This window comes from Mirounga angustirostris, unplaced genomic scaffold (assembly GCF_029215605.1).
Source record: "Mirounga angustirostris isolate CCGP_5_RB_7025 unplaced genomic scaffold, mMirAng1.0.hap1 SCAF_14, whole genome shotgun sequence".
NCBI classification, from domain to species: Eukaryota; Metazoa; Chordata; class Mammalia; order Carnivora; family Phocidae; genus Mirounga; species Mirounga angustirostris.
Window position 1 is genome coordinate 13895730 of NW_026991722.1, and position 288358 is coordinate 14184087.

At 37.0% G+C, this 288358-nt stretch overlaps 2 protein-coding genes and 2 pseudogenes across 15 annotated transcripts; 2 read left to right on the top strand and 2 right to left on the bottom strand.

Annotated features, from left to right (window-relative positions):
• Nucleotides 1-300: 300 nt before the first annotated feature.
• RELCH (RAB11 binding and LisH domain, coiled-coil and HEAT repeat containing) lies at nucleotides 301-108328 on the bottom strand. 5 transcript variants are annotated; one of them, XM_045886601.3, is made up of 30 exons: nucleotides 107557-108328; nucleotides 82973-83062; nucleotides 75164-75235; nucleotides 74997-75052; nucleotides 74782-74895; nucleotides 72354-72557; nucleotides 72157-72248; nucleotides 71286-71570; nucleotides 68371-68446; nucleotides 67023-67118; nucleotides 66852-66875; nucleotides 54770-54882; nucleotides 50300-50390; nucleotides 47299-47370; nucleotides 42988-43128; nucleotides 42367-42531; nucleotides 40417-40564; nucleotides 35826-35982; nucleotides 34916-35039; nucleotides 33013-33061; nucleotides 30881-30951; nucleotides 27525-27631; nucleotides 26460-26559; nucleotides 21471-21553; nucleotides 20630-20693; nucleotides 19067-19205; nucleotides 14783-14899; nucleotides 10212-10300; nucleotides 6983-7053; nucleotides 301-2011 (listed from the first exon to the last, which is right to left on the bottom strand). In XM_045886601.3, the coding sequence occupies exons 1-30, from the start codon at nucleotides 108083-108085 to the stop codon at nucleotides 1891-1893; spliced, it is 3660 nt and encodes a 1219-aa protein (XP_045742557.1). In that variant the 5' UTR covers nucleotides 108086-108328; the 3' UTR covers nucleotides 301-1890. The 5 variants fall into 5 exon arrangements, with proteins under 5 accessions (XP_045742557.1, XP_045742556.1, XP_045742559.1 ...); XM_045886600.3 differs by having other exon boundaries at nucleotides 30881-30960; XM_045886603.3 differs by lacking the exons at nucleotides 21471-21553; nucleotides 66852-66875 and adding an exon at nucleotides 20895-20977 and having other exon boundaries at nucleotides 30881-30960.
• Nucleotides 108329-108559: 231 nt separating this feature from the next.
• Nucleotides 108560-218634, top strand: PIGN (phosphatidylinositol glycan anchor biosynthesis class N). 10 transcript variants are annotated; one of them, XM_054510275.2, is made up of 32 exons: nucleotides 108561-108747; nucleotides 108940-109018; nucleotides 110967-111054; nucleotides 126158-126281; nucleotides 127268-127516; nucleotides 130261-130382; nucleotides 131040-131138; nucleotides 133328-133434; nucleotides 138177-138301; nucleotides 139558-139688; nucleotides 140179-140295; nucleotides 143109-143149; nucleotides 146091-146150; nucleotides 147720-147812; nucleotides 148710-148765; nucleotides 156819-156897; nucleotides 157829-158008; nucleotides 163591-163730; nucleotides 165901-166000; nucleotides 166105-166197; nucleotides 167164-167255; nucleotides 170442-170550; nucleotides 172639-172747; nucleotides 180551-180653; nucleotides 186528-186630; nucleotides 188443-188529; nucleotides 191217-191272; nucleotides 191566-191641; nucleotides 193873-193946; nucleotides 206357-206399; nucleotides 208612-208664; nucleotides 216632-218634. In XM_054510275.2, exons 5-32 carry the CDS (start codon nucleotides 127296-127298, stop codon nucleotides 216753-216755), a joined length of 2793 nt encoding a protein of 930 aa, XP_054366250.1. In that variant the 5' UTR covers nucleotides 108561-108747; nucleotides 108940-109018; nucleotides 110967-111054; nucleotides 126158-126281; nucleotides 127268-127295; the 3' UTR covers nucleotides 216756-218634. The 10 variants fall into 10 exon arrangements, with proteins under 10 accessions (XP_064434849.1, XP_054366250.1, XP_045742564.1 ...); XM_045886608.3 differs by lacking the exon at nucleotides 126158-126281; XM_045886607.3 differs by lacking the exon at nucleotides 110967-111054.
• An 18855-nt stretch (nucleotides 218635-237489) lies between these two features.
• LOC123852315 (ubiquitin-conjugating enzyme E2 C-like) lies at nucleotides 237490-237989 on the bottom strand (annotated as a pseudogene).
• A 12776-nt stretch (nucleotides 237990-250765) lies between these two features.
• LOC123853225 (eukaryotic translation elongation factor 1 epsilon-1-like) lies at nucleotides 250766-251286 on the top strand (annotated as a pseudogene).
• The last annotated feature ends 37072 nt before the right edge of the window (nucleotides 251287-288358 follow it).

The following is a 288358-nucleotide window of genomic DNA, read 5'->3' on the forward strand; positions in this document are numbered from 1 at the left end:
TTCTTTCTCATTTCCTTTTGCTTGGATAGAGAATATATAATGTTTTTGTTTTTTTTTTTGGAGATTTTATTTATTTATTTGACAGAGAGAGACACAGCGAGAGAGGGAACACAAGCAGGGGGAGTGAGAGAGGGAAAGCAGGCTTCCTGCAGTGCAGGGAGCCCGATGCGGGACTCGATCCCAGGACACTGGGATCATGACCTGAACCGAAGGCAGACGCTTAACAACTGAGCCACCCAGGCGCCCCTATAGTGTTTCAAAATGAAAATAAATACACATAGCCAGAAACAAAACAAAAACAAGTATGCAAAAACATTTTATTTATAATAGATCAACATTTTTGACATGAAAGGTAGCCACTTTCAATTTCTCAGGAATGCCTAGAATCCAACCGTTTCTGAAAGACTAGTTAATTTTAACAATTATGTCACTATAGGTAAAAGAAATAATTTCAGAATGAACTTTTTTAAATGGCTTTGTTTATGGCAACTTATTTTATAAGCTTGACTGTGTGGTAAGCTAGCTTTCCCAGGAAGTGAATGTAATCCAACTATGTTCCAAGTGTATTAAACCAGTTTATACAACAAACATGAGAATCACCTATGTATCAACTGTGCTCAAACAAGAATTCTCTTTATCAAAATATTCATTTTTCAAAAAGGCCTCACATTAACCCCTCAAACCAATCACCCACTTCTATGTCCAGTACCACTCTTTTCTACTTCAAGTTGCATTACTTTATAGACAACTGTCAAATTCCAGTGGAACTGTACACGGACTTAAGACTCTATGTAATATATATCAAACACAAGAATAGTCACTGACTTTAAGGGACAAGGTGTTAGCTAACCAATAATAATTTAGCTAATGTCATTTTTAGTTTAGAGGGAAAAAAGCAGCCCCCAAATGTCCTTAACTTTTCGGTACTTCTCTGTAACACACAGAATGAAAAGATAATCTCTGAAATTAAAATCATTAAAAAATATCTTAAATAAAATATTTTACATAAATAAGTGTTAAATTTCAAATTCAAACCATATTTTCCTGTGTATTTAAATTTGGGAAGGAATTTCACAATTATCAGCTCTTTTAATTTACATTTATTTTTGAGTATTTAAATCTACTACACATCAGTTTGCAAAATTCACCTTGGTTACCACTTCCTGTGTTTATGTGCTGTCTTTCTTCAGGTAAGTCCATTATATGCATGAAAGTGCTGGGGAGGTTTGAATAGCACTTAAAGAATATTCATGAGAGCTCTGAAATGTGGAAAGTTTCATTATAATCTACTTACTGTAGGATTTGTAACTCAAATTCATCACAGCATTATAAAATACTGTGTGAATGGAATGCACACAATTCCTACAGACACACAAACTGAAGTCCAAAAGGCACAGAGTAATGCTGGTGGCTCTTTCTAGTCAGTTAAGAAACAATAAAAAGTCTGCATTATTCTTTCATAATTTAAATACTTAAGTAATCTCCACTTTTATTACTTTATAACAATGACTTCAAATTTACATTATTTTAAGTACCATCGTAATAGCTTAGTGTATAGTACAGATACTTGCTAATATCCCATCCAAAAATTAAAAAAAAAAACACCTCTTCACTATATGTATATATATAAAAAAAATTATTCTGAAAGACAAGAACATAGAAGAGGGACTAGGTACAGACTATAAACTCAATTTTCTATCACCACAGTTATAACTCCAAAATTAACAGATATACAGCAATAATCAAAAGCAGTGCAAATATCTTTGGAGGTTAGGATAAAATTATAATGCAAGAACATAAAATAAGGATAAAAAAGGCAAGTACTTCAAGTACAAGGAACCAGTCTGCTTGAGTCCATCTTAGTGTTTACTGGGGGCTTCCTTCCTGCTTTTACTTCTTTCTCTGAAACACATTGGCCAACATGGCACCTGATGTTGTCAACTGGCCCATTTTGTTCAAAAACTTGGTCTTTGTATCTTCACTTACTAAGCTTGCAGCAATTGACATTGAGCTAGGAAAGAAATTTTAAAATTCAAGTAAAGCAATTAAAAAACTAAAATATCCATTTTTTCATTTCTTCAGTAGTAATAATGTTAATAAATACATTCTGAACTGGTATCACAAAAGGGAAACTAATATTTACGGACAGGAGTTTTTATGGACCATACTAGGTTAGGAGCTTCATGTTCATCGTTTCTATTAAAGGAAGCAGAATGGTGTAGAGGTTAGAGGCAAGTCTGCAGTGAGACTGAATCTTGGCTCTGTCATTTGGCAGCTGTGCGACCCTGGGCAAGTTATTTGATCTCATCTGTAATGTAATCCTCATCTGTAAAATGGAGATAAGTCTATTACCTACCTCATAGGTCTATTAAGAATTATACAAGTGCATATAGTGCTTACGAGCAGTGCCAGGCATGTAATAGCATGCTGTAAGTATTAAGTTAGCAGTTCTTCTTCTTATTACCAGCATCACTTTAATTCTTATAGCAACCCTGGAAGATAGATATTATCCCTATTTTCACAAATGAGTAAATTAAATCACAGTGAGGTTTTATATACTGTGCTGATAACAATCTTATGACATTACTTTTGGGAGGACAGGGCAGAATGTCTTCCATTGCCACTTGCATTAGTTTCAATCGACAATTTTAAATCCATTTCTTCTTCTTTTTGAACAACCTTTTGTATAGGGAGTAAACACAATCTAAATCACTACTGAAGATTGCTAATTTATCATAATACCAAACAGAACACTGATCAGGTACAATTTTTCAGTGATCCAACAATAAACCCAGTTTATTGGCCTGTGGCTTTAGCCAATATGCTTTAGATTACTCTGATTCAATTTCCTCAACTGAAAAATACAGATTGCAATTACTATTGCAAAATATCTGAGGACTAAAGGAGAGAGTATGTTTGAACATGTCAAGGGCAGTGAATGCTGAGGTGTAGGAGCTCAGCAGATGTCCACTGAAGCTACAGATGAAGTACGTGCTGCCACCAAGGACTTCTGGTTTTCTATATTTCTTAAAGGTGTGTGCTGTGAATTACAAGTTAAATGCCAGACCACGACTCCCATCTTGAAAATCTATTCTTCCCACAGCTCTTCAGCCAGTACACCAACCTGGCCTCTCCCTTGTCTCTGACTACTTATCCCCTGCTGCCTTTTCTCTTCCCACAAAGTAATCCTCCATAAGGTTCAGCATTTGGCTCCCAGTTCCTCAGTTACAAAACTTACTATTGAAACCTTCTCTTGAAGTTTCAAATATCATCTCCATAAGGAGTGTGGGAAAAGTGTCCTATTACTCTTGTTTGTTAGATAAGCTAACATCAAGCTTTTTTTCGCCCCCTAAATTTAGAAATGATCCACCGTTTTTAATCCCTTATCTGTTAGTGGTTTTACTATTTTCCTCTCCTCCCAACAGGGAATATAATGGCTCCCTCTCTTCTATTTAGACCAATCACCAGGAGTGCCTGGCTGGCTCAGTCAGATGAGCACATGACTCTTGCTTGGTCTTGGGGTCATGAGTTGGAGCCCCACGCTGGGCTTGGAGATTACTTAAATAAATAAGACTTAAGAAAAAAATAAAACCAATCATCAAATCCTGATTTTATCCTATGAAACATCTATCATTTATTTTTATTTCCAATGACAATATCTTCCAACTGAATTATTCCAACAGTCTTAGATCTGGTCTCCTTGCATGATCAGATTAACTTCTGAAATAATCACTTCTTCATATCCTATCCCTTCTCAAAAATCTTCAATGGCTACTTACTACCTACAAGATAAAAGTGTGCTTGGCATTCAAGAAACATAGCAATCTAATTCTTGTGTGTGTGTGTGTATGTGTGTTTTAACCAACCATTACTGCTCAATTTCTAGACCTCCCTGAGTCAAGCTTGCCGAGTTTTTGTTCAAAACATTTTTAACTTATCTCTTCCTTTCTATCTCGTGTCTAAACATCCTTCAAATCCTTTAAGTCCTAGATTTTCTCTAATGCCTTTCCTTAATGTTCCAAGTTTACAGTTTTGTTTTCTTTCTGTAGAACAATACTGTAAGCTGAAAGGAAAGCACGATTTTAGTTTGCATTGAGAAAAATAGGATACAGGGTCAGATAATACTTGAGTACTATCATGTTTTAATGATATTCTAACCAGAGGGCGACAAAGATGTTAAAGCATCTGGGACTTTCAGTCTGGGGAAGAGAAGATTCAGAAGACTTAACAAATACCAATGTTACATAAAAAATTAGATATAAATATATATCTGCACAGCTGTATATATTTATATAGCTCTACTGATATACATCACAATCACCTGGAGAACTTATTGAAAATACAGATGCCTTGGCCTAACCCCAGTTATTCTGATTCTTTCCATATGGTATAAAGGACCCAGGTATCTATTTTACACAAAGCTTTCCAACAAAGAACGATTACATTACAGCATTTTTTCTGAAGAGAAAGTTTACATTTTTATCAGTTTTACAAAGGGGTTTGTAACACTCACCCATCTCTCTGCCAGATGATGAAACGTATTTTAGAGAGGAAACATAATAGGAAGGGAGACTTTAACTCAGGATAAGAGTACTTTGTAAAAAATTGCTAAAATATGAAATGGGCTGCCTTCTAAGGTAATATTGTCTTCTTCCTGCAAGTTTTCAAAGAAATCACAGATCTTTCCTTTGCAACTCATATCAAACCATGAGTTGATTGTTGATTCGGAATCTGCAGAACTTCTTATACCTGACTGATCTTCTTTAAAACAATTTATATCCTAGAATATTTCTCTCTCCCTCCATACCATTCCATTTTGCAAATTAATTTCAAAAGGACTTGGGAAGTCAACTTGAAAAGCCTTGTAATGGCCAAAGATGGGATAATTTGGGCATCAAAAGATAGTAAGTGCAATGCACTGAATTATATCAAATATTTGAAAACACATGAGTTTATGATACTTGAACAAAACAAATCCCCTAACCAGTCACCATCGGAGGGTGAATCAATTCATTATTTTAGAAAACTGGTAAGTAAAGAGAAAGAACTGAACATTTACCTTGCCTTTACTATAAAGGTTTCTTCCCTTAAGTATTCTAGCTCACAAATGAAAAGGGAAAGATAGAATGTATTTAGTAATAGCTAATGAATTAGTGGAGCTAGGTATTGATCAAGAACAGATGTTAATACCACCAAAAAAAGAGAGAAGTAGACACTGTCTCCCTCATGATGAAAACACACCTCCTCCTATGAAGCAGTCTTGCAAAATAAAGAAACATGCCTTGAATGTGATGATCTCTAGGTCTAGACCCAAACACCACATTTATAGGAAATACAGAGGAACATGTTAAAACAACAAAAGGGAAATGCAAGCAACCAAATTCAGACTGTGGGAACCTCTATATTATGAACAAAGACTCAAGTTCTTCAATAAGTACGTGAAGAAAAAAACAAGATAGAAGGGGAACCTACTGATTAAAAGAGACTGAAGAGACATGTCAACTAATTGCAATGAATGACCTATGGATCCTGACTCAAAGAAACAGACTGTAAGGAAGAAAAACAAACAACAGATCACTAATGACTTTTATAAAACAATAAGAAAATTGAACACAGGCCAGATAACTGATAATATTAAGAAGTTGTTATTTTGGTGTTAATGACGTTACATTTATGTTTTAGAAAACAGCATTTGTCTTTTAGAGATACATAACAGAATATAGGAGGGGGCTGGATGAAATAAAATTGACTATGAGTTGATAATTATTGAAGCTGAGTGATGAGTACATGGGAATTCACTACATTATTTTGTGCTTATTTGAAATTATCTAAAAGTTAAAAAAATAATATCAAAGATCTGAATAACATGGGAAAATATGATTATGAAAATAAACTTTTTTTTTTTTAAGGAAGGTCATATAACTGAAGTAATCTTGGGAAGTTATTACGATATTTTTCTCTTTCTTAATTCCTACATGCTACTTAATGAAATTTCATTTAGAATGCATTTCACATATAATTCTTCTTAATTTTGCCCCCAAACTTTTTACATTTTCAACTGATAAGGCACCAAATAATCTTAACACTTAAATGTATGACAAATGAACAAAAGTGTTTGCTTTGGCATTAATTTTATGGCTTATGTGTTCAGAATCGAAGCCTATCAAAGTATTTTTACTGTTTAACTTTCCATGGCTACAATGGTAGGAGAGTTCCTACCATCCCAGGAGGCTCAAGAAAGGGCTCTGACCTACAGTACGAGGTAAAAAGCTGCATATGTGGGAGAGGCTGGGGGTGTGGGGAGGTAAGTGTGTGTTTCTGGGTACCTAGCCTGATGGGATGACACACTTATTCCTGGTTGTCAGCTTTATAAAGGAAAAACCTTTGAGCTTTTTATGCCTAACAGTTTATTTAAGATTAACTGCTCAAGGTTACATCAACAAGAGATAAGAGTACACACAGTCTATTTGTAAGTTACTTCCTCTCCTGAATGCTCACCTTTACTCTTTCACATCTGTGATTATATTTTAACTTCAATGAATCTTCGAATTCTAGTTACTTTGATTAGGAGCATGTGAATAGAACATTCACAAGTTTACAATCCTTTATGCAGTGAATCAAGTTACACCTTATAATTCCTGTCACAAATTTCTAAGAAAGTATTTTGACCAGTGATTCTCAAATCCAGCTATCTATCACATCGTCTTTAGCTTTTAAACATCTAGATCCCTAGGCTGAATCAGATTGTTGAGAGGATGGCACAGAGCATGGGGCAGAGATCTAAATTTTAAATTCGCCGTATAATTCTGATACAGATGGTTTATAAACTGGCATTTGATAACAACTGATTTGAATAATTTTCTTGCCTTCCAAATAAATGACTGAAAAGTAACACAAAATAAACACCATAACCATCTATAGAAAATTTAGATAGAGAAATTAAGGTTAATATGAAGCCTTAAAAAGAGAATTAATGTCTTACCCTTGAGGCTCTTGGACGGTCTTGTTCTCTACTTTTTGTTCACATTCTTTTATCATGGAACTTAAAATGACCTGATTTCAAAAAAAAAATGACTTTAGTGAAATACTTTTTAGTGAAATGACTTTAGTTTATAATAGTGAAATGCTATTACTTAATCTAAACCTTTTAATTTAATTTTTAATATTACCACAAACTAATGTTTATTAAAAATGTAACATTTTGGCAGTTACTTTGTTAAAGAAGTTCACATTAGATTGCTACACTACCTGCAGAAACAGTTTTAAAAGACCTCAATCATATAACTTAATAACTGATTTTGATTTTCACTAACCTTCCAACTCTGACTTCAATTCTCCCTTAGTTTTTCCTACCTCTAATGTTAAAACTTGTATACATCTATACATTTAACATATACACATACCATGATCACACATATTTTCCCAGGAAAAGCTGTTTGTCCCATACCCCTTTGCTTTCTCCAGGTTGCAAATAGCAAGATGCTCTATTTTAATGTCTAGAGCAGGGACCAGGTATAGGTCTGTGGCTACTAAAATGTAACTGGGAATACAATGGGCACCTAAGAATTAACATCATTTTTTCAGGGAGACTGAGTGAGTGATGGAAAGGGTGGAGGGATCTAAGCTGCTCCTCCAATTGCTGGCGACCACACCAGAAACTGGTCTTCTGAATATTCTTGACCCATATTTGGGCATGGAGGTCACTACACAACAAATATTTATTGTCACCTACTATGTGCCAGGTACTTTTTTAGATACAAAGAATGCACAAACAAAACAGACAACATTCCCTCCTTATGGAGAGCTTATGTTCTTGACAATAAACATAGAAAATAGTAAGTTATATAGTATATTAGAAGGTGATAGGGCTTTGGAAAGAATATCAAGTAAAATATAGGGTACTAGGAGGCCAAGGTGAAGAATGTTACAATTTACATGGAGGTGTCCCAAGCAGGCTTCATGGAGATGACATTTAGGGAAAAGCCTGAGGGAGATGAAGGAGCAAGGAAGAGACACCAGGAAGAGTCTGAGCAAAGGCTCCATCTAGGTGAAAGTTATGTCTATCACATTCTAAGCAAGGAGGCCAGAGTGGTGAGTGCAGAGTGAGCAAAGGAGAGGGTAGAAGATGAGGTCTGAGATGTGAAAGAGGAGAGAGCCAGATCTTAGACTGCCTTGCAGATTATAGTAAGGACGTTGGTTATTAAATGAGACTTTTGTCATATGCATGTTAGATCTAGATTAATCCTTTTTTGAATCTTTTCTGGTTTTCCACTCTTTCATCTCACAGATTATATATTTTGTCTGTTTAGCTAGTTTTTGCTTTATTATGTTTGGTGGGAGTTTTTTGTACTTTCTCTTCTGCTCCCTGCATTGTCTCTGTTTCCTCTAGTACCCTCTTTCTTGCATGTATGTTTTCATCTCCATCTTTGACGTTAAAGGTTTTTCTCAAATGGTTGGTGATCTTGGGATGCCCACTGAAGACTGGGGCACTAAACTGCTGATTAAAATCTCTTCATGCATGAATAACTTCACTTTAAGGTAAATCGGGCACAAATCAAACTTTCTGTCAATCTTTTTCCCCTGTAGGTATAATTCTGACTGCATTCTTGGATCCAAGAAGGGGAAAGGTAACAAGGTTTCCAATCACTTTGGCACATATGCCTTCACTTAATTTCCCTCTTCTTATAGCACTCATTCCTGTTCTCAGCTACATGTTTAAAAGTAAAGCTCCAGAGTTCTACCAAGGTTGGAAAGGGAATCTGGGAGTCTGATCCTTTGAAAAACTTTTAACCACTCCTATTTTCAGGCCAACCTACCCTAATGGAGGGTGGAGAAATACACCTTATAATATCTTGTTTCTTCTATTCTGCAGGCTTAGCCTTCATCCTGGATGCAAAAGTCCTCAAGAAAATGCTCGCAAACCAAATTCAGCTTCATATAAAAGGAATTATGCACCATAACTAAGTGGGATTTATTGTAAGAATGCAAAAACTGATTTAATGTCCAAAAATCCATTAGTATAAAACAATGAATCAAGAGATTAAAAGAAATAACCACACGATCCTCTCAACTAAGGCAGAAAAAACATTTGACAATATCCTACACTCTTTCATGATAAAAACAGTCAACCAGCTAACAATAAAAGGGAACCTCCTCAACCTGACAGAGGACATCTATAAAACATACCAAGCAAAGATTGAAAAAAACCACAAGGAGAAAGAGATAATTCCCACTCCTAACTTTAATACAAGTTTCAAGAGCTAATAGAAGCAGATCACAAAAAACTGATAAAAATGTAGGAGAATTAAATCTTAATTTACCTTATTAAACAAAACCCATGGATCCATTTTTTTTGAAGATTTTATTTTTTATTTGCCAGAGAGAGAGCGAGAGAGAGAGAAAGAGAGAGAGAGAAGCAGGCTCCCTGCCAAGCAAGGAGCCCAATGTGGAACTTGATCCCAGGATCCTGGGATCATGACCTGAGCTGAAGGCAGACGCTTAACCATCTGAGCCACCCACGCGCCTCTCATGGATCAACTAATAATAGAAATGAGAATCCAATTTGAACTGAATGATAGTGAAGATACAATGTAGCAAATACACAGGATGTGGCTAAAGGAATATGCAGTCTTAAATTCATGTATCCAAAAAGAGAAGTTTAAAAGTAAGTAATCTAAGCTTCCTCTGTAGAAAGCTGGAAAAATAGAAAAAAAAAAAAAAAATCAAACCCACCATGATAATGGGTAGATAAACAGCATGAAGATACAGAATACGAAATAAATGATAAATGGTTTTGGAGGAAACAAGGAAGACAAATAGAATAAAAGAGTTATAAGGAAATGGAAGACAGAAAATGGAAGCTTTGCTTCTAAGAAAGTTAATGGTCAGAGATCAAATCGCATAGCATTTTACAGATTAAAAAGCAATTCATGTACATTAGCTGATTAAATTCTAATTATATTCAGTGAAGGAAAGCATGTAACCCCTACTATACAGAGTTAAACAGAGGATCAAAGATGTTAAAGGAGTTTTTCAAGATCTCCTAACCAGTAAGTAAAGCCATAAAATGACCCTATACTAGATTCAAAAGAATTAAGCACAACATATCATAATTGTGCCTCATATAAAGAATGCAAGTCTGTAGAGGAGATAGTAAAACACAGGAATGTGGAACAGATAATCACAGTGGCTTAATCATCGTGGTGGCTCACCTCATGCTCTGGAGAAAGATGTTCCATGTCAGTCCGTAAACATCTGAGACCAGGTAAAAAGTGATTAACCATTAAATCCTCTGAAATGACTTGAGACAAGGCAGTTAAGGGAATTAAAAAAAAAAAAACAAAATGGTTATGTCCAATAGAACAACAGAGTAATAATAAAAATGATCCCTAAGGCACGCAGATCACTTAGAGCAAACAGGTTTCCCTCAAGCACGATTCTCATTTGTTGAGTTAGTCACCTACCAAGAGTCAATTGTGTTTATCCCCACGAATCCCTTAATGTCAGTGGTCTTCATTATTGTAAAACTACATAATTTAATTACATGTTATGTAAACACATGCAGTAAGTGTAAAAATTCAATCATGTAATTTAGTTGGATGCTTAAATGAGTATGAAAAGTAAGAAAATTAATGTTTCCATGACAACTAAGTTGAAAGGTTTAAAAGAATTGGTAAAGGCCAATTGCTTAAAATGGTGCTGTTTAATTATGTTTGTGTGAAGCAACTATAAAAGACTAGGAAAAAGATAAAAAACTAAAAAAGGTCTATACCCAGTATAAGAAATGTTTCTGGATCCTCTTTAAAGAAAACTTAAACTGAAAATCACAATTACATTATGGATGTGGTTTATCTAAGAAAGATGATATTTAAGTCTACTAAGCAGACTCACACAAAAGAAAGACCTCAGTCCTACATAAAAAGATTGGTAAAGAAAATATTACGTATTTTAAGTTAAAATAAGTTATATAAACCATTTTCTTGATTTCCTGCTTTAAGCATCCTATTAAACTGGCCTACTATTGGTCCTAATTGAATTGGGTAAGAGAACTTTTACTATAATAACATAAGTTTAGTACTAGTTATATTTCCTGGTCACTTTTGAGTTTTAGTTGATTATCCTGACATTCAAAAGGATCAAGAAAGCAGGTATATTTCTCAAGAAAACAATTCCCTTTGTTTATTCACAGCACATTCTTACCTTATCATAGTTGTTAGCCATTTAAAAATAGTTCTTATTTAATATTATATATACACTATATTAAAGTAAAAAATGCCAGTAAATGAGTTCCCTTATAAAGATGAGTTAATTAGTCTTTTTGGAAAAAAAATTATGAATTTCATTAATTAAAAAAAATTAGTATAATAACTTTTGCCTTAAAAATACAGTTATGACCAGGGTGCCTAGGTGGCTCAGTCAGTTAAGCATCTGCCTTCGACTCAGGTCATGATCCCAGGGTCCTAGGATCAAGCCCCGCATCGGGATCCCTGCTCAGTGGGGAGTTTGCTTCTCCTTCGACCTGTCTCCGAGGTGGTGCTCACTCACTCTCTCTCAATTAAATAAATAAAATCTTAAAAAAAAAATTTACGTCCTAAATAAACTTTAAAAAATACAGTTATGAGTAAACATTATTTGTAAATAAGACTCCTATAATGAGTGGCTTATATTTGTTAAGTACTAAAAATATAGACATCATTTGGTTGAACTAATCCCTACAGTCATAGAGATGGCTGCAACATAATGGCTATGTAGTCTTGTTTTCTAGATATGGGGAAAGTACCACCAAAATGTAACTGTGAGTGATCTTTCAATTAGTAGTTAAGAGTCTGATCGGGCACCTGGGTGACTCAGTTGGTTAGGCTGCTGACTCTTGACTTCGGCTCAGGTCATGATCTCAGGGTTATGAAACCAAGCCCCACATTGGGCTCCCCACTGGGTGTGGAACCTCCTTAAGATTCTCTCTCCTTCTCCCTCTGCACCGCTCCCCTACCTGGCTTGCACTTTCTTTCTCTCTCAAAAAAAAAAAAAAAGAGTCTGATCTAGAGAAGTATGGGCATGGAATAAGAAGCTGAAGATGGCCTTATTTGGAAGTAAAGAGTTACGTCTCCTCCTCTTTCTACTCACTGTTTGTTTATAACTTTTCCCTGTGGAATCACAGGATCTTTCTTAAGGGTTGGAAACTTAGAGGTCATTTTATCCTATTTGATATTAGGAATCACCTCTACCTCATCTGTGAATGGCCATAAAGCCTCTAACTGCTAATAATGACAGGGCATTCATAGTTTCGTAAGACAGATCACTCCATTTTTAAATAGCTAAATTAGAAAGTTTAAAAAAAAATTTTTTTTTAAAGATTTATCTATTAATTCTAGAGAGAGAAAGTGCAGAGGGACAGAGGGAGAGGGAAAAGGAGAGAAGCAGACTTCCTGCTGAGTGCAGAGCCCGACAGGAGGTTCAATCCCATGACCCTGAGATCATGACCTGAGCCAAAATCAAGAGGTGGACGCCTAACCAACTGAGCCACCCAGGCGCCCCCAGAAAGTTTTTCTTATAAAATCAGACTTTCTGTAACCTTCTTGTTAGTGTTAGCTCTACACCTGAGTTACACAGTGTGCCTAAACTTTCTTCTATGTAATAACCTTTAAAATAATTTTTGAATTACTTTTTCATCCCCAAGCTAGCTCTTTTCCAGGTTAAACATTTCTAAATTCCTTCAAATTTTTTTAAAACAGATTTTTTGACTTATCACTGTACTTAATGTTAAACACTACAGTTTTTCCATGTCCTTATTAAAATATGATATCAGTGCTGAAAGGAATACTCTTGTGTTCTATCAGCTCAGAATGCAATGGAACCTCAGAACAGATTCAGATCACAGAACAATGTGATTTTATTGTGGCCATACCACTCCGTTGACACAAGTACAAGTTATGACTCATGTAGAACTAATACTTTTAGTACTTGAAGTGGGTCTGTTGTTAAGATGTTCTTCCCCTTACCGTATTGGTGTAAAGACTTTATTATATTTACTCTATATTGTGTGCATACCTAAACACACAATAATACTCTTTCTATACAGATTCTATGCACTTAGAAATCACTGACTTGCCTACTTGGAATATTTGGTTTTATACAGCTACAATTTTTGATCTTTTGACTTTCCAGTTTCCCTTGAGGCATACTCTTTTAGAAACTCTCTGCTATATAAGGTTATACATAACTTTTGGCTTAAGTTTCTAAACATCTATTTTCACGAAGTCTAGGGAAGGTATAAACATAGCAATATTTTCTTGCTTTGGAATACAAACTTTGACATGCCATTATTATTTTCTTGAAAGGGTCTTGTTACTTCTCCATTACTAAAGAGTTCTTCCTTGCCAATTCAGAATATCACTTCCTCTTTTTGCTTCCTCTATCTTCCCTAAGTAGAAAATGCCAACAAGATAAATCAAGAATAGTAGTAAGTTCTCCTTTTAGTGGAAATAAACTTATAGAAGATATACGGATAGTTGAAATACAAAATTACCAAAATATGGTGTCTCTGCCACTTTATAATCTGTATTGTAAAAAACATGGCTTACATCATCCACATGAATAGGTGATCTATAGTAGATTCCTAAAAATGAAATGCTCTCAACTACTCATCCAACTTCAGGTTTTAACATTTCCAAAGGACAAATAGCTCCTTAACAGCTCTATGTTTCTACTTTCCCTATTTGATTTATTCAAAACAAAACCTCCCACTGGAATGTTCCAGTTAAGAATCCAGTGACAGTGAACTGGTATATACTAAAACACCAATCAGTGGTATTTTGGAACATATTTACCTTATTTAAAATTACTTGTTCACTTGACTTATTACTTCAAACTGGTATATAATAATATGGAACCATAAATATTAATCCTGAAACTTCTTTTGTCCTCTGTTTTCTCCTAGGAACCTCTCTCTACTGTCATTTTTTTCTGTTATAATCAGAATTCTCTGATTATGTTGTCTAGCATGTACTTTTATAGTTCTGTTTGCGTATTCAGCCTTTCACTCCTTTTTCAATCTCTTATTTCCTTTCTTGACCTCGCCTGCCTTTTAGTGGGAGAGCAAAGAAGCTACAGCTCACTCTGCCCATCTTTATCTTTGCTTCCTTCTTAGTTTTATTTTACTAGGCCTAGGATAGTAAAGAGAACATGTAACAGGACAGCTGAAGTTCTTTGTTCTAGTCACAGTTTTGTTTTTAACTATAAAAAAACAGAAGTCACTAATGTCTTTAAGCTTCAGTCTAATCATTTATAAAATGTACTGGTTGACATGGGTTAGATGAATTTTGAGTTTTCCTTCAGTTCTACCATCACTGGAGATAATCAGCCATGTTGGCACTACACTTCCTCAATGAGTGGTATCTCTCCATAGCTTTCCACGGGATACGGATGGTTAAACATTCACGGAAAAACCTAAATTCCAGAACACATACAAGGCTTCCTTTTGATTAACAGAAGCTTCTGCTATAACTCATTTCTTGCTCAGTTACATAGCCAATTAACATAGATAAAACTTTAGTCAGTGTTTCAAAATTATAGAACATATAAGCACAGAGGACTTAAAACCATCTTTTAAAATTACGAGATGACTAGAATAAGCAGTGGGGCAAGTCAAACCAAATTTTAATTTTCTATAACCTTTATGTAAGTAAGCTGAAGAAAAAAACACTACCTTCCAAACTTTAACAACTGAGGTTCACTGTATGATTAGTTATATAAATATAGATACACATTAATAAAGCAAGGATACAACAACAGGAAAGTGCACTGTAGGCTTCAAAAAGATGGGTAGCAATATCCAGTCTTTTAGAATCCACAATTTGTAAATTGTTCACCAAGGCTAACTTATGCAAGTGTGGTATAACAACTGAAAAAAGAAGAAGAAATTGTTAGATTTTTATCTAAAACATTGTATACACTCATACATTAAACAAATTTTTTATTTTAAAATTTCATTTTAATTCTAGATGATTTCAAATCCTTTACTTGCTTTTTCTTACTAGAGAGGAAAGCATGTTTTTCAGAATAAAAACATTTGGAAGGAACAGAACATAGCACTGTCACTATAACCTAATTACGAGGATGTCTACAGGTCATTTGGCCACACTGAAATTAAATTTCCCAATTTGAAAGATGAAAACCAAATAAACAAATGTAAACAATCTACCTCTTGTGTTATTATTATCTTTACAAATTAGTTTCTTTATAAAAATCAGGTATTACCACTGCTATTAAACAAAGGACAAATATAGTATACTTATTCTTTTTCAATATCAAATTATTTCACTCCATAAAACAATTCTTAGCTTTAGTTTCTCAAATTCTTAGCAAGACCAATGTCAAATAGCACTGATGGTTTAGTTCAAGTCACTCAAAGGGCTCAATAATCTTCTGTCTCAATAAATAATATAAAATTTCAAAAATATAGACAACCTACTGCTCAAATAAAAGTGATGGCCCAAGAAACAGTATCCAATTCAGTAGCAATGAGCATCTCTACGGCCTAAGACTGTGTTTCCTAAAATACCAGTTCCTAGTAAAACCAGGGTTCCTTGGAGAAATGGTTTCAGGATCAGTGACTATTAAAGTATTGCTCACAGGGTCCCTTTCTAATCTCTGCTTGGTTGGGGAACCCAAAACACCACTCATAAGCACATACTTCTGATCAACTGTAGTGACTTCTTTCATGTTTGCATTGAGTTTATGTATGTGAAAGCCACAATCTCCTCCTATAAAAACCTCCTGCTTCCTAATTAACACACTATAATTACAACTTTTACACTTACGTTAGTAAATGGCAAAAAAAAAAAAAAAAAGGAAAATTAGAATAACAATGGCCATTTTTAGGGTATTTTGACTTGTCAAAATTAATAACAACATACTTAAGAGAAGCTCTAGAAAAAAATGGGAGGGGCGCCTGGGTGGCTCAGTCGTTAAGCGTCTGCCTTCGGCTCAGATCATGATCCCAGGGTCCTGGGATCGAGCCCCACATCGGGCTTCCTGCTCTGTGGGAAGCCTGCTTCTCCCTCTCCCACTCCCCCTGCTTGTGTTCCCTCTCTCGCTGTGTCTCTCTCTGTCAAATAAATAAATAAAATATTTTTTTTAAAAAATGGGGAGACAAAAACTCCAAACATTCATTGATTTCCCACTGAATTCACTGAAACTCCAGTTCACTAACTGGCATGCTGAGGCCTCAACAAAATGGTCTCTCTAGAGAATCTTTGAGATTCACTTCTACCCAAACCTTTAGAAAGTTCCTCGAACTTCTTTTTCTATTGACACATGGCCTCTTTATTCCTTCTGCTCCTTTTCTGACCTCCTAAACAAGTAATCCTTTCCTTAATGTTTTTCTCAGAAACTCCGTAACCATACTGCACAATAGCCTCTTAACTAGAAAACAAATCTACGGAAGTTCAACTCTAGAGCCAATTAAAGGCTATAATTAAAGATCCTCCTAAATCTCAAAAGAGACAAAAATTTACTACAGAATTCAACATTTCATTCCATACATATTATCCTAGCTACCACATCTGTAGCAATTAATTTACTTAATTGATAACTCCTCAGATGGAAATGAATGGTTAAAAGATCTCCTAACGAAGATATGCGTAATTCTACAACTCACCTTCAGTGGGCAAGGAAAATAGGAAATGCACAACATAAGGCCATTGCAGAAGCCTTTCTCTTAAGGGCAGATTGGACAGAGTCTACACTACAAACAAAATAAATCAATAGGAGACTTTATAAAAATTGATTTCAATAAACTTTCAAAAAATATTTGGGTAGGGGCGCCTGGGTGGCTCAGTCATTAAGCGTCTGCCTTCGGCTCAGGTCGTGATCTCAGGGTCCTGGGATCGAGCCCCACATCGGGCTCCCTGTGCACTGGGAAGCCTGCTTCTCCCTCTACCACTCCCCCTGCTTGTGTTCCCTCTCTCCCTGTCTCGCTCTGTCAAATAAATAAATAAAGTATATTTTTTAAATACTTTGTATGCATTTATTTATTTATTTTTATTATTATGTTATAAAAAAAATATTTGGGGTAGATCCAACAGCCAAAGTAAAGGGAATCTTATCCTCTTTTTTTGTAAATGGGCTCAGAACTGAAATAAAGAACTTCTAAAAAAAAAACTAATCTGAAATGTAAAATTGCTATGTTAGAAAATCTCCAGCATATGACTGAGCATTTTCAGAGGGCTTTATAAAGTAAAAAAGCTGAAAACAAACAACAACAAAAGGCTGAATTGTGTTCCGGATAAAACCAATGGCCTCTGAAAAAAATCAAGACCAAAAGGTCCTGTGATAATGAAGAGCTGGGAAAGAAAAAAGTCCACTGGATGAATCAATGTCCTCTATTCTCTAAGAAATAGAATGACAAATATCCAAAATGCCACTCTAAGGAAGATATTACAACTCAACAATACTCTGTCCTTCTTCTAAACTCCTAAAAGCAATTGTCTATAAATAAAGATGGATAACAGTATGGAATCCTTGTCAATATGGGTTCTACTCTACCATTAGCCTTATTAACATAGTACCTTAAAGTCTTCAGGGTAAAGTCTTAAAGTAAAAAGAAAGCCAATTGACTGGACAGTAAGTACAAAAGAAAAAAAAAGTTGTTTTTTTTTTTTGTCTTGCGGGGGGCGGTGGGGGGAGTCTGGTCGTACCAGAACGTGAAAGAAGATTGTATAAAACTTAACTGTGGGTATACATGAAATTGTAGAAGGCCACAGGGATAACAAATGGTTTATTACACCTATTCAAGCAGTGGAAACGTCTATCGTCAATCTTTTCCCAAGCCAACCTTTATTATTTTGGGACCGTTATGAAAAGAAAATGTCTTCCTTCTCTGCGATGCATAAATCTTTCTTTTGAATGCACAAAAAAGGTTAGATCATGTTCTAGAGAGTTACTAACTCGACAGCATGGCACACACCAAAGACTCATTGCCTACTTAGCCAATTCCTTGATCCAAGAGCTAAGACTTAGTCTCTCCACTTCAGAACAATGACACCCTCAATAAAGCTAGTCAAAGTACCTTCAGAGTTTTTACTAGAATCACCTACAAATCTGATGTTACAGTATATGGAACTATCCCTATTGCTAGCTAAAATACCAAACCTTTTCCTGTTAACTAATCGTGAAATATTGCTATTTTCTCATGTTACCAACATTACCCATTAAAAAATAATTTCGTGATTGTCTTTCTGTAGCTCATTAAGTGTTATGCCCTCGAAAGACCTTTTGGACAATGCTGTCCAATTCCTAACAATATTTTTTGTTGATGACACTTACATTAAAAGTATCAGGCCAGATATGCAACAACTAGACCATGGGAGAATCAAATTTTGTTCTAGAAACCAAAATGACTTTTAAGAAGCCAAACTTGTGGTCCTCTCTAGGGCATGTCAAATTGCTAAAAATTAAAGGACTAAAGTATAGCAATGATAACTAACACATGCTTTTGGAGTAATAATTACTGGACACTTCGATGCCACTAAAAGAAATCGCCGTCATAAAGGCTGAGGCCCACAGTAAAAGAGGTATTATAGAAACTAGAGAAAATGCTTTAGCAGATAATTATGCAAATCATTTAGCAGATGAACAAACTGTGCATTAAAACAAAATCACTGATCATAGCTGAATGCCATGGTAACTGGAAGAAAAGCATATTTTTCATAAGAACACATCTAGAAACACATAAAAATTTCCTTAAAAATGAGAATTACATGGTAAGCTTTAAATAGAACATAGCATAGTATTTTGAAGTTTAGTTATTAAAAAATGTTTTATGAATAACTTGAAATTGTTTATGAGTTACTTTTCATATGTGTTACAGCAGTCAGTATATAGTATAGAAACTATCCAGTAACGGTATTACTGATCAATTCACAACAGTCCACTTGGTTCACTTTTAGCTTTCAGTAAATGAAAGATAAAGTGTAGAAGGGCTTTAACATAGGACAAATCCTGAGAGAAGCTTCTGGCTTTGATTTACATTACAATTCAGGAAAAAAAGGTAGAAAATGTAACTTACACTCATCTCGGAACCTTGGTTCTGCATTAGGCCCAACTCTACCAAATGTTTTTATGATCTCTGTATGCAAAGAATACTGGTCTTGGTACTGAGGGTCTTCCAGAAAAGAAGCCAACTGCATTTTCACCCTTTCCAGCAACTTAAAATTGGATATTGTACAGTTATTTCACAGAATATTAAAAATTGAGTAAAGTTGTTAAAGAGAATGTTACACATTAAACATGGCTTGCAGCATGGGTTCAAATGGTTTATATCAACATGACAGTAAAAATTTGCAATTAAACAAGTACTTATTTAGTCTTTTGGTTCAGAAAGGTTTTACATTTTTGTTTATGCTTATTAATTCTTCTTTTTTTATTTTTTGAAAATACAAATATTCCCTAACAAATTGTAAAAACAAAACCCCCCACAGTATTTAGAGAAAAACAGATAAATTCATAATGATTTTGTATCTACATTTTAATTTTTAAAACCAATCACAGTGTAAGTTACCCAATTATTCACCTTCTGAAAGCAATGAGTCATTAATGACTTACATCTTACTCACATTTCCCTAAAAGACATTTTTATTTTAGGATTTAAGAACATGTTGAAATTCTGCCAAGACTGCAAGCTTTGCAGAATGATACTTTTTAATGTTGCTTCACCAGTGAAATATATAAGGAAAAAACGTAAAACTTTCCCCCCTGCGATAACTAAGTTGTTTAATTTGTTATTAAAAAATCTTTATGACAAAGGAACTTCATAAAATACTGTTTCCTTTTTTGGGGGAGTAAAATGTCTGTTTCCATTTAAGTGGCTATGTAATACAGCCACAAATGATTTATTTTCTAATCTATAGGGTTTTTCATTTGTATAAAACATGTCCAATTTGATAATAAAGAATGAAATTTTGATACTAATTTTAAGAAGTGTCTTATAGTTAATGTTGCAGACAGAACCTAACAAACTTGAAATTAAATCACAAGTTTCTAAATCAAAATACACTGTTAGGAAGAAAGACCGTGATAATCTCCTCAAGCAGGCCTAACAGAGGGTTGTCACAGTCATATGCACTGCAGTGACATGGTACCAGCCCACTAGACTTGCACCTTGGTATCAATGACACAGTTATGAGAACAGAGGTGCCCTCTAGCCTCCATTTGCTAAACTGAAATAGGTTTGTGTTCCTAAAGTTATCTAGCAAAATCGTCTTCAAATCTGTGCAAAATGGCAATCAGGAATTTATGTAGACTATCTAGAAGTCTACTGGGTAACAGAAGGCTTTGGAACTAGATCTGGTTTGAAGGTTACTCCAAACTGCAGTACTCAGCTAGGCTTAAAATGGAACATCTAAGAGTTGGCTTATATTTAATTTTCTAATTGAGAAGGAAGATAGAGATTTCCTTAGGATATGAAAATATATTTTGGGTAAGGCTCTCATGTTTTCAAATAGTGAGATAGTCCTCTGGCCCATAACCAACTAAGAGATAAAATGCTCCCTGCCCCTTACCCCCGGGTGCATGTATGTAATGTATCATCACCTCAACAGTACATAGATATTAAATTTCAATAATTTCCTACCTCTCTCTGAATAACTGTTTCCATAATAGTGCCAAAGGCTGGAATTGTGGCAATTCTGACAGAGCTGTTAGAATTAAAAAAGAAAGAAACTGAAACTTTCTTTGAGATGAAAAACTGATTATTAAAATGTATATCAAAGTAAGTACAAGGTAAATATACTGTATTAGTCTCTAGCAATGACAAATTAAATTAAAAAAAAGCAGACCAAGAAGAATGCTCAAAAAGACAGACAGGATAACTTAAGGTCGCAGTCTGTGGAACTCACAATTCAGGATCACTGGACAAGGTAACAAGGGCCGGAGCAACCCGCTTGTCAACTAACGCTTCACTCATGCCTCGAAGAGTCAGCTGTAAACCAGTCAACATGCAATAAAAAATGGTTTGGTAAACTGGAATGAGAACTGGGTTAGCTGTGACTGAGGATGGGCAGGCAGACTCATTGGTCTTTCTTGGTTTAGTCACCCACACGAGACATTAAAATGTTAAGCCTTTGGTTCATGCCACTATACTTACTGGTAACAACATGTTAGTGAGATTAGCAGAGCATCCTTTCTTGGCTTGGAAGAAATAGTCCATCAGCATATTCTAAGTTTTGGAAATGTTTATTGAGAATGATATTAATGTATTCTTTTCATATATGGCCTCCAAATGTGACGGTTGACATTAAAAAAAAAAGATACATGAACAGTATAATAAAGTTTAAAATCAAGTGAACATAATCCAATATGATCATTTTAAAGAGATAAATATATTCTTTAATGGATTTAAAAGCTGATGGCTATTTCTTGACAGGCACATTTTGAAAGGGATGCTGAATGTAAAAGGCAGGGATGACACTTACATTTCAGGGTCACTGGAGAGAGTAATGAGAGCAGGAACAACCCTCTGAGCTACCAGAGTTTCATTCACCCCCTTCACCAACAGCTGATTGGTCAGCGCAGGGGGTATTCACAGGTGATGCATGGAAAGAGCAAACACAGTGCCACGGGAAGAAGAAAGGAACAACCAAGAGAAAGAGAGAAAACACAAATGCAAAACCAAAATTAGAAGCTAAGCAAATATTGCTACTAGAGTGCTTTATAAAGGCAGAGAATGCTTAGGAGGAAAATAAAGCTTAAATAGCCTAGCAGTCCGCGAAAACAGATTGTCACCAATTCAATGACAGTTTGTACTTTTGGTCAGTCTCTATGCAATTTTTGTGTTCAATTAAATGCAATTTAAAAGAAAGCTTTTCTTTCTCTCTTTTTTTAATACTAAAAAAAAGATATATACTGGGTTCTACGGTTAAAATTGTTGAAGTAAAGACCAACAAGTTACAAACTGGACTGTTTTTAAACCAAACTCAAATGGCTAGCAGACACCACTAAACTGCTTCTGATTGTTCTATGGCAAGTCAACTTAAAGATCCAGGACAATTCCAAACCTTTTATATCACATAGCTTTCTCTTTTGAGGTACAGAGACATAATGCAGCCTAAGTAGAAAGTATTACGTGTGGGAATTAGATCTGGGTTCAGACTCTACCTCTCCATTTATTAGCTATGTGGCCTTAGATATATTACATAATCTCTTGAAACTCAGTTTTCTCATCTGAATGTGGTGATATTGTTATCTATCTTAAAGGATCATTGTGCTACTAACTACACATAATATACCTAAATATTGTGTCTGACAAAGATTAGGCATTCAAGAAATGTGAGTTTAATTATTATGAGTACTCCATGATATAAGATTTATGATATATTTGAATAAAGAAATTATTAATTAAAAAATTGTTTTGGCTGGTCCAAGTAGTTAACATTTATAGTTTGTTACTTTACATTTCTCTAAAAGCTCAAATGAATAAGAAAATAAATACGATAAGCACAATCAGACCTATTTCTATAATCTAATGATAAAATAATCCATTTAGCCACCAACCCTAAATCTAGAAAAAGAGGACAATATTCAGCAGTATACATTTTGTTTTTAAAAGGGTGACATCCTAATCCTACATTCTCAATTTCAGAATTTAAAAACAAATGAATCCTAAATGCTAATCAATCTGTTCACCTTGTAATGGATCTAGGCCTCAAGGAAGATGGAAGATGCCATGGAATTTTTAGTAACAAAAACCTAATACTGTGTACATGTTAACACATTCCTCCTACACACCATATCAGAAACAGCAGAACTCACTTTATGTGGGATTCTTAATTTTACAATAATCTATTACTATTTAACAACTGATTGACTTTTAAAATCGACTTCGATATTCTGAAATAATTTTTATAAAAATACATGGATAATTAGGCTGGAATAAAATGACAAAAGCACTTTTGCTACTACCTTAAATATTATAGATGTCAAGTGGAAAGAAATAGGGGAAAGAAGTTCAAACACTATTAAATAAACCTTTCTTCTCTACACCACTTTATAAGTAAGATAGCTTAGATTTGAATCAGTAAAGTGTATCTTAAAGTGTCTGCTATCTTGTGCCAGGCAAAAAGCATTTAAAAAAGGGGGGGGAGTAACCTAGGGGACAAGTTAATTTTTCACTGCTCTGCAGTTTTATGTATAATTTCTTTATTAAGATAGAAAATAAAAAAGCAAAATTTAAGAGCTATCAATCAGTATACATTTTACATACAATGTATTGTTTGATCTTTTTTTTTTTTTTTTTTTTTAGATTTTGGGGGAGCGGCAGAGGAGAGGGAGAAGCAGGCTCCCCGCTGAGCAGGGAGCCTGACGTGGGGCTTGATCCCATGACCCCGGGATCATGACCTGAGCCGAAGGCAGATGCTTAACCCACTGAGCCACCCAGGTACCCCTCATTTGACCGTTAAACCTGGTGAGCTAAGTACAATTACTATCAATGTTTTAACAGATGAAGAAATGGAGGCTTAGGGAAGAAGTTAAGTAACTTGTCCAGGGTTTTAGAGGCAATAGGCAGTGTTAGAAAACGGACTCAGCCACATCTGTCTCACAAGCCCCAGTGGTCTTTGAGCTGGCTACTTTTACATGTTTAGCTTCCTTATTACTGATATGAGGAATCATGACATGAAGTTCTTTTCTGCATCTCTTGGGAAATCCATTATGTCACATGATAAAGTTTCCTTATAAATCAATTTCAATAACAATTTGTTACCTCAAAAAGTAACATATTGTCTCTTATTTAACAATGAAAATAATATGACTGATTGGGTTCCCCTTTTTGTCCTGCTATCTGAAAACTTAGAGCTACATTTAGCATCCAATTTCATTAAGTATTGCCTATTATGTTCCTGGTATATCTATTTCTTGCTTTCTTCTCAACAGTTTCTGGTCTCACATTAAAATTTTTCTTTTATTATAAATGTCCTGCTTTTTATGTTTTTATTTTGAATTAATTCGCTTGGCGGGAGGAAGCAGGCACAACTGTAAATTATAAGGTATTAGTATAAAAAAACCTAATGCAACATTCTTTCAGTACGGTTTTGTTCAAAATAAGGTTCACTGACAAAAAAAAGTAACCATTTTTTTTAAAGATTTGTTTATTTATTTTAGAAAGAGAGAGCAAACAGGGGGGAAGGGTAGAAGGAGAGCAAGAAAGAGAATCCTCAAGCAGACTCCCTGCTGAGGGTGGAGCCCAATGTGGGGCTCGATCCCAGGACTCTGAGATCATGACCTGAGCTGGAATCAACCAACTGAGCCACCCAGGCTTCCCCAAAAAAGTAACTTTAATTTCTTCTACTGATGACTTTTACTGGCATGATCACTGAAAATTTTTTATCATAAATGAGTTTGAAAAAATATTGAAATGAATCTCTCAAATTCGACTCAGAAGTTCATAAGCAACCTGAAAGAACACTGAAAACTGCTGGAGCATAGGTATAGTTTCCAACCCAGCACTGACTGTAAACATACAAACCAAAACCAGACAAAAGCCACCTATAAGAAATAAGACAGAAAGAACCCAAAAACAAGTAAAAAGAGAGGATGCTCCATTTTATTTACTTAAAACTATTTCCATTTATATGGCATGTTTTACCAGTGCATACATAATTTGAAAAACAAATGGTTTAAGAGAAAGAAGTAGCTTTTAGGGTCTTAGAATAAAATCCTATGAGAATAGTGTATTAAAGACAGTTCTTTATATAAAAGGATGCTTTTTTCTTTCATGGGTGACTTTTTTTTCAGCATATTGAATAATCAAACATTATTTATACTCACAAGGAACTTTTCAGAACAAACTGAATTTTTTAATTTGGCATTCAACTTGACAAAGAACACTTGATTACAGTTTTTTGGATCAAATATGTATAATAATGGAGGGAGTAACATGGACAGAGGATGTTCAACCTCCTGGTAAGACTGGAATTTTCTTTAGATTTCACAAATCCATTTTACATATTTAAAAGTTTTAGAAGATAACATATTTTAAACATACCAGTGCTCTATTCTTCAAATGACAATGTATCTTAAATTGTGGAAAAATTCTGAAACTCAGGAAAAATTATCTAAAGCACTGAATTAACCAATTCTCTTTACAGAAATAAATGCTTTAAGATTTTTTTTTTTAAAGATTTTATTTATTTATTTGAGAGAGAGAATGAGAGAGAGAGAACACATGAGAGGGGATAGGGTCAGAGGACGAAGCAGACTCCCCGCCGAGCAGGGAGCCCGATGCGGGACTCGATCCCGGGACTCCAGGATCATGACCTGAGCCGAAGGCAGTCGCTTAACCAACTGAGCCACCCAGGCGCCCAATGCTTTAAGATGTTTTAAGAATCACCTGCATATTAGGGATACTTTTAGCTTGGATAAATATATGTTCCTTAAACTGTATGTTACTTCATGCAATAGCATGATTAGGAAAAAAAAAAGAACAGTAATGGTAATGATAGTTAACATTTATTTAGTTCTTATTATGTGCCATACACTGTTTTAAGGGCTTTACAGTATTAATTCATTTCATATTAACAAAAATCCTTTGAGATGGATTCTTATTATTATCAACTTCTTTGTGTAGATGAGGAAACTAAGGCACAGAGAAGTTTGAACTTGCCACTAAGTGGCAGAGACAGACACTGAACCCAGGCAGTCAGGCTCTATGGCAAGACTCAACAGCGATAAGAAACACTCTAAATCAATTTTAGTCTCCAGATACAAGTTCTGGAGACATAAATCAATCAATAAACAAATGAATGGATGAATAAATAAATAAAGTAGGTTATGGCAGCATTTCCTTTATGATGGATATTTCAATTTTCAAAAGATAGGCATTTCAATTTTCATACTTAAGTTGGGTAGGTGGCAATTTAAGAACATCTAGTTAAATAGTCTCTTCTCTCTTAAAAAGTCTACGGGCAGTTAATGTATAGGGATATTATTCTAGATATGACATGTGAGAAAATAACCAAGTGGAAGTAATCAGTAAAGTAAATATTTTCATATTTGCAATAATTGATTTTTTAATGTTATTCATGAATTCCACTAGAATTTACAACTTTAAATATATCTTATATTGTTTTTGTTTATTTTAGTAGCCATTTTATCTCAATAAATAGAAAAGTATAATCAGAAAGATTTATATAGGATGGAAATTAAAATAAGATTTAAAAGAAAATTTGAGAAATAGAACTGATAATAGAATAACATCCAAGGAACCAATAAGGCTAGAAAACATTCTTAAATATATCAAAGCTAAATTTCTGCCCCATCACACAGTACACAACTAGATACTGTTTATTGCTATAAAATATACATCAACATAACACAGTATGCAAAGCCTTTTAAAAAAAACATTCCCTTCTCCTTCTTCCAAAGAAAATCATTATAATCTGAACCGAGAGAAGCATTTGTTTACATACCTCAAACATTCTAGCAGCAGTACATCTCACAAGTGCTGAAGTATGGACAACACCATACCATAAAACAGTTAACAGTAATTCATGGTAGGCTGGATTTGCACTGAAAGAAAAAACTCAGTGTTAAAAGTGAGGGCCACAGTGCCTTACTGGTGTACTGAAAAATACTATACTTATAAGTAATATTGATGACAAAAATATTGGCAAAACATGAAATTATTCTGTATAGGTTTAATAGGTTATATCTAAGATTCTTTAAAAAAAAAAGGAAGTCACCTTATAAAGCTACAAACATAGCATATTCAGGAATTATACTTTTAGGTTCTATAAACATTTGCAATTACGATAGAAATTTCAACTCTTTAATAGCATAAAAGTTAAAATTATAAAAAAAAAAAAAAAGAAAAAGAAAAAGAAAATTTACCTAGGAGGAAAAAAAGAAAGCATTGGACTAAGAGTCAGATGGGTAAGTCACACCTCTGTGGGGCTTAATTTCTACATCTACAAAAATTGGGGAAGCAATACATGTCCTTATTTTGTCATATGTTTATTGTAGGATCAAATCAGATCAACTCAAATCATCTGTAAGGAAGGAACGGTAAGTTGGCTGTGAAGCCTATCCAGATTTAAGGCTGTATTGCTATTAAGTGCAGAGATAAAACTACAATAGCAGCTAGATGATGTGATTATGAGCAGGATTAGGGAAATCAAATGGGACATAAAAAGGAGCTTAATGAACTGGCTTTTACTTGGGGCTACTTTTTCAGTTTTGGAAAACTAAATTTTCTTCAAATGTGAACTTTATTTCTCCAACTGCTTCAAAGAAAACATGTCTGTACTCTTTCCCCTATTCTTTTACTATAATATTTTACAAAATATTAAGAATGTATAAATAAGCAAAACCAAAACCAAAACCAAAACCAAAAACAACTTAGGCCTCAAAAACCAAAAGATTTGGTGTATATGCCAATATTTTTAGACTCAAATTATGTGTTCTATAAATCCAATTTTAAAAACTTTGTATTAGTTAAAAAAAAAACAAACACAACTATAAGCTATTATTTTTACCCCAGTTCCACAAAAGACGCCTTCAGGCTATCAAGAGGAGCATGAGATAATGAAAGCAGGGTCATTACATCTTCTAAGAATCCAACTAACAGTTTTCGGTCTTCTTCCTACAGAGGATAAAGACTGATAATGAATCTCTAAGCAATTAAGTAGAACTAAAATAATAATTTCCTATCTATAATTAGAAAATTTTACCAAATATGGGGAAATATCCAGTCTTAGAAGCATTTTAATTAAAGATATTTATCAAGCATATCTATGACCACAATGGTATGAGGACAAAGACTATCTTGATTCATAGATTTAGACCTGTGCTGTCCAAAATGGTAGCCACTCACCACATGTGATTATTTATAATATTTAAATTTAGATGAAAAATTAAGTACAATGAAAGATTCAGTTCCTTGGCACTAACTACCATTCAAGTGCTTAAAAGCCACGTGTGGCTAGAGCCTTCCTTATTGGACAGCTCGGATATAGATTACGTCTGCTGTTGCAGAAAGTTTTATTAGACAGTCCTGGTTTGGAACATCATCAGGTATATTTTTAAATTAAAATTTATTTTTACCAATTTAGTTCTCATTAATTTTGACACTAAATACTTAAATACAAACTAGTAAAAGTTATCCCCCTAACAGAAAATCCATTTCCAAAAAATTATCTTTGCAATGTCTTAGTGGTCAGAAGCTACATGCTTGTTGAAATATAGATTACTGTGTTCATAAGAGAAATAGTCACACCCTTGATTAAAAAGTAGTAATCTGTATTTGCAAACTTTCTTTAATAAACCATTATTTTCATAATCAGAAAATAGTGTTTTCTTTTTTCTTATATTGTGTTCTATTAAGAATATGTTAATAAAAGAAACTCTATTAAAGAAACTAATTAAGAAAATGTCTGCTAAATTAGGAACATTAGAAATATAACTGTGTATGTTGAATTAACCTGAATCTATAAAGGAAGAGAATCTGACATTCTATCATGAAATAAATATATAATAAATCAGGTCAAGTTTTTTGTTATTAGGGATATATTAGTCAACAATAAATAGTTTCTGAATATTAATAAATAGATCTATGAAGCATACTAGATTGCCACCTACCATTTTTTTCTACATAATAAGGTTCATTTAGAATGAATAAAGGATTGACAAAAGTAATGATCAGCATGAACAATGACAGAAAGAGCAGTTTTAGAACACAACAGTGTACTTAATATAAAGCTCAGGACACTGACACACCAGCATCAAAGCAACATTGGAATAGAGATTTCACCCAATTTTAGTTGCCTACTATATCAAACACAAAGTATACAAAAAATTGGAAAACAAACTGTAAACCTGAAAAACCTAAATTGTGAAGTAAGAGCTAAATATTATCATTACTTTGGAAAATCCATACTTCTAAATAAGCACAGATTCTTCTAACTTGAAATTTTACTATAATCCTATTTCTTATTTTTAGAATCTCAAGACAAAAAATGTATTTGATTCAAAATAGTTTTTGTTAACCAAAGCAAACAGGACAGTGACTTGCCCTAATAGAAAATTTTGTTTAGTAAGAAAAATATTAACTGCTGGTACATGCTTCCTAAAACAAGTAACACTGGCAATCTATGATAGCTACCTCAATTCACACTTTGTAACGAGTTGAGAAGTTCTTATCTCTTTTAGATGTCTGAACTTTACACAATGACTCACAGACTTTTTCATTTATTTGACAAATCTGAGGGCTTACTATAAGGCAAACCTTGCATTTGGTACTTTATGATGCTTTAAGATACTATTTATTGTCAAAATCAACATACTAACCAAACTTCCAGAGGTTAAAGAGAGAAAAAAAACTGACATCACACTTGCTATTATGCTGGTACAGCTTTCAAAACTAAAGAGCAGAAAACGGTATCCACACTATTGTGCCTGACAATATGCAGGGATTTAATCTCCATGAGTTTAAGAACAACAATACAGACAATCTATTAAGGTTATATGACTTAAAATATCCTACACACAGGGATATTCTGTGTATATTCATATTATGAGGCAGTCTTTGAAACTAGTGGTAGAAAATAAAAGTCTAAAGGAATACTGTGTTACTTCAACAGAATTGGAGCTTTACTGCAAGGTATGTGATACTGTAGGACTATATTTTAAAATTGTAAGATGGCTCAAATCTGTTTTGGAAGAAGAGTACAATAAATATGAATTGTTATACTTTGAATTCAAAGGGCAAAAGAAACCTTAGGTATTAATTAGGGGAAAACTCAGAAAAAAGGTCTTCCTTTTTGATTCTTACACTCTGATTTCTATTTATTTTTTTTAAAGTAATCTCTACATCCAATGTGGGACTCGAACTCATGACCCTTAGATCAAGAGTCACATGCTGCACTGACTGAGCCAGTCAGGTGCCCCTCACATTCTAATTTCTAAAAATGCTTTATCCTGAATCCATACTTTCACTTTACTGGTGAGACTGCTGCACATTTAAAAATGACTGATATACCTTAATATAACATCATATTATTTCCTTAAAATAAGGTTAAGTAGAGTGTGGTAGTCTGTTATATTGGTGACCCCCAATGAACCACACCTCCTAGTTCATGGCTGGGCCTGTAACTTGCTATAAACAAGAGAAGGCAATAGAATTGAAGTGCTGATTCCAGCCTAGCAAATGCTGTTTTTAAAAGTGCTCTTAGGAGCCCTGAGCCACCATGTATTAAGTCTGGCTCTGCTGCTCCAGAGGTCCTGTGGAGAGAGAGAAGCCCTAAGACTACATGGAGACTGAAGCTCGGTCACCCTAGCTGACCTCCCTTCCAACCAAAAAGTTGAATGCAACAACATGAATGACCATCAGCAAGGCCACAAAAGAGAGGCCAAGCTGAGTCAAGCCCAAGAGCAAATAAAAGGGTTATAAAAAGCCATTACATTTTTGGATAATTTATTATGTAAGAAAAATAAAGTATTATTAAAAGATACTTTGCTAAAAATGATAGAGTATAGAATTCTACAGCATTTCATAGTTTGCTCCACCTAATACATGTGCTTTGTTTGTTGTTTATGAAAAATTAATTATGAAACACAATGAAACTTTGCTAAGTAAGTGCAATCTAACATTCTAACAAAATATCAAGAAGTATACCATCTCTAAATGTATTTGTTCAGTGGAGATTTTACTCAGAGACTTATCCAAATATGCTCTCCACTATAAATTATTTATTGAATAAGACAAATATATAAATTTTGTTTTCCTTTATGGGTACCGTTTTCACTTGTACACATATTAAAAAGGCATAATGTTAAGTATCTTTCTAAATAGAAAGTGCTTTTACATTTTCTAGTAAAAGGATTTTTCCCTTACCTGAATATAACACGTAAGGACTCCTGTTGCGTAAATGGGGACGGTAGCTTTAGTGAGGACCCCATTTCCTGCTGAGGAATCTAAAATCATTAAAATAATTTTAAAAATCTGAGTATATTTTAAATGTAAAGCAAAAAGTCACAATTCAAATTATATTTCAAAGTCCAACTGGCTAGAAGGTTTATACTAAATATTATCATTACTTTGGAAAATAATTTTTTGATTAAAACAATATCCAATGGTTGTAAAAATACAACTTAATACTTTTTATAAAGCCATTAGCATGAACATTTTTGATAGATGGGAAAGAACTTTAATAACCAAAATGAGAAATGGAAATACTTCCATTTCCATACTCAGAAATCAGAACTTTCTTGAAATCTCCCAAGTGCCAGTCTGTATAAGCAGGTCTTCTTAAATTTTTATACTTTCAATTTATAGTATTCAGTAAAACGTAAAGGCACTTAGGTAAAGGAGGCACCTAGATATATATTATTTAATCTGCTTCTAGATATGAGATACTACCTAGTTTCCAGGACTAGTCTGGTTCCAGAGCTCCTCCTGCATTCTCTATAGCAATTTTCAGCCAGATAACCCTGATTATTTTCAAAGTGGCAGAAAAGAGGAAAGCATTTAACCCTAGGAGAGTACCCTGTGACTACTGTAAAATAAGATAAAATCACCTGTAGATGATTTCAAAAAAGCAATTCTAGAGATGATATGACATTATTTGTTCACCAACACCTCTTGCTTATTGTTCCTTAGGCACTATTTTAAGTGCTTTATATTTGCTTTTATATACCCCCAAATTATTTATTACTTTTTTCTGTTTTTATATGGTTCTAAATTCTTTTCAGAAAGTAGTATATAAAGAAATTTAACTAACTTCCCTGAAGGAATTATAACAAAAAAGAAAGTTCCATTTTCAGAACAATTAGTATTTGAGGTTTGTATATTCTATTGATAAGAGTAATGTTTTTTCTTTGGGGGGAATACTGATACTGGCTGAATGTGGCTATGGTATTTGAGAGTTAAATCTGAGGTTAGGAACATAATAAGCCTAAATTGGATTCATAGATATAGTCTGTATATACAGGGATTAATAATGTCTTCCTACAGAACAGCTAAACATTCAGAGCTAACTGAATAATTCTAAAAGCTGTCAAGTTTCTAAAATATGTAAATATTGGTTCACTAATTTATCATCAGAATTAATAATTAACAGATAATAACAACTATTAGGCATTCCAAACATTAACCCTTTAAAATATAAATTTTGGGAAGCATTTGTAAAAAAAAAAAATCTCATCATGTTTCAAACTTAAAAGAAAAAGATTTATGTATTCATTCTCTAACTATGAGGATAGCCCAAGATGGAGTTTTCTAGCTCACTCAAATCAAATCACGAAGGTAGGACTGGACTGAGATAAGAATTACTTATATATCCCAAATCAACCAAGTTAAAAAAAAAAAAAAAGAGGGAGGCTATACATTTTCCCCTCTAACACTTTCCACAATTTATTCCTAGAAACTAGAAAAATACACAGGACATAAGATCCACACAGAAATGAGTTCTTAGGCCAATGGTGCTATAATTAGACTTCTTAAGTCAGATGAGTGAAAACTATCAACAGAAGGGCTGGAACTGCCCATTCAAGCATGTAGTTTCATTTTAAAAATGTATATGCATATCTTACATTCTCTTCCACTATATTTGTTTAATTTTAAAAGTTTTAAATAACTAATTATGAATTAGAGGCCCTTTATAATTTTCAGTATCTTGAATATACCACTTCAAATCTATAAGGGTACAAGTACTCCGTTTGAGAAACTCAGTCTTGGGTCAATCTGATTACAAGGAAGGTAGATATTTATAATCAAATTAACAAAGATTAATCTCACTACAGTCTCATAGTAAAGAGATTAGATGTGACACAGTTATAAAACCAAGAAATAAAATTTTCCTTTTCACGTATACTTGCTAGTTCATTTATACAATTTGCATATAAGGAATATAGCATTTTTCCTGAGTGAAGAGATACAATTGTTTGTTTTTTTTTAATTTTATTTTATTATGTTATGTTAGTCACTATACAATCAATTGTTTTTAAAAGTAATAACAATGAACTTACCGATGTTTTCTTCAGACAGTCTTAAAATCTCTTGGAACTGAGGTTTTACCTATGCAACCCAAAGAAAAGATACAAAAAGTTTTAGGTCCAATGGATCAATTGATGATTAAATAAATAAAATGTTTACTACTACTGCTACTATTTATTTGTTTTGCTTTATAGACCAGTAGAGTGGTCAGAAATATAACAATTTTTAAGAGGCTTAGAATAAAATAAGAGTCAAGTTACTGATAACAATTTTTAAGAGGCTTAGAATAAAAGTTACTGAAAACAACATATAGAGAAAAAGTATTTTCAAAATCAATTCAAGTCAGTAAGTATTTTCTCAAGGGCCTCTGGTTTCCTTCACTAAATTAAAATAATTTCCAAGGTGACTTTCAGTGCTCGAAATTACTATCTCCTAAAACGGAACTTGATGACAGAAAGATTATTTAGGTAAATATTATTACATTAGAATTTTTTTTAAAAAATGTGCTTATTTAAAAGGAATGAAAAGGAAATTCCATTCATTTAATGTATTCAATAAATAACATATTCATCATGCAATATCCATCTGCTTAGATTTTAACTTCCTTAAAATATAAATTTAAACATCAAATACAGAATTTAATTATAATTTTTTATGCTTAATTCAATTTTTTATTATTAACATTATCACAAATTTCAGATTTCAGGCCACTGAAGCCAACCACTTACTGCTAAGTGCTAAAGCAGACTCCTACTTACTTCTTTGTCTCTCTTTTTTTTTAAATAATAGCTACTTCTTTCGGAGATGTCAATTTGCTTGCCAATGTTGATAACCATAAAATCAAATTATATTTAATAATTAGATGTTAGTGAAAAATGTAAAATGATCCTGTTCTTCTACAGTGGCATCAAGGTCTGGTTTTTGCCCTCCTATCGGCAGGTCAGGCCTAACAACTTACATATTCAGCTTAAACTGAGGTGAAGCCCCCTGTTAAAAGATTAATCTACAGGATCATAAAACAAAGACATTGAAGTGACTTCTTCATTTGACACATGCCCAAACAACTTAATTATTTATTATGGGTCACAAACATAATAACATTATAACCCATTTTCTGAATTTTGCTCAGTCTGCTATACCAAACTTTTACTTTAAATGTTTCAATAACTACAGAGTAAAGTAATAGTTAATAGTAAAGAGCTGCACAAAATTCTTACCTTTTAAATGTCTTGATTAGCATCTGATTATAGCAACTGTATCTTTTTATGTTTTTATTAGGTCTCTAAAGAACTGACTTAACAATATGCCAGCAAGACAAATGGATTAAAGAGGAAACCGGGATCTAAGGACATTCCAGTTTTAATTGTCTAAAATTATAAAATAACCTGGATGTGCAAATGTGACAAACTATAGTTTTGGTAGTGACTGAAAGATGCAGCACTAATCTCAAGTGTCCACGCTATTCTAACAACTGGTATCCTTGCAGCAAGTCCTCTGTATAAGCTACTTTGGTTCCTCCATCGCCTGAGGTTTTGACCAAAGTGTGCTGAGCAAACAGCCGCCCCCTGAATCTGGGGTAGATGGTAAAGCAGGAAAAGCACATTAAAGAATTGCAGTTGAGTTCCTTAAGTGATACTTATTAGGGAAGTATCACTTGCCTATGCTGGAAATCTTCAAGATATCCACAGTGAGTAGATATTATATCCAAATCTGGACACAAACTAAGTTTAGGCTAAATCATCTGAAAACCAATAAAGATAAGAATATTACTGACTAGAATTTTCTTTTAAAAACTATCATAGTTTTCTAAGATGTTAAAAGATAATTAGACTAAAGGAAGGGCTCATGCTTTTATTTACTCTGTTACAGCATTAATTAACACATTACATTTCTATATCTCTTGAACATAAGAAAACATGGAATACAAGTTTTTACCTTAGTGTTTGTAAAAATTTTGCCAAATGTCCGGCAAAGGCGCCAGAAAAATCTGGAGAATTCATGGACACAGGCAGTTGAAGTAACATTAATTTTGCCAACTATTTCTATAAGTTGTGGCAACCTAAATGTGAAAGGAAAGAAAAATAGGCAGGGGATACATATAAATTACTGTTTCCTTGCCAATTTCTGAAACAATGCAAATCTAACAACCTCTTCTTTTGCTTTTCTTTCTTTTTTTTTAAAAACAGGCTCCATGCCCAGCGTGGAGCCCAACACGGGGCTTGAACTCACAACCCTGAGATCAAGACCTGAGGCTGAGATCAAGAGTCAGATGCTTAACTGACCGAGCAACCCAGGCGCCCACTGTTTTGCTTTTCATAGCCAGCAAAATTGCAAATCAAAGGAGTGGTTTGAGATGCTTTGAAAAGGTTTTAAGTTTATATTCTATTCTATAAACTTCTTCTATATTTTAACTGCTTGCCATAAAATATATGGAACCTTAATGGTAGAGTTCTAACTATGGAGTTAATGAGACACAAATCACTGGACTCGATGCCTCACATAAGAGCTTGGCTAACATGGCATCCATTTTAGCTTCAAAAATGAGAATCTGGATATAGTTTAAAATCCATCACCATTATTAGACAACAACAAGGCAGCAAATAGGTCGTTGTGATATAATACAGCAGCACCATCTGCATAGATAAATAACTACATATCCACTGGTATAAATCTCCTCTCCTAAAGAAGTTTACCACTTCTTTAGATAGTGGTAGATAGATAATGGCAACTTATGTTTTGTGATATTTTTTGTATTTTGTCCCTCAGTGCCAAGGCTAAACATAGTGAGCTATCTTCCATTAAACTGACAGAGGTGTACCAAATGAATATGGAGGCAGTAACTTACAATTGATTGACAACCCATAGTAAAGTCTCCCAGCCTGTTGTACCCTCGTGTTCCAGCTGGTAATCATAAAGTTGTAGGAGCACTGCCAATTGCTCACGACTTCCAATTATAGTAGACACATCTTGAAGAGGCGACATAGGCCGAGGGAACCTAGTCACTATAAATAATAGAAGCAAAGTAAATCATGTGAAAAATGGCAATTTGTGAAATTAGCTGTACTGTCAAAAGGAAACTAAGATTCTGCTTCCTGATATTTAATTAGCTATTATAAACTTTATCTTTTTTTTTTTTTTTAAAGATTTTATTTATTTGACAGAGAGAGACAGTGAGAGAGGGAACACAAGCAGGGGGAGTGGGAGAGGGAGAAGCAGGCCTCCCGCCGAGCAGGGAGCCTGACGCGGGGCTCGATCCCAGGACCCTGAGATCATGACCCGAGCCGAAGGCAGTCGCTCAACCAACTGAGCCACCCAGGCGCCCCCCTGCTTTTTTTTTTTTTTTTTTAAAGTAGGATCCACGCCCAGTGTGAGAGCCCAGTGCGGGGCTTAAACTCATGACCCTGAGATCAAGACCTGAGCTGAGATCAAGAGTCGGATGCTCAACCACCTGAGCCATCCAGGCGCCTCCAGCTTATTATAAACTAAATATAGAACTGAAACATATTAATAAAATAATTTTAAGAAAAAAGTAAAACAAATTCTTGTCACATGTGAACAAATTTAACAATCTCAAAAATAAAGATTTTATAAGACTCAACAGTTAATAAACAAATACTGTAATGAAACAGTTTGCTAATGAAGAGTAAAATTTCATTTAGGTTAAATTAAAATTGGCCCAATGATGTTAGCTAAAATATGTATTTGAATTTAATTAAAAAAAAAAAAAAGAAATACTTGTAAGTCCACCAGACTGTTTATAATGATGAAATAGTAAATATGATAAATATGTTTCCTTCAGGGAGCAAGGAACTAACAGATTAATAGTGGGGAAATAATGAATACCAGAGAATAATGATATAAAATACATTAAAGCTTGAGCTGAACAGGTTTCTTAAGTAGTTAATCTCCAATATTAAATACTTAATTTAAAAAAATTTCCACAGTTTGATAAACATTAACTTAACATGAAGTGTTAAAGCTGGTGACCACAAAGATGAGGCAAAATGTACTATAAATATTATAACCAGGGTCCCAAGTATATAGTTCAAAAATTTGGGGGAAAACTGAAGAACTCTTAAAATTATGTAAATAAAACATGAAGATATAACCAGCATATTTTAAATTTGCAAACATATCAATAAAACTTATGATCCTATAGATCATAATAGATCCCAGGTTATTAAGAGAACACTTCTTGATGGCTATTAAATGAATAATGCATGCCGACAGCTCATTAACTGTTAGTAGGAAACTCCTAACTGCCTAACAACTCCTGTATAGAGGCTAACATCCTAAAAAGACACATAAATACACAGAATTGTCTCGAAACATATCAATGGCTTAATAATTATTATTAAGCTTAAGAAAACATGAAATACACAAAATTTAAAAAATGCTCAAAGACAAAATTAAGATGTCATTGTCTTTCTATGCTGCCCAAGGCTTTTAACAATATATTAAGGACAGATAAAGATCATCCCTTGCTAGCCAAACTCTCCTATTTGCTATCATAATATACCAACCAACAAATAAATGAGTTTGGGTAACATGGTATTTCTCACTATCTGGGGTTTCTGCTTGAATTCTCACTGTATCTCAACCCAAGAATCAAACAGATTTGGATTGTGAGGGATATCTGTACTTCATCTAGAAATAGATCATGTCAAACATATTAGATGTAATTTCAAACAGGGTTTATATCATACTCGTCACAATCTGCTATACTATGATAGAATGAATGTTATTTCTTCAAAAGTACTAACAAATCATTGAAAAAAAATGGAACAGTTTAAAGTAAAATAGATACATCAAAATTAACTACGGGGAAAGTAAGGTCTAAAAAGTTTAAAGATAGGTCCAATAGAAGCAAAATAATGTCAAGAAATAAACAATTACTTGGATAACTCAGTTATTATAGGTAAATAATCAGAATGGTTCAAGAGTCTCAAAACATTATTCTATTTAATAGAATTTTTAAAAATGTGAGGATCTAACATAACAATATAGAAAGGTCCTCAGAATGCCATTTTAATAGGCTGGCAAAATACCAGCATTTTATTGTCAACAAAATAACCACAATTACCCAGCAAAATAACAGTTGTTATGACTCTTTAATGTGTTTCCCTCTCAATAGAATGTAAGCTCTATGATGACAGAAAGTTGTGTCTATTTTATTCATGAATGATCCCAAGTATTTATTTATTTATTTTTAATTTTTTATTTATTTGCGAGAGAGAGAATGAGAGACAGAGAGCATGAGAGGGAGGAGGGTCAGAGGGAGAAGCAGACTCCCTGCCAAGCAGGGAGCCCGATGCGGGACTCGATCCCGGGACTCCAGGATCATGACCTGAGCCGAAGGCAGTCGCTTAACCAACTGAGCCACCCAGATGCCCCGATCCCAAGTATTTAAAAAACAGTTCCTGACATAAGTATTAGCTAATGGTGTAGAATAAATTGGTAATAAAAATATTTGTGTGGGTTAAAAAGATTATTATTATTATTATTTTTAAAGATTTTATTTATTTGACAGAGGAAGACACAGCGAGAGAGAGAACACAAGCAGGGGGAGGGGGAGAGGGAGAAGCAGGCTTCCTGCCGAGCAGGGAGCCTGATGTGGGGCTCGATCCCAGGACCCTGTGATCATAACCTGAGCTGAAGGCAGACGCTTAATGACTGAGCCACCCAGGTGCCCCAAGAAAAGATTGTTTTTGGTATGATGAAGATATAATCACAAGAAAAGGTCATATAAATACTAAAAGAAATATATTCAGGATGTTAAAGCAGTTGTTTTGACAATTTTCATCTACTCTCCAGCACATGGTTGGCAACAGGCAACATTCAAGAGTTATTTGTTAAATACATTAATGAAGGAATGATAGCAAATGTTATAGGTTGAACTATGTACCCCCCCATAAATTCCTACGTTGAAGTCCTAAACCCTAGAACCTCAGAATGTGACCTTATTTGGAAATAGTGTTGTTGCAGGTAGAATTAGATAAGATGAAATCATACTGGAATCGGGTGGGCCTTTAGTTCAATATGACTGATCTTATAAAAGGGGAAAATTTGGACATAGAGACAAACACACACAGAGGAAGCATGGAATGTGAATATGAAGGCAGAGATCGGGGTGATGCATTTATAAGCCAAGGAATGACAAAGATTGCCAGCAAACCAGCAGAAGCGAGGACGGAGGCATGGAACAGCTTTTTCCTCAGAGCCATTAGAAGGAACCAACCCTGCTGACACTTTGATCTGAAACTTCTAGCTTTCAGAACTGCAAGACAGTAAATTTTAGTTTGTGGTATTTTGTTATGGCAGCCCTAGCAAACCAATATGGCAAGAGAGAAAGAGAAAGAGAGGGAATTAGAAAGATAGGAAAGCCCCTAGGCAGATGAGGAACCTTAATATGTGAGAGGGTAGAACCTGAAGCAGATGGCTGTGAATGCTTTAGGAAGACTTTGCTTAAAAGTCTGAATTTTCCTTCTCCTCAATAATATTTTAAAATGTTAAATTAACTCTACTCCATCCATTCTCAATTTTTCCAGTAAAACAGACATTCAAACAGTATATACCATTTTTATGTTGTGCTTCGTGTATTCTTGGACACGACTTCATTCCCAAAGATTAAAGGCAGCCCACAGTTTACATGAAAACTGCAAAAACATTAAGTGTCTGTTGGTGTTCTCAATGTTATCATTCTTTTGTCTATCAGAAGCCAGTAAGAGACATGGACAATTTCACAAATCTGAAGAAGTTGCAAAGGGATCTCATACAGAGTAATAGCTGGTCTATAGCCATTTATCCTGGGGTTTGGGTGCAGTGGGGTTACTAAGTGCCATGGATCAAAGGTCTCTTACTAGTTAGGTGGACACTGAGAGAAGAGAATACTGGCTTTTGCTATCAATGTCACTATTTCTGAAACTAAGGCATAGTCCTTCTTTGGAGGAAAAAAAAAATCTGCTGCAAATGCTTATATTCCTGTCAAGGACAAGTAGAAAAGAGTAATTACATTTACCTTCCCCTATTGAAAGTAAGATGAAGCAGATAGGGGAGAAAAAAATATAAAGAAAGTGGAAATGACAAGCTTCATAAACTGGCACTAGTAACTATTCAGTGACCTTTTCATTGATTCAGCTCTATTAATGAAAGAAAACTTCCTTCAGCCGCTGGAAAAAAAGGTTATCAAGACTATAGATTAGGAATGGAAAGAAAGTACAAATATTATAAAATAATACCATGAGGCTTCTTCATAAAAGATGAAGGCACCATTTAACTTAGCTATCATATAATCTATGACCACAAGATTCCACACATATATTTTAGTAATTATGCTATCTTATAAAGTAATTTTTAGAAGTTTAAACAAAAACAATTCTTTGGGAAGCGAAGTTGCTGATATTCTACATCTTCCTTCCATAATTTAAGTTCAGTACCTTCTATCTGTGGCACTTCACCGTGAAGCTTGGCTTTGCTGGAGAAAGGTGCATTCTGCAGCACTAATGCAAAGAGAGATGGGATCAAGGACTGCAAAGCAGAAAGATACATGTGCAGCTTATGTTCATCCAGCCCGTGCTCTCCTTCCTGAAACATAAGGAGGTGGAAGCCAGTTTTAGTTTTCTGAAATTAGGTATTTATAATGCTCTTCCTTTCGTGGCAATGTATAAAGCATTTAAGGATCTGTATGGTAGACTCACAGCACAGCACTTAGTGGAGATGTCTATGAATCTTTTCTTAATTTCTCTAAGTACATGAAAATGTGAAGAAGCACTAAGGCACTATATAAGTAATATAATTTTTTATGTGGAAATCTTTAGGGTGAACATCAGTCATTTCAATTTGTATGAAACTGTTTCTACAGGCTTTTTTTCTTTTAAGAGGATCTTATCCTTTGAAATTTTATAAGTCAGGATAAAGAAACTAAAGTGAGCCACAGGAATAATTTTAAATGTTCAACTGTTAGATCAGCAGCAGCGCTTGCTACTTTCCTTCTCCTACTTCTGGTCTCCTTTTACAGATTTGGTGGCATCTGTATTTGCCAGCACTAAAAGCACTTTAAAATAATTCAACGCACAGATGAAATGTGGGAGAAAAAATTTCAAAAGGAAACAAAAGAAAGAGATAACAGAAAGAAAAAAAGAGTAAAAGGATCGGTATGGTACACAGAAACCAAATGTTAAAGTAGAAAATAGAATCATTAGAGACAAAAGTGGGTACTGCTATTCAAATCCACTTGAGATGTCATTACTATGTTATAAAATAACAACTGTGTCAGAGATACCAGATATATGAGTTACACACTATCAACTAAATTAGTTAATCTCTTCATGGAAGAATTACTACCTGTGCGGAATACTGCATCCTTAATAGCAAAATGGAATTAACCATGTTATGAAATGGAACAAGAAAAACAAAGGAATGGATAATTTTCAGGTAGAAGGAATGCAAACATTAAAAAAAATACTTTAAAAAATTTCCTGGGTTTCATAAAAAGGAGTACTTTGGTCTAGTTGTCTATAGTTTTTTTAATACCCATTTTTAAATTTATAGAAAAAAAATCCAAATTTTTAAATTAAATAAATACATGTGGATACATATAAGACTGTCTACAGAGTAGTCACTATGCAAGAGCCTTATAGATTCTTTAAAATTTGGGGGTAGAACGGGTAAGAGTTTAGTATCAGTGACTCATACCTGTCATTTGATGGCTGTAAGACCCTGGGCAGGTTCCCTAAAAGCTCAGTTTCCATACCGAAACCAAAATACAATTCAAAGAGTTATAAGAATGAAATAATACGTTTTATTTAGAAGGTATCTACCCTAATGCACATAATAGGCATTAAAGAAATGTTAGTTTTTCTTCTAGACTCTAAAGGGACTTTTTAGTACAAAAATTAAATCAAGAAGTTACTATCTTTTTTTCAACTTTTCTTCATTTCTTTTATTTGGGAAAAAAAAATGTTCATTTTAAAAAGGAAATGAACTACTGCAGTGAAGTAAACACAGTTAAAGCATTTTGAAATCGTGTAAGTAAGAAAGCTTTAGAGACTAATATTTTAGTTATCTCTGCATTCTGGGACTGGAGCTGATATGTCACCTAAAATCTTTAAATCTTCAGAAGAGACAAGGAAGAGCTAGCTTTCTGAATAATGTACAAGTGAGTTCCACAAAGGTGCTACTTCATGCCCTTTCTCGTCTGGCTTCAGCAAAGCAGAACTTCCTCAAATCTCTCTTGGCTCTAATCCAATAAAAATCTTTAACTGGTAAATTATTAGAATGTTCAGCTAAGTGGTACTTTCTGTCTTTGCTCCCCAGCATTCTTCCAAGATGACTTAGAACACACCTTTTACATTTCTATAAACTGTATACATAAAGAAAGCATTTACCCTGAGAAGTTTTTCTATCTTGTTCAGCAATGTAGGTATAAGATGAGACTGTAAATTTCCCAGTTCTGTAGTCCAGGCAGCGTAGGCTGGTAAAAATACTTGATGTGTTGCGCTAACTACTCTTTCTGAGGGATCACCCAAGGCTGACAGCAATAATTCAAAACCCTGCCAAAAAGAAACAGGTAAAATTTAGATTTTTAAAAGAATAAACTTCCAAAAAAAAAAAAAAAAACCCCTCAATAAAAAGCAGTAAGTATACACTGCAGTACATTTAGAAAACATTTTAAGCAAGAAAGCAAGCCATCCATAATCCTATCCTTCCCATTTTCTTTAAAGAAAATGTCATGTATCCATTGATGCAGAAACCAAAAAGAAAAGGTGGTAAACATGGCATGCTTGTTGCCAATTTCCTGCCACAAAACTATGGCAGAGATTGCAAATGAATCCTAGCACTCTTTCTTCTGAATTGAAGTAAAACCAGGCAGCCAACTGCAATTGGTTAAAGCTGACATACCTGCCATCCCTACTATAGATTATTGGGTAGCTGAATCAGAGATTTGGAATATTAACTTATTTGGAATTTTATAATGGAGTAAATGGAGTTCATTCTGAAAAACATACCTGTTGATATTTGTCTGGATCATCAATGTATCCCATAATGATACCGAGGCTTTTGATCACAGCTTCTCTTACTAAATCTGCCTTATCTTCCATTAACATTTGTTGCAACATTGAGAGAACCAAGGAGCTACGTATTTCTTTCTGAAAATAAATAAAAACATGTTTTTACTATTTATTTTACACTAGCAGTAGAAAAGCATAGAAAATAATAACAGACATCCACATATTCAAAATCCAGATTAAATATATTCACATTTTCTGTTTTTTTAAGTCTTCATTTTTCAAAGACATAAGACATTACAGATACAGCTTGTCTGACTCTCCAGCCTCTCCCACCTTCTTCTACCCTCCCTCTCTACAGATAACATCTACCTTGAATTTGGTATTAATCATCTTCCAGCATGTTTTTCTTTTTTTTTTTTTAAAGATTTTATTTATTTATTTTGACACAGAGAGAGAGAGAGACAGCAAGAGAGGGAACACAAGCAGGCAGAGAGGGAGAGGCAGGCTTCCTGCTGAGCAGGGAGCCAGATGCAGGGCTTGATCCCGGGACCCTGGGATCATGACCTGAGCCGAAGGCAGATGCTTAACGACTGAGCCACCCAGGCGCCCCCCAGCATGTTTTTCTATCTACTAAATATGTGCAAATCCTTCAAATCCTACAGCACATAGTAGCAAGCACTTTTGGCAAACCAACGAAGTCAACACTGCTATAAATGGACAATGACTTCTACCAATACTTGTTTTTAACTCAGAGAAGAGCTTTCAGAGTTTTAATAACAGGAAAGATTACAAACATGGCTCCGTTAATCAAAAACTTTTGTCTGGGGTAGGAGTGTGGAAACATTCTAAAATCCTGGTGTTCCTATTTTTTGAAGAACTGAGAAAAGAAACAGGATGATAAAATATGAGAGCAAACTTTAAAAATACTTCAAAGGGAACTGCATTGCTATCCTCAGATGCTACTCTTTTAATATAATGTCAACCACTGTTGTATCTTAATTTCACAATTTTTTTTCTGTTAAAGAATGTTTTAGCCTAATTAATGCCTGAAGGTAAAATAAAGAGCTATCATTATGCCAATTCTTGCCCTTACTTCCCTTCTCTGGACCATTATTATAATTTGATCAGTTTATAAAATTCTTCAAATCTAAACTTGTTTATGTCCTTTTCACATCTAATAGAATACAATTAAGATAGAGGATGTGACCATTTTCATAAATTTACAGTGTGATTTTAGTATGCAGAGCAAGGTCTAACGGTCATCTTTAAATGACCTAGTTTTTGCTTTGACTTCCTAGAAACAAAAGTATATGTAATTTTACCAAATTTTGGTCACATTTAGGTTGTTGAGTATGTCTTTTAGTACAGCCTTGTTTACTTATCCTCTAGGATAAAAACTGCCCAAAAAACTGCCTTGAAGATCTTAAAAGGGCTTCTGGGTTGGTATCAGCCTCGGCAGCAGGACGTAGGTAAGTAAACTTCAGCTGGGTATTTGCTTCACATTGCTCTGGGCTGACGTCAGTTGCAGCAGTTAGTTTCAGTACGCCACAGGGAACCCACAGGACAAGTCAGGAGGCTACTCCACTGAAGCCATGACCACGCTGAGATTTTACTGTTAGCAGCTGTGGTGGGATATTAGGCAAGTGAAAATCCATGGAGGAAACATTAAGTCTATTATTATTTTTTTTTAAAGATTTTATTTATTTACTTGAGAGAGAGAATGAGAGAGAGAGAGAGAGAGCACATGAGAGGGGGGAGGGTCAGAGGGAGAAGCAGACTCCCTGCTGAGCAGGGAGCCCGATGTGGGACTCGATCCCGGGACTCCAGGATCATGACCTGAGCCGAAGGCAGTCGCTCAACCAACTGAGCCACCCAGGCACCCATTAAGTCTATTCTTGATACTGCTTAACATTCTACTATCAGGGGCAGTGTAGAACAGCTTATTTATCCCCTTTGTGCATGTGATGTTCATCTCTGCTTGGAACAGTATATAAAAGGATGCTCAAAACTGACTCATGTAGGGGCACCTGTTTAGGTCCTTTTCACATCTAATAGTGAGAATACAATAAATATAGAGGATGTGACCATTTTCATAAATTTACAGTGTGATTTTAGTATGCAGAGCAAGGTCTAACAGATTTGATCTCCAGGCTGCAGTTTGTCAAGTCCTCCTTTAAACTATGGTTGTTTAAATTAAAATAACTGTGATGTCACCTCATTCCTCTACCCTCTCTAAGCCCTGGACTTATGGAAAGATACCTAAAAGAGTTTAACAGTCCAGGGGTCCTCATCTTTTTGATGGAAGGATTCCTTTAGTCATTTAAAAATTACTGAGCACTGCAAACAGCTTTTATTTGGGTGGGTAATATCTACTGACATTTATCATATTAGAATTTAAACTGAGAAATTTAAAAACAACAATAAAATCATTTAAGGTTAGTAACATGTATAACATTTTAATGAAAATAACTATAAAACAAAAAAATTAGTGAGAATGGTGCTTTACATTTTGCTGCAAATCACTTTAATGTCTGACTTAAAAGCAAACAGGTAGATTCCCTTATCTGCTCTGCATTCAATTGTTATGATAGTTTCAGCTGAAGTTTTTAAGAAAATCTGGCCCCACAGAGACATGTAATTGAAAAAGGGAGTATTTTAATAGCCTTTTCTGATAATAGATTTTTTTTTAAGATTTTATTTATTTATTTATTTGAAAGAGCAAGAATGAGAGAGAGGGAGCACATGAGAGGGGAGAGGGTCAGAGGGAGAAGCAGACTCCCTGCTGAGCAGGGAGCCCAATGCGGGACTCAATCCCGGGACTCCAGGATCATGACCTGAGCCGAAGGCAGTTGCTTAACCAACTGAGCCACCCAGCGCCCAAGAATAGATATTTTAATTCTACACTAAAACTGGACAAGTGGTAGTTTCTTAGAGGTTAGATGCAATGTAGAATCTGAAACCATGATATGGTTCCTTGCTAATAAACTCTAAACTCTGGCACATTAAATTCCACTGCTTAGGTGTGTGGGTGGCTCAGTCGGTTAAGCGTCTGCCTTCAGCTGGGATCATGATCTCAGGGTCCTGGGATCAAGCCCCTTGTGGGGCTCTCTGCTCAGCAGGGAGTCTGCTTCTCCCCCTCTCTCTGCTTGCCACCCCCCCTGCTTGTCCTCACCCCACTCTGTCAAATAAATAAATGAAGTCTTTAAGACAAAAATTCCACTGGTCTATCTTGGACTTTGCCTCTATTTTTACCCATGTGTGATTTTGAGCAGTATGCATTGGTCATTTGGGAAACATTGTACCATAGACTTATTCAGACGCTCTTCAATATTGACACATTTTATTATAATCTCAAAAAAATCACATGTTAAGATCTCAGAAATGTGTTTACATACTCAGAGGCTGTCAAACCCATGGTGGCAGATAATAAATTTTCCAAAATTCTCGTTCTCACTTAAAAGTTCCAATTTTATCATTGGCAATAAATGTCATCTACTTGTTTTTCCTTAAAGTGACAGGCTCATTTCACTCATTTTCATAAAAATATCTGCTAAATACTCATTTCTGAATAACGAGAGCTTGTGTGTTAGTGGTTGGTCAAGTAAAATCAGTATCTCATGAAAAAAGGAGCTAGCTCAATTCACAACTCAAGCTATTTGAAATCCTTTTCCTGAAGTAGCCATTATACCTCAGGATACCTCAGCAAAAGGGATTGATGTTAGTATTTTCCATTTTGTCACACAAAATATTAAAAAGATATAAACTCAAGGGTCAAAATTTAGTAGAATTAATAATTTTATTGATTCATCAAAGCTTATTTTTGAGTGAAACTGGCTCTTCTGAGTATATGGCAGTGAAGAATACATCATTATCAGTATATTTGGGGGGTCACTGCCTAGATCAGGGCTAATGCATTGGCATTGTTGCCCATTATAGCTTCTGTACCAATAATGTAAATGTAAACACAGAGAAAAAGATGAAAAGTGTCTTAATATTATGAAAATAATTTCACCTCATGGACCCCTCTGAAAGGATCTCAAAGAATCTCCCAGGGTCCTCGAACCACAAATTTTGAGAACTGCTGATAATTTAATACATTTATGGCTCATGCAAAATGGTTAATATACCTATCTGCCTGTAATGCCATATTATATCAATGTGAGACTAATCTTTTTGGCTCATCTCCTTCCTTTTATTAGGATAGCATGCCCTGGGAGAATTTGAATTAAAATATATAAGTCACTTGATAAAAAGTTTCTCTATTATTAAAAAGGAAAAAAGTTTTGAAGAAAAAATGACAATTCTTACAGGAAGGTAAGGTGCCAATGCTCCACAGGATTCTGCCACAAGTAGTCGTCTTTCTGGGTATTTGTGGTTAATCTAGAGTAAAAAATAAACAAATTAAGCATAAACAACATAACCTCCTTTCCTCCAACAGAGAATTACTCCTCACAATAAATCCTGTTAAGAATGCAATAAAGCATCTTTTTTTTTTTCCCACTTCTGGGAATCCCTGTGTGCCCATAATTGGATCAGGAATAAGGGAATCAGAGAGAGACTAAAAAATGAGGCCACAGCGGTTATCTGTTAAAGAAAAAAGGATAAAGCAAAGATGAAAATGTGGCAAGGTGTCTAGAGATGGTAGGCTTACCTATAACTAGGCTTTCCTTAGGATGTCAGAAGCACCTTTCTCCAGCCCTAGCAACATTAGTTTATTTTTAAATTTGAAAAACTCAGCTTCTGGATATTATAGATATGGCTTATAATATGTGCCAGGAGCGACTCATCAGTTCTCTTTTTTAACTAAGGGATTAGGAAGTAAGTTAATCAATGATTTAACCAGAGCCAAAATACGATTTTGTTTTTAAAGTAAGCAGACTTCAATCCATTCCTGTTTGTATATGCAAGATGTTGGGGTTTTGCTGTTATGATGACTACACTGAACCATAACAACAAAATAAAAAAAATGACACATACTGGGTTTTGTTCCCATATGTCTTCTTCATAGAATATAAATCTTTCCTTGACTGGAAAAGAAGTATATCTGTTCTCATATTCCCATATGAAAAGGTGCCATAATTCATTAAAGTATTGGATGCCTAAAATTAAGAAAAGAAATTACATAGCAATCTACTGGGCAACAAATGGGAGGCAGTCGGCTAGATAGATCCCCAATATCCATGTTTATTCAGGTAATAGAAGAGGTGGTGGTAATGATGGTTATTATGAACATCTGTAAACTAAATTTTCCAGAAATAGTAACCTCAGAGCAGAATGGTTTGAATGTCAAAGTATGTTATATGTAAACTTTCATTTTGCTTTTTAGTCTAGCTCAATGAGTCTTAAAATTAAATGTACGTACAAAAATCAATTGTATCTCTCTATATTGCAAAAAATGCAAAATAAAATTAAGAAAATTCTATTTACAACAGTATCAAAAAGAATAAAATATTTAGGAATAAATTAAACAAAAAAAGTACAAAAATTGTGTTCTGAAAACAACAAAACATTGTTGAAAGAAAATTTAAAAGAACTAAATAGATGGAAAGACATCCTAAATTCATGGGTAAGACGGCTCACTATTGTTAGGATGGTGAGATACTCTCCACACTGATCTACAGATACAATGCAGTCCTTATGAAAATTCCAGATGGCTTATTTGCAGATTTTGATAAGTTCATCCTAAAATTCACATGGAAATTCAAGGGACCCAGAATAGCCAAAACAAACTTGAAGTAAGAGAACTAAGTTCAAATGGTTGGAGTTTCTTTTTGGGGTGATAAAACTGTTCTAAAATTGATTGTGGCAGGGGCGCCTGGGTGGTGCATTCGGTTAAGCAGCTGCCTTCGGCTCAGGTCATGATCCCGGGGTCCTGGGATTGAGCCCCGCATCGGGCTACCTGCTCAGCAGAAGCCTGCTTCTCCTTCTGTCCTTCTCTTGCTTGTATTCTCTTTCTGCTGCACTCTCTCTAATAAGTAAATAAAATCTTAAAAAAAAAACCTGATTGTAGTGAGGCCTGTACAATTCTGTGGATATACTAAAAAACACTAAATTGTACACTTTAAATGGGTGTATTATATCTGAATATCTCAATAGAGCTTAACAAAAAAAAGGAAATGGAAAAAACTGTTTAGAAATTATAAATACCTATGAATAACTGTACAGAACTGTAAATTTAAAATTGTATATGCTGTTTCCAAATTCGACTTCCAATGATTAGAGCCTCACCCTAAATTAGTATGCATTATAATCCAGGTGACCTAAGGGACTGTCAGAGATAAGAGGACCATATATAATGTTCAGTTTACATATTTAATCTAGATATAACACCACTAAATTTTAAAGAAAAAAATGAATACTCAAATTAGGAATAGAATTCTTTTTTTTTTTTTTTTAAAGAGGAATAGAATTCTAAAGGACCATATGCTTTAATGATATTCCAGAGACCAGTATTAAGAATAAGTGACTATGCTATTATAAATAAGGCCATGAAATTTGTCTTTATAAGTAAGAAATCCATCTTTTTTTAAAGATGGATAAGTATGCCACTTAATGATCTAAACATCAAGTCTAGAAAGTCAATGACTGTGAGTTTTCCACAGGACTGGAATATTAAAATTCAATATAAAACCAAAAGTATTGTAAGTAAATGGGTGAGGTGGATTATAAATACAAAAACCTCCCACATCAACAGTTTACACTTTATATTCTGTATATATTTGTAATATATACAAATATATAACACATATATTATTTCTATTACCCCCCCCCTTACACATATGCAAACACACATGGCCTCCCTCTCCCTTGAACCTACCTCAGGGCTTTTGCATTCACAGTAACTCACTTCATTCAGATCCTTGCCTAAACATCCCTTTCTCAGATTCCTGCTCTGACCACCCCTTCTAAAATAGCATTCTCCATCATTCTCTAACCCTTATCCTGCTCTATTTTTCTTCATAATCTATAATAATATAAGACATATCATTTATTTGTTTACTCTTATCTCCCCACTAAAAGGTTTTTGTCTTTTGTTCACCACTGTATGTATTTTGTCCATTACTGCATGTAATGACTGCAGCAGTACCTGGCACTGAAACCAGTGTTTCTTAACTATGTGTTGGAAGAGCGAAGAAAGCAAAGCATCCCAGAGCATTCTTAGTGCTGTTAAATCACCGTGCTGGACTACAGAAAGAGCAGCATAATTTAGATCCCACATATTTCCTATTGGCATTTAAAACAGAAAATATGAACACTCATAATAAATTAGAATATAGTAGCTAGGGGAAAACCCAATACAGTTATTTACCTGTTCCCAACACTGTGGTAAAAGTTCAGCCTCTACACGTGTTGGTCCAACATGACGTGCAAATGCCACACAACCTGTCAGTATCATCTGCCTGAAAAATAACATAAATTAATAAACACTTGTACTTGCATTAGAAAGCACAACTTTCTAAGGGTTAAAAAAAGCCAGCTCTGTAATTCACACAACATACAACATTTTTGTACAATCAAATTAGACTTTTCCAACAATGGACTAGGCCGCCACCAAGAGAACGAGTTAGTTAAGACTCCTTCCCCCAGCAGTGGCAACACCATTTGTGAGACTTAGTGAAGGGATTCTCTACTGGTGTGAAGCTTAATCACATAACATAATTTAGGAGGTTAATCTCATAACCTCCTAAATTAACTTCCCATACATGCATTCTGAGATAATATGTCTAATGCTTCAGCTTCTACTGAATTTCAGTTTCTAGACACTAAACCAGCCAGTGATTATTCCCCCAATGTTTCTATAATTTAAAACTATGGTATCACATTAGTAAAATGGTATTTCTTAAATCAGCATTTTATACACGAGATAAATGTGGTAGGCAGCTTCTGACATGGCTCCCAGTGTTGTCTATCTCCTGATATTCATGCTCTGTGTCATTCCATATCCTTGAGTGTAGACTGTACCTAATGATTTGCTTCCAATGAACAGAATAATGGCCAAAGTGATTAGGTTACAGAAGTCTGTGATGTCCATCTTTGGGACCCTCTCTATTGCCTTCTCAGCTGGCATGCTTTGATGAAGTATGTGGCCATGCTGGTGAGGCCCATGTGGCAAGGAACTTAAGGAAACTCTGGCCAAAAGCCAGTAAGAAACTGAGGCCCTCAGTTCACGAACCCATGAGAAACTGAATCTGCCAATGATCAACTATATGAGTAAGCTCAGAAGCAAATCCTTTCAAATTGAGCCTTGACAGGACCATAGCCTCAGCCAACATCTTGATTATAGCCTTGTAAGAGACCCTGAAGCAGAGGACCCAGATTAAGTGACTCACATAAACTGTAATATAAAAATAAGTGTTATTTTAAACCACTTTCTTTTGGGGTAATTTGTTACAGAACAGTATATAAATAATATAATAACTTCACTTGAATTGACAGATTCGAAACTTAAGAAAGTATAAAACTTTAAATATGATTTTGCACTCTTCAGAATGAAGTTCCATTTTAAATGACTTTAAAATGCAGAATTATAAATTTTTCCTCTTTTATCTAGTTCAAAACAGTAAAACCTGATGGGTAGTAGCCAGCTTCTAGGAAGAACAAATTAGAATGTTTAATTCATATTAATAATAAAAATAGCACTTTAAGCCCAGGCACTGCTCATTGCTACTTCAAGTCAACTTAACTTAAACTGCAAAATGACCTTAAATTTCTAAATAACTGTTCTCTCAAGTAGAGAAGAATAATGACAGACAAAGAATATGTGGCTAACAATGAGGAAAATGTTGAGCCAGTCTATCTTCATTGTATACTGCAGCTTATTCTCACCACAACCTTGTATTTTTAATCTATCTGATTCCCCTTAATATGTATATTATTGTCTTCTATGCCTACTTCTCAACTTTCCTTTTGCTTTTCTATTTCCTTCTACTTTGGGAAGGCAACTAAAGTGAATAAAAGAAAATGGGAAAAGAAATTCCAAGATTTACAGACAGCATTTTAGCTGCCTGTTCCCCAATGAAAACTTCCTAATATCTGAACATTGTTTTTTCCCCACTAGTATCTTAAAATAATGAGAAGGCATATACATTGGTTCCACAAATGTTGGTAATAAGTGAACTTAGGTGAAATGTAGGCATTTCAAGCACTTGCAAGAAGTATACACTTGTATGAAATCTTCATGTGAAATAACTTTAAATCACGAGCCAGCATCGACATACTAAAGATGTACAAACTTGTTGAAAAAATGTTAGGCCCCTCAAGGCAAACTTCTTAGCCAGCAGAGTTAATTTTAAAAAGTCTGACAGTTTTGAAATACAGGTTGAAAACAGAAAAGGTAAGATGGCCAACAGATTATTAACAGCATTGCAAACAGGCTCCTGTCACGGTAAAAATTAATGTTCCCTTGGGGTGCCTGGGTGGCTCAGGTGGTAAAGCATCCAATTATTGACTTCTGCTCAGGTCATTATCTCAGGGTGGTAAGATCGTGCCCTGTGCTGGGCTCCACGCTCAGCAGGGAGTCTGCTTGAGATTCTCTCTCACTCTGCCTCCACCCCTCCCTCCTCACACTCTCTCTCTCTTTCTAAAATAAATAAATAAATCTTTAAAAAAAATTAACATTCCCACTTGTAGAAAAATCACAGGACAGGGGTTGTTTGACTAGTATTTGATGCAGGTAGAAATATGGTGTCAATTATGGTTGTTAGCAAAGAACAGGCAAAAAAGCACTAATACTAAGTATAAAATTAAATTTTTCTTAGGATACAATCAAAGAAGTCTGAGATTTATTAAGTAAGGAAAAGTAACAACTAATTATATGACAAATATATTACGCTAACTTAAACATTTTGCTTTCTTACATTGTTATTCACAAAACACACAGTGAGTCAACTGATTAATATATTTAAAAAAATACTTGTATATCTGAAAGGTGAAAAATTTAAATGTGAACACGAGTGCTGAATTCCTGACAGATCTCAACCTGAAGTAATAATAGGTACTTTTGGCCACCAGGTGGCAGCTATTAGCTTTACATGTGGAGTCTATGAAACAGGCTAGAGATCTAGAGGTTTTTGCCTTGTAAATTTAAAAATAACAATGTAATAAATGTTATTTAATTATTAAGTTATGAAGACAGGGAATAGTATTTTTTATCTTATTTTAAATTCAATTAATTAACATTTAGTGTATCATTAGTTTCAGATGTACTTCAGTTATTCATTAGTTGCATATTATTTTTTTATTATTAATTTTTTATTTTTAAAGATTTTATTTATTTGAGAGAGAGAATGAGAGAGAGAACACATGAGAGGGGGGAGGGTCAGAGGGAGAAGCAGACTCCCTGCCGAGCAGGGAGCCTGATGCGGGACTCGATCCAGGGACTCCAGGATCATGACCTGAGCCGAAGGCAGTCGCCTAACCAACTGAGCCACCCAGGCGCCCTCATCAGTTGCATATTAAACCCAGTGCTCATTACATCACGTGCCCTTAATGCCCATCACCCAGTTACCCCATCCCTCCACCCCCCCCCCACTTCCAGTAACCCTCAGTTTGTTTCCTAGAGTTAATAGTCTGGGAATAGTATTTTTCAACGTGAAAATAAAATATTAATTTTTCTACACAGCACCATCAAATTGTTCTAGAAAATTTTCAGTTTGCAATAAATAGTGATTTAATTTGCCTTCTATTTGACTAGCATGTGAGGACTGCTGGTATAGATTCATCTTGACTGGATCCTGAAAGGACATGTTTCTCTGCTTGCCCAGGTATATTCTGGTAAGAAGGGGAAAGAGATATATACTCATAAGGTTTTAAAGTCTATATGACTGTTTTTATTCCCAGAGTTGAGAGATACTTTGTATTTAAAATTTTGAGCTTTACTTGTTCTATGGTTCAATCTTATGATTTCCCAACATTTTCAGATAAGGTAAAAATTTTGACAATCAGTGAAACAAGTATTGAATATATAAAGTTACCTAATCATAAAGTACAATACTACTGTTTTGCAAAAGTATAAGCAAAATTTTTTTCATTAAAATAGAAAATTACAACATAGAAAAACATTTCAACTGCCCAATTTTACCCATCCAGTGCTTAGTTTACCTACTGACCCACAAGGATGGGTCATGTTCATAGTTGCACAAGGATGGGTCATGTTCACAGTTGCACAGCTTCACTTAAAAGTCTCACCTTTATTTAAAGGTTTTACCTCTCAGGTAGGCGTCATTGTTGCCTGAGCAAAACCTATTCCCCATTCTTCTGGAAAGTCATCCTGATGTGTGTCCCTTCACTACCCTCAGATATAACTCATTTCTCCACTCAGGTATCAATAGTTGTGAGTACTGAAGTCATAACCAACAAAAACAAAATACTATATCCCTCTAGCCACATAGTAATTGGTTTACAAATAGCCCAGTGATACAGAAATTGATATATTAAATATTTTACTTTTGTAGAACCTGTTAAGAAGCCATTCATCTTTGGGAAAAAGGGGGAATATTCTTAGAAATCAAAAGTGAAAGATTAAAGGCAAAGAAATATTTGAATTAGAAGTCTAAAGGTAACTAATACAAAAGTGTACAAATCCAGCATGAGTAATTGGAATAACAAGAATGGAAACAATGTAGAGCTTTGTGAATGGGACCAATGTTTCCTCTGCTTATTAAAATAAATACTGGGACAGAAAGAAGGCATTTAGCTTAAAATGCTAATCGTGATGCCAAATTCGTAAGATTAATAAATTAACATTATATTTATTTCCCAAAGAAGTAGTCATACTTACCTTTGCTCATCATCTGGCCTCTTGATCAAATTGAAAAGTATATGGAGAAGCTGATCTCTTTCTTTAGGCTCAGGATGCAGGCATGCTGTACACAATATGAGGGGGATCAACTCCTAAAGAAATATGAAGGTGGAAAAATTCAAAGTGAAAATGTGTTGAAGAATATTCATTTTTTCCCCCAGAGTATTCTTAAATGAACATTTAAAATGAAATAAACCTCAACATACAAAAGAGCAAATTCTAATTTTGTAAAATAAGTAATTCAAGAGAAAACACTGAAACATATATTTATGTGTTGGTTGTAGAGAAGGTGTGAATCATAATGTAATAAGGTTATTAAAGTTGCAACTAACCTTATTTCCTTATCCAGTCCTTTCTAATGGTCTACTAGTTTTTGCACTAAGTAACATTCTATCTTACTTTAAGCTGATAGAGTAATTTTAATTTTGAAAGTGTTTAAAAAAAAAACTTGCAGAAGCTAACTATATTTTAAAATTTAGAAAGCTAACAGAAAATCAAGACAATTCATCCCACTTCCACAAGTACAATATCATCTGTCTTAATTAAGATTACCTGCAATTAATAATTTTGTACCCTTCCCACTTAACCCCATGACTAATTAAAAAGAAGACCATTTCCACAGGTGTTGAATGGTCTCAGCACTGCTATAGAGTGTTAGAAATGTTTTATATTCAAATGGAAATTTTTAACAATTGTACATTCAACATGCAGAGGTAAATTCAGTATTTTGTAGGAAAGTAATAACAGAAGTTTATTTCTCTCTTCCAAAGAACTATGTAAACCAAAGTTGTTTTATATTTTAAATAAACTAAAACAAAATTCTGAAATATATTCAAAAGATATTGTTTTTCATTTTGGAATAAATTTTCAAATCTAATGAGAATAAAAGTCCCAAAACATTATTTTTGGAGGAAAACTTTCTAAACTGTAAAAATAATATTTTACAGCTATTTTAAAGAAATCAGTATGATGTTATAAGAACAGAATGATTACTCTCACCATTTCTTTTTCCCATCTATCTTCTTACCCAGCAAAAAGTGCTAGTAGATTTAAAACAGAAACTGATCAGGGCACCTGTGTGACTCAGTGGGTTAAGTGTCTGCCTTTGGCTCAGGTCATGATGCCAGGGTCCTAGAATGGAGCCCAGCATCAGACTCCTTCCCTGGGGGGTTGACTTCTCCCTCTCCCTCTGCCCCTCCACCCCACTCGTGCTCTCTCTCAAATAAATAAATAAAATCTTAAAAAAAAAAAAAAAGGAACCGATCACTATGAATAATGCATGATATCCTGAAGAAAAGTCTACACTGTAGAAGTTTCTTCCCATTCTGAAGATGCTCGCTTAAAAAAGGATGATACGATTTTTAGCAGAGTTGAGACTACAGCTTAGAGGAATGACTACAAGTCCCTTTCCATTATTTCTAAAGTCTTCATGTATTATTTTAAAATTATAATTACCTGGTATAAATCTTAAATTGAAGGCACAAAGATACAGATAAGAGGTAAGAATAAACCTGAGAAGTAAAATTAAATTTAAAACATTTATTCTGTCATCTTTGTATTTGGGCACCTCTGTAGGTTTTACATTAGTGAGCAAATGAAAAGCAAAAGTAATAAAAAGTAATTAGGGAAAATAATTTTGTACTGGGAATGGAAGACAAAATACAGATCCTATATTGTTAAGTAATGTTTTTACCAGAGATTTAATATGATGCTTGATGGATTAGTCTTAACTTTGTATGAGAAAAATAAACAACCTTTTATGAGATACTAGAGTAGGAGATCGTTAATAACAGGGATTATCCTAATCCTTAGAGGATTCCATTTAGACTACTAAGAGCCAATGATACTCAGGAGAGGACTGAGACATTCCATCAGCATATCCCACTGAGAAGAGAACCTTAAAGATGAAAAAGCAGTTATTCTAGAAGGCACTAACAAAAGGAGAAAAAATTTTAATGCATGAAAATCAAGAAAGACTCTATTTTATTCGTATTTTCCCCTCATGTCAGATCCTCCTTTCCTGAGTTTTCTTGCTTCCTACTCAACCTTCCTCCTTTTTCCATTGTCTCTACATACATACTCTTCCATTCTCTTCCTATTATATTACTCTTTAAATATAAAGTTTTGCAATGTAGATATTTGCTATAATCGCAAATACATACATACACACTGTTGAAAATATAATTATTTAGCTTTTTTATCTCAAAAACAAGCATAGCAAAATAATTGTGTTACTATTTATTCTTTGTGCCTTTCATTTTCTTTTTTTCAAATCATGAGGCTTAGTGATTCTTAATCAAAGAGGAAGTTTACGTCCTACATTAATATAAAGAATCTTTTAACTGAAATATGGCTGTAGACGTGCCAAACTGAAACCTAATGAAAATCACAAACTTCTCTGATTTTTAGTTTCTTCAAGTAAAACATAAAAAGAATTAATATCAGGGCAGAAATGGGAACTATTTCATGCACAGCCTGCAATTTTCTTCTCTATTGCTAATGTAGAATTATTAATTTTTCCTTCTGAGATCAAAGTTGGCCTCACAAAGCCTTAGCACTTACCAAAGCACTTCTCAACACAGCAGCTATTACCAACCAATCCAAATTGACACATGGGAGGAAAACCTGTCACTTCTTGTACCCTTAGACTCTAAAATTCTATGAACTTAGGACTTTGAAGGAAAATATATTTCACTTTTCTGAATCACAGTAATAAATTATATTGCCATTTGCTTTTATTTCTTGCTGGCAAAATTAACAACATATGGGAAGTCACTACCAATCATTTTTGGATGCTATTCCATGCCAAAGAGAACTGAGTACATCTTGGCACATTAATGGCTCAAACAGTTATAACTCAGTATATAAAGTAGGTCAGTCGCTTCCTCTTACATAAATACAGAGCTGAGAAGAGGCCCAGTAAGTAATGGCAGAAAAAAGTGGAAAGAGTAGTTTGTTTCTCATAGAATCATCAAGGATTTTAACTGCTAAGTTATGACTGGCTCCAAATATCTTATTTGTTCACAAGTTCTATTTGTACAAATTCATTCATTTATTCACAAGTTCCATTTGTACCACCTTTGAAATAAAGAATTCTGTACACATGTATCTGCTGTTGTATATTCTCATTTATTTACTGTGAATTCATTCATCTTTTTCAAGCCTCTGAAGTATTAATACATCCACATCCACTTCAAGCCTCTGAAGTATTAATACATCCACATTAATACATCCACTGCTTATTATTTTCTTAGAATTACTCCTAAGGTTCAACCTTCAGGAAGCCTAATTAAAATACTTGAATTTATTAAGTCTGCATTTACCATTTTCACACTATTCATAAATTTATAGATTTGAATCAATATTCTCCCTTTGGTATCTCTCCCCTTTGGTATCATCTCTCCAATGAAGAAGTCTAGTGTTTTAAAAACTTTCCTTATAATTCTTGAATGAAACATTTAAAAGGTGGTAGCTAAATTTCCTTCAGAAGGCAAGGTGATAGTGGTTTAAAAATGTCTTTAAATGATTACATATAAAAAATGTATTGAGACTAGGAGAGCAATGTTAGACATTATATCTAAAGCTTAAGAATTTTTCACATGGGGTGCCTGGGTGGCTCGGTCGGTTAAGCATCTGCCTTTGGCTCAGGTCATGATCCTGGGGTCCTGGGACTGAAGCCCGGCATCGGGCTCCCTTCATAGTGGGGAGCCCGCTTCTCCCTTTCCCCGATGCCTGCTTGTGCTCTCTCTCTAGCTTTCAAATAATAAATAATCTTTAAAAAATAAAGAATTTTTCACATGAAAAGATCCTTAAGCAAATCAGATTTAATACTGCATGTTGATAAAAAATAATAACCATGGTAATAAAATACCTATGGCTTTGGTAACATTATATACAAAAAGTAGTGGCCCCCTACCCACAAACAAAAAGTTACTGTGTCAATACTTCAAAGCAACAGAAATCTTAAATATTTCATTTAAAACATGCTTTAGCAACTGATAGTACTCAGTAAATGTGTATTGAAATGAAATATAAAACAGATGTCCTACTAATCACTAGAGAGCAAATCAGTGCAGTAATCCTGTAGCAGAAGGTATTCCATTACTTTATTGTCATTTTGGAAAAGATATTTGTAAGGCCTTTAGAATTCATTAATCTAAAAGGCTTAGTAACTTACATTTTACTCAAGTAAATGACTTCTGCAATTTTAATAACAAAGCAAGTTCTCTCTATATGAAGGATCTCCCACCTCTCAAATCTTAGGTTGCCAAAGGGATTTTGTAGAGCATTAAACAGTTCAGTTTTACAACTAAAACAAAATAACTTCTAATGATAACAAAGAAATCACTTTAGAGATAGGAAATGTCTTTAGAGAATTTTACATTTGATTTTATGAGTATTTTTACTTAACTTTCTTAGTCTTACAAAGATTAGTGTGTTTAGACTACAAAAAGGGGGAGGTGGGGAGAGGAAGCACCTAAAAAGGATCTAAAACAATCCGGTGATTAGATGTTGGGTGGGGGAAATGAAGGCAAATTTTAACATTAAAAAAGGCATGGAAATGTTGGTAAGACAATGGCTTCAAGGTCTCAAAGAATTCTAAAACAGAAAAGGAAGCACTACATTTAGATCAGATGCCAAGGAGGAAATGTCTGAGTGCTTCAGATCAAGAAGAAAAATTCTACGGTTTAGAAAGGTAACACATTAGTCCAGTAAATTATAGTTCACTGCTTGCCCTCATTGTTCCATTAAAATTATTTCCTATAACTCAAGCGTCATTTAAAATTTTTAAGTAGATGTTATTTTAAAATTTTCCATTTGGTCTTTTGCCTAGATATTAAGCAATACCAAATTACAATTTAAATTCAAGCTATGATAAATGTACACCCTCTGATTTAGATTTTCAGTTGAAACTTGTCAGGGTGTTGACAGTAATACATTTAAAAAAGGAAGAGGGGCGCCTGGCTGGTCAGTTGGTAGAGCATGTGACTCTTGATCTCTGGGTTCTGAGTTCAAGCCTCATGATGGGCATAGAGCTTACTTAAAAAAATAAAAAGAAATAAAGAAATAGGGAAATAAAGAAAGGAAGGAAGGAGGGAGGAAGGTAGGACATTACAAAGACTCACATAAGAAAAAAAAAAAGATTACTCACCTTTGGAACAAGTTCTATACTTCAAGGCTCCTAAAGTATCTATTCTTAGAATTATTATCTACTGCTTATTATTTTCTTAGAATTACTCCTAAGGTTCAACCTTCAGGAAGCCTAATTAAAATACTTGAATGACTTTAAAATCCTGATACTGCTGGGGTGCCTGGGCTCAGTAGGTTAAGCATCTGCCTTCAGCTTAGGTCATGATCTCAGGGTCCTGAGATCAAGCCCCGCCTCAGGCTCCCTGCACGTTCAGCACGGAGTCTACTGCTCTGCCCGCCCCCAGTAAATCTTAAAAAAAAAACAAACAAACCCCAAAAAACTGATACTGCTAAAGAGAATGTGATTTACTTCCAAAATTAACATACACATACAAACACACATTAAATAGTAAAAGTAATCACTAGAGAGCTTTGTCCAAAAGAGATGGACAAAGCTTATCTACTTCACCATACTATCTATTTTACTTTACTTATCTACTATTCTTTTGTATAACTCTTGAAGGGGTTCAGAACAAGTCTCCCCAAAATGTGCCATTTTGGCATGTGGACTATTTTGAGCTGAAGGCAATCAAGATCCAGCAGAACCAAAGAAAAACTTTTACCTCTTCCTTAAACTACCAAAAATAATTTAGATAGGGGGCCTGCCCAGAAAGAGAGCTACTTCCAAGAAATAGGTATTTTTATCTGAATGACTTATCTGTATGAAAGGACAAACACCTAATTACCAACATCTGCTCTTCTTATTGTCCTGTGAATCACCCTCCTCCCCGTTTTTACACCATTAGCTCAAGATGGCATATAAGCCTAATTAATTGCCCAGCTTGTCCTTGGATCTTATATTGCTATGCGGCCCTCCTATACATAGGTAACTGAATTTATTTTTCTCCTATGAATCTGTCCTATATTAATCTGATTATTAGACTAGCTAAAGAACTTAGAAGAACTTAGAAGGACAGAAGTATAACCTTTTCCTCCCCACCACTCTCATATAGTTATAATTACTGGGCTATTATAACTCATAAGTTAAAAAATTCATCATGGAGCAAACATGAATGTAATATAAAAGAGCAAAGTTTGGTTTCTCAGAAGATAAGCAGCTCTTTAGAGATACTACTACATTTAAAACTTTTAGGGAGGAGCACCAGGGTGGCTCAGTAAGTTAAGTGTCTGACTCTTGGTTTCAGCTCCGGTCATGGGATCAAGCCCCTCAACAGGCTCTCGGCTCAGTGCAGAGTCTGCTGAGATTATCTCCCCCTCTTTTTCCCTCTCTCTCCCTCTCTCTGTTCTTCCTCCTGCTCATGTGATGCTCTCACTCTCTTTCTCAAAAATAAATAAATAAAATTAAAAAAAAAAAACTTTTAGGGAATTGGTTCTCTCCTTTGCCTCTTTTTTTCCCCCAGCTTTAATGAGATATATTTTATATATCATAAAAATTCAAGTGTACAGTCAGTGGTTTTTAGTATATTCAGTGTCATGCAACTACCACCAATCTAATTTTGGAACAATTTCAACGTCTCAAAAAGAAAGCTTGGACTCATTCCCCATTTCCACTTGCCCATCCCCATTCCAGGCCCAGACTTCTCCTTTGCTTTTCCGAGTCAGCTTTCCTTGGCATAGAATGAAAATAAAAATTAAATTTAGATATATCATTTAAAAATGCTTTTAGAAGTAATCTTTTATGAAATCTTATTTTTAAATTACAGAATTTTCCCTTCAAATGCATTTAAAGCAGAGACTGTGAAAAATCAACTCCTTTAGCCTATACACATACATTTATTCTGTAGTTTGGTTTGAAAGATTCAAATTCTTCAATGAACTCATTAAGATGAGCTACTACATAAGCCACAAATAGAAAATTTGTTCATGATTTTTTTTCCTCCTCAAATCAATAGACAAGTAGGTCTTTAAAATACTTTTAAAAAAGATTACCATTATTTAACAGTAGATAGGAGGAAATTTTTTTTCACTTTTTATTATCTCTGAAATTGGGGTACACCTTATAATGGAGAATGATATAATTTCATTGGAATTCCTCTTTCGTAAAGGTACATAATTGTTACAATTAATGGCATCTTAGATTTGAAATATTACGGTATGTTAAATTTAGAAAACGCAATAATTATGACCTAAAGATTGAATGAGGTTGTTACTTTTCTTTTAAAAAACAAAAACAAATAACACATCTTTATTCACTGTGCTTTCCACTTTTATAAAAAAATAGTAAGTTTAATTTATTAGATAGCTTTAATTAACCTTTATGTCACTCCCTTTAAGAGAATGGGTCAAAAAAATAATTAAATGGATCATAAAGAGCATTCTTTTCTTTTTTATTGTTTAGGTATATTCCTTATTGTTTAAAAATATTTATAAAATCATGTTTGATATCAATTGTCTTCTATTTAACTTTTCATAATTAGTAAAGGCAATACTGGTTTGTCAAACTTTCATTTTAATTATATATATGAAAGTATATACTGGCACATCACGTAAAATCTCTCTTACTGAGTGTGCCCAATAAAGTTTGAAAAACACTAATTTAAAACATGTTTAAAAGACTATAAAAAGACTAGATATTTTGCAGCCTTAAGAACAAGAAAGTTCTTTATATACTGACCTAGAAAGATACAAAAATATAATGTTACATGGAAAAAAAGCAAAGTAAAGAATAGTACATAGGAGTGTAGTACTTTGTGTAAGTCATGGAAGAAAGATCATATATTTGAGTTTGCTTACATGCACAAAATATTTCTGAAAAAATACAGTGCAGTTCTATAATATTTGGAAACTTCAATATCCTAGTTTCAATAATGGATACACCACTAAACAGATCAGTAAGGAAACAGAGGACCTGAACACCATAAAATAATTAAATCTAATAGACATTTATAAAACACTCACTCTGACAACAGCAAAAGATATATTTTTCTCAAGTGTACATGGAACATTCTCAAGAATAGACCGGATGTTAGGCCAGACAATTCTCAGTAGTATATATATATATATATATATATATATATATCTCTTAGGAATTTTTAGATGCAAAACTGTGCAAAAAAATACTAACACCAAATCCAACAACACATTAAAAGGATTATACACTGTGACCAAGTGGGATTTGTCCCAGGAATGCAAGGGTAGTTCAATATTTGAAAAATCAATAACGTATTATACTATATCAATGGAACGAAGGGAAAATAATTATCATCTCAATTGATGCAGAAAAAGCATCTGACAGAATTCAACATCCCTTCATGATAAAAACACTGCAAAATAGGAAAAGAAGAAAACTTCCTTAATCCATACCCAGTACCATATTCAATGGTGAAAAACTGAAAGCTTTCCCCATAAAATCAGGAATAAGACAAAAATATCTGCTTTCTCAAAACACTGCTATTCAACATTGTACTGTAAGCCCTGGCCAGAGAAATTAAGCAAGAGAAAGAAATAAAAGCCATCCAAAACTGGAAAGTTAGAAGCAAAACTCTATTTGCAGATAATGTTATTCCAGATAAAGAAAATCACATTATAATCCACAAAAAAACTACTAGAACCAATTTAACTAATTCAGTAAAGTTGCAAAGTAAGAGATTACCACACAAATATCAGTTCTGTTTCTATAAATCAGCAATGAACAATCTGAAAGGAAATTAAGGGGAAAATTCCATTTACAATACCATCCAAAACAATGAAATACCTAAGAATAAATTAAAACAAGTGAAGAAAAAAAAAAGTAACAAAAGGGGCACCTAGGTGGCTCAGTAGGTTAAATGTCACTCTTGGTTTGGGCTCAGGCTGTGATCTCATGGGTTGAGGGATCATGCCCAGCGTTAGGCTCTGTGCTCAGCAAGGAGTTTGCCTGAAAGAGTCTCTCCCTTTGCCTCTATCCCACCCATACATGCACCCTCTTTCTCTCTAAAATAAATAAATAAACCTTTAAAAAAACTAAAAGGAAGTGAAGGATTAGACATAGAAAACTACAAAACAATGCTGAAAGCAATTAAAGACATAAATAAATGAAAAGAATCCCATGTTCATGAGTTGGAAGAATTACTGCCGTTAGAATGGCAGTACTCCTTGGGTGCTTGGGTGGCTCAGACGGTTAGACTTCTGCCTTCAGCTCTGGTCATGATCCTGGAGTCCAGGGATTGAGCCTTGCATCAGGCTCCCTGCTCAGTGGGGAGTCTGCTTCTCCCTGTCCCTCACCTCCTCTCTCTCTCACAAATAAATAAAATCTTAAAAAAAAAAAAAAAAAAAAGGAATGGCAGTACTCCCTAAAGTGATCTATAAATTCAAGGCAATTCTTATCAAAATTTCTATGATCTTTACTGCAGAATGAAAGTAGAGTATCAAATTCCTATGGAACTGCAAGGGGCCTTGAATAGGTAAACAATATTGAAAAAGAAAAAAAAGAGAATTCATACTTCCCAATTTCAAAACTTAGTGCAAAGCTACAGTAATCAAAATAGTGTGGTTCATACAGGCATAGGCTAAAGACCAAAAAACAGAACTGAGAGTCTAGAAATAAATCCAAACATCTGCAGACAACTGATTTCTGACAAAGGTGCCATGACTATTCAGTGGGGAAACATTTCAAGAAATAGTGCTGGGACAACTGGACAATCACACAAAAAGAATAAAACTGGACCCCTGCCTCACTCCATATACAGATACAAAATGTATCAACGACCTATATATAAGAGCTAAAGCTATAAAACTATTAGAAGTAAGCATAGGGGATAAATCTTGGCTTCAGACTTGGCAATAGATTCTTAGATTTGACACCAAAAACACAAGCAACAAAAGAAAAACATTTAAATGTCCATCAAAGGACATTTTCAAAAATGTGAAAAGACAAGCTATCAAATGGAAGGAAATATTTGCAAATCATATATAAAATAAGGGTTTAATATCCAGAATTGTAAGAACTCTTACAACTCAAAAACAAAGACAACCTAATTAAAAAATGGGCAAAAGACTTACTAAAAACTATAACATTTATTGCATGTGGAAGAGTGGCTTAGGGACAGGGGAAGAGTTTTTGTTGTTTATCTTTTTATATTTAAAAAGAAGCTAAACCATGTAAATGTGTTACTTAATCAAAACCTTAAATCATGTTTCTAATGATTTATTTATTTATTTAACCAGCTAGGATATTACTACGACCAGTTTACTGAAGGACATTTTAATTGTATTTACATATTAATAAAAGGCTTATCCTGATAAAAGATTATATAAAACTTGAAAAATAAGAAAAAATCAAAATATTAATCCTTTAATCACAAGACCTTTTTAAAAATTCATATTTAAGGAATTAAGGTAAAATATTAAATAAAAGTAATCTAATATCAAAGCATGAAATGAAATAAACGTTTTGTCCTTTCATGCCCTGGGATTGGTTTCAAACCAAACCATTATTTACCAATTTAGTTTCAAGAGAATACAACTTTGATATATTATAAATGGTAAATTTTCTGATAAAATAATGTACAAATACATAAAGATAAACGATCACTTCTTCATGAAATTATAAGTATATAGTTTTTAAATACAAAAAACTTAAAATCAGCCATAAAAGTAAACATCATACCACAAACGAAATGTGTGTATGTATAAATATATATGGCTTCATATATATTTATATATGTAACGTATCTGATTACTGATGATGCAAATTTATAAATACTTCATGCAGTACAATCAGATTTTAGTGGTAGAATCTTTTATGATAAAAAAAGGGAAAATTAAAATAAGGCTTAAACTGCATCTCATAACAATTAGGTTTCTGTGCTATTTTAAAGATTATATTAAGGAAACATAGTAAAAGGGATGCAAACATTAATGCATTGCATGGATTATGTTACAAGCTAAAAAAGGAAAAGAAGCTCAAACACCATTCTGCCAGGCAGACCTGCAAAACAATCTGAAATTGGACACTGATCCTTCAAGATATAGGAATCTTCCACAGTTATTGATATCGCACAACTATTTTTATATATTAGGTAAAATAAAGCCACCAGTAAGAAAACAGTCTTAAATCTTTTCTTAAATTCAAAACACCTATAGGAGTAAAAATTTTTAACGTAAGTTTTACATGTAAGTTTCTACAAGTAAGTTTTCTTGAGGATCAGTACAAATTTCTTGTGCTAAACGGATAATTAAGGATAAGCTTTATATGGGTTTTGCCAATGCATTGTGTACCTATCATACTGTAGGTCCCAAGAATTATGATTGAAATCAGTGGTAAATATTAAGAAGATAATAGAAGACTTATAGGATATATTCTAAAATATTTTTACCCCGTTTTTTGTAAAAAATTTTGTGAATTAGAAGTCGTTTTTATAAATTGAATAATTCAAATAAATTATTAAACTTGGTTACAAATAAATCACCCACTGTCATTTAAATTAGATTATAGATAACTTTTTATTACATAAATATAACTCTAAAGATAACTCCTTACAGTATGGCTCATAACAGAGGCTACTGTATTTTAGATATTTTAAGCATCTGTTAATAACAGAGTTAACTATGAGAAAAGCAAAAGAAGGTACTTTCAAAAGTTATTGTCAATACTATAACTATCCTATCATCGTAAGACAAGTGTGATTATTGACAAACAAATATAATAAAACTAACATTTATAATAGGTCACTACAAGTATATTTAGGAAAAAAGTTACATTATTAGTCCCGGTTAATTTTCAATACAAAGAGGATCTATTTTTGAATACTTATCAAGCATATCATATCAAGAACAGAGATAAAATAAATTAGTTAACTGGTAATGTAAAAAACGGACAGTATTTATGGCACATAAATGGACCTACAGTAATAGTTAGTGTTGCAGAAGCTAATGATGCTTTAAGCAAAACTGGAAAAACATGAATACCATGCAGTTTTACTGAACTCACCTGACAGAGGTGTAAAACCATTCTCTAGGAGCAGAGATGCATGCACAAAAGTAAGAATATGATTGCAAGTAATAGACTTTAACAAAATAAAAATATAACACTAAACTTCAAAGTGACAGAAAATGGACAACATGATGAGATTACTGGGATGAAAACCCTTCTGTGTCTCACCTCTCTCTTTGCCAACAGTACATTAGGAACAATGTGTGGCAGGCAGCGCCCCAGCATTAACATAACGCTTTTCTCACTATCTGCAATCCGAGACACCTAGGAAACCAAAGAATTAATAAATGATGACAGTGTAGAACTTCCATGAATGATGGTTCTTGAAGTTCATGCTTTAGACCCTGCCACCTCTGCCCATCCAAAATTCCATCTTCTGATGGTAATGGTAATAACAAGGACATCCCCATCAACAACAAGAACTGTGGTCTCATGTAGGATAAACATTTCTGTAAGCATGAAATGGGTTGAAAACACCAGGAAGAAGCAAGCGTGAATCAGAGGAGCCCTACTAGGCTGCAGTTCTGGGAACAACTACGGATAACACAGGACTGACATTGCTTCAGTGGTTTTTCTTTTATTCTTGAAAAGATGCCCTACATAGCTTTAATCTTTGCCTATGGCAATCAAATTGTTGAGTCTGTAGAGCGAAGCTGTGTACAGGAGGAGGCCCGGAGGCTGACCCAGTCTTGCTGTGAGGATTGCCAGAAATGTATTCAAACCATCCGTTAGCTCTTTCATATTAGCAATGACATTGTGAAACTGAAGCCCACAAGAGGTCGAGTGGAATCAACCACAAAACAACAACTAAAAAGGGGAGAAGTGAGTATTAAGATAGAAAAAAATAACAAAATACCCTGTCAGGATGAGCCTCCAATAATTACAAAGCACTTGAGGAAAACAAATCTGAGAACTAACAAACTCAGCAATCAAAGATAACCACTCCTGGGGCACCTGGGTGGCTCAGTCAGTTAAGAATCTGCTTTCAGCCCAGGTCATGATCTCAGGGCTCTGGGATGGAGCCTAGCGTCGTCTAGCGTCATGGGGCTCCCTACTCAGTGGGGAGTCTGCTTCTTGGTCTCCCTCTGCCCCTCCACACCACTTGTGCTCTCTCTCTCTCAAATAAATAAACTCTTAAAAAAAAAAAAAGATAACCACTCCTAATGAAGTAAAAATAATGGAGTAATCTAAAAATAACCAAAATATAAACAATATGTACACTTACACTGGTTTCCAAATTATACCAAAAAGAGGCATATTACTGTATGTCAGACATAACAAATTAAAAATAGACTTCAAAAAGTCACTTTGATACTAAACAAAACTTTAATCCAAAGGACAGAAATAATCAAATACCTTTTTAAAAGTTTAAAATTCTAGGAATTATTTTTTAGAGCATTATTTTAAAAAATAGATATTTATTTGAAATGGAGTCTTATCACAGCTGTTTTTGGATGAGATACTAAGAAAAACCAAATATTTTAAGAAAGTTCCAAGAATATATGATATAATTTACCTCTGATCCTAAACGACTATCTGCTGACATTCGACAAAAAGAGAGTAGAGCTTGGTGGAAAGCAGGAGACAATTTCCTAGAAGAAAAATTGGACGAAAAGGGGAGAGTACCAAACAGTTACCACTGGCATTTAGGAGAAGGTAAGCTGCATGTTATAACTACTATACCTGCATTAATCGTGCCCCACAAACGCTAAATGGATTTTTCAGCCACCAATGACTTGAAGGATACTTCACTAGAGAATTACACAGGGGAAAAAATTAGCAATAACTGATTTTAAAAAAGTTTAATGATATGTGAATGAACAGCCGTAATGTCAATGGATCAAACCTGAAATGTAGAACAGGTCAATGATTACAGAAAGTATTTGCAAAATCTGAAATGAGGACTTTTTTCTCCCTAATTCTCTCTGGTCCCAGAAAGGTAAACAGTGGATACAAAGTTGCTGACAGGAATTAAAGTTTTGCAGACCTCTCTAATGATAATGATAAACCTTAATAATAGAAATCCACAAAAAACAGGTAAAAATTAAAGATAAATGAAGCAGAGGCTCAGTCAACATTCACGGCATATTGTAAAGAAAGTATATTTTTTTTGTAACTGAAAATATTAGCTTATTTATGTTTAAAAAACGAGGTTAAAACATTTGTATCTCTAAAACGACACTAGTTTTTATGTAGTAGTATTCATAAAATATGACTATGAGTTGTGCTTTATGTGTTCAATCCACAAAGAAAAGAGCTAACACTAAAAGTTACAAAACAGAGGTTATTTAGTATAGTATACACTACAAAGTGGCATTCAGTGATTTCTGTGATCACAGGGAGTAATGTACCAAAGCTTGAGTCTATTTGCTCATCTATTTCCTCCTCCCATATTCTTTCAGTGGAACAGCCATGATCCATCTAATCAACCAACCCAGAAACCACAAATCAGCCTTTATTTTTCCCTTTCATTTCACCCCAAATCCAATCAAGCTTTTACCTTCTAACTATCTTAAATTCTACCTACTTCTTTCTAATACAAGTCAGGCCTTAACCATTTCTTACCTGGATTCTTCCAAAAGACACCCTATTAGTCTTCTTTCCTCCCATCTTGCTACCCTCCAATCATCTCTACCTTAGAGGATTCTTTCTAAAACTTAGATACCTACCATGTCCCAGCTCTCTAAAATGAGTTAACATGACTTACATGACTTAGTCTTTGATTAAACCTTACTAAATTCTTCTTAGTTCCCCAAAACGTGTGGCATTCTCCTAGCACATGCTATCCTCCATTACTGGGAACACTCTGCCTCCTACCTCTTTGTTTGGTTAACTCCTATTTAGTCGTCATGCCTCAGGTTAGACACTTCTTCCCTGAAAACTTCCCCGTTCTGATGACTAGCTTAGGTGCCCTGATTGTGTGTTTCCAAAGCAAGGTGAACTTCTCTTATATTACCATTTTTCATACTTTATTACGATTGTCTGATTGTTGGTCTCTCTCATACTATAATGTTTGTGACTGAAGGGATTACTGCATGTTTTGCCTTCCAGTATATTCCTTGTTAACACTGCCTAGCACATAGTTAAGAGCTAAAAAAATTAGTTGAACAAATTTAACAACCACGTTTCTCCAGAAAGTAGCTTTGCATACCAAAAGAGATATATGGAAGTACTCCTAAACACTAAAGAACTATTACAAATGCCATTATTGTTGAGTATCATAACATAGATTTTTATGACTCTATCTTATCCATACTAGAAAAAATGCAACTTGAAGACTGGGCCGTATCTATTTCAACTCTGTAACCTCCCCAATACCTAAAGAAAAATATGGCTGGTAGGTATACAAAAAGTTGTGGCTCATCAGTGGAAAGATTTGCTTTAAAAAAAAAAAATCAAATACTTCTTACTAGTAACGAGTGCCTCTAAGTCTAAAAGAAATCAGTCATACTTTCCTATTATATCCCAACACTAGGTGTAATATCCCTCTGTTTAATACAAGGAGGAAGTATGACTTGTGGCTCAGAATTGCACTACAGAATGTTTGTGAGTATGAAATAAGTTAGGATACAGAAAGAATTTAGAACTAAAATATAAAAAAGAACACAGTAGATATTCCTTTCTTAAAATGATTTACAACCTAAAAGTTGTTTAAATTATATTTTTTCTCCACTAGAAAAATCTGATCTTAAAGGGCAAGTACCACTGTTACCTCATCTGATTTCAATCACTGAGATAGACCCAATAAAAATTAAGTAAATGAATCAAGAGAATACTAATAATACAGTATTAGTAATGGAAGCAGACACAGGAAAAAGGACTAGGAGCAGAAACAATTCCCCTATTGACATTGGTAACTATGCAGTACCAAAATCTTCTACTGAGTCTGTTAATGACTGAACAGAGAAAAGGTAAAAATCACTGGCTTTAGGGGTGCCTGGGTGGCTAGTCGGCTGAGTGTCCGACTCTTGGTTTTGGCTCAGGTCGTGATCTCAGGATTGTGAGATGGAGCCCTGCATTGGCTCTGCACTCCTCAGGGAGTCTGCTTCATATTCGCTCTCCCTCTTCCTCTGCCTCTCCCGATTGTGCATGTGCGCTCTCCTTCTCTCTCTCAAATAAAATAAATCTTTAAAAAAAAATCACTGGTTACAGGAGTTTACAGCACACAGAACATACATATTATTTTATGGGTTTAAGTACTTTGCTAAGCTAGAAGCTACCCCATTTATGTTTTAATTCTCTTTAATGTAATTGAACTTAATAATTACTTTGTGATATGTTTTTGAGACATGTACCTTGCTATGTGTTAAGTTCATGCCAAATGTAAAAATTCATACATCTGACCTGCAAAATAAGAAATGAAGCTCTTCCAGTTTGGCAAGGTATTAAATAGCTGAAAGATGCATTTCAAAACATAGGCTGCATACTAACCTGTTAGGTTTATCAAAATGGACTATGTTTTTACTTGATGGAGAAGAAGATGGCATTTCTTCTTTTTCTCTCCTAGGGACAGAATTTGGGAAATTCTCTTTAGGAATAGTGGAATCAACTTCATCTGATTTTGAAAGATGGATATCTTGGTCTTTTTGCTTGTCTGAGCTATTTATAACTGGATTTTGTCCACTGTCTTCAGAGTCCTTATGATCCAAAGAAGGCTGAACAGAGTCACAAACTACTGGGATGGTGAAGTGTTCGTTTTTGAGGAAATCCATTTCACTGTAGAAAGAAAGAGAAATTATCAGAGAACAACTATATTCTTAAAACTTTGGCAATAGCATAAACCTCATACTAGGTTTCATGCATTAAAAGTAAAACATATTAATAGAAAATTGTTTGGCAACTGATTTAAGCTTTTCTGTACTACATAAAGGAATGCTTCATATACCTAAAAGTATAACTACAAACTCTTACTAATGAAGCATAAAAATGACCTTATAAACTTTGAATTGGCATTTAGCCTTCTTTTCTGTATTTGCACAATGGGAATAATTTCATCTAACCCACAGGATTATAATAAGAATTAAATGAAATAATCAGTGGGAAATATTTACAACATTAGTGTGAAGGAGTTATTTTATTAATACTGACACAACCATTGGGAACCAATTACATGATTATTACTTTTTTTGTGGAAAAAGAACATATTAAATATTTAAAACAATTATAAGACTTTCTTTCAGAAGTATTAGAATATGAAAAATTATGTCTTACAACTGAAATATTATTTTATATATTTATATAATCTGTTAAGTTTCTTTAAAAACTTTAAGAGGTTTTTTAGAAATGATGATTAAGTACTAACCTTTCAAGTCTTCTGATTTGCTCCATCAAAGACCATTTCTCACTATTTAATAAACTAATTTTATCTTCTAATTTCTGTACTAGCAAGGAGTTCTAAAATCAAAATGGGAGAAAAACAGAAACTCAAGATCTCATAGCATGCTTTTACACAATTTAAATACTTCTAGTGGACTTGACTAGTTAGTTAATATTGCTCACCTCTACAATCTGAGGAGTTTCAAGGCTTGGAGGAAGGCTGCCTAAAACTGGTGTAAGAGCCTCTAATTCATCTTCTTCCACACCACTGGCCACATCCACAAGATCTTTCCCAGCCACTTGATGATTTCCAAAATCTCGGTAGAGCTGCAGTAAGTCTGGAGGTTTTGGAATGTTTAATCCTACATCATCCCAGAGTTCAAAATCCTAAAAGATAAATAATAATATTTTTAAAAACTATGAAGAAATTTTATCCTGCATTTTTGAGATTCATTTTATTCCTTATAGTTAATATCTTGAAAACCTAACACAATCATAATTTTGTTGTAAATTCAAAGTGTATGTTCCAAGTGAGAAAACAACATCATTGTTAAACTTACTTTACATCTTCCACTGTATATGATATTATTCTTGTAAGTTTCCTGATACTCTAGGTAAACAGGTTTAACTGTCTTAGATGTCAAAATGTTACACATACAATCTTGTTATTAAGTCTCTCAAAAATGCAAACTCTTAACCTTCAAGATTGTGTTAACTTTCAAGCTTGTAAAACATAAATATTTGCATGAAGTCATACAACATGTCCACATTAAGAAAATCTTAGTTTATAAGTTTACCCATTATTTATAAGTAAACTAATTGATGGCATTAATTTTGTTCTTCCTTTCTTTATTATTCTAACCTATATATATTTAGTGTAATCTCTGGTGGGTAAGCAAGCAATTTAATCTGTTTGCCGTCTTGTGATAGCTGTTTGAATCTAATTTATATTATTAAAAATGCTTCTTACAATTTTCAGAATCCAAATGGCTATTCTTCGATTTGTTGTGTATGAAACATTCTCTTGAATTCAATCTAATACAATTCTATTACTAACGTACAAAAAGGCATAGCACCTCAAGCATTCCATGAGCAAAGATTTTTTGAAGAGCTTTATAAAATTCCAGAGTAATTAATCACACACAAATATATTGTCCTACCATTCTCTTTCTCTAATACATCAAAATTTAGTATTAATTTGATATCTTGTAACTTATTTATTTATAATTTATTTGGGAAACCCTCTTTGAGAAACTATGGCATATTCATTTGAATGTTCTAAATGTAACATTCTTACTCCTTTGAAGCTTTATTTTTTTTTTAAGATTTTATTTATTTGAGAGAGAGACAAAGCGAGAGAAGGAACACAAGCAGGGGGAGTGGGAGAGGGAGAAGCAGGCTTCCAGCTGAGCAGGGAGCCCGATGCAGGGCTCGATCCCAGGACCCTGGGATCATGACCTGAGCCGAAGGCAGATGCTTAACCACTGAGCCACTCAGGTGTCCCTTTGAAGCTTTATTTGAATAATGAGAATACCCATTATTGAGGCTTAAATCTGAGGCAAATATAAGGCAGGTATTAAAAATGGGGGCTTTGGAGAAATTGGACCCAAGATGAAATTCGTATCTGTCTCTGTTTATCACTGTTATAAATTAATTTGAAACTTAAACAGGTCATCTGTATAATGGATATAATACTCACCTCTTAGGGTTTTTATAAGGATAAAATAAAATGTATATTAAGATCTTAACACAGTGCTTGGCCTACAACAAGAACTAAACAAACTTAAGCTTTTTAAAAAAGTTATTAAATGACTATTACACATATTATTCAAATGTCCATTTATCTAACTATATTCATCAAACATTTATTAGATATCTGCTGTGTGCTTAGAAAAAGGAATAAAATATTGTCTCCACTCAGGGGCTTTCACAGTTCAAGTGAGGACATAAACAGGTACTCTTAGTATTATAGATATTATAATTAAAGAGCTGTCAAGAATTCAGAGAAAGGAGTCAATTTCTGTCTTGAGGTAGAAGGAAAGATTTTGGAAAGGTGATGACCTGTGCACTCTCTTGGAAAAGGTTTAGGTATTTATAAGGCACAAGGCAATGAAGGGATAAGGGAACTAATTATTTGAGAGACAAGGGGAAGAATGAACAAAAGCACAAAACCCTGAAGGAATCAGATATGTTGAGGGGGATGCAAGCCCTTCTGTTTGGCAAGATTATAATGAATAGGCAAAAGATAATATTGGAGAGGCAGGTGGAGGATAAGCTAAAAAGAAAGTTGAGAGTGCTTATAAATTTAGAATTGATAAGGAAGGAGTTAAAGCAGTAGGTAGGAGAGATGCATGACATGAAAACGGAGAGATTTAGAAGGCGGAGATACAGATGTAGTGGGAGTAAGACAGTGACAAAATTGAGTGTGGCAATGGGAGCATGACCAAAAGAATACCAGACTGCATGGGCAGAGAAGTGTTTGGTAACTAGCGTTACAGAATTTTACCGTATGTAGGACTTAAAAAATTAAAGAAACTAGATAAAAAAGAAAATAAATAGATTACAAGTTAAAAAGGAAACAAATCACTGTCAAAAAAAAAAAAAATTGTACCTGATCATCATTTTCATCTGAAAAGGTTATTGATGTAAGCTTGTAGTTATTCTTCAATAAAAATTCATTGACTAAGAAGTTTAGAGCTCTCTTTTCAAGAGGTTTGATTGGTTCCTACAGGCAAAATAAAAGATACAATACTGTAAGTTTCCTTCCTTCAATACTTGTGCTACCATTTTATGTGGAAGATACTTTTAGTTCTGTCATTCACCCACCTGAATTTCAGGACTTGATTTGTAATTTTTTCGTTCCTGTAAAGGAACTTCGTGTTCTGGTGGAAGAAAATATAAATAACACTTTACTATTTTACATTTGAAAATATTTCAGCTACTTCTACATTGTCAAAGTAGAAAAAGTCTCAAAAAAGTTTTATGTACACCACCTGCAGCCTTTGTCAGGTTGGCTCGGAGGGCCTGAATGGTCTCCTTGGCTTTCCGTAGTTCAAACTCCAGGACTGGACAGGGATTTGGAATAAACACACACAGGCATCCAACCAAGAAAAGGGAAACAAAATTAAAAAATAAAAAGCAAGGATGGGTATGAAAAAAAAATACAATTTGTATTGAAAACAGAAAGCATGCAATCTTTATGAAATTTGTGAACGCATGCAGCAGAGTTGGTTTGCAAGCAAACTGGTGAATGTTTTCCATAGTTTTAGAATTCAGGGGACTGCTGATCCAATGTTCTAGCTGTCTGACAGGGAATAGCTCTATTTAAAAATAAAATCTATGGCATACTCTCATTTAGGTAAATAAAAATATTGGTAATCTGGATGCTTGTACTTCACTCAGTGTAGGTAAGAAAATGCAATGGAATATTTTCAGGTGACATAATTTTAGGGGAAAAGACAAAAATTTAGATCAAGTCCAAGCAAATATACTTAAAGAAAACCTTAGTATTAAAAAAGAAAAAGTATTTTTAAATGCATTATCTAGAATATTGTTATAAATCAATATACAGAAACATTAGTGAATATATCCCTTCATTAAGATATTGAAGAAACATGGCTTAAATATTTAAAAATGTTGGGATGGCTTTAAGTTTTTCTACAAACAAAGTTATGTTATCTACAAACAAGCATAGATATGTTAAATACATATCTCAAAAAATGTTCCTATGGTTTTAGGTTTCATTTAAAGCCAAAGGGTTGAAACAGTTTGTTCTTTCATTTCTATTTAAGACCATCCTAAAGTAAATGATTTGTACAATTCTAAAAGTATAGTACCTAAGAATACTAAGTAAAATTAAATAGGATTTCAATGTTTCTGATAACTTTCCAAATAGATAATCTCTTCATGATAAGAGATACTAACTAGTGAAACTCAACGACTTCTCTTGTTACTGATAAGATAAACGTGAATACTGAGGAAACATTTTTAAAGCTCTTTAAAATGTTTCACCACGATCAAGATTTAACTAGATGTGTCTTAACTGGGAACTTTCTTTAAAATATATAAATATTGCTCTGAAGAAAAAGCAAGCTTAGCTGTGGGGGGAAAGCCATTTCCATGAAGTAAAGCTCTGGGAAAATTAAGTGATCTTTGTCACAACTGGATATTAAACAAAATTATGGTATTTAAATAGTTCTGCATAACAACTAGCAAATTAAAAAATTTAAAGATGACAATTTTTTCCTGATTGACTAATAAACAGAAAAAAGAAGATGGCGAATGAGATGCTATCAGAGACAATAAAGCTATAAAAATACATGGAAAAATTAGGATTCACTCAGTTTGCATATTTTCATTAAAAACTGAAGATGTAATTGAATCACATCTAGTACATGAAGGCCAGTTATTTTGATGCACAGAACTTCACTGCAGCAACAGGAAGGCACAACTAAAAGTCAGATGACATGTATGTTACGATTTCTTTTTTGGTAGTTAGCAATGCTGATCTGCAAACATTTCTGTGCAACAAAGTTAAAACATTTTCCCTAAAACTTACACTTCTGGAAACAGAGTTTGTGTTTAAAGTCAGACTGCACACATTCAGTGTGTAAGTACAAAATAGGTTTACTTTTTTTTTTCTAATTTCAAAGCTTTAGGTAACTGATTTTGATCTAAAAATATTTAACCATACCTTAGGTAAAATCAGTATACGTATTATGCTTTCAGTATCACTTACAATTTACTAAGACATATTACAGAACAATTGCAGATCAGAAATGCCTGCGCCAGAATGATAGAAATATGAAAAAAAATAAATTAAAAAAAGGGTTAAAACACAAACTGTGAAAAACTCAAATTCAATTGGTGAAAAGTTTAGGTGACTAAGAGCAAAACATTGAATGATCAAGGCACAGAAAGCCAGAAAAACCCATGTCAGACGGCAAGAATTTATATTTTTATGCACATCCACAAATACATTGTCAAATGTCACTAAAAATTACCAATGCTTTGAAAAGATAGTGCTTATCAAAATGAATTCACTCTGCTGCATGTTTCTTAATATACAATATAGACTTTAAAAGACAAAGGCATATCGTTGAAGCTCTATAGCACATCTCTATAAAGGCACAGTATGATCAAGTAATTACAATTACATGAGAAAGTTTCACAAGAAAGGTCTGAACAGCTATATTCACACATGCATGAATTTGTCTCTTCTTTATTAAAAAATATTGGATTAAAGCTCAAAATTAATTATCCTGTAAAGAGATACATTGTACCAAACAATCTCCAAGTATTTTTTGAATATTTTAATTTTTCATAAAAATGTTTGAGGATGTGTATGTTTGTAAAAAAACAAAAACAAAAAAACACCGTAGGAACCAACTACCCACCTCTTCACTACCTCAATCCTCTACTAATAGTCTAACCCTACTGACGGCAATTTTATTGGAATTAAACTAATAACTGCAAAGATGTAGGTATATTCTAATATTATATATTACAGTCTTACCAAAATAATTAATGATTTTCAGTATGAGCATCTCTAGATTGGTTGAAATTGTTATTTTCCAACAGGGGTTGGAATATTGGTATTCTATCAGAGGTACCTGAGTGTTTAAAGATCATGTTCTCATGCCTTTACATGAAAGGTAAAGTGTTAAATTTCAAAGCAGAAAAAAATATCAATCCCTTGTGGCCCCAATCAATATATCACTGTATTATCTTGAAATATTTGCTAGTCTTTGATCATCTTGGCACAAAACTCAAAACATTATTTTGGAAAATTTTTTCCATAACTGACATGACTCTGATCAGAGTTAAGTACTTTTTTATTGCTATTCCTGTTCATTGTTGAAGAGTTTAAATCAACAGGGCTGAGTCAAGGTCCTTGCCAGAGTGGACATGAAACCATCTTCTTTCAAGTCAGAATTTCCTGGATTTTTTTTTTCTGACTATAAAGTGATTTGACTTCATAATAAAATACCACTTCCCCATTTTTTAATATTTATTTTATTATCCCAGGAACAGGTCTAAGAAATAGGAAAATTCTTTTAAGATTGTAAGTTAGAATAGAAATCTATTCCTAAAAATGATATTAAAAGCCTAAGACGGTAACATTAACACCCCTCCTGGGTTTAGACTTCTTCCTGCCTATTATAGACTTCAGAAAGGAATACAACTGTTAGGCATGTGAGTAGATAGTGAAAAATAAATGAATGGAAGCAAGAAGCAATCTCTATTTATAGACATTTAGTTTTCTATATTCATCTTAGTGGGGGGAAAAAAATCCTCTTCCCCAAACCTTAAAAGAAAAAAAAAATCTTATTACTGTCCTTCCTGCTCAGGTTCTCTTACAGATTCCTCTATCACTCATCTCAAAGCTGGTGTTTTTCAGGGTACCATCTTGGCCCTTTTCTTACCCTACATACCCCACCGGGATGATATCCAGCCTTATGGTTTTAACTTTGACAAGTACTCCGAAGATTCAAAAATCTTTAAACATTTTCCCAAAGATACAGACCTACCTAATTATCTCTAGGACATGCCCACCTGAGTGTCTCATAAGTTTTGAATTTGATCTATATGAATTTCATCATCTTCCTCTCAAATCTGCTTCCTCCTGCAGCCTCTCTCCACTAATGGCACCACTATCTATGCAGATACCCAAACAGGAAACCTGGAAATTACTCTTCACTTATCCCTTGTGCTTACTCAGTCCACATTAATTAAATGTCCAAGCCATATATTCCAACCCTTGAGTAACCCCCTACTAAAAAACCGTTCATCTCAATTGTCTCTGCAATTACCCTAGTTCAGACCTTTATGATTTATCACCTAAATTATAACACCCTTCAGCCATATTAAAAGCTTGTTGCCTTTAAAGCCTTGTTTGGACATCTACCTCACTTAAAATCATAAAGATTTAAGTAAGGCTCAAAACAAGAAAAACAAACAAACAAACAAAAAACCTACTAATTTATACTAAGTACAAATATCTGTACTAGGGGAGAAATACATCAGGAATCTGGATATGTATGTTGCAGGCCAATAGCAAAGAGATGAGAGGGCTATTGATGCTGCTTCTTAATCATTGGACAGGCCAGGTTATTTCTCAGGCAAAAATCTGAAAGTCATTTTAGAATGTCTACTAGATTATGTAAGCTTTATAGAGGCTTCATGTGTCTATTTTGTTGATTATTGTTAACAGAACAGCTTAATACCTTGAGTACTGAATAAACACTCAACAAATATTAATTGAATAAGTGGATATTCAGAGACTCTGATGATAAAAGACAGATCATGTAAAATGGAGACAGGGTTATAGGTGGTCCCAAAATTAACAAGGTCCTTACCACCGTTTCTAAAGTACTGTACATTTATTTATATTACAGATACAGACATTTTTCAGGACAAATTTCTTGAGAGTGGAAACTTTATTTCATGTTTCTATATCTAGTACCTAACACATAGCAGATGCTCAGAATGTCTAAAATAAATTTTTAAAAAATAGCAATCCCAATATTTAGAATATGCATGTCCCTTGCTATCTTTAAGAGAACTTGAAAATTTAAGAGGTGCTCTGTACATGCACCAAGTAACACTAGATTTCTTTAATAACACACAGAAAGTTCAGTTAGGTTAAGCTGAATTTGGTTTGGTGTCTACCACTTTTTAAATCATTTTTATATGAAAATTTACACTTCTAAATTCAGAAATGGAAAATATTTAAAATGAAAAGCTTTTTAAAAATTTACTTCTTTTAAAAGAAAATGACTATGTTGAAATAGTCCTGTATGGGAAAGACACAATTTGGCTATCTACCCACAGGAATGTACAGATGGGTCAAAGCTACAGGCTGGTACTAAAAGATATATTGTGGGCTCTGGAATAACAACTTATGTGTTCATATCCTGATCCCTTATCATATGGAGGCTACTGGGCAAATCTGTCAATCGTGGTGAGCCTCAGTTTCCTGATGCATAAAATAAGGATATCATGACCTACTCTTCAGAACTGTTAACAAGATTAAATATTTTATACAAAGCACCCCAGCACAGTGCCTGACACAGAGTAGATGCTCAATAAACATCAGTTCATTTAGAGATGTTTTCCTCTTTGAAGGAAAACCTATGTAGACTTGATAAAAGAACCAGATTTTTAAATTTGGGAAAAAGATGGTAAGAATGATGCTGAAAACATAGTATCTATTTGTCTTATAAACAGCAGCCCCTGAATAAAGGTTGAAGCAGACCCTACATCTACGTGGTGGGACAATGGTCTCAATCAATACCTGTGTTATCTATAATCTCCCTCTGCCCAAGACAGGTACAGAAAAATTTAATAAAGAAATTTCTATTCTTTCCTAGTGAGGTTTACAGGTGATCCAATCACAGATGACAGGATCTTTTCTGGATTATTGGTCTTTAGATAAGCTTTTAAGTTACTACCAATGGTTAGCAAAGAGCCACAAATCTTTTTAGAAATGGGAATTGTGATTAATTGAAACTTTTTCATAAAGTTTTGCCCACATATCACACGTTTGATTCAATTACAGGCTATGGTACAAGAGTGCTAAAAAGTAATTCTCTTGTAGTAATATATATTTTCCTTCCCTTTTCCAATGAAGATAAAAGTGTTTATTTACATATTAGCACTGTATAATGATCAAAAATTACTTTATCTCCCCAAACCTAGAGACAGAATATAATCTTTAGATTAAAAATATAAGGTCAAAACCACCACGTATTTATAACATTTCATTCTTAGGTATGCTTGGTTATAACATTTTGCTTTTATATCAATAATGTTTCCCCGAAGTAGAAACACTAAAATACCTAAATAACAAGAATAATGAACCTCTTAAATCTGATTAAATCTAAAATTTAGGTTTTCAAATGGAAATTAAAGGAAAGAAAATAATTATGTGATCTCTTTTGGTTAAGAGTTACTTTCTAATTATATAACCGTCTGAACAGTAATACAATATATAAAACCAGATATATTTGGTTAGTCTAATAAACTACCATATATTTAATATTAACATATAACATATCTAATATCTAACATATACAACATAATTATATAACATAATGCAACTTAACAAATGATAAAATAAGCAGGATAAATTAGTCCTAAAATTATTCAAATAATTTCCATCTAATTTGTTAATTTTGAGATAAAACTGATGTGATTTACTGTTTGATACAAGTCAATAAATAATGCTTATGACTAAATCATGATTTGATATAGGGAGCCACATTAAACTCTTCCAATGATTTCCCCATTCAACTGATATCACTATTATTTACACTGTTGAATCCTCTCTTAGCTTCTGCTGAAATAAAAATAGTTACATCATTTTTTGTCTAACTCATACAATACCATTTGAGATTTAAAATTATTCAATATTTCTATTCTTGAGCAATGAATGAAAATCATATATTGAAATGTCATTTTTAATCAGGTCAAACCTAGTCCTTCCTGCTATGACATACTATATGGCACAGTCAGTTGTGGGCTCTGTTGCTGGGCTATCTGCATTTGAATTTGAATTCTAGCCTTGCCACTGAAGTCTTAAATAATCCCTCTGAGTGTCTCAGTCTCCTGGGGAGGAGAGGATGATGACAACTCTATAAGTCATTGAGTTAATACACATTTAGAATGGTGATTAGAATAGAGCAAGTGCTACATAAAAATTAGTACTCACTTTTATTCATAATGACCACGACAGGTAAACATTAGGTAGACTGTAACAACCTTGTCCCAGTAAATGGAAGAAAAATTCAACAGTTGGTCAAGAAAGTAATTCACATTATGGGTACTCCCTGATACCATATTGCCCCCACGGGCCCCATCTGTCCCATGTGGCATCCCTCCTGCTCCAGGAGTGCCCACCATTCTGGTGGATATCAAACTACCTAACTGATGTCTGTCTGCTTTCCCCATCTAAGAGCCAATGTCCTATGAAAACTACAATTCCTGTAAAGCACTCAATAATTTCTTCAATTACAGATAGCCACAGCTTTGAAGCACCTGACAAGTACGAAACAGCTGACACTAAAGGAGCCAGGGCTGCTACACTGAATTTCCAGGGTGGACCTGGACAGAATCTAACTGGCTTCATTAGATGTGGGCAGAACAGGTGAAAGGTGGAGAGGGGAGGACAGGAGATTGGTATGAATAACCAAGCATTTAGAAAGAATGTCGGTCTTCTAATTGGAATAAGCAAGGTCCTGGAGGGCCCTGCTGTACCAAGTATTAACTCTTTATTTTCTGGCTTATAGGAAAGCCAAGGGAAATTTTTGGAGAGATGCTGTGATGGCTAGGGAGCACTCAGAGGTCTCAAGACAAAGTTTTATACACCAGCCAACACAGAAGTTTTTCAACCAATTTTTATAATCAGTAGTGTTGTGTTGATATACAACACCTAAATATCAGCCCAGGTTTGGAAGATCAAAGGAATGAGAAAGACAAGGTCCAACTAACTTTGTACTAAAGCTATGGCTAACTTAAACCTGCTTTACACCAGTTAGAGAACTACATGGTTGTAAACTGTTCGTCACAAGCAGAACTCAGCAAATTTTAGGTATGCATAACCAGAAACTCACCCCACAACTGGAAGAGGAAGTTGAGGGTTCAGATGTTCCTTGTAGCCAATAAATTAGTAACATAACTTTGTGTAATAACTACATAATTATATTCACATACCAAATTATAGAAGGAAGAGAATTCCTCAAGTCACTTTATTATTTCTTGAATGTCAAAGAATCCAAATCTGTCTTTACAATGTTACTCACCTGCCACTCTCTCATCTGTTTCCCTGTTACCGTCATCTGAATATCTTGCAAAGTCTAAAGAATCAAGAGTACTGATGCTCCCAGCTCGATCTGTAATAATGAGAAAAATAAAAGAAACTTATTTTTAATTGTCAAGATAAAACATTGGAAATCATTTCCATTATTATTTTCAGTTTATAAAACTATGATTCTAAATTCTACTAAAACAATAAACTAAGATAAAAATGCCCACACCAACTAAGCTACTTTAAAACAACTCAAGTTTCCCTGCCCAAATCTCTGGCTAATTCCTGAACAATGCACACACAGGGCAAACTGCAACCTGTCCAGCTCAAGATGAAAAAACCCAAAACAAACAAAAACAACCTGAAATGAAATTTGAGCTACTGAGTGTTCGCAGACTGAATTCAAGAAAATAATTTCTTATGAAAAAACACAACACTGTTTGAAAAAATAGAACAGAACCCTGTCTCCAAACATGACACACATTTGTCCACCTTACAGTCCAAACTACTTGATACACAAGAACCAGTAAAATGCAACCCAGTCTCAAGACTAAACACAATCAATAGGGACCAACACGAAGATAATCTAGATGTTAGAATCAGTAGACCAAGTTTTTAAAATAACTATTAAAACTATGCTTAGTAGACTAAAATTTTAAAATAACTACTAAGGGGCTCCTGGGTGGCTCAGGGGTTAAGCGACTCCCTTTGGCTTAGGTCATGATCCTGGGGTCCTGGAATCGAACCCCACGTCAGGCTCCCTGCTCAAGCCTGCTTCTCCCTCTCCTGCTCCCCCTGCTTGTGCTCTCTCTCTCTCCCCCACCCTCTGTCAAATAAATAAAATCTTTAAAAATAAAATAACTACTAAAACTATGCTCAGTGAAGTAAAGGAATATGTGCACAGAATGAAAGGAGAAAATCTTAGCAGAAAAACAGAGACTATAAAAATACTAATGGAAACTCTTAAAGAAAATTACCTGAAATTTAAAATTCTCTAAACAGTTTAAAAACAAAATGGAAATAACTGAGGAAGGAGTTGGTGATTTTCAAGATAGATTAATAGAAACTATCCAAACTCAAGAACAGAGAGAAAAAAAGATTGAAAAAAAATTAAGAGCCTCAGGGACCCATGGAACAATAGCAAAAGATCTGACATATGTGAATTGGAGTCAACAATAGGTAAGACAAGAGATGGAACAGATACAAATTCAAGAAGCTCAAAGAACACAGAACAGAAATTTAGGCACATAATCAAATTGCTGAAAACCAAAAATGAAAAGAAAATATTAAAAGCAGCCAGAGAAAAACAGTATTTTACATATAGGGGAACAGTAATTTGAATGACTGCTGACTTCTCATAAAAACTCCAAAGGCACCCAGGTAGGAAAGAAAGAAGTAAAACTATTTCTATTTTAAATATAAAAAAACTAGGAATCCACTAAAAGATAAACAGACCTAAGAAATAAGTTTATCAAAGCTGCAGAACACAAGATCAACATACAAAATTCAAATTTTTTTATACTAGCAATGAACAATCCTAAGGCAAATTTTTTTAAAATTTGATTTCCAATAACATCCAAAAGAAGAAAATACTTAAGGAAGACACTCCAAACTTATAGATGAGAATATCCATGTTAGGACAGCAGAAATCCACAATACACAGATTCAATGGAAACCCTGCAATCCCAATTAAAAAAAAAAAAACAAAAAACTCTGCTGACTTTTTCCCACTTCTTTGCAAATATTGAGAAACTATCCTAAACCATGGATATGAAAAAGTCTCAGAAAAGTCGATCTTTTTTTTTAAAGTTTATTTATTTAAGTAATCTCTACATCTGACGTAGGGCTGGAACTCATGACCCCAAGATCAAGAGCTGCATGCTCTTCCAACTGAGCCAGCCAGGAGCCCCAGTGCCAAAGTAATCTTGGAAAAGAATAAGGATAGAAGAATCATACTTCTTGATTTTAGACTTACAGCATTTTTCAACAAATGGTATTGGGATAAGCAGAGAGCCACATGCCAAAGAAGGCAAGTGGACCATTATTGTACACCACAAGCGAAAACTAATTAAAAATGGATCACAGACCTAAATATAACAGTGAAAACTATAAAACTTTTAGTAGGAAATGTGGAAGCAAATCTTTGTGGCCTTGGCTTAGGGCAATGATTTCTTAGATATAACACAAAAGCATAAGCAATGTGGTAGGCAGAAAAATCCTAATCCCTGATTATCTGTGAATATGTTATCTTACATATAGATGGAATTAAGATTGCTAATCAGTTGATCTTAAAATAAAGAGATTATCTTGGATTATTCAGGTTGGGCCAATTTAATAGCAAAGGTCTTTAAAAGTGGAAAAGGGCCAAAACCAAGGAATATAGTATAGGCAACCTCTAGAAGCTATTTTAAAGGCTTCCCCTAGAACCTCCAGAAAAAACACAGGCCTGCCAACACCTTAATTTCAGCCCATATTACAAGACCCATTTTGGATTTTTGAACTACAGAACTGCGAGATAATAAATAATAAAAATAATAAATTTGTGTTGTTCTAAGATGCCACATTTGTTTTTTATAGCAGCCATAGGAAACTAATAAAAGTGATAAACAAATGAACTGATAAACTAGATTTCATCAAAATGAAAAACCTCTGCTTTAATGGATAAAGAAGAGGTGAAATATATATGTGTATATATATACACACACACATATATATGATATACACATATCATATATATATATCATATACATACATATATGTACAATGGAATATTATTCAACCATAAAGAATGAAATCTTGCCATTTACAACAACGTGGATAGATCTAGAGAGCATAATGTTAAGTGAAATAAGGCAGTCAGAGAAAGACAAATACCATATGATTTCACTCATACATGGAATTTAAGAAATGAATTGAACAAATGAACAAAGAAAAAAAAAAAGAAGAGACAAATCAAAAAACACTCTTCATTACAGACAACAAACAGACAGTTACCAGAGGGGAGGGAGGTGGTGGGATGCATGAAATAGGTGAAAGGGATTAAGAGTACACATCTTGTTGAGCAGTGAGTAATATATGGAACTGCTGAATCACTATACTGTATGGCTAAAACTAATATAACGCTGTATGTTAACTATACTGGAATTTAAAAAAAAAAAATCACCATTTAGAAAGTGAAAACACAACCCACAGAATGTGAGAAAATATTTGCAAATCAAGCATCTGATAAAGGACTTATATCTACAAATATAAAGCACTCTTATAACTTAATTAAAAAAAAGAGCATAACTTCAAAATGGGCAAAAGATTTAAAAAGACATTTTTCCAAAGAAGATACACGAATGCCTAGTGAGTACACCGAAGAATGCTCAACATCATTAGTCATTAGGGAAATGAAAACCAAACCACAATGAGTTACCATTTCAAACCCACTAGATGGCTATAATCAAAAAGACAGATACTAACAAGTGTTTCAGAGGATGTGGAGAAAGCAGAACCCATATACTTTGCTGGCTGGAATGTAAAATGGCTCAACTGCTTAGGAAAAGTTTGGCAGTTCCTCAACAAATTAAACATAGAATTCCCATATAGTATATACTATACTATATACTATATACCCAAGAGAATTGGAAACCTATATTCATACAAAAACTTGTTCATGAATGTTCATTAACAACATTATTCACAATGGCAACAAAACAAAACATTATTCACAATGTCCATCAACTGATGAATAAGTAAATAAAATGTGGTATAACCATATAATGGGAGTATTATTCACACATGCAACAACATATATAAACCCTGAAAACATCCTAAGTGAAAGAAGCCAGACACATATGGTCATATATTATATGATTTCACTTATATGAAATGTCTGGAATAGGCAAATCCATAAAACACAAAATATATTAGTGGTTTGCCAGGCACTGTTGATAGAGAAGAATGAGCAGTGACTACTAATGGGTACAGGATTTCTTTTAGGGATGATGAAAATGTTCTGGAACACAGAATAATGATGACTGCACAATTTTATAAATACACTAAAACTGAATTGTATACTTTAAAATGGTGAATTTGGGGTATATGAATTATGCCTACTTTAATAAAAAGACAAAAAATATTCAAGTGTTGGCCAAGATGCAAAGAAACTGGAACCCTCACATATTGCTGGTGGGAATGTAAAATGGTACAGCTACTTAGGAAAACAGTTGGTAATTCTTCAGAAAGCTGTTAAACATTTGAGTTACCTTACGACCCAAACAATTCCTCTTCCATCCAAAACAAATGAAAACATATGTCCACACAAAATCTTGTACATGATCATTTATAGTAGCATTATATACAATGACAAAAAAGTAGGAACAACAAAATGCCTATTAACTGATGAATGGAGAAATAAAATGTAGTATGTACATCCATACAACTGAAAGTTATTATCCAATAAAAAGGACTGAAATACTGATATATGTTACAACATGATGAAGCTTGAATATACCCTAAGTGAAAGAAGCCAGTCACAAAAGAACCACATATTACATGTAAGGAATGTACAAAATTGGCAAATCTATAGCGGCAGAAAGTAGATTAAGTAATTTCCTAGGGCTGGAGGGTGAGGATGAACAGGATGTGTGATAATGGGTGAGAAATTTCTTTTTGGGGTGATGGATAGGATCTAAAATTAGAATAGGTAATAGTTGCACAACTCTATAAATATGCTAAAAACAATTGAATCATATACTCCAAATGGGTGAATTTAAGATACTTAAATTCTGTCTAAATAAAACTATTAATTTAAAAAAGGTATAACAGCTTTGGAGTGCAATGAGAAAAAATGTAATTCAAATTCTGTATTCAACAAAAATATCCTTCCAAAATGAAGGCAAGATAAACTTAATCAGTTCCCTAAATATTTTTCACAAAGGTCCTTGTGCCTCAAGATGCTCCTAAGAAGAGTTCTAAAAAAAGAAAGAAAAAAATATAGTTGTGTGTGTGTGTGTATGTGTGATATCTCAGGTTTTATAGTGCACATCAGTATAACAAAGATACATAGAAGTCCTGAGGTAAAGCAAAATAAGATAGCATTTCCCAGAATCATTTGTCCACCACATTCCTTTTTTGAGTAATACCTATTTATTATCACAAGGAAATAATGTTACTCAGAACACATTGTGAAAAATGTTAAACTGCTTTCCCTATTTTTCTGTAATTTAAAAATATCCCTCTCTCACTCCCCCCTGCTTGTGTTCCTTCTCTCTGTCAAATAAATAAATAAAATCTTTAAAAAATAAATAAATAAAAATATTCATTTAAGGGAAATAATGCATTAGAACAGGGGTTGGCCGGCTAAGACCTAAGCCAAATGTGGCCTGAGGCCCGTTTTTATATGATCCCCAAGCCAAGGGTGGCTTTAATATTTTTTAAAGGGTTGTTATCACTTATTCAGTCACTAAACATTTACAGAGCACCTAATCTGTACCAGGTACTGTTGTATATTCAGGGTACATAGCAGTGAAAAAACAGATAAATAGTATGCCAAAAGATACTATGCAGAAAAGCAAAACAGTAGAAAAGGGAAAATTAATTTATACGAAAACATCTCAACTCTTATTAGATCTCTGTGATGTAGCTGTCTTTTTGTTACTATTTTTTAAACAGAAATGTCTTGTCTCTCAGATCCCACTTCACCATCAGTGGCTCCCAGATTCAATAACGCTGTGGAAGGCTCCAATCAGAAAATATTTTAAACTGAGCACTAAAGAATAAATGTCCACCAAGTCAACTAATGAGGGAAAGAACAAACAAGTATATGGAATTTTCAAAGTGCAGGACTAGTTTGGTGTAAGCAGTAAGGTTTCAATGTACAGAAGCTACAAGGTGGTCAGGCAGGCTAGGAGGTAAAGGACCAGCAGGGACATTTTGTAATAGTGTACAGGAATGAACCACGCTGTAAAATAAACGAGTAACATCAATTTTACAAAGGAATCTACTTCTATATTAAATTTTACACATGTAGAACTGGTTACAGTCGAACACTCAGCTTTTCAAGGAAGGTGGTTCCTCCTTAGTAAATACTAGCTCAGCCTTCTACTCTTTCTGAGGTAGTACACAACTGCCTGCCTAGCATTCTTACTCAGAAGACACTAAGATTTTGCAAGTGTTGGGGTCATTATTATAAAAAAAATATATTGCTGTTTTACTATATAGGAAACAAAAGAAATAGAGACTCAAATATTCAAATTAGGGAAAGACTTATTGAACTGCACTTAATACTTGAAAATACTTCATACCCTATTAACTTTTTGTCAGGCACCATCTTAAGTGCAGGGGATACTGTGTCATCAAGACTGACAAGGTCCCTGTTCTTAGAGAACATTCTACAGCGGGGAAGAGAACAGTAAGTAAAAAAAAAGAAAAAAAGAAAATTAATTAATTCAGATGATCAAAATGGTATAAAGAAAATAAAAGAAGGCCAGAGTAGTAGGTAGTTGCAGGTTCGGGTGTAATATTGGTGCACTCAGAGAAAGCCCTTCTGAAGAGGTGAGAATAGGTAAAAGAGTTTCAGGCAGACCTGAGTCAGGAAAAACAGAGGCTAGGGTAAACAATCAGAAAACCACCATAGTTTGAATTCTATTTCAAGTACAAAGGGAAACAACAAAGCACACAATTTTTAATCATTTAACCAATTTTTAATCAAAATCATTTTGGCTTATATATGCCTATATGCTATAAGTAAAGTGGTTTGTAGAGAGACCAATTAAGCTACAGAGTATTATGCTAAGTGAAATAAGTCAGCCTGAGAAAGACAAATACCCTATGATTTCACTCATATGTGGAATTTAAGAAACAAAACAAACGAGCAAAGGGAAAAAAGAAAAAGTGAGGGAGAGGCAAACCAAGAAACAGACTTTCAACTCTAGAGAACAAACTGAGGGTTACTAGATGGGAGGTAGGTGGGTGGGTGGATGGGTCAAACATGTGACTGGGATTAAAGAGGGTACTTGTCCTGAGGAGCACTGGGAGTTGTTTGGAAGTGATGAATCACTATACTGTACACCTGAAACTAATATTATACTGTATAACTGGAATTTAATTAAAAACTTGAATTATAAAAAAGAGGTTATTATAGTCACATGGGTAAGAGACAATCAGATTTAAACTAGAATAGTGGCAGTAGAAATGTGAGTAGTGGTCAGATTGAGGTTATGCTTTTAATGTAGAACTACATGTCCGCTAATACCATGGATGTGGGTTTAAGTAAAAGAAAACAAAATTATTCCTAAAGACTTCATTTACTGGATTTGTAATATGAGATACAAAAGGTGAATAGAACTTCAGAGGTTCTGTGTTTTAAGTGCACTGTGGTGATGGGTAGAATCCTTAGCTTACACCAGATTTTTAAGTGTCCGTAAAGAGAAAGCACTATGTAAACATTCTCACTTAGGCGAAGAAATTAAAGTGGATACTCATTAAGGGTGACCTAACTAGCTAATGCAAAAAAAGGACAAATTAGAAGCTAGGTCGAGTTTGTTATTAAAATACTATTTTACAAAGTACCTAACTATTTATATATTGATCTAAGGAAATAGATTATCTCTGTTCAGAAAGCAGAATCAGGACAAATGAATGCAAATTATAGAAACATAGATTTGGACCTCACATAAGGCTCCCCCATCTTCCTTTTTTTGGGTAAGTTTATTTATTTATTTAACTAATCTCTATACCGAACATGGGGCTCGAACTCATGACCCTGAGATCAAGAGTCGCATACTCCTACGACTGAGCCAGCCAGGTGCCCCCCACCATCTTCTTTTAAAACAATTAGTACATGCCAATAACTGAAATGATTGACTTAATTATCAATGTACCTTATCTTTAAATTCCTGTTAAGGTAACCTAAGTGAAATTCTATATATAGCACTCTTCTTAGAACACTGTGTTTCTATTCAAGGAAGCATTTAATTTCCTTGCAATTTAATTATACCTGATAAATAATAATTTGCTATTAACTTAAATTTTAAGACAGCATAAGCAAAAATGACAAAAAAATTACAGTATCCCTCGTTATAGCATAATTTCTTTTACGCTTAAGCCAAGAAATACCAAATAACAATAGTAACCACAGAAGTATCAAAAGTTCATGTTAAAGGGGCTGGCTCAGTCAGTAGAGTATGCGAATTTTGATCTTGGGGTCCTGAGTTTGACCCCACATTGGGTGGAGAGATTACTTAAAAAAAAAAGTTCACATTAAAAATGGGCTGAACTCAGGAACACTACTCAGCAATTTAAAAAAACACTACTGGGATGCCTGGGTGGCTCGGTTGGGTGTCTGCCTTCCGCTCAGGTCATGATCCCAAGGTCCTGGGATCGAGTCCCACATTGCGCTCCTTGCTCAGCGGGGAGCCTGCTTCTCCCTCCCCCTGCCACTCCCACAGCTTGTGCTCGCTCTCTCTCTGATAAATAAAATCTTAAAAAAAAACCAACAACACTACTGATATGTACAACAGTATCAGTGAATCTCAACGCTGAATGAAAAAAGCCTTATACAAGAGTACACACTGTATAAGTTCATTTAAGTGGTGTTTTAGGAGGCAATAGTAATTTATAGCAGAAAAAAAATCATAATAGTGGTTCTTGGAATGGGGGGCTAACTGGGAAGGAGCATGAGGGAACTTTTGGGGGGATATGTATTGACAGGAGTTTGGGTTATCACAGGTGCATTCATTTGTCGAAACTCATCAAATGGTACACTTAAAACTTACATATCTTATTGTCTTTAAATTTTACCTCAAAAGAAAAAAGACTCTAAATATTGAGCTCTTGGGTAATGATATACATACTAAAGATTTTAAAAGAAAGTATATTGATATCTGCAGCTTAATTTGAAATGCATAAAAAAACAGAATGGAGTTTTGGATGAACAAAGGGTTGAAGAAATATCTAGATATGAGCCAAAGCAAGCAGAGTAGAATGTGAACTGTGTAATCTAGTGGTGGGTATATGGGTATTAAAATTCTCTCAACTTTTCCTTAAGTTTGAAATTTTCAAAATATGGGAAAAAATAAAACTTGTTAAATTAAACACTGATAGGATCCACTGACTCCTAGATTTTAATAATTAAAGCTGTAATACTGGAAAATAGCTATTATTATTGTTTTAAATGACAAAAAAAATTTTAAATGTTTTCCCTCTACTGTTTGAAATTGAAGCTTATATGGTGAGAATTTGCCAGATCATTAAGGCTATTGATACATATTGCTTAAACTGCTTTTCCAAAATAAGTAAATGTAACAATCTAAGTTCCATCAGCAGTTTATAATGCCAATGCTTGGTATTATTTTTAATCTCACCAATTTAATGTAAAACTGTATCTTGCTTAATTATGCATCTCTGATTCCTGGTGAACTTGAACACTCTTTGAAAAATAAGTGTGTGTGTGAATTTTCTATTCACATTCTTTGACCATGGAGCTAACATCTAGATTTTCCTGATATATTAGTTAATCTGGCCATTATTGCCCTAACCAGAAACTCAGCTTAAGAACTACATCTTCTAGGGCGCCTGGGTGGCTCAGATGGTTAAGCGTCTGCCTTCGGCTCAGGTCATGATCTCAGGGTCCTGGGATTGAGTTGCGCATCGGGCTTCCTGCTCCTTGGGAGCCTGCTTCTCCCTCTGCCTCTCTGTCTCTGTCTCTCATGAATAAATAAATAAAATCTTAATAAAAAAATAAATTAAAAAAAAAAGAACTACATCTTCTACTCTTAGTCACATGTCTTAGCTCCTCATTCTGATGTCTCCAACGTGTGTATTAAAACATGTACACCCGGGCGCCTGGGTGGCTCAGATGGTTAAGCGTCTGCCTTCGGCTCAGGTCATGATCCCAGGTTCCTGGGATCGAGTCCCACATCGGGCTCTCTGCTCCTTGGGAGCCTGCTTCTCCCTCTGCCTCTCTCTCTCTGTCTCTCATGAATAAATAAATAAAATCTTTAAAAAAAAAAAAAAAAACATGTACACCCAATAGGACCAACTTTTATCAACCAATATTCTGGTATTGTGACATCAGTCCTCACAGTCTTATTCCTGATTTCATGAAATGTTAAGGATGATGTTGGTTGTTGATTTCAGATAAATATTTTTTATTATGTTAAGTATTCACCTACTGTTAGTTTTCTATGTTTTTTTCTTTCTCTTCCTCTTTATATGTTTAATCATATATATAGGCCTAGATTAGAGCTGGTTAATCACCATACATTATTCCTCCATTATACTGTTATTATTTTCTGAAAGTTTCAAAGAACTCATCTGTACAATGGGAGAGTCCTTGGGGAAAGCAAACACACACACAGTTTAATTTTTAACTTGGTATTATTATGGCCGTTGGAAAATATTTTGGCCCAAGCCAAGAGCTTCATATTTTCCGAAAAAGAAGATCTGACACCTTTCTAAATAATAACTATGATGTCACAAAAGTAAAAATCTCCTAATTCATTAAAATTTATTCCATGTCAGAAAAAAATATACTAATAAAGACAGTAATTTCAATTTTGACTGAACTAACCTATAACAGGTTTTGTAAATACAATGTACTTTGGATTTTCAGACTAATAACAGGTAATACTATAGCCCCAAGAGAAATATGCTTCTGTAGATCCAGCCACAATTCTTTTCAGGGTAAGTGCCTTTCTAAATACTCTAAAAGAGAGAGGTTTGAAAAATTTAACTCCTTTTATTTAGAAAGAATCTACCATATTCTAATATGAAGTATACCACAAAGCATATCTTCAAATTCTAGGATTGTGTATTCTTAATAATTCATTTTATAACTCAAGAAGCTGAATGGCCTGGAAGTTTCATCAGAGCTGACAAACTGGTAAAACCTGTATGTAGGTTTTAACTGAACTCCGAGAACTAAATCCATTATATGCAGTGTGACTTTAAAAAGCATGCAAGATTAGTTTTATAAATCACATACAAAAGTCTCACTTATATTTACATTTAATATTTTAGCACTGATGCAGGATGTACTTTTACAATAGTTCAAAAAATTAGTTTCAGATTCTTGAAAAGGTATTTTTTATGGAAATTATATAGTACTTTAAAATCTAAATGTAATTGAATAGCTGCTGACTGGTAAAGAGTACTGGTTAATTCAATTAAACATTTATTGATCAACTACTGTGTACGAGGTTACTGACATGAAGGTAAAGTATTAAAGGATAATTTTAAACATGTGGATATAGAAGTCCATGTAGATGTGTTTTGTATGCTTATTAAATGTTTCTGTAAACACACACAATGAGTTACTAATAGTAATTGACTCAGATGAGTAGAATTAAAATTTTTACTACATACTTTTCTTTGTACCATTTGAGTTTTGTTTGTATTTTGGCATTTTACCCCCAAAGACATTTAATACTTTTTATAATATAAGCATTTAACAATTAAAAAGTCACGAAAGTACCCAATTCATAATGAAAGGACAGGGAGTAAAGTATTACCAAACAATTAGCTTTATATTTCAATTCTTTCAGTAAAGGTGGTTTACTGAACCATGCCTAAATAAATCTATATCACAGTACATAACAAAGGAATGTATATTATAGAAGTTCAATAAATAGAAAGATAATAAATTTCCCTTAAAAGTAATTATATTTAGGGACGCCTGGGTGGCTCAGATGGTTAAGCGTCTGCCTTCGGCTCAGGTCATGATCCCTGGGTCCTGGGATCGAGCCCCGCATCGGGCTCCTTGCTCGGCGGGAAGCCTGCTTCTCCCCTCTCCTTCTACTGCTTCCCCTGCTTGTGCTCTCTCGCTCTCTCTGTCAAATAAATAAATAAAATCTTAAAAAAAAAAAAGTAATTATATTTAAACCTGAGATTGTATATAAACATTTTAATATGTTATCAACTTAAATTAATTATGGATCTTAGAGATCTGTCAAGGGCAAAACTTACATTTATAGTTTTTGATCTCAATTCTTCTCCAATGCTGGGGCTCATTTCACTGACCCATATGTTGAAAATATTTGAGAGCTAGAAGGAATCTTAGAGATAGTTCAATCCCCTCATTTTTACAGATAAGAATACATAGCTATGTATTCATTCAGTATTTACTAACCCTCAGTGGGGAATATAAAATTCAGGAGGATTTGGTCCTTGCCTTAAATAAGCTTATAAACCACTGAAATTAAGTCATGTACACAGATAACAATGATACAATCAGATCATTGTATGTTAAAAGGTTTAAATTAATTGTGAGTAAGCCAGGAGTAGAAATCCAGTCTGTCAGCTTGCAGTCTGCTGTCTTTTCCTCTTTGTCAGAAGATTCCACAATGAACTAGACCTTCCAAGTCAAAAGACTGAAAATTAGAAAGAGACTTAAATGCTGAAATTTTATAACAAACTATTTACTTAAGTTAAAATTTCTATAGCACTGGATGATTTTACCATATGAACAGCTGTTAGGTGAAGAGAAGAATTATTAATAATTATTATCAATAATAATTATTATATTTTTAACATGTTTGGAGCACTTATTCTGTGCCAGACACTTTCCATGGATAACCTTATTTAACCTCATAACAACCCCCTGCAAGAGGAGTCATTGGCACCTGCTTTTTTTTATTTTTATTTTTATTTATTTTTTTATTTATTTGGCAGAGAGATAGAGAGAGAGAACACAAGTAGGCAGAGGGAGAGAGAGAAGCAGGCTCCCCGCAGAGCGGGTAGCCCGATGCGGGACTCGATCCCAGGACCCTGGGATCATGACCTGAGCCGAAGGCAGCCGCTTAACTGACTGAGCCACCCAGGCGCCCCGGCACCTGCTTTTTTTTAAAGATTTATCTATTTGAGATAGAGAGAGAGAGTGCGCGCACCCGTGTGGGCACACGGGGCACGCGGGTGGTGCGAGCAGTTGGGAATCCTCAAGCAGACTCCCTGCTGAGCACAGAGCCCAATTCAGGGCTTGATCCCAAGACCCTGAGATCATGACTGGAGCAGAAATCAAGAGTCCTACGCTCAACTGACTGAGCCACCCAGGCGCCCTGCCATCTGCTTTTTACAGGAGAAGAAACAGAGTATGCAGAGTGCTGTAATTAGAAAGTGGCAGAGTAGAAATGTAAAGTTGAGCTCTCTGATTTCAAGGCCTGAGCTCTAAACCGTTAGTTTCCTCAATAATACCTAAGAGCATGTAGGTTCAGCTCTCCTAGTTCCAGGTAAGTTGAGGTTAACACCGTGAATGGCTTCAGAAAGATCAAACTTAACTCAGCTTTGCTCAGGCAGAGTTGAGGGAATAGGCTATAGAGGAAAAGGCTAATTTTCACAAGGAATATTCTAAACTCACATATTTACAGCAAACTACTACCTACTACAGATCATTTCTTTAACACAGCTTCAACATTTATTCAAAGCTTTTTCCCAGGCACAATGTTAGGCACTGTGCATTAGGGAAAAAAAAAAGTGTTCATTAGAAAGACATGTAAATTCACAAGTCTCTATATAATTTCCATAAGTGGAACAGATCAAAAAAACGCCACAAGTTAGAGGATTCAGAGTTCACTATGGACTGGAGAAGCTTCAGGGAGAGGAAGGAACATAAACTGGACCTTCCTTTAAGGATACACAAGATCTGGAAAAAAGAGAAGGACAACAGGGAATAAATAAGCATTCTCAGAGAAGGAAAAGCATGCTGAGTCACAAAAATATAAAACATGTCCAAGGAACACTGAGTAAACAATGTAAGTATAATAAAAGTCTTATATATGGACAACATGGTTGAAAAGGCAGGAAGAAGCAACATTTTAGGAAGAACTTTATTATACATATCCATGATAAAATAATTATTTATTTATTTATTTATTTATTTAAGATTTTATTTATTTTTCGACAGAGAGAGAGAGACGGCGAGAGAGGAAACACAAGCAGGGGGAGTGGGAGAGAGAGAAGCAGGCTTCTCGCTGAGCAGGGAGCCCGATGTGGGACTCGATCCCAGAACCCTGGGATCCCAGGACCCTGGGATCACGACCTGAGCTGAAGGCAGACGCTTAACGACTGAGCCACCCAGGTGCCCATGATAAAATTTTTATTTTTTTTATTTTTTTATTTTTTTTATTTATTTTTTTAAAGATTTTATTTATTTATTTGACAGAGAGAGAGACAGCGAGAGCAGGAACACAAGCAGGGGGAGTGGGAGAGGGAGAAGCAGGCTTCCCGCAGAGCAGGGAGCCCGATGTGGGACTCGATCCCAGGACCCTGGGATCATGACCTGAGCTGAAGGCAGACGCTTAACGACTGAGCCACCCAGGCGCCCCCAATTTTTTTTTTTAAAGATTTTATTTATTTATTTGACAGAAAGAGACACAGTGAGAGAGGGAACACAATCAGGGTGAGTGGGAGAGGGAGAAGCAGGCTTCCCACGGAGCAGGGAGCCCGATGTGGGGCTCCATCCCAGGAACCTGGGATCATGACCTGAGCCGAAGGCAGACGATTAACAACTGAGCCACCCAGGCACCCCTCCATGATAAAATATTTTATGGTCACTTTTATCATACCACACAAAAAATGAGAAAAAAATTAAAATTTCTAAACAGGTTTATAAATTCTTTTTTTCTGTATGTAATATATGATTTTGCTAATAAGAGTTGGAAAAAGTTGCTTTAGGGCAGGCGGAAGCAATTTTAAAAGGTTTGAGCTGGAATGACAAGAATAAATAGCTTTTTTTTTTTTAAGATTTTATTTATTTATTTGACAGAGAGAGACACAGCGAGAGAGGGAACACAAGCAGGGGGAGTGGGAGAGGGAGAAGCAGGCTTCCCGTGGAGCAGGGAGCCCGATGTGGGACTCGATCCCAGGACCCTGGGATCATGACCTGAGCCGAAGGCAGACGCTTAACGACTGAGCCACCCAGGTGCCCCAAGAATAAATAGCTTTTAAAATCAAGTAAGAACAAGGATGGAAGAAGAGATTAAAAGCACATGAACCTGTTATAAAACTGATGGTCCAGATGTGAACAAAAGGCCTTAACTAAGGCAGCACACAAGCACAGAACTGATAGAGGGTCAGAAATAACATAGAAAATATGATGACACTACTTTGAGTGAGCAATCTTATCTACCTACAACAGGACCAACTGGTTGCAAAAACAAATGAACATCATTTCTGATTGCTGGGAATTTTTGAAATACTGGGTGGGAAAATGTGGAAGAAAGCTACACCCATGATTGCAACTGTGGTCTCTTCCTCCTTGAGGTTTTAATTAGTCACGCTCCATGACTACACCAGAAACTTAGAGGTAACCATGCAGCAAAACTTCAAGACTGAAAAAGAGAGTACGGACAAATTCAGCCTTGTAAGATTATTTCATTCAGAAAAACAATTAGTGACTATATTTGGCTCTAATTTGAGGCTCAGTTGATCCTAGTCTATGGCCCAGATATCCTACAACCACATGTAGGACATGCATCCTGATTTAGATTAAGTGCTATGTAACATGGACATCTTGATGAAATTAAGTGATGCTTAGGTGGATTATTCACCTCTTAGTGTGGTGCTACAGTCTGTCACTTTGACTGTTTTTAAATGGTTAGTTTTAGACTACCTGACCTGCCTTCTGCATTAAGGAGAGTGACCGATCATACACTAAAATGACCTAAGAATTCTTGCTGAGCTATTTTAAAGTTAACATAAAACAGTAGTTATGGTGTAATGGAAAGAATGCAGACTTTGAAGTTAGTAATCTGGGCTGGAATCTTAGTCCTGCCACTAAAGACATGACTTGTGGTAAAATATAAAAGGGCATACAAAGAAAGGTAAGCCCCTGTGCCTACCTCCCAATCAGCAATCCTCCTCTATGGCACCATTGTTTAGACTCTTCTGTATGTATCCTTTTAAATTATGCTAGGCATATGCAAATTTCTCCCTTTTTGTACATAAATGGAAATATATACATACTGGCTGCATCCTAAATTATTCAATTTATAATATAACTTGGTGATCATTCCACATCAGCACATACCGACTATTCTGTTTTAATTAACCAATCTTTTGCTGTTGGATATTTAGGTCATTTTCAATCTTTTTTCTTTAAAGATTTCTCATTTATTTATTTAAAAGGGAGAGAGAACACGCAAGTGAGCAGGGGGAGGGGCAGAGGGAGAGGGACAGAAGCAGACTTCCCGCTGAGCAGAAAGCCCAACTTGGCGCTTGATCCCAGAACCCTGAGATCATAACCGGAGTCCAAATCAAGAGTGGAGGGGTGCCTGGGTGGCTCAGTCGTTAAGCGTCTGCCTTCGGCTCAGGCCATGATCCTAGGGTCCTGGGATCGAGCCTCGCTTTGGGCTCCCTGCTCAGCGGGAAGCCTGCTTCTCCCTCTCCCACTCCCCCTGCTTGTGTTCCCTCTCTCGCTGTGTCTCTCTCTGTCAAATAAATAAATAAAATCTAAAAAAAAAAAAAAAAATCAAGGGGTGCCTGGGTGCCTCGGTCGTTAAGCATCTGCCTTCGGCTTAGGTCATGATCCCAGGGTCCTGGGATCGAGCCCCACGTCGGGCTCCCTGCTCAGCAGGAAGCCTGCTTCTCCCTCTCCCACTCCACCTGCTTGTGTTCCCTCTCTTGCTGTCTCTCTGTCAAATGGATGAATAACTTAAAAAAAAAAAAATTTTTAAATAAAAAAAAAATCAAGAGTGGAATGCTTAACCGACTGAGCTACCCAGGTGCCCTTAGGTTGTTTTCAATCTTTAATACCTTTACTTACAAATGATATTTTAAGAATCTTGGCTCAATTGTTTTAATGCAAACGAGCATGTATGTCTATAATAAATTACAGAAATGGAACAGGAGATTAAAGAAAATGTATTTTTAAAATGTGATTGATGATATCACCAAATTACTCTCAAGAGTGTGACACCATGCATGGGTACACATTTTACACCTTTGTGTCACACATCTATTTTTATCAAAACTATACTCGGAAGACAATATTGCTTATAAAAAATTTGTTAGGAAGAGTCCAGTGAGACCACAGATTCAAAAATTACCTACTGATACAGGCTATCTTTTTGATATGGACATCGTATTCAAAGGTTGAGGAGACAAAAATCAGTATTCTTACTATTATGACTTATTAAAGGGCACAAAATGCAAATATTCATCATTAAGAACAATGATAAAATGGACTAGAGATTTTGGTGATACATTCATAACTCATCATTCCACCTTACATTCTTGGATTAACTCTCCTTACTCTCACACATCTCCCTCTGACAGAAAAAAAAAGTTTCGATTCTTACCATGATTGTAAATTTTAATAGTTCTTCAATAGTTCTTTAATAAAGAACTACATTGACTAGAAAAATTAGAAACTTTAAGGCTGTTGCTAGGTCCTTTTCAAATTCTACTTCCATACACAGAATATTTACAGGACACCCCATACAATGCAATAAAAAGCTATTGCCTGGATGGCTCAGTAGGTTAAGTGTCAGACTCTTGATTTTGGCTCAGGTCATGATCTCAGGGTCCCAAGACTGAGACCCCCTGGGGTTCTATGCTGGGTGTGGAGCCAGCTTAAGATTCTCTCTCTCTTCCTCTCCCTCTGCCCCTTCCCTGCTGCTTGCACACGCCCTCGTGCTAGCTCTCTAATAAATAAATAAATAAATAAATAAATAGTTTCTTTATTAATCCTTATATTTGTAAGATATATAGTTTGCAAGCAAAAAATGATTTTTTACAGCTAATTTTTACAAATTTAATTAATACATGATATTCAATATAAGGTATCCAAAGAGGTAGACAAATTCCAGACACATATGAAGAAATAACTTACTATTCAAAATAAAATAAAACTAAAGCAAATCCCCCCAAATCAAAGGGGCACTGTGTTCAAAATATGAACAAACAGCAAAACACTATTTACTTAAATACTAACAAATATATTTTTAGTATAAATAATTTAGAAACCATAATTTATCACAGTATTTATAGGTCAAAGCCAGTAAAAACAATAGGCTATTAACATATAAGACCTTCCCAAATGATATTTGTTTTGTTTTGTTTTGGTTTTGGTTTTAGATTTATTTATTTATTTTATAAAGAGACAGAGAGAGCCAAGGCAGGGAGGGGCAGAGGGAGAGGGAGAAACTTTAGCAGACCCCATGCTCAGCACGGAGCCCCACGCAGTGCTCCATCTCACAACCCTGAGATCAGGACCCTGAGATCACGACCTAAGTCGGACACTTATTTGACTGTGCCACCCAGGCACCCCTCAACTGATATTTGTATTTTAAATATAAAACTGTATTTTTAGACCAAGATAAATGTTTTTCATCATAAGACCATGGGGGGAGGGGGGCATAGTTATAAGCCATAAAAAAATTAACCAAATTAACCAAACCTAGTTTTTAACCTAAAAATACTAAACAAAATGAAAATTACACAAATCCTAAAGTTTTTTCAATGAAGTTTTTTAAAAAAACAAGCATACATTCTGAAGATCACCAACTTTCCTTTTGACAAATAGAAAGCATAATTTTAATTTTTGACAGATAGAAGCTCTGTTTTCCCTATTAATAGCCCTATCTTGCTTCCTCTCAGCCAAAATACCACAACGGCTTGAAACATCACACTGCATTTTTACAAGTACCCAAATGGAATCACTTTATTTAGTGGAGAGCCAGATAATGGCAAGCACACTACCAGATGTTTTAAATATGGCAAAATATAAAATAAATATTATCTTTTCTTTACCCTCACTTCCTTTTCCTCACTCACAATAAAGAGTCTAAATAGGGCCAGATAATAAAGTTACTATTTATTCGAAATTCCACTTTCTCCACAAGGGCCATTTCATTATCATAATCAACAATAATTTTTCTATATCTGAATGCTTACCCTACTATCTGTATCACAGAAGACTATTCTATAGTTCTTCAAAGTGTTGGTCTTGTCTCTTCACCAAGAACATAAACTCAAGGACCTGCATTAAACATCTTTTGGATTCCTACAATCCTGATTACACAACTTAATATATTGATCAACATAAAATATTGAATATCAACTATATTCAAGTCACTATGCTAGCCAGTGACAATATCTGATTAAATTTTTATCAGAATTAATAATAATCTTGAAACTACTAAACAGATATAGGCAAGAAAAATGACAGTTATGCAACAGATAAATTTGGGGATTATAGGGTCCAGGCAATAGTAGAAAGTCTCATTCAGCTAAAAGCAGTGAACCCAAAAATTTCAGAAATATTTTATTGATATCTTCTCTCTCAGAAGCCAGAGGAAGCACTAAACCCAATTTCAACCTAACAAGGGAGGAACAACTCTGTAAAGTGGAAGAGATGGGAATGCTGGAAGATTGTAAATCTTGACATTGGTGATAGTCTTAGCATTGGTGATACTGAAAAAAGAACACTGAGTACAATGAGATATGTACTCTTTGTGAGTTCTGAGAAAAGACAGGTAGGATCATGAAACAGAGAATTTTAAAAAGAAGGAAAGTGACTCATGAAGGTTGTAGGCTCACAAGTGAAATTATCACATTCATTCATAAATGACTGCCTCCTGACAAGCTACCTTATAAAAACTTGAAGACATGGTAAATACAGAATAAAAGAAATCCATCACTGAAAGGCATTAAGTTACTTGTCTTTCCCATTTGATCACCTACTGTCTGTACTATAAGAAAAAATTGGGCTCATCTATGAAACTACTTAAGACTTAAGTGGAACCAGCATTACTCTGGCAAAGATTGCACAATCTGTTCAGTGTTAATCAATGACATTGCCACAATTTTTATCTTGCAATCTAACTGAAAAGCAAAACAATTACTAAATGGAAGTTTATTCTGACCCAATTGGCAAAAATACAGAGAAAAAAATGTATATATATAGTGTATGTCTAAAAGATATAATTAGTTCACCAAGTAGATCTAGGAGAAATCTTGCAACGATGCTACAATTTATCGAACACTGAAACGCCCTTAGAGCATTTGCTAGAAGTAAATCTTCTAGTTTACAGAAATCTTTGGGGCACCGGGTGGCTCAGTTGGTTGATGGACCAACTCTTGATTTCGGCTTACATCTTGATCTCGAACCCCACCTTCAGGCTCCCTGCTCAACTCTGCGAGGAGTCTGCTTGAGATTCTCTCTCCCTCTGCCTCCCCTCCCCCATCCCGCTCGCACGTGCTCTCTCTAAATAAACCTAAACAAAATCTTAAAAAAAAAATTCTTCTACTGAAAACATCAAGCTTATAAAGCTGTAATTCTTTTACCATTTGCATGTTTTATAAATATGGATTACTCTTCCAGTCAAGAAAAAAAGGTTAAATACAGTATGAAGACTTCTTAAAGTATTTTAATAGCACTACCATACTATTTACCTAGGTCAACGAACTTTTAGGTAAATAATTCAGTAAATCTTGCAAAATTAAATTGTTTTTAGACATCAATCAAAGAGAGAAACTACTTATCATTACATATTTATTATTTTGAAGTATTACGAATTTTCAGATCAGACACATATCAAAATATACACAAAAAGAAATAAAAATAACTTAATGTTTAGATAATCCATACTATCAATCTTTATACTGTTCATAATTAACCATGAAGCTCTTATTGAGTATTATAAAATCATAACCCAATTAGCAACAATCAAAACTCTAGACTTGAATTAAAAAGCAGGTTGTAGCTCAATCCTAGAGAAACACTTATCCTCTGAATTCCTAAAATATAATTTGTGCAACCAGGAGCTTAGTCAAAATCTTTAAAACATGGTACTAATAAACACAGTTTTACAGACTTATTTTAACATTTATCTATTTTCTAACTGGATTAAGACATTCACAGGCACTGATATTTTGAAATATACAATGCATTTGTATTTAAGCTGTACTAAAGTTTGTGCTATAAACGTGTGCACATTTAAAGAAAGAATATTTAAGAAATATTTCTTCTTTTTATAACTTTAATTAAAATACAGTCTTGCCATCACAAACCTAAAGGTAAAAGCTAAAACCCTAAGACTTCTAGAAGAATATATAGAAGAAAATTCCTGCAACCTTAAGATTGGCAAATACTTCTTATACAGGACACAAAGAACACGAATCATTAAAGAAAAAAACTGATTAACTGAACTTGAAGAAATGTAGAAAATAATACAGCAAACCATACTGGGAAAAACATTTGCAAAACACTATAAAGGACTTGCGTCCAGAATATATAAAACAGAATTTTAAAAATTGGTTAAAGACATTAACAGCCATTTCATGAAAGAAGATACACTAGTGGCAAAAAGCTCAGGAGAAGTTGTTCAGCATCACTCGTCCTCAGGAAAATGAAAATTAAAACCGCAATGAGATACCCCCAATCTCTCATAGGATGAGTTAAATAAAAAGCCCGAAAATACCAAGTGTTTAGGGGATGTGGAAGTCTTATACACTGGTGCTGGGAATTTTAAATGGTACAACCACTGTGGAAAACAGTTTGACGGTTTCTTATAAACTTAAGTATATAGTAACTATATGATCCAGCAATTATATTCCTGGGTATTACCCAAATGAAATGAAAACATATGTCCATGCAAAAAGAAGCCACACAGAAAAGAATATATGCTCCATGATTCTATTTGTATGAAATTTTAGAATAGGCAAAACTTATGTATAGAAGTGGTTCTTTTTTTTTTTTTTTAAAGATTTTATTTATTTATTTGACAGAAAGAGACACAGCGAGAGAGGGAACACAACCAGGGGGAGTGGGGGAGGGAGAAGCAGGCTGTTGAGCAGGGAGCCCGATGCGGGGCTCCGATCCCAGGACCCTGGGATCATGACCCAAGATGAAGGCAGACACTTAACGACTGAGCCACCCAGGCGCCCCTAGAAGTGGTTCTTAACCTAGACAATGTTGGAGACATTTTTGGTTGTCACAACTTGAGAGATGGGGTAGGAATGTTTGCTACCAGCAGCTAGTGGATAGAGAGGCCAGAGATGCTGTTAAACATTCTAGAATGGACTGGGCAGTACCACAACAACGAATTATCAGGCCCAGGGGCGCCTGGGTGGCTCAGTCGTTAAGCGTCTGCCTTCGGCTCAGGTCATGATCCCAGGGTCCTGGGATTGAGTCCCACATCGGGCTCCCTGCTCAGCGGGAAGCCTGCTTCTCCCTCTCCCACTCCCCCTGCTTGTGTTCCTGCTCTCGCTGTCTCTCTGTCAAATAAATAAATAAAATCTTTAAAAAAAAAAAAAAAAAAGAATTGTTTAAAAAAAAAAAAAAAAAAGAATTATCAGGCCCAAAATTTTGATAGTGTCCAGGATGCAAAATTCTGTTGTATAGTGATCAGTGGAGGTCTAAAGGTGGGGCTGGGGATATAATGCAAAGAAAAATGAAATTCTGGGGACAATAAAAATGTTCTATATTTTAACTGCAGTAGTGATTAGTTTTTCAAAACTCATCAAAACTGTACATGTTAAAATAGGTGCCTTTTATGTATGCAATCTTACATCAAAGTTGATGGTAAAAATTATAGTGCCTGACAATATAAAGCTATATAAAATATAAAGTTATATAAAATAGTGTAATTGAATTTTGCTTTTTAAAATATATGCATGGAAAAGACAGGTTAGGCAAATAGTATCGGTGAGATTACAGATAACTTACTTTTTTTCCTCTTTTGCTCATTTCCTTTGTATTAACTTGAAAATGCTACTTAGAGTCTAAATTATAAATATAAGTATCTTTTTTTAAAAGATTTATTTATTTGAGAGAGAATGAAATTTTAGAGTTTTAAATTTTATTAGAATTTAGAACTTTAAATAAATTTTACAAGATTTATTTATTTGAGAGAGAGAGAGAGAGAATGCACACACACGTGTGCAGGGGAAGGGGGGAGAGAGAGAGGGAGAGAGAATCCTAAGCAGACTCCCCGCTGAGCAGGTAGCCCTATGCAGGGCTGGATTTCACCACCAGCAATCACCCCCCAACCACAGCCTAAACCAAGAGTCTGATGCCCAACCGACCCACCCAGGCGCCCCATAACTATTTCTAGATACAAAAAGTTTTAATGAGAAATTTTCAGTATGAACAGTGATATCAAACTGTAATAAGGTGGTGAAGAAATTCTTTCAAATACAATAAAGTCATGAAGTAAGGAATAACCTATTTCATTATATTAATATGGGAGAAAAACATAGCAGATGCAATTAAATTATGTTCAACAACTGGCCAGGGTCTGTACAAAGTGTGAGGAATAGGAAGATGTACCTCAAGAAGTGACTATCTAATGGAGAAAAATGATATTGTCAACAAATCAAATACAAAACAATTAGCGACTATAGTTTACACATGAAAGCACAATGAAACAAGCAACTAAGGGAAGAAAGAAAGAAAAAAGAAAGAAAGAAAGAAAGAAGCAACTAATTAAACATGGGGAGTGTGGGAAGCATTGACAAAGGTGACATTTAGGCTGTCCAGCAATGAGAAAATCTCTTCCTGAAAAGATGATTATCTACATACTGAGTAAGAAAGTTATACCTACTGAGAAAATTCTGTATCAAAGAGGAAATCTGCCTAGGATTTACCTGGATAGAAAATGTACTCTTTGCACTTGCACTACATCTAGATTTGGCAATAGAAGTCTCTGACACCATTCAAAAGTACAAAGACAAAATAATCAATTAGACTACAATTGAAAAATTGTACATTTAACATTTGTTAGTAAATTCCAGTTGGGCTCATCTGATACACTAAACCTCGTACTATTCGTAAGGGAAAATCCAAGATGCCTCCCAAAAGAGGATACGGGAATCCAGAACACATCCTTGATAGTATGTTTTCAAGCCAAAAGAAGCACTTATAAATATATGATGGATGGGGTAAACGATTACTCTGTACTGCTAAGAATGATTATAACACGGTAAAAAAGTAAATTCCTAACTTATGTAGAGAAAAAAAGCCTGTGAGATAGTGGGATCACAAGACAGACGACAGGCAAAACTTGTCCACCCTGCTCCTTAGATTTTGTCATTTTGGAAACTTCTTGCAATTAAGGCATCGGAATGGAATTAAATTGACTTTACTTAAACACAACACATTTTGGCCAGCAGAAAACCGAATTTTTGAGTGAGAAAGTCATTCCAAAGAAAAAGGACTTTAGGGGATCTGACTGTGCGGAGAGAACATTTTCTATTCTTTTCTCCCTCTTGACTTTGAGTCAAGAAATTACTGCAAGCAATTTAAGAAACACTATTTCCTGGTAGAGGCTATCCAGGAGATTGGAGGAAAAAGAAAAACGATTAAGCGATAAGCCAGTTTGCAAGGAGCCTTCTACAGTCCGCGAACTGGAAACTGGATATTTTTTAGATACCGAAGCCAACAGAGGAACCAGGAGCAAGTCGACGGCCAGCTAAAGGTTGCAGACACACACACAGAACAGTCGCTGCCAGATCCCTTTGCTTCCACCGCAAAAGACTCACCCCCCCAACTCTCTCTCTCTCTCAAATGTTTCTAATACTCACTACCTGCCCAGAAATACCCCCTCCCCGACAATCCCAACCACCCTGCGGGAGTGACAGGCTGCGTTCACTTACTGAGCTGTCCCCCGCCAGACGTCGTACTCGGTTCCCGACCTCCTGCGCCTCCAACGCCAGCTGCTCCAGGAATCCCCGGCGCCCCCATCCCCGGCGGGGTCCCACTCTGCCTTTCGAAGTTGCCTGGATTGGAGAAGTAGTCGCGCAGCCGAGGCAGTTCGCGGCCGCTCTCTAACAGCTCGGTGTGCAGCTCCAGGGCGGTCAGCAAGTACTGATCGCGCAACAGCTGAGCCGCGATCGCATCAATTGACAATCGGGCAGGGGTCTCCCCACAGCCCCCCAGTGCCACCGCAGCCGCCGACGCCTCCCCAGGGAGCCCTGGCCGCGCACTGCTCCCTAAGGCCACGGGATCTTGGGGCGATAGCGAGTCCGCAGAGCCAGGATCTAGGCCGCTCCCGGTACCCAGTCGAAGTCCTGCCCGCCGCTCCTCAGTCGCCGCTACTTCGTCGTCGTCCTCGTCCGAATCGCTGAGAAATGGATTCACACCGCCGCCGCCACTGCCACTACCTCCAGGCGCCATCGCCGCCATCTTATCCTGTCAGGACTGTGGGCGCCTCCCTGACTAGCTCTGACAGGCCGCAGCCTGGATTCCCCCTCAGCCTCAGCGGGCACTGCGCACCTCCAGAACCCTGGCCTGGTCACGTCTCACCTCCCCACCCAGAGACCGGGAGTAGGCTCGGAGACAGAATGTCCGGACGCAACAGCACCCGCTACCTCAGCCACTGCTGCACCAGCAGCGGGGCTTCGCAGGCGTCTTCCTGGTCTCAATCTCGCGAGAAAGCGTGCGAGTCCTGCCCCTCTCTCCGCCCCAGCCCCGCCCCAGCCCCGCCCCAGCCCCGCCCCAGCCCCGCCCCAGCCCCGCCCGTTCTCAACACCAGAGAGCGAATATTGAAAGCCCCGCTCCCCGCTCAAAGGAAAAACCCCGCCCCCACTCCTGTTTGATTGGCCAGAGGAGGAGGGAGGGGCTGGAGTTACAGAGGACTGGCTCTAGAATTATCGCGAGAGCAGTCACCCGGCAGGTAGGTTTCGGGGGCGTTCCGCCGTTGAGAGGCAGTTATGACGGTGGCTCGGGAACGTTCTCTTGGCTCTCCTTTCAGGGGTCAGAGGGGAGCTCTGCCGGAGAGCTGCAGCCTGCCTTTGCGCTGAGGAGGCCTCATTCCCGAGATAACGCCTGACCCGGAAAAGCCCCAGGTAAAGCCCGGGGACCAGAGCGCAGAGGTGCGGTGGCACCGAAACTGGCCTCACGCCCGCGGGCGCGCTGCTTCCTTAGCACTTTTCACTTTTTCTCGTTGTTTGCTGCCAGTTGGTGATACTGTCTTCGCCCGTGTAGCAGGTGCCCAGGGCAGTAGTTAGAATTTGACTTCCTTTTTCTTCCCTTCCCAGCCAAGTGCCTGCTCGCTCCGGAGGCCTGGCGACAACACCGTCTGCTTGAACTTCTGGAAGACCGCCTTCTAGCCACCGAGTTAGTGCTATAATAGGGCGGGGTGTGCTGGGGCGTGGGAGGTGGAGGAAGTAACCAGACAGAACTCGTGAGTTTTGGATGTCGTTGGATTTGCGGCTAGATACCCTGAATGAGCACTTAGGATTTAAAACACAGTTTGCACAGCAGGGACCCTTCAGAATGTCAAATGCAGCCTCATCAGTAGAGAGAGAATGCAAACTTAAGCCTAGAAACATTCAACGACTTGGTCAAGTCAACTCCATTAATAAGTATTCAAAGGAACTTTAAAGTCAGTTTTCTTAGGTGCAAAGCCATTCTTCTCCCACTAGCCTTCCAGTCTTTCTGACTTGGCCATTTAGGCTGGAATCAAGATACTGACTGTGGAACATATTTATTTTAAAGCTTGGATGCTTTGCACAGTTTTAATTTCCTTTATCAAATGTTAGCACATAGAGTAACTATACTAAATTTGGAAGTTCCACCTTTATCTTTTTTGTCATTCCTTGATTACAGTCCAAGGTGGTAAAGAGGATGTTAGTTTCTAGTCAACAAACAGTATTGGGATGCTATTTCTAAGACCTATTTTCTTCACACATAAATTGCTGCTTTTGCAAGGTTTTAAATTTCCTTTCTTTCTCTGTAGCTCCCTGTAAACACCAAAATAAATAGGTAGTAGTAATTTTGTTATCAGGTGAGTTACATATTACACTGAAGTAGTAAAGTATCTCCTTTAGCTCTGTGGAAAAATAAAAATAGATCATTCTTATATAACCATAGGTCAGGTTATTGGCTTACACGTAAAAGTATGCCAATAGTTAAGTGTAGACTTTAATTTCAGTTTACCCAGGCTCAGGAAACTAAAATTTTCATTTCAGTGAGGCTTTGGGTTTTTTCTTCTGTTTTTGCTGGAAAGTTTTTTTTTTTACAATGTAGTACTAAGAATTCAAAATATTTTTTTATAGAATATTAGCTCCTAATGTTCGAATTCTAAATATTTTTCTGTGATGTATATATATTGAAGAAAAACATGAAAAAAATCCCCGATCTTAGGAAAATAGTATCAAAATAGCCAATGCTGTATCTGTTACTATTTATTAGCAAAAAGGATTGCTAATACTTACTGTAGTTTAGTTTGCCAGAGAGATTGAAAATGGAATCAATTTTTGGAATGGAGAAATGGGAGGGATTAGTGAATGGCATGGAAAGGGCATGATTGGAAATGGGTTATATATATACAATATTTCCATCTCTGTAATGGAACTTTTAGAAATCTCCTGCACTTAGGGTCCCTGAAGATTGTCCTTGTCTGGTAGAAGTGCCTAGAGTTCATATTCCAATTCTACCAATTATTTGCAGTAACACCTTAAGTTATTTAACTTCTCTTAGTCTCACTTAACATTTATCTGTCAAGGGGATTAATGAAAGTACACAGAGTTAGGAATGTGCTTGTCACAATGCCTGGTACCTAGTACATCATAAATGTTATTATAGTCAGTTATAGATAGTGCAATATTAGTATATATTGAAAGTATTTGAGATGTTTTTAAAAATAAAACAAGACAAATATCAACTATCCAACAGCTAAAGCTGGAAAAAGCAATTAAGTCAGTAGGGTACAAAGGGAGTATCTTTAATTTAGGGTCTGATTTCTAAAATGTAAGTTGAAAATAGATTTAGGGGTGCCTGGGTGGCTCAGTCGTTAAGCGTCTGCCTTCGGCTCAGGTCATGATCCCAGGGTCCTGGGATCGAGCCCCGCATCGGGCTCCCTGCTCGGCAAGAAGCCTGCTTCTCCCTCTCCTGCTCCCCCTGCTTGTGTTCCCTCTCTCGCTGTCTCTCTCTCTCTGTCAAATAAATAAATAAAATCTTAAAAAAAAAAAAGAAAATAGATTTAAAATATATTTTCTCAGAGAGTTGTAAGAAGTTAGACGTAGAAGTGCTTCCATGATTGACTTCCTATATAAATCTTTAGTTTCCTGATTCTACTTCGTATCCTGTAATCATGGACTTATTTATATGACCTTCCAAGCCCATGACAAATCAACTGGCCAATTTTCTCAGTAAGTACTTTTCTTTTCCACGGTACATTGAGGTTTACTTATCAATAAAAGTGCTTAAGAAGTAGCACATACTAGAATATTAATAATTGCTAATCTCTACTTATAATAATTATTAATATGGTTGGGAAATTTTCTACTTAGCAAAATTTGCATTAATGTAGGTCTTTGCAGCTAAAGTTTGGATAATGAGGATAGTCATTGAACTTTGTATCTTAGCAATGAAACGTTAAAGATTGCTTTTTCTTTTAAATACTTCAAATTTTAGGGCTTAAAAACTAATTTTTGGCTTTAATAGTCTTAAAATAACCACAGGTAACATTTTAAATGCAAATTTTTGGTTGATGTGAAATTTTAGAAATAATCTAATTTTTAAATTGTTTTTCAATACATGTAAACATTCCACAGGTATAAGCTAAATAACTTATTGGTACATGGATATGTGTCTTTTAAGATTTTTAGTAGTTATTCATTTATTTTGAGAGGTTTCCAAACGATTCAACCATGACAAAATTTTCTTCAGTAAATCTGAATAAAATGTGATTCTCTTTAAAGAGAAATGTTAGGTAATAATATTGCTTAATATACATGTGCTTGGCGATAATAAAATAGGTAGTATGTGAAGGACGATATTTTGGAATCACTGCAATTTTATGTATAGTAAATGACTCAAGCATATAAGTTTGGTTTTTGTTTTGTTTTTTAAGTATCCTGAATCTTCACAGTTCAAGTGTTTGTTCTGGAGGAATAAAAAGAGAAGCAAGGCAGCCTCTAGTGGCTATAGTGCATATTACGTGTACCTTTGAGAGAATAATCCTAAATAATTTCTTCAGCACACATTTGAGTCCTTACTAAGCGCGTAGGACTGTGATGAGTGCTGGAGGAACTCTGTCTTGCTGTCATGGAATTACAATTAAGTGACAGAGACAGACATTAATCCAAATGGTAAAAACAGAGGTATGTACTTATAAACTTGAAGTAAAGGTTTTGGTTTTTGGTTTGGACTGCATAGTCCCTGAGGAAGTGACGCTTGAAAGTGCAAGGAGAAGTCATGAGACAATGGAGTGAGAGAGGATGGAGGGTGGGTTGGAAGTGCATTTATGCAGAGGTCTTAATAACAGTAGGAAGCATGGGCTACGTACATAAAAAAGACCCAGTGTGGTGAGATGCCATAAAGCAAGGGGGAATGCCATGAGACAAGGCTAGAAAGGGAGGCAGAGACCAGTTCATGTAACACCTTGTGTGTTGTATTAAGGATTCTAGTTTTGATTATGATGGAGAGACACTGAAGGGTTTTACCCAAACGGTGAGATGTTCCTATTTGCATTTTGAAAAAAGCAAAATAAAAAAATAATACGTGGCTATACAGCTGAAGAATGGGGTATAAAGAATGACTGCTAGTTTTCTGATTGGTACACCTGAGTGGAAGGTGGTGCCATCTCCTGAGATTGTAAACACTAGGGAGTTAGGAGGCTTACTACCTAAACAAGGTTCATGGGGGAATATCATGAGTTTGGTTTTAAACATACTCAGTTTGTGTCTCAGGTGGATCTGTTAAGGTTGGAATTACATATATGGATTTGGAGCTGTTTGTTAAGACTTTCACATATAGGTGTTAGCTGACACCAAGGGTATGGTCCAAAAAGCCTAGATGGGAAGGGGGAGTGGGGGGGGGTACTGGCTGGCTCAGTTGGTGGAGCATGCAACTCTTGATCTTGGGGTTGTGAGTTTGAGCCCCATGTTGGGTGTTGAGATTATTTAAAAATAAAATCTTAAAAAAAAAAGTCTAGACAGAAAGTACAAGAGTGAGAATAAAAGAAGCCTTAGGACCAACTTTTGAGTAACTCCAAAATTCAATGACCAAATAGAGACCTTTCTATATTGGGCAGAGAAGTAGGAGGAAAACTGGAGCAATGTTCACAAAAGCTAAGAAATGACAGCTATTTAAGAAAGAAGTCATGGTTAAGGAAGACAAATTGAATGGAAGATAGAAGACTAAAATAAAGCCACTGGATTTTGCAATATTGGCTACATTACATTAGTGAAAGCTTTTTCTCTGATGTAATGGAAAACAAAGGCTCAAGTTGTTTGAGATTTACAGGATCAGGAAAAAAGAGATCATATTATTTTCAAAAAGTTTGGCTGTGTTGGGGAGAAAAGGGCAGCCAATGCCTTTAAATACGTTCTTTATTAATCCTTTATTTGTGAGATATATCCTTGGCACAGGTGTGACTTAACTCATTTTCAGTACTGTATAATGTTTCATCGAACAAAAACTATCTGTTCCTATTGTTAAATACTGTTTCCAATTTTTATGATACAAAGAGTAACAGACAAGAATTGCATTTAAAGTTTTTTGCCTGTATTTGTATTTGATATGGAATTTACCTTAATACAGTCAAAAATGGTAGCTATACTAGTGCTTTTGTCAGTTGGTTAAAAACTTCAAACTAGGGCGCCTGGGTGGCTCAGTTGGTTAAGCGACTGCCTTCGGCTCAGGTCATGATCCTGGAGTCCCGGGATCGAGTCCCACGTCAGGCTCCCTGCTCAGCAGGGAGTCTGCTTCTCTCTCTGACCCTCCCCCCTCTCATGCTCAAATAAATAAAAATAAAATCTTTAAAAAAAAAAAACTTCAAACTAGAGGGGCGCCTGGGTGGCTCAGTCATTAAGCGTCTGCCTTTGGCTCAGGTCATGATCCCAGGATCCTGGAATCGAGCCCCGCATCGGGCTCCCTCTCCCACTCCCCCGCCCCCCCCCGCTTGTGTTCCCTCTCTCACTGTGTCTGTCTCTTTCAAATAAATAAAATCTTTAAAAAAAAAAAAATTCAACCTAGATCTCTGTCTCACACCACGTACAAATAAATTGTAGATAATGACCTGTGAAAAGTAAGAATCTAAAACTTAGAATTTAGTTCTAATTTATTTATTTATTTATTTATTTATTTTTTAAAGATTTTATTTATTTATTCATGAGAGACAGAGAGAGAGAGAGAGAGAGGCAGAGGGAGAAGCAGGCTCCCAAGGAGCAGGGAGCCCGATGTGGGACCCGATCCCAGGACCCTGGGATCATGACCTGAGCCGAAGGCAGACGCCCAACCATCTGAGCCACCCAGGCGCCCGAATTTAGTTCTAATTTAAAACTATTTTTATGTGACATAAAAACGAGGAACGTTTTCTTATGGAAAACACGAAAAAACTTCATAAGGATAAATTTGGTAAATTACACTGTATTAAAGTTATAAAAGTTCTATTTAAAAAAAAAGCACCATAAACAAATTTGTTTGCTTTATTTGGATGTATGGTGCAAATAAATATATATGTCTATTTATATCTATAGAGAGAGAGATACGCAGATACACATGCATATAATATAATGTACAAGTCAAAGAAAAAAGGCCAACAAGTGTAATACTATTTGATCAAAGGATATGGACACACAGTTGAAAGGATAGGAAACCCAACTGGCCAGTAAAAACATGAAACGATGTTCACCCTCACTAGTAATCAGGCAAATAGATACTCAAACAACAGGATGCCATTTCATCCTGTGTAGGTTGGCATAAGGTAAATATGATAATACCAGTCAATTGTGGGGATTTAGAGAAAATAGGAATTCTCATACACTGCTGGTATGCATCTAAATTGTTATTGACACTTTGCTACTGTCTTGTAAAGTTGAGAATATAGGTTTATTCCAGCAATTCCACTTAATAGAGATAATTTTCAAACTTACTGGTATGTAAAATAGTTTGAAATACATTTTTTTCACTACCACGTGCTATGTTCATACAATGCATATGCATGCATGTGCACACAGAGAAAAATTAAAATACTTTTTCAAAACAATAATTTACCTTCCTACTTCTGAGGTACTTTATTGTGATGTATTCTCTATCCTATCCTATTCTATTCTATTTCTTTTTTTTTTAAAGAAGCTAATTGCAGTCCACCAAATTAATTTTGTGATGGATCATCCTTCTGTTGTAATTCTGAAAATCTCCCAATTGACCATGAGAGATAGGCTAAATTGCAGCATTCTTTGTAGTAATGACAGTTAGGGACAATGTCTATCAAGATAATTTTCAAATAAATTGTAGTATAGTCATATAATAGAATATATGTCTAAATCTTTAAAATAATTTATAAGTTTTTGATAGTGCTGGCTAGAATGGGTTCATAAAAGGAACAATGGCTTTGCATGTATACTGATAAAAATTATTTTCTAAGTAGGATGGGGAAAGCATGAGTGCAAATATTGGTGATTATATTGTTAATCTAATCTTGTAGAATGACAGCTTTTAATCCCATAATTGACTGAGTTTAAAATGTATACCCTCCCTATAAAAGAATTCAAATAATCTATGTAGGTACTTTGTGCTCTCAGAAGATAGAGTATAACTCAGTATAACTCCTTACCCTTCCAAAGAGTACAATATGCAATCATTAAATTTATAGTGGAGAAACCTGACAAACACTACCTTGTCCAGATGATCAAGTTTAATATCACTTGTGATAAGCCATATTGATGGCATACACCCTTGGTAAGATGTGATAAAAGTGGCACCTTACACATGTAGTTTTCCTCCCTCTTCCTCTCCTCTTCCATAACTCCATCCTAATCATGAGAAAAACAAATTCCTATAGGAGTCTCCTAAAATATACCTGACTAGTACTCTTCGGAACTCGCAAAGTCATCAAAACAAGCAAACTCTGAGAAATTGTCACAGCCAAGAGATGCCTAAGGAGACGTCATAAGTAACTGTACTGTGGTATGCTGGAACAGATAAAGAACATTAGATATGAAGAAAAAAATTGCATTATTCTCAAGTGTATAGCTGGGTACGAGTCATCTAAATAACTAACAACCTCTGTTGGTCTACTATCCATGAGGAAATCTGAAAATTAATTCTTTTATGGCATTTGTAAAGTCACATATAGTTTTCACTTGAAAGTGACATACATTATGATGAAAAAAATATACATCGCAAAATAATAAGTATAAAGAAACAAATGAATTAGTGTTAATAACCTGGCTTAATAGTTTACCTGGTAATACTCTGTTGTGTGCAGGTCTCAGCTACTTCCTTACAGTTTTAACTGGCAATATTTACTCTTCACATGGCAGGTAAACAGAGCCTAAGAGAACTGCGAAACACCATCTTTAAATAATAAGCTCTTTAGTATGGTTTATGCTGATGTAAACACTTAAAGTCTTTGAGCTTAATAAATAACCTTTATTTACAAGAACACAGGTTATATGAAATCAGAGCTGTCCACAAAAATTTGTGGTTGTTATAACTATGACGCTAGTCAGTGTTATCTTTTGAGTACAGACTCAGGCTTCAAATTAATTTTTTTCCTACTCTATTTTTAGATCCATAGAAAAGTTTCAAAAATAGTACAGAGAGTTATCGTACACCCTTCACACTGCACCTAATGTAAACATCTTATAAAACCACAGTATAGTTATCAAAACCAGGACATTAGCATTTGTAAAAAACTATTAACTAATCTACAGTTCTTAGTTGAAATTCACCAGTTTTTCCACTATTGTCTATTTTCTTTTTTTTTTTTTTTAAGATTTTATTTATTTATTTGAAAGAGAGAGACACAGCGAGAGAGGGAACACAAGCAGGGGGAGAGGGAGAGGGAGAAGCAGGCTCCCCGCGGAGCAGGGAGCCCAATGCAGGGCTCGATCCCAGGACCCTGGGATCATGACCTGAGCCGAAGGCAGACGCTTAACCGACTGAGCCACCCAGGCACAGCTATTGTCTATTTTCTGACCCAGGATCCAGCCCAGGTTTCCTTACTGTATTTGGTTATGTCTCTTCAGCCTTCATTCTACCTACGACCGTTCCTCAGTCTTTCCTTGTATTTCATGACCATGATGCTTTTGAAGAGTACTGCTTCATTATTTTCCAGACTGTTCTAGATTTGAGTCTGTCTGATATACTCCCATGAATAGATCAAGGTTAGCATTTTTGGCAAGAACACCACATATTCTTTTGCCAAAAATATACCATGTCGTGTCTTTCTTAGTGCACCATATTAGGGTTACATGATGTTAATGTGTCTTATTACTGGTTATGTTAACTTTGACCAATTGGTAAGGTGGTGTCTGAGGGGTTTCTTCATTTTAAGTTAGTGTTTTTCCCTTTATAATTATATATATATTTGGGAGAGATTTCTTTGAGACTGCAAATATCCTGTTTGCCTCAAACTTTCACCCACTGAGTTTAGCATTTATCAATGCATCTTGGTGGTAATAAGTATTACTGTGGTGTTTGTCTAGTTGTAATTTTATATATTTTTCTCATTCCTTCTACATTTATTAATTGGAATTCTTCTGTAGAAGAGGTGTGAGATTCCAAGGTCATTAATCTCTTATTGCATTCTGGTGGAGATCCTTAAGTTATTACCTGATGAAGTAATTATCTCTAACGTGATTTTTGAGAAAAAACATCAGCTATATTCTCATTTGATTTTCCATCCTGGAATTCTTTTAGATACTCTCATGTCACCTTATCTTTCTTATATTGATATAAATTATTTAAAACTAAGGATCACTTGAAAATGGGTTAGAAAGTACATGAGTTTTAGGGTTAAGGCCTATGTATAAAATTCCTAAAGACCCATTAGAATAAAATATAATGACCAGTGAAATTTAGTATGATTTGTAGAGTGCAATATATAAGATCATTACTTTGAGGAAGGAAAGAATTTGTATTATATAGTTTAGTAGGGAAACCCATTTGTAGGTTGTTGAAGTGGTCCAGGTGAGGACTTGATGAACTTATGCGGTGGTTGTGAATGTGGAGAAGTGAGAAACCAAGCCCTTTTGAAAATAGAACCCAGAGGTGCCTGGGTGGCTCAGTCAGTTGAGCAACTAACTCTTGATTTCAGCTGGGGTCATGATCTCAGGGTTGTGGGATCCAGCCCCATGTAGGGCTCTGCGCTGGGTGTGGACCCTGCTTAAGAGTCTCTCTTTCCCTCACTGCCCCTCCCCTCCACTCTCTCAAGAAAGAAAGAAAGAAAGAAAAGAAAGAGAAAAAGAGAACCCAACTGGGCACTGAGAAATATTAAATAAATATATAGTGTTTGTATCATTAATATTTGGTGGTAATGAATATTACAAGTCTGTAATCAAGAAGTTATGAAATTGATTTGACTGGAACAGGAAAATACAGTATACCTTTTTTTTCTTATTGCTTTCTTGTAAAATAATGTAAACTCAACTGTTTAGAGTTTGATTTAAAAAATAAAAATAAAAATCGAGTGCTTTATAATCTAGAGTATTATTAGTGCTTTGCATTTGTATGGTGCCATGTCTTAAGTTACTTCCCACTAGACTCCTGCCATGGAATAAGGCTGATGGTATCTTTTTTTTATGGATAAGGAAACTAAGACAGGGAGTGACTTGACTGGGATCCTGCTGTTCTTACATAACAAGAGTGTGATTTTTTACTTTGACTCTTACAGCTCTAGAAAGGTCAAAATTCTCAAATAAAATTTTTGTTTGACTACTTCAGTAAGCTTTTGGGTAGTGGAAAATTTATATGTTCTTTTAACACATAGACTTTGATACTTTATTCAGAAAAGCTGTGTAATAGCAATGGGGAAAAAAAGAAAGAACATTAATTCCAGGGAGTTATTCGTAAATGCAAATTAAAGTGGGAAATGACATAGATGTTTGCTTATTTATAACCATGATAGGAAGTATTAATGTTTCCATGATAAAGCGAAGATCTTTAAATCAATGTGAGCTTGGGGTGCCTGGATGGCTCAGTTGGTTAAGCGTCTCTCTGCCTTCGGCTCAGGTCATGATCCCAGGGTTCTGGGATTGAGCCCCGCATCTAGCTCCCTATTCAGCGGCGAGCCTGCTTTTCCCTTTTCTTCTGCCCCTCCCCCCGGTTGCATTCTTTCTCTCTCTCTCTGTCAAATGAATAAATAAAATCTTTTAAAAAGAATAAACCAGTGTGAGCTTCTGTACATCCAAATATATCATATGTGCTTTAGCTCTGACTAGAGTTTAAGATCTAACTGAAATGAATTAAGTACTTGAAAAGCGACTTACTTTGAACAACTAAATATGATACCTGACAGATTGTGTCCTGGAATGGGAAATAGAAAAAAAAGGAAAATAATTGAATATAATATTATGAATAATTTTAAACCAATAAATTTAACAATTTGGATGAAATTGACAAATTTCTTTTTTTTTAAGATTTTATTTATTTGAGAGAGCGAGAATGAGAGAGAGAGAGAGCACATGAGAGGGGGAAGGGTCAGAGGGAGAAGCAGACTCCCTGCTGAGCAGGGAGCCCGATGTGGGACTCGATCCCGGGACTCCAGGATCATGACCTGAGCTGAAGGCAGTCGCTTAACCGACGGAGCCACCCAGGTGCCCTGAAATCGACAAATTTTTTTTTTTTTTTGATTTTTTTTGCGAGAGAGAGAATGAGAGAGAACACGAGAGGGAGGAGGGTCAGAGGGAGAAGCAGACTCCCTGCTGAGCGGGGACCCCAATGCGGGACTCGATCCCGGGACTCCAGAATCATGACCTGAGCCGAAGGCAGTCGCTTAACCAACTGAGCCACCCAGGTGCCCAATCGACAAATTTCTTAAAAGGTATAACTACCAAAGCTCACTCAACAGTTAGTAAATAATCTGAATATCCCTATATATATATGAAGAAATTGAATCTATAGTTAAAAACCTCTCACAAAGCCAGTAGTTTCACCAGTGAATTCTGTTACACAATGAAGGAAGAAATAATACAAATTCTACACAAACTCTTCCAAAAAAATAAAAGAGGTAGCAACACTTCCCAACTCAGTGTCTGATACCAAGACCAGAGAAGGACATTACAAGACAAGAAAATTAGAGTCTGATATCTTTTCATAAACATTGCTTTAAAATGCTAAATAATATTTTAGCAAATGAAATCTAACGGTCCATAGAAAGGATAACACTTAATGACCAAGTAGGGTTTATCCTGGGAATGCAAGCTTGGTTTAACATTTGTAATTCAATCAGTGTAATTCACTACATTAAGAGACTGAAATAGAAAAACCAAATGATCATGATCATCTCAATAGATCCAATGAAAAGCATTTGACAACATCCAGCATTCATTCATGATTTTAAACTACACATATAGGAGTGAAAGTGAACTTCTTTAACTTAATAAAGGAAATTTCCCCAAACTGGAAAACTGACAACTTTCACCCTAGGATTGGAAGGCAAGGATTTCTGTTGTTACCATTTCTGTTCAACATCATACTAGAGGTCCTAGACAGTACAGTAAGCATGAGACAAAAATAAAAGACATTTATAATGACAAGGAAGAAGTCCTTCATTCATAGGTGATATAATTATCTCTGTAGAAAATCAAAAGGTATCTACATAATAAAGCTACCATATAACAGTTTGTCAGTGTTGCAGAATACAAGGTGAATGTATAAAAATCCATGATTTAAGAACTAACAAGGGGAAATTGAAATACAAAATATCATTTACAATAATATAAAAATATATAAAATATGTAGGGGTGAATTACACAAGCATGAGGAAAGTTTTGAGGGTTATGGGTGTGTTCGTTATCTTGACTGTGTTTATTGTACATTTTAAATCTGTACAGTCTGTTTTAGACCAGTTATGCCTCAGTAGAGCTGTAAAAATGCTATAAAGAACATTATTGGGGCACTTCAAAAAAATTGTGGAGTACAGAATGGTAGATGAGTTAAAGTACCGACTTTGAATTTACTGAAGTTGACAGTTGGCTGTCGGTATATAAGAGAGTATCATTGTTCTCAGGAAATAAACACTGAAGTATTTAGGGGTTAAGGGCCATAGTGTATGTAACTTATCTTCAAATGGTTCTGAAACAATATTATGTGATTTTACACACATGCACACACACATGTATGTGTGTACACGCATGAGGGGTAAGATAGACAAAGCAGGGACAGGAGAGGAAAGAGAAAAAATGACAATGCCAACAGAAATGTTAGCATAGATATATGTGGCTAAAGGGTTTATGGGTTTTTGTACCATTATGCTTGCAACTTTTTGCTCAGTTTGAAATTATTTTCAAATAACAAGTATTAAAAATCTGTATTAAAGAAAGTGCTATCATTTACAAAAATTCCTTATGTAGGACACAAAATAGGTAACCAAAAGAAAAATTAATTGAACTTAACCAAAATTGAAAAGTACTGCTCTTTGAAAAACACTTAAAAATGAAAAGGGGGAAAAAAAGAGTATTAAAAAAAAATGTCCATTAAACACATGAGAAGTTGTTCAGCATCATTGATTATCAGGGGAATGTAAATTAAAACGTCAGTAGGTTACAAGTACACTCCCACATACAGAAAAGGCAAAATTAAACAGGCTACAGTACCAAATTTTGTTGGCAAATATATGGAGCAACTGGGGCTATCAGACATTTCTGGCCTGGAGGACATTATACTAGCTGAAATAAGCTAGTCAGAGAAAGACAAATATTGCATGATTCTTCTTACATGAGATTTCTAAGATTCAGGCTCATGGAAGCAGAGAGTAGAATGATGGTTGCCAGGGTCTGGGGGGAAGGAGAAATGGGATTTGTTGTTCAACAGCTATAAAATCTCAGTTACCCAAGATGAGTAAGTTCTAGACGTCTGTACAACATTGTGCCTATAGTTAGCAATACGGTATTGTACACTTGAAAATGTAAAGGGTAGGTCTCCCATGTTAAGTGTTCTTACCACAATTAAAAAAAATATATATATACCCATATAGATAAGGAAAATAGCAGTAGAGCAATGACGCTAAAGTTGATGCTTTGGTATAAAACAAAGTTTGGGACTTGATTTACATCTATTAGATTAGATTTTAAAGTCAGCAAGGGTGGCAAACAAGTTTTTCTCACATGCTCAATCCAACTTCATGAACATCAGGAACAATAATATTAGCTAATACTTAATGAGTACTGACTATGGTAGGCACTCTTTTGCATATTTTACACATATTAACTCAATTTTTTTTTTTTTAAGATTTTATTTGGGAGAGAGAGAGAGAGTGAGCACAGTATGGGGCAGAGGGAGAGGGAGAAGCAGACCTTTCACTGAGCAGGGAGCCTGATGCAGGGCTCGATCCCAGGACCCTGAGATCATGACCTAAGCCAAAGGCAGATGCTTAACCAACTGAGCCACCCAGGCGCCCCCATATTAACTCAATTCTAATAATACCCCAGCAAGTAGGTACTATTGTGTTATCCCCATTTAACTGATGAAACTGAGGCACAAAGAAATTAAATAACTTGCCTTAAGTCACATGGCTAGTAAGTAGAGAAGGCAGGTTTTGAATCCCTGCAGTGGAATGCTTTGGTATGTCCTCTTTACCATTATGCCATCCTGCCCCTCAAAGAAAGATACTGAGATAAGGTCTGGACACACTGGTCATCTGAATAAGTGTTAGAAAAAGCTTATGGTCTCCAGTTCAAATCTCAGCTCTTCCCCTTACTAGCTGTGTGATCTTTGCAGCATCACTTAGGCCCCGTGAGACTCAATTCCCTGCTATGAAAATTGGGGTTCTAATGCTTCATTGACAAAGCAGATTCTGAGGATTTGAGGAAATAATGTAAGTAAAGTACCCCAGCCCTGATGCAGGATCTGATGCAGAGTAGGCACTCAGTCAATAGTAGCTAGTGCTATCATTGACTACTCTCACTGTGGAGAAACATTATACACAATATATGAAAGAATATAAAGCACATTACACTTACTCTAAAAGTTAGGGTAAATTCTTAAATGGCATTTATAGCAAAATTATAGATTGTCAATAAAGTAAAGTTTTAAAACACTTTCTGAAACAACATTGTGTAAAACAGTGTGTATAACAGGTAGGTAAAAGAGCTTGGAAAAAGTTTGACAATTCCTTTTATAAATTTAAACATCTGCTTGCCATTTAACCCAGCAGTTCTAATTCTGCATGTTTATTCAAGAGAAATGAAAGCACAAATACATAAAGTCTTGTGCATTTACTACTCTAAGAAGCTTTATTTATAATAGCCAAAAACTGGAAATAATTCACATATCCTTTAAGAGTTTAAGAGAGAAACAATTTGTAGTATATCCATATAATGGAATACTTCTTAATATTAAAAAGGAACAAACAACTAAATCACATGCATGAATCTAAAAAACATTATGTTGAATGAAAATAGATACAACAAACTGCGTACTGCATGATTCCATCTCAGTGATGTTCTAGAACAGTCAGCATTAATCTAGAATCACAGAAGACAGATCAGCAATGGCTTATGGTCAGGACTGTGGAGCAGGGATTATCTTCAGAGGGACATGGGGGAACTTCTTCGAGAGAAAATATTCTAGGGTAGTTATGTGAGTATATATTTGCCAAAACTTGTAAAACTTAAAATGGGTCCATTCTGCCTGAAAAATTTAAAAATAGGTGCCAATCTTTAGAATGCTTCACGAAAAATTTAGTTAAGACTTGACCTTAAAATAATTAACATTTGTTTAAATAAGTGGGATTTATCATGACAGAGAGCCCTTATATCCAAAAAGAAAAGCAGCTAGAGGTAATTTTAATTTAATATGCATATGTTTAAAAAAATTAAAAACACAGTAGTTTTTTGGATCTGAAAGAATTATCACAGGGCTCCTTGTTAGCATTGAAAAATGGGCTGCTAGATACGTATTTTTAAAAATACAGAATGTAAGAGTATTTAAATCAAGGAAAATGAGGGAGGGGTCTACTTCTGGGTGGTCAGAGAAATCCTGAGGAGGCGACTTTTGAGAGGATGCAAGAAAGTTGAAAAGCAGGCTGCCATAGGACTAGCAAACTAAAGACACCAGAGACAGTTTGAACATTCCTGGGAAGCAAGACCTTCAGCCCAAAGCAGGAAGATCCCAGGGAAACCAGGAGTAGGCCAACTCCTCCACTTGTGTCCTAGGTGTCATCTTTTCTGGCTATCAGAAGGACTTTTTTTTTTTTTTTTAAAGAAGCATCCTTCTTCAAACTTCTTTTTTTTTTTTTTTTAAAGATTTTATTTATTCGTGATTTATTTGACACAAGCAGGGGGAGGGGCAGAGGGAGAAGCAGGCTCCCCGCTGAGCAAAGAGCCTGATGCAGGACCCTGGGATCATGACCTGAGCTGGAGGCAGACGCTTAACTGACTGAGTCACCCAGGGCGTCCCTATCAGAAGGATTTTTAACTCCTACCGTTATTCCAGCTTGCTGCTGCAGCATTGATCTCTTTCTACATTCAGAGTCATTCCTTGACATCTAAATCTATTTCCTAGCTAAAGAAAACCCTCTATTGGCCCTACGTCAATTTGCGTTTTCCTTCTTTTTTTCAGAGTTAACACTCTCCCAAAGAGCTGTGCGCTTTCCACTGTCTTTCCCTTCCTCGCCTCCTCTTGGCTTTTCAAACAAGCGCTTTAGATAGGACTCAGCCTTCACTACTCTGTTGAAATTTCTCAGTAAGGTTAACAAGAACTTCCAGCAACCAAGTCACCTGTGGCCCTGCTCTTACTCCAATCTTAACTGTATCTGACAAAGTTGACCACAGCTTCCTTTCTTGAAACACTGATGTTAATAATAATTTCTCTATTTGAAATATTGTCATTTAGAGTATTCTTCTCAATGTCTTGTTAATTCATCAAATTTAGTTATACTGCGTTTATTTGAAGTGCTAGCTTTTTCTTTAGGAGGGCTTGTGAAATAAGAGAAATCTACATTGCAAGTGCTAAATGAATTTATCATTAGGATAATCAGTATTCAGCTAAAAAATTATTTCCGGGAACGCCTGGGTTGCTCAGTCAGTTAAGCGTCTGCCTTCGGCTCAGGTTATGATCCCAGGGTCCTGGGATCGAGTCCTGTATCGGGCTCCTTACTCCGCAGGGAGTCTGCTTCTCCCTCTGCCTGCCACTCCCCCTGCTTGTGCGCTCACTTTCTCTTTCTCTGGCAAATAAATAAAATCTTTAAAATAAATAATTATTTCCATATACAGTGTATCAAAAGCCTTAAAGGTGCTTATACCTTTGACTCAGTATCGCATTTATAGGCAGTATTTTAAAACACATAATGTGAAATGTCTAAAAGCATAAAAATTACATTAAAATTTAAATTAATCATGTTAACATTTTTAATAATGAAAAAATGGAAAACAACTCAATGTTTAGTAGTATGGAGGTGATCAGGAAAATTAAGATGTGCCCATTGAATAGAGTGTGGTGATGGTAAATGATGTAAGAAGAGTTTTTTTCAAATAACAAAGAAGTGTTAATGTATAATAAAGAAATCAATACATGAAATTGTGAGCCTTTATAAAAATGTAGATTGGATAAAAACTAAGAAATGTAACAGATTTTTCTTTAGATGGTAAAATCATAAGTAATTTTTCTATATTTTCCAAACTTACCACAGTGATTGTTTAATTTTTAAAATTTTTAAAAGATTTATTCATTTATTTTAGAGAGAGAGTGCAGGGGTAGGGGCAGAGGGAGAGGGAGAGAGCATCTCAAGCAGACTCTGTGCTGAGCATGGAGCCCAGTGTGGGGCTCAATTCTAGATCACAACCTGAGCTGAAACCAAGAGTCAGACAGTCAGCTGACTTTGCCACCCTGGCACCCTGTGATTGTTTTATTTTTATATTCAGAATACCATTATTAAGATGGTGCTTGCTGTGTAGTTGAAGCTCATATGTAGTAGAAAAAGCAGAATATTTATTCTGAGAGTTTTGCCTTAGGTTGCAAAATAGTATCTACTCACTAAGGGACTTTTATACTTTGTGGAATATCTTTGATACTTATTTGACTCTTAAATCTCAGGAAAAAAAGTGGCCCATAATTTGGCCATTTACTTTATTTTATATTCTTTTTATGATGTGCTTGACTTTGATAAGGGTTTTTTTTTTTTTTTTTTTGCCACCCTTTTCTTCCATGACATAATTCTTCAGGCCAGGAAGAATAAGATGTGTCTGTAATTAAAATTACTTCATCTTTGGTGTTTTTCAGCCAAGGGTCACTGTATGTAACCAATGTTAGTTATATTACAAAAAGACAAGTTAAGAGTACTTTGTTGTTTTTAATCTGCAGGGAGATTCACCAACAAAAGTATAGACTGGCTTGAAAAGCATTCCCATGGACTTGATCTTGGCAGTTAATGGCATACTGTCTTACAGTATTATTTAAATGTTTCATGTTGCTTAGTTTTCCTTCTGTAAGTATGTGTAAGCTTATCAGATCTGTGACTATGTCTTCTTGGTGTTCTCTATTGTACCCCACACACAATTATGTATAAAATATGTGCAAGAACATTTTAATTGAATGAATGAATATAACCTCCACTTTTTTTTTGGTTCAGGGAACTAAAAATGTTCCTTTAATGAGTGTACATTTTCTTTCTTTTTTTTTTTTTTTTTTTAAAGATTTTATTATTTTGACAGAGAGTGACACAGCGAGAGAGGGAACACAAGCAGGGGGAGTGGGAGGGGGAGAAGCAGGCCTCCCGCCGAGCAGGGAGCCCGATGTGGGACTCGATCCCAGGACCCTGGGATCATGACCTGAGCCGAAGGCAGACGCTTAACGACTGAGCCACCCAGGCGCCCCGAGTGTACATTTTCTGAAACACATGGAATTTAACTACTTTTCCTTCCTATAATTTATTTAAATGGACAAAAATGCATATAATCTCTCAGGAGAATCTACAAGTCTCCTGGGCTGATAACCAAAAGTCAAAAAAAAAAAAAATCCTCAAACTTTAAGTAATATTAAATTCCAAGAATATCAATGGTGGTCATATGGGCAACCACGACAACCATGAATTTTATTTTCTATTTTATAAAGGATTTGATTTGACTGAACCCTGATTCATTTTAGGACTCATTTATATACTTGTTTTTTGATCCTATATTAGTTTTTATGAGCTTAGTATACATTTAAATTTATTATAAATAGTTTAGTGGTGTTAATTGGGTATTATACTTGAACTTTCTATTTTTGTGTGAGTGTATTTTATCATGTATTTTATTTCAGTATTACCTCATTATTAAATAATGTTTATTGTTGCTACCATAAATGAAAGTGAAGTTGTACATTGGTAATATTTTAAAATATATGTTCAGTCTACATGCAGTCATGAAAATATGTGAAAATATGTATAATTGCATTAAGGTTTACCCAGATTTAATTTTGTCCTTCTTTCAGTTTTTCTTGAAGATTAGTTACACTGGATATGCTGCTCTTCTTTATTTTGGGATTGCTTGTACATTTTGTGTTCTTCGGCTCCATCTTTGATATTTATTTTACATCTCCTTTGGTTCATGGAATGACTCCTCAGTTTACACCATTGTCTCCTCCAGCAAAAAGATTAGTACTGTTTGTTGCTGATGGCCTGCGGGCAGATACACTTTATGAATTTGATGAAAATGGAAATACTAGAGCGCCATTTATTAGGTAAGCATGTCAACTGATACAAAGAACTCTCTGGAAAGTGTTATCTTGACACTGTTTTATCTCGTGTTGGACATAGAAGTGATGATGAGAAAGAGAATAGGACACATATACATCTACCTTTGTCTTATGGATTAACAAATTTATTTCCTTCTAGGAGTTATGACCTTAGCTGCTTGGCCTAACTTGTCCTAATTTCCCAAACCTGGCTTATAACTCACTATATTATCTTTTTCTTATACAATAAACTTGTTACATTTTTAAAATAATGACAAGCTTAAATATTAATGAATTGCTAATTATAGTGCTGTTTGACTAGAACATACAGAGTTCAACTGAAAATACGCCTATAAAATATATAAAGCCCTTCCAAGTTTATGTCACTGTTAATTGTGATTTTAGTTTTTATGAAGTGGCTTTGAAAAGAAATGTTTAATTTTTTAAACTTATGGGGCTCCTACAAATAATTGTTATTTTTCTGATTAGTGACAAGTCCCTCAAAAGCCCTTCCTAATGCTGGTATAGAGAGATTAAAACTCAAATTCAAATGGAAATTTATCTAAAATATTCCATCTTCTCCTGTTCTTACCTGCCATCATTACTTTTATCTCTTTACTGTGTTTTAGTTTTCCTGGTAGTACTTAGCATGTGCAGGTTTTATGTAGGTTGGGCCTTTGTTTTGTATACTACTTTATTTCCAGTTCTTAGAACATAGTAGGCAATTTAAATCTTTGTTGACTGCTAGAAGAATGAATGAACTTGGATTTCTGTTGAATTTCCAGAAATTTATGGTGGCTTAAATAAATGCATACCATATTAAAAAAATAAAAGTAATTTAAAAAAAAAAGATTTTATTTATTTGACAGAGAGAGACACAGCGAGAGAGGGAACACAAGCAGGGGGAGTGGGAGAGGGAGAAGCAGGCCTCCTGCGGAGCGGGGAGCCTGATATGGAGCTCGATCCCAGGACCCTGAGATCATGACCTGAGCTGAAGGCAGACGCTTAACGGCTGAGCCACCCAGGCACCCCAAAAAATAAAAGTAATTTAAGTGAGCAATTCAGGGTAGTGGGAAAATATGGGTAGGAAAATAAGATCAAACCAGAGTTAAGTTCAGTTCACAAAAATGTGTCACATAAATTTCTACAAATAATTTAAAATTGGGGTGATATATTTGGATGAATTTCTTAGTTGTCAAAGAAAGGAGAGAAATACAGTTCATTGCAAATTAATAAGGTAAAAGTATACCAGTTGTTAGAGAAAAGGTGAGCTTTCCCGGTAGCACTTATTTCTCCTTTGGGTGGTGGGTAGCAGGCCAAGAGCTCCCATAGTTGATGTGCCTTATGCTGTATGCCATCAGGTGTTTATGATTCCAGGAATCTTCTGGTTTCTTTTAAACCTGTTTGTGAGAGGTTTTATTTGTTCTTCACTTTGGATTTTAAAAAGATACGGTCTGAACGGGGCACCTGGGTGGCTCAGTTGGTTAAGTAAGCATCTGCCTTCAGCTCAGGTCATGATCCTGGGGTCCTGGGATCGAGCCCTGCATCGGGCTCCCTGCTAGCAGGGAGTCTGCTTCTCCCTCTTCCTCTGCTGTTCCCCCTTGCTTCTGCTCTCTCTCGCTCTCTTTCTGTCAAATAAATAAATAAAATAATTTAAAAAATATATATGGTCTGAACTGATCAAAATGTTTTTAAACAGATATCCAAATTTCTTTATGCCTCCTTTGTGTTAAAGTTTGGTTTTCATTAAATAACTGAAGAAGTTAAAAAGTATTTCTCCCATAACAAATGGTTCAATGGTTTTCAAACTTTTACTTATTATGCATGCATTTTACCAAAATTGGTTTTAGGATGAGGTAAGTCAGTAATAAAGAGTATCTAAACCAGTACTTCTTGTTTTGGGCGGCAAGCATTCATCTTGGAAACTGTTACCAATGCAGTCAGGGTTTTATAACTTGTTGCTCTGCTGCTCTTTCACTTGCCATGGCATTGCTAGTCCTTTGCTTTCATTGTGATACAACTTAAAGACTGTTGATACATTTTAGCAGTCTTAGAAACCTTTTGCCTGTTGTAATCTCAAATTTAGGAATATAATTTAACTCCTAATTAGGAGTCTAGCCATTTCCACTACCTTTAATTTTTTATTTTGAGAATTTTTCAACACAGAGAAATTGAAAGGAGTATATGATGAAATCTGTAGTTTATCCTCGTTTTAACAATTTTTAATTGTTTTCGTATTTGCATTCTCTCTCTCACTACACACACACACTCACACACACATATGCTTAAATTTTTATTTTTTCCTGAATAATTTGAAGGAAAGATCTCATGACACTTCACTGCTAAACACTTCAGCGTGTATCAGCTAAAAACGAGGACTTTCTCCTACATGACCGCAATACCACATCACACCTAGTGAAATTTGACATTTATAGAACAATATTGTGTGTGTCAGTTATTTCTCAGGTAACAAACCATCTGAATACTTTGTGGCTTCATACAGCAATCGTGTATTTTGTTCTGTGTAGTAGCCAGATGGTTCTTTGTCTCGCCTAAGCTCATTATGCTGCTGAATCCAGCTAGTCAGAGGGCTAGGACTGTGTTCAGCTGGGATCAGAAAGATTCCTCTCCTTGTTAAATTTTGACTCATTTTCTGGTTTTGATTCCTTCTGTAATAATCTTATTTTTCTAAAGCTCTAACAGGATTTAATCAAAGTCTATGTTAACTATTGATCTATAATATCTTTTAGGAATATCATAATGCATGAGGGCAGCTGGGGGATATCTCATACACGTGTGCCAACTGAATCTCGGCCTGGTCACGTAGCCCTGATAGCTGGGTTTTATGAAGATGTCAGTGCAGTTGCCAAAGGTATTATCTATATTCTGGTTTCTTTTAAACCTGTTTGTGAGAGGTTTTATTTGTTCTTCACTTTGGATTTTAAAAAGATACGGTCTGAACGGGGCACCTGGGTGGCTCAGTTGGTTAAGTAAGCATCTGCCTTCAGCTCAGGTCATGATCCTGGGGTCCTGGGATCGAGCCCTCCTGATATGACTATATATCCTCCTATATGACTTTATTATATGAAAAATTTATTGCATATATATTGCTTCTTTAACACTGAATCATGACATAAAGTGAAGTGTGTTTTGACATACTTTTGGCAAGTATTTTAGCATGCCTTACTCATAAACACACACTGGTGTTGATTCAAGAATTAAGCTTTGGTCTTTTATCATTCTGTGGTACTGAAACAATCTGGATGTATCCATGGTTTTCCTAAATGTTAACTCTCAAAAGTTCAAAAGTGATTCTGTTTTAGTAAGAAGTAAATTATCTATTGTAAGCTTCTTTTTTAAAATATAGTATAATGCATGTAACATAAAATCTATTATTAGTTTTGCATTTGTTCTGTAATTAATTGTCATTGTTACTATTTGAGGAATACTTCTTTAGCAGCTATACTAATACTTCACCATGTATATATTACTGTTGTTACTGTTTGCTTCTTTTTCCAATGACCTGAAGGATGGAAGGAAAATCCTGTGGGATTTGATTCTCTTGTTAATGAGAGCAAGTACACATGGAGCTGGGGAAGCCCAGATATCTTGACTATGTTTGCCAAAGGTAAGAGTCATTGATTATATTTTCCTCAGGTGATATATGTAATAAGTCAATGTGGTAATTTTTTTATATTACTTACTATATTTTATTGATTTTTGAGATACTTGTTTTTACATATTTAACATCTCTGACATAGGAATGTATATTACAATGGATAGACATGTCCATTTGATTTTTTCTTTTAGTTGTACTTGAAATATTGGCACATCATATAGTTGTTAGTATCTTGAATTCAATGAAGTGGTATATGGCTCTAACATTTAACCTCTTTATAATCTTGGGCAAGTTATATAACTTCTCTGAACTTCAGTTTGCCTTTTGTAAAATGTGATGATAATAATAATTTCTATCTCATAGGTTTGTTTTTAGGTAAATTAGGTAATTCTTATGAAATATTTAGCAGTATGCTTACCATGTAACTTTTCATTATGATGATGATGTTGATGTCTGGTTCATTTTACTTTGATAATGTATTAAGTTTGTAGATATTCACATAAAGATTTAAATGCTATAACTTATAATTTCTATTTTCATATATTCAAGATCATGCCATTTGGATTTGTTCTGTTTGTTTCTGTGCATTGATTAGAAAATTCATTAGTATTATTTTTCTGAAATTATTGGATCTTGAATTTTGTGTCATTAAATGCTTTTTAGTGAGAGCAGAATGACTGGTCATTTCACTTAATGAAAAGGTTTTGTAACATTATACTTAGCCATAGGTGTAATCTTAATAATTGGCATTATTGAATATTATTGTATGTCCTGAAAGCAAAATATACATTCAGAATTTTACATATGATATTCATAGAACATAATTATGTAGGTCAAGGTAAAAAAACCTCAAACTATTTGCCATTTATATATATACTCCTTTCTTTGGAAAGCAGTTTAGGGGTGCCTGGGTGGCTCAGTCATTGGGCGTCTGCCTTCAGCTCAGGTCATGATCCCAGCATCCTGGGATCGAGCCCCGCATTGGGTTCCCTGCCCGGCTGGAAGCCTGCTTCTCCCTCTCTCACTCCCCTTGCTGTGTTCCTTCTCTCGCTGTGTCACTCTCTGTCAAATAAATCTGAAAAAAAAAAAAATTTTTTTTTTTAAAGGAAAGCAGTTTAGCTTTTGTGGGGACTGGTGGTGGTGAGGGTGGATTAAGTTGCTGTGACTCACCAAGCTTACCTTCCTACTTCTGGCTATAGCTGACAGGACAGGACCAACACCTGAATCAGAAACAATCCAACAGGAATGTTCCATTTATTGTAACCAACAAACTCACTCAGATCTGTACTTAGGATGTAGGGAGTAGAATGGCTGAGCAATGGTAGTGTCATTGGAACTGTATTGCTATTATAAGAGATTGCTATTTTTTTTAAAAGATTTTATTTATTTATTTGAGAGAGAGGATGAGGGGAGAGAGAGAGCACATGAGAGGGGGGAGGGTCAGAGGGAGAAGCAGGCTCCCTGCCGAGCAGGGAGCCTGATGCGGGACTCGATCCCGGGACCCTGGGATCATGACCTGAGCCGAAGGCAGTCGCTTAACCAACTGAGCCACCCAGGCGCCCAAGAGATTGCTATTTGTTATATCTCTTCCTCATGACCTGTAAGAGCCTATCTCAGCCTATCTCAGCAATTCACTCAATTGAATAGATTCTTAATAAAATCTTGTAAATGTGTAAGATTAATATATTTGTTGACCCCTTCAAATAATTTAACAATATTTATTCCCTTATATTGAGAAAAATACACATTTTATGAATAAGATAAGTGAAGTTTTTAAATTTTCTTCTTGCTTTAGGAAGTACCAAATGACTTCATCTATTTTAGGTTGTAGCATCCTAAGACAAATTTTTTGAATAGTTTAATCTGTACAGGGAGACACACTTTGGTGTTTATTTTTGTGCTATTGTGTATTAGCCTTGTGACTTTGGCTAAATGAATTAACTTACATGTAGTGTATCTTTAAAATTAAAAATGTTACTGTGAGAACAAAAAGCAACAGCATGTTAAAGTAGAAGTCATGGTCCATGGCACATGAAATGAATGTTCATTATTCCTCCTGTCTTTCTCTTCCCCATTATAATACAAAATGCTTTGTGAAAAATTCTGGTTGCTCGCAAAAATTTTTAAATGGCTATTTCATATTTTATGACAGTTAAAAAAAATTTTTTTTAAGTTTTTTCCCCAAATTTCCTATTCAGGTGTTGGTGGAGACCATATTTATACATATAGCTATGATGCTGAGAGTGAGGATTTTGGTGCCCATGATGTAACAAAACTGGATACTTGGGTTTTTGATAATGTGAAGGTGAGTGCTATTGAGTTGATCATCTGCAGCACATGTATTTATACCTAAAGTACTAGAAACTGATTTGTTAGTAAATACATTTTAATTTTTTCCTACTTGCATAAACTTGAAAGTTCTGTATTGTAACATACTATTTTAAAAAGGCTAGATTCTAAGAAACTACACATTCTACAATAAACAATTAATGGAAGTTTTAAAAAAATTATTTGAAAAAGATAACTTTTTTAAATTCCATGTTTCTGACAGTTAAATGGGCTCCATAGATTGGAATTCAGGGAGCTTATACTTCATTCCTATTTGCTGAATAATCCTAGGTAAACCTTGATCATTCTTTTACCATACAATAGTCTCTTATAGTGGTGAGATCATGTAAGATATATGAAAAATGCTTTTGAAAATTCTATTCAAATGTAATGCATTTATAATAACAGGATTTTTTAAAAATTGCACTTTAGAGAAAGATAAAAACTAATCAGCAAATTAGTCATAACAAAATATCCATGAGTTTCTCTAAGAAGTAAAGTAGTTTGGACTGTCTGATAGTGATAATTATCACAGTTTTCACCAGGAATCCAATAGAATTTACATTTTGAAAAATTGTGTGAAAAATCTCACTTGTGGATAATGGCTTCCTTTCTTCCTGTCCATTGTTTCTCATTTACATATTACAACTTATAATTTGTCTGTTGCAAGAAACATTCATTGATTGACCTTTAATGATTCTTCTTTTTACCAGTAGTGTCTTCTGAACTGGCGTTGTGGACTTTTCCATGATATAGTCATTTTTGTTAGTTTGTAAATGTATTCCTCAGTATGTGTCTGCATTTTTCTCTGTATTTACTTAGCAGGAATTAAGTGTTCAATACATTCTTTGATAAACCCTATTTCTTTTATCAGGACCTTCTTGAAATTTTCTTTTTTCATTTAACGTATACTTTTGTCAACAGGGAGAACTTGAAGTTAAATAAAATCTCTTTAAGGAAATAATTGGCAAATTTTACTTTCTTATTGTCACTTCTTAATATAATCTACTTATGTTAGCATCTGCTGAAAGGCACTTGGTTTCTAATTTCATAGACATAGCTAAAAATGCTCCAGAATCGTGGATTAGATTCCTTGTGTATGGGCAGATACAGCTTGTGGCTGGCCTGATTTTATGTCTTTTTTTCCTTTCTTTATTTCAACACTGCTAGTGATCAGAAAAAATGATTTGCCCATGACTTCATAAAATATGGTATATATGTATAGTAATAACAGTAATATGAAATCATCAGCAGTGAAATGGTGTGAAGGAAAAATACAGGGACTAAAAATATACTTTTAGAAAATTGTGATCTAGACAGGGAAAGGCTTTTCTGAGAGTTTTGAGATGATATTAGAAGTATAGGAGACAAAGTTGGATGGATCTGGATTGCACATGAAAAAGTATTTCAGGTCAACAGTAATATGTAAATCTTGGGCACTGAAGGAAGAGGCAGCATAATAGATTTGAGGAACTGAAAGAAGGGGAAGTTAAGGTGGCAGGAATACTCACTGGGAGCAAGATCTGAGGTAAGGCTAGAGAAGGAGTCAGGGGTCTTTACCTGGACTTGTGCCTGGGCCAGAGACTCATGCTTAATCCAAGCAAAACAAATCCATGTAAATGTCTACTCACTTTTTTTTTTTAATGTGGTGAAATACCTGTAACATAAAATTTGCCATTTTAGCCATTTTTAAATGTACAGGTTCAGTAGTGTTAAGTATATTCACATCGTTGTACCTCCAATCTCCAGAACTTTTTTATCTTGCAAAACTGAAACTCTGTGCTCATTAAACAACTCCCCATTTCCCCTCCTCTCCCAGCCTCTGGCAACTACTATTCTCCTTTCTCTTTCTTTGTATTTGTACCTATGTATCTATGTTTTGTACCTACACAGCTCATATAAATGGAACCATACTATATTTGTCCTTTGTGAGTGGCTTATTTCACTTAGCATAATGTCCTTAAGCTTCATTCGTGTCGAATCTATTTGCTTTTTATAACTCTGTTTGTGCAGGGGCGCCTGCATGACTCAGTTAAGTGACTGCCTTTGGTTTGGGACATGATCCCTGGGTCTTGGGATCGAGCCCCTCTGCGGGGAGTCTGCTTCTCCCTCTGCCTCTCCCCCGGCTTGTGCTCTCTCTCGCTCACACACTCTCAAATAAATAAAATCTTTATAAATAAATAAATAAAAAACTGTTTGTGCACCATCTCCTTTATTAAGCCTTCCATGACTTCCCTTTGCTTCACTTTGTTTCCCGTTCAACTTAGATAACCCTCTTCTATATTCCCTTGATACCTCTATCTTAACTATTTTATTATGCTGTACCATAATTGTTGATACATTGGCATATCCCCCATACATCTTGTTGGTAGAGATAATGACTTTTTCTCATTGTTAACTTAATTCCTGTCAAGGAATTGTCTGGTACATAGATACAAGTATTAGCTTAGATTAGGTTTAGTTCTGTGTAATAGGGGAAAAAACATGGCTTAAAAGTGTACTTTTATCTCAGTAAAGATAATGCCAGAAGTAGGCAGCCCAGGGTTGATGCAGTACATGACTGCCATACTGGTTCCATGGTGTCATTAAGACCCAGTCTCTTTGAATTTCTCCTCTGTCCTCAGAGCATGAGTTTTATCTTCCAAAGTGTTTTTCATGATCCAAGAGGTGCCATTATTTCAGTGTTTTAGGACCGACAGTGCAAGGAATCAAAAAGGAACTTCTTTCCTACTAAGTTATACTTATTTCAAAGAGCCTTAGTTCTGCATAGTCTTTTGGCTGAAATATTTGGTTTATATCTCGTTGGCCACAACCTCTAAGGTACATCTAGCTGTATGAGAGGATGGGAAATACGTAGGTTTTAGGGTTGAGCTTTGCCGTGTTTCTTGAAAGCACAAGTTTTACTCAGAGAGAGAAGGAGAGTGCCTGTTGGGGGGTCACTGAGCAGTCTCCCCTGATGCATACCACACATTTGTTGAGCGTAAAAATGAATGAGTGCCTTTGCAAGGAGGTGAGAAAAAGTGGGGGCTGGGGCGCCTGGGTGGCTCAGTTGGTTAAGCGACTGCCTTCGGCTCAGGTCATGATCCTGGTGTCCCGGGATGGAGTCCCGCATCGGGCTCCCTGCTCAGCAGGGAGTCTGCTTCCCCCTCTGCCCCTCCTCCCATTTGTTCTCTCAATCTCTCTCTCTCAAATAAATAAATAAAATCTTTATTAAAAAATAACCATTATCGGGCGCCTGGGTGGCTCAGTTGGTTAAGCGACTGCCTTGGGCTCAGGTCATGATCCTGGAGTCCTGGGATCGAGTCCCGCATCGGGCTCCCTGCTCAGCAGGGAGTCTGCTTCTCCCTCTGACCCTCCTCCCTCTCATGTTCTCTGTCCTCTGTCTCAAATAAATAAATAAAATCTTTAAAAAAAAAAAAAAAAGAAAAGAAAAAGTGGGGGCTGATGGTCACTAGTGCACTAAATATGGAAGGCAAAGTAGCTAGGGGTATATTCCACCTCTTGTGTCCAAAAGACTAGCTTTTAAAAAGCCAACAGGAATCTAATGGGTTGAGCTCTACAAGATTATTTCATGGCTTCCCAGATCTTATGTCCATATGTGAATGAATAGCCCTTTTTACACAGTGGAATTTTTTTTTTTTTTTACCAGTCATGGAACAAATTCTAACTTAATTTGCTAGGTTTTTTTTGTTTTTGTCAGCTTTCAGTTATATCATTAGAATTTAACTCCTTTCTTTTGAAGAACTTGCCACTTCTATCTAGATTTAAAACTTCTTAGGGGCTAAGTAGAATGTATATGAAAGTTAGGGGATGGTTTTATGCTTTTAAGGAGGATGGTAGCAGGTTACATATTATGTTTTTTATTTACTTCTATTCTTGAATAGCAGGCTTCTGTAATGGCACCATTTGTATTTTTTAGTATTTATAATAATGAAGAATTATTTCAAAAAGTATTTCAGACTTTTATTGGACAGTTAAATAGCTCTTGTTAAAGTTACCATGTACTGTATAGTTAGAGACATTTATGTGAACAATAATTATGTATCTTGGCCTAGCCTGTTGATTTATCTAAAATAGTTTACATGTTCATGTGTATGTAAGTAGAAGTTTAATCCTTTGTCTTAGGGCATTATAAATCCAGCTTATCATTATGAAATTAATATAATAATTTTTGACCCATATTTTATTAAGTTAGGGCACTTTTCTATCATACAATGTGAAGAACAGATTCTAGCGTTGGGCAAAGGAGATTGTTTGGAAGCTATTCACAATGTTCCGAGTGAGCAGTTGTGGTTGAACTTGTTGGGACTAGGGTGGTAACCTAGACAGGACAGCGAGAAGTAGTCCAGCTCCAAAAACATTTAAAAATGATAAAATGTTCCTAAAATGTTGCCTCTAGTACTGTTTTACTTGATTCTTGTCAAAATATTTCTTCAACCTGCTGTATTTTATTCAGTGATTATGAAATCTTCATGAAATCAAGATCCCCTTTCTATAACCTTTTCTTGGCCTACTTTTCTAACCCAGAGAATAGCTCACTCATTATTTGAATGTTGATGTCTGAACCAACAATAAGGACTTTGTATTAGTAGGTCCTGAGGATAAATTTAAACAAAATAAGATAATTTTATATATAAATGTAATTAAATGTTTTCATCAGAATTATTTTTTAAATAAAACAAATGAACTAAATTTCTTTAACTGATTTGTTACATATAGGAATTCTTTCATGCTGCCAGAAACAACCAATCTTTGTTTTCTAAAGTAAATGAAGAAAAAATAGTTTTTTTCTTACATTTATTAGGAATAGATACAAATGGACATGCTCACCGACCAACATCGAGGTAATTTTAATGCTGTGTTTAATTTCGTGTTTTTGAGAGACTTAGCTATTCTGTTTGAACTTTTAAAGTATTATAATTTTTTTGTAATTATAACATTACTTATATTCCATATTCATTTATCAAGGCAGGGACAAATTACATATTTTAGAAATATTTAAGGAAATCTTAGGGGGGAAAGCATTTATATGGTGTTAATATTTATATCACAAAAAGATGTAATTAGCTATTCCTTGTGTGTTCCATTTAATCAGTATTGTATCTAGCAAATGTATAAAGTTTTGTATACTATATTTCAATAGCACTCCTTATATAGAACAGCAAATATTTTTCTCAGTTTTGTGAACCAAAAGAGGAAGAATCCATGTTATATTTCTTTATTTAGAATTTGGTTTAGATAAGTCTAACTGTAACTATAAAGCCTATTGATTAGCTGCCAGTAATGAATACCTCATGCTCCCTTTCTTAAACATGATGGACTGGTTCAAGTGAAAGAGTTCATACCAAACCAATCTGTTCAACTGAATGGAACGCTTAAATATAATTTGTTTAGAATGTTATATTATATTAATGTTTTATATCACAAACACTAAGGGATGGAAACATTTTATACCTGAAACAGTGATACCTATTAATATGACAAGAACAATATAGTTTGCACCGAGAGGCATGAACTTGGAAGTCATAATTAATGCATTTGAGATGTAAAAAGCATTCATTAAAATGTATTTGCTAGTATAGGAGAATATTCTTCTTTTAAACTATTCCTGAAAACTATTTCATATTCTTTTGCTTCTTTAAAAGGAAAGAATATTATTTTTAACAATCTAAAGAGCTCTGATTTTAAAATATTCATGATGAAATCTAAAAGTATTTTAGGAGGGATGATTGGGTGGCTCAGTTGGTTAAGCATCTGCCTTCCCAGGATCATGATCCCAGGATGCTGGGATTGAGTCCCATTTTGGGCTCCCTGCTCAGCAGGGAGTCTGCTTCTCCCTCTGCCTGCTGCTCCCCCTGCTTGTGCACTCTCTGTCTCTCTCTCCCTCTCTGACAAATAAATGAATAAAGTCTTAAAAAAAAAAAGGTATTTTAGGAGTGATGTACTCTATATGTTGGCTAATTGAATTTAAATAAAAAATTAAAAAAAATAAAAGTATTTTAGGAGTTACCAACTTTAGATGTAATTAGTTCATGTTGAAGAAATTTGAGTTTTCCAAATTATTGTAATTTAATTTGTTCTTCTGTTTCTTTTTAAACAGGGAATATAAGGACAACGTTAAAGTAGTTGATGATGGAATAAAAGAGATTGTGTCCATGCTTGAACATTTTTATGGAAATGATGGGAAAACAGCATTTATCTTTACCTCTGACCATGGGATGACAGACTGGGGTTAGTCTGTCTTTAAGTGACATGTACCTTATGATTAAAGTAGTGGTAAATGTAGCTTGCAGATAGATATCTTGTAATGTCGAAGAGGATTAGATGTCTTAGTATATGTAGTGTCTAGCACAAAATTGCTTAATGTGTTAATGTTAGAAAAAAACCTGATCTTATGCAGAGAATCTTCTAGCTATAAAAGGAATATATTCTCATTTAAAATGAGAAATTAGAGGGGCGCCTGGATGGCTCAGTCGTTAAGCGTCTGCTTTCGGCTCAGGTCATAATCTCAGGGTCCCCGGGATCGAGCACCGCATTGTGCTCCCTGCTCAGTGGGAAGCCTGCTTCTCCCTCTCCCACTCCCCCTGCTTGTGTTCCCTCTCTCGCTGTGTCTCTCTCTGTCAAATAAATAAATAAAATCTTTAAAAAAAATTAAGTATTTAAAAAAATATATGTTAGTTCTTATACACTTGTCTTATTACTCTTGGTGTCTTATTTGTAGGTTTCCATGGGGCTGGTCATCCTTCAGAGACTTTAACTCCTTTTGTCTCTTGGGGAGCTGGAATCAAGTATCCCCAAAAAGTGTCAGCTCAGAAATTTGATGATGCATTTTTGAAAGGTATAAACATTTATCTTTATTGTTTTTATAAATATAACATTTTAAAATAAAACCAAAGTTTAACTTTAAAAGATTACTTTTCAAGTTATAGTTTTCATTTTGATATTTGTATCATTATGATTTTTATGTATTACTTTTATATAGTTTGTATTATTTGGTTTATAATATTCAGATTGAAATATATAGTCTTAGGGGTGCCTAGATGGCTCTGTCGTTAAGCATCCAACTCTTATTTTGGCTCTGGTCATGATCTCAGGGTCATGAGATCAAGCCCCGCATCAGGCTTCTGCGCTGAGCCTGGAACCTGCTTAGAATTCTCTCTCTCCCTCCCACTCTCCCCTCCCTCCTCACACGTGCCTGCACACACATGGGCACGCGCTCTCTCTCTCTCTCTCTCTCAAAAAAAAGGAAAAAAGAAAGGAAATATATAGTCTTAGTTATCTGCCTTATGAAGATACAAGTATAAATTATCCTATTACTTTTTTTTTTCCACAAGCCTTTTTATTGCTGGGATTTACATTAAACTCTTGAGTCAAATCTTACCTGCAAAGACTATCATTCAGATAAATCACACATATGTCACAAATTGACATTTCACAACTGGACTGATTGTGCCCTGTCTCTAGTACTTTTGAAGGCTGTCTGTGTTACTCAAGCCTCCCTTCCTTCCTAATCCATAAGGAAAATGAATTCCTTTTTCCTGGAGCTCTGCTTATTGGGTAAGGTAAGGTTTTTTCTAGAGTTCCAAAATTTTTATTAATTGGCCAAAACAAATTCCTTTCAAATGCCTTACTCCAGATTAGTTGTATAAAACTCATCCAAGGGGCGCCTGGGTGGCTCAGTCGTTAAGCATCTGCCTTCGGCTCAGGTCATGATTCCAGGTCCTGGGATCGAGCCCCGCATTGGGCTCCCTGCTCGGCGGGAAGCCTGCTTCTCCCTCTCCCACTCCCCCTGCTTGTATTCCCTCTCTCGCCGTCTCTCTCTGTCAAATAAATAAATAAAATCTTTAAAAAAAAAAAAAACAAAACTCATCCAAAACCCTTGCTAAAAATACAGATTAAAAAAACAAACAGATTTCCAGACTTTGTCACTAGATATTTTAATTCCATGAGTCTGGGTGAGGCCTAGAAATTTTCTTTTTAAAACCTTCTCCAGGGACAGCCATGTTTAGGTATTTCTATCATGGAAGACTCTTTTTGGTTTGCATAATAAGATTTCCTTAGACTATTTCTTTGAATTTATTTTTTTATCGAAATATAATTCTCATACCATTTTAATTTTAATTCATGTTTTAAAAGTGTACAATTCAGGGTTTTTAGTATATTCACAAGACTGTACAATCACCTCTACTATCTAATTACTAACCTTTCATCAGCACCCCCAAAGAAACCCCCTACCCATTAGCAGTCACACCTTATTTCTCCCTCAACCATTACTCTACTTTCTCTCTCTGGATCTGCTTATTCTGGACATTTCAAAAAAGTGGAATTACTCACTGTCTGGTCTTTGTGTCTGACTTCGTCCACTTGGCATAATTTTTTCAAGGTTCATCTGTATTGTAGCATGTATAAGTAGTTTTTTTATAGCTGAATAATATTCTATTGTATGTATAGACCATATTTATTCAATCATCTTATGGACATTTGGGTTGTTTCCATATTTGGCTATTATGATAGTGCTGCTATGAACATTTGTGTAAAAATTTTTTGTATAGATATATGTTTTCATTTCTCTTGGGTAGATACCCAGGGATGGAATAAGTGGGTCATATATAACTCTATGTTTAATTTCTTGCAGACTGCCACACTGTTTTCTAAAGCAGCTTTGCCATTTTATATTCCTATGCTCTGTGGTAAATGGATTAGATTGGGTCTAATAGAAACTAGGTTAAATAGTATGTTTGTACTTAGGAGATAAAACTTTATTTTGGCACTTGATTTCTCAGTGAATTAATGGTTTAGAATGACTTAACTTCAAAAATCACTACAGAAGGAATATACTTTTTTCTTACATGAATATTAGGAATCTTAAGTTATAGAGAAAGGGAATGTGCATTCTTTCCTCATCAGGTGATTAGTGTGAATTTTTAGTAGCTGACTAGTAGAACCAGGAACATATTTTTAAACTTTACTAGCTTATTAAAGGAAATTTCATCATAAAAAATATCTTAGAACCCTTTGGTAATATATCTTAAAATCATTAAATCAAGACATGGTCTCTCATCATTTGTTTTGATGACTGTTTAATGAAATTTCTGAATTTATATGTAGAAAAATAGGGGAATGAGGTATCTCTGAAGGTGATTTTAATAGTAACTCACTATAGTATTTTAACATTTGGGATTAGTGACAGTAGGAACATCACAGCTACAATTTTAAGTATTTTGCAAGCAACTGCCATTATAGAAAGAAGAAAGGGTTAGGTTGCCTAACAGACTATCAATTGCCTTAATTACTCCCTGGAGCAGGACTGTCACTAGTTGTAGTCATGCTGACAGCTGTTATCATTGTGCCTTTTACTTGATCTTCCCTTCCTTGGCCTTTTGATGTTTTGAAACAATTGTCTGCAAATGAGCATTTTGAAAGTTTAATAAATCATCACAGAAAACACTAATATTTATTTTAAAGCTATTCCTTTAAAATTCTAGTTTTAAAAATATATAGCTGTGCCTGTTTAAGTGCCCTTTTTATTCATAGTTGGCTTAAAATAGATTTTCCCAATACTTTCATTTGACATTATGCCTTGATCTCTCTTAATAATGAAACTATTATTTATTTTTAATCTTAACATCAGCTCTTGTATCTCTGTTTCAGAATGGAAATTAGAGAACTGGAAAAGGCAAGATATCCATCAGGTATTCAGTTCAATTTAATCACTTTCAAATTTATCTCCTATAAGAAGTTTAGACCAAAAAAAAAAAATGTGAAAAACAATACTAAAAATAATGATGATAAAGGATTTTTCAAAACATTTCAATTACCAAGGGAAATCCTTCTAGTGCAAATATTTTAACTCAACTAATCTTTCTTCTGGCAAAATAAAAAAAGCTTCAAGTAAAACTGAAAGAAGACTCCCTCCAAATAACATTGGCTAATTAAAGAATTAGAAATCTGCATGCCTGTTCAATTTCTGTGATTTCTTGTCATGGTTGCTTTGCTTAGTTGCTTTAAGCACAGAGCTAATAAATAATAAAACCCTATTATGGATTTTTCCCCTGTAGTATGAGTTACCATTTCTTTTTTATTAACACATATTTTATCTTTAATTCTAGCCAGGATGCTTACAAATGCAATGGAAAAAAGATGACAAAATATAGATTACTTAGCTAGAAACCTTAGATTACAGGAAAATGCATGGCCAACTTAATCAAGTTAGACTGGTAACATTATGTATGAATAGGAAGCATGGAATTTTCATTGTTGAAGATATGCTATGTAAACAGCCATCTTCACTATTTGTAAAAGGCATGGCATTATTGGTATATGGCCTTCAAGGTGGTAGGACTATTTTACCTTCTCCAGGTCACCTCACAAGCCGGTATTTCTTATTGTAGTGGATAAACCAAGGTCCAGGAGCTCATTTTCAGGCCTGTGATTGCAGAAGCCTGTTCTCTGTCAGCATATTAAGAATGGTCTTTTCTCTCAGGATGGCTGCATATCACCCAAATAAATGAAAATATATAAAATTAGAATAGCAACTTAATTAATTTTGCAATAAAAATCACTGTCAGAGGAATAGGGAATATATTGAAGATCATAAAACATGTTTTACTTAGGGGTGCCTGAGTGGCTCAGTCGTTAAGCGTGTGCCTTCAGCTCAGGTCATGATCTCAGGGTCCTGGGATCGAGCCCCACATCAGGCTCCCTGCTCCACGGGAAGCCTGCTTCTCCCTCTAGCACTCCCTCTGCTTGTGTTCCCTCTTTTGTTGTGTCTCTCTCTGTCAAATAAATAAATAAAATCTTAAAAAAAAAAAATGTTTTACTTATAGCCAGACTGGATTATAGTTTAAAACTAAATATCGATTCAGCTATTGCTCTCTGAATGCTCCTACTTCAAATCTACATTAGATGAGAATTTCTTTATTCATTCCTTCCACCAACATTGTTATGTGTCTACAGTATGTTTGAACATTGTGTAGACATTAGCATTAAACATGTATAAGGGATATAATGATGAGTCAAAGCAGACAAAATGCCTGCCCTGGGAAGCTTACAGTGTGGGGGTGAGAACAGAGTAACCAAATTATTATACAAATAAATGTAAAATTACAGCTGTGCTAAGTACTACAAAAGAGGACTGTGAAGCCAGGAGAGCGTAGAGTGGATGTATCTGGTAGACGGTATGGTCAACAAAGTCTTCCCAAGACATTGAGGATTGAGCTGAGACTGAAGAAGAAGTAGGAGTTACGAGGCACATGATCCTCCCTCTCCCTTTCCAGGCAGAGGCAGCATTATGTACACAGAGCTCTGGGAAGAGGATAATGGTATATGAAAGGGTCACAGCACAGAGCAACTGAGACTGTAGTATGATGTCTGGGTAGGTGCTAGACCCTGAAGGGCCTTTTGGGCCTGTGGACTTAATCCTGAAGCTTGGGGAAGCCCTTGAAGTATTTGAAGCATGGAGAGTGATATAATCTGTCTTTTGGTGAAAGGACTTCTCTGGCTGCAGCATTAGAGGAGGCCAACAGGGGACTGGGGAAAAGGGAGAAGGCAATTAAAGGCCATTGGAGTTTTCCAATTTTCTCTGGGATGCTACTTCATAAAGAGAGTCCAGATGGTAAAGAGTGAGAAGCGTTGAGAGCCTGGGACCAAGCTCCAACTTTAAATGGGGAAGTAGAGATGGTATCTGGAAAAGAGCCACAGTGAAACTGAAGACACTCAGTGGAGTGCGGTGTTACAGAAGCTGAGAAGGGAGTGGGCTGCACAGTGCTGCTGAGAGGCCAATTAAAATAACCACAACAGCATTTGTAGCTACCATTTATTGCACGATTATTATGTGCCAGGTACTTCATAAATTTAATCTCATTTAATTATGCTATAACTCTGTTAAGGGAGAGTTTTTAAAATAAATAAATGATAAGGAAATAAGTAAATAAATGATAAGGAAACCAAGGCATTGGGGGAGGTTAAGTAACCTGCCCAAGGTCTGAGAGATTGCAGGCAAGGATTTGGAACTGGGTATTCTGACATCTAAGCACTTTACTGCCTGAAAAATGATAAGGACTAATATAAAAACAGTCAGATGTCGAAAAACAGAGGATGTTAGCTCTCCAAGGGAGAGTGGTCAATGGGATGGTGAAGGGTCAAAAAGGAACTTGGAGCGGGCTGAGGAGTGGTGGGGAGCTGGGGAAATGGAAGTGGGGGCAGAAACAACTCTCTAGGAAACTAGGGGGGTTATATCTTTCCTGGACTTCACTGGCTGGCCAAACCTTCTGGTATATACTTCTTTAGTTAATGAATACATTTCTCCAGTTAGAGCCCTCTATTGCTATTTACTTTCTATCTAGTTAAGGCATCCTTTTCATAATACTGAAAAACTTTTATATAAAGTAGTCAAGTTCTTAGCCACCAGGGTAGGTAACCTTTTTGGGGCTCTTTCAAATTTATTTTTTTATACATTAATGCAGCTGTAACAAATGATATTTTTAGAGTCGATATCTATTGTATATTAAATGTTTCAAGGTAATGGAATATAATGAACATCATGATTATAGTCCAAAATATAGTTGCATTAAATTATTTAATATTTTTATTGATGTCTGTAGACTTATTAGAATTGAACTTTTCTGCTTGTAGGCTGATGTTGCACCATTGATGGCTTCTCTTATTGGAGTTCCCTTTCCCCTTAATTCAGTGGTAAGGAGTAAAATTTTCTTATCAGCTCTCAGGAAAAAAAAAAGTTAGTGTACAGTAAAATTTAGTTTTTTATGTCTTACTGAATAATCTTTGGTTACATTTAAAACTGTATTTTCCTCTCTAAGTATACGATAATGTCTCATAACTGTGTGTATTATAACCTACAACATGGAGCACTAGTCTAACAGCTTTTCTTTAAAATTTTTTATTTTTTAAAATGTGTACAGATTTATCTTTGTATTTCAGTTATAAGTGGTAAAAATATATAAATAATTTTTATTGCAAGCAGCAGAAACTTAATCCATTTAAAAGGAATTTATTAAAAAGATATTGCTGGGTTGTTGAATCAAAGGGGTGCTCAAAAACCAGACTTAGAAATGAATAGGAACTAAGAGAGCACCAGAGACTTGGAAGAAAGAACCAAACAGTTGTGCCCAGGGCACCTACACTAGGGGAGAAGAGTATTATACCTGTTGTACTTTTTATTCCTTGACTGTCAAGAGTCAAATTCCAGTGCTTACCATTTGAGTGGGCTAGCCTAGGTTAATTGTCTACCCTTTAGTAAAGGAAGGTGGGGCTCCATTAGAAACCTACTATATTATATCCAGTGGGGGAGATTTTTTTTCTGCCAAGATTTTATTTAAATTCAAGTTAGTTAACATATGGTGTAGTATTAGTTTCAGGAGTAGAATTTAGTGATGAGCCATCACTTACATACAACATCCAGTGCTCATCGAGAGTGCCCTCCTTAATGCCCATCACCCATTTAACCCAGCCCCCACCCATCCGGCAACCCTCAGTTTGTTCTCTATAGTTCTCTATAGTCAAGAGTCTCTTATGGTTTGCCTCTCTCTCTGTTTTTATCTTACTTTATTTTTCCCTTCCCTCCCCCTATGTTCATCTGTTTTGTTTCTTAAATTCCATAGTGGGGTAGATTTCTAAACATAGAATGGTAATGCTGTTAAGAATGGGAGGGAACTGGATGCTGAAAAGCCAAAATGTGTATTTTCCAACCAGCCATTCTTACTAGCTCTTCAAATCAAACTTCTAAGAAATTATGTCATCAAACTCAGAACTCTGAGAAAATGACCCTTATAGTCATAAGTATGTGTGCATGTGTATAACTGAGACAAAAGCTTCACAGAACAGTCTTTACTCTTACTGTGCCCAGTATACTCTCAATTTTCTTATTATGCCTTTTTTTTTCTTTTTAGGTATACTGGTTGGGACCCACCATAGTGATTTTTTATGTGTGCAAAGCATTTTGTTCACTGCCTAGCACACAGTAGTCTTTGAATAGATTCTAGGTTTTATTGAACCTATTTCATCTCTTTTGCTTTATTTACTTTATTATATCTACTTTGTAGAAAAAATAATAGAACGTTTTTCAGTTACGATTTTTAAAAAGATATTTTGCTTAATTATTTCAGTAATTTGTTCATCTAAGTATCTCTAGTGCTTCCTTTGTAAGTATGTTTTGTTTTATAAGAACAGCCTGAGCTATTAATACTAATAATAGTATGCTAATAATATTAATACTAATATTAAACCAGTGTTTATTATTTACAGGGTATCCTTCCTATAGATTATCTTAACAACACTGATCTCTTCAAAGCAGAGAGCATGTTTACAAATGCAATGCAGATTCTTGAACAATTCAAGGTAAAATATGATACAAAAATGGATACTACTACAACTTTAAAATCAAATATAAGTGAAAATATTTGATTTTGTGTTTTAAGAAATTATTTTCTGTAGTTTATTATCTTTAAATTTTGTATATTTGACTAGTGTCATAAAGTTTAACATTTTTGAAGTACACTTTCCATGAATCAGTTTGAGGTGTAGAATTACCTTTGAGAAGTGTCTCTAATTTTAAGACTACCACATATACTTATAAAGACTACACACCAACTCTTTATTGATTGGAATTTGCCCCCACAGAAGTAGTATTAGAGATTGCAACATTTCTTGGTTTTTCATGTACATTACCATATGTTTAAACTAAGCTAAAGAGGTGACCATTTAACTGAAACTTTGTTATTCTTAATACTATTAATGCAGCTTGACTTATTTTGCTTTCTAAGAGTAAAAGAAGTATTGTTTAGGGCGCCTGGGTGGCTCAGTTGGTTAAGCGACTGCCTTCGGCTCAGGTCATGATCCTGGAGTCCCTGGATCGAGTCCTACATCGGGCTCCCTGCTCGGCGGGGAGTCTGCTTCTCCCTCTGACCCTACCCCCTCTCATGTGCTCTCTCTCATTCTCTCTCTCTCAAATAAATAAATAAAATCTTTAAAAAAAAAAGTATTGTTTAATTACATTACAATATGTTATTTTGCAAGCTTGATATGATTCATTCTCAGCTTATTGTGATAGTATGATAATCTGAAATTTCTGTTTAAATATTTATGGAATAAAATAGTAACATAAAATTCCATTTAGTTTGAAAGTAATAAACTATCCCCAAAGAGACATTTTAATGTATATTTGTATTTCAAAATGAAACTGATTTTTTTTTTCTCATTTATAATATAGTAAAATATTTTCCTGTCTCGTTCCAGGTGAAAATGACTCAGAAAAAAGAAGCTACTTTACCGTTTTTTTTTACACCATTTAAGTAAGTCTCATGTTTTTATTAACTTGTAGGAAGGAATTTTTTAATGAGTTTGAGGACTGACAGGGTAGATTACTTAGAAACTTTGTCTTTTTTGTTTATAGTAGTGTAAACTCCAAAACAAAAGCCTCTTCTATTGTTTTTGTAAATAATGGGCCAGTTGCCAGATGCTTTTGAATGGTTGATAAAGGAGATAAAGGGGCACAGAGAGATGTGGGAGACATTAAGGAGATCATTGAACAGGGCCTGCCTGGGAAGGTGTAGGGACTCTTGGCTTGGTTGATCGGGAAGTGGTGGTACCATTATGGCTTGTAGAAAGAAAGAAGAGATAGTTTGAGGGTCAAGGATGAATGTTTCTGAGTTTAGCTTACATCTGAAGGTACCAATTAATTAGTTAGAATTAGTTGGAAGTTAGCTAGAAATAAAATTAGTGTAAAAATTAGGGACTTGGATCTCAATATAGAGATGGGAGTTGGTTGTGTAGATTTGGAGGCATCAGCATAAGAGAAGATGGTGGTGTTAACTGTTGGACGTGTAGGAGGCTCTAGGAGAACTTAGAAAGTGACAAGAAAAGGCCCATGATACAATTCTGGGAGACCTTGACAACTATTGGGTGGGTAAGGAGGAGAGCAGACTTTGGTGGGCAGTAGGATTTTGCTTTCCTAGATCTGTTTTCCTTGAATCAGGAGAGGGGAGATATGAGTCACAACCCTGGCTCCGCACTTCTGATGTGGGCTGGTTTATTCAGCCCCCTTTATTCCTCCTCCTCAAGGGTCATTTTCAATTAGCAAGGATTCACATTTACTTAGAAAGGATTTTGGTCTTTACCAAAATACATAGAAACTCTTTGAAATATGGGTGTTAGGGATGCATTTGAATGACTTCATTGGAATTATTTTTGACAACTTCTGTAGCGCTAGTGTGGTATTCATAAACTTAGAAAGGCTTAAATATTGCATTAGCCTCTAAATAATGTGATTACATCCCTGACTTTGTGTGTGTGTATTTGTGTGAACAGAAGATCAAAAACCAAGAAAAATTAGGGTTTTGCAACTTATGATCATATGAAATTAATTACCCTAAATATTATATAATATACATTAAAGGTAGAATTACCTTTGAAGTGTGTCCCTAATTGTAAGATTATCACATGTGCTTATAAAGCCAAGTCTTCACTGATTGGAACTTGCCCCATATTATCTCATATACATAACTTATGCATCTGTTTATAGTATAGTGGTACAGTCAGAGCATAATAAAATAAATAAATGAGTAAGAAATATATTATCAATTCCTGGTATGAAGAAAATACACAGGACATTGAAAGCGAGACTGTGGGTTACTTTAGACCAGCCACTCTAAAAGGACTGGTCAGGGAAGAGGTACTCTTCTGCAAAGGGCTCAGGTGCACACTGCCTTCCTTCTTCCACTTACCTGCTGGCTGACCATGAACTTACTGTGCTTTGATGCTCAACATCTGCCTGCAGAGCCACTGCCAGCCTCATGTCATCTGGGGGCCCTGCAGCATGCTTGACTCCTCCCCAGTGGCTCACCCACTCCGGGGCAAAGCTACCAGCCCTGCCTGCAGACTTGTCTGGCTGAAAAATCACCATTTGTCAAAAGCCTGCAATATGACCAAAAAGTGCCTAAGGTTAAATGAAGAATTGACTCCTGAGGAAATAATTTAAGGAACAGAAAAGAACCTAAAAATGTTAAAATTCTCAGAAATATCTGAGAAGCTGTGGTATCCATAAAACAAAAAGCACATACTTTACAAAATGAGAAAGAGTACAAGATGCATATTTTAAAAAAGAGAAATGCAACTATAAATTTATAGAATAATACATTGTACAAGAATAGTTCAACTGGGAGACAAATCCTCCAAATTAGAATAGCCACATGAAATGAATTTTAATATATGCATTGAATAAGAAGCTGGAGGAAACACAATGGCACACATGGATGGTGTACATTTCTTCATCCCCTGAAACAAGGGCAAGTGGAAACTTCAGGGAAAGGAAAACATTTCCAACCGTACAAGAAAGCATGCTTCAAACATGAAGCAACCTAATATAATATGTAAGGTGATTTCGAACAGCTGCTGGGAGTATGAGAAAGAGAATTCATTTAACAGTGGCACATAGATCAAAGCTTCAATGAAACTGACAAGAATCTAATCATAGCATAAAACTTAGCTACTAAGTATTTAAATAATCATAAAAAGTAAATACTGGTTTTCAGCTTTTAGAGTCAAACCTCAGACAAAGCAAGGAAGACTTAATTGTGATTACAGACTAGAATGTAAATGTTCCCCATCTTGACAGTGTACAAGGTTACAGGTTGGAAGGCAGAGGAGGAAAGAAATATAAGTGGAATAGTAGTGGTGCTATTGTCCTCATAAAATAGAATGTGGAAATTCTGGATATAGTTGAGAAAGTAAGACAGAGGTGTAGGTATTACCTTATTAAAGTGACCAATGTAGGGGCACCTGGCTTGCTTAGTTGGTAGAGCATGTGACTCTTGATCTAGGGGTTGTGAATTCGAGCCCCACGTTGGAGGTAGAGGTTACTTAAAGTGACCAGGGGCACCTGGGTGGCTCAGTCAGTTAAGTGTCTGCCTTTGCTCAGGTCCTGGTCTTAGGGTCCTGGGATTGAGCCCCACATTGGGCTCCCTGCTCAGCGGGGAGCCTGCTTCTCCCTCTCTGTCTGCCTGTCACTCCCCCTGCTTGTACTCTCTCTCTCTTTGTCAAATAAATAAATAAAATCTTTTAAAAAATAAAGTGACCAATGTAGCCAACAGAAGAGGTAAAAATAATATAACCGTATTGAGTGGGGAGGAGACAGCAGAAACAGGCAGGGTCAGTGAGGAGTCCCCAGAAAATGTCTCCGGTCATCCAGTCAAGAAATAGTAGTAAAAGCATATTATTAAGAAACATGGAGGTAACTACCAGAATAACTGAAAATAGACAGGTGTAAAAATATTTGTCTCTGGGTTGGGGAACTGAGAGATGAGACGGGTGGGACAGGGGTTTGTTGGCTGTCATTATGCTCTCTGTACTGTTTCTGATTTTTTAAAATTATGTGCATATAGTACTTTGGTAAAGCACATATTTTTAAAAAGAACAAAAATATATAGGTATTTTAATCACTGGCACAAATGATCAAATGAGATCATAAAAATAATGGGCATCAATAAAGAAATGTATTCTTCCATATAAATATTAGAATTAGTGTCTTGAGTTATTGAAAAATTCTTTGGTTATTATACTATATTTAGGAAGTAATTTGGTGAGGATTGACAGTATTACTATACAACATTTACTTACTTATATTCTCCGTTACGTCCTTACGTAAACTTTTATAGTTTTCCCTATAATATACATTTTTCATTATTTTATTCCTGGATATTTTATTTCTGTTATGATTAGTATCTTTTTTTATTACATATGTTCAGTATACCAGGAAAAAACAGTTATTGCCATTTACCATCTGAGTACAAGGGACTCTCTATTTTTCTCTAATCCAATGAATTTCCTCAGGTTTACACCATCCGTTTTCTTCCATTCACCTTTATATATACACTTAATGTTAGCATTATCCACTTAGAAACTATATCAAGTAAATGTTGGCATATAAACATCATAATAGATGAAAGAATACTTGTCACAGATCCTTTTTGCAAAACAGTTAAAGTTTTTGTTACAAACAATTGTCCAGTGAAGCCATTCCCTCTTGAATAAGTAACATAATTCCTTTTTCTTCTTAGAAATATATGATTCACTCATCAGTTCTTAAGTTTGAGAAAATTTATCTAGGATATTGACATCTGAAGTCATAGTCTTGAGATTTAACTTAACATGATCAATTTCACCAGCATCACTAGATTTTAGTTTAATGATATCTCTCTACCATTCTTCCATTGTCTTATTTAGTCTTGTCTAGCATGAATAATTTATGAATAATGTAATAATTCCTGGGGTGATGAAATAGCAAATGTTTCAAGATGTGAGAAAAATTAATTGCTAAGATCCTTTAACATATCTTTACACTTGTAAAAGAGTCCAGTGGATCCATATGGTAATTGCATATCCTATATTATCCTGTTCTTTAAAAATTAAGTAGATTTTATCTTTTATATCTTAAAGACCTCTAAGAAAGAATAAAAGTCATGAAATACCTGACAAGTAGAACTTAAGAAAACCTTGTGCTATGCCAAGGGGTGACCAGCAGGTGGCGCTACATGACTAGGAGAAGCATAAAAGTTTTGCCTTTGTGGAAGTACCTTAAAAAGGAGGAGATACACTTTGTATTTGAAAACTGTGTACTTTAGAGGACAAAGTAAGGTCAGAATAACTTTAAAGGAAAAAAAATTACATGAAATGACAACAAGAAAGGTCTCTTAAGGAGTATTTCAGAAGAAAATGAAAGTGGGAAGGAAATACTGTACCTTGCCAATAGAAGCAAAAGTAGCTATTCTCTTTTACTTAAAAGTCACTATGTAAACTCAGGGCAGTTAAATTTTAACAAAATATTTTAATATATTTTCTACCAAAATGGCAAAAGCTACTTTGGTTCTTTTTAATATATTTGTTTCTTTTAGCTGATATGGATTAAAGTTCCTCCCTTAGACCAAATTTAAATACTGATTTCAATGTGAATCTTTCTACCACTTCACCCATCTGACTTACTAATTATTTACTAGAAATGCAGTTTTCTTCTTCAAAATTGAAATTCTTGTTTTAAAAAGAAAGTAACTTTTGGGGCACCTGGGTGGCTCAGTTGTTAAGCGTCTGCCTTGGGCTCAGGTCATGATCCCAGGGTCCTGGGATCGAGCCTCGCATCAGGCTCCCTGCTCTGCGGGAAGCCTGCTTCTCCGTCTTCCATTCCCCCTGCTTATGTTCCCTCTCTCGCAGTGTCTCTCTCTGTCAAATAAATAAATAAAATCTTAAAAAAATAAAATTAAAATTAAAATGTAACTTTTATATATCACATACATACATAGAAAATGTTTGTTTACTCAGTTATGACTAAAAAGATGAAAATAAGATTCTGTATCAATGGTCAGTATAAAGGAACACAGATTATTCTAGAAATAACTTATCCCTTCTCTGTCTTTATTTTCTTGAAATATTTTTCCTGTAATCTAAATAGATGTTCTAAAAAGGAATAGGCTAGATATCACTAGCTATCTCTAAAATATCGTGTATTAAGTGCAAGCAAAATATTTTTGTAATAAAAATTTGAGAAGATATGGAAGATAAAATACTTCAAAATGCAGCATTTTAAGATTTTCTCCTCCAAACACTAGTCATCCTGAATAATTGATGATAAAATTCTTAATAATCCTAAAGCATGGTTTACTTTCTTCTACAGTGTTCAAATAACTGAAAAAAGATGGAATAGTAGCAATCACAGCAAAGAAATGTGCACAATTAATACTCATCCTCTTTTTCTTTTTTTTTAATTTTTTTTAAAGATATATATATTTTTAAGATTTTATTTATTTATTTGACAGAGAGAGACAGCGAGAGAGGGAACACAAGCAGGGGGAGTGGGAGAGGGAGAAGCAGGCTTCCCGCAGAGCTGGGAGCCCGATGCGGGGCTCGATCCCAGGACCCTGGGATCATGACCTGAGCCGAAGGCAGACGCTTAACGACTGAGCCACCCAGGCGCCCCATCCTCTTTTTCTTTTTACTGAAGCATAACATGCTAGTAATAGATTCTTTTAAAATTTGATGTTTTCAATATAAAAAAATTTAGTCAATAAAGAAAAATTTTTTCATACAAATTACTATGTAGAAACATGCTGTCATCATTATCATCAAATACTACTTCCGCCAAATTCTCCCTCCCTCTCCAGAATTCTGTTTACATGTATAAATATTAGGGCTGTTCACAACAACTTGTGTATTGTTTGGGGTTTTTTTAATAGTCTTTTCCGTATTTTTCATTCTTTCTGCTCTTCAAATTCAGGCAGGACATTTGCTACTGACCTATCCTAATACACCAACTCTCTCTCCTACTTTGTCCAGTTGGCTGTCGCTGAGTTCTGAGTCTCAGTTATTACATTTTTTTTCAGTTGTAGAATTTCCATTTCAATTCATTTTCAAAATAGATTCCAGCTCTTTGGTATAGTTTTCGATCTTTCTTTTTATTATTGAATATATTAACCACAATTATTTTAAAGCATACGTGATAACACCACCAATAACCACCTCATTTGTGAGTGTGCTTCTGCTGTCTTTTTTCATTTGGTCCTGTTGTTGAGTCTGGTGGTTTTTGGATGAATGCTTATCATTGTATGTTAAAAGTTTTGGAAGGTCTGGATTATCTCATTGACCAGAGAGGTTTCGTCTTATCTTCTGACGGGCACAGAGTGGTAGCTGACTCAACACTGTGTTGCATATGTCGTCGTCTCTTACCTCTGGTTTGTGTCTGCTCTTGGAGTGTAGCCTCCCAGGGATCTCAGTGGAAAGTGTGTGTTACCCAGAGCCCTTCCATGGTGGCCCTTCTCTTCTATATCTTGAGACTGCCAAAACGTTTGTCCTCCTTTTGAGGGGCTTTCTTCGAAGCTTCTTGTCCTCTTGTCCTACACAGCTGAAGAATTCTCTGGGTGTCCGCCTCATTCCCCTTCTCACCAGGACGTGTCCTTTGCTTCTTTACCTGAGTTCTCCACATAGACTAGAAAAGGAGTTCTCACTTATAAAAGTTCCATAAGACTTCACCTCAGAGACTGTATTAAATTAGTTTAAGTAATTCCACATAGCTTTTCATTCCTGTCTTTTTTTAAAATCCAGAATGAAAATTGTATATCATCTATTTGTCTCCTCTTTTGGGTCCTCAAGTCCGGGCTGCATTGGCAGCCACAAATTTTATTTTTTTATCTCTGCAGCCTTATGGGATTGCCAAAGGCTCCATTGGATTCTCTACCTCCTGGCACCAGCTGTATGCCCAAGTTCTCAGCCTTTTGCCAACAATAAGAAGGGCAGATGCTCTTAAGAGTTACAGTTTGTAGAATGCTGGACTACTTCTCTGGTTTGCTTCTCTCTAGGATCTTAACTCTTCAATTCTTGATGGTCTCAGTGGCTCTCCAGCACCTTCAAAGTGATTTTTAATTTTATTTTGTCAGGCTTTCTAGTTGTTCCTGATGGGAGCGTTGATATATCCAAGCTTTTCCATCATAGCCAGAAACTGTGGTTAAACTTTAATGTTTTAATTATTTTCTTAAAAACAAAAAACAAAAACCTCATTAGGAAAATATGAATGAAAAAGTGATGTATATACACAATAAAAATTATACAAGCAATAATAAAATGTTACCTCTCCTGAGTTCTAGTCTTACAGTCTTTTTCCCTGGAGGCAAAGTTGCAGTTTCTCATACAACTTTCATATATATCCCTCTTCAAACATGCTGAAAAGATTGGAGAATATGGCAAAAATCTTTGTACCCACAACCAGGTTTAAGAAATGTAATGTGGTAAAAATAAGGACAAGGAAATGACAGAAAGAGAAATGAAAGGTTAAGGAACCAGAAAAGGTACATGGTGCAGTATAAGAATGGCAAAGAGGTTCAAATTATTCACTGACTTTGATTGTTGGTTTTGATTGCCTGGAGTTTTTGACAATTCTCAGGCCTGTCTAGCTCAGGGGAACAAAGAGCCATAATGGATTTGCCTTGTCTGTTGTGTGCAGATGAGCACAAGACTGCTGAGTGGTGAAACTCACACCACTAATTTGCTGTTCCATTAATTACATTGATTTAGGCAGAATTTCTTTGTTAACTAGAGTATTCCATTTCTTCAAAATGATGGATCATATGACTCTGATAAGTGGAGTTTGGGGTTGAAACTCTGAGTCAAGAAAACCAAATTTAACTAAAGCTATTTTTGAGGAGAGTTCAGATAATGAGCAGTAATACAATGAGCTTTAGGTTTCTCTCTTGTTTAATTTCTTTATTTTCTCAACTTTCACCATCCTTTTATTTTTCAATTAAGAAAAAAGAAAGAAAATATCATTGAAATGAGGAAACATTTTAAACCTAACCTTTTCTTTTGTAGGTTGCTTTCTGAATCTAAACAGCTAAACATTTTAAGAAAAGCAAGATCATATATAAAACAGAGAAAGTATGATGAAGCAGTAAGTATGCAGGCGTTATCTACATAAATAACTGGTTGTCATTTTGGGTGTGGGGAGGGCAAAGATACACAATGGAGAGCAAAGTGGGCAGGCCAGGGAGCTCTCCTAAACCATTAAAGAAGGATTGGATTTTCTAAGTAGCTGCTTTAGCCATGGACATGCTTCTGTTATGTCTGATATTATCAGGGGTACACTTTTTTAGGTTAGCATTGGAAATGAACAGTTGCCATTTTCTATGATGAGAAAGTATATTCCAATTTTCTGTAACCCTATAACCCATAACATTTTAGGACATGGCATATTTGTACATTTGACATTATCTACACACTATCAGAAGTCTAATGATTCATACTGAAGCTTCAGATCTCAGCAACTACCCCACTAGGTTTTCCATTAATTTTCTTTTTGTTAAATGGTCATAATTTTAAAGAAGGAGAGAATTCTATTTTCAGTTTCTCAAATTGCCTAAGCAAAATACCATGCATTTCTAATGCTTGTTTTTGTTATGGTTTTAAAACAGTGAGCTATTGTTTTTCTGTTTTAATGATGCTCTATAACTGATGTGGTTAATCTGCTATGAGAAAATAAAAAATGATACAGATGTGGATATCTCTGCTATTTGGGATCAGTATTAGAGAGACTTCAGTTCTTTCTTTTGTATGTCATCTGTAGGTATTTCCACAGAGTGAATCATTTTAAATCACTATACATATCGTAGTTTACATTTAAAATGCCCTTCCTTATCAAGATTCAAAATTCATTCTATTCAGGAATTTTTCTTGTACTTTGCAAGAAGATCCTTGAATAATTAAAATCTGTTCTTGATCCATCATTTACAGTTTGCACTCTAATTTTAACAATTTTCCTGCCTTTAAAACTTAGGTTTTCTGATTCTTCCCATGTGGCAAGTTACATTTTCCTTTCTCCATAGGTCTCCCTTTGCAAGGAGCTGATTCATCTTGCATTGAAAGGCTTGTCCTATTATCACACTTACGACAGATTCTTCTTGGGTATCAATGTTGTTCTTGGTTTTGTGGGATGGACATCTTACGCTTCTTTGTTGATCATCAAGTCTAATTCCATTACTAGAGGTGTCAGCAAAGAAGTTAAGGTATGTTCAGAAAAGATAATGAAGATTCAGATAATGGTGTAAAATCACTAGGACCGGGGAAGGAAATTGAATCAAATCAGCTGTAATGAGTTCATACAGTGTGCAAGTCGTACTAAGCTAACTCTTACCTTTCATTTGCTTTTGTCGTATTGAGTCTTTTTTTCTCAGTTATCTTTATTTCTCTGGTTGGGGAAAGGGTATATTAATAATAATGGCCCCGTAACTTAAGAGGGCTATAAAGATAACTTACAATTTAAATCCTCCTATGGCATTAACTGATGATTTTCTATTCCCTTTAATAATTATTTAGCATGTTATAAGCATCCTATATCTTTCTATTACAGGAGGTCAGAAAACTACTTCAAAGCAATATATTTAACTTTATCTGATATTAAAAGTTTAGGAGCTAGAAAGTGATAAAATCCTTACTCAAAATGTCCCTTTTAAAATAATGTATGTGCTTTTCTGGAACTATTCTTATCTTCTTTCAACTTTCTGAGATTCTTAATGCAAATTCTCAGAGCTTTTTGTTTATCCTCATTTTAAGAATTAGTCCCTAGTTTACTGTACTTTCAATGAAAAAAAAACCAAAAAGCTTTAATAGTACTTCATATTAATTGAGTAAATATGAAAATACATATATGGTTTTACTACATTAAAACACTTTACTCTTTTAAAATATATTGCTAATTATCATTTATTAGGGAAAATGTGCCATTTCCATTTCCTTTACTTCATTCTAATGATTATTACCGTGTCCAAATCCTCTACAAAGTAATATATCTGGATGATATATTATTAATACTAACAGTCTGCAAACATTTCTAGTAGTAACTTTTTCCAATTTTATATTTTATTTTTCTGTAATGAGGGAAGGAAGAACAGTAGTGTTTATGCCAGTTTTTTATAATGCTTTAGTGCATCTTAAATAATTTCCCTCAAGAAATTTTTTTTTTTAAAGATTTTATTTATTTATTTGAGAGAGAGAGAATGAGAGACAGAGAGCACGAGAGGGAAGAGGGCAGAGGGAGAAGCAGACCCCCCGCCGAGCAGGGAGCCCGATGCGGGATTCGATCCCGGGCCTCCAGGATCATGACCTGAGCCGAAGGCAGTCGCTTAACCAACTGAGCCACCCAGGCGCCCTCCCTCAAGAAAGTTTCATTATTTGTATGTAAAATTGACGAGGACAGGAATAATTTTTGACATGGTAGCAAAAGAAACAGAACCAACCGTGTTTTAGCAATGGCATTCTGCTTGGTATTTGGAATTTGTCATTTTAAAGTGCTAACAATGCTGGAAGTAGGCATTATAATTTTGTTTTACAAAAGAGGAAATCAAAGCTGTTTAAGTATTTTGCAAAAGGCCACTGAGTTAGGATGTGGAGGAATTGAGATTTGAATCCAGAACAGTCTTGGGCCAAACACTGCCTTTTCATGTTTATCTTGATATTCAGGTTGTTGAGAAAAGTTATGAAGTCTTTAGATCGATGAATCCACACGATTTCATGGCTGATAGTTCTCCTGTATTCATTCATCTGATAATGCAGTGAATGTTTAATTGAGTGTACAGTATAATGCTAGCTACTGCCTAGGCTGTCCAAAAAAAATAGAAAATCCAGATTCTGCCCTCAAGGAGACTGGAAGTAAGGAAAGTAGGTAAGAGATGTACACACATAATCACCTTATCAGATGTAGGTCACTATACTACACGACATTGCAAAAGACAGCTTTGACATTGAACAACTTTAATATACATTGTGATACAAAGACTGTCCTATTTTAAATAGAGGGGAACTTACTTCAGCAAGGGTGATGATAACAGGAAAAGTAAGTCTTGGTGGAAGTTTAACAACGATAGGGAGAAGATGAGAATTGAAGCAAATTGAATGATATAAACAGAGGCAGAGTTGGGAAAATGTATGAGTATGCTGGGATAATGAGTAGTATTTATTGAGCCCCACTATGCCAGGACTATCCTGGGTGCTTTACATGTGTTATTCAATTAAGCTTAACACTACTCTAACTTTGGTAGTTGAGATTCTCATAAATAGAGATGGGGGAATTTAGGCTCAGAGAGACATGTTTTCTTCAAGGACACACTGGTATGAAATAACTAATATTTTCTGATGCTTAAATTCAGGCTCTTTCTACACCATACTGCTTTCAAAATAAAGTTCAATTTGCACAGAATGTGGAAGGTTTGTTCAAGGGACTAATAAAAGATTATACCAACAGTGTAGATTAGGCTGAAATAATCAAAGGCCTCAAATGGTGGACTATAGATTTTAAACTATTACTGAAGTGTTGGTGCATTCGTTAGAGTTCAAACAGAGTGAAAGAACGAGTGGGATATATATATTAGGAGATTTTGTGTAAGGAATTGGCTTATGTGATTGTGGGGGCTAGGTGGCAAGTCCTAAATCCAGGGGTCAGGCCCTCGAGAGGACCACACTGGAGCTGGCTGGCGGGAGCGGAAGCCACACTCAGGAGTTGCACTTTCTTCTGCCGGGAAGCCACCATTGTGCTCTTAAAGATTTTCCACGGATTGAAGCAGGCCCACCCCAATTACATAGGATAATCTCCCTTACTTAAAGTCAGCTGATTACGGACTTTAATCACATCTACAAGATATGTTCACAGCAACACCTAGGTCAGTGTTTGAAGAACTGGGGATGGTAACCTAGCCAAGTTGACACACAAAACTGACTGTTACAGTTGAGGTTATCAAAAATACTTTGAACCCTTTGGTTCTGTTTGCAAAAACATTCTGATTCCTCTTCGGTGAGAGTTTATAACCTAGTGAAGTGACGCAATCTGAACAGTTCTGAAGGAAGAATAAAATGCCAATGGTCCATAGCCTTAACTGAAGGGAGGCATGGAGAGCAGTTAGGAGGTCAGAGGAAGCTCAGCTGTGCATGTATTAGAATGAGATGCTTGCAGTTGGGCTGTAGGGAGGCTTCACAGGGGAGGCTGTTGCCAAAGTGAAGTCTTTTTGGTTTTTTTTAAGATTTTATTTATTTGAGAGAGCGTGCACGCACTAGCAGGGGGGTGGGGCAGCAAAGGGAGAGGGAGAGAGAAGCAGACTTCCCGTTGAGCCGGGAGACCTGTGCGGGACTCGATCCCAGGACCCTGATATCATGACCTGAGCTAAAGGTAGACGCTTAACCGACTGAGCCACCCAGGCGCCCACAAAGTGAAGGCTTAAAGGGTGAATAGCGCAATAGAAAAAAGGAAGGCAATGCACAGAGTGAGCAGCCTGTGCCAGATGAGGAGAGAGGTAGCATGGCTTCTCGCAAGAGCTGCGAGCCACTGATACGGCCAGACTATAGAGGGCCTGCAGGGGAGGGAGCGATGGGCTTACAACAAATATTATCCTCATTGCCAGATGAGGAAACAGAGCTTTAGACAAGCTAAATGGGTTAGTCAAATTGACAAGCAACTAGAAGGACAGCACTGGAATTAAATTTAGGTCTGACTCCAAAACTTAAGTCCCTTCTACATGACACCCAAATTATACAGGTCAGTTCTAATTTATCACCATTACAGGCAGTGAATATCTTCTTTTCTTGAAATGTAATTTGCTAGGGCTCCTCTTAATTGTGTTCTGCATGTAACTTCTACATACTCTTCTCCTCTGCTTTTTTGCCAGTTCAGATGTTACTTGCTTTAAAACTAAATATCCTTATTTTGCCACATGCTTTCCTTTATTTTCTTATTACCTAATAAAAATCCCAAAATATTAACCCCTTAAACCAAGTCTCAGGATTTCCATCTCGACCTGTATGGTTTGAACTCCTTGAAGGCCAGCACCTAGTACGGAGCACAGCATAGAGTGTGCAACTTAATCCGTGCTTGTTGGATGAAGGAGTGACCGTAAGGCACCAGCATGGCTCGTTATCATCAGGTGTTTTTGGAGGGGCCAGGAGGTGGTGGGGAGTCAACTTATGATAAAGTAGAAAATGCCCCCGACTCTTATTATTTAAAAGCCGCTCAATCTTCTATTTCAGCTGAACTGGATTCTTCATGATTTCCTTTCCTACAGGTGGATGCCGTTGGTAGTGTCTATTTTAAGTATCAAAGGATTAGATTATTACACCATATTATACTGACTCCAGAAAATCCCTGGAATTTTTTACTCTTTTCAACTTCTTTTGTTACTATTTTACTAGTCTCAAAATGATGTGAAACCAGTCTCACCTCTTAATATGTGTCTTGGTCACCTTCAGCTTATAGACTCCAGCTATCCACATTTATTTGAGATTTGTGCCTTGCTGTGGGACCTCCCTTGCTGTCTCACACATCTCCATTCCCAGTGCTGTTCACTTACAGTTTTCTGTAGTGCCTGCTGCGACTAATGCAAACAAGTAGGAGAGGAGAGAGTAAAAATGATGGTAATAACAGCAGCTGTTGTTTACTAGGCATTAATGACATTCCAGGCATTTTGTTAAGCTCTACATAATCTAATTTAAACATTACCAACCTTGATAAGTAGATATGGATTATTATTCTCATTTTATAAATGGGATGAAATTAAGTCTCACTACAGTTTTGTACTTTGCTCATGGTTGTATATAGATCAAGTGAATGAGCCAGAATTTGAGTTCTGCTCTGTGTAGTTCTAAACTCTTAATCACATTGCTGTGTTTTACCTTCCTTTTTACAACTATGTCCTAGTTTATCCTTGTTTCTTACTTCCTTTCTGGTGACATTTTATGCCTGTAAAGAGTAATTATAAAGAGGAAAAAAAATCTCTTATCTCCCTCCCCTGCAATTCCTCTACTCCAGTAATTCTTAATTCTTACCTTATTTAGCTTTGGCTAGCAAAGCAAGGGGAAAACAGAGACAAAACAAGGGACAGATGAAAGAGAATGCCAAATTGCTCCTCCATTCCTGGGTTTTTCTTCCGGTGCTGTTCTTAGCATCACAGCTTTCCATAGGTGTGTTCTTTTTCCAATTACTGGAATGTCTGTACCTGAAGCTTGCTTCATTACTCCTGGCCCAGAGCACCCACGGGCCTGCCCAGCCCATGGAGGCCATCACTCGTGGCTTACATTGAGGAACTCCTTTCTCGTTTGGCAGGCGGTTGGGAAGAGAAGATATGACCGAATGAACACACTGTGGTTGGGCAATGGAGAGAGGAGCGTGGGCAGCATGTCAAGTTGGAGTTTGAATAGATAGAAGCATTGCTCCAAATGAAGATTAAGTCCCACAGTTTATTGTGCATTAAATGGGCTTTTGTGAGCTGGTCAGGGAGCTCAATCAACATTTATAAGATTGTTACTAAGGAGAAATATGTTCAGAGTTCCAAACAAGTTAATTGCAGACAAACTTGAGGAACATAGTCACTTTTAAATTGAGAATTGCCTAATTGCAACAATGCCAGGATACCCAACCTTTTCCTCTGTACTGATACTTCTCCAATGACGGCATTTTTTTAAAATGTAGTTCTTCAGTTAATCAGGTAGTTGTGTGGAACCATTGAAAGAAAGTAGTAATATGTCCCTCCACTTTGTAAAATCTCTTTTAAAAACCTATCAGTTAGCATGAATTTAGAAGTGTTTCAATGTTCTGTTTGATTTTCAGAAACCAAGCCACCTCCTGCCATGTTGTTTTATAGCTGTCAGTGTTTTAGTAGCATTTTTCCTTCTGATTCAAGACTGTCCCTGGACTTACTACGTATATTGTTTGTTGCCAATGCCAATATGGTATGCTGTGCTAAGAGAGTAAGTAACACACCTTGCTGTCTTATTTTACACTTCATTGACAGTTTAATTTGTATTTAAAGTGCATTAGATTTCTGTAGCATAAATCATAAAAGATATTTATAATACCCTTCAATCTCTGAGCCCTCCCACTTCATTTATAGCAGCACAGATTGTTGCATATAAACGTCCTTTTTATTTTGCCTTTCTCTTTTGACTTCACCTTTTTTGCCTTGAGGTAGTATTGACCTTGTTCCCTTCTTTGTGTATGTATCCTTTATAAATAAGAAAAATCTGGACTACAAATAGAATAATTAATGTTGATGGTACTATGCCAGGAGTAATGTATATTTTGAATTTGTCTCATCATCTGAGATTCCAGTGTATCTTCATGTTTCATAAGGAAATGTACCATGTTTTCTTTCCCCACACATTTTTGCCCTTCCTTTCGTAGCTATCATGTAAACCTAGATAAATGGAACTTTGTAATTAAATCCAGGCTAGTAATGTGTACACACAGAGGTGGATATTATTCACATGTACCATGGTTTCTTCCTTTAACTGCCTCCTCACAAGCTGGAAGTAAAATGGATTCTTACCATTGTAGAAAACATCAGAGGTAGAGCTCTTAGGCGAGTTTAAAGCACTTTAAAATAAAACCACTCAAATATTGGGCTGGTTCACGTTCATAGGCAGCGAGGGTCATGTTGCACATCTTGTTGACCTCTATATTTGCACCAGTAATCTAGAATTTAAACTTAGTCTTGGGCATCCAAGCATCCTCTGAGCAAACCAGACCCCAAAAGCAGGGAATTAGAGCCCAGACTTAAGGGTATTTTCAAGGTTGGCCTGAAAATTTCCAGGGTTGGCCAGCATGTTTGTCATGATGTGATGTGTATTTTTATTCTAATTTTTGTTAACTCCAGCTTTGACCACAATGTTTAAAAACATTATTTTAAAATACTAACATTAAAATATCAAAATAAAAATTAATATTAAAATGTTTAAAATATTAACATTTAAAAGTATAAGACAAAAAGACACAAACAAAATGACATAGTGTTGCTTCTCCATTTGAAAGGAATTCCCATTGCTGGATATATGTACTCTGGCTTAAAAATTTTTAGAATGAACGTTTTATCAACGTTTTAGCCTTACAGAAAATTCTATTCTACTACAGAACCTCTCCTGAATTATTAAGTGTCCTAATTATGAAGATGATGTATATATTTAAACTTTAAGAGGAAATGTGATTTTGAATGTACGTTATGTTCTATCTTTATCTTTTTGATAGATTATTTAGAAAAAACATAAAAATTCACTTTTCTTATAAAATATTCTAAATGATTTACAGAATCATCTCTTGTTTCCTTGTGCTTATTCACTGTTGAGAACAAAAGAAGCATTCTCCTTTGGACTGGTGTTATCTTTGCTTTCCTACATGGCACCTTAGTAGTTTTGATAACATTATGTGGCCATTTTTTTCAGTCAGAAAAAGATCATAAACCAAATGATACTGACCTTTTCTAATTACCTACTTAATCACTACAAATGCTAAAAAAAATTTTTCCAGTGATGAAATGTAAAAGGTACTCAAGTATGTAATACAGTTTTAATGGTTATGGATTCACATTTAATTACAATGAGTGTACAGTTAGCAACATCTTAAATTGGGTTTGGAGAAGGTTATTTAGTTCAGTGAAAAAGTGCAATTAGGAGTTTCTCTACCTAGATTAGGAAAACCTACGCTTACTTTATTAAGACAGTTGAGATTTCAATATGATTGATCTTGGTGAATTTAAAATTTTTTCCAGCTTTTATCCATTTGGGTTCATTGTATTTTATTTCTGATCCTGTATGTGTAATTGTATGTACTCATGTTTAAGCTAAGATCAAACATTTATTTATCATTAATGTTTATTTTTAAAACAAACTTTTGTGATCATTATCAAATTCAGAAATTACACTTTTTCCTAAAATACTTCTTTCTAGCTTTCAAAAAAATGATTTAGGTAAGTGAAGCCATTGAAAGAAATCTGTTAGAAATTATATTAGTTTTTGAATAACCTATGAGTTGAAAAGTCCCTGATTTCTAGGTTTGCGCAGTTTTTATTTTTTACCATATATTACCTAAATTTTTTGTTCAATATATAGTATAAATAATCTTTTTATAAATAATCTTGTCAAACAGGTTTCAAGTCATTCAAGACTTTGTCTTATCACTGTTGACCTTTCCTCCAAGTCAGTTGGTTGGATATCTGTTCGTCTTTACCCTGGGCATTGAAGTATTAGTGAGTAATTTACCACATTCCAGTATTTTCAGATCTCTTTCATACATATGTAATTCCTCTTAAATGACCTCATTTTTCATTTCTTCTTTGGAATGCATTGCTAGGTTCTCAGTTTCTTCTACCGCTACATGCTCACAGCTGGACTTATTGCATTTGCGTGTTGGCCATTTATCACTCAGCTATGGACTCGAGCAAAGGTACAAGTACTTGTTTTGACATCGGACAGATTAGTAGCTACTTGGTTTTGATATGTGTTTAACTCAGGGAATTGTTCATTTTTAAAGAAAAGGGTAGAATGTGTCCTTACATAAAGAGCCTGGTCCTTTTGACGGGAGGACTGAGGTTACCTTCAAGTGATTCACATAGACTTTCATATCAAAATAAATTGGTCATGCAGTGACTGAAATATGCCGAGGCAGAACTGGTCTATCCTTCTCTAAATCACTTCCTAGATTCTGCTGGCCTCAAATGTCTAAAGGATGGTATTGTCCAGAACAAGGCCGTGGCTTGGGAAGCAGTGCTCTCAACTCAAGTCAGAGGAGTCACCTTTCTCCTAGCCTTGAGAATTGGCTCAGGTTTCCACTGTGGTACTTTTTGATGGAGGTACCAGGAGGATAGAAATATCTTCTTTCCAGCCTCTGAGAACTTAGAAGATTCTCCAGTTAATGGGGTTATTGATAATTTTTTGTCTTAATCTAATTGCAAAAGTATTTTTACTTCCTTCCCTCCTGAGCTCAATCACTTGATTATGATTGCAGGCCAGCTTTCTTATAGATGTCATCAGTATATGGTGTAACATAAATTGATTAAAGCCCTTGCTGTGAAATATGACCCAGGTTTAAATCCTGGCTGTTTCACTTACTGGTCATAGACCTGGTACCACTGATACTTTAACATCTCTGAGCTCCATTTCCTCATCTGAAATATTGTGAGTAATATAACCTGCCTCATGAGGTTATTGTGAGACTTTAATCAGATAATGCTCATATTATACCTAATACAGTACCTATTACATGACAGATCCGCCACCAAGAGGAACTGTATTACAATTTAAACAGCTCTAAGGCTTTGCATGTGGTCTTCACACTCGTGCAGTCTGTGAAACACTAAAGACAGTTTTCTTAACCGTACTTGTCTAAAGATAACTTTTTTATTTATTTTAGAGCATCTCACTGAGTTGGATTTTCTTCTCTTTGCTCCTGGCAGTGTTCCCACTGATGCCTGTTGTAGGACGAAAGCCAGATATCTTTCTAGTGTATGAACAATATTTTAACTTACTTTCTTTTCAATGTAATTGTTTTTCTCAATCAGCACTGTGAAATATGAACCTAATCTTGGTCATGAGTTTCAAAATTAGTGAATAAACTAAAAGTTAAAATACTAATATCAAACAATTAGTCATAAATATTGGCTCAGGCTCTGGGGAGCATTAAAGCTCCTTGGTGATGCTTCTGAGCCTTCAAAAAAAATGAAATTGGGCCAAACATTGATAACTTAAAATGCCAAAAAAAAAAAAAGTCTAGACTCTTTTGTATATTGAGGAATCAGTAAAAGGGTTCATATGAAAAAATGTTCTGTTTGCCAAAAATGAAAATATCTAAAACCCATTGCTGTAATCTTTGCCTTTGAGCATTTCCACACTTTAACTGTCTTAGAATAATGAAATTCTCTCCTAATCTGCATGTAATGATCTCTAGGGGAGAAAGCTCTGTACCTTGACAACTTTACCATATCTAATCACTTACACTGTTACAAAATTCTGTATACCTTACCTAATTCTCCATGCTGCTGTCACATTTATTTCTTCTCAGTATATCCCAAATAAATCTGTAAAATAATTGATTACCTTTGCTTTTGACTTTACTTTTAAATTATTCTCAAGAAATCCACTGGCTGTGTGTGTGTGCGTGTGTGTGTGCGTGTGTGTGTGTGCTTGGCAACTAAATTGATCTGTATTTTGTGTAACATTTCCTCTCATTTTCTAATCATGCAATCATCTTTGTTACTTTGTTTTGAACTCTGTATAAGCAACTTTTTTTTAGCGTTTTAACTAATATTGATGAGGGTATATCTTTTTTAGCTGAAAGAATATTAACTAAACGATATTTTTTAAAGTATGTGTTAATTTTTGAGTTTCTGTTATTTATCAGTGAACACATTTTATCTCATTCTGTGAAGTACTAGTAGGGAATAAGTCAGGAATTATTCCAGAAAGTCAGTTTATTAGCAGAGCCCAAAATAATTGTATTGAATTCTTATTTTTTTTTAAGATTTTGTTTATTTTTTGACAGAGAGAGACACAGTGAGAGAGGGAACACAAGCAGGAAGAGTGGGAGAGGGAGAAGCAGGCTTCCCGCAGAGCAGGGAGCTGGATTTGGGACTCAATCCCAGGACCCAGGATCATGACCTGAGCCGAAGGCAGACGCTTAACGACTGAGCCACCCAGGGCCCAATTGTATTGAATTCTAAGACCATACTTCTAAGACATAATTTATTAGTGTTATTAAGTAAAAACATTTTGTATCTGTCATAAACTATAGTAGTAGGTAAGAAGATGAATTTATTGCTTGTTTCATTTTTCTATGAGCTCTCCTGTTGTCTTTACAAAGCCCCTTTCCCCACTTTGGTCAATCTCTGCCTTTCTGTCCTGCTCAAGCAGTGTTGACATAGTTGAGCAGAATTTATACACTAAAAGGAGAAGAGATTATATAAATAGTCTCCATAGAACTTTGCCACTTGCATATTTTACTAAAGATGAATTCAAGAAGCAAACTTGTTAAAACATGAGAAATCTAATTTGTATTTTTAAAAATTGTTTTTTCCATCTATGCTTAATTTAAGTTCCTCAGTGATTTAAGTTTGTTCTGGTATTCTAGTAAGCTATATTTGCAACTTCTTTATGTTGACTCCTGGCTCATGGAGAAATTTCTACTCTCCATTTGATCTCTCACATCACCTCCCTTTAGACACTTACCAAGACAGATATGTAAAACATTTAAGGATAAAATTGAAGGAAAAAGCAAAAATAACATAGCTATAATATTCTTCTTACTCAAGTCTCTAAAATAAAAACATTTGCCAATGAATTAAAATACCAAATTTTTTTTAAAGGAAAAGCAAATAATCTTGACCATAGATGGCTGTTTTCATAAGTCTTAATGGTAATCCATGTTGAATATATAACTACTTTTTTCCTTACAATTCTCAAAGAGTATTAAAAGAATCAAAACAAAAATAAGCAAGTACTTTCCTAGGAGTTCCTGCCTTGCATTCATTTTTAGCCCTGCCTTTTTGCTCTTTCTTATTCCTCTTTAACCAACTCCTTTTCTCTTAGTTGTTGTATTGCCTGCTTCCAGATTCTATCCTTAACCTTATTTCAGTTGTCCTATGTTACTCAGATTTTTAGGAGGTGAGAAATATAGCTTAACATTAGTATACCATTTCCTTGGTATCAGTTTCCTTCAACTTTAGGAACCATACTATACCTGGTGTTCTTGAAAAAGTGTAATTTATCAGGGCACCTGGGTGGCTTAATCGGTTAAGCAACCAACTCTTGATTTCAGCTTAGGTCATGAGGTTCAGGTCTCAGGGACTCCGCGCTGGGTGTGGAGCCTGCCAAATATTCTCTCTGCTCCTCCACATCCTCTTCCCTCCCTCTCTTAAAAAAAAAAAAGTGTAATTTGTTGTTTCTTTACTGTACAAATGCCTTACCTGCGTACTACCTTTGTGACCTCTATCCTACCCTTTCTTTAGCCAGGAGCTGCTGAGGAAAGCACCAAGATTAATGATAAAAAGAAACATTTTGTCCTACTAACACTAGAACAATAATAGGGAATAGAAATGTTGATCCTTTTTGTATGAGTAAGAGCTCATAGTCAGAAAATTTATGTTGTAGATACTGATGATATGTTTAAATATTTTTTATATTGTTTTCTGTAAATTTATCCAAGTCAGGCTAAGAATTATGGTAGCTGGTATGCATAAAAGTTTAAAAAATCAAAGTAAAGAAATAAGGTAAAGATATCTAAAAAATTGTGAGAAATTAAAAGTAACCCCATCCCTACTGCATCTTTTTTTTTTTTAAGATTTTATTTAATTGTTTATTTGTCAGAGAGCACAAGCAGGGGAAGCAGCAGGCAGAGGGAGAAGAAAGCTCCCCCCTGAGCAAGGAGCCCAGTGTGGGACTCGATCCCAGAACGCCTGGGATCATGACCTGAGCCAAAGGGAGACGTTTAACTGTCTGAGCCACCCAGGTGTCCCCCTACTGCATCTTCATCCTGTAATTTTTATTCCTCTTATACCAGTATACCTATTTTGCTCCTTCATCTAGATAAAACCAAATGACTAATAGGGTCTACATTAGAGTAAAATATCTAATATTTTTATGTGTTCAGTAAATATCTTAAGAAAATTTGAAATTGCGAATTGTGTTTTAAAACAGAATGGGTGCCGGCTTGCTGGTTCTTCTGCTATCCCTTTGTGTTGTAACATCTCTCATAAGAAGAAAAGATCGTTTTATAAATGAAGAGCTGCTGTTACATCTATTTCAGGTCAGTTACAGGTTTTCAACATCATGTTATACTAATGATATACCAAACGGATCTTATGGTTGTATATAATGATATTGTTCTTAAGATGCCATCACATTTACATTGCTCAATGCCTGCCAGCTGAGAAGAAAGTTCTCTGTTTAAGATATTACACGGAAATATATTCTCTAAAAGGTATGAAATAGCCAAAAGGTCAGCAGGAGGCAGCCTGAAGATGCCAAGAGAGCAGAGGTTAAGGAGATATAAGAGGCATCCATATTGACCAAAAAGCTGAGCTATAAATGGCCTCCTTTGGACTGAGATTCTATGTTGTTCTCGTTTGAGTCAGGAGAAGGGTAATCTTTGAAGTGAAAGCAGCCTCTGAGTATGTTTATATGAAGAATAGCCAGTTTAAGACTTCAGATGCTGTGCCAGGGAAAGTAGACCTCACCTTGGCTGCTGGCTTTGGTGTGGTGAAAAGAACTTTGAACTTGAGGTTTCAAAATTGAGTCAATTCTCAGTTATACTGTGTACTAGATGATGGATTTTCAGTGATATAGCTTTGGTCTATTTGTTTTTAATTTGTAGAGATAATATCTAGTAGAGTTGTAAGAATTAGAGAATATATGATGTCATATTTTGTGAAGTGATAGCTGTTTTGTATATAAGCACGGACACTACTTAAATTTGTTTTTTTCAACAAAAAAATTAAACATATCCAAAACACTGACAAAAGAAAACTTATAGGAATCTTCTCAAAGAATTTCCTCCGAACAAAGCTGGGGTAATAGAAAGTAATGCCAAGAACACTCTTAAATAAAAATACAACAACACTTAAAAGATGTTAGTTTATTCTTGGAGAACAATAGAGAACATATAAAAAGAGAAGAAATGTTTTGTCAAATATCCTGTCAAGACATAGGAATGTATATTTCATTTTAAATGGTGCACTGACTGGCTTTACACTAAAGCCCATAGGTAGCTTTGACAAAATTCACCTATAATTATGACTACTTTGGAAGAAGTGAATGTTCCTGGATCCTACTCTATAGGAGCAAATATCATGTTAAAATTCTCACAGTCTTTGTTGGAAATACTCCTGAGTTGATAAATCTGTTATGAAATTTCTTTTTACATTAACTATATTAATTTGGATTGATGGCTCTATTGTATAGCATATTTTTGGTGATTCCAAGAAAAATATCTTTGACATGTTAACATCTCTGACATGAGAATGTGTCCTACAATTGAAAGGATCCTAGGATTGTGTCATAGTTTTATCAACAGCATTTTTTTTTTCTAAATTCACTGAAAATATAAGAGAAATTAAAGGTATCTCAAGGATTGGTGATGGGGTTGCTAATCTGATCTCTAGGAGATTTTACTTCATTTACAACTGTAGCTATGTCATTTCTTAAAAATGGCAAATAATCCACTAGTTCGGGGGTTAGCAAATAATTTTCTAAAGAGCCAGATTATAAATATTTTAGGCTGTGGGTCATATGGAGTCTTTTGTAAATTCTCAGCTCTACCACGTAGCTCAGAGGGAGTTGTAGATTACACATAAATGAATGAATGTTACCTCGCATAAGTGGCTGTGTTTCAACAAAACGGTATTTCTAGGAACAGGCCACCAGCCTACAAGCCATAATTTACCAGTTCTCCACGAATTTATATATATTCCCTGAAGAATACTGTGCTCCTTGTGTTCCCAGTACCAGGGGAACATTCAGGCCACAAATACGTGTTGAATCAATGGATATGACTGGGTAGAAGACACTCAGCCACATTGCACTATCTGCATTTCCATGAGTTAAGAAATCTTCAACGTTAGTAATGAATATTTCTAAATAGATATGGTGTGATCATGTATACCAGACTACTCTTGAAAGTGCAAAATGCCTCATTTCGTGCTTGTAAAGGAGGGCCTCTGCTTACTGCCAGAGTTCTATCAAACTTGTAGCCTTGGCTGTATGTGAGCCGGTCCAATTTCAGTCGTTTTGGGGCTAGATTCCAGTTGTTCAGGCACTTTTCTAAGGATTCTTTTTATATATAAATTAGTCTCTCACCACCTTCTCTTCTACTGGTGTGTTTTGTATTTACTTTCAGATGCTGAGCATCGTGCTTTCCATGTGTGTTGTGTATACGACCCATGACAGTTTGCTCAAGAAACAAGGACTGCCTCTTTTTAACCAGATCATTAGCTGGATAACGTTAGGTAAGAGGACAGTCAAACTAAATGAGTTAATGTTATTATAGCAAGTCATATCTTAAAATTATCCATATATACCTGTATTATTGTTACTGAAAGAAATAATTTTGTTGAATGAAAATAATAATAACCAGCTATGAATTCCATCTTATGCTGGAATTTGACAAAGAAAATTAGAACTTTTGTTCTAATACATTCATGTGTTAGTAAGAATTACTTGTTAGAATATTATTGGCCTGATAATAAGGCTATATGTTTATTCACATCTGATAAAACTAACGGATTCCCAAAGAGAAGAGATTCTTATGCTGAAATTTCATGTCAATTCATAAATTCTCCATCCTTACATAGGGACTAGGAAATAGTTCAGTTTTATCTGTATTTCCCTTGCTGAAAATAACATTGATTAGTCACTTCCCAACACATTACACATTTTATAAAGCCAGTTAAATGTTTCAAAACGCATTCCTCTATAGTACCTTTATTTAAGGATCCTGAAGTGTGCATGTGAAGGAAACAGAAGTAATTTAAGGACCTAGGGTTTTCCTTCCAATTAGAAGATAAGACAGAGGAAGCTTGAAGTCTAGGATTTTCCTTTAAAAAAAAAAAAAAGACACTTTGTGATGTCTATGAATAATGTGACATGCAATTTAGCCCCTCTGTTTTTTTTTGTGTGTGTGTGTTTTAATGATTTTTGTTGTTCATTAAAAAAGAAAAAGATCTTTGGATGGAACTTTACCTTAAAAATGATGAAGGCTGTTCTGCAGGCTTTCCCATTGAATTATCTTGATTTAATAAAATTACTATTTATATTCATTTTGCATGAACAATATTGATGACTGCTCCTTCATTTAAAAAAAAAAAATGTGTTCAGTTTATACTATGTTCTGGCACTGCACTCTTCTGTTCCCTGAGAAGAATAAAGATAGGCCAAGTCCCTGCCCTTTTGGAGCTTATATACTGCAAGGAAGGGGTGGGTAATATTCTAATGAGGTGACTATTAGTAATGATCTCTCTCACATGATGTGTTAGTTTTTAAATCCCCAGAAAAAACAAAAACTGTGAATGGGAACTGTAGTACTAAAGGGAAGTCTTTCTGTCATAGTCCATCATTTCTCAAGTGCACAGTCATATATAACTCACACCAGCAGATAAACAGTATATGGCAAATAGGAGACCCAATGTACATAGTAGCAATGCATCTGTTGCTCATTCCTTTCCAATGCAGCCTGGCTCACCTCCTTAGTTTTCTTACCTACGTAGGGGTAAACTACAGTGAAGAAGAGAAGCAAAGAAAACATAATTTGTGTGCATTTCATTATATCTCATTTTTAAATTTCTAAAAAGGTTAAAAAGAGAGAGAACATAGAATTACAGAAAACCATCCTCCATTTCATGTGCTTGTCCCTCATCTGTGTTTATGAACATATGTATGGGTAACATTTTTTAGATACCATATTCAGTATTTTTATTTATTCTGCCATCCTTATATTAATTTTTCAGCTGACCTAGCAATGTTCATGGCATTTTTTTCTTTGTCTTTTATGACATTGACATTTTTGAAGAATATAACCAACCGCAACACCCACCCCGCAATGGACTGTTACTCAATTTGGATTTGTCTGATGTTTCAGACATAAGTGATGCTGTGCCCTTCCTAGGGTCACATTTGGAGGCGCATGGTCTCTATCTGTCCCTCATTGTTGATGTTAATTTCCATCACCCTACCAAGGTGTCACCCAGTTTTTTTCATCGTAAATAAGCTGTCAGTGGGGACACTAAGACCAGCAGATATTCTCATCAAAATTTCTCCCTAGATGTAGCATCCATTCATAAATCTTTGCTGATCCAGTCTTTGTCATGATGGCTACAAAATAACTCCTACTGCATTTATCAGAGGTTCTCAGCATTCTCCTCTGAGAATCTTCCCTTCTTTCCTATTCATTCATTCATACGTTCGTTCGTTCACTCACTCATCTATTTATTATTATTGTGGACTCATGAGCACCTATTTTTTCAAAGATTTATAACTCATTACTGTTGATACTTTGGTGATCAAATTGTCCCAGATTTGGCTAGAGATAGCACCTTGGAGCTAGCTTGTAAATAGACAGCCACCCTCCCTTAAGTTTTTTGAGCACTTTCTTATTTTCTGGCATTAAGAAGATGTTTACTTTATAAGGTTTACCTTGTATCCACACTGTCCCAGCTCTGGAATCAGTTATTTTTCTGAGGAACCATAGCTCTTTTTATTGGGTGAATAGTATTAGACACCAAGATCTGAGTGCCATATGTTCTCATCACTACTGGAGTATCTTTGCTTCTTTGCTCTTCAACGGACAGAGCTAGGAAATATATGCTTTTATATACATATAACTTCTCTTACATATAAATACATATACACAAATTAACATACACATATATGCACATAAACATGCATACCTATACATATTTCAGAAATCGTAAGTTCACACTATACCTATATCTCTGTCTATTCTTTCTTGCCTTCCCCCATTCCATATTTATATGCTCCTCCCATGTTGATAAGTAACCCTGGCTCCCACAACGTCAACATGTGTACTCATTTGTTCAGTCCTATAGTACATCTAAAACAAATTCAGGAGTCTTTCACCCATACCGTCACAATAAACAATATTATTCGAGATTTGTTTGTAATTCTCACTCTGCGCCCAGACTTCACCTTGCCCAAGACCAAGGGTTTACGGTTAAATATTGTGTTCATAGTTATTTGGATTTGCCAGCCTGCTTGCCTGCCTCCCTTCCTCCATTTTGTTCACTGTGATTATGGTATTCATTTGAACTACAGCTAGGTTTGTTTCAATTTCTTTTGGCTTTTTTTTTTCTTTCCTATTCTTTTTTATTTAATTTTTTATGTAGGTAGAATATTCACATGTTTCCAAACATAGAAACAATACAAAAAGGTATACTCAAGTGCTGCCTGTAGTCCTTTCCCCCCATTCTCCTATACCCCTAATCCTTCATGGGCTATAACCTTCATTGCTTTCTGGTTATCCTTTATATGTTTCTCTTTGCAGTGATAAATAGATATAAGGATGTTTTCTTACTTTTCCTCCTTTCTTACACAAAAGGAGTAGCATTTTATATATCCTCTTTTGTACTTTGCATCTTTCACTTAACACCTCTTGGTAATCACTTCATATCAATTCATAGAGCTCTTCTTTATTCTTTTTTACAGCTATTTAGTTTTCCATTGTGTGTGTATTCCATTGTTTATTTAACCAGCCTCCTATGCTTTCATGTTTAGGTAGGTAATCTTTTTTCTTAATTACAAATAATCCTGCAACAAATAACCTTGAGCATATGCATAGTTCATACTGTTAGAGGTATATTTTCAGGATAAATTCCTAGAAGTTGTATTACTGGTACAAAGGGTAAATGCAAATGTAGTACTTTTAGATATTGCTAAATTCCCCTCCAGAGGTGTACCATTTTTCATTTTTGTTAACAATATAGGAAGAATGCCTATTTCCCCATAGCCTCACCAAAGTCTATTGAATTTATGCCAATCTTGTGTTTAAGAAATGGTGTATCTGGGTTTTTAATTTGTATTTTTCTTTTTTTTTTTTAAAGATTTTATTTATTTATTTGAGAGAGAGAGACTGAGAGAGAGAGAGCATGAGAGGGGGGAGGGTCGGGAGGGTCAGAGGGAGAAGCAGACTCCCTGCCGAGCAGGGAGCCCGATGCGGGACTCGATCCAGAGACTCCAGGATCATGACCTGAGCCGAAGGCAGTCGCTTAACCAACTGAGCCACCCAGGCGCCCTAATTTGTATTTTTCTTATTAATGAATGAGTCAAACACCATTTCACATGCTTAAGGGCCATTTTTATATGTCTCTTGGGAATTATCTATTCATCTCTTTTCCCTCATTTTCTATAGATTTTTTGGTCCTTTGCTTTCATTTTTGAAAGCTCTTTATAAATTAGGGATATTAGTCCTTTACCTATGATATATGTAATAAAAATTTTTCCCAGTTTGTCCCTTGTCTTTTGACTATGCTTATAATAAGTCTTTTGCCCTCTAAATGATTTTTACTTTTGTGTAATCAGTTTTTTTTTTAATGCATCTGGCTTTTTAGTCACAGTTAGAAAGCCTTTCCTTGATACCTAGGTTATAGAGGAATTCACTCATATTTTGTTTTAGTACTTGCATACCTTTACATTTTACATTTCAATTCTTGATGCATTTAGAGTTAATTATTCTAAATATATGGTTTAAGGAAAGGATTTAATTTAATTTTTTTCCAAATGGCTATCCAGTATCATTAATAAAGACTTTATATGCCCCAGTGATTGGAGATAACACTTCTATCACACACTAGATACACTGGTCTATTTCTAGACTTTCTAAACTATTCCAATTATATGTCTATTCATGTGCCAGTAATATACTGTTTTAGTTACAGAGACTTCATAGTATATTTCAATAAAGTATGAACTTTAGGATCTACTTGCTCAAGCTTCACAAAAAGGCCACTGGAAATTTTATTGAGATCATATTAAATATGTAAATTAACTTAGGGAAAACTTATATTTTAATCATGAGTAATGTTGAAACATTCTAACCAAGAACAAGGGATGTCTTTCCACTTGCTCCAGCCTACTTTTTTGCCTTTAAGAGTAATCTTTATAGTTTTCTTCATACAGGCTTTACATATTTTTAAAGTATATTCCTAAGTATTTTATCTGCTTTGTTGCTATTGTAAATGGGCTTTTCTCCCTCATTTTATCTACTAATTATTATTGAGAATAAGTTGCTATTGATTTTACATTCTATTTTTTTTACTGAATTCTTTCATTTCTTGAGTTAGGTTTATCATTGACTCTAGGATTTTCCAAGTATACTGTCGTGCTATTTACAAATATAGATGTATATTTCCCCCCTTTTCTGTTCCTATTCCTTTAATTGTTTCCTTTAGTTCATTTGCATTGGCTAGTATCTCCAGAACAATGTTAAATAGGTGGAGATAGTGAACTTCCTTGATTTTTTTTTTTTCCTTGACCTTAGTGGGAATGCCTCTGGAGTTTCCCCATTAAGGTAGATGCTGGCTTTAGGATTGAGCTATATGTATTTGTCATGTTAAAGAAAGTACTATATCCATAGTGGCTGCACCATTTTACATTTCCGCCAACAGTGCACAAGGCTTCCAGTTCTTCTACATCCTTGTCAACTCTGGTTATTTTCTGTTTCTGTTTGTCTGTTTTATAATGGCCATTCTGCCAGGGGTGAGGTGATATCTCATTGTGGTTTTCATTTGCATTTCTGTGATGATTAGTGATTAGTGATAAGTGCATCTTTTCATGCACTTATTGGCCATTTGGATGTCTTCTTTGGAGTAATATCTGTCTAGTCCCTCTGTCCATTTTTTAATTGGATTTTTTTTGTTGTTAATGAGTTGTGTGAGTTCTTTATATATTTTGGATATTAACCTCTTATCTGATATATGGTTTGCAAATATTTTGTCTTATTCCACAGGTTGCCTTTTCATTTTGTTGTTTTGTTTCTTTTGACATGCAAAACTTTTTCATTTGATGTAGTCAATGTAGTTCATTTTTGCTTTTGTTGCTTGTGCTTTGGATGTCATATCAAAAAAAAGTATTGCTTAGAACAATGTTATCCTTAATGTTATCCCCATATTTTCTTCTAGGAGTTTTATGCTTGAGTCTTTAATCCATTTTGAATTCATTGTTGTGAGTGGTGTAAGATAGTGGGTCCAATTTCATTTTTCTGCATGTGGTTATCTAGTTTTCTTAATACCATTTGTTGAAGTAACTATCCTTTCCCCACTGAGTGTTCTTGGCTGCCTTGCCAAATATTAATTTACTGTGTGTATTGGGGGCTTATTTCTAGGCTGAGCCTGTATTTTATTTTATTTTTTTAAAGATTATACTTAATTTATTTGAGAGAGAGAGAGCACAGAGGCAAAGGGAGAGGGAGAAGCAGACTTCCCACTGAGCAGGGAGCCCGATGTAGGGCTTGATCCCAGGACCCCAAGATCATGACCTGAGCCTAAGGCAGACACTAAACCAACTGAGCCACCCAGGTGCCCCTGAGCATACATTTTAAATAAGACATTTAGTCCTTGAGATTGAGAGAACTAGGTACTAGAGGATGCCTACCAAGTGCTGTAAGGCATGACTCATAAGTAGGTCAGCAGTATCTCCAGAGATCTCTTCCAGGCACGAATTCACCATAGTCTAGTTCCAGTGAGTACTTTTTGCTAATGTGCTGTGATCTCCAAATGGATTATATGTTATGAAACTGGTTCTAACATATGTCATTCAGAATGGGGACTCTTATTTCCCCCTTTAGCACCTCATCAATTTTTTAGACAAAAGTAAAACAAGGATAGAAAATAGAGTTTTACAGAAGAGGTCTCATTTGAACTGGCTTTTATAATAAGAAATATTAAAATGTTACTTTTTTCTGTTAAAATACATATCAGGTGATGATCACAGTATTGGAACTACACATCTGAAAAATATCAGAAGCTATTTGTCTGGGGATTATCAATATAACTTTCAGAGACTTACGTCTTGCAGTGAGTTGACTTTGAAGGAGATTGTTTTTAAATTTAACTTATTTGTAGATATTGATTAGTAATAATAATAGCAGCTAACAGTTATTAAGCACCTACTATATCCTTCGCACTATGCTCAGGGAGCATATTACAGGCAAAGTTGTAGTTAAGTCTCACAACAGCCTATTTATATCCTCTCTACCGGGCAGATAGGAATACTACCTAGATGGGTTAATAAACTTGCCCCATGGTTAAAAAGTTAATAATGAATCACCCAGGATTTTATCCCAAGTCATCTGTCTCCATACTCAGGAGTGTTTAACTCCATGCATGTTTCCTGCCTAACTAGGGTGATGAGGAACTTAGGCGTATTTCCTTCCCCAAATAGAAATGGGCAGTTAATGTTTTGCTGCCCTTCTACTGAAGTACTTGCTTTCTTGTCCTGTGGGGAAGGATTACTAAATTACTCTTATTACAGGTCTCGTGTGGGGAAACCCTCTCCTGTTTTTCATGTTCTGAGTGAGGCGCTACCACTCTCGATGCCTACTTTGCAGCGGGAAAACTTGGGAGGAGAAGGACGTTAGGAAAAATCAATTTCTGGGGAATAAGTTGTCTTTGAACTAAATGCCCAATTAAAAGAAAATCTGCTGAATCTTGAACAATATGTTGTATTATGGTTTTTATTATTTATATTAGCAAATAAATTATTCGTTTCGTTGTTAATGTTACAGTGAGCAAGGCTAAATAAAATTGAGAAAAATCTGAGCCAAAATGTGGCAAAATAATGAAATGTAATTTTAATTAAAAATGTGAAGTTTCATTGCTTCTCGGCCTTTTGGCTAAGATCAAGTGTAAAACTGTGAAGTGTCAGGGGCACCTTGGTGGCTCTTTCAGTTAGGCCCCTGACTCCTGATTTCCGCTCAGATCGTGATCTTGGTGTTATGAGATCAAGCCCCATGTTGTAGGGCTCCACCCTTAGCGGGGAGTCTGTTTGTCCCTCTCCCTCCCCCTCTGCCCCTCCCCACCCGCTCTCGCGCGCTCCCTCTCTCTCTAAAATAAATAAGTAAATAAAATCTTTTTTTAAAAATGTGAAGTTTCAAATTTCTCACAAAAATGATTAGGACAGTATAGCCCATTTGAGAGGCCACAGAAACAATAAATTCTATAAATGTTACTAGAATCAGTGCTTCTGAACTCATATACGTTGTGTTTGTCATACTGACACTGCCCTGCTTTGTTTTATTGCAGCCTCTTCCTTCCTCCTACCACTGCTGAGCCCTACAAGTCTCTTCGAGCGGTTGTTTAGCATACTTCTTTCCTCGATGTCAGCCTACCTACTGCTAAGCACAGGGTATACACTGTTTTTAAAATTTAATTTTTAGTAGCAAGTTTTAAATGATCTTGACATTTATCTTTGAATATTTTACCTCTGGAAATGAAAAATGTGTATATCTTGAGGAATAAATTTATAAATATTTTCTACTTCATAAGAACTATATATGACTTGATCTTAAATCTTCTGTTTTCTTTTTCCTATTTTTATAGTATTGTCTGTTGTCTTTGTCTTTCTGTTTATTTCCTGAAGTTGCTAAAATGTCATTTAGAAAGTTCTGATTGATTATGGAGGAATTTGAAGTCTTCTCAAATAATGACTTAGAAGAACTGTAGCATTGTTCCATTCCTTTCATGCACTTCAAATTATGCCTTGATTTGTTCATTCTTATTTGAATATATTTTCTTTTTATTTTTACTCTTACATATATCATAGTCCAAATATTCCTTTTGATTCAGAAACTTTCAGAATATTTTCCCAGAAGTTAAAGAATCCATTTTTATTTAAGATTTAAATTTTCTTACAAAACAAAAACTAGCAGCTTGATTTGGGTTGGATCCTAAAATGTTCTCTAGAAGTCCATGAAGCAGTGATACAATCTCCCCATCTGCTTTGAAGAAAAGGATTCTTCACTTGCTTTTGAAATTTATTTTATCCTTACTTGAATGCTTATGAGGGTGAGAAATGTGTGCATTATAACAACATTTTATAGAACAGACAAATCAAATTACCACCGCTCATAGATAGCTCAAAATTTGGCCCAGATAGAAGATCTTAATCCCAACTAGACTAAACCTCAGATTCACCATTGTGCTGTCAACAGATTATTCCCAGTTTAAATGATTTTGTAAAGCCATTTGGGGTCCAAGACTTAGGTTCATTTTTTGGGAAACTTAGTTGTCCTAATTCAGAATTAGAGGGATGTTCTAAAAAATCTCTTCATGATAGGCCCTAACATCCTAAGTGACCTAGGCCCCAGGAGTTCTTGTAGTCCTCAGATAAGAGATGATCCAGTGTGGGGTACGAAACCTGCTCTTATCAAAGCTCCCCACACCTCCTGCCTTCTTTTCTCCCTGCATAAACAGATCTGAAGCACAGATGTGAAGAAGTAATATAAGCAATAGGGAAATCTTCACCAGTTACCTAATAAGATTTTAAGAGGGGCTTGCTTATTGACTTAGAACTTTGAACTTTCAAATAAAACTTGAAGTCTATCAGCATATTCTTACTCAAGACTGATAAACGTAATGAGACTTTAAAACTGTTCACTCTTGGGGCACCTGGGTGGCTCAGTCAGTTAAGTGTCCAACTCTTAATCTCCGCCCCCCATCTTGATCTCAAGGTTGTGAGTTCAAGCCCTGTGTTGGGCTTTGTGAAGCCTACTTAAAAACAAAAACAAAACTGTTCACTCTTTTCCCCTTTATTGGTGAAATTTCAGGATAAATAATTTAGTTTCAATCAGAACCCATCAAACTATATATGAATTAGTTTTTAGTCTAGATGAGAAGGCAAAATATAAAATAATTTCTATTCTAACTCACCACTTTGGGGTGACACGCAAGTTTCATTAAGAGATCCTACCCAGAGGTTGCCTTAAGAAAGTATGTATTTGAGAGGGTCCAGAAATATGTGCCAACTTCTACACAGTCAGTTAATAATCAATAAGCCCTTTTCTTTTTTGAGCCTTCACATTCTAAAGCAATAAACAAATTTAAAGGAATGTCTAGAAGATTTAAGAAATACAAATCTAGAAATAGATCTGGTTTACTGGATTAGAAAGAAAGGAAGGAAGGAAAGAAGAAAGGATGATTAAAGTTGAATTTTGAGTGAAAAAATATTTCAGAATGTATGAGGTTAATCATGTAACTTACATTGGGGATAAATATGATAGTATTTTAAATCATCAATTTCAGAGTCATAAAGAGACCAAAGCATATTACCATAAGCACATTTAATTTATTTTAAGAAAATCTGAAAAGCAAAAATTCATGTGTAAAAACAGAACAGTAATAATGAGTATAACCTTATTAATGAATGTATTAAGAAATATATTGTCCAACATCAGAAAGTATATTTACCTTTGCAGAAATATGCAACAGAGATAGCCTAAAACAGCACAGTCTGACATTTTCAATTAGCACAGTTTTCAATTTCAAATCAGTTTTGCAAAATTTATAGTCCACCTGATTGTTCTACATCACAATTTTGGACAATCTGGAGGATTCTTTATGTAAATTCGTGAATAAGTGAATAAATAAAAGATATTTAAAAGAAATGCATTTTTATTACTTTACAGAAATACAGTAATAGTAATCCTAAATTCTAACAATGTATCCTTGATTTAATGAATAAAGAAGATTCATTTTAATCAGCATTTCATTATTTTTATGCAAATGGAAGCTATTGAAATGCTTGAAAATAGTTCTCTTAAGTTTGTTAAACATTTCTCACCAAAACTGTATTTATATTATCCCTTTGCTTAACAAACTATAATACAAAGCTAAATGCCTTTTTCCCCCTGTTGAATTTGCACGGAGACCAAAGTAGAAGATCCTAATTCTGTAAGGTTCTACTATGTACACTGTGAGCCTGTGATGACATTTTATTGGTATTTCAGTTTATTAATTCAGATATGCAGACTTTATACAAGATATTGATTGTCTAAAGAAATAAAGTCCCATTGGAAGATTGTCTTTATCAGATTTATTAATCTACATTTTACAAATGAAAGTGATTATAGTTTATAGTTTCTGAAAGGAAATAAATCTGTAGCACTATTCGTAGAAGTATGAAATTTATGTTTTCATATATTAGGAAAGAATACTTTCATATATAACTGCAAATATTTTTAAAAATCATGGTCTTCTTTTGCTTAGAGTATACACCTTCTTGATTCAATTAATCAACAGTTGTTTTTTCTTTCCCATCTCCGATACAACAGACAAACAGGCAGAACAATTAGCTTACCCCAGGTGTATAATAGAGTTGTAAGCTGCTATAAAATAAGGACTTGATTTTACAGTGTTAGGCAATTATAGAATGCAACAGTTAAGTTATTGTTACTTAATTAGGTTGGGAATTGTAAGATATAAAGAATGGCTAGAGAAAGAATTTGCGTAGGGGAGCTGAATTGGTGCCGTTGATATCGAGGACTCCTGTGGAAGTTGAACTAAATTTTATTTTATTTTTTTTAAAGATTTTATTTATTTATTTGAGAGAGAGAGAATGAGAGAGAGCACATGAGAGTGGGGAGGGTCAGAGGGAGAAGCAGACTCCCTGCTGAGCAGGGAGCCCGATACGGGACTCGATCCCGGGACTCCAGGATCATGACCTGAGCCGAAGGCAGTCGCTTAACCAACTGAGCCACCCAGGCGCCCCTGAACTAAATTTTAAACACTAGCTAGGATACAGGCATTCTAAGTCAACATTTGTTTTTCAATTATTTTTTTTAAATCATTGTAAAAGTGGTATTGATCACATTTTGGAAAGTATGGATAAGGGGGAAATCATCTATTTACCCTACCCCTCCTGCTGATACTCTGATATATTTCTTCCAGTCTTACCTCTGTATTTGTCTTTTTAACATAGTATTAATCATAGTCCATGTACTATTTCATCTTCTTTTTCTACCTAATATTATTTTATTTTAAGAATTATTTATTTGAGAGAGTGAGTGGGGGGGTTGCAGAGGGAGAGGGAGAGAGAATCACAAGCAGACTCCACACTGAGCACAGAGCCCTACGTCACAACCCTGAGATCACAACCTGAGTCACAATCAAGAGTCTGATGCTTCACCAACTATGCCATACCTAATATTATTTTAGAAGCATTGTCCCAGATGGCTCATAGGCTCCTAACCATCATTTTAATAGATATTTAATATTCTGTGGTGTGGAGGAACCTTAATTTATTTAGCCATTCCTCTATTTTTGATCGTTTTATTTATTTCCATTTCTTATTATAATACTCTGAGTTATGTTTTTGTGCACAAGCTTTCTATATAGTTTCTATTACTTCCTTTGTTCACTTCTCACATGTAGTATAGCTGAGCCATACAGTATGAATTTATTTTTTATTTATTTTTTTTTACTTTTGTCTTCAGAACAGTGCCAATTTATAATATCACCAGCAACTGCTGAGGGGTCCTATCCTTCACAGTATTTGGTATTTTCATTTTTAAATAAGAACATCAATGGCTATTTTAATAGGTCAAAAATGGTACAGCTTTGTGTAAATTTTCTATGCCTGTTTTACTAATGATATTTTCTCATGTATATATTGTCTGTTCATATACTTGGGCATTCTGCATCTTCTATACCGAGTGATTTGTGTATGCTGTCTTAAAGCCAAACACTTCCTTCTGCCCGGTCTTCAGTTTTTATTTTTATGGTCAGTGATAGAATTTAAAGCATTTTGCTTCTTTTGTCTTCTCATGTTTAGGAAGTAGCACCAAATGGAATAGAGTTCAATAGGTGAAAAAGTTGAGAGAAATAAAGTTTTTTGTTTTGGTTTGGTTAGTTTGATTTTGTTTTGTAACTTCCACTTAAGTAACTCACTCAGCAAATACTTCTGTTAGCTGGGCCTGCAGTGATGACAAGACTGACACAGTCAGAGCTTTTCCAAACTAGAGGGAAAGGCGTGTCATGTGATTAAAGGTGTGAACATGTGATTAAAATGGTGGGAGAAGAACTATCATGGAGTATTTGAGGGATTACCCAGGTGGCACATGTATCCCTAAGTAGGCCAGAGGGGGATTAGAAAAGACTTCTGTCACTGTCTATCTCATGAACATTTCTCCTTTGTCCACATTATAATGCCCACATTATACTAGCCTAGAGATGTACCATACGTTATTTAATCACTCCCTAGCTTGTCTCCTGTCTTTGTTTTTGTTTTTTCCCCTCCTGTAAACAGTATTACAACAAACATCTTCATAGGAGAATTCTAGTGCCCATAGTGAATTATTTTCTCAGGGTAAATTCCTAGAAGTGACATCATTGGATTATGGTATATGAATATTTTTGAGATTCTTTTTTTTTTTTTTAAGATTTTATTTATTTGACAGAGTGAGAGAGTACAAGTGGGGGAACAGTAGAGGGAGAGGGAGAAGCAGCCTCCCCGCCAAGCAGGGAGCCCGATGTAGGGCTCAATCCCTGGACCCTAGGATTATGACCTGAGCCAAAGGCAGACGCTTAACCATCTGAGCCACCCAGGCGCCCCTATTTTTGAGATTCTTGATGCAGAGTGTTGGATTGCCTTCCAGAAATTGTTTATTCCTATATAGAGAGTATGAGGGTTAGTTTTCATTATACTCTTGTTGACATTATTTTTTTTAACTGGATAAATGTGGTAAGTGAATGTGGTATCATCTTATTATTTTAGTTTCCATATCAATTATCAGTAAGGTCAAATGTATTTTCATGTGTTTATTGGCTCTCTCTTTTTTTTTTCTTTCTGAGAGATTTAGGTCTGTATTGTACCCATTTTTTTTTAAATTTGGAACATTGGTCTTGCTTTTCTATATATATTAATGATTTTAACTCATGCATTGTCTTTTTACCTTCATCTTAACGTTTTCTTTCCTTTTTTGTGTATTTGTCGTTTACCCTATGAATGATTTCTAAATATCTCTACTATTTTAAAATTAAAATGATCTCAAGATTTAATAAATTTCAAAAAAAGATGGTGTTGGAGTTGATATTTAAATGTTCCTTTCCTTTCCCACCTTCTTCTTCTGGAAAGCCTAGAAAATTTAAATTTTGTGATATTGTGACTTTGAAGTATTATCAAGGTTGTTTTAATTTTGCATAAATTTGCATTTTTACTTGTTTAATGTTTTTTTCTTTTCTTTTCTACCCTCCCACTTCCACCCCAAATCCCTTTGCCCCTTAGGTATGAAGCTCTCTTTCCGTTAGTATTGTCATGCTTAATGTTTGTCTGGATACAGGTGGAACAAGAAACCCTTCAGCAACTCAGTGTTTCCTATAAACAGAAGGTAGCTTGTCAAAATCATTGTTGTGTTTATTTGAGAATATTAAAATATTCCCTGTTCTGTAAGGAAGTTGCAGTGTTATTTCATCAAAAACTATGCACCATTTAAGGCAGTCATAATTTAGTTAATGATTAATCAAGTTAAACAGTTTGTAAGAAAATTGTTCATTTACAACAGAAAAGCATGATTTTATTCTTTAATAGGCATTAAATAGGTTGGGTTTTTCTTAGAGATTATTTGAGAATCACTGATGTACAAAAACATCAATGTAGATGAAGGAGTGGAGGAGAAAGAATGCTTTTTATCTTATTTTCCTCTGTTTTCATATCTAATTTTTCTTTCCCTCAATTTATTGTATTCACAAGAATATTTATGTTGTCACAAATCAGTTCATGAATTCGATCGTAAGGTGACATTTGTGTTTGCAGTGTGGTTTTTCTCTTTCTAGTGGTCCTACTCTGAATTGCTTATTCTGCCACCCTAGTGATTGTGGCCTCAGTCCAAATCTTAGGCTGTTTATTTTTTTTAATTTTTAAAAAAAATTTTTTTTTTAAAGATTTTATTTATTTATTTGAGAGAGAGAGAATGAGAGACAGAGAGCATGAGAGGGAGGAGGGTCAGAGGGAGAAGCAGACTCCCTGACCTGAGCCGAAGGCAGTCGCTTAACCAACTGAGCCACCCAGGTGCCCCTGAGGCTGTTTATTCAACACAGTACACTTTGAATTGGCTAAAAGCCAGCTAAATTTTAAGGACACATTTATCATGCTGAGCTATAGAGTTAAACTGATGTCTCTTGCCTTTATTTTAGAACTGAAGGTAATTATAAACCATTGGTGATAGAATATTTACAGTTTTACTGAGGTCAGATAAAATGAATATTGCAGAAAAACACCTTCATAGTTGATCCATTGAGCCATCCATAACTGGTTCCAGTTGAGCTTACAGGGTAATTGATAATTTAGAATAATTAATTTCAATAATGAGGAAACTTCATTGAAGTATATTAAATAATTACTGGTTTTTAACATTCAGCCCTGACATATTAAAACAGTACATGAAAACAGTTTTGTTCAGATTCTAGTAAATGGTCAGACTGTCCTTAATAGTAAATATTAAATATTTTAATATTAAATCTAAAAATGAGATTCATTGTGTCATTTTTTAAATTCTGTTTTTTAATGGAAAACATATTTCTTCTTATAGAAAGGAGTATTAAAGCATCCAAAGAACTTAGTAGAAAATTACATGGATAGTGGAGGAGGGGAAAGTCTCCCTTTAAACTCACCCATTAGTTTTTCTGTTTTGGGGAGAGGGGGATTAAGCAAAAGTGCATCCTTCTTGTTGAAATTGAGTGACTTTCTATTTTACCAAAAATAGGAATATTTTGCATTTGTATATAGAGAAAATAATTTCTAATTAACAGAAGAACAAAGAAACAGAAATATTTGATTTTATCATGCTTTTTTAATATGATAGGGTTTTAGAATATCAGGACACTGAGAAACCAGGACATAGAAAAGGGAAGAGTTATATAGGGATTTAAGAGTGAAGCATTTATATAAGATAAGGAAAAGCCTGATTCTCCCTTTTATTCAGCAATACTACAGCTCTGTTCAGTATGTTACTAGCAATGTATTCTACCTTTTGGCAGATTGTATTAAGATGTAATTAAACTATAGGAACAGCTTTATTGTCAGTTAATTTTGTCAGTGCAGGATAACTTTCTAGCTATTGTACCAGACTGGAAGTTTGCCCTTGAGGGTAGAAGTAAGTGAACTGTTCTCGTGTGCTCATGTATTTCTTATTGTCTCACAGGTCACCAGTCTCCAGTTCACCTACAATCCTGATATAACCCAGTTTCGACAGATTTATCTGGATGATGTCCGGAGGGCCTTTTTCCTTGTATCCTTTGTTTGGACTTTTAAGGTGCTGCAACCTCCCATTTAGTGGAGTAAGGAGGTACTTGCCTTGCGTGAATAGTGACCACTTGGAGGCCATTTAACCACCTCTTAACTATAATTTTCTCATACAGTCCATATTTAAAAAAAATGTCAAAACTGTAGAAAAGCATGCAGAATGATATAACAAGCAAATGTATATGTGTGTATTCCCACCATCCAAGAGATCAACAATTACTATTTTGTCACACGTGTCACACATTTTTAAAAAATTAAAACACTACCGCCAAAGCTAAAGTTTTCTTTCAATTCCCAACTCCACTCTAATTTCCCTCATCCAGAAGAAACCACTGTGCTGAGTTTGGTTTGTACTTTCTTTGTGTATTTTAAACTGTACTCATGTTCTATAACATCTACCTCACAAGGTTTTTGAATCACATCAGAGGCAACATTGTGTGAAAGTTGTTAGTGTTAGAAGTTTGAAAGACAATATGGCAGAGTAAAGTCTCATTTGGGAAGGCAGGCTGACCCGCTTCAAGAAATTCGTAGGGAGGTATTTCCTTTGAACTCACTGTGGTGCTGTCCTTCTCTACCTCTTGATTCTGTCCTCGGTTTTGCTCTCTCTGTCTTTGCAGGCTCCTTCCATCACCCTCCATTAATCAACACTTCTTCCCTTGAACCCTGCGTCCCCCTAGAGTATAATTTCATCTCGTCTTTTCCTGTTTACAACCGAGCTCCTTAAAAGAAAAATCTGTCGTTGCTGCTACCATTTCCTCCCCACTTAGATACTGGATCTTTAAGCCTTGAGCAGTGCCTGGTACGCAGTAGCTCCGTGAGTATCCGTCAGATGTCCCTGCCAGGGCTGTGCCGCCGTCAGTGGTCTGCAGGGGCTCCCTGACTGCACAGTCCGAGCTTCAGTTTTACTTGACCACTATAACATTCAGCTCTGTTGACTTCTCTTGCTTTTCCCTTTCCCTCCAGGACGTGGTCCAGGTTCTCTTCTTAGCTTTTATGTCCTCTCTATTCTCCCTCACTAAAACATATTCTTTCTTTGTCTGATCTTGAATGATGTTCTTCTCCAAGCTCTACCCTTAACCTTCTCCTCTTACACTGCCTGGATACTGTCACCCTCTCCTATAGCTTTGACTGATACCTCCGTGCAGACAACTCTGAGATTTACTTCTCCAGCCTTGACCTCTCTTGACCTCACAAGCCATATGTCCAATATTCTGCTGTGCATCACCAAATATATGTCCCAAACTGACTAACAACAGCCCACCCCCTCCAAAGTCTCTCTCTGGCAAGCCTTATCTCATCGAATGGCATCACCATATTCCCAGTCACCCAGGCCATCAAACTTGTCGTATTTAACTACTTCTTGTCCAGTTCTGAAGTCCCACTGTCTCCCCCCACTTCTCCATCTCTGCTCCCAGTGCATCAGTTCAGACCTTCCTTGCCCCTGACATCTACTGAAATAGCTTCCCAATTGTATTTCCTGCCTATAATTATTTGTCTCCCTGATTTGAATATCTCACTGTCACTGGTATTTCTTGTTTGTATCACTCACCTAAAATGTTTGCTGGCTTTTCATTGTCTCCACAGTAAAGTTCAAGGCTTTTTATTAATATGCCACCAATCTATGTTCCTGCCTTATCTTTCACTGTATCCTTCAATAAACCCTAAGCTTCTATCACACCTCTTAATGTTTCTTGACTATGTCTTTTATTTTCCCTCTGTTTACCTTAAAATGCCTCTTGTATACTTCTGTATATCATCATAATCTTAGTTAACATGGGAGCACTTTGAGACTATTTTATTCATATTTATGTTCTTAGGGTCTAGCTCTGCCTCTGACATATACTAGACAATAAATGTTGGTTAATTGATTGGTTGAATGAATAGATCCATGAGTACATTTGAGGTTCAAGTCACCAATTCAAATGCCACTTTTTCACTGAAAGTTGTCATAATTCATACATCCTCTTCAGTGTTTCTTTACCACTTTTGTGTATGTGTCTATAATAATAAAATAGCTAACATTTATTGAGTCCTTTCAATGGGCCAGACAGTATTTTCCTAGTGCTTTCCTAGCAGTTAGTTCTTAGACACCAGTAGGATTAATATTTACCTTTTATTACTGCACTAAAACAAATGTAAGCTTAAGAAGTGTCAAAAAGATATCTAACATTTTCTCGTGACTCATTCTCTGTTGAATTATTGTAGAACATGGTCTCTATTTCTTTCTGAGCCTTCCAAAGAACCTGGCACATTTCACATGTAGTGGGGCACACAGCAAGTATACATGAACTGAAAATAATATTTCTCCTGAGAATATCTATGTGATGCACTAGGTCCCTGTTCTTGTGAAAAAATCATCAGTGGCCAACTACAGATACAATACTCTGACTTGCTTCTGCTAGAGAAGAGGAAAACGCCCTCCCAAAGATACTAGTGACAAGTGAGGATAAACTCCCACGCCTCCGGTTCTTAGCACATTGCCTCTTCAGTCTGGTTCTTTCAAAATGCATCCACAAGGAGATATAATGGAACATTCACTTACAACAATTTATGGCCAAATGTACAGGTTAAAAATCAAGTTACCCTCATGGTAGAAAAGGCATATCTTTTCTAAATGAAGGAGAAATTTGTATGAATTCTGACTTGTTTTGGCATTTCCTTAACTCTGTTTAGGTTTTCTTCTTAGTGACAGCATTTTTTGGAACTGGGAACATAGCTTCTGTTAACAGGTAATTTTAAACGAAGACAGCATATTTATAATAAAAGATAATACAAGTTAGGATTTCCTTCTGTACTGTGCGTTTTATACTGAAGGATACATTTTGGAGATTGGTATGTATTGGCACATACAGATCTACCTCATTCATTTTAGTGGCTTCCTAATATTCTTGATACAGTGTATGCTTGTGTTTTAGTAAGAGTAGTTTTCAGAAAGTTATTTTAAACATCCTTTTTAGTAGAATATTCTTTTAAAGTTACAATGTGAATTCTAAAATCTTTTTTCTTTCTGTTGGTTCCTTAGCTTTGATCTTGCCTCTGTCTATTGCTTTCTGACCGTGTTTAGTCCTTTTATGATGGGAGCCCTGATGATGTGGAAGGTTAGTTTTCTTATTTTCTTATTTTCTTAAGATACTTGTTAAGATTATCAATTCATTGTGACATTAAGATTATGTAACATTACATGACTTTAAGACTATAAAGTCATTCTTGGGGCGCCTGGGTGGCTCAGTCGGTTGGGCGTCTGCCTTCGGCTCAGGTCATGATCCCAGGGTCCTGGGATTGAGCCCCGCATCGGGCTCCCTGCTCAGCGGGGAGCCTGCTTCTCCCTCTCTGCTGCTCCCCCTGCTTGTGCTCTATCCCTCTCTCTCTCAGATAAATAATAAAATCTTAAAAAAAAAAAAAAAAGACTATAAAGTCATTCTGACAGAACGAAATAGCACAGAAAGAAGATACCTTCACAGATGATGCTGAATGAGAGGTGGGACCCTTTAGCTTTTACTCCAAAATACAGTTAACCTTTTTGCTTTATCCTGAAGCCCATTTAAATTCCACAGAGTACAGATTCTGTGTAAGTTCTGGGAAGTCCTATCACAGATGATGAAAGCCTGTGGGGAAGGGCAGTGCAGATCAGAACTGCAGTGCTCCCAAAGATTCTATATGCTCCCCACGAGACTGCCCACATGTTATAATCTTTTCTCATAATCCATGTACCTAGAATGGATTGATTCACTCCACAAATCCGTCATTGAGTGCTTACATTCAGTAATGCAGCAGGCACCAGCTGGGTGCTGACGATACCAAGATAATGGTAAATTCCTCAGCTTTGGAGGTTTAGACTCCTATGGAATGTGATTCACGTTCTTTCCTGTCTTATTCCCTCTACCGCAGTGCCTGGCACATTTTATGTAGTTAGTATATATCTGCCTAAAATCTAATTACCTTCTATTCAGTTCACATTAGTACTAATTGTTAAAAAGTATGTGTCTCTTAATTGGATTAATATCCTTTTTTTGTTACTGCATTAATACAAATGTAATCTTAAGAAATGTTAAAAAGATATTTTTCTCATGTTACAATTTCTGTTGAGTTATTTTGTTATGTTTATTTTTTCTTTTTATTTATTTATTTATTTATTTTACTTATTGAGTTATTTTAAAACATGCATTATTTCTTTAACTTTCTTTTACATTTTTTTTTTTAATTTTTTATTTATTTGACAGAGAGAGACACAGCGAGAGAGGGAACACAAGCAGGGGGAGTGGGAGAGGGAGAAGCAGGCTTCCCGCGGAGCAGGGAGCCCGATGCGGGGCTCGATCCCAGGACCCTGGGATCATGACCTGAGCCGAAGGCAGACGCTTAACGACTGAGCCACGCAGGCGCCCCTCTTTTACATTTTTTAATGATAGTTGCTCTTAGTCTATAAGAGACCATTGGCCTTTCATTAAAAATAAGAAGAAAGCAGAGAAAAACAAAAGTTTAAATTAGAATACTAGATTTACTCTCCAGTCTCATTCAGAGCTTTACTGACATAATGCACTCAATGGCTTTTTTTGTCTAATGTGGCCAGAAGTGAAGGTTCTCCCAAACTGTTTTAGTCATATGTCCTTCACTTGAAGGAATCTTACACTGTCCTGAACATCATTTCTTTTCCGTATTTTCTTTCTTTCTTTTTTATTATACATCAAGTATATATATATATATATACACACATATATATATATTGAATTGGTTATTAGAAAGCAGTATCTCAAAATATTAACAGTATTTATTAGCTCTGGGTTATGGGTTTTCAACCAGTATAAATTATAATATACCTTTCTCAAAATTTTTATAAATATTTTACAGTGAATATGAATTATATAATCAGAAATAAAGTTGTATTAAGATAAATGCGTGAAAAGATCATGTTTATAGAGTTATAGTATCAAGTGACCAGATGGATTCAGAAATCTGTGAATCAAATTATCAGGCTCTATGATTTATTTGGATTTGGGCATTTTGTGCCTCTCATACTGTCTTGGAATCATTTGAACATGGTCATTAATTATTATAATGAGTTAGAACAAAAATTTGTATTAGGTTTTATTTGGAATAAGTGTTGATATTTATCTTTTTATACTACATACACTGTTGATGTAGATTTTTAAATCATTTCATCAGTATTCTATGTCATTGATGTCATGGTTTTATTTCAGAGTTTGCTCTTCACTAATAGAGATCAAATTTATTTGAGAAGTTGAAATATTGCTATAAGCAGAAATAGCATTTATTTTTAAGTTTTTCAAATGTTTCAGCTACCCATGGCATGGTTTGTTGTCCTTTTAAACAGATTTTAATCCCCTTTGTTCTTGTGATGTGTGCTTTTGAAGCGGTTCAGCTAACTACCCAGTTATCATCAAAAAGGTAAGGTGAATGTTTAAGAAGCACTGGACGTGCCCTGTCTCTCCGGCAGTGAGAGTAGATATGTGATTGCTACAATGCTGTAGCAGAAGTTGTTTATTATAAAAATGAGAAAAAAATGTTGTACCCTTAGAGCCAGAGTTCAGCCATCATTAGAGGGAATTAGTTGATTATCAGAGCCTCTCGCAGACAAATATGCTTTCTCAACAGTAAAATGTTATTAGAATATTATTCAAGCCAGTGAAGAGCTTCCCTAGAAAACAGTAAAACATAAATGTTAAATTATAGTTAATGATTTGTTTATTGTAGACATAACCGTGCTTACAAAACAGGAGGGATATCATTCTGTTTTGGGTTATTTCTTAAAATATGTATGAGACAAATGTGTTAACATTATTTCATTTTACATGGCTTTAAATTAACTGTTCTACATGTCAGTAATTTACATACCTTCTCAGTCTTATTTTCTACATATTTGACAAGTGGAATGGGAATTATTCTTTCTAAGTTTTGAGGAATTTCTGGAGCAGTCAGTCTTTTTTTTTTTTTTTTTAAAGATTTTATTTATTTATTTGAGAGAGAGAGAATGAGAGACAGAGAGCATGAGAGGGAGGAGGGTCAGAGGGAGAAGCAGACTCCCCGCCGAGCAGGGAGCCCGTTGCGGGACTCGATCCCGGGACTCCAGGATCATGACCTGAGCCGAAGGCAGTCGCTTAACCGACTGAGCCACCCAGGCGCCCCTGGAGCAGTCAGTCTTAAGCAATCAAGACTCTTAGAGAAGCTAGCAACTAAACTATTTGCTTTTTTGAACCAATAAAATTGCCTCATCAGCATAGAACTGATCAGCGTCTCTGAAAGACACTTGAGATAAATACGAAGCTTCTTAGCAGTTCTGTTATTTTTGAATCAAACTGGCATATTCAGTGCTGAAAGAAATAACTAATATTAGCATAAATTTGCATATTTCTGATGAGTTTAAGCTAGAACTGGGTTTAGCATATTATTATGCATATGCTGTAATAACAATTATAATTTTAAAAGGTTTTCTTCCACTATTTAAAAATAGTAGAAATTTCTTTCTAGTTTAACTATTTAGTATTTTTGCAGGATATTTACATAAATTTAACAGTGAAAACATTTATACCTTGTCAGCATCACATAAAAAATAGTTACTTAGATGCAATAAAAAGCTCGTAAATGACATGTACTTTCTTGGATCTCCGTTAGCAGATACATTTCTTTTAGCAGGAAGAGCTGGTAACACATGGAATGAGAAGTAGAGGTGTGTTTGTTTGTGTGTGTGTGTTAACTGTGTCCTGACACATGGAACGAGAAGTAGAGGTGTGTGTGTGTGTGTGTGTGTGTGTGTTAACTGTGTCCTGAGAGCCGCACAAGGAAAAACTAAACATCAATGTAGAGAACTGAGGCAAAGGTGACTAAGACATCATAAATGTCTTCTCTTGTGACTTCTAAACCTTTACAAATTACTTGCAATGTCACAGTGACCCCTCAAATTTAATATGTCACATCCTGAACCTGGTAATTCCCTTTCTTGCTATTGACAACCAGCTCATCTTGTTTTCTTTATCTAATTCATCACACACGCCTAAGTCCATCCTTCCCACCTTGCCACTTGCTAAGTATCACTGATAGCATCTCTCCTTTTTATCCTCATTTTCAATCTCAGTATTTATATTGATAAACATTTTCTGACAACACAATTTTTGAAAGCCTAGGCGTTAAGGTGGAGGTGGCATTTATACTAATGACCGACTTGTTAGATCCATAATGCCAAGGATGAGTTCAGTATAACAGACCAGGGAATGATTCTAACTGCTTTTCTTTCAACTCATTGCTTAAGTTAGTATTAAAAAAGGTGAAGTAGAAAAGCTGTGTTCACATTATTTTATTTTGCATGACTTTAAAATTAACTTTTCTAAGTATCAACAATTTATCTAGTTCCTCAACCTTGATAACTAGCTTCATCTCAAAGACTTGTGTATTTTGCATAGAGATCACTACAAGGAAGTATCTGGGCATGAAGATTACTTAGTGATTGAACCATTAAGAATGCTTTTGAGGGCGCCTGGGTGGCTCAGTTGGTTAAGCGACTGCCTTCGGCTCAGGTCATGATCCTGGAGTCCCTGGATCAAGTCCCGCATCGGGCTCCCTGCTCGGCAGGGAGTCTGCTTCTCCCTCTGACCCTCCCCCCTCTCATGTGCTCTCTCTCTCATTCTCTCTGTCAAATAAAATAAATAAAATCTTTAAAAAATAAAAATTAAAAAAATTAAAAAAAAAAAAGAATGCTTTTGAAACTGGGGTGCCTGGGTGGCTCAGTTGGTTAAGCATCTGCCTTCAGCTTAGGTCATGATCTTGGGGTCCTGAGATCCAGCCCCGCTTCGGGGTCCTGAGATTGAGCCCTATGTCGGGCTCCCTGCTTAGTGGGGAGTCTGCTTCTCCCTCTCCCTCTGCTCCCCCCCCCACTTATTTTCTCTCTCTCTCTCTCAAATAAATAAATAAAATCTTTAAAAAAAGCTTTAAAAAAAAAAGATGCCTTTGGTTGTAAATAATGAAAATCTAACAGTAGCTGAGAGAAATAGGGAATTATGTGTCTCGTGTAACTTGGAGTCTAGAGGTTGGCAGTGCAAAGCTGGTGTGATGTCATCAGCAACCCTGCCTTTTTGCCCTCCCTTTCTTAGGGTTTGGCCTTTCTCCTCATACCTCCATGCATCAAATCTGCCATCCAGATAGGAAGAAGGACCATTAGGGGAAGAGACAAAAAGATACGTCGTCAGATTTCCCCTCCCATCAGGGCAACAGTTTCTTTCCCAAATGCCCCATCCAACAGATTTCAGATTATGTCTGAATGAGCAGAACTCTAATGAGCACAAGTTCCTTCTAACCTGGAAGGTGACTAGAGAGCAAGAAGTTGTGGATTGGAATGGGTATAGGAAACTGACAACCCAAAGTGCCTGTCACAGTTGAGGAAGACATTTTGAAGTTAATCCATTTCACAGCATGAGATAACATGGAGCTTCCTCACCTCTAGAATGCAACAAAGCATAAGAGACTATGGGACAGCAGCTGAGAAAGAGAAGCAAGTTTTAGTGTTACGGAACCTGGACTGGATCGCCCGACAAAAAGAACCAAGTGGCCCTTGGAGATCTTGGAGGATAGGAGGTTTATTTAACGCTGGTGGGCTCAGAGGAGAGTGATCTCCAAAAGTCTGAGCCCCAAGCACAAACAAAGGGGGCAATTTATACACTTCTACTTCCTCATACTTGGCCCTTTTGGCACGTGCGCGAAGCAGGGCAGGGAGAAGAACCTGGAAGAGCCCTGGGGCAAGGACTGGGACTCTCACTGGCTCGGTCGGCCATCTTAGAACACAGATTTTCCTTATCATTAGGATTACAGAAGTGTTTGACAATCAACCAAATGACGAGACCTAAAAGGGATAATTTTCTGTTCTATATTTGATTACATACTCAACTATACAAGCAAGCCATGGATAAACAATAGTGATTGAAAAAAGAATTTGGGGAGGTCAAATTGTCAGCAGTGTGATCCAGCAACCAAAAAGCTAGTTTCTCATGCCCTGTACTAACTGAAATGAATATAAGATATTTTGACACTATCATTTTAAATATACTATTTTGTCCTACTAGACGTTTTGATCTTCAGAATGGTATGCCCCCATATTTAGGAATTCAAATTTGAATCAGAATTATACCTATATTGAGGCGCCTGGGTGGCTGAGTCGTTAAGCGTCTGCCTTTGGCTCAGGTCCTGAGATTGAGCCCCGCGTCGGGCTCCCTGCTCAGCGGGAAGCCTGCTTTTCCCTCTCCTACTCCCCCTGCTTGTTTTCCCTCTCTCGCTATCTCTCTCTCTGTCAAATAAATAAGTAAAATCTTTAAAAAAAAAAAAAGAATTATACCTATATTAAATCACTTTTATTGCAAGAGCATTTTCCAGGGGAAACTATATTAAGCCAGCTTGATTTTTTAATTTATATGAAGTGAAACTAAATTACTTCCAAATATTTTAAAATTTCTTAACAAAGAAATTTGTGTTCGTTTATCTAATTTTTGTCTATCTTAAAGTCTATGAATTTTAGCTTGTTCTGGTGTGATTTCTTTTAATGGTTATTATCTCCAGCAGTTCTAACTAATTTACCTAGGTCAGAGTATAGATCGGGTTTTTATCAAGAAAATTTGCTTCCTCCATCATTATTTTGTCACTTCCAGATTTTACCCTGGTGGTTTTAGCTTTCTATGGTGTTATTTGGTGTTGTTTAGAAACAATTTTGTAGGGGCGCCTGGGTGGCTCAGTCATTTAAGTGTCTGCCTTCGGCCCAGTCATGATCCCAGGGTCCTGGGATCGAGCCCCGCATCGCTTCTCCCTCTCCCACTCCCCCTGCTTGTGTTCCCTCTCTTGCTGTGTCTCTCTCTGTCAAATTAATAAATAAAATCTTAAAAAAAAAAGAAACAATTTTGTAGTGTTCTATGGAACCAGAAGGTAGAAGTTCAGTCAGTCTTGTGTCTAAAAAAATGTCACAATATGTAGTAGTAGCCATTTTCAATTTTATTTTATGCTGATTACTTCTACCATTCATTTAGCATATGATGTTTTGAGTTTCTATTACAAGCCAGCCACTGTTCTAGCTGCTGGTAATACAGTGGTGAATAGAGCTTACCATCTACTCAGTGAGACAAATAAGAAATAAAATATTTGCCATAAAATGTCAGGTTGTGTTAAATGTCAGGAAGAAAAACAGATCGAAGAGGAGACATTTAAGCAGAGACTGAAATAAACACAGAGTGAACCATGAAACTATATGAGAAAAGAGCACTTTTAGGTAGAGAGGGTGTGGAGCATACAAAGGGCATGAGGTGAGACCGGTGTAGAGTATTTGAAGAACAGCAGGAGGACCAGCCATAAGCAGAGTGTGCTAACAGAAAAATTGTAGGAAGGACGGTTGGAGAGATAGGTAGGGGCCAGATCATATGGGGCCATTTCGGCCATAGTTTGGACTTCTGAATTTTTCCTAGTTGAGGCAAGAAGCCATTGGAAGGTCTCAAAGTCTCCTTTGTCTGTTCTTTTTTTTTTTTTAAGATTTTTTTTTTTTTAAGATTTTATTTATTTATTTGAGACAGAGAGAATGAGAGAGAGCACATGGGAGGGGGGAGGGCCAGAGGGAGAAGCAGACTCCCTGCCGAGCAGGGAGCCTGATGCGGGACTCGATCCCGGGACTCCAGGATCATGACCTGAGCCGAAGGCAGTCGCTTAACCAACTGAGCCACCCAGGCGCCCTTTTTTTAAGATTTTATTTATTTATTTGAGAGAGAGAGAATGAGAGACAGAGAGCATGAGAGGGAGGAGGGTCAGAGGGAGAAGCAGACTCCCCGCCGAGCAGGGAGCCCGATGCGGGACTCGATCCCAGGACTCCAGGATCATGACCTGAGCCGAAGGCAGTCACTTAACCAACTGAGCCACCCAGGCGCCCCACCTTTGTCTGTTCTATGACTAATACCTTTAGGAGGACAAGAGTAAAAGCAGGAAGATGGTTAGAGCTGAATGACCTTAGTGGTTTGGTGGAAGTAATAAGAGGTAACATTCATTATCATTTGTATAAAAACCCAGTAGCATGCATTTATTTCTTGAATCAAGGAGTATTCATGGGACAGTCTCATAGGATCTAGGTGCTCAGTAGCTTGAAAACAGGGATAAAATATCAAAACTAACCAGATTTTAATGGAAATACTGTTTCCAGAACAAGGAGAGTAATAATCCCATCCTACTTTCATAGTAATTTGATCACCATAAGTAGTAAACACTGTCACATTTATGCCTTCTTGTTTGACCAATATATGAATAAGTAAGGGAAACAAAGGACACATTCAAGGGAAAATGGTAAGCATGCCAAAGGCTTCCAAGAGTAGATAGTGCCTTGGGGAGACAATGCACATCATGGCTAGGAGCACAGGCTCTGAGGCCAGACTTACTATGTTTAAATTCTGCCCTTGGGGAGCCTGGGTGTCTCAGTTGGTTAAACATCTGCTTTCAGCTTGGGTTGTGGTCCTGGACTCCTGAGATCGAGCCCTGCATCAGGCTCCCTGCTCAGCAGGAGTCTACTTCTCCCTCTGCCTCTGCTCTTCCTCGACTTGTGCTCTCTCTCTTTCAAAATAAATAAAATCTTAAAAAAAAAAAAGTCTGCCCTCTCACTAGCTGTGTGACCTTGGACAACTTCTTTGTTCCTCAGTCTTCACAGAATACTTCAAAATTTGCTCTGGAAAAGCTTTTCCTTCTTGTTAATTGAGTGTTAGATCAGACGTCATATTCTCTGATGAACTTTTCTTACCCAACTGCCGTCCCCTCAAATTCCTAGCTAAAGTTAGGTAACTTTACCTAGGTAAAGGGAGAGCGAGAGCACACACCTGCAGGGGAAAGGGCAGAGGCAGAGGGGGAGGGAGAGAGAAACTTAAGCAGACTCCACACTGACCGTGGAGCCTGGTGCAAGGCTCCATTTCATGACCCTGAGATCACGACCTGAGCTGAACCCGAGAGTTGGATGCTTAACTGACTGTGCTACCCAGGTGCCCCATGATGAACTATTTCTTACTTTTCTATTTCACGCCCTGTTGTGGGCTCAATTATGTGCCCTCCCCTATCCCCACACCAACAAAGCATATGTCGAATGGGACTGTATTTGAGATAGGACCTTTAAAGAGATAATTAAGGTAAAATAAGGTAGGTCATGGTGGGCCCTAGTCCAATATATAAATGGGTGTCCTTATAAGAAGAGGAGATTAGGACACATACACACACAGAGGAGAGACCATGTAAACACAAAGGGAGAACATGGCCATCTCCAAACCAAGGAAAGAGCCTCAGAATGAGAATACCCTGCCAACACCTTGACCTCAGACTCAGCTTCCAAAACTACAAGAGAATACGTTGCTGTTTTTGAACCCCCCAGGCTGTGGTACTTTGTTATGATAGCCCAGGCAAACTAATACACATCCTATGAACTCTGAAAGGGCAGAGATTCTGTCTTTCACTGTGTCTTTAATTTTATCTAAAGTTTTTGTTACAAAGAGTGAAAAAGAAATCAGTATATATTAGGCACCTACCATATGCAGGCACTGTGTTAGATAATTTACATATATTACTTAATTTTCCCAACAGTGCTCTGAAGTAGGTATTACTCTGCCCATTCTATAGATAAGGAAACTGAGGCTGAGAAGATAGTAAGTACCCTAATCACGTGTGTCTTACTTCCAAAGGGTTGCAGAACATCATCTGTGTCCTACAATAAAACGTGGTTTTAGAAAAACATTTAAAACTATCAAACCAAACTTCAAAAAAGATATTTAAAAGTCTGTTGCATTTAAATTGCATTTCTTATTTTTGTTTCCAGTTTTTATTTAAATTCTAGTTAGTCAACATACACTGTAATACTGATTTCAGGAATAGAATTTAGTGATTCATCACTTACAAACCCCTAGCGCTCATCACAACAAGTGCCCTCCTTAATACCCATCCCCCATATAGCCCATTCCCTGCCCACCTTCCCTCCACTGACCCTCAGTTTGTTCTCTTAAGAGTTTGTTCTCTGCCCTTTCCCCTGCAGTTTGCTCTCTCAGTTTGCCTCCCTCTCTTTCTTTCCCCCCGTTCCCTTATGTTCATTTATTTTGTTTCTTAAATTTCACATATGAGTGTAATCATATGGTATTTGTCTTTCTCTGACTGACTTGTTTTGCTTAGTGTAATACCCTCGAGTTCCATCCACATCATTGCAAATGGCAAGATTTCATTCTTTTTGATGGCTGAGTAATATCCCATTACATACACACCACATCTTCTTCAGCCATTCATCAGTCAGTGGACATTTAGGCTCTTTCCATAATTTGGCTATTTTTTTTTAAGATTTTATTTATTTATTTGAGAGAGAGAGAATGAGAGAGAGCACATGAGAGGGGTTCGGGTCAGAGGGAGAAGCAGACTCCCTGCCGAGCAGGGAGCCTGATGCGGGACTCGATCCAGGGACTCCAGGATCATGACCTGAGCTGAAGGCAGTCGCTTAACCAACTGAGCCACCCAGGCGCCCTTGGCTTGGCTATTGTTGATAATCCTGCTATAAGCATCGGGTGCATGTGTCCCTTCAAATCAGTATTTTTGTATCCTTTGGGTAAATACCTAGTAGTACAATTGCTAGATCATAGGGTAGTTCTATTTTTCACTTTTTGAGGAACCTCTGTGTTGTTTTCAGAGTGGCTGCACCAGTTTGCATTTCCATTAACAGTGTAAGAGAGTTCCTCTTTCTCTGCATCCTTGCCAACATCTGTTGTTTCCTGTGTTAATTTTAGCCATTCTGATAGGTGTGAGGTGATATATCATTGTAGTTTTGATTTGTATTTCCCTGATGATGAGTGATGTTGAGCATCTTTTCATGTGTCTGTTAGCCATCTATATGTCTTCTTTGGAAAAATGTCTATCTATTCATGTCTTCTGCCTATTTCTTAACTAGATTATTTGTTTTTTTGGGGTGTTGAGTTTGATAAGTTCTTTATAGATTTTGGATACTCTTTATCAGATATGTCATTTGCAAATATCTTCTCCCATTCCGAAGGTTGCCTTTTAGTTTTGTTGATTGTTTCCTTCACTGTGCAGAAGCTTTTTATCTTTTTTTTTCTTTCTTTTTTTAGAGAGGGAGAGAGAAAGAGAAGGAGAGAGGGGGTGAGGGGCACAGGAGAGGGAGAGAGAGCATCTTAAGCAGGCTCCACACCCAGTGCAGAGCCTGACGAGGGGCTTGATCTCACAACCCTGAGATCATGACCTGAGCTGAAATCAAGAGTCAGATGCTCAACCAACTGAGCCACTCAGGCATCCCAAGAAGTTATTTATCTTGAAGACCTAGTAGTTCATTTTTGCTTTTGTTTCCCTTGCCTCTGGTGATATGGCTAGTAAGAAGTTGCTATGGCCAGTGTCAAATCCTATGCTGTCCTCTAGGATTTTGATGGTTTCCTGTCTCATATTTAGGTCTTTCATCTGTTTTGAATTTACTTTTGTGTATGGTGTAAGTAAGTGGTCCAGTTTCATTCTTCTGCTTGTTGCTGTCCAGTTTTCCCAACACCATTTGTTGAGGAGACTTTTTTCCATTGGATATTCTTTCCTGCTTTGTCAAAGATTAGTTGACCATATAGTTATGGGTCCATTTCTGGATTTTCTCTTCCATTCCATTGATCTATGTGTCTGTTTTTGTGCCAGTACCATACTGTCTTAATGCCTGCAACTTTGTAATATAGCTTGAAGTCTGGAATTGTGATGCTTCCGGCTTTGCTTTTCTTTTTCAAGGCTGCTTTGGTTGTTTAGGGTCTATTGTGGTCCCATATAAATTTTAGGGTTGTTTGTTCTAGCTCTGTGAAAAATTCTGGTGGTATTTTGATGGGGATTGCATTAAATATGTAGATTGCTTTGTATTTCTTTTTTTTCTTCTTGTCTCAAAAGAACTAGAGCCATAGGGTAGAATTTTTGTTTCACTGATTTTAAGTCAAAGAAGGAAAGCATTTTGTAGTAATTGGGGCTGTGTAAATTGGGGTGGATTCAGTAACTGGAACCATTAAAGCCCATGCTAGACAGAGCTTTCATTGGGATTGTTACTTTGAGAATTGGTGTTTTGTTCAGAAGGTTTACTCAATGACCATTTTGTTCTCCACAAACTCTTAGTTTAACACTTATTATATGTCTGTTTTGTCAGACTTGTGAATGATACATAACACTTCAATTAGATATGGTAAGTCTGACTATACTATATGTCTGTGTATGTGAACTATTGAGTTACATTTCTATATTTCAAACCTATAGTTAGAAAAACAATTATGTCTAAAAGAGAAGTCAAGGATGATTTTAAAATAAGCATACTAACTTTAGTTGAAATGGAACTGTGTAATGCAATTCAATAATTGATCATATGAGTTTTCCCTGGAGGAAATACTTTTTTAGAACATTAAGTTTGTAAGTGAGATGAGAGAAATCTACAGCTTTCTTGCAGCTCTGTATTGTACATAAAAATTTTTAAATCTGAGAACACTTTTCATTGTTGTTTTCTGTTTGGACTTAAGAGAAAAGCACTAGATGACAAAAATGATTTACATTTTTTCCCCTTTTATTACCTAATTGCTGTGATACCTTAATGGGAGAGGGAAATTTGTCCATTTCTTCTGCAAATAAAAAAGCTAAGATTCTGTATTACACATGAGCATTAAGTTCTTCATTGCCTTGTTAAGGAAATCAAGGAGGCATGCTGTGATTTTTTTTTTTTTAATCTTGACCAAAATCTTACACCTTACATAAAAATTAACTCAAAATAGACCAGATTCAAACTTTTAGGAAAAGCATAAGAGAAAAATCTTTGAGATTTGGGCTAGGAAAGAGTTAGGCTTGACATTAAAACCATGATCTGTGTAAGGCAAAATTGATAAATTGGACTTCATCAAAATTAAAAACTCTTGCTCTACAAAAAAGAAGATCCTGTTAAGAGAATGAAAAGACAAGCTACATACTGGCAGAGAATATTTACAAACTATGTATCTGACCAAGGACTACTATCCAGACTATATAAAGAACTCTCAAAACTCAACAGTAAACACCAAACAATTTAATGAGAAAATGAGCAAAAGATCTGAGCATATATAGATGGCAGTTGAAGCTGTTCAACATCGTTAATGACTAAGGAAATGCATATTAAAACCACAGTGAAGGGGCACCTGGGTGGCTCACTCGGTTAAGCGTCTGCCTTCAGCTCAGGTCATGATCCCAGGGTCCCGGGATTGAGCCCCGTATCAGGCTTCCTGCTCAGCAGGGAGCCTGCTTCTGCTTCTCCTTCTCCCTCTGCCTGCCACTCCCCCTGCTTGTGCTCTCTCACTCTCTCTGTCAAATAAATAAATAAAATCTTTAAAAAAAAAAAAAACCACAGTGAGGTATCATACAGCGATCAGGATAGCTAAAAATAGAAAGTAGTGACACCAAATGCTGGTAAAGATGCAAAGAAATTGCTCTCATATATTGCAGATGGGAACATATATTGTATAACCACTCTGGAAAGAGTTTTAGTTTCTTATTTTTTTTTAAAGGTTTTATTTATTTATTTATTTGTCAGAGAGAGTGAGCGAGAGCACAATCAGGGGGAGCGGCAGGCAGAGGGAGAAGCAGGCTCCCCGCTGAGCAAGAAGCCCGATGTGGGACTCCTCTCAGGACCCCCGGATCAAGACCTGAGCCAAAGGCAGGCACTTAATGAACTGAGCCACCCAGGAGTCCCATGGAGTTTTAGTTTCTTATTAAACCAAACATGCAACTGCCATAAGATCCAACAATTACGTCCTGTGGCATTTTTCCTAGAGAAATAAGAACTTATGTTTGCATAAAAAACTGTACTCGAGTGTTTATAGCAGCTTTATTTGTAATGTCTTTCAGTGTTTGAATGGTTAAGCAGACTGTGGTACATCCATAAATGGAGTACTACTCAGCAGTTAAAAGGATCTAACTATTGATACATTACAATACCTTAGATGAATCGCAAAGGAATTATGCTGAGTGAAAAAATATAATCCCAGCAGGTTACAAAGTGTTATATAAATGATTCCACTTATATAACACTCTTGAAATGACAAAATTATAGAAATGGAGAACAAATTAGTGGTTTTCAGGGGTTAGAGATTAGGCAGGGGGTTGGTGCAGGGAGGATAGATGTAGCTATAAAACAGTATCATGAGGGATCCTTGTAATGATGGAAACATTCTGTATCTTGACAATGTCAGTGTGGATATCCTGGTTGTGATATTGAACTAGAGTTTTGTAAGATACTGCCTTGGGAGAAACTAGGCCAGGGGTACATGAGATCCCTCTATATTATTTCTTGTAATTACATGTGATTATCTCAAAATAAAAAGTTTAATTAAAAATCATAATTCTGGGCACCTCAGTCGGTTAAGGTCCAACTCTTGACTTCAGCTCAGGTCATGATCTCAGGTTCATGAGATCAAGCCCTGCATCAGGCTCCGTGCTGAGCATGGAGCCTGCTTGGGCTTCTCTCTCTCCTTCTCCCTCTTCCCTTTCCTCCACCCCTTCCTCCTCTCCTTCTCTCTCTCTCCAAAATAAATAAATAAAAATCATAATTCACATCCCTTTCCTACCATTGAAACAAATATTCAAAATGTTAAATAGCATTTTTGAATTCCAGACTATACTGTGGGACAGTTGTCCATTATAATGTGAATAGAGCCCTTGTCTAAAGTAGTATTTTCAGAAGCAAAAATACTAATAGAGGATTATTTGATTATTCTCATTTTTATTTTAATGTGCTTTAAAAATGTGCCAGTTCTATTATGTGTAATCTTTCTTTATTTTTTTTCCAGCCTTTTTCTCATGGTTCTCATCATATCAGACATTATGGCTTTGGTAAGGCATTACTGGATATTCAGTATAAAAAGATTGAGAAACCAAGTGCTGGTTTAATTTAATCAAGAGAAATCTGAATGCATTTCTGTGCATGAAATCTTTAGATATTAAGTTATAAGTGCTGGCATAATTTACACATATAAATTACTTTCTTTTTATAAATGACTTATGCAGGAAGGGTGTTCTTCTGAAGGTGTCAAAAGTCTTCTTACTTGATTTATTTGCATCTGTCATTTTATACCTAGTCTTCCATGGTGCATTGTGTCTGAAATGAGCCTTCCATAGGAAGTTCACAGAAAAAGCTAACTTTAGATTTAGGTAATACATCATTTTCCTACTTGAAATGTTGATTTCTCTAACCCTTTTCTAAGATTGAGAAAACGGAGGGAAGGAAGGAAGGAAAGAAGAAATAGAGCTTTTCAAGTGGGAAGATGTTACCAAGTTAATGACTCTTATGAGTGAGTTCTGAGTAAGGAGCATGCAGGTGGGCCTCTTGTACATAGCGTATTAAGAAAAAGAACCTACTTTACACCTACGAATTCAGGGGGTTCTCAAAACTGCCCTCAGGTTTGATAATTCACGAGAAGGACAAAACTCACGGAAAACTATTATATTCACAGTTACGATTTATTGTAGGAAAGTATACAAATTAAAGTTATCCAAGGGAAGAGACTCAGAAGGCAGTCTAGGAAGGGTCCGGATGTGGAACTCTGGTCCTCTCCCTGTGGAGTCAGGACAGCATTACTGTTCCAGCATTGATGTGTGATGTTCATAGGGAGTACTGCCAACGAGGCTCACAAGAGCCTCGGTTGTTCAACTTTTTAATGAGGATCAATCACATTTTGTCCCCATGACTGACCTTTAATGTTCACTCCTTCTAGAGGTGGTACCTGATAGCACATGGCCTGAAGCCTCCAATATAAATCACATTATTAGACTGTCCAGTGGCTAAGGCCCCAAGGCAAAATACTCCCATCAGGCATGGCATTCCATGGGCCTAGAAGTCATTCTAGGTAGCTGAAGGCAAAGGCCAGATTTCTCTTTGGGTAAAGCTAATTCTTCACTATATAACATCCTATGCTAGAACTGATTGGAGACACCAAGTAGTCTAACTTCCCAATCAGATTCCTAGTCACTTGATTTAGGTGAGAGCATTTTTGTGTTCTGTTGAACTGGATATCCATTATATATCTGAAATTGACCAAACATAATAATGCTAGAACAAATCAGCTTTCAGTTTTGCTCACAAAGAGCAAGATATGTTAATGGAAGGGAATTTAAATTCTCTGATTAATTTTGTAAAGAGTCAGATTGCTTTCTTTAGCTTACGAAGCCATTTGTGACCTAGCTTCTGCTTACTTGACCAGCATCATCTCCAACCTTGTTCTGTCCACACCTGCCTCCTCACCTGTACCTGCCGCGTTCCCCCTGGACTCTTGACATTTACATAGGTTTCTCCCTCTGTCAGAAACATACTTCTCCTCCGATCTCCTCAGACTCCTCTTTCACCTGACTCTTACTTTTTACTTAGATTTTTAGACCCTTTATTGGGACAGCCTTCCCTTATACTCCATGTGGGGTATTTTCCCCTTCCTTTGTGCTCCCATAATTGCCTGTCTTTTCCAATGATAACACTCATCTCTCTCTCTCCCTCTCTCTCTGTCTCTCTCTTACACACACACACACACACCTGATAATTTGATTGAATTATTCACTAGGTTATACAACTCCCAAAAGAGATTTTATCTCCAGGACCTAACACAGTGATTAGCACATAGTAGGCTGTCAGTAGATATTTCTTGATAAATAGATGATATGGCGTTTTTTCACTGAGGTCTTTGGTATTATTCGTGTCTTTTATTAAAATCAGTAGAGTCTGCAACTTTTGATCTCGGGGTCTTCAGTTCAAGCCCCACGTTGGGCTTAGAGCTTACTTAAAAAAATTAAGTTGGTTATCTTTATTTTTAGCTATTCATAAATGTCACTTTTGTGTTCATTTGATCGAATTGTAATGCTACATCTGGCTTTTAGGCTATTGCTCATTTTAGTCCAAGCAGAAATTTCTATAAAGGACATATTCTTATAGATTCTAGTCAGATAGTGGTTATAAGAGGTCAGAAGTCTGAAACTGATAATCCTAAAATAAATTATTTTTCATCTGAATGAAAATACCTTTGTTTTTAATGGAGCCATATTTTGTTTTATTTTACAGCATTTTTTCTTCTTAGTCAAGGATTATGGAAGCTGGCTTGATATTGGAACAAGGTGCAGTATATAATCACATTGAAATTCTTAAGAATACAGTGAAAAATAATAACTTGACATCTTAGTAGAAGGTACCAATTTGATTTTTGAGGTAAACGTAGCAAGTAGCAATTATTTTAAGCTTCTGGATGTGAGACATGTCTCTCCAATTCTTAACATTAACACATTAGCAGATGTTTTCTTGGGATGATGTGGGGATAGATGCTAACTCTGGAGAGAACTATAGAACAGTGGGAAGGTGCAAGGGAAACTGTGAATCTGATCTGGGTTTTCAGAGTCTGTCCTCATAATCTGTCAGTCTCTTTAGAAAAATGATGCACTCAGTGGCAGTATAGATTTTGTGTCAATTTAAATTGTGTGTAATCCTTATCTGCCTCTTAAAATCTTTAATATGAGAACATTTAACATGTGAGACCTTACAACAGTGTTCTAGTATAACATGAACAAAAAGTCAGTTTTTTCTTTAACATGATTTGAATATGAATGATTGCCATAATCTGTTAAATTTCTTCTCTTTGAGAAATAAAGCAAAGTCAGTCCTTTTGCCTTTTTGTTTTCAAATGCATTCGGAGACAATACTTTTTTTTTTAAAGACTTTATTTATTTATTTGACAGAGAGAGAGAGAGAGAGAGCAGGAACACAAGCAGGGGAAGTGGGAGGGGGAGAAGCAGGTCTCCTGCTGCCCGATGAGGGGCTCCATCCCAGGACCCTGGGATCATGACCTGAGCCAAAGGCAGACATTTAACGACTGAGCCACCCAGGCGCCCGCGGAGACAATACATTTTTATAGACTGCTTTTTTTTCATTAGTCAATATTTATTTAGCACTTGTGTTGCTGGAAATTGCATAGGTTTGGGTGAGACTGTGTTAGACATTCTCTCCTCTGTTCCTACCTCTTGGCAGCTCACTTCTGGTCCTGCTTTCTTATTTATATACACGTTTGCCTCCCTGCCTCATCTGATTTGAATCTTCTTCATTCCATATGTGCCAGGCATGTAAAAGGTGTCCCTAGATCATTTTGCTTTCATTACTCTTAAATGCTTAGGGAGAGTTTTGACGTCTCTCTCTCTCTCCAGCCCTCTGATCCCAAAGTGTCCAGACAAGATAGTGGGTTAGAACATGGGCTTTAGACCAGAGCACCTGGGCTTGGACAACTTCAGCCACATTTTAGCTACGAGACCATCAGCAAGTGACTTAAACCCTCTCATCTCTCCCCTGTCTCGTGTAGTTGTCTGAATGGATGACTCCACGTGGAGCATTGAGCACAGTGCCCGGCATCTAAGAAGTTTCAGTAAAGGCAGCTATTTAGTATTGATGTTATTCTGTGGTTCTATTTTTTTATCCTTCAGAGTGTTTCCTGTGTTTGACATACATCTCCTTACTCTCTCCGATGTTTGATTAATTTTCTTTCATTTTAGACATACGCCAGAATTTTGTTTGGGACATATTCTCGTAAAATATAGTATTTTTGTGTGTGAGACTTTTTGGGGTTTTTTTGAGACTTTTTATTTTTAATTGTAAAATACAGATAACAAAATTTACCATCTTAACATCTTTTAAGTGTACATTTCAGCATCATTAAGTAAATTCACACTGTTGAGCAGTATCACCATTACCCATCTCCAGCACTGGGAGTTAGGGTGAGCTGAACTGTAAAAGGGAATGTGGGAACTTTTGGGGTGATGGAAATGTTCTCTGTCTTAACAGTGAGGATGGTTATGTGGTGTACCATGTCTTAATACTCATCTAACTGGACACTTAAAATAGTCCCATTTTCTTACATATAAATCCTTAAAGATAACTCATAAGGAAAAATAGAAGAAAAACTAATAGAAGAAAAAATAACTATCTAAAAGTGAAATTAGTAGGATATAGTATAAGTATGCTCAGTTCTTCTCTTTCCTAGCAGGGACTTAATATATAATGTTTTAAATTGATGTATCAATAAATAGCAACATAAAGATACTAATTCATGGTAAGGAGGTAACCGCCAGAAGATCTAAAAAGAGAAGTGGCCAAAGCAGTTGTCTTGAGAAGTAGGGAAGGAGGAATGAGGATTGTCGGTTTTCATCGTAAATCTTTCTCCAGTATTTTACGTTTTTAATACTGCGTGTTTGACTCTGATAAAAATTAAAGAGAAAGGAATAAATGAAATGGGAGGTCAAGAAGTAGAGTTTAAGTATAGACCACTTTTTCAAGCTTCGTTAGAAAGGAAAGGAGAAATGCAGGGCAGTAACCACATGGAATACCCTCACGTCTCTCTGAGATTTTATTGCCCTTTCATTTCACTCATGAGCGTGAAGAATGATATTATAGTTGGAAGGAGTGAATGTCCCTCAGTACATCAATTCTGATTGCCCTCTGTCAAATCTGGAGTTCTGGAGCCAGTACTGGGGCCCAAATGGAGTAAGCTTGTTTAGAGTAGAGTAGAGGCAGAGACTTACCCACAAGGTCAGAGCAAAGCTGTGCATTGCAACATAGAGTCCACATGCCCAGCAGTTGGTTATTTGAGACAGGAGTCCTGAAAGACATGATGAAGGCAGTTCAGAGACCGGGCAATCGGTTTGCATTAGGTAAAGGCAAAATAAGACAGAAGCTCGAACTTGAATAGGAGGTCTAAGCTGTCAGTCAAAGGATTGCCCCCCTGCCGTCCCACCTCTGCCACAACTGACCAACCTTTGTGTTGTGCTGCAGTGTTTAAGGATCTTCCAGCACATTATTTCATGTGATCTTTATCACAACGCTGTAAAGTAGATATTCTTCACAGTAGATATATTTAGTGTCTTCATTTTAGAGATGAGAACACTGTGGCCCATTTTAGAGATGAGGAGAGTGTGACTCGCCTGTTTCACAGACTGGTGAATGATGGAGCAGGCGCGGAGGGCAGCGCTTCAGTAGCCAAGGCTGTAGAATCCCCACTGCCCCTCACTGCCTCTACGACAGGGAATTTCCCGAAGTCTTTGTTTTGTGACTCTCATAAATCTTTTTTAAAAGTGGCTTTGTGTCTGATCCTGTGTGTGATTGTTGCAAAGGAACCATTCACTGCAGAGTTTTGATAACATACGTTTTGGATTTGAAGGAGAAAGAAATATTGATTAGGAGGGTATGAGCCAGAAGTAGATTGTGTCCTTTGATGCACAAAAGTTTTAAATTTTTATGTAGTCCAATTTATCTATTTTTATTTGTGTTACCTGTGCTTGCTTGATCCTTTTTAAAAGAGGCTTTGAGCCATTGCAAAACTTGTATTTAACATCTAGCATGACATTCTTCCTGGCACTTGCGTGGTACCTCCAGGCCTATTTCTTGCATTCCTTTACACAACCATCATGGGAATAAAGTGTTCATCAGAGCACAAAATAATTGCAGAACGAGAGACTATAGATGCATAAGACAAACATTGAGCATCATTCAAACCAAGGGAAACAGGATGGTGCATCAGCCCTCGCGGGTCGAGAATGTGTTGATGACCCTCGCTCTGCAGGACTAACCATCAGAAAAGGATGCTAACCCCATGTTTCAGTACTATAATTTATTGATGATACTTATTAAAATATGATATAATTGATTCATGCTATGCAGTGTAAAAACTATGCTGTAGAAATATTTTGTGGTAATGGTTCTTTTTGTAAAGGGAGCTGCCCTCCACACACAGTGACAAGTGCAGGTTTACCTGGAACGGTCCTGGATTATGTCTGTTGTCCTGGTGCACTCCGTCACTCTGACAGAATCCAGAAGGGACAGCAAGGTGATAAAGGCACAGCCAGTTAGTAAGTTAGGTTAAACCACAGTTCATCTCAGTCTCAGTGCTTTGTCCTCACAGATCTAACTCCTGTCAGTGAAATGGGGTGCTTGTTCTGAGAGACTTCTTGAAGGCGGGTGTAATAGGGGACTTCAGAGCTTGGGTTCTGTTCATCAGGCTGAAAGCAATGAATGATCCTGCATAAATTCCCCACATAGTCTCCTGGTCATCCCTGCTGAAATACCTCCTTGCTCTGCTGTTTGTCTTCTTTGTCTCTTATTATAACATCCAAAAAATGCCCTCTTAACAAAGGAAGATGATTGCAGACGGGAGGTGGGGGATGGAAGGGGTGGGGATGGGGAAACAAAATGAAAATCTGAGTTAGAAAAATTAGGCTTTCTAAATGGAATTGCCCAGATTGAGGCTGCAGGGGGACATTTTTGATTTGCTGCTGCTCCTGTTGAAAAGTTAGAATTCTAGAATCTTCTCTGGGTATCCTGTATAGCAGTGATGGCATGTACCGCCTTGGGGACCCATGTGGGACAGGTCTGATGGGCATGAGTGGTGCATGCATCTTCATCAGCATCTAATTTATTGCCAGGAAAAGGCTTGGATAATGGCTGGAAAATATGCTTCAAGATTCAAAGCTCTAAAACACCATATAATAGGGTTCACGTTATCAAAACTTCATTATTGGGGCGTCTGCCTTCGGCTCAGGTCATGATCCCAGGGTCCTGGGATCCAGCCCCGCGTTGGGCTCCCTGCTCTTCAGGAAGCCTGCATCTCCCTCTCCCACTCCCCCTGCTTGTGTTCCCCTCTCTCTGTGTCTCTCTCTGTCAAATAAACAGATAAAATCTTAAAAAACAAAACAAAACTTCATTATTGTACTTTTTCCTGCATTCTGTTTGTGAGAATGTTGCTTTTAAGTTTTGGGTTTCTAATTATTCCTATGTGAATGTATATATGAAAAGCTGAGATGTTTCTTGTCATGTTGCAGATATTACTAAATTTATTGGCAGAGTTTCCTTAATGGGATCCAGAGTTATTTGAATTGTGCTCCTGCGGTGGTTTCCCTTTGTGACAAATTTTATTTCTAAACTCCTTTTTATTAGTAATATAGTTAATAACTTCAGCCATAACATGCCTATTATATACAGGAATAGAATGTTGTCCTTTTGTTCTTACTACTTGATTGCTTTATGAATACAGAAATGGTGAGAATGTGTCCCAGAATTCTAGAGAGGAGTGGGAGCTCACCAACCCCATGAATGTGGTCTGCACGTATCTGTAATGGTCATAGTGTCATCATGGTGATTGCAGTGGGTTTTCAAAATAGGTTTGAGAGATTCCTCAGCTGTTCGTTTCAGGTTAACAAATAAGTAATGGGGCGCCTGGGTGGCTCAGTTGTTAAGCTTCTGCCTTCGGCTCAGGTCATGATCCCAGGGTCCTGGGATCGAGCCCCACATCAGGCTCCTTGCTCAGCAGGAAGCCTTCTCCCTCTCCCACTCCCCCTGCTTGTGTTCCCTCTCTCGCTGTGTCTCTCTCTGTCAAATAAACAAATAAAATGTTTAAAAAACAAAACAAATAAGTAATAGTTTGTTTAAAAATGAAGAGTGTATTATTAGGGCATGAGACAGTATTTATGGGTGTAGTCCAGTATGTTTAAAAATGCATCTTCAGAGCAGATTTTAGCAGAATTAAATTGAGACTCTTAAAGGAATAGACTGCAGTCAGTGTAGGCAGCTGCGCTTGTGGCTGTGAGCTCAGTGGTTCTCTGGAGAACCTTGTGGCATCAGGTATTCTTTTAACAGCCGGGTGAAGAATATCCTGCCCAGGCCATAAAACCGAGTTGGGCTGACAGAGCTACAATTTAGTATTTTCTTCTTTTGATCTTTTACACTGTATCTTCATTCATAGCGGGTCGTAAACTTCAGAGTCCTGCCCTTTATATGGCATCCTGAAAGAAGTGCATTTCTTTTTTTTAAGAAGTGCATTTCTTAAACTAGAGAAAAAAATCCCTTTGAGGTAATCTTCATAACTATAAAAACATATTTAAATTTATGTTCTAAATGTATTTGGTATGAGGTGAATAGAGTCGGCATCATCAGTTTGGTTTGATTTGATAGTGGTGTTCATTTGGCCATTGTTTCCTACGTGCACTATTGTTATACCTTATTAAAATACAAATGACAACTAAAGTATCATTTCTCTCTAGATATAATGATAACTTCTCATTATGTTCAATACTATCTTAATATCCTCCTAAATGTAATTAACAAGTGCCATAAATGCTTTTACTCTTATAATGAATACTAAGCTTTATTAAAATCAGTGATTCTCGGGATGCCTGAGTGGCTCAGTTGGTTAAGCAGCTGCCTTCAGCTCAGGTCATGATCCCAGGGTCCTGGGATCGAGTCCCTTGTGGGGCTCCCTGCTCAGTGGGGAGCCTGCTTCTCCCTCTCCCTCTGCCTGCCGCTCCCCTTGCTTGTGCTCTCTCTCTGACAAATAAAATCTTAAAAAAAAAAATCAATGATTCTCAAACTTTTTCTTCTCCAATGCATGTGACAGAGATGACCTACTTCTGTTGCCCGTTACCCTGATTGAAAAGTACAGTTAGCCTTTCAGCACCCCTTGTACAGGCTGAACAGGCCCTCCTGGTGCCTCTGTATGCCCCTCCGCACAGAGACCTGGCCCTCTGCCATCACACATGTGCACCTTGAGAATACCTAATGTCAAAATAGTGAAGGGAAGAGTGGGAACAGCTAAACTCATTTCAAGTTGAAATTGGATGCTCCTTTAACTCTGCTATGCTAAGATGATACCAAGACTTGATTGATGGAAAATACCACAAGCTGAATGGCTTATGGCTCCACTGCTTGAAGATGATGAGCTTCACAACTGTTTCCTACCAATAATGTTGGCTTAAATGAGCCCAAAGTTTGTGATTTCAGGCCACTGTAAAGAGATAAGTGATCTGTGAAATACCTTTTATAGATAGACTTCTACTAAATTTGAGGATAGCCACCTACCTACTGGTTTTATGAAACTTATTAAGAAATCAAGTCATATTTAATATTATTTATATTAAAGTAATTTAAAATGTTAAGAGTGTTTTAGGTAATTTAAAGTATTAAAAGTGGGCGCCTGGGTGGCTCAGTTGGCTAAGCGACTGCCTTCGGCTCAGGTCATGATACTGGAGTCTTGGGATCGAGTCCCGCATCAGGCTCCCTGCTCAGCGGGGGGTCTGCTTCTCCCTCTGACCCTCTTCCCTCTTGTGCTGTCTCTCATTCTCTCTCTCAAATAAATAAATAAAATCTTTAAAAATAAATAAATAAAAATAAAGTATTAAAAGTGATAAAAGGTCTAAAAGAGCAAAGTCTGGGAGACAGTAGCTTTGACTTGGAGTTTAATGAAGAAATGTATCCTTCTACCTTTGTTTAGATGCCTTGACTATAAAACTTTTACTTCCCTGAATTTGAATTTGGGTAACGTGTGTGTGTGTGTGTGTGTGTGGTTGGTAGTTCTGTTAAAGTACTTCTAACTTTTGTCAAAGCATAGGATGGCCTGCTCTAGAATGTCAGAATACTTAAACCTGGGGACAGTGACCTTATATTGGTGACAAACACACAGGCCCTGCCAGTATCATTCAGATATTTTCATGACATATTACAGTTGTTGGAGAGATCTCAAAATACCATTTATGTTCATCACTACTTCTGTAACAAATTTGTTTTTTTAACATTTGGTATCTATTTCAAAATCATTGGTGGGATGCCTGGCTGGCTCAGTTGGAAGAGCAGGAGACTCTTGGTCTCAGGGTAGTGAGTTCGAGCCCCATGTTGGATGTAGAGATTACTAAAATAAATAAACTTGATGGGGTGCCTGGGTGGCTCAGTCATTAAGCGTCTGCCTTTGGCTCAGGTCATGATCCCAGGGTCCAGGGATCGAGCCCCGCATCGGGCTCTCTGCCCGGCGGAAAGCCTGCTTCTCCCTCTCCCACTCCCCCTGCTGTGTTCCTTCTCTCGCTTTGTCTCTCTCTGTCAAATAAATAAATAAAATTCTTAATAAATAAATAAATAAATAAATAAACTTGAAAAAATCATTGGTATCTTTTGTAATTATGTGTATTTTATGTGTACATTTAGAAACATTATTTAGAGGGATCTTATGTTCCTTCCCACATATGTTCTCTCTTCCCGTAACATGTTTCTTTTTCTCCTTCTGTAGCATCAGCCAGTACGTGATTGTCATGTCTATGACCATTGTCCTGGTGTTTCTCAATGGCCTGGCACACCTGCTCACAACAAAGAAACTTGAACTCTGTGGCAAACCCAAAAGCCACCTCATATGATGTTACCGAAGCCATCATTCAATATCTGGATCCTGTTTCTCGTTCGTCTTTTAAGCCAAACTCTTATCGAGGATTCAGTAAGAAAATGGATATTGATATACAGCATATTCTGCTCCTACAAAGAAAATTTTTTGTGGAATTCTGAATTTACAGGGTGTCTGGAATAAAGGAGCTTCCATTTTCTTTAGGTCTTGTACGTGTGAAATAGTGGTTCTATCGTGGAAAAGCATAGTAAACTTACTCCATTTGCATTTTCTTCCTGTAGCTGGCAGCTCTTCTCACTGATGTTTCAGAGCACCTGTAACAGTCTGGTCACCAACTCTGCAACTCCCCATACATGCAAAGGAGGATGTGCTCCCGTGGGGGCTCCTGATCAATCCAAAAGCAATGATGGCGAAACTCGGGAGGACATCACCAGGTGGCACCGTAAATATTTATCAACTCTCAGCACTGCTTTTGCAAGTAGTTCTAACTACTGAATCATAACACTAGAAAGACAATCTTCCTGAAGCTTCAGTGGAAACCAATGCTGCCAGGTGTTTGTCGTTTTCCTTCAGTGAGCTCCAATACCGTCTTAGCGCTGTTTCCAAGGTGTTCATCGTGTATCAGCCAGGTGTGGGTTTGACCTTCACTCGTTTTTTTTTTCATTTCTGGATTCCCATTGGAATTTCTGGAGATGGAAAGGTAGAAAATGCTTGGTATTTGTGTCTAGTTCAGGGGAAAATTTTTTAAAGGATAAATTTTTAATTGTAGACTTACTATCTATTACCCCCATACCTTTTATCATGTATTGTTTCAACAGAATTCTTGAAGTCAATGGTTAACCTTCTGACCATATCACAGAAATGATTGTTAACATTGCTTATCTTTCTGGTTGTAAGATTCTAGCCCAAAGGACTAGAGTCCTCTCATTTAATTTAAATTTCCATCTGTAAACTAATTCTAACGGACAAAATATTTTAAGGGTAATTTTTATTTGGATTTTTCATAAAGTGACCTTTATATATCACTGTAGAGTTGGCCTTTTGCCCACTGTGTGCCCGTCGGATTTTGGCTGATGTTAAGCTTTGCTGGTCTGAGTCTCATTTTAAAAAAACAATTGCTTTGAATTAAATTATAGCATTACTAACTCACATTAATGATGAAGAAGCCCTCTACAAATTACTCTGTTTTTCAAATTGGCAAGTGAGTGAACAAATACAATTTAGAAGATTCGAAAATCAGTTTGGCAAAATGTGCTTTCTTAATTTCTGCTTGTGATGAAGTGTGGTTATAATTTGTGTGTAATAGTACTTCATGATATACCAGTGACAGCGCCATTGTCAGAAAAGAAAGATCGATGTCACTATAAGACCACATGCATCAGTCTGTAATATAAAATTTCTATCAACAACTAAGAAGCTGCTGTTAGCCGGTGATGATATTGGCAGATATAAAACCCATGAACTTTCACATTGTCTCAGAGGATTTTTAATCTGTTTTTAAACAAGTCAGAGAAAACTGACTTTATAAACACTTAACCATTTAGCTCCTTTTATACCTGTTTTTACCTTCCATCTTTTCCCAGATTTTCACACTGAGGGATTAATGAATATTTTATTATGGCATTGTAAAAGATGCTCAGTGCTTTACCTTTATTTTGTTCTTCGAAGCACATCTTTTCCTAATACTGTTTTGAGTCAGTATGCGCTTATAAAACAGGACTATGTACTTGCGGCCACAGGCTGACCTTGCTACACTGTTTACTAGATGCCTCAGACTCGCTTGGAAACAGTTCGCTAGAGGGGCCCTTTCTGTTTTGCAGCTTGTCAAATATCTTAAAGTGTTTTGAAATGCATATTTTTATATTAGCAGAAAAAATAAATATGATTTAAATATATTTCTGTTTAAGGCATTCACTTTTTCATTCTAACTGTTAATACCAGATCTCCAAATCAAAACTTAAGACATTTGCTGGTTAACATTTGCTTCAGTTAGGAATTCCTCTAAGAATTAAAGGGTGCATATCAGATTGAGAAAATACTGAACAAAAAAGCCAGGGACCATGAATAAATCTTGGAGGATACTCCAAGGACTTCAGAAACTAACTGCAGTCTATCCATAATCAATCAGTGTTTTAGTTCTCTGTATTATTATATTTAATGTGCACTATTTAGAACATAAAATGCTTTTTTTATTTTGGGGGGAAATAATGTTATTAAATAGTAATATATTTTCATAATAATTCCCGTAAAATGACCTAACAATGATAGAGCTGGACTACATACCTAGATACCTATTCATCACTCACAATATTGTTTCTTACCAAAAACTCATTCCAATTTCAGCCAACTCACATATTAGGAGCATATATGTCCCCCATCCCCATCCCCACCCCCTACTTTTGTACACTTGTTGTAGTAGATTAAGGATTCCTTTGCTCCCCCACCTTTGATACATACCTCTGCCATCAAAAATGTGATTTCTGATGGAGCTGGCCCAGGGGTGGGGGAAGAGTTATGGGGGTGGGGGGGGGCTGTCTCCAGATAGAGGCAGTAGCTCTGCAAGGTTCCAGCTCTCCTGGGGGGGACCTGGGGAGCTCCTCTTAGATAAATCCTAGACATCATCTGATCCAGGGGGCTGAAGGAAGTGAGCTAAATCGGCTCAGTCATTTGGAGTGGACTCCCTTTTGGCAGTTCTGAGGACTCCTTTAAGAGAACAGAGAGAATTTGGTAATTTCTCACCTTTTCAGAGTCATTCTTTATATATCTACTTTTTTTCATCCTTTGTAAAATGATTTGAAGTGGGATTGTTATGGTATGTGTTTTCAATACTATGGTAATCTCTTGTAGCATTTTTGCATCAAGGTATGTAAAAAAGGTAGATGAGATTTCTGCACTTAATACTCATTCTATAACAAGAGCATGTGAGAAGTAATGTATCACTTATTTATTTCCTTAGAGACACAAATAGATCACTATTTTTCAACTCGTCACCCTTAGAACTGCAGTATTTATTTGCCACTTAGCATTTCTCAAAGTATGTCCCTTAGAACATCAGTTCCTTGGGATTTCCAAGGAATTCTTCCTTGTATTAGGATACAAATAGATGTCATAATAAAAATGGTTCCCTGATCAAATATATTTGAGAAGCACTTAGTCAAACAAAGTTGAATAGGTATATTTATTATAGTACTTAGGGAATTTAACTTGGTCTATGAATTGTGAAGGGAAAAAAAAAAAATAGCAGTATGCCAGCAATTTCCACTTGCTTGGCTGCAAACAGACCCTCCTTCCAAGTCTCCCTTCCAACTGGGAAGCATGCTTTAGAAATGTCACCATATCCTTTCATACTTAAAACCTCAATTTGTGGGGCACCTGGGTGGCTCAGTCATTAAGCGTCTGCCTTCGGCTCAGGTCGTGATCCTAGGCTCTTGGGATCGAGTCCCACATCGGGCCTCCTGCTCGGCGGGGGAATCTGCTTCTCCCTCTCCCTCTGCCTCTCCCCCCAGCTTGTGCTCTCTCTCTTGCTCACTCTATCTCTCAAATAAATAAAATCTTAAAAAAAAAAAAAAAAGAAAAAGCCTCAATTTGTCACACTGTTTTGGAAAAGGGTGTTATATGCTTAATTGAATGTTTTCCTGAGGAAACTTTAACCCTTAATGTGGGAAAACTTTAAAATTTTATCTGCCTCTTTATAAATTGTGCCTCTTTATAAATTTATAAATCATTTAGTCTTCCATGTGGGACCCTTCAGTACTACCATACAGCATCCAGTTCGTCACAGATCATCAGATAGCTCTGATAGCATTTGGACTAGGTCTTTACACCTTATATTTTACAACCTTTACCAGAAAAATACATTCACAGCAAATATTGGCTTGTTTTCTTGTGATTTGTCACTCTAGGAGGTGGTTATGCCTTCCTTGGTTTTTTTGTTTTACTTATTTCTGTCCTGCCCTATTTTCTCTCTTCTCTACTCATGTCACTCCTCTCTCTTAGCCATGTTAGAACTGGTGTGTATACAAATAATGGATTTTCTTCATGAATTAGTTCCCATCAGTTCTTACGTTCAGTGTAGATAGGGTGTGAGTGTATAATGCTCAGCGGGGCCAATGTCTGCTTGGCATTCTGTCCTCTGGAGTAACTGCCTCCGTTGCTAACTGTATCTCTGGCAGGAGCCAAGTGGTTTCTTAGGGATCTTCCCTCACCACACTTGACTACTTTAGAGGTGCACGTCTGACCCAAGCTGGGCCAATCTGAGTTCTTTGCAAGATTTTCAAGCTAGAAAGGAGAGAAGCTTTCTAAGATTCAAAGTCCAGGAGCTATTGATAGCTAGTTTAGATTGAGATATTCTAGAGACCTTCTAATAGGTGACCTTCCATCACATGCTTACATACCCAATAAAAAGTAAGATTATTTTTACTATTATTTCTAAGGACACGGTGGATAATGACAAGTCCAAAGCTTCACTTAAAATCGTTAGTTTTGTGTATTCTTTTTACCTTCTGCTTTCTAAATTGGAAATCAATGGGACAGAATGGTTCGGTGATGTTCTTTGCAGGTCTCTTTGGCTCTGTCCTCTGCTGCCCAGCCTCTCTTGGTTCCAGCCATCTTGTAGCCCTTCCCATTCATTTCCAAAAAAATTTTGTCTGCATCTCTGTTACTTGCAACCAAGAACTTTAATTGATATGCATGCTTTGAATGTGTTTGTAAATGATCTCTTCAATGTTTAGTGCAATTTCTTTTTTTTTTAAGATTTTATTTATTTATTTGAGAGACAGAGAGAGTGAGCATGAGCAGGGGGAGGAGCAGAGGGAGAGGGAGAAACAGACTCCCTGCTGAGCAGGGAACCCGATGACGTGGGGCTCCATCCCAAGACCCTGAGATCATGACCTGAGCCAAAGGCAGATGCTTAACTGACTGAGCCACCCAGGCGCCCCTGTTTAGTGCAATTTCTAATTAAGACTTTAAAAAAAATTGTGATAAAACTTAACAAAGCCCTTACAATGTGCTGGCACTATTTAAATGCTTTACAAATACTAAACTATTTAATCCTCATAATAACCCAATGAAGTAGATATTATTAAACTCTTTTACAGATGGGAAAACTGAAACACAGGGTGATTTATAAATAATTTGTCCAAGATCGCACAACTAGTGTGAGACTGGCTGGCTGGCTTGCTTGTTTTGCTTTTACATTTTAAACAGACGGTTTCTGCCAAAACATTATAACCTGGAATCTGTGTAAAAGTATTTGTATACTTTTGCTTCTGAAAGCACAGTGTATCTAAGCAGGTGACTCTTCAGTTGTATGTGTGTAATCAGGTGTAAACAGTATAATTAGGAAAACATACTTTTGAAGTTGCCTACCCATGTGCAATTGGCATGGGGCACGCTTGCACCAGATTCTTAACATTTGAGGTGTATGCCAGGTGTCTTCCAAATGGTATATAAAGCAAAAGGAGCAAGTTTCCTCACTTATTTTTTATTTTTTTCATTTTAAAGATTACTCATTTATTTGACAGAGAGAGAGACAGCGAGAGAGGGAACACAAGCAGGGGGAGTGAGAGAGGGAGAAGCAGGCTTCCCGTGGAGCAGGGAGCTCGATGCGGGGCTCGATCCCAGGACCCTGGGGTCATGACCTGAGTTGAAGGCAGATGCCTAATGACTGAGCCACCCAGGCACCCCTATTTGCTGTCTATTTTCAAGCACCTGAAATTTTAGAAAGACCTGGACGTCCAGAGTTTGTTTAGTGTAGTGGGTCAAATTGTGCCACCCCCCCGCCCCGAAAGAGATGTCCACATCCTAACCCCTGGGACCTGTGAATGTGATCTTATGTAGCAAAAGGGTCATTGCAGATATAATTAAGGATTTTGAGATGAAATCATCCTGGATTATCCAGGGGGGACCATAAATCCAAAAGCAAAGTGTCCTTGTGAGAGAAGAGATGACAAGAGGAAAAGGCCACATGAAGATAGTGTTGTGGCCACAAGCCAGGGAAGCCACCAGAAGCTGGGAGAGGTGAGGACGGATCTTTGCTCCAGCCTTCAGACAGAGGGTGGCCCTGCCAACACCTTGATTTACAACTTCTGGCCTCCAGAACTATGAGAATAAATTTTCATTTTCTTAAGCCACCCAGTTGGTGATAATTCGTTATGGCAGCCCTAGGAAACGAATACATTTGGGAGGTTAGCTTCACAGAACCAGACTGAATCAGCACTTGCATGGCTAACTCATAAAATTTACTGGGTCACGAGTTTCAGTACCGTGGTTCACCCTAAAATGTGAATATAAAGATATCAGCACATAAACCTAGAGGTAGAATTAATTACTCTTTAATGTCAAGATTGCTGATGATTTTTTCTGGAACATTTCAGCCATGCTTTTCTGGAAGGAGTAAAGAGATCCTTAGACTTTCCTTTTCCCTCCAGTATTTTTGGTATTTATGCATCTGGATTCAGTTGAAACCAGAAAGTTGAAAGCTCGTCATAAATCTGGTTGTCTTTTAAACCTTTGCCCTCGGGCTCACTTGAGAAGAGCCTTACCCTCCTTAACACTGTGGCATCCCTGACCTACGCCAGAGTGGGGGAGGGGATTTTCCCACAGGAGCCCTGCACACAAATCCTCTCAGTCTTGATCCAGATTTGGCGTAAATTAGACATGCCACCACAGGACCCGTGACAGGGCCTGGCACCATCACGAGAACATTCCCCGAACCTTCGAGTGAAGGCTTCAGTTAGGCCACGAGTTCTGTGTAATGTTAACTGACATTCTGGCTTATAAGATCTTATCTCATGTCAGTCTGATGGTTGGATCTGCTGTTCTTACTGCTTCCAGGGCCTCAGAGCCTGACCAAACTCACTGGGGTCTAAGATGGGAGAATACTGAGGTGAGGGCCTGTTAGCCATCGCCTGGGTGTCCGCATCTGAGAGTTTGTGTGGCCGGAGGCTTACTGATTTCCTTATTTTACCTGGTGGACCTGCTCCTCCAAAGGTGGCTGACCTCAGGGGCAGAGCTGGTGAGGCCTGGAGTTGGGCCTAATGCAGGGAAGCTTTGTCGTGAACTAAAGATGCATGGGATCCCAGAGAAGCGGTTCCTCCGGCATCTGCTCTCTCTCCTGGTTCCTAGTGACCCACCTCCCAGCTCTTACTGTTGCTTTTCTGAGTGGCAGCTTGAGGTTTCGGCCTTGCTCCTGAGTATATCCTGGGCTGTAGCAGTCATCATTACTAAATACCATATTCCCCTATTCATCAAATTCAGCTTTTTGAGACTGAGCCAGTTCAACTGGCTGTCAACAGAGTGAAAGTGAAATGAAAAGTTCAAAATGAAAAGTTTTCTTCCTTTCATGCATCCATCCTATCCAACCATTCTTCATTCACCCCAGCACCACCCCTTGATCTCCCTACAAAAAGCTTGCCCTTCTCCCTGCTTGTTCTCTCTCTCTCTGTCAAATTAATAAATAAATAATCTTTAAAAAAAAAAAAAAGGTGGGGGCACCTGGGTGGCTCAGTCGATAAGCATCTGCCTTCGGCTCAGGTCATGATCCCAGGATCCTGGGATCGAGTCCCAACATCAGGCTCCCTGCTAGGTGAGCCTGCTTCTCCCTCTCCCTCTGCTGCTCTCCCTGCTATGCTCTCTCCCTGTCAAATAAATAAATAAATAAATCTTAAAAAAAATTAAACCATATTCCAACACTATCCATTTCTATAGATATTGATCCTTATAATAAGTATTTTCATTGTTACTCAAGAAAGTGGCTAATCAGCGAGGAGCTTGCTTCTCCCTCTCCCTCTGCCCCTCCTCCGGCTTGTGCACTCTCTCTTTGTCAAATAAATAAAATTTAAAAGATCTTTTAAAAAAAAAAGCTTTCCTTGAGCACTTATGTGTCAGCTCTGAGGTTGGATGAAGGAACCTGAAACGGTTAAAACCCAACACTGACTTTACAATCCCGTTCTCCTCGGGCTTTACAGGTGGGCAGAAAAGCTAGCAGGAGTAAGATAAAAAAATAAAAATAAAAAAGAGAGAGAGGGAAAGATCAAAGGCGTTCTCTGGATCAGTTTACCCAAGAGGGCAGAAAAAATAAGAAGTGATGTAAAGCCATCAGAACCAGAACAGATCTCTTTCCTCCAATACTTCTTATTGCCCCCTTGTGTCCCAATCAAAATTGTGTTACTGCTTGGAGAACTCTGTGGGAGGAAGACAAAGACGCAAAAGGCTCATGGTAGTGACTCTCACCAAAGTGACCAGCAGCCTGCATATCGCCCCATCTCTGGCTTGCCCGAGTCTGTGCTGTGCTTGAATTTTCCCTGGTCTTGGCTTGTGGCCACCATGTTCTAGCCTTACAATGTCTGTGCTGCATTTCACACCAGGAGATGACGATGCTCGTCACTGATCCAAAGGACAAGCACGTGGAATTGCTTTTGGGGAATCAGGATGATGTTGCTATCTATGAAGACTTTTTTTCCTTTTTCCCTCTGATGGTAACTTCCTTACTTGGGAGGCACACCCAAATCCTTGGCTTTGGTTAGATCCATATTCTAAGGAGCTAAGAAAACGGAATTGGGCAGTTGCTATACAAGAAACAGTAACACGTCTTACTTGGAAAACTCCAGCGACTTTGATCTACATGAAAATGTGGATCATTTTCAAAATGGCACTTCATTCAGAATTGTTATCCTTTATTGGACAATGCTTTTCAGTTTGAATAATTAAAATCACAGTATGGACAAGGAGGAGTAGAAACTTGCTTCCAAAAATTTAAGCAGGAAATTCCTGAAAGTTTATCAAGAAGACTATTTTTGCGGGCTACTGCCCGCTACATAATGGCATGCCCTTCAACGTCGGTAGTTTTAAAGCCTTTTAATTTCTTTTGTTTCTTTTTAGAGTAGATGGTCTAAATGGCCTAAGCCTGTCAAGATGGTTTGATTCATTGTTTCAGAATTGCTGACACCTTGGAGGGATAAAGGGCTCAGGAGAGTCAAGTCAGTGAATCCCTCTGCCATGTTGCTGCTCTTCTAAGTTTCCGCTGTAACAATTGGCAAAGAGAGACTCATGGGGGGGGGGGGGCAGGTATATAAAGACCCTAATGGCCCTACAACTGTGGGGCATTCTTATCCTCCTCATCACTGTTATTAGGGGCAAGAGGAAAGAGTTGGAAGCGAATTTGCCAGGATCTCTCTGTAGATCATAGAATCCAGGGCTAGCAACAGCCTGGTGGCAGGAGAGCACAGTGGAAATGAGGATATTGAAATTTAATATGTGATGTTGGGAAAAAAGGGGTATTTTAAATAAAAATATGTATTTATCATATTAGTGTCTTTTTTAAAAGCTTGTGTCTCAGGGGAAAAGTCCTTCTCAAACCAGCCTGATTTGCACATTTGCAGTCATTCTGGTTTCACATTTGGTCTCTGATGACAAAAGGGTCACCTCACTTCTCTGGCAACTTCTGATGTGTCTGTCACGTCCCCAAAGCAGATTCATTCTGGAATGTCTTTTGACGGGAGTGACAGTGCAGGCGGGCCCAGAACTATGAAGCCTGCGGGGATTCTCCGTGTGAGGAGAGCATATTGTGTACATTGGGAAGTAATAAGACATCAAACTTTATGTGTTTGTAACATGTTTTATTCCTACCAAAGGAGTGTGAGAGTCCCAGTTCTTCCATACCTATGCCAACACTTGACATGGTCAGTCTTTTTAAAGTTTAACCACTCTAGGGGCGCCTGGATGGCTCAGTTAGCTAAGCATCCATCTCTTGGTTTCGGCTCAGGTTTTGATCTCATGAGTCATGAGATCAAGTCTCACTTCGGGCCCCATGCTCAGTGAGGAGTCTGCTTGAAGATTCTCTAACTCTGTCCCTCTCCCCACTCACAGTCTTTCTCTCAAATAAGTAAATCTTCAAAAAAATAAACTTTAATCATTCTAATAGGTGTGTAGTGGTATCTCATTGTGGTTTTAATTTCTCTAATGAATAATGTGTCAATATGCTAATGTTCATATATCTTCTTTGGTGAAGTGTCTCTTCAAATATTTTGCCCATTTAAAAATACAGCTGTTTAAAAATATAGATATATAGCTGTTTTAAAGTCTTTATCTGCTAATTCTATCATCTCTGTCATTTCTAGGTCTTTCAATTAGCTGTTTTTCTCCTGGTTATGGATCATATCTTGCTGCTTCTTCACATGTCTAGAAATTCTTTATTGTATGCTACAAATCACGGATGCTACATAGTTGAGTGTTTAGATTCTGTAGCCTCTTTAATACAGTGTTGAATTTTGTTCTGGCTGGTAGTGAATTTGCAGATCATCTTAATATGTTCAAGGGCTGGTTTAGAGCCGTGTTAGTGTACGTCTAGAATAGCTTCTCTGGGGTCTCTATTTTTTTTTTTTTTTAAGATTTTATTTATTTATTTGAGAGACAGAATGAGAGAGAGAGAGCACATGAGACGGGGGGAGTGTCAGAGGGAGAAGCAGACCCCCCGCCGAGCAGGGAGCCCGATGCGGGACTCCATCCTGGGACTCCAGGATCACGACCTGAGCCGAAGGCAGTCGCTTAAACAACTGAGCCACCCAGGCGCCCTAGGGTCTCTATTGAGTGCCTAGGGCCAGTGACATTTCTCCACTCTGACTGGTCAGTCCTTGAACATGTCCCAGACCTATGCAGGCTCCAGTATTTGTTCAACCCCCCATCTGCAGCGTCTTTGATCAGCCTCACGGAGTATTATCCTAAGATGAGTAGCCTGGTATTTAGCTGAAGCCTCAAGGGGACCCCCTGCAGATATCTGGAACTCCCCCTGCACAGCTCCCTTCTCTATGTACCTTGCCCTGCACTTTCCAACTCTCATACTAGTCCAAACTTCCAATTTCTGTCTCCTCAGCTTTGCAAGACTGCTGTGCTCTGTTTGGCTTCCTCCTCACGCCACAGTCTAGAAAGTGCCTGCAGAAAGGGTATCATGGGGCTCATCTCTTAGGGAACATGGTCTTGTGCTGCCGTTTGCCTGACTTCCAAAAACTGTAATTCCATATATTTTGTTCACTGTTAACAGTTGTTTGCTGTAGGAGGGCTAGTCCAGTACCTGTTAATCTGCCGTGGCCAGAAGCAGAATCCCAAATGTGCTATAGCGAGGAATTTCATTTAGAAAGGCAGGTCAGGGAAGGCTTCCCTAAGGAACAGATGATGACTGGGTGTCAAGCAGCGGAGCAGTGGGTCCTCATTTGCCTCCTAACTAGTTCCTCTGAGATGAAGTAGGAAACAGTTATTTGGATGAATTTAAAGACATTTTGCCTTGGTTTTGGTTTTCAGCAAAATCATCAAGCTAAAATGTGACTAGAGCTAGTTAGTTCCTGGCAAGTTCCCCTAGCTCTTTATATTCAGGACATGATTTTTTTTTTTTTTAAGCTATGTGTTTTGTTAGTCTAGAAAGTAAAAACTTTAATGTGGTTAATGAAATGTCTTGAAAATGATCTCCATCTCTGGCAAAAAGTGGAACTAAACACTCCAAACACTAAAGGCATCAGTTACATAGACTCTCACTTTCTCTTAAGAAGTGAGTTGAGTCGGGGGTGTCTGGGTGGCACAGTCGGTTGAGCATCCAGCTCTTGGTTTCAGCTCAGGTCATGATCTCAGGGTCGTGGGATCGAGCCCTGCATCAGGCTCTGCACTAAGCAGAGAGTCTGCTTAGGATTCTCTCTCTCCCTCTGCCCCTCCCACATGTGCTCTCTCTCTCAAAATAAATAAATCTTTAAAAAATATATATTGGGGCGCCTGGGTGGCTCAGTCGTTAAGTGTCTGCCTTCGGCTCAGGTCATGGGTCCTGGGATCGAGCCCCTCATCGGTCTCCCTGCTCCGCAGGAAGCCTGCTTCTCCCTCTCCTATTCCCCCTGCTTGTGTTCCCTCTCTCGCTGTGTCTCTCTCTCTCAAATAAATAATCTTTAAAATATATATTTAAAAAAAGGAATGAGTTGACTGGGTTTAGATATCCACTATGTCTTCTACAACTGCTACTCTGGGCCAGGTCCTTGACACCTCAGGGTGTGTGTGTGTGTGTGTGTGTGTGTGTGTGTTTTCTTCTGTAAAAAAGAAAAAGGGAGTTAGACTAGCTTTTTTCGGGCTTCAAGGCAGTGAGGACAAGGCTTTTGTGATATGTTCCTGTTTTCAGAATCAGTCAGCAGATGTGGATTTGAACCTTGCTACTGGTCCATCTGGAGCCCCAAGTTTCTCATCCTAAAAACTGCAATACTGTTAAGGTTATTCTGAGGACAAGGGATAAAAAGCAATATGCTTAGCCTGGGGCCTGGCACAAGGTAGAAGTCTGTGGTAGGCCACCCCCCAAAATGAGGGTTCTAGAGTAACGGGTAAGCAGTGTATGGCTTGCGTGTCCTGAGCTGGTAGTTCTGCAAGTTCAGGCTCCTAGCCATGTGTAGCCTAGTGAATATGAGGCTTAAAGAGGAAAGGAATAATTCCAAGCACTTAGAAAGTGAAGGAGGCAATGATTTGTACATGTGTGTGGATCAAATGGAGTTGTTCCACAGAACATGCACACAAGTGATTCCCTGAGGGCTGGCAAGTGTAGCCAACAGCTGTTTCTATTCTGATCTTCAACTTGCTCTGTCCCTCTGCCAGCCTCCTAGCTCCACCAGAAGCTGGAAGTCCTCCTGGGGGCCCTTGTTAAGCTTCTTGTCCCAAGGGAAGCAGGAGTCCACTCTGCTTTCTCTGTATGTTCTCAGAGATTCCTTTGTTCTTGACTTCACGTCCTAATGCCCGTTCCTTCCCAGACGGTTCAGAGTTGGTCCCTTGAAGTTTTAGCTATTGTCAAAGGCTCTGACTACTCTTCTCTCCTGGGGGAAAGGAATCAATAGGGGAAAACAGGTAAACCCTTGTAACGGACTCTGTGTTTGCTGACCCAGTATCAATTATCTTTCCTCAACAAGCCCTGGCACTGCATTGGCCAGAGGCACCCCCAGAGCCTGTTTTGTTCAGGGTGGCCCAATGAAACATTGACTTCAGTCTTTGTGGTTAGGTGAAATAGTCTGGCCAATGAGATGTAAGAGCAAGTTGCCTGGTGAGGCTTTTGGGAATATGCTCTTTATAAAGGGGCAGACTCAATAAGCCATGCCTTTCACACTTTCCTTTCACCTTTCCTGGAATGCCGAAGCACTACCTGGAGGGGAGGACACTTCTTACAAACGTGGTGCTGAAGGTCCTGCTTGGTCTGAGAGTGAAGGAGCAGACAGCTAGAAATAGGGCAGTTACTGGTCGCACCATGGAGACGCCAGACCAGCCCCGGATGACCCACCCCTGGACTCCTTCTTATATGAAAACAATGACCCTGGCTTTATTTAAGCCACTGTTTAGTTGGGTTTTCCTTTTTTTTTTTTTTCAGTATGCAAGCCTAAGTGATTCTCCTTTAAGTTGAGATAAATATTTGGTTCTACACATGGGAGAAATGATAAACTCTTTGGCACAGGAGGTATGTAAGCAAAGGCTCATTGGTCATTACTCAGGGATGCCTAAGAGGGTCCTCCAGGAAGTGGGGAGTTGAATTTGGCAAAAAACCAGAATGTTAATTTATAAAAAAAAATCATTTGAGGGGCTCCTGGCTGACTTAGTCAATAGAGCATGCAACTCTTGATCTGGTGATTATGAGTTTGAGCCCCGCACTGGGTGTAGAGATTACTTAAAAAAATAAATAAAAATTAAAAAAAAATCATTTGAGGTAAAGATGGCTTCTGGCACCTCAAAGTGAGATTCTAATTACTGAGAAATAATATTTCTTTATTATTTTAGCACTTAAGGAAGCTACAATCGATGTGTGTGACATATTACAAGAAACTTAAAAAAAAATCTGCCAATTTAGGAAACACTGAATTTTCATACAGTGTATTAAGTACATTTTAATTAAAAAATGGATTTTTTTCATGTCTACTCTTGTGGGACTTCTAATTAGGCATGATAGGTTCAACACATGTTTAGCTTTTTTTTTTAAGTTTTTTTTTTTTTTTTAAGATTTATTTGACAGAGAGAGAGAGAGAACAAGCAGGGGGAGTGGCCAGCAGAGGGAGAGGGAGAAGCAGCCTCCCTGCTGAGCAAGGAGCCGGATGTGGGGCTCAATCCCAGGACCCTGGGATCATGACATGAGCCGAAGACAGATGCTTAACCAACTGAGCCACCCAGGCACCCCAACACATGTTTATCTTGATTCCTTTTTGAACCTCACTAAAGTTAAATAAAAAATGTATAAACCCACCAGGACAAAGAGAGGATAAGAGGTGAGAGGGGCACCTGGGTGGCTCAGGCGGTGAAACGTCTGCCTTTGGCTCAGGTCATGATCTCAGGGTCCTGGGATTGAGCCCCACATAGGGTGCTTTGCTCAGTTGGGAGCCTGCTTCTCCTTCTCCCTCTGCAGCTCCCCCTACTTGTGCTTTCTCTCTCTCACACACTCTCTCAAGTAAATAAAATTAAAATAAAAAAAAAAAAGAGGTGAGAAAAGCAAGCAAGAGACATTGAGAAATTTTTACAGAGGATGGAGGATGGATGGAGAAGGGAAATTAGTAGAGGAGAAAACCATAAAAATCCATGCATACAACCTATAGCTAACACACTTAATGGCAAAATATTGTAGGCTTCCTACCTGTGATGGGGAAGGAGACAAGAATGCCTGATGCTGACTTCTCTACTTCTATTCAACACTGTACTGGAGAAACAACGAAACTTAAATAATACCATTTACAATAATAACTCAAAACATCAGATGTCTAGGAACAAACCTGTTAGTTTTTTTTTTTTTTTTTTTTTTTTTTTGTAAAAGCTACATATATCATTAGAAGAAACTAAGAAAATTGAAACAAATGGAAGGATTTACCATGTTTGTGGATTGGAAGACAGAATAAAGAGACGATGTTGTAAAATTGTAATTCTTCCCAAATTAATGTATAGGGATTACATTATATTCCAATCAAAATCCAATTCCAATCAAAATCCCAGCAGGTCATTTTAGGGAAACTGGCAAGTTGATTCTAAACTTTATACGGAAATGCAAACGGTCAGCAATAGTGAAGAAATTGGCAAATTTATTCTAAAGCCACAAATACTATGATGTCGGTACAAGATGAACCAATAGAGCAATAGAATAGAATATTCAGGAATAAACTCACATAAATAAAGCCCCTTTATTTATGGGAAAGCGTGATGCTGTAAGAGCAGTGAGAAAGGCAGTTTTTCAATATAAATGGTGTCGTGTCAATTGGATATCCATATGGGAATAAAATGTCTTCTGCCTTCTACCTCACACCATATTTAAATAAGTCAGTTCCGGGGCGCCTGGGTGGCTCAGTGGTTAAGCGTCTGCCTTCAGCTCAGGTCATGACCCCAGGGTCCTGGGATCGAGCCCCGCATTGGGCTCCCTGCCCCGCAGGAAGCCTGCTTCTCCCTCTCCCTCTGCCTGCCTCTCTGCCTACTTGTTCTCTCTCTGTGAAATAAATAAATAAAATCTTTAAAAAAAAAAAAAAGACCCCATTATGTTAGACAAAAGGGAAACTGAAGCGTCAGAAAAGATCCTTCTAACGCATGTGATTGGCAAAGGGCTTATACCAGGAACACAGAGTTTCTTCAAATCCACAAGGAAAAGGGCACAAACTACTTAACAAGAGACTCACTGATATTATAAGTTTTTCAAATACATAACAACATACAGCAGTCGCCTTTTATCTGCAGTCTCGTTTTCCCAGTTACTGCGACAACCGCAGCCGGAAGCATACAATCCTCCTCTGACGCAGCGTCAGAACGTGGGTGGCAGTTTGACGCTACGTCATACGTCACACGCTACATCATACGGCCCATGCTACGTCATCTTCCTCCCTTCATCTCGTCTGGTCTCCATTTTATCTTTTTTTTTTTTTTTTAGGAGAGAGGGAGGGGGTGGAGGGAAAGGGAGAGAGAATCCCCAGCAGGCTCCGGTCCAGCACGGAGCCTGAGGCAGGGCTCCATCTCCCGACCTGAGCCGAAACCAAGAGTCGGGCGCTTAACTGACTGCGTCACCCAGGCGCCCCGCCGTTTTTATCGTTTCACATCATCATCATAAGAAGAAAGGTGAGTACCTACGGCTGACCCGCCGAACCCACCCACTCAGAAATCCGTGGGTACCTTTGACCTCCCAGAATCTAACTACTAGCCTGCCGTTGACGGGAAGCCTGACCGAGAACACAGTCGATTAACACGTATTTTGTATGTTTTATGTATTATATACTATACTCGTATAATAAAGTAAGCTAGAGAAAAGAAAATGTTAAGAAACCATAAGAGAAAATACATGTATAGTACTGTACTGTATTTATAAAAAATAAAATCCACGTATAAGTTTGACCCCGTAAGTTCAAACCTGTGTTTTCCAAGGGTCAACTGTACAGAAAGATACTTTGAGAGACGGACCACATTCACACAACTGTGATTACAGTATATTGTTATAATTGTTTTATTTTATTACTAGTTATTGTTGTTAACCCCTTACTGTGCCTAATTTATAAATTAGACTTTATCCTAGGTATGTATGTATAGGGAAAAAATGTGGTAGACACAGGGTTTAGTACTGTCTGTGGTCTCAGGTATCCTGGGGGTCTTGGGAACTATCCCTTATGGATAAGGGGGGACTAGCGTAACAGCAGAGGCTCTCGACTAAGGTCATCTGACTGCAAATGCTCGCTGTGCCTTTTATTAGCCTGTTGCCTTGCTGTAAGTTTCATAACTTCATGTGCCTCAGCGTCCTGCTAATAATAGTACATGTATCTTCAGGTTGTTGTGAGGCTTAAGAGCTAATGGAAGCAAAACTCTAAGAACAGTTACAGGCCCTTTTTGTTAACTACAGAATGCTTATCACAATTATCAGGGATTAAACCTTAGTCTTCATCCAAAACTAATCTCTTGCCCATTACACTTCAGTATGGCCTTCAGGAGATGTTTGCTGTTCAACTTCCAATTCACTAAAACCTTTAATATGCTGTTCACGGGCGCCTGGGTGGCTCAGTCCTTAAGCGTCTGCCTTCGGCTCAGGTCATGGTCCCAGGGTCCTGGGATCGAGTCCCACATCGGGCTCCCTGCTCCGCGGGAAGCCTGCTTCTCCCTCTCCCACTCCCCCTGCTTGTGTTCCTGCTCTCGCTCTCTCTCTCTGTCAAATAAATAAATAAAATCTTTAAAAATAATAATAATAATATGCTGTTCAACCATAACTCTTATCAACCTTTGAATAGTTATATTATTGGATCAGCACCTTATTATAAATGTACTCACTCGTTAAAAAGTATTGGAGTAATACAAAGATGATGAGGATAAGAATAACTTTTATTTAATATTTATTGCATGCCAGACACTAGTCTAAGCACTTAACACACTCTTTCCCCTTTACTTGCTGCATAAGGACTTCAAAGTAGATACTATTACTTTTTTTAAGATTTTTTTTTTTTTAAAGTAATCTCTACACCCAACATCAGGCTCAAACTCACAACCCTGAGATCAAGAGTCGCATGCTCGGGGCGCCTGGGTGGCTCAGTCGTTGGGCGTCTGCCTTCGGCTCAGGTCATGATCCCAGGGTCCTGGGATCGAGCCCCGCATCGGGCTCCCTGCTCCGCGGGAAGCCTGCTTCTCCCTCTCCCTCTCCCACTCCCCCTGCTTGTGTTCCCTCTCTCGCTGTGTCTCTCTCTGTCAAATAAATAAATAAATAAAATTTAAAAAAAATTAAAAAAAGAGTCGCATGCTCTACTGACCAAGCCAGTCAGTCACCCCCCAACGTACATACTATGATTATCCTCATTTTAAATGAGAGGAAACTGAGGCACACAAGGTTTAAAAAACTTGCCCAAGGTTGTAAAGCTGCTTAGGGGCACCAAGTAGATCAGTACTTAACTCTGTTGATCTCAGAACCTTCCCACAAGAGTAGTCAGATAGCACTTAACTCATTAAAAAAAAATTAAATATTTACATAATGAAGTGGAACACTATTTTTTAGGATTCTCAGGGATGCAGAGGATACTCAAAGATATAATTGAAACTATTGATGTTAATAAGCGATTCATATTATATGTATATAAATAAATTGGTTATGCATTACATATGAGTAGAAAAACACAAGCAAGCAATACACTAAAACAATAATAGTTCTTTCCATTTAGTGGGATTAAAGTTGATTTTATTTTCTTTTGTAATCTATTTTGTATTTTTCAATTTTTCTACAATAATTTTACTGCCTTGTTACTCTTATAAGAAAAAATATTAGAGAAAATTGTATATTGTCACAATTCCCAAATGCTGATTGAAAACAAAAAACTGCAGGCTGTCTTCAGTCCTGCTGAGTCTTCGTGACACACTCGGTGGCTCAGCTGTCTTTCAAAGCCAAATTTTGGGGTGAAAATTCTGTTTCCAGATGTCAAGGTTATTTCCACATTTAACCTCCTATTGGGACAGACTTCATAGATCTGATCTTCCATCTTCTGGGATGTGAAATAGCAAAGCCACTTCTTTTTGTTGCCCTTTGAGAATGGAAAAGGCCAATGTGGGAAGGGTCATACAAGGCTAGGGGAAGGTACTTTCTTTGGGCAGCAAGTGAGAATGTCAGAGAGACAGGCACTTGAAAATCAATGTCATTGTTCAATCTGTGGGCAAAAGACTTCCTGCATGAATTTGAGGTTGATGACTGATGGCAGGAGACAGGTGGGGAGTTCAGGTGGGCAGTCAGTTCCAGTCAAGAGGGTAAGCTTTGGAGAAATGTCCTGAGATGGGAGAGTGATGGGGGAGAGCTGGTTTTCTGAAGGAAGGGGAGGAGGCTGGGTGGACACCAGAATAGCAAGGTTATCCAAGGTGTTCCCTGGAAGGACCTGGAAGTGTTTGGTAGGCTCCTGGTCCTACCTTTAGGAAACCCAGCCTAAGGCAGAGTCTGGCAGGGAAGAGAGGTGAAGACACTGTTTTGCCTGCAGCATTTCAAACAAATTGAGCTGCCACTAGTATGGAATGGACCATACTAGAATGAAGACAGTTGCAATAGAGTCGTGATGTGAACTGCGGGTATGGACAGAGCAGGGAATCCTGAGCCCCTGAGATGTTCCCTTTCCTTGCCACTGTGATGCTGGCAGCAAGATGACATTGGTGCAAGCAAACAAACTGAGGTCAATCCATCCATCCACCAGCTTGGTTCTCCCCATCCTTAGCACCTGCTGCTACCACAGTGCAAGGCAAGATTCACACTGTCTTCCTCTTCTTCCTCCCTCCTCCCTCTCTAGGTTCTGATGGTTCTGAGGCTTTGCTTAGTCTTCTCAGAGTCTGTCTGATTATTTGTTTTAACCATATTATGCATTTTCTTGGAACAAACCTTACTTGGAAAAAAGGACCAGGAGAAGCATAGGGCAGATTGAGAAACATGAAGGAAAAACTGTCTGAATTTGGCCAAAGCCAGGACTTGGTGAGACATGTGAGTTAAAATGACCTGGAGGCTTTTCTGTCAGATGAGTAGCCGGGGCCTTAGGTAGCTCCGTATTATCATCAGTGGCTTTGCCTCTTTCTGTTCTCACCTTAGTTAGGAACCCATATGGGGTTCATCCATAGTCTCAGAGGCGGGTCTCTGCGCACAAATGCTGGTGGTTGACAAGGGTTTTGGCCTTTAGTAGAGAGAAGTTTTCTACAGAACTTTTCATACACATGGATGAATTCCTTACACACACACACACACACACACAGTGAAATCTCTCAGTATTACAGGTGGCAGTGTTTTAGGAAATAAATGACAAAACTAAGCTTTATACGGCTTGATCTGGAATCAGGCCTTACAGAATCAGGCCTTCATTTCTAAAATGGGTGATATACCAGACGAAGTTTGACAGGTGCTAGGCCTTGGCTCTTTAAACTGATTGAGCAAACTTGTTCACAGGGCATGCTAGAAGCTCTGCTTTGGCCCAACTACTGAGACCACAGGGAATTTACCACACTATACTGTCTACTTGTGTGTATGTTTGAAAGTTTCCAGGTTAGAAAGTTCAAATTTTCCCTTTGTGTCTGGTGGTATTGGAGTATTGGAAGGCTACAAGCCCTTTGGAGATGGGGCTTAGAGGAAGTTGAGTTGGAGATACCTTTAGTTTGGGTTTCGTGGGATATATTTGTGTTCTTTTGTAGTTTCTTTTGTGTATAGTGGGGTTATCTCTATCCCTCTGGAGCAGGAGTGGCTTTGAAAAATACTCCTACTGCCTAGTGTGCTGACTTAACTTCCATCAAGACACAGAAGTGTTGCTCCGAGATCAAATCATGGTATTAAGGTATCTGTCTCATGGCACAAGCCTGAGAAGTACATGGGAGGAAAAGAGAAAGTTTGAAAAGCAGTGCAGTCTGGAAAATCCTTCTTATCACCAGATGTGTAAAATAATACATTCTTCCTGAATTTGTGCAGAAATTCAATTCCTTGATACCTTTTCAAAATTGGAAGTTTTCTCCTAATCAGGAATACAAGAGAATGCAAGTATATATGTACTGCATATTTTAAATACTTTTAAAAATAAGGATTGTCCAAAATCAAAGTTAGAAGATTTTTTTTTGTAAAAATAGCCCCAATGTATTTATTTAATATATTTATCACAAGGGCTCAACCAGAGACTTAATTTAAAAAACAGAAACAAAGCAAAAATGACACCACAGCTTAAGATACAGAGTCCTAGACAGAAATGACAGAAAGGACAAACCATCTAAAGAGAAAATAAAAAGACAACACAAGCAGAGAGGCTGGACAGTCAGGGTTCTTGGCTAGAGACCTGCTTTGAGCAGGTTTCTCGCAGAGACTTCTTAAAGGCTATGGGGTTTTTCCAGAGCTCGGCAGCATGCGTGTGCAAAGGGCTGTCAGTGTTGGGTTCTCCTAGCAGGCTCTGGATGGACAGCGGGATGGTCCTTCCGGATGTCCAGGCAGATGTTCCCCTGGGTGTCCACACTGCAGTGGTAGCGGGGCGTGAGGAACTTCCCCATGGGCGTGTTGTAAGGGTAGCCATTGGGGAGCTCCAGGGAGAGCCCATTATAGCTCAGGTCTCATGCACTACTCCAGCTGCTCCATGGGTCGTCCCCACCTATTTGAAAAGGTGGTCTGATTCAGGGAAGGCAGAAATTCCATCATGAGGGTCATCAGCTCCTGCCCTAGCCTCTTGCCCACGGGGCCCCAGGCAGTGACACCGCTGAGCTTGGCTTCTTTGAGGGCGGTGACCACACTGGCAGCAGCCGGGTCATGGATCTGGGAGGGCATCCGGGCGGTGTGGGCAGGGAGAGAGCAACTCGGAGAGCATGGCTGCAATGCAAATTTAGAAGATTCTTGTGTTGGTGGAGCTCAGACTGCTAACTGGGTTACAAACAGCAAGGAAGCCTGTTTGTGAAGACATCGATTTTATGCATTTTATGCATAGAAACTAGAAATAATTTGAAAACGGAGATCAGTCATAGAAGAGAGAACGACTGCTTTTCTATTTTCTCTTTGGAAATTATTGTAGAAAATAATTGTAATATAAAGAGGTGATCAAAAAGTATGCAGCCAAAAAATGTAGGGATAAATGTATTGTAGGGGTATATCAAGAGTGAGATAAATTAAACTATGATTTATTGTATTTGCCAGCTTTTTAAAAATGTAATTTGATGTGATCTCTTTTCCCCATTCTAAATGTATATTTATTTTTATATTTAATTTTTATTTATAATATTCTTTTTCTTTAAGACACCCCCTCCCCAATTGTATAAACTTCAGGTGCGACAGTGTCCACTCCTGCTTAGTTTTCTCCACTGATTCCTCCTTTTCTCTTTGATTTCCAAACATTGGAAAGCCCCAGGGCTCCGTTCTTAAACTCTTCCCTGTCTGGATTCACTCCCTGAGTATAGAGGTCGTCCAGGTTTAACCAGAGAGGCACAACCACAATGGAACTGGGATTTATTGTTGGAATAAGGCCTTATACAGTTGGGAAGGAAGGTCTGGAAGGGGGCAGGAAGAGATGGGGGCAGAGTTCCTAACTAGGAAGCACTGGGGTGGGGGACAGAGTTGGGGCTTCCAAAGGCACATCTACCTGCTACTGTGGGACTGCAGTAGAGATGGAGAAGTCCATATGGAAGGCCATTTCTTCTGAGTCTGGTGGTAGGCATGGGGCTCCTATTGGCCAAGAGGGCCAACAGCTGGGGAGAGGAGTTGGATGCCTAGTGGGAGAGAAGGGCACGAGCCGGAGCTCAGCAGTACCTCTGTCAGCATCTAAGTACACACCCTTCAGAGGGTAGTGACGGCGGCTTCACCTCTGCCTGGCAGTTATCTTTTTTGGTCAGTGCTAATATGAAACCATACAAGGAAAGAGATTTGGGGACATACTTCAGTTTGGCCAAGTGAACACCGTTCAGAAGCACATGCTACGTAATCTCACTTTGTCTTACAGCTTTAATTCTACCCATATTCTGATGATTCACAGGTTTATAATCCCTGTCTGGTCTTCTCTGGAATGCTGATTTATGTCAAATTCCCTTCTTAAATCACCACTTGGATATTTAGTAGACTTTTCAAACTTAACATATTAAAAAAAAAAAAAAAAAAAGAGCTCCTACTCTTCTTCCCTGAACCTTTTCTTTCCAGAATCTTCCTCTGAGGTCCAGGTGTTCTGGCTAAAAATCTCAGGTTTGCCTTTACTCCTCTCTCTCCCACCCAACAAGTAATTGATCAGAAAATCCTGTTGGCTGTTCCTTCAAGAAATATCCATGACCTACTACTTCTATTGTGGGCTGGAAAATTGTCCCCGCTCCCCAAGAGATTCATTCCGTCATCCCTAAAACCTGTGAATATTACCTGAAATGGCTTTAAAAGAGGCAGGTGTGGGGTGGGGTGGGTATTGGTTAAGGATCTTGAGATAGGGAGATTATCTGGATTATCTAGGTGAGACCTAAATACAATCACATGTATCCTTAAGGAGGAGGCAGAGGAAAATTTGGGGTCCCTCCCTGGGGAGAAGGGGATGTGAAGATAGGTCGAAGAGAGATTGGAAGATGCCAGCCTTGAAGATTGGAATTATGTGGCCCCAAGTCAAGGAATGCTAGGAGCTCCCAGAGGCAAGAAGTGGAGTCTAGAGAATGCACAGCCTTACTAACACATAGATTTGGGTCCAGTGATACTGATTTTGGACTTCTGGACTCCAGAACTGAGAGAGAATAAATTTCTGTTGGCTTAAGCACCAAGTCTGTGATCTTTGTTATAGCAGCCACCAAAACCAATACAATTTTTTACCATTTCCACTCTGGCAGCCATGTTGCAGAGCGCCACCATCTCTTGCTGGATTATTCCAGCAGCCTCCTGTCTAACTGACCTCTTTGCTTCTGTCATGGCCCCACTCCCTGTGGTCTGGTCTCAGCACACTCCCTATGGTCTGGTCTCAGCACAGCAGCTAGAGTATACCTTTAAAAATATAATTCAGGAGGTGCCTGGGTGGCTCAGTTGGTTGAGCATCCAACTCTTGGTTTCAGCTCAGGTCATGATCTCAGGGTTGTAGGATTGAGCCCCGTGAAGGTCTCTGTGCTCAGCAGAATCTGCTTGAGATTCTTTCCCTCTCCCTCTGCCCCTCCCCTGCTCACTCTCTCTCTCTAAAATAAATAAAATAAAATCTTAAAAAAAAGATGTTAAAAAATGTAATTCAGATCAGGTCACTCATTTTTCAAAACCCTTCAGTTGTTTCCTTCTCATACAGAGTACAATATGCAATTCTCATAATTAGCTTACAGAGCTCTAACTTGGCCCCTTTTTACCTGTCTGACTTTATCTCCTACATTCCACCATAGTAATATTAGCTTCCTTGATGTTCCTTGAGCATACCAGGTGTGTCACTGCCTCAGGACTTTTGCACTTGCTCTTCCATCTGCTTGCATTGCATCTCCCCACCTCCCATGAGCTTCTTCACTTGATAGATGAGTCCTTCTCTGACTACTCTTTTAAAAATACCAGGCATCCAACCTCACTCACTCACACGTCCTAATGCTCTTCCCTTCTTTCTTCCACCACAGCCATATTAAATTCTGACATATGTCTTCTTGCTGAGTTGTTTAATTCTCCACCCTCACCCATTAGAATGTAAGCTCTCTGAGGGTAGGGATATCTACCAGGGTTTTTTTTTTTTCCACTCTTGTATCCCCAGTACCTACAAAGGTCTATGGCACATAATGGATGCTGAATAGTATTTGTTGAAGGAATAAATTATCCAAGAATGCTTAGTTTAGTTTCTTTAAATTTTTATTATTTGAGAGAGAGAGAGAGAGCATGAGGAGGAGGAGAGAGGGAGAGGGAGAGGCAGATTCCCCGCTGAGCAGGGAGCCCAACCCCCGGCTCAATCCCAGGACCCTGGGATCATGACTGGAGCTGAAGGCAGATGCTTAACTGACTAAGCCACCCAGGCACCCCACTACGTTTGTTTTATATTACAAACATTTTACTCCATTATAAGGTCTTGCACTGAGTTATAATCAGCAATCACCCAACTCATTCCTTGGTTTTATTCATTTTCTCTGGAAATAGTAATGCTTCCACCTTCCCAAATGTCACTCTGGTCAGGAACTGAATCATATGTTGGATTCAGTTGTAATGTAAATAATGGGACTATCATGTGTTCCTGAAATCAAGGCCTCCTCTCCATTTCTGTGTTTCCCCCACTCCCCTACTTTAAACTGGAAGGAAGGGCTCGAGTGGGAATTTGGTATTCCTTTAAGGGGTCTTCCCAATCCAACAGTCTTTGATCCCGGCTGTGGGTTTAATAAACACCATTCCTCTCATCCATCCGCCTCTTCTAATTCTTCCTCCCCCAGTCATTTCCTGTCACAGCAACCCTTTAAAATTAAACTCCCAATTCTAAAACAAATGAAGCAAAGGCAGGAAGGGGAGATGAATCACAGCATATGGGAACAGTTTTGTTTGAAAGCATGATCAGCAGTCTTTGCAAACAAGCTGTGACCATATGTGGCAGGGTGGGCGTAGAAGGAGTTGTAAAATACAAGTGATAAACTGTGGTAAGTGTCTGAATTCTAAAGAGAAAGCTCATTAATGATTGGTTTGATAGTAAGAAGTGATACCTTGAAAGAAGTCTCTCTCTAAGGAGATAGATATTTCTGTGCCTTTTTATAAATTGAAAGATTGCAAAGAGGTGACCTGTAGTGAGTTAAAATTCTTGCCCTGTATTAGCAGAGAGGCTGTGGTTAACTGGTTAGGACTTGATTCTTGGCTAAAACCAAGGTCACTTGAATTCAGATTTATTGGTATACCAACAGAAGTTATTTTTAGAACCACATCTATTGCGTCTAGGTGCTCATCCCTAAGGAAGAGAGAAAAGACATGTAAAAGGTGTGTGTGTGTGTTTCTTTTATTGATTGTCTCAGTCAGTAAATAACTGGGTTCTGACCAAAAGCCAGGTACAGGGCTAAGCCCTGGACATTCGATGTGGAGCAAAAATCCTGGGTATTATATGCTAAGCAAAAATAATCACAGTCCCTGCCTTCATGAAGCTTATAGTCCAGGGGGAACATAGCCAGTAATCAAATGGTCACAGAAAGAAATGAAAAATAACGACTGTGGTTGGTGTGGTTTGTGCTATCAAGGAGGGCGACAGTATGGATCCTATGAGACTCTGATGGGAAGCCTGAGCTGGTCTGGGGAGTCAGGAAAGGCTTACCAGTGGTGATGATGGACTCGCCGCTGAGAGGTTATTTAAGAGGGGACAAGGGTGTGCCCAGAATTCAGGGCAGAAAAGGTGATATGTGCAATTGTCCTGGGGCAGGTGGGGTTGCAATGTATTCAAGGAGCTGAAAGAAGTACAATGAAGGGAAATGCATCTGGAGCTTAACAGTGAGAAGTCAAGAAACAGAAAAGGGAGGGACATGACTACCCAGTGCCTTGTGGGCTATGTTAAGGATTTTGATCTCTCAAGGAGAAGCCATTGGAAAGGGGGATGGGGCAGCTAATCAAGATCATATCCTCCCCAAGCTCCCTCTTATACCCCTCCGTTTTGGGTCACAGAGAACGTGCTGTAGGAAGGTAGAAGTGGTAAAAACTTGTTATGTTGAATCAGTCTTTCATTTAACAAATATTATGAGTCTCTACTCTGTGGCACATACTGTTTTAGGTCCTAGGGTAAAAAAGATGAACCAGAAACTTACTGATCACCCCTCATAAGGCTTACAGTCTAGGATGCAACATGCATGATAAAGAGAGTCCCCTGAATAAATCATTGCAATTTACATAATGCAACAAAAGAACAATGTAGGATGCTCTGAGCTCAAATGACAGGGGTCCTAGCCGTGGTGGGAATAAGGGAACTCAGGGAAGTTTCTTCTGAAGGTTAGGTTGACGAAGTATTATTGGTAGGATTATTTGGAAAGTTACTGAAAACTTCAATTTGCCTTTTATTTTCTACTCCCAATCCCTATTTCATGAGGTGACCTTGACTTTCATGCTTTCTCTCTCTGTATATAAATGGCAGTGAGTAGATAGCAAGGCACCTGTGTTTCTGGAAGAAATGCAAAAGCCCGTTTATTCTGAGTGCCAAGTCTGGGACATACATGGTGGTAAATGAAACAATAAACTATCAGATCATTGGGCAGCTCTGATTTTGTTCTGTCTATATATAATCCACCAGGAGGGTAGTAGTATTGATATTTCTAAATTAACACCCTTTTCCTTACTAAACCAATTACTTCCAACATGTTACAGTTCGTCACCTCAAACTAGTTTTTTTTTTTTTTTTCCCAATCAGTTGGAGACAGAAAATCCATAAGCAGTTTATCAGTGTGTGATGCTGTTTGCATTTCAGTGCTTCTCCCAATCTGGATTTTCATCATTCTTTGTACTCTTAGCCATCTCTGCACAAATTAATGTATTTATGTGAAAACAAGCAGCAATTCTTGTTTATAAATGTACCGTGGAAACCAGCCAGAGCATACTTACTAGAAACTTTGGGTGTGGTTGATTATTCCTGAAGATAAAGCCCAGTATTGTTATTCTTCTAAATTGAACTAGCCCTTTACTGAAACATGCCAACCCTGTGCCTACAGTGGAACTATATGTGCTAATCCACAAAGAACCATTGTAGCATGGTTTAAATTCTGTCTGAACCACTTGAAAGTATATATCTATTTAATATACTTGATAATTCTGATTTAATTCCATATCATTTAATAGTATATATCATGGATAAGTTACTTATATTCTCCAAGTTTCTGTTTTTTCTTTAGTAAAGTAGGAATAATTATATCTGCTTTGCCCTTTTGATCTAGTTGTAAAATTAAATGTGAAAATATTTGTGATTATTCTTTGTAAACTCAGTATTTTTTTGTAGGATGCCATCATTTGCATCATTGGCCCCAATTCTTCACCGCTTCCTGTAACTAAGCCCTTGGACATGTGATTTTGCAAGCCCCTTTCTAAAGAGGGGGGTATATTTCCCTGCCTTTTGACTTTAGCTTGGATATGTTACTTGCTTTGGCCCATAGAGTATGGTCAAAGTGACAGTGTGCAGTTCTGAGCCTAGGTCTAAAGAAGCCTAATATGTTTCTGCCTGTGTTTGTGTGCTCTGCCAATTGCCATGAGAATAACATGTGCCTAGTCCCATGAAGAAGATGAGAGGCATGTGGAGCAGAGCCACTCCAGTCTAGCTTCCCCAGCTATGCCAAGCCTAGACCAGCTGGCTCCCAGTTGACCTGCAAATATGTGGGTAAGCCCATCCCAGGGCAGCAGAACACCCATCCAAGCCATGTGAATGAAATAAATGTGTATTATTATGTAGCACTAAGGTTTTGATGTAGTTTTTAATGTAGGATTATTGTAGTAATAATTGACTGACACATTATCCATCAGCCTTCTACCTATCCAGCTAATTAAACAGCCATTGGTTCACTAAGACTATGGTATCTTCTAGGGAAAAAGACAGAGATTTCAGTTTTGAATGGATTTTTCCTTCTCTCCCTGTGCTTCTCTATGTTTTTCCTTTCTTGGCCCAATTTTCAAAAGTAAATTGTTCAAGAGTTGCAAATATGAAATTCTCTATATAGCACCCCAGATTATCTGAATAAAAGGTTCAATAGAAATCTAACAAATAATGTTTTAGTGAAAATGTTTACTTCTCACTGATATGTAGATAAGGAATTCTGTTAGGATCACATGCTTTCTTGTTTATTGTCTAATTTATAAATAGACTGATCTACAAGCATATGCAAAAGGCAGGAACAGGGCATGAAATTTCATGAAGGGCCTTAGTGTGTCACCAAGCTTTCGGAGTCTTTTAGGATAATTCTAAGCTAACAATTCAATATTACACACATTGAATATATACCTCATGTAAGACAAGTGTAAGGTCCTGGGCAAATAGAAACGAACAAGACATAGTAGCTCCCTCTTAATGATCTAGTAAAGGAAATGAAATGCAAATTACTCATGATACCATATCTCATTAATTCTGTAACACACTTTTTTTTGGGTACTTTTTCACATGTTGAAATCAAGATGGTGTGTCATAGTTTAGTTAATAGTGTTTTTTCATTCTTTGTGGCATGTAGGATAATGATGCAGATTATACTTGATATCCTCTTACAGCCAAGAAAATATGGAAATAAGTTTCTATGAGAACAGCATATACACTGTGTCATAGGATCAAAAAGCAAGGAGGGGTTACTTCTCCTAGATAACATAGAGGGAGACTTCAAGGAGGAAGAAGCATATGAGTTGGATTTCAATAAGAAAAAGTGCTAGAATAAAGACCACCATAGAATAAAGACCAGTTGGTTCCTAAACTTTCTATCACCAATGAGTACTTCTATTGCCTATCTCTCCCCCTGTCCAGTGTTGTTTTCAAAATGATTTTGTCATAATAAATAAATGTGCATTTATCAAGAGATACTTTACTTCTCAATGTGATAGCAAAAGCCATACATTACTGGTAATCAGAATTTCTTTTTTTTTTTTTAAAGATTTACTTATTTATTTTTAGAGAGAGAAAGAGAATGCAGGGGGGAGGGGCAGAGGGAGAGAGAGAATATGGAGCAGACTCCCCACTGTGCACAGAGCCCGATGCAGGGCTCGATGTCATGACCCTGAGATCATGACCTGAGTTGAAATCAAGAGTCAGATGCTTAACTGACTAAGCCACCCAGGACCCTGTTAATCAGAATTTCTAATCAGATGAGAAAATCAATATTCTCATACTAAGTTAAAAAAAGCCAAGAAATTTAATATTTTAGTCTCCGAAGTTCTTATTCCAGGTAACTTTAATCTGTACTAGGATTTTTGAAATATTGACAAGAATTCATCCTAGATGGGAACACCACTCTGCATGAAAAATGCATCATACGAAAATACGTAGACAGGGGACCCACACATTGTGATCCTTAATATGGTTTGCCTGGTGCTTTGAGTAAAAGAGGAAGGATTAGAGAAGATGAAACAGGAATTATGAGAGGACCAGCTCATGGAGAGTCTTGAATGTCATACTTAGGGATTTAGACTTTTATTGTAACTATCACTGAAAAAATCATTAGCTTGAGTATAAAAGAACAAATAGAATGAATTTGGTTACCAAAAAAGAAAAGAAAGAAGAAGAAGAAGAAGAACTTACATATGATAACCACGAGCAGTCATACCTGGATGACTAAATTCCCACCAGAAGAACCTGGACACGCCAGAGCTCGTTTGCTCACCTGTAGTGCAGTAGCTGCCAGTAAGGCAGGTGGAGGAGGAGTGCGTAAGCTGCACCATCAGTTCTGTATTTCTGTTGTGAGGATTCTAAGCAAAGTATTGTGTGATAGTAAGAGCTTAAATTCTGGAGTTAGACCACCTAGGTGCATGTTCTGACTCTACTGCATTCTAGTTCTGTGGCTTTAGGTAAGTTATTGAAGATCTTTGACCTTCAATTTTCTTTTTTATAAATGGAGAAAATGGCATTATCAATATTAGCAGATATTTGTAAGAATGACATAATTTGGGGCACCTGGGTGGCTCAGTCGTTAAGCATCTGCCTTCGGCTCAGGTCATGATCCCAGGGTTCTGGGATCGAGCCCCGCATCGGGCTCCCTGCTCGGCAGGAAGCCTGCTTCTCCCTCTCCCCCCCCCCCCCCCCCGCTTATGTTCCCTCTCTCGCTGTGTCTCTCTTGGTCAAAAAAAAAAAAAGAATGACATAATTTTTGTAAGTTGCCTGGTGCACAGTTAGCAAGACTTAACACTTAGTTTCTTTTAGATCTTGCTTAGAAATCCAAAATGATGTGGGAAGCAAAGGCAAGAAAAAAATTAAATTTCCTTACCTCCCACAGCCCACTGACAAGGCCTTGAAACAGGCAGAGTGACAGTCCTCTCAGAACGCCGCTGCCTCAATGTTAATACTTCGCTAAGGGCAAAAGACAATCTTAGCCTGACCCCCAGGATCCTGTAAATCTACTTCAACATAAAAATTCCTTTGGAAACTTCTTTTATGTCTACTCCCCAAGATATATGTTGGCAATTATCCCCCAAGCATATGACCCTCGATATACATCTGAAGGGTCTCATGACTAAGTTTTTGTTAGACAGTAATAAATGACTTTTTTCTAACAATAGTTAGCCCCTCAAGGTTGTGGAAATCTTGCTTCCAAAATTCCTTAGAGACTTCCGCTATTCCTAACCCCCTCCCAACTTGCAAGTATATAATGGGCCACTCCTCGAGACCCCAGTGCGGCTCTTTATGCCCAAGGGTTCTGTCCCTGTGCTTTAATAAAACCACCTTTTTGCACCAGAGACATCTCAAGAATTGTTTCTTGGCTGTTGGCTCCAAACCCCAACATCTTTCCTACATCAAAAAGACTGCGTGGTGGTGTAGAACAATAAATTCAGTCTTCTCTCTTCTCATCATGTCCTAAGATGCCAAACTGGCTGGTAATCAAAACCCTAAGGAGAAAACATATGCTCCAGACACCAGCTTTGTCTTGGCAATGATCTGCGTTTAGCTTGACGGTAAATAGGAAATGACAGCTGAATCTGGTGTGGAGATTCCAGGAGGGTGGTTTTCCTGGAGGGCTTTAACTGGAAGTTCATCTATTGCAAATAAATTGTCGTTGTTGTAAATACATGAGAGTAGGGGGTAGAGGGTCTTGCAGAAGAAAGTCCTGGAATTCCTGAACAGGGCTGAAAATAAAAAGTGGGAAATAATGTTGATAGTATATCCTGTTGATGAGACCATGGCTGCCATCACCACCCCTATTCCACAAGTTTCTTTAGCAATTCCTTTTAAACAGCCATATCTGAAATTGGTGCTGCAGAAAATTTTTTCCGTGAATGTGCTTAAATATATGCTGAACAGTATTAGTTAAGCCTTATCTGTGTTGTGTACTTTTGGAGTGTTTAAAGTGCTTTCATCTTTACAATTTCATGTTTTCCATATGACCTTTTGAGGAAAGTGGGGTATTATTATCCCCCTTTTCCATATGAGGAATCTAAAATGGCAAGTGGTACAGGGCACCTACCTAATTAATGGTCATGGTCAGTAAGTAGAAAAGACCCCTATCTTTTTTTTTTTTTTTTAAGATTTTATTTATTTATTTGAGAGAGAATGAGAGAGAGAGAGCACATGAGAGGGGGGAGGGTCAGAGGGAGAAGCAGACTCCCTGCTGAGCAGGGAGCCCGATGCCGGACTCCATCCTGGGACTCCAGGATCATGACCTGAGCTGAAGGCAGTCGCTTAACCAACTGAGCCACCCAGGCGCCCAAAAGACCCCTTTTGACTGAAATTTGAGTCTACTATGTCCTTGTCTTTATATGAAGATTTCTAACTATTTTTTTCAGTAGGTAGTAATGGTCATGGTCCATCCCCTTTTTGGAGAATTTTTCCTCTGATATTAGTTATATTTTCTTATTCAACAGTTTTATTTCAGGCCTTGCTGCTTCTAGGGTCACAAGAGACTAACATTTGTTGTTTTTCATCTTGCATAGTTTTGGGAGGATGTTATGGAAAATTGGCAGCATATCACTTCCTTCATCCGGTTTGATCCCAGGCTTTCAGAAGATTGGAGACTTGAACTGCTCATCTGTGAGAGTGGGATGAGGGATGAATTATTTAACACCTGGTCAGAGTTAGATTTCATTTTTTTTTTCACACCTTACATCTGTTCGCCTTCTGATCTTTACTGACTAGGACATCAGCTATAACACAATTGATTCCCTTCCTTTTACTTTCTGGGGGCTGTCAAATTGAGTAAAATCCACTGTCCTTCACAAGAAACAAAACTCTTCTCTGGTTCAGAGAATGTCACATTCCTTCCATGTTACTCAGCATTTTACAGTCACTTTGAGGCATAGAACACCCCCACCCCATTTTTTTCCCTTCTCATTTTAAACAGGAAATCACCTGAGAAACCCTTGGGTGAAGAAAAACCATGGCATGAAATCCTACTTAAGACATCTCATGAAAGTTACAATAGCTTTTTGCAAAAACCCCAGTGTTCTCATCCTTTTACTAGTAATGCTCTTCAGATGTTAACAGCATTTTATTAGTAATCGTGTCAGTGATTGGTCAAATCACTCCTCTAGTGTTCCAAAAGGACCAGTTTGGTTATCTCCATTACAAACCATCCCCAAATTTACATTACAAACAACAGTCATTCATTTGCTTATGATTTTGCAATTTGGGCAGGCAAAAGAAGTCATTGGGGTGGTGGTTCTAGTTATCTCTCTCGGAGTCTCTCAGGCAGCTGTGGTGGCCTGGAGGCTTGAATGGGGCAGGGGTGTTCAAGATGGTTTCTGTACTAAGTTGAAAAGTATCTCCCAAAATTTCATGTTTACCCAGAACCTCAGAATGTGATGTTATTTGGAAAAGGGTCTTTGCAGATGTAATTAGCTAAGATGAGATCATGCCGGAGTAGAATGGGCCCTAATTCAATATGACCATTGTCCTTCTAAGAAGAGAAGAGGAAGAATGCCATGTAACAAGAGACAGATTAAATTAGAGTGATGTCACTGTAAGCCAAGGAACCCTGAGGATTGTTGGCAACCATCAGAAGCTGGAAGAAGCAAGGAACACATTTCTCCCTGAGAACCTCCTGAAGGAACCAGCCCTGCTGACACACCTTGATTTTGGACTTGTAGCCTCCAAAAGTGTGAGTGAATAAATTTTCTATTTTTTTAAGCCACCCAGTTACTGCAGCCCTAGGAAACGAAGGTAGGTTTACTTGCCTTAGCTGGGATGGCTGGAATGGCTGGGGACTGGCCCACCCCCACTCCCTTCCCATCTCTCTTGGTCTCTCCCTCCATGTGGTCTCTCCACCAGAGTAGCTGGACCTCTTTATGTGGAGGCTCCATGTTGCAAAAGAGTGAAAGTGGAAGCTACCAGACATCTTCTGGATTAGGCCCAGAGCTATCACTAGCTTCTTTCTGCCGTGTTCTGTTAGTTAGGCAAATTGCAGAGCCTGCTCAGATTCAGGAGGAGGAAACAGACTCCCACTTGTTGATGGAGGAGTGACAGACATACACAGGGATGGAAGGAATTGTTGATGTCCATCTTTGGAGTCAGTCTACAAGGACTGTAGCTACCTGAGTTTGAATGAGTATTTTATTCCATGATACACCTCTTAGCACAAGTTATTATATAGGCTTAACCAGACTTCTTACACTGACGATCTTCTAAACTTTCAAGTCATGTCTTTGAATGTCAGCCAGCCTGTGCCTCTGTGTTGGCCTCTCCCAGCCGGGCAAGCAGAGGTCCAGGGGTCAGGCAGCCCACGCTGAGATTCTGGGGTCTAGGATTCAGTATGGGAGTGGGCACAGTTGCCTGTGGGAGAGGTACTGTGGCATTGCTTGTGTCAGAAATGATTGTTTCCATGAGGTCAGTTCTGACCACAGTCCATACCACTTTCCAAACTACAGTTATAGGATGATGGTGTCTTTCTGTGAAAAATTGTAAATGTTGACACAGTCGAGACAATGCATATGACCAGGTGAAATAGGAGACAAAGTAGCTGTAAAAATAAAAATCAGCAGCTGAGGCCCCTGCCAAGAGCTCCTGCCAGAAGATGGCGGCCACAGAGCGGACGCTGCCTGAGAAGTCCCTGGGGCTGAGTAAAGGGAACAAATACAGCGTTCAGGGTGAGCGCCAGATTCCAGTTCTTCAAACAAACAATGGTCCAAGTCTAACAGGACTGACTCCTATAGCAGCTCATCTTGTCAAGCAGGCCAACAAAGAATATTTGCTTGGGAGCACTGCAGAAGAAAAAGCATCGTTCAGCTGTGGTTGGAATACAGGGTAACTCAAGTAGATGGACACTCCAATAAAGACAATATCCGCACTCTGTTGAAGGATCTTAATTCCTGTCTTGAAGATAAAGCCTACCTTACAGGATTTAACTTTACCTTAGCAGATATCCTATTGTACTATGGACTTCATCGCTTTAGAGTTGACCTGACAGTTCAAGAAAAGGAGAAATATCTTAGTGTGTCTCACTGGTTTTGTCACATTCAGCACTATCCAGGGATTATGCAACATCTGTCCATTGTTCTCTTCATCAAGAACAGACGATATACTAATTCCCACTAGAAGCTATCCATTGACATACAGAAGCGTGATCACAAATATTTTAAATGGAAAGCGTATTCTGGACCAGAGAACCAGCGTAAATTGATACACAGTCATTCTTTATTTGCTCAAGTTCATGGAATTAACTTATGTCTGAAAAAAAAAAATCAACAGCTGAAACTTGACTTGAGAGTTTTAGAGGGCACAGGTATTGAACTTAAGTTGGTTTGATTCTAAATCCCTATACTTCCACTATAAACAGTATAGTCTTTTACAAAGTACTGAAATGTCTGTGGAAGAACTTAAAAGATGGGTAAAAAAGAAGCTGTAACTTAATGTTACTAAGAAATGGAGTGACATTGTAGGGTAGTGCAGTATGTCTCTCTCAGGCAACATAATTTTTTTCCCTTAAAATATATTATTAATATCCGACACACACAAAAGAAGGTATGTATTCTACATGTACATAATAATATAGAGGCACCTGGGTGGCTCAGTCAGTTGAGTGTCTGACTCTTGGTTTTCGCTCAGGTTATGATCTCATGGTTGTGAGATTGAGCCCAAGTTGGGCTCCACACTCAGTACAGAGTCTGCTTGGGATTCTCTCTCCCTCTCCCTCTGCCCCTCCTGCTTTTTTTCTCTCATTCTCTCTCTCTAAAATAAATAAATAAATCTTTAAAATAATAATAATAAGAAGAAGAACAGTGAACCCACCTAACTTAAGAAGTGGAACACTGACAATATCATTGCATCAAACTTCTTCCCCCTTCTCCATCTAGAAGATCTCCATCTGGGGGCACCTGGGGGCTCGGTTAGAGGAGCCTGTGACTCTTGATCTTGGGATCATGTTTGAGTCCCACATTGGGTGTAGAGATTACTTAAATAAATAAAACTTAAAAAAGAATAGAAGGTTTCTATCTGATCTTTAACCACAATTCTGAATTTTGTATGTATCATTGCCTTGGTTATTAGGCAAACTAGATCTTCAGGTTTGAATTAAAAAGGGGAAATCTAGCTTGGCTCCTAGTTAACTCCAAAACAGTTTTCTGGTTATTAGCATATTAACTCATCTGCTTTTTGCATATCCCCTGAAAGTGTGGTAGCGACACCTACATGATGAGCAGCCTCTAGAAGCAGCAGTGATTTCATGAGGACTGCTGGGTTTACGATAATGCCTCACGGTTAACCAGATGTAGTAGCTTCCTTCTTCTGGTCCTACACAGGCACTGTGAGCCCAGGGCACTTTCAAAGACCTTCCTTCTCATTCTGCTGTTAAATTGCATCTCTTTATCATCTTCTTGGGTGTCTGGGTCAGCTGTACTCCAGCTTGCATCTGTATTTGCATAATCTGTTTTCCAAGACAATGACAGCAGCATGGAAAAGTTTTTTCAGGAATATGCAAAATCTCAAAGGTAAAGAGTCCACGTGGGACGTATTTGCTGTTGAGTTACTTCAGGGGCGTATAAATCATGCAAATTCTGTTATGATCACTTTCATTGCAGACAAACACTTTTTTTCCACTTGGAGAGTTTTTAATTTCATTTCCCTTTTATAAAAGTAAAATGATATGCACATGGGGTTTTTGTTGTTGTGCAGAAGATCTAATAATGAAGGGCACTATTACCTCCTCTCCTGTCCCCAGTACAATTTCCTAGAGTCAACCAACTTTGAACAGTTTTCACTTCTAGTTCTTTTGGTGGCCTCCTGAATATCCTTAAATAATATGCTACTCCTTGACTTATCAGAAACACTGTTTATTCATTCATCCTTATTGAATTTTGATATTATTTCATTCTTTCTAATGGCTGCAACTGCACACTCTCTGACCTCTAACTTTTACTCTTCCCCACTGGGAACATGCCTGTTCCTCAAACATCCCAGGTTTACTTCTGCCTCAGTTTCCTTGCCCTTGCTGTTTCCACTGCCCGGAATGCATTTCCTTCAGTTAGGCCCATACCCCACTCCCTCTAGTCTTTACTTCATAGTCATTTCAAGAAGACAGAGCTGGGATTGAAATCTGGACACTAGCTCCAGAGCCCCCACTCCTAATGTACTATACATCCTCAAGTCAAGGTTGATAATACTGCATTTTGTTCTGTACTTACATTAAAATCTTCCCTGAGTGGATTCTTAACGTTTGAAAATGAATAATCTGTTTTTACACTCTATATTAGGATTATTGTCCTTTTTTTGGGGTCCCAAGTCATGATTTTTTTGCCGATCAGAGGACACTGTTCCTAGACGCTTCTTTCCTTCGTGCCCAACTTTGTTTACTTCCCTTTCTGATCCTGGAGGCTGGTGAGACTGTAGTCAGTCTTAGCTGGTCTTTCCTTCACTGAAATGACCCGTGGTGGTCCCTCTCCTGTTCTCTTTGTTGTTATGGATTACTGCCATTTGGTTGGTATCTCAAGTGAAGTGGGAAGCATGGCAGAAAGGAGCAGAACAAGGGAGGGAAAGCAAATACCAGTGTTCAGTGACTCATCTTGAACTGGAAGTTCCAAAAAAATAAGAGTTTTTGAAATTTTATTTTAAAATGAGACTCTGGAGGGGACACCTGGGTGGCTCAGTTGGTTAAGCATCGCCTTCAGCTCAGGTCATGATCCCAAGGTCCTGGGATTGAGCCCCGCATCGGGCTCCCTGCTCAGTGAGGAGCCTGCTTCTCCCTCTCCTTCCTGCTACTCCCCCTCCTTCCTGCTACTCCCCCTGCTATGCTCTCTCTCTCTGTCAAATAAATAAATAAAAACTTTAAAAACATAAAATAATTAAAAAATGAGAAGCTGGAACAAAAAAGGGAAGGGGAGAACTAGCATTTATTGAATGGCTTATTATGTGCCAGACACTAAAATAAATACTTCCCGCATATCAGCTGATGGAACCTTCTGACAGTCTGCAAGGCTAAAGGGTCTCATGGTGTAATGAGAGGAGGATTTTGGAGGCTTGAAACCTTTTCTTCATACCACTTGTGTAATGTTTGGGACCCTCCACAATTCTGTCAGAAGGGTGATTCAGATCAGAAGACCTAGGATAAGTATAGTCTGGGACATTGAGGCATATGGACTCCCTGAGGAGAAACCTTGGCTTTCGCTGACAGCCTCCTGGATTATCCATCAGCTCGTGGGCAGGCAGTAGCTTTGCATCTCTCAGTGTTGTAACCCTAGACAGAATCCATATGGCCTTATGTTTACTATCATGAAGGGATATTTAGCTTTTATTTTTGAGGGGTAGAAAAGAGTAAATGATGGTAGAGTACATTTGAAAAGTGATGAATATTCGTAGGATACAACCATGTACTTCCAAACCCCAATATTTTCTGAAATAATTGTATAAAATGATTGATTTACATATCTCTAAAAAAAAGCCTGAGGGTACCTAATGATGCACACACAACACAGTTTAGGGTTCATTAGATTAGACTACTGTTCACATTTATATAAAATAGAGTAAAAAGACTTGCAAAACCCTAAAAATAAAGCCAGTCTCTGTCATTCCTAACAATATTCTGAAAATTCCTAAATGTAGCTTTGATGAAGTTTGGGTGCATGGGGAAATATTTCTCAAACTGCCTGGCTTTTTTTAAGATTTTATTTATTTAAGAGAGAAAGGGAGAACATGAGTGGGGGGGAGAGGGGCAGAGGGAGAAGCAGACTCCACACTGAGCAGGGAGCCTGACACAGGACTCGATCCCAGGACCCTGGGATCATGACCTGAGCCGAAGGCAGAGGCTTAACTGACTGATCCACGCAGGCACCCCCTGACTTTTTTCTTTCAAATTTTATTTACTTGTTTTTGTATCCAAGTATAATTAACATATAGTGCTATATTAGTTTCAGATGTACAATATAATGATTCAATTCTATACATTTTTCGGTGCTCATCAAAATGTGTACTCTTAATCCCCTTTATCTATTTCACCCATTCCCCCACCCTCCTCCCCTCTGGCAACCACCAGTTTGTTCTCTGCATTTAAGAGTATGGGTTTTGGTCTCTTTTTCTCTTTGTTTGTTCATTTGTCTTGTTTCTTAAATTCCACATATGAGTGAACTCCTATGGTATTTGTCTTGCTCTAATTTATTTCACTTAGCATTATACCTTCTAGGTTCACCCATGCTGTTGTAAATGGCAAGATTTCATTCTTTTTTATAGCTGAGTAATATTCTATTGTATATATGTATCATATTTTCTTTATCCATTCACCTATTGATGGACGACACTTGAGTTACTTCCATATCTTCGTTACTGTAAATAATGCTGCAATAAACATAGGGGTTCAAATATCTTCTCGAATTAGTGTTTTCATTTCCTTTGGGTAAGTACCCAGTAGTGTAATTACTAGATCATATGGTAGTCCTATTTTTAATCTTTTGAGAAGCCCCCATACTGCCAGACTACCTGACTCTTTCTTTCCGTTAGGACAAATGAGGATGGGAAAGGTCTTGCCTAAGACACAGCTGGAACAACAGGAACTGGTAGATTTCAAAAACCCTCTGGGCAGCTGCAGAATTATATTTTGTAGCAAACACATTAAAATAACTTCCAATCCATGCGTTATGGGGAAAATGAATCACTTCTGTGCTGTCTTCAGAAATTCACATTAAGTCATTTTAAAAAAGGGAAAAGAAGTTGCAGAAATGCTAAGGTTGACTACCTCCTGATAAGCTCTATTCCCAAGCAGATAAGTGTATTGGAATTACTTTAGGAAGGTTGTCAGCTTTTCCTTGTTTGGGTCTAAATGAACTCCTAATATAAAAATGTTCCTGAATTAGACCTTGGCAGTCCCCTGCTTACAGATGGATTGAGTTCCCCAAATTGGATTCCAACCCAGTTGTTAGGAAATAAGAATACAATGTTATACATGATGGTTAGAGTCCCAGGCCAGCCCACAAAACTCTCTTTAACTCCCAGTGTTCTAAAAAGAATATTATAGGGGCGCCTGGGTGGCTCAGTTGGTTAAGCTTCTGACTTCGGTGCAGGTCATGGTCTCAGGGTCCTGGGATAAGGCCCCATATCAGGCTCCATGCTCAGGGGGAGTCTGCTTCCCCTCCTTCTTTTCCCTCTGCCCCTCCCCCTGCTCATGCTCTCTCTCTCTCTCTCTCTAGTAAATAAATAGAATCTTTAAAAAAATGAAAAGAGGGCGCCTGGGTGGCTCAGTTGGTTGAGCGACTGCCTTCGGCTCAGGTCATGATCCTGGAGTCCCGGGATCGAGTCCCGCATCGGGCTCCCTGCTCAGCGGGGGGCCTGCTTCTCCCTCTGACCCTCCCCCCTCTCATGTGCTTTCTCTCTCTCATTCTCTCTCTCTCAAATTAATAAATAAAATCTTTTAAAAAAAAAGTAAAATAAAAAAATGAAAAGAATATTATAGACTAGTGTTTTTCAAATTGGAAGCCTCAACCAGTTAGTGGGTCATAAAAGCAACTTAGTGAATGGTGACAGCCTTTTAAAAATAAGAATAGGATAGAATGGAAGAGAAAAATATCAGAGCACGTTGCATGAGATAAGGGTAGGTATTGTTTCATGGAACTCCTGTTTCAGATATGTGTGTAGTGTGTATTTGTATACTGGGTAAAAATGCAAACGTATGTTTTACTGTGGTCTAAATCCAAAGAAAATTTGGGTAGCTTTGCAATAAGCTGTGTCTCCCTGCAGGACGTGTGCAGAGTCACAACTCTGGGGGATTACATTTCTGCAGATAGCTTGGATTTCAAGTGATTTAAACTAACTCCTGTTAAGCAGGAGATGTGTGTGTGTGTGTGTGTATGTGTGTGTCTCTTGAATGAGAAGCTGGGGTACCTGGGAAGGAGATGAAGGGTAGGAGAATGTGTATTAGTGGAGTGGGAAGTGATGACTGGAATTCCTAAGTGGGAGTTGACAAGTTTTTTTGTGCTACTTGTGAGCTAAAATGTTTTTTACACTTTAGAAAAAAATTTTACAGAAATAAAATGTGACAGAAACCATATGTGGCCAGCAAAGCCTAAAATATTAACTATCTAGCCCTTTACAGAAAAAGTTTGCAGAACCCTTTATTCTAGGGGAACAAGGAGCAAATACTTGTTAGGACTTGTTAGGACTCCGAATGAAAGTAAGAAAAACCCAAAGTGCACTCTAAGCACCAAGCCAGAGGATAATGGTGTATCTTCACCTACTGTAACTACAAAGGATCAAGAATAAGGATAAATCTTAAAAGTTTTCAGTGAGAAAAGATGGAGTTCCTAAAAGAAGTGACTGTCAGGCCAACAGCTGACTCATTAGCCAAGATAGAAGAGAAGCAAAGTGTTAGAAAAAATACTTCAATCTGGAATTTTATGCCAGATAAGTTATCTTCCAAGATTGAGCGTCAAATAATTGGTTTTAACAATATTTTTTTTTGTATCTGTGTCTGAGTAAAAGCAAAAATAAACTATTGGGACTTGATCAAACTAAAAAGTGTTTGCATAGTGAAGGAAACCATCAAAAAAGTGAAAAGACAACCTACTGAATGGGAGAGATATGTGCAAATGATATATACAATAAAGGGTTAATGTCCAAAAATATATAAAGAACACACAACTCAACACACACACACACATTCACACACACACAGTCTGATTAAAAAATGGGCAGAGGACCTAGATAGACATTTTTCTAAAGAAGACATACGGATGTCCAGCAGGCATATGAGAAGGTGGCTCAACATCACTAAACGAGGGAAATGCAAATCAAAACCACAATAAGATACCACCTCATACCAGTCAGAATGACTATTATTAAAAAGACAAGAAATAACAAGTGTTGGCAAGGATGTTGAGTAAAGAGAACCCTTGTGCACTGTTGGTGGGAATGCAAACTGGTACAGCCACTGTAGAAATCAGTATTAAAAAATTAAAAAAAGAACTACCATTATGATCCAGCAATTCCACTTCTGGGAATTTAGCTAAAGAAAACAAAAACACTAGTTCAAGAAGATATATGCAGTTCTATGCTCATTGCTGCATTATTTACAATAACCAAATATGGAAGCAACTTAAGTGTCCATGAATAGATGAATGGATAAAGAAGATATGTGTGTGTGTATGTGTGTGTATAATACTATTCAGCCGTAAAGAAGAATGAGATCATCCCTCTTGTGACAACATAGAGGGTATTATGCTAAGTGAAATAAGTCACCCAGAGAGACAAATACCATATAATTTCTCTTAAATGTAGAACTTAAAAAATGAAACAAATGAACAAACAAAACAAAGTAGGAACAGATTCATAAATACAAAGAACAAACTGGTAGTTGCCAGAGGGTAGGTGTAGTAGGGGGATGGGCAAAATCGATGAAGAGGATTAAGAGGTACACACTTCCAGTTATAAAATAAGTAAGTCATGGGGATGTGAAGTATAGGATAGGGAATAGAGTCAATAATATAGTAATAACTTTGTATGGCAACAGATGGTAACTAGACTTACAGTGATTATTTCATAATGTATATAAATGTTGGATCACTATGTTGTACACCTGAAACTAATATAATATTGTATGTTAACTGTACTTCAATAAAGAAGATTAAGGGTTATATAAAGAAATTTTCTAACAAAAAGTTTATGGTAATTTCCCTCCTGTAATCCCTCAGTGAAATAACTATTACAATAAGTATTCAGCAAGAATAAAAAGAGAAACCTGAAGGAACATTTGTAAAAACTAATGTATATTTGCCATAAAGCAGGGTTCAAGAACTGTCAAATGATTGAATCATATAGAGTATGCTTTCCAACCACAGTGGAATTAGGCTAGAAATCAGAAGATTACTAACAAATCCCCATATGTTTAGAAATTAAGTAATACACTTCTAAATAACCCATAGGTCAAAGAAGAAATATTTCAGTCAGAATGATAATGAAATATGAGACATCAAAATTTGTAGCATGTAGCTAAAGGGGCGCCTGGGTGGCTCAGTCATTAAGCGTCTGCCTTTGGCTCAGTTCATGGTCCCAGGGTCCTGGGATCAAGCCCCACATCGGGCTCCCTGCTCAGCGTGAAGCCTGCTTCTCCCTCTCCCACTCCCCCTGCTTGTGTTCACTCTCTTGCTGTGTCTTTCTGTCAAATAAATAAAATCTTTAAAAAATAAAAAATAAAAAATAAAATAAAAATAGAGAAATTTATAACATTAAAATCATGTGTGAGAAAAAAAGGAAGGCTACAATTGAAGAGCTAACTGTCCCTCAAGAATTTAGGAAAAGAATGACAAACCCAAAGAAAGTATAAAATAGAAATTAATAAAAATAAAAGTAATAACAATAGAAATCAAATAAATAGAAAGCAAATGTATAATAAAGGAGATCAAGAGGTGCCTGGGTGGGGCAGTTGGTTAAGCATCCTGACTCTTGGTTTGGCTCAGGTCATGATCTCAATGTTGTGAGATCAAGCCCCACATCAGGCTCCATGCTCAGCGCAGAGTCTGCTTAAGACTTTCTCTCCCTCTCCCCCTCCCCCTATTCTATCTCAAATAAATAAATCTTAAAAAAAGGGGATCAGTAAAGCCAAGAGTTGGTTCTTTAAAAAGACTCATAGTATTGAAATACCCTGGTAATATGAATCCATTAAAAAAAATAAACGACACACATAACCAATCTTAGGAATGAAAAAAAGGACATCATTACATATCTAATAAGTAAATGATAAATATCTAAATGAAAGAATACTATGAGCAATTATATATATATATATTAAGTTTGAAAATCTAGATGAAGTAGACAAATTCCTAAAAATATACAACTTACCCAAACTGGCAAGATGATACAGAAAACTTGAATATGTCTGAATATTAAGGAAATTAAATCAGTAATTTAAAATCTTAACGGGCTCAGTTGGACTTACTTAAGAGTTCTACCAACAACTAAGGAAAAAATAAATGATCTTAAGCTCTTTTAGAGAAAAAAAATGGGAAAAATCTCCAGTGTATTTTATGAGGCAAATGTAACCTCAATATCAAAATTTTACAAAGATATAATGAGAAAGAAAAGTTACAGACCAATTTCACTCATAAACATAAATACAAACATCATAAATAAATTATTAAAAAACCAAATTAGCAAAATGTAAAATAACACACCATAACCAACTAGGTTTTCTTCCACAAGGGTTTAAACTACATAAGGTTGGTTTATCAAACAAAAACTAACAGTGTAGGGGCGCCTGGGTGGCTCAGTCAGTTAAGTGTCTGACTCTTGGTTTCTGCTCAGGTCATGATCTCAGGGTCGTGAGATGGAGTCCCGCGTCGGGCTGTGCTCAGCATGAAGTCTGCTTTAGATTCCCTCTCCTCCCTGTGCCCCTCCTGCTCACGCATGAACTCTCGCTCTCTAAAATAAAGAAATAAATCCTTTAAAAAGAAAAGATGCTTTACCCAACCTGCTACCAGGAAAATGAAAATGGAAGCAACATGTGACATCACACATATCAGAAAGGCAAAATCTAAGAAGTCTGACCACACCAAGTACTGTGGTGAAGGTGTGAAACAATAGGAACACTCCTGTGTTTGTGGTAGGAACGTAAATTGTTACAAGTACCTTTGAGAGCAATTTGGGAATAATTAGAGTTGAAGATGAGCACAGCCCATGATTCACTTCTAGGGAAGTTCTTCTCATACACACACACACACACAGCTAACTATGCAAGGTGATGAATGTGTTAGCTAACCTATTGTAATAATTTCACAATATGCATGTGTATTAAATTATCCCATTGCATACCTTAAACCTGCACAATGTCATATGTCAATGATATCTCAATAAAGATGGAAAGTTGTGAATTTTTAAAAAGTGTTCTAAATCTAAAAGCACATAGGAAGAAGACTATAAAGAAACTTGTATTTGATCAGTTGTTATATCTGGGTAGTGAGATTATAAAAAAGTTACTTGCTTTGTTTTATTTTTAATATTTTCCTAAATTCCTTCAAAATGTGACTTATAAAAATATATTTAAAAATCAATACATCAAGGAGTGCCTGGGTGGCATATTTGTTGAGCATCTGACTCTGGGTTTCAGCTCAGGTCAGTCATGATCTTGGGGTTGCCAGATTGAGCCCCGCATTGGGCTCTGCACTCAGTGCAGTCTGTTTAAAACTCTCTCTCCCCTCTCCTTCTGCCCCTGCCCGCCCGCTCATGCTCGCTCTCTCAAATAAATAAATAAATGTCTTTAAAAAAATCAGTACATCAAACAAAAAGCAAACTGAAGTACTGCTATAGAAACTTCCCCACTAGGAACAATAAGCCCCTGTCTCTGGCCCTGGGTATTTCCCTCTGAACTTTCTCTTTTCCCACAACTTCTGGGCTAGAGACAAAATGGTCATCAATAATATGTAAATGCCGCAGGTCACACCTCCAGTGGGAGGTGTCCCAGCAGAAAAGCCCTTTCTAGCCCCATTAAATCGTTTGGCTTCTTTCCTTCTCACAACGTGTAGATTACTTTTGTGCTGCCAAAAATCCTTATGAAAACATTCTTGGTCTGGGATAACAAAAAGTCAACACAACTGATTATTTTGGTAGATTCTATAGGCCCACTTTTAATGTTCAAATACTCCTGATGAAAAGAGCATCCTTCAGCTGAATAAGTGCACAAATCATTGCTTTAAGAGCCCAGGTATCAAATCAAGAGCAATCCACTCATTTTTATACAAGTAGTTCTCAAACTAATTTAGCATGAGCCAGAATCACCTGAAAGGCTTCTTACAACATAGTTTTGACTGGACCCCCCCACCTCTAGAATTTCTGATTCAGTCAGTTGGGATGGAGGCTGAGAATTTGCCTTTTTTTTTTTTTTTTTACTTCTAAATTTTTAAAATTGAGGTATAATTGACATATAACATTGTATTAGTGTCAGGAGCACAACATAATGAATCCATATTTGTATACAATGTGACATGATTGCCACAGTAAGTCTAGTTAACATCCCTCACCTTACCTAGTTAAAAATTTTTTTTTCTCGTGATGAGAACTTTTTTTAAAGATTTTATTTATTAGAGAAAGAAGCAGAGCAAGAAAGAGAACACGAGTGGGGGGGGGGGGTTCGGTAGGGGCAGAGGGAGAGAGAGAAGGAGGCTTCCCACTGAGCAGGGAACCCAGTGATGCGGGGCTCTATCCCAGGACCTTGGGATCATGACCTGAGCCGAAGGCAGCCACTTAACCCACTGAGCCACGCAGGTGCCCCATGATGAGAACTTTTAAGATCTACTATCTTAGAAACTTCCAAATATGCAATAGAGTATTATTAACCATAGCCACCATACTGTACATTATATTTCCATGACTTATTTATAAGAATTTGCATTTTTAACAGATTCTCTGTTGCTGGTGTGGCTGGTCTGGGGACCACACTTTGAAAGTTACTATTTCAGGTCTTGTTGGCCATCAGCCATTTTAGCTATGGTTTAGATGTCTTTTTTTAACGACCTCATATTTCATCTCCGTGGAATTTAAATGTTGATTTTAAGCTTAAGAACCAATAGATTCTGCTGTGACCCATGTTCTGTCCCATGAAAAAACATAATACTGTCCAAATGGAGTCCTTCCATCACTTGCTTCCTTTCCACTGGATGTTGAGAGAAGAGTTGAAGGGTTTTGATGTCAGGTTGTTGAGTTATAGAGTTACCAGTGAAAGCATCAGAGATTGCTACTGTATCTTTTTATTTTATTTTTCTTTTTAAATTCTTTTAAGATTTTATTTTTAAGTAATCTCTACAACCAAAGTGGGGCTTGAACTTAACAACCCTGAGATCAAGAGTCTCATGTTCTACCAGTTGAGCTAGCCAGAAACCCCTAACACTGTATCTTTTTAGCACCCAAAATTGCTACTGTGTCTTTTAAGCAAAGATTGTTACTATATCTTTTTAAGCAAAGATTGTTACTATATCTTTTTAAAGAAAAGGTTGCTACTGTATCATTTTTAGTCTCAAAGATTGCTGTTGTATCTGTTTTCTGATTAGCAGGAGAGAATTTGGGTTTCTCCTTTGGACATGAGCCAGAGGTAATTTTTAAATTATATGGAAATTGTACACACACGCGCTGTCTGACAATAGAGAAGAAAAACACTGTCCAGGACTGGAATCGTGTTCTAGGGTATTAAATTGTAATTAACTACTGATTCTTCTGTCTGGTTTTATTTCTGACTTGTATTTTGGATTTTGCTCCACCAAATGGATGTTCTTATTTAAACTCAACAATTTCTGGTGCCCTCCTCTGCGTGGTAACCGTCTTCACCCACTGCTTTCTTTCAAAGCACTTATGGGGGGGGGGGAGGAAGAGGAGGAGAGGGAGGGGAGGAGGAGGAGTTGTTGTTTGATAAGAGGAAAGAATGACAGGCTTCAGAAAGTGTTATACTTAAAATCTTCTTTTCCAGACAGGCTGACAGACTGAGTTGCTTACTCATGTAGGGCATGATTATACCACCAAAACAGTATTTCTACAAATATTTTAAACAATTTGGAGAAATAGGACTAAATTCAGTAATACACATGTTAGCAAAAATGAAGAAAAACATGTACTTCTTCCCCACTTTTTAACTTCTCATCTCTTTCAATTTAAAAAGAAAACATGCAGGTCACATTCACAGATGGATGGATTCACAGCTGATTCTTTGGTTTGGCTTACTCTAAAGTTGTTTCTCCCTCTTTTTCTTTTTTTTTTAAAGATGAATTAGAGGCATCATCTCAGTGCAAGAATACCTAGTCATTAGTCTAACACTAACTGAACGGTTCCTTTAACAGGGAATCCTCAAGGAAAATAGAAACCAGTATTTCCTTCAATTAGTTATTACTGAAATCCTTTTCTGATGTTCTGTTCTCTTTTCAAAAGACTGTCTTAGGATTTAAATGGATGTAAACAGATATTCTTTTATGAACATATCTAGACTAAATAATACTTAGAGAAACCTTGGCAGGGGTGGGAACTGGGGAGGTGGGAACCCTCCTGATAATCCTGTTTAAAACACCAGACTTTTGGATACCATTCTCTTGAGGACAGCAGGAGAAAAAGCGTAAGTGAACTTTCAACCAGACTTCTAAATCTCTTTGAGGAAACTTCTGCTGAGCCCTCTAGACAGAGACAGACCACTTATGAAAAAATCTCTTTTCTCAATCTGTTTCCTGTTCTTCCTGTTCCACCTGGGTATGTCTGTTAATTGTTTTTTTATCCATCCCTTCTCTGTTCTTCTTTCCCAAGCTTCTCTCCTTCCTTATTTTCAGCCCCTCTCTTCTGCTCTTAGCTCTCCAGAAAGCCCCTGGAGATAAGCTTGCAATAATGTGTGTCTTCCAAAGGGAAGGATACATAATCAAGAAAGGAAAGGAAAGAATGTGGAGTGAGGCTGGGAGGGTTGGGAGTGAGGACTAGAACTTAAAAAGGGGAGGAGCACAGTAGCCCAAAGGTGGAAGCAGCCCAAATGTCCACCATCAGATGAATGGATAAACAAAATGTGATCTCTACATACAATGGAATATTACTCAGCCATAAAGTGGAATGGAATACTGATGTCTGCTACAATATGGGTGAACCTCAAAAACCTCACACTAGGTGAAAGCAGCCAGACAATAAAGTATTTTATAATTCCATTTATGCAGAATGTCTGGAATAGATAAGTCCGTGGAGACAGAAAAAGATTGGTGGTTGCCGGGAACTGGAGGAGAATGCTAACTGGGTGAGGGGTTTGACTTTGGGGGCTTGGAAATGTGTTGGAACAAGACACAAGTGATGGTTGGACAGCATTATGAATGAAATCTCAGTGAATTGTTCACTTTAAATGGTTAATTTTATGTGACATGAATTTCATCTCCATATATTTAAATAAATTTTTTCAAAAGAGGGAAATGTATCAACGTTTCCAACTCCACTTCTCTTAGATTTTGTAACCACATCTGCCTTTCACTTTAATGGTATCCCAAAGAAAGTTTTACATTTAATTTAGATATTAAGCAAGGAGAGGTCCTGGGTTGACCTCCGAATCTTAAGTATTGTATCAGTCTTCAATAAAAATAGCCCTAATAACAATGGGAATAATAAAGTCTCCCTATGAGTCAGTGATAGAACTGAGACTGGATCCCAAGGAGCATTACCTCTTAGTCTTTTCTACATTCTGCTGATATCTCTCCATGTCGCTGAAACTCCTGACGTAATTGAAGATGACTTGTCAATGATGTCATCCATCCAACCAGGAGAAAACAGAAGAGCCTTGAACATAGGTTACAGATTGCCATGTCCTCTGGAGGCTGCTGCATTCAGATTCCATTTTGCCCTTGGCAAAATTGTGAAGCAACATGCAATCTGGGCTGCCCTTCACTCACTCCTTTCTAATATCCTACAACCCTCCCTGGGACCTCCCCCTTTGTCTTTCAGGCATCTAGAGACAGTGTCCACTACTTCATCCCCACTTACCCTATTCCTTCATCTACACTAGTATTTAGGAAAGGGATTGACATCATTTCTTCCCTGGGAGTGAATTTTCCATTAATATCTCAGACTAATATTTTTGGAGATCTCTCCACTTTGATACTGGGCGTTTTTGCAAGGTTTCTGGGTGCTCACAGGACCCACAGTCCACTCGCATGCTGTGCTTTAGGAAGAAGCACACTGGGGATTATCACTATTGCACATCACTGTCAAGTTTGTTTGAAGTCTAGGTACCACAGAGGAGAAAAGGCAAAATACAGTCAGGGCAATCTAGCAAAAAACTGACTTTCAGCAGATTGAATTGTAGAATATTATAAGTACATAAAAGTGATTAGGATTCTAACTTCAGCTTTGCCCACAGGCAAATAGCTGGGTTTCTACACGTAGATGAATTGAGTTGATCAATGATCCAATTTGGACTAGAGCCATTTTGACTAAAGAATAGTTTACCCTCAGGGAATTTGTGAGTAGTCATTTCTGTATTCTCTTCCCCATACCACATGGTATCCATTTATAATAACATGCAACCACAATGTCCCTGTTTAACCAAGTCACAAAGGTGGGGCACCGGGTGATGGGCAGCTTAACTATAATCAGAAAAGCAATACATCTGTACTTGCAAATAATCCAGTTTGAGCTCCTCACTTTGTTAGTACAACCTCTTTTTCTAACTTCAAAAGCATTATCTAGTTTCAAGACTGCATAACCCATTTCTCTTCCTTCCTTCCTTGCTTCCTTCCTTCCTTCCCTTCCTACCCTTCCTTCCCTTCCTTTCCTTTCCTTCCTTCCTTCCTCCTTTCTTTTTTTAGATTTTATTTTTAAGTAATCTCTACACCCAAAGTGGGGCTCAAACTCACAACCCCTAAACCAAGAGTTGCATGCTCTACTGACTGAGCCAGCCAGGCACCCTGTATACCCCATTGCTGATCATTTGTTGTTACCAGGTACCTATGGGAACCCCTACTTCCTAGGAACAAAAGGTGTTATCAGTGTTAGGTGATCCAGTTAGCAACTGTTGGGAACTACTGGTCAACCAAGATAACCTTGGAGCTTTGTCAGCTGTTAGGCGTCTCTCTGGGAATTCAGCTTGCTTTGGTACTGCCCGTTCTGATCTGTCAGGTCACAACCATGCACCAAAGAACCAGACGTTTGAGCAAAAATATTTATGCCTACATCTCACTCCTAATTTTCACATGTTTTAAATGCAGACTAATAAAATCACAAGAAATATTGGCAAAGTAGTTGTGCAAAGAGGTCTTATCAGGATCCCTCATCTTTCAGTAAGACTTATACACTTGTCTATATCTTTTCCTAACATTTTGGTTTGCTGGGTGTTCATTGAATATTTGGCATTGATTTTTATAAATCCTCTTTGGGGATGGGAACTGTATTTTTTCCCTTCTTATTTTCAATATTTATTTTTCCATTTGAAGTTCAATCTTTTGTGGGAAGTTCCTTGGTCTGTGCTTGGGAAAATTACTTGTGGGGATGATGGCAAAACTCTGCGTGACTTTGAAGTCCAGACAACACCAAACTAAACATGGTCATAGTTTTTTTTTCTGCTATTTGTGCAAGTGTCAGTTACATTCAGTGCCTCTGGGCAGGCCCATGGAATCTTTAGAAATTAGATTGATCCCAATGAGTAAACTAACAACACTGCACAGGTAAAATCAACGTGCTTTTGCTTACACTGGAATGGATATTTGTTTTGTTTTGTTTTTAAGTAGACTCCAAGCTGGGCGTGGAGCCCAACATGGGGCTTGAATTCCTGACCTTGAGCCCAAGACCTGAACTGAGATCAAGAGGCGGACACTCAACTGACTGAGCCACCCAGGCACCCTGGATGGATATTTGTAAATACTCTTTAAAACTTTCAAAATAGCATTGGCTAAAGAGGAGAAGTAAGCCATTATTTTAAGATGTTTTATTAACACCATTTCAGAAGACTTTAGGAGTCAGACTGAGTGATAAAAGTTTTGGGTGGATAATTTTGTAGAGATTTTTGGAAGGCTAATGACCTGATATATAGCCAAGAGGTGCAGTGGGGATGGTGCTCAAGAATGACTTTGGGGAGGGGCGCCTGGGTGGCTCAGTCATTAAGCGTCTGCCTTCGGCTCAGGTCATGATCCCAGGGTCCTGGGATCGAGCCCCGCATTGGGCTCCCTGCTCTGCAGGGAGTCTGCTTCTCCCTCTCCCACTCCCCCTGCTTGTGTTCCCTCTCTTGCTGTCTCTCTCTCTGTCAAATAAATAAATAAAATCTTAAAAAAAAAAAAAAAAAGAATGACTTTGGGGAAGCTCAGCTCCTCTTCCAGGTTCCTAGGGCATTATTTAAAGAACTGGTTGAGAAAATGTACCCATGACATTAATCATGGATAAAAAGTTGAATGCAGGGGTGCCTGGGTGGCTCAGTCAGTTAAGCACCCAACTCTTGATTTCTGCTCAGGTCATGATCTCAGGGTCATGAGATCCAGCCCCGCGTCAGGCTCTGTGCTCAGCAGGGAATCTGCTTGAGATTCTCTCTCCCTCTCACTCCGCCCCTCCCCTTGCTTGTGCTCTCTCTCTAAAATAAATAAATAAATCTTTAATAAAAGGTAGGAATTGGACCAGGTAATTGTTGATCTTTCCAACTCTGCCATATTCTGATTCTCAGGAATTTCAAGTTTCAAGTTCAGACATAGAACTTTTCAAAGGCTTGGAAACAAAACAGGCAGGCTGCTAGAGATGCACTAAGGACAGGCCCTGGTAGACAGGCAAGTCTATAGCCACAAAGAGGCCACTGGAAACAGAGGCCTTGCCAGCTCCCCCATGACTTACCTGGTCCAAGATAATGTGACCAGGTTTATTCAGGTATGGTAGGAGTTGGACACTTAATCAACTGAGCCATGCAGGTGCTCCCTACCTTTATAATAAGGAAATATCACTATTCACAAGACCAATCTAAGATAGTTCTTAGGCAGGTTACCTATAATATCCCATACCTATGCATCAAATGGAGGGCCCTGGAAATTTCCTTTAAGTAACTTGGATTACTAAGATCCAGAAGGTCAAGAGTTTAAGAATTACCTTTAGGGCACCTGGGTGGCTCAGTCAGTTAAGCGTCTGCCTACAGCTCAGGTCATGATCTCAGGGTCCTGGGATTGAACCCCACATCCGGCTTCCTGCTCAGCAGGGAGTCTGCTTCTCCTTCTGCCCCTCCTCCTGCTTGTGTGCTCTCACTCTCTCAAATAAAAAAAATCTAAAAAAACAAAACAAAACAAAAAGAATTACTTTTATACTGCTTCCCTTCTTATTTTAGGGCTTTGTTATCTATAATTCCTCCTGTTGCCTAGGCCCTGTGGTTGTATGAATGAATGAGCAAGAGAATCAGTTTTGAATAAGGATGGGAAAATTGCTTATGGCCTTTGATGCCAGGAATGTAGGATGATGAAGACCTAGAGGGAAGCTGGGGTACTTTATTTCTCAGTCCCGCCCAGTATATGCTCCCCCTCTAATCTGGTGGGAATGGGGGTCATGCCAGGCATTGGAGGGACCAAACCTCTCTCACTCATATCCATCCTTCCTCAGGCCCTCCCTGCCAGGCTTCCAAACCAACTGTCCTCTCTCAAAAGGGGCCATGGAATCCCTTGTTTCTTACTCCCATGGCTGTCTCTGTATGCATAATTTCCAACAAGGTCAACCAAGTGGAAACAGAAGTCACGTCTTCAGGCTTGAACCAATTGTGAGTGGAAAGCTAAAAGATACACTATTATATTTCTGGAGAGGATAGGATGAGAGCAAAGAATCAGAACTTAGAAGGCCTTTGAAGCTTTCGTTTTTAGAATGATAATTTATTTTGGGACTGGTCCTTTCCCCTCAGGCTGCATTTTGTAATTATACATATTAATACTGCACCAAATGCCAGCACCACTCACCTCACAGAAAAACTCCAGCTCTTCTCATTGCATCTCTAACCTGCTAATGATGCTCTTATGTTTTGTTTAGGCCAATGCCAGAAAAGCTTAAGGCAGTGTTGTTCAGGGGGAAAAGCAATAAAATTGCTAGTATGGATGATTTATACCTGGAATTCATTAACCTGGTCTCCCCTTCAATATCTAAGCTATACAGATATTTTTCACTACATTTTGCTGGCATTTTCCCATCCATTTGGACATGGGCCAGAGGCAACCCCTCTCATAAAGAATTTTGAAAATCTGACTTGAAATAATGCAGACTTGTATCATTTTTAGCTGTTTGGCAAAGCGGCCTAAAAAATGTGAGCACTTGAAGATTTCAAACTGTTGCCAATAATAGGATCTTTTGTTTCCAGGAACACTATCAGGCTTTAGATTTTGTTGTTCTGCTTAAAGTTTACCAGATACTAAGCAGTATTTCTAGGAGTGTTTCCTAAAGTGGGGTCTGAGCCTTGGTCATGTGTGTCTATCTATGTGTGTTTGAGAGAGAGAGAGAGAGAGACAGGCAGACACAGAGAAACAGCAGGGAGACAGAGTGGGGGTTGGTTGCAGCCCCTGAGGGAAATTTTGGAGGCAACTGGTACTATGGCTAGAGCATCAAAGACTGGAGTGGAAGAATTGGTTGAAAAGTCAGAAAAGCTTATAGGAACAAAAGTAGCTGTGAAGAGCAAAAGACTAAGGAATATTATCCAACAATACAGGGGCAATACAGGGGCAAGAACAATGCAGTGTTCTTACTACAAACAGTAGGGGTCCCAGACAATCTTCTTGGTGGTCAAGAGTTCCTCACAGAAAGAATTTGGAGAAAGTCATTTCCCAGAAGAGAGGCCATTAGTTTACCATGAGAGATGGACCCTGCAGGTGCTTCTGAAGGTGATGGGCCTCTGTCCTGACACCCCCAAGCCCCTGACCCCCACCCCAGCCAATTTCAAGAGAATGTCCAAAGAGTCCTTTGTAGCAGAGGGTAGAGTGTGAGCTCTGCAAACACCCTGTAGGTGTTCTAACTCAGCTGGACCAAAAGGAAGCCCCAAGAAACCTACATAAGCTGATTAAGCTGTGTAGTGGTCATGACAGGCTTGAGGAATGAAAAAAAAAAAAAAAAAAAAAAAAAAAAAAAAAAAAAAAAAACCAAAAAACTGAACAAAGTGAAAAGATGCAGGGATGTGTTAAGGAACCAAGAGAGGGAGGTGATCAATGCAAGCTGATACACACAGCCAAACACTAGTAAAAGGTGAAGCCTCATTCCAGATAAAAAGAGACTCTGGACAAGATGATATTACCCTTTGTATTATTATGTAACTACTTCATAAATATTTTTATCTTTCCATAGTGTTTTAAGGATGTCATAGAAGTTTGCATGTCACAAAAAGATGTGTTTACAAATACCTGCTTCCTAAGCAATCTCACACCACGGGCCCTGTTCCCTGTGGCCTTCCTCATCACGAGACAATGAGACTTGAGGAATAGGAACATTTTTTTTCTGGGCTGCTCACACAGATTGGCATTCCCGGGGTAATGAGGGACTAAATAATGGGAAAACTTGGAATTTTATAGACCATATGATTTAAGATCAGATGAAGTAGAGATTTTTGGAGCAGAGAAATCATTTAGAGGAAATTAAGCACCAGGGCTGGTCTGTTTATGTGGTTTCCCCTAAAATTTCTTCCCCTGGTGTGCCCTAAATGTGTTGGTTCACTGATGATCACCATGATGAGAGACTGTTTGGGATAAGGTGTATCTTCTGTGGGGAGGATGTTGTAAGCTATTAGGCATTAATATGTAAGTGTGAATTAGTTTATGCAAATTGCTTTCCTTCTGTTATAGCTGGTATTGGTTGTACTGAGGAAATGGACTTCTGATTTGAAAGCAACCGAAGAGCAGTTGGGTGACTGGGCTCCATGGAGCAGTTTGAAGGAAGAGACAGCTTTGGGTAGGACACTAAAGTAGCAGCCATAGGGAAGCTTGAGAAGCCTGGAGACCAAGAATCAAGAAAGAATGGCAAAAAGGCCTGGAGAAGTTTCTCAGGCCATCACATAGTTAGAATGTAGAAATAATATAGTTAAAAGATAGAAATAATAGTATCGATCTGAAGATGGGTTTCCTGAGGCGTGCATCTTAGCAAGTGTTAGGTAAGAAAGTTCACTTCAGGTAACATAGATTTAGAGGTTTCTTTGCTGCAGGACATCTCTGAGTGTTTAATATGCTAATGAGCATTTTGAATATACAAAAGGGGATACTATAGTATGCAAGTTTATTTTACCAAACATTTGGAGATCCTCTCATGGTACTGGTGTTCAATAGGACACATTTGGGGGGAATAAATTTATTGTTTATTCCAAACAAGAACATCAAAAATCTTGGGCAGTATTTTCACCTCTGAACCTCAGCTGAAAAGAAAGGTGTTAGGTTGGGCCATCTGTTTCTTTCTAATTCTAGAGTCTAGAGCCCATGAGAAATGAGAGCGGGTACCACCTGAATGAAGAGTGGCTGGGCAGTGTAGAACAGAAGCAAAGGCAAAATTCAGTCATTATGAAATCTTTCCAAGGCCAATCTTGCTCTAAAAACAGGAAAGGAATTCATTTCTTCCTGGACTCTTATTCTACTCTGGCGCCTCTCCTGGGACCAGAGCTTGGAGTGTTCCATGCTCCAGTTACTAATTTTCCCTCTCCACCCAAGGTGCTCAGACCTACCCAGCATGTCTCTGCTAAGTCCTGCCAATTTTATCTCCTAAATAGCTCTTAAATCTGTCCTTGCCCTCCAAATCCCAAGATTATGCACCTGTCTCCTATCCGACTGCTCTCAGTGGACATCCCATGTCTCCTCCATTCTAGTCCTTTCTCCACACTGCAGTCAGTTTGAAACACAAGTCTAATCATGTCACACACATCCCTCCCACAACCCCACTCCACTGCCCCTAATTTAATGTCTTCTCATTTTTCTTAAGGCATGGTCAAAGCTCTTTATTGAGGTTATGAAGACCTGAGTGGTCTGTCCCTCATTCACTTCTGCTGCCTCATCACACCCATGCTGTCCTTATTCTGCATCCCAGCCACACTGGCTTCCTTCAGTCCTCAGACTTCCTGCTGCCATGTGCTACGAGGCCTTGGCATATGCCGCCCAGTTTGATTTTGCCATTTTTGATCTCTCACCTAAAACCTCATTTTCTCAAAGGATGTGTCTCTGATTGCTTTGGCTGGGTCAAACCCTCCTATAGCAAGTCATCATAGCACCATGATGCCTTTATTTTTTACTTACTGCAGTTGTATTTTACTTATTTTATCTTTTATTTTTTAAAGTTTATTTCTTTCCTTCCTTCCTCCCTCCCTCCTTTCCTCCCTCCCTGCCTCTTTCTTTCTTTCTTTTCTTTCCTTCCTTCCTTCCTTCCTTCCTTCCTTCTTTCTCCCTCCCTCCCTCCTTTCTTTCTTTCTTTCTTTTTCTTTCTTTCTTTCTTTCTTTCTTTCTTTCTTTCTTTCTTTCTTTCTTTCTTTTCCTTCCTTCCTTCCTTCCTTCCTTCCTTCCTTCCTTCTTTCCTTCCTTCCTTCCTTCCTTCTTTCCTTCCTTCCTTCCTTCCTTCCTTCCTTCCTTCCTTCCTTCTTTCTTTCTTTCTTTCTCTTTCTTTCTTTCTTTCTTTCTTTCTTTCTTTCTTTCTTTCTTTCTTTCTTTCTTTCTTTCTTTCTTTCTTTCTTTCCTTTCTTTCTTTCTCTTTCTTTCTCTCTTTCTTTTAAGTAGGCTCCATGTCCACCATAGAGCCCAGTGCAGGGCCTGAATTCATGACCCTGAGACCAAGACCTGAGCTAAAATCAAGAGTCAGACACTTAACCAACTGAGCCACTCAGGTACCCCTGTTTATTTATTTTTTACTAAAATTCTACACCCAACATGGGGCTTGAATCCCAGATCAAGAGTCGAATGCTCTTCCAACTGAGCCAGCCAGGTGCCCCTGCGGTTGCATTTGATATTTATGTCTTCCACATTAGACTGACTAGTTACATGTTCCATGAAAACAGTCTTTGCCCTTGATAGCAACCCGAGTGCTTAGCATTGTGCCTGCATGTGGGGGACCCTTAATAAATATGAGGAAACCAGTCTGAGAATATTGTTTCATTTCACAATGTGACTGATTGATAGGACCTTAATCCCCCTAGAACAATGGTTTTTGCGTGAGGTCCATGCAGGATATTCACTTCCAGAGAATGTATAGAAAAGTTTGTGCAGGTATATTTTTCTGAGGGAAAGTGTCCATATCTTTTAACATATTCTCAAGAAGGGTCTATGCACTACTTCCCTTCCCCACCCCCCGCAAAAGTTAGTAACAGTGGTCCCAGGGTTTTTTTTTTTTTTTTTTATTTTCAAAGGAATTCCTTCTTACCCAAATGAATCTTAAAAAATTAATATGTGACAAGCACACAGAAGACAAGGCAAGGTCAAGGCCACAGCCTGATTGGACTGGTAGAGATACAATGAGATACTCCTAGATGTAGACAGCTTATTACTTGCATAGACAGTGGAGGGAAAATAACCAGAGTGCCATCTCCCCATGGACCTAATCCCACTTGCAAAAGAGGATGGTACCAAAACAAAATGTCCACAGTGAGACACCTGGTAGCTGAGGGGCCAGCCTGAGATAGCAGCTGAGCAGGGTTATGGTCTGCAGCTTGAGTCTGAGGGCTGAGGAAGGAAGCCTCACACCTCTTCAGGAGGTGGGAGGCGATGAGAAAATGCCTCATAACAACCTCCCAGGGGAGGTAGGGAGTGGGCCATAGAGCACCCCCCACAGGTCTCCTGAGGGGACCACAGGCATTTGGCCAAGACTCAGGTGAACTGTGGGTGGAGTCTCACCTGTGTGGCCCAGGTGGATATGGGCAAGGTCCCCATTTCCTTACAATATGTCAACAGTCTAGAGTGAATATTTCTAGACAGTATGAGTGAGGATAGTTTAGACCAGTCAAGCAGTTGAACGTGTAGGCAGGTTATTCCTAACCAGTATGTCTCCCCTGTTGTCAACTGCCCCAAATGGCCTGCTTTTCATTCCTCTAAACATTTACAGTCTCTACTGTACTTGGGGCTATTATTGTTTTGGAGGGGGACACTGGGGATGCATTCTGCATTTCTTTTTTAATTAATTAATTAATTAATTAATTAATTAATTTGACAGAGAGAGACACAGAGAGGGAACACAAGCAGGGGAAGAGGGAGAGGGAGAAGCAGGCTTCCCACTGAGCAAGGAGTCCGATGTGGGGCTCGATCCCAGGACCCTGGGATCACAACCTGAGCCAAACGCAGACGCTTAACAGCTGAGCCACCCAGGTGCCAACCCCCATTCTGTATTTCTAACAGTTGCTTTAAAATGAACTTTTCAGGGCGCCTGGGTGGCTCAGTTGGTTAAGCGACTGCCTTTGGCTCAGGTCATGATCCTGGAGTCCCTGGATCGAGTCCCGCATCGGGGCTCCCTGCTCAGCTGGGGGTCTGCTTCTCCCTCTGACCCTCCCCCCTCTCATGTGCTCTCTCTCTAATAAATAAATAAAATCTTAAAAAAAAATAAAATAAAATAAAATGAACTTTTCAGGGGTGCTTGGGTTAAGTGTCTGCCTTCGACTCAGGGTCCTGGGATCGAGCCCTGTGTCAGGCTCCCTGCTCATGGGGAACCTGCTTCTCCCTCTCCTCCCCACTCATGCTATCTCTCTCTCTCAGATGAATAAATAAAATCTTTAATTAATTAATTAATTTTAAAAATGAACTTTTCACCAGTAGAGAATTGTTTGTATTTAAGAAACGGCCTCAAGGCAGTGAAAGGAGCCAGGTTTTGTGAAGACTGGGGAGAACGTGCAGTGGGATGATTCTCGATTCACCAGGCTAGGGATGAAAACCCTGCCCCGCCTCCTGCGTCTAGTGAGCGTGCGGTAATGTAAGTCTTCTGGTTAAGGAGTGGAGAGGAGGTGAGGGGAATCCGGTGAGGCTGGGAGAAAATGCAAATTGAGTTGTCTTACAGTGAACTGACTTAGCCCCAGGTTATAAACAGCCCACACTCTGATTTTAATAAGCTTCAGGGCTGGTACTTTTTAGTTATGAGCAGACTTTAAAGGAAATGAAACCACCTCAGGAGTTTTAGTTCATTTGTTGTAGAGAAGAAAGCACTCCGATTAGTGATTGGAATAACGGTAGGTAATGTCTTGGAACCAACTGACGAGTTAAAAAAGGATTTGGGAATCAGACCAGTTCTCTGGCCTACTTTCTAGCTGATAGAATTTCGGTCTCTCTCTGCACAGAATCTCAGTGTGTGGGCCCTTCTCTGATGGAGAAAGAGGGTTCGAGACAATGCTGTCTCCAAGCAGTGTTGATTAAGTTCCTCCTTTATCAGACGGGCTATTTCATGCTTGAAGCCATTGAGACTACTATCACTGAGACTATTGTCATTGAGAATGACACACCTGGGAACATTGTTGGAACTTCCCAATAAGAGAATGTTTTGGGGAACTCAGCAGCCATCCTCCAGTTGAAGTAAATACTCATGTGTGTCCAAGCGAATGCCCCTTGTCTACCATGTTTAACCATATACAGCAGAGACAGTAAATGTCATGAGTCCTCACATTTTCTTGGGTCACTGGTAAATGCAGAAAGAATTGGCTTTCTGGGAGAACCTAAGGCACAGAACCCTTGAGGGCTTTGCTGAACTCAAGGGAACCACTGTCTTTGGAGTGCCAATGGGCTGATCACCATAGAACTGGTCAAGCTGAACCATTCCAGGGTGTTTATCTTCAGGAATCTTGGGGCCCACACCCAGGAACCCCTGGCCTCCAGTAGGATCACTGCCCCTCTGATGCCCATGGAATCATGGTGAGTGACATTCCCAACAATGTTTTGGGGTGGCTGATGGGGAAAAATGGATATGAAACCATAGCATTTGATAAAACTTAAGAACTGATGACATGAATTGGAAATTCAAGCTCTGGATTCTAAAATGCTTTCTCAGACATGAATTTGCTTAAATGACCCTGACTTTTGTTTTTTTCACCTATGAAATGGGAATATATTTTGCTCTCACTTTCAAAGATGCCATAAGGATTGATGCACTAAAAAAAATGTCAATCATGTTGTAAATTAAAAAAAACAATGTCAGTCCTGTTTGCAGATATAAAGAATGGTATGCTTGACCCTGTATAGCCTATGAATAGAATTAAAGTGGATGCAGAAAGCCATATTTAAGTAGTTAAAAGTCAGTAGCATTTCCTTTATGTTTGGATTTTAATGCCTCTTTACGAGAGAAAACCCCTGAGAAGAGACAAGGACAATTATTTGGATAGAGAAATATGATTTTGAAACTCACGCCCCTGCCAGCACTCTGAAGGTGCACATGAGGCTTCAGAGAACAATACTCTGTGGTCTCCTGGGAGTGCAAATGAGAGCTTTTCTTTGCTAATGGTCTGTAGTATAAGGAAAAAATAAAACACAGGTGATTATTTCCCTCAGATCTCAGAGACATTGCAAAGGATCCTGCCAATAGAAGGAAACCAATGGAAAAAATTCCTCTGCTCCCATTTAAAAAATGTCACCCCACTAAAGTGAAAATCAATAATAGTGCTTATCCTCCATTATAGCTTTGCTTCTAAGCTCAGCAAAGGACATCTTCAAATTTACCTCTTTTCTACTTAAGCCTCCCGATCCCAGTGCCTAATGGACTGATAGCATCCCCATATTGTTATGTTTATACAGACCGAAACTCAATAACTGAAAACACAGATCAAATTGGAGAGCATGAGTCACTGCCCTGCCGGGGCAGGAGTGATGGGGCGAAGCAGTTAGCTCTCAGCATGCCAGGGGTGAGTTGGGAGAGCCGAGGTCTGATTCTGGTCATGATTTGGCTCAGGGGTTTTGCATTCCTGTTACACTTCAGGTCCCATCATGCTCAGTGACTCATGAGCGGGGCACCCATTAGCACATGGATATTCTGATGAACAAAGGAAAATGAATTGAATAAAACAGACAACAAAATGGGTGGGGTTTGCCCTAGGGGATGCTGCAGAGTCAGAAACAGTGAGTGGTCCGCAGGTGGGACTGCATCAGGCTGAGGCATTTATTTCTAAATGGGAACGCTGAGGGAGACCAGGCTGCAAGGAGATGCCAGACCACGCTCATCATCTAAATGGCAATCATGCTGCCATGTTCTGGTCACAAAGAGGAAAAAAAAATATTGTCCGGCTGGGTAGGCATACAGAGAAGTGTGCACCCTGGCTCGACTCCCCTGTTCTATGAGGGGGGCTATGGGCCAAATGAACAGTGGGAGAGCTGCTCTACTCTGAGGGGGAGTAAGTGACATTGGGCCACAATGGGCCACTTCAGTGAGGCTGGGGGTGGGGAATGGTGCCTCACACTTGCCGTTATGGGCAGAGAGTAGTGGTCTTCTCAGCTGCAACTTTGGAGCTCATGGGTGTGGATAGGTTTTTTAAAACTTCCAAAATTTAGGTGTAAATTATATACAATGTCTTAGTCCTACATATAATTATTATATTAGTCCATTGAGGCTACACAAAATACCATGGATTGGGTGGCTTATACACCACAGAAATGTATGGTTCACAGTTCTGGAGGCTGGGAAGTCCAAGATCAAGGCACCAGCAGGGTTGTGTGCTGGTGAAGGCCCTCTTCTGGGTTCATAGCAAGTGCCTTCTCTCTGTATCCTTACTTGGTAGAAGGGCTAGTGAGCTCTGTGGGGTCTCTTTTATAAGGGCACTAATCCCATTCATGAGGGCTCCACCCTTTGGGCTTCATCCTATTCTAATCACCTTGCAGAGACTCCACCTCCTAATTGCATCATATCTGGGGGTTAGGACTTTAACATGTGAATGGGAGGGGCACATTCAGATCATAACATACAGTAAAGTCACATACAGTAAAACTTGATGAATTTTTACATATGCATATATCCATGTAAACAACTACCATTTCTCTTTTTTTAATATATAAAGATTTTATTTATTTATTTGACAGAGAGAGAGAGCATAAGTAGGGGGAGCTGCAGGCTAGGGAGAAGCAGGCTCCCCGCTGAGCAGAGAGCTGGACTCCATCCCAGGACCCTGGGATCAGGACCTGAGCAGAAGGCAGATGCTTAACCGACTGAGCCACCCAGGCACCCCAACAAATACCATTTCTCTCACCTCAGTACTCCAGGTAAATAATGTCACTCGGGCAACCACTTCCTGATTTCTATCATCATAGATTCGTTTTGCTGTTCTTGAGCATCATATAAATAGAATTGTAGCAATAGATACTCATTGCGTCTGCCTTTTTCACTCAACATTATTTGAGATTCATCCTTGTTGGAGGCATGGGTAGGCTGCAGTTTGAAGGATGTGCTTCTCCCATTTTGGCACTTTGCTTTTACTGAGATGGCTGTTATGGGTCAAGAGGACAGATGCCTTATGTAAATTCTCTAAACTAAAAGGTTCTGCATAAAAATATCGGGTGGCCTGGTGCAAGGAACGCAATCCAGCGTCGTGCCACAGCAACTCAGCAAACACTCTTTATGTTGCAAATTTGTTTTACTTTGTGTGCTTCTCCACTTCTTATTGCGGTGTAAGCATTTCCTCCAGCCTTGGGAAGGTGGCCTTTTGTTCACAAAGAGTCACAGGACTGCCATTGGCTAAATCACAGGGTGGTTAAGGCTGTGATTGAGATTTAGGAGACCGCGTTCAATGTCACCTTTGATGATCTAAAATTGCACACAGGTAAACTGGAGCTCCTCCATAAGAGACAACACACAGAGGCTCATTTTTGGATTGTGTGCTCTCGGGGTCTTGTTGCTGCTGACTGATGTTATTAAACTTTAAGGACCCCTCTGAGAAGGATGTTTTGTTCCGAATAGCAGTGTTCTAGGGGAGATTGTGACCTGGTGACCTCACACAATTGAATCTCTCTCATTTTATAGAGAATCTGAAGCTTCTCACCATTAAGCTGACCAAGAATAGCAGTGCGGGTTTTTTTTTTTTTTCCTTTTCTGCTTTTGCACGTTCCAGGGGGCCGGGGGCTGTGCTTCCTGAACATAACTGGGGCAGGAGCTTATGGAAATGTCATGAGAGAAGGATGCACAGGGCCAAGTTTACAGATGCTGCACATTGAGGAATGCCCTGTCCCCAAGCAGGTCACACACAGGGTCCCCTTTCATTTGGTAACTGTAAAAGAAACAGATCTCTTTTTCCCGTAGCCTTTCCCCTACAGACCAGCAGCCCCAAGAAGATAATTAGCCCTCAGCTGAGGTGACCGGTGTGGTCCCTTTGTACTGACCACTCAAGCCTGTGGCTTCGCCGCCTCTGGGAGGGAGGAAGGAGGCAGCGGCCAGGGTAGCCCCTTCTCCTGATGCTTAGAGCCCCATGGCCTCATGAAAAAAATGCCCTGAATGAGAGAGGAACGTTCACCTATGGGAGTGCCTGGTTATTGAAATGTGGTGATTGTCTTCAAGTTTTGATAAGCCAACAGATAAAAGCATTTAGAAAAAAAAGAAAGGAGGAAAAGTTAAATTGCAAAGAGGTGAAAGGAGTCAGACTTCAGAAGGACTGACCCTCCAAGTAGAGAACCAAATAATGGAAGAAAACCACAGGTCAAATTTATATTCTTTTTCCACGGTGGAAAAAGATAACCTTTTCACACTATTGTCTTATCCACATGCATTGGCATTGTGAAAGTCAGGCATAAAGCTGTATTCTGTTTAGGGCGTTCAGGTTTGGAGGAATTGCTCAAGTATGTATTATCTTGGGGACCAGACAGAGACAGAGTGACACTATTATTTTTGGTTTATCTCAGGGTGCAAATTCTTTCTTTTTTTATGTTTCCTGACTGTGGTATGTCATATCCTTAATGAGAATGGAAGCAGAGAAAAATACCAGTTTTGCTTCTAGAGTCCCTCCTTTGTTCAAGTTCCTGCCCCTAACGTGTGGATTCGACCATCTATGATGCTTCCTGATTTTCTGATTCAGTACCATTAATATGATGTTTTATTTGATTTGATGAGCTTTATTTTCATAAGGAGTGATGAATGTTTAATACACAAAGACCCTCTTCTACATTAAAAAAAGAAAAACTAGAGCAGCATGATATTAAGGTTTGAGAATTACTTTTATCTGGAGGCATTGTAAAGCCCCAGGGTTATTACAAATTTTATGTCTCAGATGTATTATTTTAAAAGGTTTTATTTTTAAGTAATCTGTACACCTAATGTGGGGCTTGAACTTACAACCCCAAGATCAAGAGTTGCATGCTCTACCCACTGCACCAGCCAAGTGCCCCTGCCTCAGAAATACTTTATATTCCTTGTCAGTTTAGTCACTGAGATCAGGAACCAAGAACCATCAAATTCACATTTATCGGGCTTTGCCCACAATACCTGTAACTTCTGGATGTATGTGTTAGTCAGGGTTCTCCAGAGAAGCAGGACAAATAGGAGATAGATAGATAGATAGATGGATGATAGATGATAGATAGATAGGTGGAAGGAAGGGAGGGAGGGAGAGAGGAAGGAAGGGAGGGAGGGAGGGAGGGAGGGAGGGAGGGAGGGAGGGAGGGAGGAAGGAAGGAAGGAAGGAAGGAAGGAAGGAAGGAAGGAAGGAAGGAAGGAAGGAATTAGCTCACATGATTATGGAGGCTGGAATGTCCCATAATCTGCTCTCTGCAAGATGGGGACCCAGGAAAGCAGATGGCGCCTGAATCCGAACGTCTAAAAATCAGGAGCTCTGATGCTGTTAATTCCCAATCTGAGGGCAGAAGACTGGTATCCCAGCTCAAAAAGTCAGGCAGAGAAGGGGAGTTTTTCCCTTCCTCTGTCTTTTTGTTCTATCCAGGCCCTCAACAGTTTGGATGAGGACCACCCACATGGGGGAGAGCAATCTCCTTTACTCTGTAATCTCATCTGGAAACACCCTCCCATACATATCCAGAAACAGTGTTGACCCCGTATCTGGGCACCCTGCGACCCAGAGAAGTGACACATAAAATTCATCATTTCAGTGTACCAGGGTCTCTTCTTTCCCCAACATCCCCTCGTTTGTCAATGTTCCTGGCCTGCCTGAAAGACAGGGGTTCCATGAGCCACGGAACAGCCTGTAGAACAGGTTTGTGGGCAGACACTGAAAGCCTTGTTCCATATGTGAAGGCGTAGTCCTTGGGCTTATCTTCCTTAATTAGATGAGATTTCTGGCATGATGATGGTATAGGTTTTCGACTTGATCTATCCAATTATTTCCCGGTTGGGAAAAGAATACGTTCTTACTGAACCTCTGGTTACAGAGAGCAAAGGAACTTAGTAAAGGCACTTGAAATAATACTGAACCATTGTTGCCATGGCTTTATCTTATTAATTGTATGGAATTATTATTCTTAAGTTTCCCTGATTTATTAATTTACTATATTAAGCTCTTTCATTACCATTTCTCCCTCCCACCCTGAATCCGAATCGGGATGGTTCAGCGGGAACAAGATACCATCTGAAAAAGGTCTCATACCAGTTTGAACAAGTGCAACCTGTTAAATGGAGGGTCGGTGCTGAATTAAGAATAAAGAAAAGAGCTTTCCTCACATGTGCATTTAAAATAGAAGCCTGGTCACAGTGAAATCAGTTCATTCTTTTCATTTAGTTCTAGGGAATTAATGTGTGTTTTGTTGCTCTCAGACTAAACAGTTTATTTCCACGAAGTCCTTTGCTTTTGGAAGGGAACATTCTGGGAGTCCTGATTTGGTCTCTTGATAGTCGCGCAGAGAGTGGTGAAGAGGTCATCTTATAAAAGGAAGCCTGTACCCATGAGTCTCGTCCTCGTCATTTCAACTGTCCTGAGGATCTGGTTCAGTGCTTTACTGAAGCTTGTTTGATATTTCTTTCAGAAGACTCAATTTCTGATCTGCTCTTGTAGCAGGGACCTTTAGGTGAGTGAAAGGGAAAAGCGGAAAATGCTTGTGGAGAGTGACTCTAAGGCTCCAGTTAATTTATGATGACAATCAACAACATCAGAATGCAAAAAAGTAGAATCCTCTACTGAGGTGCAAGAGGCAATCAGTTTATAAGGATTTAGTTAATCCTTATCCTGAGGGTAAGGAAACATTGCAAACAGTAAGGACATTGTCAGATCTCTGGAGTCTTTAATTTATCCCATAAAGTATATTCTGATTGTCATCAATTGACAAGTATTTATATAGGAAATATTTACCTAGCAAAGAGTATGTATGTAGAAAAATCAAGATGTCTCTCTTTATTTATTGACAGTTTTTGTGCCCATATTTGCACATGTACATAAGTATGTTTCAGACATAAAATTTCATAATTACTGAAACATTTATATTGGTATCATTTTATTTATATATAATTAATACAGAGAGATTTAGCTTTTTGACTTGCTGGGTTTTTTTTCTTTTTTAAAGATTATTTATTTATTTATTTGACAGAGAGAAACACAGCGAGACAGGGAACACAAGCAGGGGGAGTGGGAGAGGGAGAAGCAGGCTTCCCGCCGAGCAGGGAGCCTGATGCGGGGCCCGATGCAGGGCTTGATCCCAGGATTCTGGGATCATGACCTGAGCCGAAGGCAGAAGCTTAACGACTGAGCCACTCAGGCGCCCCTGATTTGCTGGTTATTCATATTGTGGACATCATATTGTTGAGCACATTAAAACTAGAGAATGCCAGATTATTTCTACTCTCTCTTCTTTACAAAGGTGAAAGATTGAATCTTTGTGACACCCACTGGACGTCTGGGAAACTCCAAAGATAATGTAAGTATAATTGAAATCTTTACAGTTTTGGGAGTTCTGATTTGGGGTTCTGAATTTGGGAAAGGCAGTATCAAAAAGAGTTAAAGGAGACATGATATGAGCATTAGTCATAGATGTGCTGGAGACAAGAAATGGTTTCAGGTAATCTTTAAAGGAAACACAGCAATACATAAAAATGATTATTTGGTCCTCTATTTCAAAACTAAAGATGTTTTGTTAAAATTGATTTAAAAGTGTGACAAACACAACCAGTTTACAGAGCATTTTAGTAAGAAAGAGAACGGCTGGTATCTGGGCACAGAACGCCTTTTAACTCTTCTTGTCTCTCTTTGTTTTTGTTAGGAGTATTCTATCTACTAAAGGATCAATTTACCATTTTAACAGAGAGAGAGCCAAATTCTTATTTTACTCTTTTTGATTACCATCCATGTAGCAATTTGTAGTAAAGGATGCACAAGCCTTTTTCCACCTACAAATAAATCAATTATCACTGAGCCAATTTTGCAAAAAATTTTAAGATATTCCTTTGTTCATGTCAAATTCACTATATGCAGGCATTATAAGCCTAGGCTCTTAAGTTTACTTTTCTTTTTTTCTGTATTTATGACATATCCTCAAAGTGCCTTCTATTACCTTCTGTCATGTTCTGGCAAAACCAGACAATTTTATTTAGAATGGAACAAAGGGGCGCTTGGGTGGCTCAGTTGGTTAAGCATCCAACTCTTGATTTCGACCAGGTCATGATCTCAGGGTTGTGAGATCAGACCCCACGTTGGGCTCTGCTCTCAATTTGGGAGTCTGCTTGAGATTCTCTTCTTCTGCTCCTCCCCCTGCTTGCACTCTCTCTCTAAAATAAAGAATCTTAAAAAAAAACAAAAACAAAAACAAAATACATCCATCATCTTGCATATATATCTCTCTATAATCAAATACATCTTTAAAATGAATTTTTTTAAGATTTTATTTTTAAATAATCTCTGTACTCAACGTGGGGCTCAAACTTACAACCCTGAGATCAAGAGTTGCATGTTCTACTGACTGAGCCAACCAGGTACCCCTAAAAAAATTCTTAAAGTAGTAAATTTATACATCCATTTTAACCTGCTAAATGATGGCAAGGATAGTAAAACTAGTGTTTTCAGGTGTGCAAGATAAGTATTAATACCTCAATTTACTGTTAGTTCAAAGTCTTAAAGTTAATTGGTGGGGGATATAAAATGGTGCGGCCACCGTGGAAAACAGCTTGATAGTTCCTGAGAAAGTTAAACATAGAATTATCGTATGACCCAGCACTTCCAATCCTGGTTATATACACAAAAAGACTAAAAACAAGTATTGAAACAAATACTTGTACATAACATGTTTAAAGAGCACTATATTTACAATAGCTAAAATGTGGAAACAACCCAAATGTCCATCATGGAAGAATGAATAAGCAAAATGTGATATATATATATATACAATAGAATATTATTTGGCTGTAGAAATGAATGAAGTCTGGATAAGTGCTACATCATGGATGAACCTCAAAACATCATGTTAAGTGAAAGAAGCCAGACACAAAAGGTCACACACATATTGTATGACTCCATATGCAAGAAATATCCAGAACAATTAAATCCATAGATAGAGAAAGCAGACTGGTTGTTTCCAGGGGCTGGGGATAGGGAGAAATAGGGAGTGGCTGCTCAATGGGTATGAGGTCTGCTTTTGGGGTGATGAAAATACCATCTTGTTTGGAACTAGGTAGAGGCTGCCGTTGTATCACATCATGAATGTACTAAATGCCCCGGACTTATATGCTTCAAAATGGTTAGTTTTATGATCCATGAATTTCACTTCAATTTAAAATCCCTCTAAAAAGTAGGGATTTCATATATATATATATATATATATATATATATATATATATATATATATATATATGTTAGCTTTACATTTTTATAACAAAAACTTTCTTGACTCATAAAATTTTAAAGCATTCAGTTTAATTAAACTTTTGTGATAAAAAAACCCCCCAAGTTTTGTATAAACTAGAATATTGGTTTTTATATTGTGATAAAATCAAGAAGAAATATAATTTCTTTGAATAAGACTATTTCTTAGCCTTTTCTATAGATTTATAAACACATATTTATAAAGCAAATATTGAAATTCTTTAAATTGTGTTTGAAGTCCCTTAGCATTCCTTTGCTTTTTATCTTGTAAGCCATAACCAAGGCTATTAATTTATCTGAGAGTTAAACTTTTTCATTCCTCTGAGGTATAGATTTATCAAGCTTTTAAAGTTTTTTCTTTCTTTTTTTAAGATTTTTTAAAATTTTTATTTATTTGACAGAGAGAAAGACAGTGAGAGAGGGAACACAAGCAGGGGGAGTGGGAGAGGGGCAAACAGGCTTCCCACTGAGCAGGGAGCCCGATGTGGGGCTTGATCCCAGGACCCTGGGATCCAGGACTTGAGCTGAAGGCAGATGCTTAATGACTCAGCCACCCAGGCGCCCCTAAAGTTTTTTCTTAAAGAACCATTACATTAACAACATTAAAATTTGATTTCTCCTTTCTGGAATTACTTTTAAATTTATGTTACACTTTGTAAAATTATTATTTTAAATTTAAAAGAGTGTTTCTATATGCCAATGAAGACAAATGCTTTGATAAATATAAGTAACTTTACAATGTAATCTGTTAATTATTTTCCCTCTTTCATCTGACTAGTTTATCCATGGAATGCACATAAAATGAAAGATCTTTATTTTTTTTTTTTAAGATTTTATTTACTTATTTGTCAGAGAGAGAGCACAAGCAGGGGGAGCGGCAGGGAGAGGGAGAAGCAGGCTCCCTGCTGAGCAAGGAGCATGATTTGGGAATCCATCCCAGGACCCTGGGATCATGACCTGAGCCGAAGGCAGACACTTAACCAACGGAGCCACCCAGGCACCCAAAATAAAAGATCTTTATAACCAATTAATCTCCACAACTTTTGTGGGGGGAGGGGAAGGAAATGAAAGTGGGGAGAAGAGAGGGAGGGGATAGCCACAAATACAGAATGTGATAAACAAAATATTTAATTACCTTCCTTTTGCATGGAGAGAACAAGAAAAAAATTTTTTTCCAAATACCAAAAGTACTAGTGGGGGCACCTGGCTGGCTTAGTCAGGAGAGCATGCTACTCTTAATCTCAGGGTCGTGAGTTCGAGCCCCAGGTTGGGACTTAAAAAAAAAGTACTTAGTGGTTTCAGTTTTATAACCTCAGCTGGGGATAAAAAATAAACACAAAAGCTCACAGGTCCAGCCACTGTAGATCTCAAAAGTTTGTTTGCTTTTCTAGCTGGCACAGGAAACTTTCTTGAGCGATAGGATCTCACAGAAGAGGAAGAGTTGCTGGCTGATGACTAGTCAAAGACTAGTCCCCCAGAAAATGAGAGGGAGAGGCAGGCAGGCCTTTGTCCCCAATGGGCCCCAGTCAACCTTCAGCTGGGGCCCAAGAAACTTGGCTCATTGCGAGTTAGGTTCAGTTTTGCCCAGGGCCCCACAACACTTCTTTCTATATCCAATCTGTCCATAGCTTAGACTATTTCTACATGTCTCTCCTCACTTTATAGAATGTTTGTATTCACGTTTCAGCAATAGAAGATATCAGAATCCCCAGGTCAAGCAAACAAACAAACAAAAGGACAGATAAAAAAGATAGATGAACCAGTCTCTGTTATTTGCCGCCTGACAGAGATCACTAGAAACCTACATTCCCTCCCTTTCAGTCATCAATAGGGAATAAATTGTTGCCCATGCTCACACCACAACTGGGACTAGACTTGATCCACAAATGCACTTAGAAACATCCAGAAAACTGCAGAGTTAGGAAGGAGAAAAACAAACAAGAAGGCGGTGATAGTAAAACTCTCTTGCTGAGTGAGATTAATTCTAGAAACCAAAAAAAAAAGCATGTCTTGGTTCACACAGTTTGTGAGGTAAGTGCAGATAAGGTTGGGTCAGTCAGCTCTGGCAGGGGAGGCCCCTTCCTTAGGTAAATCTCACTGGAACCTCCAGAACTGCAGAGACTCAGACACACAAGCATTTGGAAAAGAAAAACATATCTTTTCTTTCATTTTCAAAATGCAAGTGTATCGGACTTCAAAGGATCGATGTGCCAAATACAAAACACAGCAGGGGCACCTGGCTGGCTCAGTCCGAGGGGCATGCGACTCTTGATCTCGGGGTTGTGGGTTGGGGCCCCATGTTGGGTGTAGAGATTACTTAAAATAAATATAAAAAAAAATCTGGGTGTTTGGTGGAAAAATATCACAAAGATTAACAAGATTATCAAATTTAGACTATTGGTTTATGTGAATACTATATTTATATTTATCATATTTATTTATATTAATTTTTGTTATCTGTTCATAAGGAGAAAGGAATGTTTCATGTGATCATCATATTCACAGAATTTAAATTATACCTATAAACACTACTATTACAAAAGTCAAAGGTAAAACTTCCTCTCTGCCCCCCTTTTCTTTAAAGAAAATTAAGTTTTATAGGACATGTTCAAGATTTTATTATCTTGGGGGCCATAAGGGCAAAGATCTTTTTTTTTCCCCCCTGTGTTATATCATGTGCTTAATTATGCTGGAAGCAGGAAAATGTGACAGCTTTATGGATATAACAATTTGCAGTGTTTTCTGGAGACTTTTGAGGTTCCTCTCACACCTGTTATAGGCTAAGTTGTATCTCCCCCCAAAATCATGTGTTGAAATTCTAACCCTTAGTACCTCGGAGTGTAACTGTATTTAGAGATAGGACCTTTAAAGAAGTGATTAACTTAAGGGGCACCTGGGTGGCTCAATCGGTTAAACGTCTGCCTTCGGCTCAGGTCATGACCCCAGGGTCCTGGGTTTGAGCCCCATATCGGGCTCGGGCTCGTTGCTCAGGGCGAGCCTGCTTCTCCTTCTGCCTGACGCTCCCCCTGCTTGGCTCTCTCTCTCTCCCTCTCTCACCACATA

Excerpts from the sequence above, each read along its gene's own strand:
- PIGN (XM_054510275.2), top strand. The coding sequence starts at position 127,296 with ATGCTGCTCTTCTTTATTTTGGGATTGCTTGTACATTTTGTGTTCTTC. Across the intron at positions 131,139-133,327 it reads CTTGACTATGTTTGCCAAAG|GTGTTGGTGGAGACCATATT; the intron begins GTAAGAGTCATT and ends TTTCCTATTCAG. Across the intron at positions 193,947-206,356 it reads ACCCAGTTATCATCAAAAAG|CCTTTTTCTCATGGTTCTCA; the intron begins GTAAGGTGAATG and ends TTTTTTTTCCAG.
- RELCH (XM_045886600.3), bottom strand. The coding sequence starts at position 108,085 with ATGGCGGCGATGGCGCCTGGAGGTAGTGGCAGTGGCGGCGGCGGTGTG. Across the intron at positions 74,896-74,996 it reads AATCAAGTCCTGAAATTCAG|GAACCAATCAAACCTCTTGA; the intron begins GTGGGTGAATGA and ends TTTTGCCTGTAG. Across the intron at positions 72,249-72,353 it reads AAACTCCTCAGATTGTAGAG|AACTCCTTGCTAGTACAGAA; the intron begins GTGAGCAATATT and ends TTTTGATTTTAG.